This window comes from Fusarium falciforme, chromosome 9 (genome assembly GCF_026873545.1).
Source record: "Fusarium falciforme chromosome 9, complete sequence".
In the NCBI taxonomy this organism is placed as follows: Eukaryota; Fungi; Ascomycota; class Sordariomycetes; order Hypocreales; family Nectriaceae; genus Fusarium; species Fusarium falciforme.
Genome location: NC_070552.1, coordinates 409,160 through 638,237, shown reverse-complemented (window position 1 = coordinate 638,237; position 229,078 = coordinate 409,160). Strand labels below are relative to the sequence as shown.

General features: G+C 41.9%; 56 protein-coding genes and 2 pseudogenes across 58 annotated transcripts, besides 2 other annotated features; 29 read left to right on the top strand and 29 right to left on the bottom strand.

The window, feature by feature from the left end:
* Positions 1–26,462: 26,462 nt before the first annotated feature.
* NCS54_01107600 (Hypothetical protein) lies at positions 26,463–30,289 on the top strand (the record flags this gene model as incomplete). The annotated part of the gene is made up of 5 exons (XM_053156361.1): positions 26,463–27,014; positions 27,081–27,807; positions 28,018–28,874; positions 29,028–29,054; positions 29,102–30,289. The coding sequence occupies 5 exons, from the start codon at positions 26,463–26,465 to the stop codon at positions 30,287–30,289; spliced, it is 3,351 nt and encodes a 1,116-aa protein (XP_053012336.1).
* An 895-nt stretch (positions 30,290–31,184) lies between these two features.
* NCS54_01107500 (G-PROTEIN-RECEP-F2-4 domain-containing protein) lies at positions 31,185–32,404 on the bottom strand (the record flags this gene model as incomplete). Its single annotated transcript, XM_053156360.1, has 4 exons — positions 31,185–31,209; positions 31,266–31,745; positions 31,796–32,062; positions 32,124–32,404. The coding sequence occupies 4 exons, from the start codon at positions 32,402–32,404 to the stop codon at positions 31,185–31,187; spliced, it is 1,053 nt and encodes a 350-aa protein (XP_053012335.1).
* A 7,773-nt stretch (positions 32,405–40,177) lies between these two features.
* NCS54_01107400 (Polysaccharide lyase family 11 protein) lies at positions 40,178–42,055 on the bottom strand (the record flags this gene model as incomplete). The annotated part of the gene is made up of 2 exons (XM_053156359.1): positions 40,178–41,915; positions 41,964–42,055. 2 exons carry the CDS (start codon positions 42,053–42,055, stop codon positions 40,178–40,180), a joined length of 1,830 nt encoding a protein of 609 aa, XP_053012334.1.
* A 1,250-nt stretch (positions 42,056–43,305) lies between these two features.
* NCS54_01107300 (Hypothetical protein) lies at positions 43,306–45,116 on the bottom strand (the record flags this gene model as incomplete). Its single annotated transcript, XM_053156358.1, has 8 exons — positions 43,306–43,610; positions 43,660–43,771; positions 43,819–43,906; positions 43,951–44,060; positions 44,108–44,262; positions 44,310–44,670; positions 44,720–44,808; positions 44,858–45,116. 8 exons carry the CDS (start codon positions 45,114–45,116, stop codon positions 43,306–43,308), a joined length of 1,479 nt encoding a protein of 492 aa, XP_053012333.1.
* Positions 45,117–59,422: 14,306 nt separating this feature from the next.
* On the top strand, positions 59,423–60,226 carry NCS54_01107200 (SGNH-hydro domain-containing protein; the record flags this gene model as incomplete). The annotated part of the gene is made up of 2 exons (XM_053156357.1): positions 59,423–59,812; positions 59,873–60,226. 2 exons carry the CDS (start codon positions 59,423–59,425, stop codon positions 60,224–60,226), a joined length of 744 nt encoding a protein of 247 aa, XP_053012332.1.
* A 2,647-nt stretch (positions 60,227–62,873) lies between these two features.
* On the bottom strand, positions 62,874–63,323 carry NCS54_01107100 (SMP domain-containing protein; the record flags this gene model as incomplete). The annotated part of the gene is made up of 2 exons (XM_053156356.1): positions 63,015–63,323; positions 62,874–62,966 (listed from the first exon to the last, which is right to left on the bottom strand). The coding sequence occupies exons 1-2, from the start codon at positions 63,273–63,275 to the stop codon at positions 62,874–62,876; spliced, it is 354 nt and encodes a 117-aa protein (XP_053012331.1). The 5' UTR covers positions 63,276–63,323.
* Positions 63,324–63,781: 458 nt separating this feature from the next.
* On the bottom strand, positions 63,782–65,104 carry NCS54_01107000 (Hypothetical protein; the record flags this gene model as incomplete). The annotated part of the gene is made up of 1 exon (XM_053156355.1): positions 63,782–65,104. The coding sequence occupies one exon, from the start codon at positions 65,102–65,104 to the stop codon at positions 63,782–63,784; it is 1,323 nt and encodes a 440-aa protein (XP_053012330.1).
* A 495-nt stretch (positions 65,105–65,599) lies between these two features.
* On the bottom strand, positions 65,600–66,353 carry NCS54_01106900 (TNT domain-containing protein; the record flags this gene model as incomplete). The annotated part of the gene is made up of 2 exons (XM_053156354.1): positions 65,600–65,907; positions 65,960–66,353. 2 exons carry the CDS (start codon positions 66,351–66,353, stop codon positions 65,600–65,602), a joined length of 702 nt encoding a protein of 233 aa, XP_053012329.1.
* A 1,563-nt stretch (positions 66,354–67,916) lies between these two features.
* Positions 67,917–69,511, bottom strand: NCS54_01106800 (DHQ-synthase domain-containing protein; the record flags this gene model as incomplete). Its single annotated transcript, XM_053156353.1, has 3 exons — positions 67,917–68,595; positions 68,643–69,083; positions 69,135–69,511. The coding sequence occupies 3 exons, from the start codon at positions 69,509–69,511 to the stop codon at positions 67,917–67,919; spliced, it is 1,497 nt and encodes a 498-aa protein (XP_053012328.1).
* Positions 69,512–71,317: 1,806 nt separating this feature from the next.
* On the top strand, positions 71,318–72,847 carry NCS54_01106700 (Hypothetical protein; the record flags this gene model as incomplete). The annotated part of the gene is made up of 1 exon (XM_053156352.1): positions 71,318–72,847. The coding sequence occupies one exon, from the start codon at positions 71,318–71,320 to the stop codon at positions 72,845–72,847; it is 1,530 nt and encodes a 509-aa protein (XP_053012327.1).
* A 121-nt stretch (positions 72,848–72,968) lies between these two features.
* Positions 72,969–74,896, bottom strand: NCS54_01106600 (HET domain-containing protein; the record flags this gene model as incomplete). Its single annotated transcript, XM_053156351.1, has 2 exons — positions 74,780–74,896; positions 72,969–74,732 (listed from the first exon to the last, which is right to left on the bottom strand). Exons 1-2 carry the CDS (start codon positions 74,873–74,875, stop codon positions 72,969–72,971), a joined length of 1,860 nt encoding a protein of 619 aa, XP_053012326.1. The 5' UTR covers positions 74,876–74,896.
* A 1,001-nt stretch (positions 74,897–75,897) lies between these two features.
* Positions 75,898–77,571, bottom strand: NCS54_01106500 (MFS domain-containing protein; the record flags this gene model as incomplete). The annotated part of the gene is made up of 3 exons (XM_053156350.1): positions 75,898–77,203; positions 77,255–77,317; positions 77,366–77,571. The coding sequence occupies 3 exons, from the start codon at positions 77,569–77,571 to the stop codon at positions 75,898–75,900; spliced, it is 1,575 nt and encodes a 524-aa protein (XP_053012325.1).
* A 508-nt stretch (positions 77,572–78,079) lies between these two features.
* NCS54_01106400 (Zn(2)-C6 fungal-type domain-containing protein) lies at positions 78,080–79,927 on the top strand (the record flags this gene model as incomplete). Its single annotated transcript, XM_053156349.1, has 1 exon — positions 78,080–79,927. One exon carries the CDS (start codon positions 78,080–78,082, stop codon positions 79,925–79,927), a length of 1,848 nt encoding a protein of 615 aa, XP_053012324.1.
* Positions 79,928–80,276: 349 nt separating this feature from the next.
* On the top strand, positions 80,277–81,797 carry NCS54_01106300 (Cellulase domain-containing protein; the record flags this gene model as incomplete). The annotated part of the gene is made up of 1 exon (XM_053156348.1): positions 80,277–81,797. One exon carries the CDS (start codon positions 80,277–80,279, stop codon positions 81,795–81,797), a length of 1,521 nt encoding a protein of 506 aa, XP_053012323.1.
* Positions 81,798–82,969: 1,172 nt separating this feature from the next.
* Positions 82,970–84,163, top strand: NCS54_01106200 (Hypothetical protein; the record flags this gene model as incomplete). Its single annotated transcript, XM_053156347.1, has 2 exons — positions 82,970–83,088; positions 83,134–84,163. 2 exons carry the CDS (start codon positions 82,970–82,972, stop codon positions 84,161–84,163), a joined length of 1,149 nt encoding a protein of 382 aa, XP_053012322.1.
* A 117-nt stretch (positions 84,164–84,280) lies between these two features.
* On the bottom strand, positions 84,281–86,204 carry NCS54_01106100 (Hypothetical protein; the record flags this gene model as incomplete). Its single annotated transcript, XM_053156346.1, has 4 exons — positions 84,281–85,669; positions 85,717–85,812; positions 85,864–86,029; positions 86,077–86,204. The coding sequence occupies 4 exons, from the start codon at positions 86,202–86,204 to the stop codon at positions 84,281–84,283; spliced, it is 1,779 nt and encodes a 592-aa protein (XP_053012321.1).
* An 899-nt stretch (positions 86,205–87,103) lies between these two features.
* Positions 87,104–89,389, bottom strand: NCS54_01106000 (Zn(2)-C6 fungal-type domain-containing protein; the record flags this gene model as incomplete). The annotated part of the gene is made up of 6 exons (XM_053156345.1): positions 87,104–87,466; positions 87,519–88,426; positions 88,476–88,804; positions 88,866–88,976; positions 89,028–89,096; positions 89,148–89,389. The coding sequence occupies 6 exons, from the start codon at positions 89,387–89,389 to the stop codon at positions 87,104–87,106; spliced, it is 2,022 nt and encodes a 673-aa protein (XP_053012320.1).
* A 1,827-nt stretch (positions 89,390–91,216) lies between these two features.
* On the bottom strand, positions 91,217–92,050 carry NCS54_01105900 (Hypothetical protein; the record flags this gene model as incomplete). The annotated part of the gene is made up of 1 exon (XM_053156344.1): positions 91,217–92,050. One exon carries the CDS (start codon positions 92,048–92,050, stop codon positions 91,217–91,219), a length of 834 nt encoding a protein of 277 aa, XP_053012319.1.
* Positions 92,051–93,259: 1,209 nt separating this feature from the next.
* NCS54_01105800 (Alpha-L-rhamnosidase) lies at positions 93,260–95,925 on the bottom strand (the record flags this gene model as incomplete). The annotated part of the gene is made up of 2 exons (XM_053156343.1): positions 93,260–94,712; positions 94,757–95,925. 2 exons carry the CDS (start codon positions 95,923–95,925, stop codon positions 93,260–93,262), a joined length of 2,622 nt encoding a protein of 873 aa, XP_053012318.1.
* Positions 95,926–96,467: 542 nt separating this feature from the next.
* NCS54_01105700 (MFS domain-containing protein) lies at positions 96,468–98,312 on the top strand (the record flags this gene model as incomplete). The annotated part of the gene is made up of 5 exons (XM_053156342.1): positions 96,468–96,614; positions 96,662–96,934; positions 96,987–97,644; positions 97,692–98,021; positions 98,071–98,312. The coding sequence occupies 5 exons, from the start codon at positions 96,468–96,470 to the stop codon at positions 98,310–98,312; spliced, it is 1,650 nt and encodes a 549-aa protein (XP_053012317.1).
* A 2,852-nt stretch (positions 98,313–101,164) lies between these two features.
* Positions 101,165–101,644, top strand: NCS54_01105600 (Hypothetical protein; the record flags this gene model as incomplete). The annotated part of the gene is made up of 1 exon (XM_053156341.1): positions 101,165–101,644. The coding sequence occupies one exon, from the start codon at positions 101,165–101,167 to the stop codon at positions 101,642–101,644; it is 480 nt and encodes a 159-aa protein (XP_053012316.1).
* A 1,709-nt stretch (positions 101,645–103,353) lies between these two features.
* NCS54_01105500 (Hypothetical protein) lies at positions 103,354–105,351 on the bottom strand (the record flags this gene model as incomplete). The annotated part of the gene is made up of 4 exons (XM_053156340.1): positions 103,354–103,499; positions 103,563–104,320; positions 104,380–104,863; positions 104,925–105,351. The coding sequence occupies 4 exons, from the start codon at positions 105,349–105,351 to the stop codon at positions 103,354–103,356; spliced, it is 1,815 nt and encodes a 604-aa protein (XP_053012315.1).
* Positions 105,352–106,307: 956 nt separating this feature from the next.
* NCS54_01105400 (Hypothetical protein) lies at positions 106,308–107,859 on the bottom strand (the record flags this gene model as incomplete). The annotated part of the gene is made up of 4 exons (XM_053156339.1): positions 106,308–106,829; positions 106,894–107,211; positions 107,264–107,476; positions 107,530–107,859. 4 exons carry the CDS (start codon positions 107,857–107,859, stop codon positions 106,308–106,310), a joined length of 1,383 nt encoding a protein of 460 aa, XP_053012314.1.
* A 595-nt stretch (positions 107,860–108,454) lies between these two features.
* Positions 108,455–110,187, bottom strand: NCS54_01105300 (Hypothetical protein; the record flags this gene model as incomplete). Its single annotated transcript, XM_053156338.1, has 2 exons — positions 108,455–110,100; positions 110,154–110,187. The coding sequence occupies 2 exons, from the start codon at positions 110,185–110,187 to the stop codon at positions 108,455–108,457; spliced, it is 1,680 nt and encodes a 559-aa protein (XP_053012313.1).
* Positions 110,188–110,517: 330 nt separating this feature from the next.
* NCS54_01105200 (Aminoglycoside phosphotransferase) lies at positions 110,518–113,288 on the top strand (the record flags this gene model as incomplete). The annotated part of the gene is made up of 8 exons (XM_053156337.1): positions 110,518–110,616; positions 110,680–110,975; positions 111,029–111,759; positions 112,077–112,200; positions 112,258–112,396; positions 112,493–113,036; positions 113,087–113,138; positions 113,186–113,288. The coding sequence occupies 8 exons, from the start codon at positions 110,518–110,520 to the stop codon at positions 113,286–113,288; spliced, it is 2,088 nt and encodes a 695-aa protein (XP_053012312.1).
* Positions 113,289–113,437: 149 nt separating this feature from the next.
* Positions 113,438–114,580, bottom strand: NCS54_01105100 (Lactamase-B domain-containing protein; the record flags this gene model as incomplete). Its single annotated transcript, XM_053156336.1, has 1 exon — positions 113,438–114,580. The coding sequence occupies one exon, from the start codon at positions 114,578–114,580 to the stop codon at positions 113,438–113,440; it is 1,143 nt and encodes a 380-aa protein (XP_053012311.1).
* A 3,339-nt stretch (positions 114,581–117,919) lies between these two features.
* Positions 117,920–120,838, bottom strand: NCS54_01105000 (Zn(2)-C6 fungal-type domain-containing protein; the record flags this gene model as incomplete). Its single annotated transcript, XM_053156335.1, has 8 exons — positions 117,920–118,742; positions 118,805–118,960; positions 119,021–119,248; positions 119,301–119,433; positions 119,492–119,691; positions 119,744–120,565; positions 120,636–120,715; positions 120,779–120,838. The coding sequence occupies 8 exons, from the start codon at positions 120,836–120,838 to the stop codon at positions 117,920–117,922; spliced, it is 2,502 nt and encodes an 833-aa protein (XP_053012310.1).
* Positions 120,839–121,753: 915 nt separating this feature from the next.
* Positions 121,754–123,652, top strand: NCS54_01104900 (Hypothetical protein; the record flags this gene model as incomplete). The annotated part of the gene is made up of 5 exons (XM_053156334.1): positions 121,754–121,858; positions 121,906–121,964; positions 122,020–122,114; positions 122,190–123,105; positions 123,175–123,652. The coding sequence occupies 5 exons, from the start codon at positions 121,754–121,756 to the stop codon at positions 123,650–123,652; spliced, it is 1,653 nt and encodes a 550-aa protein (XP_053012309.1).
* Positions 123,653–124,040: 388 nt separating this feature from the next.
* Positions 124,041–125,090, bottom strand: NCS54_01104800 (uncharacterized protein; the record flags this gene model as incomplete). Its single annotated transcript, XM_053156333.1, has 3 exons — positions 124,041–124,468; positions 124,543–124,724; positions 124,774–125,090. 3 exons carry the CDS (start codon positions 125,088–125,090, stop codon positions 124,041–124,043), a joined length of 927 nt encoding a protein of 308 aa, XP_053012308.1.
* Positions 125,091–125,597: 507 nt separating this feature from the next.
* NCS54_01104700 (Aldedh domain-containing protein) lies at positions 125,598–127,371 on the top strand (the record flags this gene model as incomplete). Its single annotated transcript, XM_053156332.1, has 7 exons — positions 125,598–125,642; positions 125,692–125,717; positions 125,773–126,059; positions 126,113–126,212; positions 126,268–126,639; positions 126,687–126,960; positions 127,009–127,371. 7 exons carry the CDS (start codon positions 125,598–125,600, stop codon positions 127,369–127,371), a joined length of 1,467 nt encoding a protein of 488 aa, XP_053012307.1.
* Positions 127,372–127,899: 528 nt separating this feature from the next.
* On the top strand, positions 127,900–129,537 carry NCS54_01104600 (Hypothetical protein; the record flags this gene model as incomplete). Its single annotated transcript, XM_053156331.1, has 4 exons — positions 127,900–128,269; positions 128,325–129,070; positions 129,122–129,231; positions 129,282–129,537. 4 exons carry the CDS (start codon positions 127,900–127,902, stop codon positions 129,535–129,537), a joined length of 1,482 nt encoding a protein of 493 aa, XP_053012306.1.
* Positions 129,538–129,748: 211 nt separating this feature from the next.
* NCS54_01104500 (MFS domain-containing protein) lies at positions 129,749–131,581 on the bottom strand (the record flags this gene model as incomplete). Its single annotated transcript, XM_053156330.1, has 8 exons — positions 129,749–129,874; positions 129,928–130,041; positions 130,095–130,728; positions 130,784–130,869; positions 130,917–130,976; positions 131,026–131,120; positions 131,173–131,440; positions 131,495–131,581. 8 exons carry the CDS (start codon positions 131,579–131,581, stop codon positions 129,749–129,751), a joined length of 1,470 nt encoding a protein of 489 aa, XP_053012305.1.
* A 631-nt stretch (positions 131,582–132,212) lies between these two features.
* On the top strand, positions 132,213–133,730 carry NCS54_01104400 (Hypothetical protein; the record flags this gene model as incomplete). The annotated part of the gene is made up of 6 exons (XM_053156329.1): positions 132,213–132,221; positions 132,465–132,566; positions 132,619–132,772; positions 132,819–133,142; positions 133,194–133,416; positions 133,469–133,730. The coding sequence occupies 6 exons, from the start codon at positions 132,213–132,215 to the stop codon at positions 133,728–133,730; spliced, it is 1,074 nt and encodes a 357-aa protein (XP_053012304.1).
* A 2,801-nt stretch (positions 133,731–136,531) lies between these two features.
* On the bottom strand, positions 136,532–138,363 carry NCS54_01104300 (annotated as a pseudogene). Its single transcript has 5 exons — positions 137,988–138,363; positions 137,659–137,921; positions 137,283–137,599; positions 136,930–137,196; positions 136,532–136,877 (listed from the first exon to the last, which is right to left on the bottom strand).
* Positions 136,532–138,363: a sequence feature.
* Positions 138,364–140,855: 2,492 nt separating this feature from the next.
* NCS54_01104200 (Hypothetical protein) lies at positions 140,856–146,196 on the bottom strand (the record flags this gene model as incomplete). Its single annotated transcript, XM_053156328.1, has 4 exons — positions 140,856–143,366; positions 143,413–145,051; positions 145,113–145,146; positions 145,197–146,196. 4 exons carry the CDS (start codon positions 146,194–146,196, stop codon positions 140,856–140,858), a joined length of 5,184 nt encoding a protein of 1,727 aa, XP_053012303.1.
* Positions 146,197–147,551: 1,355 nt separating this feature from the next.
* Positions 147,552–148,049, top strand: NCS54_01104100 (Hypothetical protein; the record flags this gene model as incomplete). Its single annotated transcript, XM_053156327.1, has 1 exon — positions 147,552–148,049. One exon carries the CDS (start codon positions 147,552–147,554, stop codon positions 148,047–148,049), a length of 498 nt encoding a protein of 165 aa, XP_053012302.1.
* A 523-nt stretch (positions 148,050–148,572) lies between these two features.
* Positions 148,573–150,093, top strand: NCS54_01104000 (Hypothetical protein; the record flags this gene model as incomplete). Its single annotated transcript, XM_053156326.1, has 1 exon — positions 148,573–150,093. One exon carries the CDS (start codon positions 148,573–148,575, stop codon positions 150,091–150,093), a length of 1,521 nt encoding a protein of 506 aa, XP_053012301.1.
* A 14,244-nt stretch (positions 150,094–164,337) lies between these two features.
* Positions 164,338–165,171, top strand: NCS54_01103900 (Hypothetical protein; the record flags this gene model as incomplete). Its single annotated transcript, XM_053156325.1, has 1 exon — positions 164,338–165,171. One exon carries the CDS (start codon positions 164,338–164,340, stop codon positions 165,169–165,171), a length of 834 nt encoding a protein of 277 aa, XP_053012300.1.
* Positions 165,172–165,551: 380 nt separating this feature from the next.
* NCS54_01103800 (Hypothetical protein) lies at positions 165,552–166,016 on the bottom strand (the record flags this gene model as incomplete). The annotated part of the gene is made up of 1 exon (XM_053156324.1): positions 165,552–166,016. The coding sequence occupies one exon, from the start codon at positions 166,014–166,016 to the stop codon at positions 165,552–165,554; it is 465 nt and encodes a 154-aa protein (XP_053012299.1).
* Positions 166,017–166,943: 927 nt separating this feature from the next.
* NCS54_01103700 (Hypothetical protein) lies at positions 166,944–168,045 on the top strand (the record flags this gene model as incomplete). Its single annotated transcript, XM_053156323.1, has 2 exons — positions 166,944–167,091; positions 167,144–168,045. 2 exons carry the CDS (start codon positions 166,944–166,946, stop codon positions 168,043–168,045), a joined length of 1,050 nt encoding a protein of 349 aa, XP_053012298.1.
* Positions 168,046–168,599: 554 nt separating this feature from the next.
* NCS54_01103600 (Short-chain dehydrogenase/reductase SDR) lies at positions 168,600–169,598 on the top strand (the record flags this gene model as incomplete). The annotated part of the gene is made up of 2 exons (XM_053156322.1): positions 168,600–168,947; positions 169,014–169,598. The coding sequence occupies 2 exons, from the start codon at positions 168,600–168,602 to the stop codon at positions 169,596–169,598; spliced, it is 933 nt and encodes a 310-aa protein (XP_053012297.1).
* A 714-nt stretch (positions 169,599–170,312) lies between these two features.
* On the bottom strand, positions 170,313–170,800 carry NCS54_01103500 (Hypothetical protein; the record flags this gene model as incomplete). Its single annotated transcript, XM_053156321.1, has 2 exons — positions 170,313–170,595; positions 170,661–170,800. 2 exons carry the CDS (start codon positions 170,798–170,800, stop codon positions 170,313–170,315), a joined length of 423 nt encoding a protein of 140 aa, XP_053012296.1.
* Positions 170,801–170,980: 180 nt separating this feature from the next.
* NCS54_01103400 (NACHT domain-containing protein) lies at positions 170,981–172,174 on the top strand (the record flags this gene model as incomplete). The annotated part of the gene is made up of 1 exon (XM_053156320.1): positions 170,981–172,174. The coding sequence occupies one exon, from the start codon at positions 170,981–170,983 to the stop codon at positions 172,172–172,174; it is 1,194 nt and encodes a 397-aa protein (XP_053012295.1).
* Positions 172,175–172,708: 534 nt separating this feature from the next.
* NCS54_01103300 (MFS domain-containing protein) lies at positions 172,709–174,517 on the bottom strand (the record flags this gene model as incomplete). The annotated part of the gene is made up of 3 exons (XM_053156319.1): positions 172,709–173,964; positions 174,017–174,379; positions 174,448–174,517. The coding sequence occupies 3 exons, from the start codon at positions 174,515–174,517 to the stop codon at positions 172,709–172,711; spliced, it is 1,689 nt and encodes a 562-aa protein (XP_053012294.1).
* Positions 174,518–175,983: 1,466 nt separating this feature from the next.
* NCS54_01103200 (Fungal-trans domain-containing protein) lies at positions 175,984–177,684 on the top strand (the record flags this gene model as incomplete). The annotated part of the gene is made up of 1 exon (XM_053156318.1): positions 175,984–177,684. The coding sequence occupies one exon, from the start codon at positions 175,984–175,986 to the stop codon at positions 177,682–177,684; it is 1,701 nt and encodes a 566-aa protein (XP_053012293.1).
* A 585-nt stretch (positions 177,685–178,269) lies between these two features.
* Positions 178,270–179,454, top strand: NCS54_01103100 (Oxidored-FMN domain-containing protein; the record flags this gene model as incomplete). The annotated part of the gene is made up of 1 exon (XM_053156317.1): positions 178,270–179,454. The coding sequence occupies one exon, from the start codon at positions 178,270–178,272 to the stop codon at positions 179,452–179,454; it is 1,185 nt and encodes a 394-aa protein (XP_053012292.1).
* Positions 179,455–179,658: 204 nt separating this feature from the next.
* Positions 179,659–180,708, bottom strand: NCS54_01103000 (PKS-ER domain-containing protein; the record flags this gene model as incomplete). Its single annotated transcript, XM_053156316.1, has 1 exon — positions 179,659–180,708. The coding sequence occupies one exon, from the start codon at positions 180,706–180,708 to the stop codon at positions 179,659–179,661; it is 1,050 nt and encodes a 349-aa protein (XP_053012291.1).
* A 479-nt stretch (positions 180,709–181,187) lies between these two features.
* NCS54_01102900 (Hypothetical protein) lies at positions 181,188–181,916 on the bottom strand (the record flags this gene model as incomplete). Its single annotated transcript, XM_053156315.1, has 1 exon — positions 181,188–181,916. The coding sequence occupies one exon, from the start codon at positions 181,914–181,916 to the stop codon at positions 181,188–181,190; it is 729 nt and encodes a 242-aa protein (XP_053012290.1).
* A 750-nt stretch (positions 181,917–182,666) lies between these two features.
* On the bottom strand, positions 182,667–184,650 carry NCS54_01102800 (Hypothetical protein; the record flags this gene model as incomplete). The annotated part of the gene is made up of 8 exons (XM_053156314.1): positions 182,667–182,878; positions 182,927–183,055; positions 183,109–183,309; positions 183,355–183,702; positions 183,757–184,066; positions 184,116–184,321; positions 184,378–184,444; positions 184,498–184,650. 8 exons carry the CDS (start codon positions 184,648–184,650, stop codon positions 182,667–182,669), a joined length of 1,626 nt encoding a protein of 541 aa, XP_053012289.1.
* A 731-nt stretch (positions 184,651–185,381) lies between these two features.
* NCS54_01102700 (Hypothetical protein) lies at positions 185,382–187,856 on the top strand (the record flags this gene model as incomplete). Its single annotated transcript, XM_053156313.1, has 1 exon — positions 185,382–187,856. One exon carries the CDS (start codon positions 185,382–185,384, stop codon positions 187,854–187,856), a length of 2,475 nt encoding a protein of 824 aa, XP_053012288.1.
* Positions 187,857–188,545: 689 nt separating this feature from the next.
* NCS54_01102600 (Hypothetical protein) lies at positions 188,546–190,390 on the top strand (the record flags this gene model as incomplete). The annotated part of the gene is made up of 1 exon (XM_053156312.1): positions 188,546–190,390. The coding sequence occupies one exon, from the start codon at positions 188,546–188,548 to the stop codon at positions 190,388–190,390; it is 1,845 nt and encodes a 614-aa protein (XP_053012287.1).
* Positions 190,391–190,752: 362 nt separating this feature from the next.
* Positions 190,753–192,484, top strand: NCS54_01102500 (annotated as a pseudogene). Its single transcript has 3 exons — positions 190,753–190,784; positions 190,837–192,423; positions 192,475–192,484.
* Positions 190,753–192,484: a sequence feature.
* A 702-nt stretch (positions 192,485–193,186) lies between these two features.
* Positions 193,187–195,546, top strand: NCS54_01102400 (Zn(2)-C6 fungal-type domain-containing protein; the record flags this gene model as incomplete). Its single annotated transcript, XM_053156311.1, has 3 exons — positions 193,187–194,580; positions 194,645–195,431; positions 195,490–195,546. 3 exons carry the CDS (start codon positions 193,187–193,189, stop codon positions 195,544–195,546), a joined length of 2,238 nt encoding a protein of 745 aa, XP_053012286.1.
* Positions 195,547–196,139: 593 nt separating this feature from the next.
* NCS54_01102300 (GFO-IDH-MocA domain-containing protein) lies at positions 196,140–197,046 on the top strand (the record flags this gene model as incomplete). The annotated part of the gene is made up of 2 exons (XM_053156310.1): positions 196,140–196,201; positions 196,254–197,046. The coding sequence occupies 2 exons, from the start codon at positions 196,140–196,142 to the stop codon at positions 197,044–197,046; spliced, it is 855 nt and encodes a 284-aa protein (XP_053012285.1).
* A 4,096-nt stretch (positions 197,047–201,142) lies between these two features.
* NCS54_01102200 (MARVEL domain-containing protein) lies at positions 201,143–202,080 on the top strand (the record flags this gene model as incomplete). Its single annotated transcript, XM_053156309.1, has 4 exons — positions 201,143–201,433; positions 201,511–201,696; positions 201,842–201,921; positions 201,987–202,080. The coding sequence occupies 4 exons, from the start codon at positions 201,143–201,145 to the stop codon at positions 202,078–202,080; spliced, it is 651 nt and encodes a 216-aa protein (XP_053012284.1).
* Positions 202,081–208,753: 6,673 nt separating this feature from the next.
* On the top strand, positions 208,754–210,714 carry NCS54_01102100 (MFS domain-containing protein; the record flags this gene model as incomplete). Its single annotated transcript, XM_053156308.1, has 5 exons — positions 208,754–208,923; positions 208,981–209,334; positions 209,383–209,436; positions 209,489–209,883; positions 209,933–210,714. The coding sequence occupies 5 exons, from the start codon at positions 208,754–208,756 to the stop codon at positions 210,712–210,714; spliced, it is 1,755 nt and encodes a 584-aa protein (XP_053012283.1).
* A 223-nt stretch (positions 210,715–210,937) lies between these two features.
* NCS54_01102000 (HET domain-containing protein) lies at positions 210,938–214,714 on the bottom strand (the record flags this gene model as incomplete). Its single annotated transcript, XM_053156307.1, has 1 exon — positions 210,938–214,714. One exon carries the CDS (start codon positions 214,712–214,714, stop codon positions 210,938–210,940), a length of 3,777 nt encoding a protein of 1,258 aa, XP_053012282.1.
* A 1,040-nt stretch (positions 214,715–215,754) lies between these two features.
* Positions 215,755–217,800, top strand: NCS54_01101900 (Hypothetical protein; the record flags this gene model as incomplete). The annotated part of the gene is made up of 3 exons (XM_053156306.1): positions 215,755–216,423; positions 216,471–216,729; positions 216,776–217,800. Exons 1-3 carry the CDS (start codon positions 215,782–215,784, stop codon positions 217,798–217,800), a joined length of 1,926 nt encoding a protein of 641 aa, XP_053012281.1. The 5' UTR covers positions 215,755–215,781.
* Between the last annotated feature and the right edge of the window lie 11,278 nt (positions 217,801–229,078).

Genomic DNA, 229,078 nt, shown 5'->3' with positions numbered 1-229,078 from the left:
ATAAGGCATAATAAATAAGCCTATACTATAGAGCTATTAAAAATCTATTAATATATATATAATATATTTTATATATTACTCCTTAAATTATAAAATAATTAATTAAATAATACTATAATACTAAAAGCTTTATTAAAGCTTAAAGTTAAGCTTAATAAGTAAGAAATAAAAAAAATAATAAATTATAAGCTTATTAGTAAAGTATTATTTTACCTTATTAAATAAAAAAGCTAGCTAATAAAGTATAATACTTAGGAGCTAAATTATTACTTAGAAAATATAAAAGTAATAATTAAGAAATATTATAAGGTTATAAAGAAAAGTTATAAGAAATAAAATAATACTTAGTTAATACCTAGTTAAAATATTTATAAAAAAATAAAAATATTAATTATAAAAAAGACTTAAATAAAAAAAAATAAATAATAAAGATTATAACTTAATAAGATTATTAAAAAATAATTATTATTAAGCTATTATTAAGTATAAGCTAAAAGCTATAAAGTATAAACTATAGAGAATAATAACTATAACTATAAATAATTACTTAAGGGTTAAAAGGACTAATATTAGACTTATTACTATTAGTAGGCCTAGGGTTTATTAAGCCCTTGCCCTTAGCCTTAGCTTTATTATAAGTAAAAGTATAAATAATATAAGCTCTCTTAAGAGTAAAAAAAATAAGTAATAAATTACTATTAGAGCTATTATTATTATTATTATTATTATTATTATTATTATTATTATTATTATTAAGGCGCTTTATACTATAGGGAATAAAAAAAGTATTAATATATATTATAATATAAATAATAATAAAAATATTAGCTAAAATACTAGTAAAAATATATATAGTAAGTAGCTAAGGTAAATTATAATAAAAAAAATAAGCTTTCCCCTTATTAGGGATAGCTATAATCTTAATAAATTAAAGGCAAATTAATATATAATAAAGGGAATAAGGCTTAGTATTATTATAGGCATAGGTAGGCTAAGTAATATTAATAAGACTATAGATCTTAGTCTTATTAATATAGACTTAGGCTTATATACTAAGTTAATAAGAAATATAAGATAAAGGGAAAAGAGATTTATACTTATAAGGATATAAATAGACTAAAGCTTATAAGAAAAAGTAAGCTTAGTAAGCTAATAGCTAGCTATTATTTAATTATTAGTATTCTTAGCTAGGTTAATATATTAATCCTTAATATTATTCTAAGTAATATTATAATTATTAAAGGTAATAATATAGCGCTAAATAATAATATAAAAGGTTATTAAGTTAATATTTATTAAAAGATTAATATTATTTAAGTAATACTCTTAAAAAGAAATATAAAAGTTTTAATATTACTAAGTAATACTAAGAAGCTTATTAAGAATCTAGGCTAGAGGTTAATAATATAAAGCTAATAAATTAGCTAAAAAAACTTATAATATTATATTTCTAGGTATAATAATTATAATAAATATAAATAATATTATTAATATTAATAATATATATTGAGTAAATATCTTTATAGATATAAATAAAATAATTAAAATATAAGTAATTATTAATTTATTAATTAATAAAACTAATATTATTATTAATAATATAATAAAGCCTAAGGATATAAATAATAATATTAAGAATAAATATTATAAAAAAAAAGCTAATATATTATTAAAAAAAATATATATATAAAAAAACCTTAATTAAAAAATAAAATAATATTATAATAAATAAAATTAAAATAAAATATATTAAGTAATAAATATTATTTATTTAATAAGTATTAATAAGCTAAAATAAAGATAAGGCTTTAATAGAGCTAATAATATTAAAGGATTAATAAAGTATTTTAATTATTTATATTATAATAAAGAGGGAATAAAGATTAATCTTAAATATTTAAGGTAATATAATAAAGAGCTTTTATTAAGGCTTTATTTATAAACTAAGGAACTTAAAGGAATTATTTAAAGCTTTTTTATTTACTTAAAGATCTTAGGGACTAAGATTTCTAGAGGGGAGGTAATTATAAGGATATAGGGCGGCTATTAAATTCGCTAACTAATCGGGGTAACCCCGGCTAGTCATCATATGCGCAGAGACCTCCTAAAAGCTCTATAGCTAAGCCACCGTGGAAGGCTCGGCAAGTTAAAGTCTTATATATAATAGAGACCTACCTTTAATCTACGATTTCACCCTAATCTAGCCATTAAGGCCCACTATCTTATACTTTCGCAATAGGAAATAGGGGCGCGCTTTAAAAGTAGGGACTAATAGAGCTTAATAAATTACTTAAACTAATAATAGAAGCAATATAAATGCTAGTATTTAAGGTTAATATTATATACTCTAATGAGCAGAGAAAATAGATTTTATTTATAAGTATGAGGTATCTAAGGGTAAAAAAAACAAGTAGAGAGGTAATATAGTTAAGTCTTTAAAGATTAGTAAATACTTAGGAAATTCTTCTATAAGAGTTATATTTAGCTATAAAATAACCAGATAGAGAGGTTATATAATAGCCTCTTAAAAAATTATTAAATCCTCGGGGAGTATAATTACGGAAACTATATATATTTAAAGTAAATAAATAGAAAGGTAATATAGTAGTATCCTCGAAAATTAGCAGATACTTAGGGAGCTCCTCTGTGAGAACTATGCTTAGTAATGAAGTGATTAAGTAGAGAGGAGGGATAATAGCGTCCTTAAATATTAGTAGATACTCGGGAAGTTCCTCTATAAGACCTAGAGTAGGCTATGGAATAATTAGGTAAATCAAACAAACACTATCCTCTAGAATTATTACCTATTTAGCCTATATCTATAGTACTTCTATAATAATCTCCCCATCTTCCTATTACATCTAAGTTAAATAAAACTAGACTAGCTAAGCTTCCAATAAGTAACTTATATTATTTTAACGCGGTTTATCTATTGCTAATATATTATTTACTTCGACGCTAAAAGTCACAATTATCCTTAGCCTCTTAGTAGCATTAAACTTATAGCCTTGGTGCACCGGATCTAATTTCCTTTTTCTACTCTATGGTATTAAAATACCAAAATAGGTCCTATTAAGGAAGGCTTTTAGATATATTAGATGCTCACGACGATCTAATCTATAAACTTCCTTCTAGTTGTTTATCAAAGCCCTATTATTCTATTTAGTCACTTACCTCTTATTATAATTATAGCTTAGAGCTATAAATACCTTTATGCATATCTCTCTACAAAATGCATATATCTAAAGACAAGCAGCATCTATAGCTTCTAGTTAATACCGCAATTCTTACTTGGTTTTAATAAAACACTTAATATACATAACTTAAGGTGCTTAAGTATTTACTTAGGTATTAGGAAGGCACGCTGCTCTATGCGGCATTTACGGTATAGATATAGCACTAAGGCCTTATTTTAAGTAGTTTTATTTATAAAGCTAAACTTAGGAGCATAATTAGTATTAATATTATTACCCTTAGATTTATTATTATCAGCATCGCCATAGTAATTATAAGTATAGCTGGTATTATCGCTATTATTATCTAGGTAGTTAAGGTAAGTAATATCCCTTATAATAGATATATGCTCTTAGAAACCTCGAGAGGGTTTATCCTAGGTAGAATATACTTAAATATAAGATAATATTCTAATAAGATAATCTTATTTAAGCTATAAAGAATAAGCATAGAGGATAAATATATATAATTAAAAGAATACTAGCCTTATATTTTATAATATACTAATATAATATATTATTAATATCAAAGGCTTTAAAACATATTTAATATACTTAACTACTAGATTATATCTAATCCTTTATATCCTCCGCATTATATAATAAGAGGTTTTATAGCAAATACGCCTAAAGCTCTAGTAACCTAATAAGTAGCTATTATTCTCTAAACTATATAATATTAGTAAAAACCTAGGCAAGGCTTCCTTATTTATATTAGCCTAATACTCTATAACATAGTAATATAGCGACTTATTTAAGTTAAATATCTTAGAATATATCTAGCATTTCAGAGATAAGTTACTAGATAGACTTAGATTAATAAAAATAAAGGTAATTATTAGTATAACTAAAGGGCTTAATATAGATTTTAGCAAGAGGCAAAATTAAGTATAATATAAGCAGCGGGGTTAGCGGTAATAGGGCCATACTAGGCTTTGATTGGCTGGAAAGAATCTAATCTAATATAAAGGTATCTAGATGCCGTACTATGTCGCTCTAACATAAGACTCTTTCTATTTATATTAACCCACACCCATAGTTAACTTTCGCATATAAGCCAAAACAACTCATCATGCCTACTTGCATCAAATGCAATAATACCGGCAAGGTTGGTTTATCTGCCTATACTAACTATAATAATAGCAGCACATCTAGATAAAAATATCTTATTTGCCTCTAATTAATCTTAAGATCACTAAACAATAAGAGCAAACTATTGCCTTATATAAATACCTTACTAAGATTTTTTAGCATAGGTATCACTTAATTATAGGTCATATTCGATAGATTCTATAGGCTTAGGATATGCTTTAATTTAGCTTATATCTTATAGTTTTATATCGCACCCTATTTATTAAATATTAAGCCGTGGTTTTTTTCCCCCTTTCATTTTAGTATTTAATCATATAGTTATGTAGACCTCGAGTCATTTACTCTAATATTAGCCGAGAATACTTATTAAACTTGCATTTATATAACGATTATATATATTCCCAAGGGATAAACCGGTCGTGCTAGGTTTATATTAGCAAATAGAGTAATCACGCCATGCTTAAATAATAAGAGGTATTACATCTAGTAATATACTTAAAGGTATTAAGTATAACCAAGTTATATTAATAGCTAAGGTAGCTACTATATAAGAAAATATAAATAAATATATTTTATATACTTATAGTTAATCTTTAGATTAATATTCTCTTAGTTTAATCTAGGGTAAGACTAATATTTTTAGCATTTAATCCCTAGATTAATATAAGCGACCTTTAGTCCCTTTAGTCCCTACTTAATTAAAGTATTTCTATTATACTTCTCTGCCTAGCCTATATTATAGCTATAATATAAGGTTCCCCCTCTATTAGTCTTATCCTTAAGACTAATTTTAGTAATTAAGTATTTATAATAAGTAACTCTAACTTATAAAAATCTCCTTTTATTAATGCGATATTAAGCTAAGTTTCTAAGTATACTTTCTTATAAAAACTTTCTAAAGTATAAAGTCTTTTTATTTATATTAAGGCTTTTAGTTTTAAAATTATATCTTATATTTATTATTTCTATTAAGGCCTATCTTATAAGGTAATTTCTAATTATTTTAATTATTACTCTAATTATATTAATATAAAGGTTATATATAATAAAGCTAATATAGCTTCTTTCTATAAGTATATATTAATACTTTTTTATAGCTATTAGCTAATCTTTTATAATTATAAAAAACATTTAAAAGTATAAGTATCTAGAAGATAAGAAGGCTAAGATAAAAGCTACCTTAGAAGAGGTAATAGCTAAGCTTATTTATATTTAGAAATAAAAGAGGTTACTTAAGGCATATAGTAATAAGGCCTTTAAGTATAGCCTATATACCTTAGAGGAATTAAGTAAGCTCTATAAGGAATTATCTATTATTATAAAGGTATATTCTTTTAGGGCTATTAATTTAATTAATTAAAATACTATTAATCTTAATAAGCCTATATTTAGTATTATTAATAGAAGTTCTTTAGAAAGTATTATATATTAATAAGGTACTTTAGGGGTTTTTATATATTTTCTAAGTCTAAGTAGCCTTTTTATTTAATAAAATATATTATTTTATTATTAATTTTATTTATATTAAGAATAGCTTTTATAATATATTCTTTTAGTTTATTAACTTTAGTTTTTAATTTATTTTTAGTTTTAACTTAGATAATATTTTCTATTAATTTAAGTAATAAAATATAAATAATTAAATAAAGCTTAACTTTTAATAATAAGTCTAATTTATAATTATTTTCTAAGATTTTTTATTTAATTTTATATAACTTAATATATTTATAATTAAGTTTTTTATTTTAATATTTTATTTTAATATTTTTTATTATAAAATAAATTATATTTCCCTTTAAAAAGATTAATCTTTTAATTTTTTTCTTATTAATATAATTTATTATTTTATTTCTAATAAATTCTAGTTTTATTTTTATTTCTTTATATAGGTTTTTAAGTTAATTACTAATAAGAATTATTTTAGGGTTAATAATAGTATCTTATATTTATTAGTATATATTTAATATAAATCTAAAATTAATATAAGTTAATATAATTTTTATATTTATTATTATTATATTATAGGCAGGCTATATAACTAATAATTTCTTAACCTAGTTAATTTATTTATAATTAATATAATATTAAAAGTATTATTTTAGTATTTAATTTATATATTTAATTTATTTATTTATCTCCTTATAATAAGCTATAAAGAGTTTATAATTAATTCTTAAGTATCCTATAAGGCTTTATTAAAATTTTAAAGTAAATAATAGTCCTCGATTTATAATAATTTTAAGTAATATGCTATATATTTTAGTAATATAAAAATAAAAAAAATAAGTAAATTTTTTAGCTATTCCTAATTCTTTATATAATATAAAATAAGACAATTTTATAAGTCTATCTATAATAATAAGAATATTATTATAGAAGTTTCTAATAGTTAGTTCTTTTAATAGGGGTAGTTTAGTAATAAAATCTATAATAATAAAATCCCATAGTTATTATATAACTAAGAGTAGTTATAGTTTTCTATAAGGTTTATAGTATTATACCTTAATCTTTATATAAAAATTATATTATTTAATAATTATTATAACTATTTTCTTTATATTAAAAAAAGTAAATATTATCTTAACTTATTTTAGGGTTTTATTAATTCCTTAATATCTATATAATAGGTAATTATATATTTCGCGTATAAGTTTATAGCATAGTTTATCTAAGACTTATTATTTATTAGTTTTTTTATTATCCGGGAGCTATTTATTATATTACTAGATTTATTCTAAGAGTAGATTACCCTATTCTACTGCGTAAGTAGCTATATTAACTTAATAGGGTATCCCTATAACTCTATTATATTTAAAAATTAATAGACTTTATATTAATAATTAATAGCATTTTTTATACTAATATATCTTCCCTTATATCCTACTTTTAAGGTTATAGTTATTATAGTATTATTATATAGCTTAAGTTATTTCTTCTAGGTTGCTATAGTATATAACTTAGTAATAGTAATAATTAAAAATAAATTAAAATACTTTATTAGGAATATAGATTTTCCCTTTATAAGTCTAAACTCTATTGCTTTATTATTAGTATCCTAATATATAATTAATAAAGTCTATAACTAATTATTTATATTTTTTAATAAGTTCAAGGTATTCTAATAGGGGTATTAATTTTTATATTTACTTAATAAACTTCTATTTAAAGTATTCTTCTATAGTAAAATATAATAATTATTCTTTAACTTTAATCTTTCTAATATCTAAGTTAAGTTATTAGCTAATAATATTAACTTAGCTATTCTCTATCCCTTTAATATAAATAATAATATAATTAAATTCCAAAAGGTATTTAATATATTATAGTTATTATTTACTAAGTTCTTATATTTTCGCGAAGTAGGTAATATTCTTATAATTTATATATATCTTAATCTAATATTTACTTTTAAGGAAATAATATTAGAATTCCTTAAAAGTATTAATAATTATAAGAAATTCTTTATTATAAATAAGATAATTAAGTTTTACTCTATATAGCTTATAAGAATAAAATATAATAAAATATAAAAGTCCTTTATTATCTTATTATCTAATCTAAGCTCTTAGCGCAAAGTCTAAGGTATTTATCTTAAGTTTTATTAATTAAGATAAATTAAATATCTTAAGTATTAATTTACTTAGGATAAATTCCTTAATTATATAAAAGGCTTTTTATGCCTTATTTCTAAATATAAATATTTTATCTTTCTTTATAAGGTTAATTAATAATATTATAATCTTTTTAAATTATTTAAGAAATCTATAATAATAATTAATAAAACTAAGAAAGGCTTATATTTCCTTAATATTAATTAATTCCTTTTAGTCTTTAATTACTAAGACTTTCTTAGGGTTTATATATATCTTATTATAAAAGATAATATATCTAAGAAATTCTACCTTTAAGGTATAAAACTTATTTTTTTTAGGTTTTATTAATAAGTTAGTATCTTATAGTATTTATAATACCTTATAGATATATTTTATATATTTTTCTATTATTTTAAAAAAGATAAAAATATTATCTAAGTAATATATAATAAATATATCTAGGTATTCTTATAGTATATTATTAATTATTTATTAAAATATAATAGGTATATTAATAAGTCTAAAAGGCATAATAAAGTACTTAAATAATCTATACTTAGTATAAAAAGTAGTTTTCTATTTATATCCTTCTTTAATCTAAATAAGGTTATAGGCTCTTTTAAGGTTAAATACTATAAAATACTTTATTTTAAATAATTAATCTTTTAGCTTATTAATAAGGGGTAGTAATATATAATCCTTAATTATAATAGTATTAAGTATCCTAAAGTTAATATAAAGGTAAAGCTTTTTATTTTTTTTAAGATAAATATAATAAGATATTTAATAAATAACTTACTTTTACTAATATATCCTTTCTATAATATTTTTTTAATATATTCCTTTAATATTAATAATTATATCGCATTAAATAAGTAAAGTTTATTAAAACTAAGTTACTTCTTATTAATAAATTTAATTTCTAAATTATAATATATATATAATAATAGGCCTATTTTAAGTTCTTTTATAAAGAGTTTCTTATAGATCTAATATTAAAGTAAGATATTTTTAAGTTATTTATTTTCTAATATTTTTTTTAATTTATTTAAAGTTTTTTTCTAATTAATAAAATTATTATATAATATATATAATTATTTATTAATTTTATTATTTCTATTTATTATAATATTTATATTATATCCCTTTAAGTAAAGAGGTATTTTATATTTATCTCTACCTAATTTCTTTAATATCCTTAATAGAAATTTAAGATCTTATATTATTTCCTAAATTATTATCTATTATAAAGAATATCTTATTATTAAAAGAAAATACCTAGCTAATTCTTTAATTAAAATATAAATTAAATTAATATAACTATAAATACCTAAGTACTAGGTTATAGCCTTTTATAGGTATAATATTAAATAAGATTCCTTAGTTCTTTCTTTTAATAAAAACTTTAAGGTAATTAATCTTATTATTAATAACTCTATTATTATAATTAAATTATTTCCCTTTAAGGTTAATTATTATATAAGGCTTTGCCTTATATCTCTATAATAACTTAAGCTTATTTATTATCCTTAGGTTAAATAAATTCTACTTAGCTCTACTATTTACTAAAGCGCATAGCTATTCTCCCTTAACTTATATTAATATTTTAAAGTATCTTAGGTTAATACCTCCTTTTATAATATATAAGGCCCTTCATAGTATTATTAACTATTCTTCTACTTATAGCCCTTTTATAAATAAGTTTCCTAGTTTTTTAATAATATATAGCCAGTATAATTATACTTATAGTTATTATAGTCACATACTTCGTAGTTATATATATTATCCTAGCAATATAGCTAATCTTAGTATTATTATTCTTACTCTTATCTTAAGTCTTTTATATTATCTAACTAAGTCACTAATTACTAATCTTCTAGTTCTTCCTATTCTTCTTAGCTAACTCATTTCTATTAATCCTTAACCTTATAAATTATTTATTTATACTTCTAGATAACTCTATATAATTCTTCTTAATACCTAGTATATATAATACTAATAAGATTATATTAATAAAATACCTAGTACTCTTTTATCTTATATTATATATAGGGTTTATTATTTAATTAAGCTAATAAGGCAATAAGAAAATAATCTTATTTCTATTTTTCTTCTTAGTATTCCTCGCATTAATAGTATTAATAAGATATCTATGAGATACTAAGATATTCCCTATATATAGGATATATCTATATATTATCTTATAGGTTAAATAATACCTCTTAATATCGCGGGTTTTTAGCTAATTCCCTATAATAGGCTCTAATATAGATTTCTTATTTATAGGCTATATCTATATATTCTTATGCGGTCTAGATATATCTTTCTTATAAGTTATTTTAATACTTATTATTATTCTTATTATAGAGCTATAAGTAGTTTTTTTCTTCTTATAATTCCTTATTACTCTTTTAGTATTTTTACTATTAAGAGTATTTCTTATATAATTCCTTTTATAGTTTTTTAGCTTTATATTTAAATTTAGTTTAATTAATACTACTATTACTTACCTTAGCGATCTAATTATTATATAATAGCCTATTATATTAATCTACTTATTAATATTTATAAATCTTATTATATTCCTATAATGCCTTAATCTAATATTAGGAGCATAGGGTATAATTATATTATATAGGGTTATCTTATTAGTAATCCCTGCGATAAATAATAAAAGGCATTAAGAATTATTTATTCTTATTATATCCTATAATTTACTTTTTATAATTAAAACCTTTAGTAGTAGCTTCTTTAAAGTTAGCTTATTTAGTTAATATTAGGGGCACTTATTATTTTTGCCCTACTAATATCTTTCCTTCTTTTTATTTAAGCTTCCTAGTAACTATAATAATAACCTTTTTACTATTTATTATATCTAGCATAGGGTTTCCTTACTTTATTAATTCTAAAAGTAATTATTATTATATATCTTAGGTTTTCTTTAGTTATTCTATTATTTATTTTACCTAATTATAAGCTACTTTAATATCTAGTTTTTATTTATACTTATCTTTATCTCTTCTTATTAATATATTATAGCTACTTTATAATATTATAATAAGTTTAATTATTTAAATCATAGTCTAGGGTTTCTTATCTTCTTATTAGACTAATTATATTATATTTATATATTTCTTACCTTCTAGGAGGGATTATTATTAGTTTAGTTAATAATATCTTTCCTTAATATCTTATTATTTTTTATAATAAACCTTTTTAATATAATTTATTTTATAGTAATAATAATATTTAAGGCTATAATAATCTTATTTACCCTTTTATATTACTCTAAGTATTATAAGGCTAGCTTTAGTGCTATAAGAGGTATTATTATTTCTTTTCTTATCTTAATTAATATTAAATTATAAGTTATTAGCCTTATTACTATTAAACTTAAGGTTTTATAGTTTCTTCTATAAGAACTACTAATTATTAATCTTAATTACCTTACTAATATAATTAATAAGGTTATTAAATTAATTTTCCTTATAGAGTTTTACTTAGATCTCCTTCTTAAGTCTATTAAAAAAAATAATATTAAGGGTTCTTAGTCTTAATTAAGCTTTAAGGTAAATTAGAGATACTTTATTTTATATTTTAAGGCTAAGTAAGTTTACTTAATACCTTTAAGTATATTACTAGATATAACTTATACCTTATTACTTAAACTATGCCTAGCACTCTCTGCTAATATAAACCTAATATAACTAGTTTATCCCTTAGGAATATATATAATTATTATATATTAATAGCTCTTATTTAATAATATATTATATACTCTAAGTAATACTATTACTATAGCGCCTAATACTAAATCCCCTTTTACCTCTCATAGTAGGCTACTTATTACCCCCTAATAGGGATAGCCCGTGACTAAGCTAGAAGAACTTAATATCTTAATAGATATAAATAATAATAATAAGGAATATATTATCTTAGCCTTATATAAAGATAAAGTCTATAAACTTAAAAATAAATATAATTACTTAACTACTTAATATAATAACCTCTTAGATAATATATAAAATAATACTAGAATTACTTAGGAATAACTTATAAGTATAGAAGTATTTATAAATAATATAAAAAAATACTTCTACTAAGCTATAAAATAGTAATAATAATAATACTAGTAAATAATTAATAAATAATAAAACTAAATTAATTAACTTACTATGCTCTAAGCCTAGTAAAATAACCTAATATAATAATAAGTTTATAATCTTAATAGCCTAATATTTAAATATAATACCGCTAATATTACCTATAAAGATATTAATAAGATTATTAAGCCTAAGGACCTAGAGCTATTTAATAAATAAGCTATCTATATTAGGATATTTCTTATATCCCTTAGGGTATATTAATAGTATTTCCCTATTAAAATAGCTAATATAAAAAGTAAGGTCTTATATATTAGTAGATACCTTATAGGTAATATATTTACTTAGTTTAAGCCTAAGCTATATGACTTTCTTAGAAATAAACCTACTAAAGAAATATAACTTTTTTTTACTAAATATAAAAACTTTAAGGATATAATTAAATATAACTTTAGAATTATTAATAAAGAATAATAAGCTATATAAAAACTTAAGAACCTATAATAAATAAAAGCCGCCTTAACCTATATAGCTAAATTTATATAAATTACTTTATTTCTTAACTAAGAAATAAATACCCTCTAAATTATATTTTATAAAAGACTTAAAGATAAAGTTAAGAATAAACTCTATAAAATAAAAAAACCTAATAACCTCTAAGATTATATTAATATAGCTATTAAGATTAATAACTAATAGTTTAAATAATATATAGAAAAATCTAATAAGAAATAAATTTAAAGTAATAAGAATAATATTAATTAGTCTTAAAAGCAAGAATAAGCTAAAGGTAATACCTCTTATAAAACCTATATAAGATCTATAGAACTTAAAGTAGCCTAAAAGGATAATAAGGATATTAAATACTATTATTACTATAAAAAGGGCTATAAGGCTAATAAATATTAAAAGAAGTAATAAGATATAAAAGAAAGATATTATTAATTAAAGCTATAGTAAAACCTCCTAGAAGGTAAAAAGTACTTAAGTATAATTAACTAAAATAGTAACCCCTAGATAGCTATTTATACCGCTAAGATATTAAGAATAGTATAAAAAGGATATAATAAAATAAGACTTTAACCTAAAGAAATTACTATACCCTATTAAGCTACTTATTTAATAAAGGAATAAGCTACTAATAACTATATAATTAGTAATATTATAAAAAATAACTCTATAAACTAATTAAACCCTTAAAGGTTTATTATTTATACCTTATTAACCTAGATATATAAAACCCTCTATTAAAACTAAATAATAAGAAAAAAAACCTTAATAATAAATAATAAATAATCGCTATTACTTAGCTAAATAAATATTATAAACCTATTAATTATAATTAATATTTTATAAAAGTATAAACATAGTAGGAATAAGATATTATATAAATTTATAGATAATAATATAGCTAATATATAATACTCTAAGAAGATAACTATAAGATATTAATTCGCGAAGGGACTAGTAAATGCTATTAACTTAGCATAGTAGCCTAATATATTTAACTAGCTAGAAAATAGTAAAATATAAATAATATAGAGAATATCTATATATAAGCATACTATAAGAAAATAGTAATAAACCCTAGGTAGCCTAAACCCTATTATAACCCATAGGATAACCTATATATAATACCTATATACCTATAATATAAAGAAATCTCTTAGGTATTATATAAAAACTACTATTATAATATATATATTATAAATAAATAATAAAATAACTATTTTCTAATCTAATTACCTTAACTTAATATTAAACTTTACTTAGCCTATAAAACCTTTTAATATAAGGTAAAAGAATAATATAAAGGACTTAGTATTACTATGCTATGCTTTTACCCCTCGAAGGAAAAAGCTATTAGCCTAAAGTAATAAATTACTATTACTATATAATAAACTATAATAAAGCAAGGGAAAGCACTAGATAAAAGCTATCTTAATATAGAAGTAACTTTTTACTATAAAGAAATATACCTATAATATAAATAATAAATATTAGCTATATATAACTAGCTAAAGTATATAATAAAGAAAGGATTTAATTTCCTAACTTACTAAGGAAATACTATTAATAAGAAATAATATAAAGGTATTTAATTATACCTTAGAAAAGATTATAGACCTATAGATAAGGTCCTATAAAAATATACTAACTATATCTAGCATAGAGACCTTAATAAGGTTTACCTAGAAACCTAATAGCTAGATTATACCTATAATAATAATAAGGTTATAAAATAAAGTTATTAAGAATAGATTAATAGCTAAGTAAATAACTATAACTATAAAGCCTATATAAATAATAAATATAAGTTTAATTATTTAGGCTATATAATATTAAAAAACTAGATAGCCTATTTAATATAGGGTAATAAATAAATAAATAAAAATAGAAATTACCCTAAAAGGCCCTTTATTTTATAAATAAAGCATATAGGTAATACTACCTAGAACTAAAAATATAAGTTAAGAGAAAATAATTAAATACTTTAATAAATAGTAAAGCTAAGTAAAATTACTTTAACCTAATAATAGTAAATAAACTTAAGCTACTATAAAGATATAAATAAATACCTTACTTAGTTATTAACCTAGAAAGAACCCCTTTTAATTATAATAATAATATTATTAATAGTAAGATTAATTACCTTAAAGTTTTTATTAAAAAAAAAAATAAGGGATATTATTTAATATTATATTAAATAAGTAATATAATCTTATACTTAGGTACCTATAGTTATGCTAATTTAACTTATATTTTAACTAAAGAACTAGCTAAGTACTCTCTTTTAATAATAAGATACCCTTTATATTAAATAATAACTTAAATATAAGATCTTAAATTTCTACTAAAAATACTAGAGAAATTAGGCAAAGATATATATAAGATACCTCTCTACCTAAAGGGATATAATATAAATATTATAATAAATAAAAATAATAAAACTAATAAATAATTATATATATTATATAATAATTTTATTAATTAAAAAAAAACCTTAAGCAAATTAAGAAGATATTAAAGGATAAATAACTTAAAAATATCTTACTTTAATATTAGATCTATAAGAAACTCTTTATAAAAGAACTTAAAATAGGCTTATTATTATATATATATTATAATTTAGAAATTAAGTTTATTAATAAAAAATAACCTAGCTTTAGTAAACTTTACCTACTTAATAAGGTATAATTATTAATATTAAAGAAATATATTAAAGAAATATTATAAAAAGAATATATTAAGAAAAATAAATTATTTATTAAATACCTTATTATATTTATCTTAAAAAAAAATAAAAAACTCTACCTTTATATTAACTTTAAAATATTTAATACTATTATAATTAAAGATTATATATTATTACCTCTTATTAATAAGTTAAAGGATTAATTATTTAAAATAAAATACTTTATAGCGCTTAACCTTAAAAGAGCTTATAATTTTATTTAAATTAAAAAAAGATATAAATAAAAAACTACTTTTTATATTAAGTATAAACTATTTAAATACCTTTTTATACCTTTTAGACTTATTAATATACTTATTATATTTTAATAAATAATTAATAATATACTATAAAAATACTTAGATATATTTATTATATATTACTTAAATAATATCCTTATTTTCTTTAAAATAAAAAAAAAATATATAAAATATATCTATAAGATATTATAAATATTATAAGATATTAATTTATTAATAAAACCTAAGAAAAATAAGTTTTATATTATAAAAATAAAATTTCTTAGATATATTATCTCTTATAATAAAATATATATAAACCTTAAAAAGGTCTTAGTAATTAAAGATTAAAAAGAATTAATAAATATTAAAGAAATATAAGCCTTTCTTAGCTTTATTAATTATTATTATAGATTCCTTTAATAATTTAGGAAAATTACTATATTACTAATTAACCTTATAAAAAAAGATAAAATATTTATATTTAGAGATAAGGTAAGAAAAGCCTTTAATATAATTAAAGAATTTATTTTAAGTAAACTAATACTTAAAATATTTAACTTATCTTAATAAATTAAACTTAAAATAAATACCTTAAATTTTATATTAAATGCCTAGATTAAATAATAAAATAATAAAGGACTTTTATATCTTATTATATTTTATTTCTATAAGTTATATAAAATAAAACTTAATTACCTTATTTATAATAAAGAATTTCTTATAATAATTAATACCTTTAAGGAATTCTAATATTATTTCCTTAGAAGTAAATATTAGATTAAGATATATATAAATTATAAAAATATTACTTACTTTATAAAAACCTAAAAACTTAATAAATAATAACTATAATATACTAAATATCTTTTAGAATTTAATTATATTATTATTTATATTAAAAAAATAAAAAATAATAAAATAAATATTATTAATTAATAACCTAACCTAGATATTAGAAAGATTAAAGTAAAAAAATAACTCTTATAGTTTATATAAGAAAGATACCTAAAGTAATAAATAATTACTTATATTAAGTAATAAATACTATTATATTATTTAATAAATAAATAAAAAAATAAGATTATTACTAATAGTACCCCTAGAGAAGTTAAAGGACTTATAATTAGATAAATAAACTAAATAGAAAGCTAGTAAGAAATAATTATATATTAAAAATGCATTTTTATACCTTAGAAATATATAAAAGAATTTATTAAATACTATTACTAGATAATAAAATATAATAAAAAACTTAATAATAGAGATTTCTAGGAAATAATATATTAATATTTTTATTAAAAAAACCTTAATATAAAACCTAAAAGCTACCTTAATTATAAAATATACTATAATAATATATAGCTAAGAGACAAAGACCTATTAAAATTATATAAATATAACTAAGTTATAGGGATATCTTATATTATTATTAGAAGTATTTATATAATAAAATAAAGAAATTAACTCTTAAAATAAATCTAAGAATATAATATATAACTCTTAAAGAATAAAAAAGCTAATAAATAATAAATCCTAAATAAATTATATTATAAACTTATATATAAAATATATAATTACTTATTATATAAATATTAAAAAATTAATAAAACCCTAAAATAAATTAAAATAATATATATTTTCCCTAATATAAAAAAAATAATTATAATAATTATTAAATAATATAACTTTTATATAAAAACTAAGATATAATACTATAAACCTTATAATAAATTATAATTACTTTTAATTATATAATAACTATAAGACTTAATTACTATAGATTTTATTATTAAATTACCCTTATTAAAAAAACTAATTATTAGAAACTTTTATAATAATATTTTTATTATTATAAATAAATTTATAAAATTTTCTTATTTTATACCTTATAAAGAATTAATAATAACTAAAGAATTTATATACCTTTTTTATTTTTATATTATTAAAATATATAATATATTACTTAAAATTATTATAAATTAAAGATTATTATTTATTTTAAAATTTTAATAAAGCCTTATAAGATACTTAAGAATTAATTATAAACTCTTTATAGCTTATTATAAGGAGATAAATAAATAAACTAAATATATAAACTAAATACTATAATAATACCTTTAATATTATATTAATTATAGATAAACTAACTAAGTTAAGAAGCTATTAGCTATATAACTAGCCTATAATATAGTAATAAATAAAAGTATAAAAATTATATTAGCTTATATTAACTTTAGGTTTATACTAGATACTTACTAATAAATAAGAGATATAGTTATTAACCTTAAAGTAATTCTTATTAGTAATTAATAAAAAAACCTATATAAAGAAATATAAATAAAACTTAAATTTATTAGAAATAAAATAATAAAATATATTAATAAAAAAAGAATTAAGGGATTAACCTTCTTAAAAAGAAATATAATCTATCTTATAATAAAAAATATTAAAATAAAATAATAAAATAAAAAACTTAATTATAAATATATTAAACCCTATAAAATTAAGTAAAAAATCTTAAAATATAATTATAAACTAGACTTATTACCTAAAGTTAAGCTTTATTTAATTTTTTATATTTTATTACTTAAATTAATAAAAAAAACTATTTAAATTAAAATTAATAATAAACTAGAGATAAAAATTAATAAATTAGAAAAATATATTATAAATATTATCCTTAATATAAATAAGATTAATAATAAAATAATATATTTTATTAAATAAAAAGGTTACTTAGACTTAGAAAATATATAAAAACCCCTAAAATATCTTATTAATATATAATGCCTTTTAAAAAACTTTTATTAATAATACTAAGTATAGGCTTATTAAGACTAATAATATTTTAATTAATTAAATTAATAGCCCTAAAGGAATATACCTTTATAATAATAAATAACTCTTTATAGAGCTTACTTAACTCCTTTAAGGTATAAAAGCTATGCTTAAAAGCCTTATTACTATATGCCTTAAGTAACCTCTTTTATTTCTAAATATAAGTAAGTTTAGCTATTACCTCCTCTAAGGTAGCCTTAGCCTTAGCCTTCTTATCTTCTAAATACTTATACTCTTAGATATTTTTTATAATTATACAAAATCAGCTAATAGCTATAAAGAAATATTAATATATACTTATAAAAAAAAGCTATATTAGCCCTATTATATATAACCTTTATATTAATATAATTAAAATAATAATTAAAATAATTAGAAATTACTTTATAAGATAAGCCTTAATAGAAATAATAAATATAAGATATAATTTTAGAGCTAAAAGCCTTAATATAAGTAAAAAGATTTTATATTTTAGAAAGTTTTTATAAAAAAATATACTTAGAAACTTAGCCTAATATTATATTAATAAAAAAAGATTTTTTATAAATTAGAGTTACCTATTAATAATACTTAGTCGCTAAAATTAGTCTTAAGGATAAAACTAATAAAGGGAGAACCTTATATTATAACTAAGATATAGGCTAGGCGGGGAAGTATAATAAAAATACTTTAACTAAGTAAGGGACTAAAAAAACTAAATATTATTTATATTAGTCTTAGGACTAAATATTAAATATATTAGTCTTACCTTAGATTAAACCTAGAGAATATTAATCTAAAGAAGTAATTATAAGTATATAAAATATACTTATTATACTTTCTTATATAATAGCTACCTTAGCTATTAATATAACTTAGTTATACTTAATACCTTTAAGTATATTACTAGATATAACTTATACCCTATTGCTTAGACTATGCCTAGCACTCTCTACTAATATAAACCCAGTATGACCGGTTTATCCCTTAGGAATGCACACGATCGTCACACATTCAGTCCCTAGACTAATACAAGCGACCTTCGGTCCCTTCGGTCCCTGCTTAGTCAGAGTATTTCTGCTATACTTCTCCGCCTGGCCCATGTCATGGCCGTGATAATTCAGGGGTAATTATACACCAGAAGTCTAGAATGAAAATCTTTACTAAAAAAAGTTAACAGGCTATAAAACGTACTATCTAACCTAAAAGGGAATTAGGCTATATGCTATGATTTTAAGCCAGGAAAGGAAGTAAGCTATAATAGCGAGATACCTACCTAAACGGGAAGCAAATTATAAATCAAGGTCACGAACCAAAACGGGAAATAAGCTATATATCTATTCTTTTTACCAAAGCGGGAGCTCCAATTAAGATTGCCCACTTAACTTGGTCAACTCGCTTAACCACCCCTTAAAAAGCGATTGCCTATTAATATTTCTTACATTGGCCAATAATGTATACCAATTAACCGAGATGTTAGCTTCTTTAGCTGCAGTGGATTATATAGAGACTTAACACATTTGTTATCAGAGCATAAGTTTATACACAAACTAGCACAAAATAACTAGTCCATGTGCCACGAAAGATCTATTGCCAGGGCCAATAATGCGGCTAATAGCTTGCAGGACAGCATATACTCCTGAAAATAGTTGTCATAGGTCTCCATAGGGACATTATAACAATAGACTATAAACGCAATAGATATAAGGTCCTGGCAGGCAGCCACTTTGATTAGACTAGGGCGAAATAAGAGAGTCTCATTTCGCACTCATGGGATCTTATAATAGGTACACTTGGCTAATTGTATACAGGGTATGCCCGCCCTTGATGTAGCCAAAGAGGCAGCCGTTTAAGAATCCACCGTTGGGGGCTAGATGATCATTAAGGGATTAGATGCCGTCGCGCCAACGACATCATCATTCCTCGCAACTTGCAGGTTAACATAAACCCCAGCGCAACCTTGGTGCCACATTTCAACCAAATCAGAATAGCTAATAGGATATACTTGCGTTATACGCGGCGTCAATTGTAGCTTATTCTCAGCTAAGACTGACATACATCCGCGGCCAGACTAAGACAGAAGTAGGGAGAGAACCGCAGTTAGTAGCCTATGTATTTCTTACTAATAATCGCAATAGGTACTTTTATACAGATTTGGTCGCTCTTAATGTGACCTTATATCGGCGCTATTGATCTCTTAGCCTATTTCTATTTTTCCTTATTAATTATATAAGCTCTAAAAAGAATAAGAATACTAGATATTGCTACTTTAATAGTACTTATTTCCCTCTCGTTTAATATATTACCTCCCGAGGCTTACTACTTTACAATCCCTTACTCTCTAACTTATTCGTTATAATGCTTCTTAATAACCTTAGCCCTCCTCTTATCTAAGAGGCCCTATCTTAATATATATCTATCTTAAACCTCTTCCTTCCTAATTTCATAAATATCACCAATGCTACTAATTAAGCCCTTAATAGTAACCTAACTAGCTATACTTAGTTTATATATCTCTTTATGTTAATTATATTCTTAAAGCTATATATTTTTAAAATAAGAAATTAGTTTATTTAATACTATAATTAGTTATTAAAATTAAACCTATATAATTTAGGCTAACCCCCTAAAGTAATAATAATCTATATTAAATAATTAAATAAAACACATAAGATAGTATAAGCATAGGTCTTATCTTATTAATTAGATAATACTACTTATTTTATACTTACTAAGATCTAAATAAAGCAAGATTTAATATATAAGAAATACCTTAAAGGGAAAAAGGCTCTTTAATATACCCCATAGGAAGGCACTTTTCTCTTTTAGTATAAATATAATATGCTTTACTATTAGACTATATTAATAGAGTAAGGTTTCTATAAAGAAGAGTAAATCTCTATTACTTATACTAAGCGATCTTTAGTCTTAAAGGATCTCTTAGAAGAATATTAAATTATATACCTTAATAAATTAAAAAATAACATAATTATCTATAGGTATCGCAATAAATATTAGAGAAAAAAGAAAGTAATAGCTATTTAGCCTCTATTAATAATTATTTTTAATAAGAAATAAAAGGAATCTTTAATTAAGGATATTTAAGATTTCCTTAATCTTAAAACTAGATACTAGTATTCTAACTATTTAATCCCCTATAAGTAAGAATACCTCCTTTATAAGCTACTTAGAATAAAGAAATCTAGTTTTAGCTTATTAATTACCAGTAAATTAGATATAGATATTTATGCTATTAGTATCCTTAGTATAAATAATTAAATATTAAATAGTTTATTTGCTGAGCTCTTAGGTAAATATATTATCTTACTAGAAGATATTAATATAGTAAGAGCTATATATTCTAAGGACTCTAACTTAGAAGATTTAAATAGTAGCATAGACATAAGGCTAAAAAGAAAAGGGGTTACTCTTTTAGGCTTACTAAATGTCCTTAATAGTATTACCTCTTAGGAAGACTAAGTCTTTATTATAACTACTAACTATCCTAAAAAGTTAGACTAGGTATTAATATATCCTAGCTGAATTAATATAGAGGTTAAGTTTTAGCTTATTAATAGAAGTATTATTAAAGATATTTTTTACTTTATATTTAAGGAACTAAAGAAGCAAAGGGAATATAATAAAATAATAAAGAGTTAAGTAAATAAGTTTACCTCGAAGGTACTAAAGTCTAAGTTTAGTCTAGCAGAGATTATATTATACCTTTTACTACATAGGTCTTACCTAGCTACTATAAGAAATAACTATAGCCAATAGGTAAATAGCCTCCTTAAAGAGAAGCAAGGTAAGAGAGACTCGCTATAGAGTAGTAATAAAAATTACTATAGTTAGAATTAAGATCGAGGGGAATCTTATTAGTCCCTACCGCATTTAGTCTACTGCTATGAAGGTTAAGTAATGCCATACTTATTACTTTGTAATACCTAATAGGATAACCCTATCGGTATAATCTTAGAGATATTAGCCAAAGACTTGTGTGAAGATAGCATAACTTAGTCCGTTTAAGCATATAGGTAACTCTAGTCTTAGGTCACTGCCGCGTTTATCTATGGCTTATTAAGATTCTATACCCTCTGAGATTAATAACCCACGGGGGGTAAAGGCATATAACCGTCTTTATATTAGTTCTTTTATTTCATTAATTACGCGCTATCTTATATAATAGAGCCATTTCTTACTATAGTCTTTATTCGCAAATATAAATAAGACCTAGAATCCCCTTATTATTACGCCTCGACGCTAATTAAAAACTCGCTCCTATCTGATTCTTTTCGACCATAATGGATAATCTTACCCAATATTAGGTCACTAAGGCCTATCTAATATCTGGTCTTTCTTTTATCTCTATCTATCTTTTCGTCCTTCTTAAGTATGTTTATTCGTGGTTGCGCGAGAGGCCCCTACTGTGCTTCTAATTGTGCTTAATAGCAGGATGGAGCATGTTAGAGATAGTAGCCTTGATCCTCTTTTCTCTCGAGCATAACTAACCAGGCAAACTTCCCGAGTTTCTTACGGGATCTATCCTGACCGTATTAGATGATATGTCCTTCTGGGGCGCCGCCATAGTTCAGGTCCGTTAAACTCTTCAGCTAGTATATCATTGCTAATGCGATGACTAGATCATGGCAATCATCTATCCATTTGCAGTCGGTAGCGGGAAAGAATCGTGGCTAATATGCCTTTTTATACTTAAATTCACTAAAATAATAGTTATTACTATCTTTATTATAGTCCCCGGGACTCCAAGTCCCCTCTAACTTACCTACATTGCACCGTTCACTTCCCAAGCTACCACCATTAGATTCATTCTTTTAGCTTCCCAAAAGATATAATCCGAGGGGGCATTGAAACTAACCGCTAATTATTTATCAATTCTAAGTTTGCTTCTAATCTTAATCTCAGCATTACTACTAGGGCTCTCGCTTGCTAGATATTACCAAACCTCGATGCTCCTATAGTGGTTCCTCTACATTATAGGCTCGGCCTTAGGTTATCGACTTCCTAAGGCCCAATACCGGAGGCGCTATCAAACGGGTAGAAACTCGGAGCTAGAGATAAATCCAAGTCGCCAACTAAACCTCAGCGACTCTATCCATAACAACTAATCTTCAGCAAGTCTAAATAACGATCGAGCACTTCTCCCTGGCCTAGCCCTGCCTCCACCTACTATCATAACCTCAAGGAACAGACGCCACTTATCTGGCAGCAGGTGAATCGTTGGTTCTATAGTCTTATAGCTATCAATAGTATAAAGGGCGGTGGTATCGTTCAGTCTCATTGATTTATTCTAGTAAAGAACTATATAAAACATTATTATTAAGAATAGAACGAATTGTTTACCTTTGTTTAATCTACCTATAAAACTCTGTAATTCTCATGGATGACTAGGACGGCGCAGGTCTAGTGATTGGTCAGTGCAAGCGGGATCACTGCCAATAAGGGGCCAAGTATATCCCATCCTGCAACACGGAGACACTCTCCATGTTTCTTACGCTCGTTCTTAATCAATAGATCCCCTAACCGAGGATACAATCTCTCGCGTGTCTTGATAGAGCACGACGTGTGTGGTGTGGAAGGTTCTAGGGTGGGGGAAACGAGCCGCTAAGGATGGAATGGTCATGTGACCCTCCCCCAAATTACCAGCGGGCTTTGGCTTGTTGATCTAACTCAGATTAAACCATGGAGAGAAAAAATTGTTGGCTCATCTCTAATAAAGTTATAAGCACATCCTATCTTATCAAACGAGAAGGCCGTTCCGTGTATACGGGGAGGGGATAAGGTTACTGCTGGGAATAGCTTAGTTGCATTGATCTTGATCGGTGGGATGTGTGAGTACCTAGGAGTCCCGAAGGTGCGGTGTGCTCCTGGAACTCCTACATGCCAACTTAAAAATAGAAAAGTGGCCAGCCCGGAGCCTCGAACACCTGGTCAGGGCTCTTTGCCGCGGTTGGCATGTTATGGGGTGAGATGCTCTGCTGCCACGGCTACCGGCTGCGGGCGAGTCTTTGGTGCTTGGTGTCAATCGGCGTGGTGTACCCGCGTCAGACCCACGTGCGATGGCGTCTTGCGCATTACGGCCGTATCGACAAAGCTCAGAAAACGGCGAAGCAGTGTCGTCGCGATAAGTCCGGCCTCGATGAAGCCGCTGTACTATCTTCAATGTTTCTCGCTATCTCCTGGATACCCGCTTGGTGGAGTCAAAGGAGTAGAGATTACGATGGTGCCCGGACGGTACGGCGCGCCGTGGGGCGGACGACCCGTTCCTTGCCCTCAATCTAAGGGTGGGTTGATGATCGTCATGCACATGCGTGCACTAGAGATAACCCCCGATAAGAGAATATCCAACGGGTTCGCAACGCGTTACGCCCGATTTTAGTGAGAGCGCAAGCGAAATGCTCTGGCAGAACTTGATTCTCTACTCTCCGTCGGTAACAGTTGCAGCCTTCCTTCCGGTGCAGCAAGGTGCAGCAACAGCCACTGAATTGCACGAAGCGCGCGTGTTCTTCCTTGGCAGGGATCTAAGCGCAACTCCGCCACGCCACAGCCTCGCCAGGCATCTACTGTGTTACCTGTTGACGAATCCCTCTCTCCTCAGCGCTTTCCTTCAGCGAACCTTAGGCACACGAACATTGTCCTGTTGCCCCCCGCAACGAGGGCAAATCATCTCTTGTCAGCCGGGCCCCAGGGATCGGCATGCTTACAGTAGCAGCGCAAGGGTCAAGACAAAGATAAGACGGATCTCGATGCCGCTCTTAGCGCTCTCAGGCTCCCCATTGCATCGTGGCGGAAAGAAGACAAGGCTCAGTTCGCATATATAGTGTCAGCGGTTAGGCAGGGTAGCGATCAACGCATCTAGAGAGTCAGGGCAAACCCATTTGCATAACCACAAGGCATTGCTGCTTCAGATCGGTGGCGTACGACCAACGACTTCTGGACCTTCTGCTTAGACGCGGCCCTGACCACGGTGGACACAATAACTACGATAAGGCTGTCGCACCCTGCTAGAAGCACTCGCGCAGGGGGTAGCTGAGAGTCGGTTATAAGGTAAGGAATCCCTCACCAGCTCAGACCTGTCAGATCAACGACACCTCGCCATGGAGCCCGCCGGCCTAGGTGCGCGCACCTGCGCACCTAGGCGGCCCCTCTGAGTTCGGCACCCCAGCAGGCGCTTAAAAATAGAAAAGTGGTCAGCCCGGAGTCTCGACGCCTGGCCAGGCCCTTCTACCACATAGTACGGGACATTATGGGGTGGGGTACACTATCCACGTACGGAGTGCTGCGGAGCCAATTCTCAGGTTCTTTGCGGGTAAATAACACGGTGCCCGTAGGCTAATTATGCTGGCGCATACTTATCCAATGACCTTAAGGGATCATGCTCTTGCCACGGATATGGCTGGGAGTAAGCGCCCTTCACGAAACATGAAGCATGCCATTGTACTCTTTTCTCACCATCAGCCGTTGCCTGCCTCCCAACAGCTTCACGCCTTCTCTGTGGTCTACCTAGATCATACCGAACCTCCTGAATTAGCAACCCATCCACAACGCTCCCTGCCCCCATATCAAAGGTGTAGAGAGGCGGCCAATTATGGACATCGACGCCCAGATAATAGGTAAGCCCGCATTTACGACTCGCAACTATGGGGCTTCTTCTGGGAGACGCGAGCAGAAGAGCCTGGAGCTGTAAATAGCCTAGCGTACTTGGCCCTATGAGGTTGGTCTTCCTGGGCGGAATCAATTTCATTCATGGGCCCAGGGGAAGCTACCCGCCCGGCGTGATCTGACAACCAGCCGTACACACAAGGTCAAATAGTGCCAGCCTGCTCTTGTCTCTCTTCGCCTGCTCGGCTTTGCACTTTCCACTCCCAACACAACAGAGCCCTGCGATTGACCTGGTGCAGGTGCACACCCCATCACTCAGCAGCCCTATTGGCCTCACAAGCTGCGCCTAGCTACAGGGGTCCTTTTCAGCTGCTGAGGCCTCCCCGCACGCAAATCCCGCAATGATGTTGCGCTGTCCACCTCGTCAGCGATGGCAATCCATCGCCGTCCCGACTCATCGATCGGAAAAGTCATCTTGCTGATACCATCATATCGCACAACAAGGCCAACGTGCCCTCTCGGTGAAGATGGCGCCTAGTTTGTTTGAGAAGGCGAAATTCAGGACCAGAAGGTTTTTTCAGGCCGCTCCTCAGGAACCCGCCTCGGCTCCTTCACCACCAACACCGCCAACACCGTCTCGGCCTGTATCCCAACCAACTACTCAACCGACATCTCAGTCAACGCCTTCTCCACCTACCTCGACGGATTCCGACACGTCGCTGCCGAGTCTACAAGAACGACTTTGGAATGAGGCCTACGATGGGCTCAAAGCGAGCGAGCCCAAACTGGTCGGGGCGTACGAGAAGATCTTATCAGCTAAACTGCACGGAAACGACCCGAGCTCCGTTGCCTCCGAACCGACAAACAATGAAATAGCAAGCGCTCGTGGCACAAGATGCCGCCAAATGCAACAGCTGGTACAGGCTGGGCTGGACCGGACGCAGAAGCAAGCGTCTATCAAGCGAGGCATCGATGAAGGCTTGCAAGCGGTGCAAGAGGTCAGGAGAATAGTGGACAAGGCGGTATATGCCGCCCCCGAAGCCGCCGTCGCCTGGGTCGGCGTCTGCCTTGGACTAGAGGTGTGTGTGATCGGCTTTCCCAACCGACGAGAGAACGGTGGATGATCCCCCGCTGACAGTTGATAGATCCTTTCGAACCCCGTCACCGAGGCACGCGACAACCGCAAAGGCATCGCCTACGTTCTGTCGAGAATAGAGTGGTACTGGAACTTGGTGTCCCTGCTTCTCGACGAGAACAAGGCCGAGCAATCTTCCGCGGGGCTGCGAGTCCAACTGGAGAAGCACATCATGCAGCTCTACGAGAAACTCCTCGCGTATCAGATCAAGAGTGTCTGCCTTTATCACCGCAACTGGGCTACCGTTATCGGAAGGGATCTGCTCAAGATCGACGACTGGGCTGGCCAGCTCAGCGAGATCCAGGAAGCCGAGGCTGCCGTGCGAAGAGACATGGAACAATACAATACGGAAGAGAGCAAGAAACAATTTCGGAAACTCACCGACACCGTAAGCGCTATAGAGATGAATCTCCAAGACATCCATTCGGCCATCGAGGACCAAACACGACAGCAAGAGAAGAGATATCAAGATAATAAGTACGACAAATGTATGCAGGATCTGCACGTGACCGATCCCCGCAAGGATAAGAAGCGAATCCAAGACACGAAGGGCGGCCTGCTCAGGGACTCTTATCGCTGGATTCTTGACCACGCCGACTTCCAGCGATTTCGCGACGATCCGCAGAGCCGGCTGCTCTGGATAAAGGGTGATCCTAGTAAAGGCAAGACTATGCTCCTATGCGGCATCATCGACGAGCTAGAGAAGGGACCTAATAGTCTCCTGTCCTATTTCTTCTGTTAGGCCACTGAGGCTCAACTGAGCAATGCGGCGTCTGTGCTGCGTGGCCTTATCTACCTCCTCATCCTCTAGCATCCATCACTTATTTCGCACGTCCGGTCCAAGCACGATGTTGCGGGCGAGAAACTCTTCCAGGGCATCAATGTCTGGGTGTCTCTGGTTGAGATATTCACGGGCATGCTGAAGGACCCGACCTTGAAAAACGCAGTCTTGATCGTTGACGCCCTTGATGAGTGCACTACCGATCGACCCCAACTTCTTGATTTCATCATTCAATCGTCGTCGACATCTTCATCCCGTGTCAAGTGGGTCGTGTCTAGTCGCAACTGGCAGGACATTGAGGAGAAACTAGACAATACAAAGCAGAAAGTCAGGCTGCATCTCGAATTGAACAAGAACTCAATCTCGAAGGCCGTTGACACATACATTGGATACAAGGTGAATCGACTGGCAGGCCTTAAGAATTACGACAAGGAAACAAGGGACGCTATCAAGAACCACTTAACCTCCAATGCTGACGGCACATTTCTCTGGGTAGCCTTGGTCTGTCAAGAGCTTGCAGATACCAAGGTGGTCCGAAAACGGCATACACTCTCCAAGTTAAATCTATTCCCATCAGGACTCGATCCTCTCTACAAGCGAATGATGGAACAAATCTCTGATTCAAGTGATGCAGAAATTTGCAAGGAGATACTGGCCATCGCTTCGGTCGTATACCGACCTATCACGTTGGAGGAATTGAAGGTTCTTGTTGAGTCGCTCGAGGAAGATGACTACAATGACCTGCCACAAATCATCAAGGCTTGCGGTTCTTTCTTGACTCTTCGAGAAGGTGTCATCTACTTTGTGCATCAGTCAGCCAAGGATTTCCTGCTTAATAAGGCATCCGACCAAATCCTACCCTCTGGTACCGCGCACCAGCACCATACCTTCTTCTCGAGGTCGCTGGCAGCTCTGTCAGAAACCCTTCGACGCGATGTTTACAGCCTGAGCACTCCGGGATATTCCATCGATCAGGTCTCACCGCCCAACCCCGACCCATTATCTTCGATTAGATATTCATGCGTCTACTAGGTCGACCATCTCATCAGCTCGAACCTCACAAGTAACAGCAAGGATCTATAGGATAACAGCATTGTTCACGAATTCATCCAAAAGAAATACCTGTATTGGCTGGAATCTCTTAGCCTCTTACGCAGCATGTCGGAGGGAGTATAGGCGGTGCATAAACTCGAGGCTTTGGTGGTGAGTTGCTATGGGCATACACTAGAGACAACCTAATATGTTTACAGAGAACTACGGGATCACAACAATTGGCAGAACTACTTCGAGACGCGCGCCGGTTTATTCTTTCTCACAAACGGCCGATCGAGATTGCTCCATTGCAGTCCTATGCGTCAGCACTCGTGTTCAGCCCCGAATATAGCCTCATTAGAGAACTCTTCAAGAAGAAAGAGCCGGATTGGATGATATTGAAACCAAGAATGGAAGCGGAATGGAACGCTTGCCTGCAGACACTCGAGGGCCATGGCGACTCAGTGAGGTCGGTAGCGTTCTCGGCGGATGGCCGGCGTCTCGCGTCGGGCTCGGTCGACGAGACGGTCAAGGTATGGGATGCGGCAACGGGCGCATGCGTGCAGACGCTCGAGGGCCATGGCAGCTGGGTGTTCTCGGTAGCGTTCTCGGCGGATAGCCGGCGTCTCGCATCGGGCTCGGACGACGAGACGGTCAAGGTATGGGATGCGGCAACGGGCGCATGCGTGCAGACGCTCGAGGGCCATGGCGACTCGGTGAGGTCGGTAGCGTTCTCGGCGGATAGCCGGCATCTCGCATCGGGCTCGGACGACGAGACGGTCAAGGTATGGGATGCGGCAACGGGCGCATGCGTGCAGACGCTCGAGGGCCATGGCAGCTCGGTGATCTCGGTAGCGTTCTCGGCGGATGGCCGGCGTCTCGCATCGGGCTCGGGCGACGAGACGGTCAAGGTATGGGATGCGGCAACGGGCGCATGCGTGCAGACGCTCGAGGGCCATGGCAGCTGGGTGTTCTCGGTAGCGTTCTCGGCGGATAGCCGGCGTCTCGCATCGGGCTCGGGCGACAAGACGGTCAAGGTATGGGATGCGGCAACGGGCGCATGCGTGCAGACGCTCGAGGTTGGCCGTGTGATTACCTACCTTTCATTCTATCTGACGTCTAGCTCTCACCTCTCGACCGACATTGGACTTCTGAGCTTGGATATACCGGCTCTACCGTCTACCATCGAGAGTCAGCCGACCGACGCTGTATCACGAGGTATTAGCCACACTGGCTATGGTGTAAGCACGGACGGTGTATGGATTATGAAAGACGAGAAGACGATGCTTTGGCTACCTCCGGAGTATCGAGCGGAGAAATCGGCTGTGGTGGGATCAACGGTCGCTATCGGCTCTCGTTCTGGACGTGTACTGGTGATGAAGTTTTCTTCAAGCGGATGCAGGTAAATTTATGTCTTTGGTCGCAGTCTTTCCCGGTTCTCAGCAGCGACATGCGCTGTTGGTAATTCTAATTCTACCTCGTAAAGCTACTCAGCTAGCTACCCCTATATTCGCCAAGCTCCGAGTGTGCTTCGGGGAAACGATAGCGATATTTTCTTCTCTTTAATTTTCTTTTCCCTTTAATCCAGTAGGGTCATAGGGGACGAGATAAATTTATATTGTAGGGACTAAGGCGTTGCCACCTTCTGGCACGGACGAGAGCCCTCTAGCATGGGAATCATATGATCGAATGGTTTCTTTTACTTCGGAAAACATCGGCCGTTCTGTCGATATAGTTTTCGTTTGGATAATGCTTTATTTTACGTCAAGATAGAGGCTGGCTCAGGGGAAATATACAATACCACGTGCCAACGCACGTGATACCCTTTACAGACATCACGATCATGTCGACGCGTGATCACGTGGGTTCGTGACAGTGGGGCTGGAAAAGAACGAAGTCGGTTCTCCTCCCCAGACTCGCTGTTCCATTACGCTTTCCTTTCCCAGAAAAGATGCCATAACACACTCTGCGGGGAAATTATAGTTAAAGCCAGCAATAGGAGCAGGCGAAACATTACGTATAGCGAATGAAATCCACAATCCTAACGCCGACAGCCTCATGCAATCGTTCCATATTTAGTCCCATCGCTCACACGAGACAGTGGCGCCTCAATGCGCCAGTCCTCTTGTGCTTTCGGTCTCGCACCGATGGTCGGATCGGCTGCTAAGCCTCACCATATTGAAGTTGTCATCCTTTGGGGAGCTCTGGGTCTCGCTGACCAAACAACTGCATAGCGCGGCTCGGATGCTCCTCCACAGCTCCTTGCAAGATCGCCACGAAGTTATGGCATAAACGGTGCAGTTAAAAAAGCCTTGCAGTGGAAGCACTATGGAAGTAAGAATTTCCAATGGTACGAGGCTCCTTCCATGTACCAAGGCGTACATTCTGTTGCACGTTGGCGGAACCCAGGTGACGAGAAGCGCGGTGAAGAAAAATAGTGTGTACTTTGCATACGACCAGGCGGCGGTGTTGGACTCGTAAACGGCCCGGCGAATCCGAACATTGTTGCCCTGTTCCGCCCGTTGCGCCTCTAGCACTGTAGGTTGGACAACGCGGTTTTGTGTGGAAGGCTCGTCGTCCTTCTGTTGGTACGCTTCCTCTCGCCCCACACCGGCAGATATCGGTTCGGAATACAGGCGTTCGGAGGGTGGGCGGACAGCTCCGTTTTGGCCATCATTGGGCCAAGAATCAGCCTCCTCTGAAGGTATGACGACCTCGGTGGTTTTCGCGAATGAGGGAGCGTTGCCGTCAGGTAAGGATTCATCCAGAGCTCGGTTGCTAAGATAATGCAGCGATCTTCGTATTCGAAGGATCTCGTTGCCCGTGCGGATGTATATCGCGAAGATGATGACAATGGCAGCCCTAGACTCATCAGATATGACACAATGAGACAGCGATGGTCGACGGCGTACCAGACCGGGGCGTACAAAGTTGCCACCCCTGCAACCCTCCACTTCGGCGTCGCCCAGCACCACAGCCTCGCCGCACCGTAAAATCTCCCCCGTTCTGGGTCGCTTATGAAGATGAAGGTGAGTGCAGGGATGAATGGTAGGACGTAACAGCAGACAAGGTAAATGATTTCCATCTTGCGCAGCTTCTGGGCGTCGTATTTGCAATAGAAGGTGAGGTAAACGTTCAAAGCCATTGCCAAGGCCCAGTATGCATCGGCAGGCAGAAACCTAGTGTGCCGGTCAGTCAGTTGATGGCTTCTGGTCAAAAGGGCCGACGGGTGAGCGTTACCATTGAAAGAGTAATGCCTGGAACTGACAACCAGCGGATGTCGGGGCGTGGAGAAATGAATCCGCGAGTAGAAGTCCCACGTTGGACATGATGTTGCCAAAGGACGCGTAGAATATGAGGCGATTGATGGGCTTGCGAAAACCTGGGATAGTGCAAAATGTGCTAATGACGAACAAACTGCCAAGCAAAGCTGGAATAGAACAAACCCTCTCCAGGACGTATAGTGCATGTACAGAACCGGCTGCAGAAGTCGGAGCCAGGTCTCGTATTGTAACCTCCATGGCGTTGTGGGCATCTGAAGGTCTTTCGTGTCGCGACAGCCGATATAGGTGATTGAGCGGGCTGTCACATAGGAATGACAGGGCACAAAGATTAAGTGGGTGCCAGGCATGCGCTGGCGACAGAAAGGGGGGTTTGAGAGGACGCGAGATTGTGCAGAGGCACGGAGAAATCAAGACTGGGCGGGGATGGCTTGGTCAAATACCATCAGCGGGACACCTCCTCTGACGGTCTGCCAAGCGGCAAACGCATCACTGTGGTTGGACATTTCAGCTAATTACCGTATGGGTGTGTGGAGCAGTCTGGGGTTGGGACGTTGCGAAACCTGGGGCATTGAAGAAGAACGGGGCGTATCAGTATTAGTATTAGTATTTATTACGCCCGGGAGAACGGATCCTATCCCATGAGCGCCCAAGGACCTCCAAGCAAGTACCCCAAGGGGGTGAGACCAATCAAATCACTTAATAGAGACAGTACATCATCCTCACCTCAACTCGGTCTTAGGAGTAAGTACTGAGATCATAAGGGCGTAGCAGTTAGACCTCCTGCGTCACCCACTAATTGTTAATGGAATAACACTGGGGCGAGGTACGGCTTGGAGGTCCTTGGGCACTCATGGGATAGGGCCGGTAGCTACGCTAAGCTGTCTTTGCTTCCCTGCTATTCGTCTAGACCACCTAAGAGAGCCCTACTCTTCTTGCTAGCTTGTCTCTTTTCTAGCCCCGCTTACTTGACTCTACTCAATAGGCCTACTTAAAGGCTAATTTCTCTAAGTATATCTTATTTTTAATAACTTAAGCATAGTTTATTAACTTACAGCTATTTAATATTAGTAGTTAGCTATAGTATTAGGATTTAGTATATTTTTCTTTTTATTATAGATTTTTTATTATTATTATAAACTTAATTACTACTTATATAATAACTATAAAAACTACTAAGGGGTAAACTAGCTAGACTAGGTTTATATTAATTAAGGGGGTAAATTATATAGTCTTAAATAAAGTATATTATATCTAATAATATACTTAAGCGTATTTAGTATAACTAAGTTATACTAACAGCTAAGCTAGTTAATATATAAGAAAATATAAATAAATATATATTAGATACTTAGAGATATTATACTTAATTACTGTAAGATAGTGGGCCTCAATGGCTCGATTAGGGTGAAATCATAGATTAAAGGTAGGTCTCTATTATGTATAAGACTTCAACTTGCCGAGCCTTCCACGGTGGCTCGGCTACAGAGCTTTCAGGAGGTCTCTGCGCACGTGACGACTAGCCGGGGTTACCCCGATTAGTCGGCGGATTCAACGGCCGCCCCACATCCTTACAATTACCTCCCCTCCAGAGATCTTAGTCCCCAAGATCTTTAAGTAAATAAAAAAGCTTCAAATAACTCCTTTAAGTTCCTTAGTCCATAAATAAAGCCTCAGCGAAAGCTCTTTATCGCATCGCCTTAAATATTTAAGATTAGTCCTTATTCCCCCTTTATTATAATATAAATAGTTAAAATGCTTTATTAATCCTTTGACACTGCTAACGGCAATAAGTCCAATGCTAGTCCTTCTAACCCTTAAGTAGTTATTTATAGTTATGGTTTTTATTCTCTATGGTTTATACTTTATGGGTTTTAGCTTACGCTTAACAATAGCTTAGCAATAATTATCTTCCTATAGTCCCACTAGGTTATAATCTTTATTATTTATTCTTCCTATCTAAGTCTTTTCTATAATCAATGCTCTTATTTTCTCGCAGATACTCTAGCTAGGCATCAGCTAGGCATTATCCCATTTCCTATAACTTCTCTTTATAACCTTATAATACTTCTTAACTATTACTTTTATATTTTCTAAGTAATAATTAGGCTCCTAAGTATTATACTTTACTAGCTAGCCCTTCTATTTAATAAGGTAAAATAATACTTCGCTAATAAGCTTATAATCTATTACTTCTTCTACCTCTTACTTATTAGGCTTAGCCTTAAGCTCTAATAAGGCTTCCGGTATTATAGTATTATTTAGCTAATCATTTTATAGTTTAAGGAGTAATATATAAAATATATTATATATATATTAGTAGATTTCTAGTAGCTCTATAATATAGGCTTACTTACTATGCCTTATAAGGATTTTTATTTTAATAAATCTTAGGGCTAATTTAAGGTATTTAAACTTTTAGTTCTTTATAAATACTCTAATATATTATCCCTAATAATATACTTATAGCTTATACCTTATATTATAATATTTAGATTAGGATTCTAAAGTATAATACTAATAGTCCCTTACTAGCTTATATACTTAGCTAAGTATCTCTAAGCGCTTAGTAATGCCCTAGATATTTATTTTTACCTCTAAGGGGATATACTTAATGCACCTTAGGTAATACCTATATAATACCTTATTAGGGAAGACCCTAATTATTAAATACTAGCTATTATTATATATAAAGGTAGCCTCTAAGAGTTATATCGCCTAATAGGCAGGCTTATCTCCTATATATACTCTTAGGTATTTTTCTAGGGTCTAATATATTCGCTCTATTTACCTATCTATCTATAAGTAATAGGTAATTAATAATTAACAAAGTATCGCCCTTTCTTTTATTAAATCTACCTAGAATTTACTAGTAATAAGTTTATCTCTATTACTTATAATACCTTTAGGTATACTAAAGCAGCTTTTTATATACTTATATAGCAATGCCACTAGGCCTATGGCCTTAAGCTTCTTTATAGTTAGAATAAATATTACATATTTTATTATATAGCATATAATAACTAATATAATATCATAGCTCTCGCTATCACTACGCATACTCTCTAATAAGCTAGTTATAAAGTTAAGGCTAATCTCCTAGAATAGATATAATAGGAGTAACAGTGGTTAGAGTTTGCCATATAGCTTATGCCTTAGTATATAAATGCCTTAGCATATTAGGCAGCTCTTAATATACTTATAGATATTATCTGCTATGCCTAGCTAATAGAATTTCCTCTTTACTAGGTCTAAGGTCTTTTAAGTACCTATATATCCTACCCTTAGATTATTATAGTATTAATAAAGTATCTCTAACCTTAAGGCTCCCTACTCTAGGATAACTAACTAATCTTTATATTATAATAATCTAGGTCTATTAATAATATAGCCCTTATATTCGCTAGCGGTCCTATATATCTTATCTTTTAGCTCTTTATATTATTAATCTTAGCTCTATAGTTCCTTAATTAATGCTTTAAGCTTCCTAGAGGGCAATAAGAAAAATACTATTTCGCCCTCTATAAGTTATTTTATAATAAGGCATAGGATATATTACTCTAAAATAATAACCCTAGCTATAAGTAGTTCCCCGGAGACTTAATTAGAGCTCTCTACCTCCTAAGCAGTCTATAATATAATAATCTCTTCCTACCTAGCTTTCTAGCGCCTAGTAATAACTATAGATATAATATAATAAGCGCTACTCTTTAGCATATACTTACCATAGGGGATAAGGCCCCTTATTATCGCTCTAATAGCATATATATATATAATTATAACTTAGGTCTTACCCTTAAGGCTAGTAATAATATACTAAAGCTCTAGCGGCAACTCATGCATAAGAGCTAGCTTCTTAGTTAATATAGGGAATATATCTTTATATAATACTTCTCCCTTTATATAATCTAGCCGCCTTAATAGGCTATTAATAGGGTTCTTACTCCCAGGCCGATATTAGATATTAAAATTAAAAGCAGAGAGTTTATAGACCTATCTTACTAGTCTACCTCTTAGCTCCTTCGGCAATACCTCTATAATACCTATAAGGGCTTAGTAGTTAATAAGGATTAAGAACTTCTCTAAGAGGCCTTATAGGTAGTAACTCTAGTATTTAAGGCTATTAACTATGGCTAGTAACTCTTATTGCCCCGTGGCCTAGTATTACTCTATATCCTAAAGCTTCCGCGATTAATAAGCAATAAGTCGCTATTAGGAGTCTATTAATTAAGTAAAGATACCTAAGATTACTTTAACTAATGCATCTATTTCGACCTTAATTAGTCTTAATAAGTCCTAATAATAAAGGATAATCGCGAAATAAAAGGCATACTTTAGGCTTTTAAAGGTATTATTAGCCTCCCTAGACTAGTTAAAATTTCTAATCTTCTTCCCGTTTTTATTACCTTTTAGTTATTTTATTAAAGGGCTTATTATTACTAAGTAATATATAATAAACTTCTAATAGAAGTTATAAAATCCTAAAAAGACTTATATATTTCTAAAGGAGGTTAATATTAGCTATTTCTTAATTAAGTTAATATATAAGGGTTTTATCTAAATACTCTCTTATATAATAACATATCTAAGAAACTTAATGCTTTATTAATAAAAGTTATACTTAGATAGCTTTCCATAGAGTTATACTTCGGCGAGCCACTATAGAACCTCTTATAAGTAGTAAGTATATTTTTCCCTAGTCTAGGAGTATATAAGGATATTATCTATATATAAGATATAATATATATTAAATAAATTAATAAGTAATTAATAAATATATACTTAGAAGGTAGCTAATATATTTATTAATCTAAATAGCATAATAATATACTTAAAGTAGCTATATCTTATATAAAAAGTAGTCTTTTAGCAATCTTTTTTATTAACCTTAATCCTATAATAAGCATTATAGATATTAATCTTAGATATATATTTAGCTTTATAGAGCCTATCTAATAGGTCGCCGATAAGTAAAAGGGCATAATAATTCTTAATTATTACCTTATTTAGCCCTCTATAATCTATATAAAGCCTTAGCCCTCTATCCTTCTTAGGGATAAAAAGTATTAGTATACTAGCCCTACTTATAGAGTATTATATATACCTATTCGCTAGGTTCTCTATAATATACTCCCTAAGGGCCTAGTATTATACCTTATTTATAGGGTATAGTAAACTATATAGGGGTTTCTTTCCCTTAACTAGGTTAATCTTATATATAGCTTCTATAAGTATTAATATATACTTTACTGCTTATTTATTAAAAAACCCTTCTAGTCCTTTAAGTTCTAGAAGAAGCTCCTTAGGTGCTTCTATAGGTATGCCTACTTTAGCTTTATATACTTATTAGGTAACCTCCTTTAGGGTAAGGAATGCTATAATATTTAATATATATACCTTTTTTTTATTCTTAATAATCTCTTAGGCAAAGGACACTAGATCAGCGGTAATAACTATAGTATAATATTATTTATTAATAGCATAGTTAATTATTATACCTTCCTATCCTATTAATAATCATAATAAGATAATATTATATAAGTTATCTTTAAACTCTAACCTAGCTAATACTTATTATACTTTCCGCGGTCTACCATATAAGTTAATAAGAAAAAAGGTTAACTAATAGGCATTTCCCGGGTTTACCTTTTCTCCTCTAAAGGACTTAAGCCTAGGGGCTATATAATTACTTACTAGCTTAAGGCTAAGCTTTTATATAAGCTTTATATTAATAATATTAATCTCTATACTAATATCTATAAGGACCTTAATCTCTTCTTTAGCTACCCCTTAGAGAATTAATGCAAAGGCTATAGTTACCTTTCTAACTAGTACCTATTTTTATATAAGTAGGGATAAAGGTTTAGGTTTAACCTCTACCCTCTTTAGTTTTCTAATAAGTCAAGCTCTTAGGCTCTAACTTCACTAACCTTCGCCGGTAGCCTACCTCTATTTCCAAGGTAGGTCTAGTTTATAAGGAGGTTATTACTATTAGCATATATCTTAGCATAGCATGCTTAGGTCTCATAGCCCTAATAGCTATATTTTCCGCACCTAGGCGGCGGCTTATTTCCTCCTTATCCCCGGTATAGCGCTAGTATAAGCATGCTTAAGCCACTTATGTTACGATAGCCTTATTCTAATACAAGGCATAAGTTATACCTACTAAAGGAACCTCCTCTAAAGCTTCCTCTATGACTTAGGCCGCTAGGGGAATAGTGCCTCTTGCCTAGCTATTTGCCATCGTCTTAGAGGTATTTCCTCTTAGGATAGCTATTCTAGTTAGTAATCTAGATCTAGAGGCATTTAGCTTCCTATATAATATAACAAGCCTTTTATATAGGGCACTTTTGCCTCTTAAGCTCCTTCTTTAATCTACTATATAGGTTATAAAAGAAGTAATAGGCTATAGCCCTATTATCTTCCTATTCTTTTAATAAGCTCTTATAGAGTATATACTAGCGGGTAAAATATTATATTAATGCCTTATTAGGCCTTTAGGCTATAGTTATAAATTAATCTCTTACTTACCTCTCTTAGAGCTCTAAGTTAATATACTATTTCTATATAAATACCTTAAACTCTTCCTATATAGGTTCTTCTACTAAGCCTATAGCGTAGTTATGCTAATTAGTCTATAATAGGTAGGCAAGCTTATCTATTACCTATTTAATCTACTACTTTGGCATTATTTCTGCGCGAAGCTAGTTACCTATATTAATTACCTTAAGCTAGTTATTAATATCAATAGCGGTAGCCTCTCTAGTTAATATCTTATAATTATATCTAAGTAGCCTTTTATAATCCCTAGGCCAGGTACTAGCCGGTTAGTCTATAAGGCATTCTAGGATCTTTAATAAGAAGGTCTCCTACTTCTTCTTCTCTACTTATCTCTTCTGCCTTTATTCTTTGCACTTATAGCTCTTTCTCGACCTATTTAATAAGGTCAAGGCCAAGGATAAGGATAAAAAGGAGATTATCAAGGTTAACCTTTGTCTTCCCCTTAGCGAGGCATCTCTCTTAGTATAAGATCTTACTAATCATAGTAGTTCTAGCATTTATTACTAATCTATATCGAGGAGGTTTATAATACTTGCCTCGTTTATTAGGGACAAGCCGCCATAAAGCTAGCCTATAGACAGCAGTAAATCATAGTGCCCTCTAGTCTCCTAGATTAGCTCTTTAAGGTCTTCTAAATTAAGAAAGTTCAATAAGGTATTTCCTAGGTTACCCTTTACAATAAATCGCAGAGCAGATAGTTATTCCGGGGAATAATAAGGTTCTCTTAACTCTTCTATCTCGATTTCGCGCTAATTATCTATTAAGAAGAAGTTAAAGAATTATAAGATAATAGGCCTTAATAGCTTAATTAAGGTAAAATCATAGATTAAAGGTAAGTCTCTATTATATATAAGACTTTAACTTGCCGAGCCTTCTATGGTGGCTTAGCTATAGAGCTTTTAGGAGGTCTCTGCGTATATAACGACTAGCTGGGGTTACCCCGATTAGTCGGCGGATTTAACAGCCGCCCCACATCCTTATAATTACTTTACCTATAAGCCTTAATTAAGGTAATTATATAAATAATTATAATAATTAAGGAGGTTATAATTATAATTACTTAGCTCTAAGAGTAATTACTTATTTAAGTAATAAGAAAATTATAAAGCGTTTTTTTATATTATATATATATATTAAGCTATAATATTGTATTTTTTTTATTAGTTTTATCTTTAAGGCCTTTAAAATTAGCTATTATAAATTTCTTTTAATTTATTAAAGACTTTTTATAAATATTTTCTTATGTTATTAGATCGATCGCCTGGGCGCCGTGTGGGGGAGGAAGTAGGGAGTTATTCGTGGGCATACTTGGATGAGTAATTGCATAAGCCCCGGGAGGTAAGCCCTTACTATAAAGTAGAGGGTATATAGTATCAACATGACTTGCTACACAATAGAACTATAACGCCCAATGCCGTAGTTCAATAATCTTTCCCTGTTCCTCATCCATATCTACGCCCCTACATAGCGGATGTTGGGCCTCGGCGGAGTACTCATGCCAGCACCCAGAAAGTAATCCACATGGTGCGATTGCACATAGCCCTTGAGCGTCATGGAATTGCGATACGCTGGGTTATGCGGCAACGTGTAAAGCCGAATATCGGTCGGCCGGTCCGTCGTAAAGATGATCAGCTCGTTGTAGTTCGAGTTGGTAACAATGACCTCCTCTCGCCAGTCGCCCAGAATATCCCCCACAAATGCAGGGTTTGGCCCGTGTGTGTTGATTCCGCCATAGCTGCCGATGGTGAGCAGTCGAGGCAGACGGTTTGTCGACTGAGGGTTGTTCCAATCCCACTTCTCGATCTTGCCGTCGTTATACAGCTCCATGAGGTTATCGCCATCCCACCACAGGCCAAGATGAGGCCACGGGTGCAGGCCAGTGTCTGGCTCAGCGAGCTCACCGCTTGCAGCGCTGTACACGCCCGAGAAGGACCAAACTTCCATGCCGGGGTGTCGGGGGTCAATGTCTCCCGCCATGCCGCGGCCGACGTCCTTCACCTCGGTGCCAAAGTGCTCCCAGAGAATCTTGCCATCCCTTGCGTCATAGTAGTACTCTAGCAAACGGCTTGGGTTGTCCTGCTGCACGCTGTAGCCTTGTAGACCCGGCCGGCTGGGGTCCATCTTGGCGATGTGGAACCGGTCGCCGTGGTTGATGCCCTTGGGTCCCATCAGATAGCGCACGCTGCCGTCGCCGTTTAGCGTGAAGCCAATCTCGTGGACCTCGTCCCGGCCGTCGCCATCAACGTCGATGATCCGGGTGTTGTGACCGTCTGGCGCATCCTGATTGCCCCGCAGCCACTTCCACTTCCTTGTCAGGGAACTGCCGTCAAAGGTCCAGGCCGTCATCATGAGGTTGAACGGCCCGTCGTCCTTGCGATTCTTCATGTATGCCACCAGGTGCGGCGTCACGCCGTCCAGGTAACCGACGCCGAACCGGGCCGCCAGTGGACCATCAGACAAGTAATCCGTTGGAACCTGGGCACTTGCGCGTAAGGCCCCCGTGCGGCCGTCCAGGATGGCGATGAACTGGTGGTCGTTGTTGGATCTACTGAACGTTGTGCCGTCCCCGAACCTGACTCCGTTGGAGATTCGCACCGCTACCTCAGCCCTCCCGTCGCTGTCAAAGTCGTAGACTGTGACACCGTCCCAGTGGCCGACGTTGACGGTTGACGACCCCGGTTCGATATTGTTCTGGTTCACGCTGTTTGGTCCCAAGTTGACCTCCCAGAGAAAGGTCCCGTCGCCGCGGTAGGCCTCAAGAGTCTGCGGCGAGGTCTGCCGGTCCAGCACAAAGTCGTACTCACCGTCACCAGTAAGGTCGCCAACCCACACGAATTTGATGGGACCTCCGGAGCGGATTGGGACCCGGACCACCGGCTCGACCGGGTTATTGGCCCGGAGGGTGAATGATCCGCTGGCCGCCTGCTCCTGGCCGTTCACAACCGGCCGCACGTGGTAGGTGTTTGCCTTGCTTACGTCAACGGTGGTATCGACAAAGTTGGTTCCCCCATTGAGAACCCCGGAGTTGAGACGGGTGGGATTGCCGCCGCCGGTGGCTCGGTAGACGTTGAAGCCGATGTTGGTAGGGTCGAGCCCCAGCAGCCTCCAGTCGACGAGGACGCTGCTTGAGTTTGCGCGTACGGCCACGACGCCCCGTCCGAGTTTCTCCATCGGGCGAGCACCGGCCTGGCTGTGGTAGAGTTAGATCATCGGTTCCTTTGTTTTCTCTGGCTCATACCGTGGAGAGAGGGCATTCGCCGTCGGGGCGAATATCGTGGTGCTGATTGCAACCACAGCCGCCAAGACGCCGGCCCGTGAGAAGACCTTCATGATCGCAAGGCACAACTTGTTCGAGGGGGGATAGGCGTTGTCAAGTTGATTAGGTTTAAAGTGTTGAACGAGGGGGACTGAGCTGTTTAATATATACCCAGGGTTTCGCCCCTATAATTTCAACAGCGGCATATGAAAACCTGGGGTAAGAGAAGAGGAGTTTTTATTGGAGGGAAAAGACAGGCCCTTGCCTGCATTTCGTTCCCCGTTCTAGGATACAGCCCGAACATGTACATTATTAAACTTCAAACCTAGTTCGAAAGTCCTCCGAGAACTCCGAGGCGACTGTAAATACGACTGTAACCCACCCTGGCGGAGGCAGTTGCTCCGCGTCGACGAGCCACATACTCCGAGAGACTTAGTCCGAATGATTCTCTCGCTACACTGTCGTGTTTTCCCCCGCAACTTGTAAGGTAGATTGTAGAATAAGTAGTGTATGGAAATATAATTCATAGAGCATTAGCACTTAGGGGTGCACATCGAGATAATGCATACTATAAGGACTTTAATCTAGCACTTCATCAATTTAAGATCCTAGGTCTGACCCACAAGCGGGATCTCCGGGATAGCTGACTGAGTCCGTTCGGTCATCAATTGTGGCCCCATACCTCCTCCGTTGCCCGCTTTTCCTAGCCCGAATGCCCGAAATTGAAGGCAAGTGTAGGTGGCATAACCGCCACCCTAGACTGCGGGGATGTGCTGATCGGCAGGCCAGGAACTCATGATCAGGCTCATTGTAGTAGCGCGGTGCAAGCTACCCCGGAAGTCGAACGAGGAGCCTCGGGGCAAACACACTCCGGAAGCGGTTGTGCCGGATAACATGGAAGTCGCAAGAGTCGAGCACACAATAGCCAACTTGCCCCAAGCGACGCTGAGCGATGTAGCAGAGCGAGTCAACAAGTCTGAATATGTATCTGGCCTCGAGGCCATGGCAGAAGACTTCTGCTAAGATTGAACATGGAGGGACAAACCGAGGTAAAAATGCATAGAACTAGCTGGGCGGCAGCACTCATTCATGTAACGTCTTATCTCATTGGGTCAAGGACAAGGATAGATCAGCGCAACCAATAGTAACCACATTAAGCATCATAATAGAGGCACTACCCTGTCCAAAATATGCCAGAGCCTATCTATAAGCAATCCTTATGGATAGACTAGGGTGAATGTCTGAGACTAGGTGGACTAATGTCGACTCTTTGAGCGCTGCCGGACCACCTCAGACCGCTCTAGTCTCGTCACAGCGCATCCCGTCACAGCCGACATCCCTCGCCCTTCTTCTCAAGAGGATACACGATAATCTTGTCAACGTCACCAGCCTTTGTGCCGTTCCCGTTCGACATGCCTCCGATGGTGAGGGTGTTGATCCCCGCCGTCAGGTTCACCGCCACAGGCGTAGCCATGATGATGCCCTTGTGGGTGTCCTTCATGGAGATTTGTTGCCGGGACGATGGCTCGTTGTTAATCTCGACCCAGCCGTAGCGACGGAGGATCCACTTCCCATCCAGACGGTCTGGAGCGCCAAACGGCGAGTCTCCAAAGCCCAGGTCATCGATGTCTTGTCGCGTCAGCACCTTCATTGGTGGCCCCGGGAGGCCGTCACTTACTTTGATAATAAACCGACACCCATTGCTCCCCGCCCTCGCCTTGAATTTCAAAACTGATGGTGCTATCGTCCCCATCAATACCTGTCGCAATCGTCCCGTTGCTCGCAAATGGCTAGGTCTTGGTCAGCCTCGCTCGATCTGTCGCCTCGAGATGCTCACCGCTTCTTGATGCCACGCGTCCCCTGTGAGCGTAGCATCTGCGCTGTAGTAGGTTTGCCCCTGGACGATGGACCATAAACCAGTTTTCCTAGCTGTTCAGCAGGCTGTATAAAGGAGGCTTGGGAGACTTACACATCAAGGTCGTAGACGTCAACCCAATCGATTCTGATGCTCTTCTTCTCCGGGTCAACGATGAGAGGCAGCCACACATACGTTGCCTCCCAGTTGGCGTTCAGATCCCACTAGTCAGTATTAGCCCAAATTCAACTCTGAGTTGTCGCGCACTCACACGGTCACCCATGTATAGGTGCGTCGTTTGCTCCGACCCATAGATGGTGAGGGTGTTTCCAGACTGGGAGTTTAGACCCCGGGTATTCAAGGGATTGATGATCCACGGCTGAGACCAAGGCCCCTCCAGCTTGTCTGCACGGAACGCGACGACATCTACATGTCTTTAGCACCTGGAATCCCAGACACAGATCTGCACTCACTGTTTGGACGGTACCCGGTCTTGTGGCTCATGATGGCAAAGTAGCCAACATCCGTCTTGACAATACTGGGGGCTTCAAGGTCAAACTTGTCCCATCGGTAGATAGTCTCTTCGAGCCCAGTGACGTCCTCGTTATACGAGGTCAGATACACATCGCGGGCCTCGCGGCGGTCGCCGTTGGAGTACAAGGCATAGGATCTGTTTGTGCCAGGGTCGGTAAAGAGCCCAAAGTCCTGTGACCAGTTGCCAAGCGGCCGATAGGCGTCGACATATGTGTAGGGGCCCTCGATGGTGTCGGAGACGGCATGACCCTGAAGAAGCCAGTTATAGGCTCGGTTCGGGGCGTCTGCGTGCCACCACATCTGCTTGAACATTAGGACCGGCTGTCAGCCAGCTGGGCAAGAGGTTTACGTTGTATTTGCCCGTGCTCTTGGCATAGACCACCTTGGGACGTTGGATGACCATGGATGGATCGATTCTAGGGTGTCCAGGAATGGGTTCTACAATAGCATTGGCCCAGGCTCACATACATATTCCGGCGGGACTTACTCAGAGCAAGACCATGATCCTCCCAAGTGGCCAGATCCTCGGAGCTATAGACTCTGACGCCTCCCCCTTCCGTCTGCCCTTCGATCTTGTACTCGCCAAAGAGCCAGTACTTGTTGCTTGGCTGGTCAAAGATGACGCCGCCGGCATGTGCATTCACCAAGTTCCCATTGGTGTCACGCCAGTGTCCAGCGGGAACGATGTAGACGGCCGACGAAATGGCCGCGAAGACCAGCGCGGAGAGGGTATTGAGGCGAACCATTGGTGCTGTTGCGATGTCGTTGGCGCGCGAGTGACTTGGCCCATTTGGCCATACCGTGCCGTGTCGCAGTACTCCTCTTTTATCAACCCGCCAAGCCTATTATTCCTAGACAGAATCGTCCGTTATCGAGAACAAAAGTGCTGGCCAGCTCTCGCATGGGTCCTGGACCAGGAATGCTTTAACCCGAAATGCCGAGGCAAGCATCCCAGGGTAAAAACGATCACCCTGACCCCAATCCTTTCCCCTGATGTCGTTTTTGTGGGGGATTCCTCACGCCTGCGAAACATGCAACTGGATGTGGGGGTTGAGGCTGCTAGCCGGATTCGTCCAGGGAGTCTTTGCACCAAGTCCTCGAGCAGCAGATTCCTATCGAGGCCCATGGGGTAAGGCCGGGGCCGCTTAAGAGCCCCTTTGACGATCTTATGGCTAAGTTGATCTATTCAGGGCCAGGCTTTAACTATAATAAAGAATATATTATGAATATATTATCGTATTTTATACTAATACTAATACAAGAGCCTTTTTTTAACCTTTTATTACTTATAATAAATGATTTATATTATCATACCCTTAAGAAAGGTAATAGGCATGTAATATAAGTAGGTCCTAGATAAACTAAGTAAAGGTAAATTACTAAGATTATAAGATAATTTAGGCAATCTAGATTAATAGCATTACTAAGTAATTTATATAATTTAATAAAAATACTTAAAGTATATAAAATATATTTATAATATTTTTTAAATAATAATTATTTTAATTATTTATATAACTTAGTTATATTTAATACTATAAGTATAATATGATATTTCTTTTATACTCTTATTATTTAAATTATACTTAATACTTCTTATTAATATAAACTTAATATTATAACTTAACTTTATACTACCTAAAATAGGAATTAAAGTATCTTAATCTATATCTTAGTAATTTTAATAATAAGGGCTTTATAATTAAAGCTAGAGGTCTTAATAGGCTTAAATTAATAAGGTATATCTATATAATTATTAATAGCTTTAATAATATACTAAAGCTAGGTCTATTTATAATAAATAACTTATATCTTAATTAACTAAAGAAATTAAAATCCCCTTTATATAATAACTCTCTTTTTTAATATTAATCTTTTAATTATAATTCTTAATTATATAAAGAGATTAAAATTACTTTTATTATCCTAATAAGAGGAGGTTTACTTATAATAAATAATAACTACTATAACTAACTAATTAACTAATTAAGAATTAATTAATTAATTAATAATATATTAAGGAAATTATAATAGCTTTCTATAGAGACCTTTAATTAAATACTTAATATAATATAAATAATAATTATTAATATATCTTTTAATATAATTAAGATAACCTTACCAAGGAGGTTTATAAGCCTTATAAAGGTATAAAAAATATATATAATAAGCTATAAGTAATAATATTAAGTAAGAGCTTTAAAAATATTAAGATAAATATATAATATAATAAACTAATATTAATTAAACTTATAATCTTTAATTATTAGATTTTTTCTTACTTAGCCTTTTTTTACTTTATTATAATATTAATAAAAAGTGTAATTTTATTAAAAAAAAAGTTAAAAAAAAAATCTTATTAATAAAAATATTAGATTCTTTAAAGACTTATAAAATAATAAATAATATAAGGCATAGGTTATAATACTTATAATAATTATAAAAACCTTTTATATTACTAAATAAGAGGATTAAAAAAGTCTTAAAGCTAACTAAGATCTAGCTAGGTAATTATAGGTATAATTATATTAGGAAATATATAACAATTGTATATATTCCCAAGGGATAAACTAGTCGTGCTGGGTTTATATTAGTAGATAGACTAGTCGCGCTATGCTTAAACGAGGGGGATATTATACCTAGTAATATACTTAAAGGTATTAAGTATAACTAAGTTATATTAATAGCTAAGGTAGCTACTATATAAGAAAATATAAATAAATATATTCTATATACTTATAGTTAATCCTTAGACTAATATTCTTTTAGTTTAATCTAAGGTAAGACTAATATTTTTAGTATTTAATCCCTAGACTAATATAAGTAACCTTTAGTCCCTTTAGTCCTTACTTAATTAAAGTATTTCTATTATGCTTCTCTACCTAGCCTATATTATAGCTATAATATAAGGTTCCCCCTCTATTAGTCTTATCCTTAAGACTAGTTTTAGTAACTAAGTATTTATAATAGGTAACTCTAACTTATAAAAAAAAATCTCTTTTTATTAATATAATATTAAGCTAAGTTTCTAAGTATACTTCTTTATAAAAACTTTTTAAAATATAAAGTCTTTTTATTTATATTAAGGCTTTTAGTTTTAAAATTATGCCTTATATTTATTATTTCTATTAAGGCCTATCTTATAAAGTAATTTCTAATTATTTTAATTATTACTCTAACTATATTAATATAAAGGTTATATATAATAGAGCTAGTATAGCTTCCTTCTATAGGTATATATTAGTGCTTTTTTATAGCTATTAGCTGATTCTTCTATAATTATAAAAAACATTTAGGAGTATAAGTATCTAAAAGATAAGGAGGCTAAGGTAGAGGCTACCTTAAAGGAAGCGATAGCTAAGCTTACTTATATTTAGAAATAAAAGAGATTACTTAAAGCGCATAGTAATAAGGCCTTTAAGTATAGCCTATATGCCTTAGAGGAGTTAAGTGAGCTCTGCGAGGAGTTATTTATTATTATTAAGGTATATTTTTTTAGGGCTATTAATTTAATTAATTAAAATACTATTAGTCTTAATAAGCCTATACTTAGTATTATAAATAAAAGTTCTTTAAAAGGCATTATATATTAATAAAATACTCTAGGGGTTCTTATATATTTTCTAAGTCTAGGTAGCTTTTTTATTTAATAAAATATATTATTTTATTATTAATTTTATTTATATTAAAGATAGCTTTTATAATATATTTTTTTAATTTATTAACTTTAGTTTTTAGTTTATTTCTAGTTTTAACTTAAATAATATTTTTTATTAATTTAAGTAATAAAATATAAATAATTAAATAAAGCTTAATTTTTAATAATAAGTTTAATTTATAGTTATTTTCTAAGATTTTTTATTTAATTTTATATAATTTAATATATTTATAATTAAGTTTTTTATTTTATTATTTTATTTTAATATTTTTTATTATAAAATAAATTATATTTCCCTCTAAGAAAATTAATCTTTTAATTTTTTTCTTATTAATATAATTTATTATTTTATTTTTAATAAATTTTAGTTTTATTTTTATTTCTTTATATAGGTTTTTTAATTAATTACTAATAAGAATTACTTTAAGGTTAATAATTATATCCCTTATTTATTAATAAGTATCTAGGATAAATCTAAAGTTAATATAAGCTAATATAATTTTTATATTTTTATTTATAGCTATATTATAAGCTAGCTATATAGCTAGTAATTTCTTAACTTAGTTAGTTTATTTATAATTAATATAGTATTAAAGGTATTATTTTAGTATCTAATTTATATATTTAGTTTATTTATTTATTTCCTTATATTATACTATAGAGAGTTTATAGTTAATTCTTAAGTATCTTATAAGGCTTTATTAAAACTTTAAAGTAAATAATAATCCTTAATTTATAATAATTTTAAGTAATATATTATATATCTTAGTAATATAAAAGTAGAAAAGGTAAGTAAATTCTTTTATTATTATTAATTCTCTATAAGGTATAAAATAGAAAAATTTTATAAGTCTATTTATAATAATAAGAATATTACTATAGAAGTTTCTAGTAGCTAGTTTTTCTAATAAGAGTAGTTTAGTAATAAAGTCTATAGTAATTAAGTCCTAAGGTTATTATATAACTAGGAGTAGTTATAGTTTCTTATAAGGTTTATAGTATTATGCCTTGGTTTTTATATAAAGGTTATATTAATTAATAACTATTAAGATAGTCTTTTTTATTTTAGGAAATATAAATATTATCTTAACTTATTTTAGGGTTTTATTAATTCCTTAATATCTATATAGCTAGTAATTATATATTTTATATATAAGGTTATATTATAGTTTATCTAGGACTTATTATTTATTAGTTTTCTTATTATCTAGGAGTTATTTATTATATTATTAGATTTATTCTAAGAGTAGATTGCCCTATTTTACTATATAGGTAGCTATATTAATTTAATAGGGTATCCCTATGATTTTATCCTATTTATAGATTAATAGTCTTTGCATTAATAACTAGTAGCATTTTTCATACTAGTATATCTTCCCTTCTATCCTGCTTCTAAGGTCGTGATTATTATAGTATTATTATATAGCTTGGGTTATTTCTTTTAGGCTGCTATAGCGTATAGCTTAGTAATAGTAATAGTTAAAGATAGGTTAAAGTGCTTTATTAGGGATAGAGATCTTTCCTTTATAGGTTTAAACTTTATTATTTTATTATTAGTAACCTAATATATAATTAATAAAATCTATAACTAGTTATTTATATTTCCTAATAAGTATAAGGTATTCTAATAGGGGTACTAGCCTTTATGTTTGCCTAATAAACTTCTATTTAAGGTATCTCTCTAGGGTAAAGTATAATAGTTGCTCTTTAGCTTTAATCTTCCTAGTATCTAAGTTAGGTTATTAGCTAATAGCATTAGCTTAGTTATTTTCTATTCCTTTAATATAAATAATAATATAGTTAAATTCTAAGAGGTATTTAGTATATTATAGTTATTATCTACTAAGTTTTTATATTTTCGTGAAGTAAGTAATATTCTTATAATTTATATATACCTCAATCTAATATTTATTTCTAAGGAGATAATATTAGAATTCCTTAAAGGCATTAATAATTATAAGAAATTCTTTATTATAGATAGGGTAATTAAGTTCTGCTCTATATAGCTTATAGGAGTAAAATACAATTAGGTATAAGAGTCCTTTATTATCTTATTAGCTAATCTAAGCTCTTTATATAAAGTCTAAGGTATTTATTTTAAGCTTTATTAGTTAGGATAGGTTAAATATCTTAAGTATTAGTTTACTTAGGATAAGTCCCTTAATATTATTAAAGGCTTACTATGCCTTATCCCTAAATATAAAAGGTTTATCTTTCTTTATAAGTTCTATTAATAAGGCTATTATCTTATTAAATACTTATAAGAACCTTTTATAGTAATTAATAAAGCTAAGAAAAGCTTATATTTCCTTAATATTAGTTAATTTCTTTTAGTCCTTAATTCCTAAGACTTTCTTAGGGTTTATATATATCTTATTATATAAGATAATATATCTAAGAAATTCTACCTCTATAGCATAGAACTTACTTTTCTTAGGTTTTACTAATAAGTTAGTATCTTATAGTATTTATAATACCTTATAGATATATTTTATATATTTTTTTTTATTTTAAAGAAGATTAGGATATTATTTAGGTAATATATAATAAATATATCTAAATATTCTTATAGTATATTATTAATTATTTATTAAAATATAATAGGTATATTTATAAGTCTAAAAGGTATAATATAGTATTTAAATAGTCTATATTTAATATAAAAAGCGGTTTTTTATTTATATCTTTCTTTAATCTAAATAAGGTTATAGGCCCCCTTAAGGTTAAATATAATAAAATATTTTATATTAAAAAGTTAATCTTTTAACTTATTAATAAGAGATAATAATATATAATTCTTAATTATAATAGTATTAAGTATCCTAAAATTAGTATAAAATTAGAGCTTTTTATTTTTCTTTAGGATAAATATAATAGGGTATTTAATAAATAATGTACTTTCCTTAATATATCCTTTTTATAATATATCTTTAATATATTCCTTTAATATTAATAATTATACTTTATTAAGTAAATAAAGTTTATTAAAGCTAGGTTACTTTTTATTAATAAACTTAATTTTAAAGTTATAATATATATATTTTAATAGACTTATTTTAAGTTTTTTTATAAAGAGTTTTTTATAAATATAATATTATAATAAAATATTTTTAAGTTATTTTTCTTTTAGTATTTTCTTAATATACTTAAGGTCTTCTTTTAGTTTATAGAATTATTATATAATATATATAATTATTTACTAATTTTATTATTTTTATTTATTATAATATTTATATTATATTTCTTTAGGTAGAGAGGTATCTTATATTTGCCTTTACTTAACTTTTTTAGTATCTTTAATAGAAGTTTAAGATCTTATATTATTTTCTAAGTTATTATTTATTATAGAAGGTACTTCTTTATTAAAAGAGAGTACTTAGCTAGTCCTCTAGTTAAGATATAAGTTAAATCGGCATAACTATAAGTACCTAAGTACTAGGTTATAGCCTTTTATAGGTATAATATTAAATAAGATTTCTTAATTTTTTCTTTTAATAAAAACTTTAAGGTAATTAATCTTACTATTAATAACTTTATTATTATAATTAAATTATTTCTTTTTAAGGTTAATTATTATATAGGGCTTTGCCTTATACCTCTATAGTAGCTTAAGCCTATTTATTATCCTTAGGTTAAGTAGGTTTTACTCTGCTCTGCTATCTATTAAAGCATATAGCTATTTTCCCTTAACTTATATTAATATTTTAAAATATCTTAGATTAATACCTCCTTTTATAGTATATAGGGCTCTTTATAGTATTATTAGCTACTTTTTTACCTATAGCCTCTTTATAGGTAAGTTTCTTAGTTTTTTAATAATATATAGCTAATATAATTATACTTATAGTTATTATTATTATATGCTTTATAGTTATGCGTATTATCCTAGCTATATAGCTAGTCCTAGTATTATTATTTTTATTTTTATCTTAGGTCTTCTTTACCTTCTAACCAGGTTATTAGTTACTAGTCTTTTAATTCTTTTTATTTCTCTTAGCTAACTTATTTCTATTAGTCCTTAACCTTATAAATAGTCTACTTGCGCTTTTAGATAGCTCTATATAGTTCTTTCTTATACTTAGCGTATATAATATTAATAGTATTATATTAATAGAATACCTAATATCTCTCTATTTTATACTATATATAGGGTTTATTATTAGGTTATGCTAATAAGGCGACTAAGAAATAATCTTATTCTTACTTTTCTTACTAATATTCTTTATATTAGTAGTGCTAATAAGATATTTATAAGATACTAGGGTATTCCTTATATATTAGGTATATCTATATATTATCTTATAGGTTAAAGGGTATTTTTTTATATCACGGGTTTTTAATTAATTCTTTATAGTAGGCCCTAATATAAATTTCTTATTTATATATAGTATCTATATATTCTTATATTATCTAGATATATCTTTCTTATAGGCTATTTTAGTATTAGTTACTATTTTTATTATATAGCTATAAGTAGTTTTTTTTTATCTATAATTCTTTATTACTTTTTTAATGCTTTTATTATTAAGAGTATCCTTTATATAATTCTTTTTATAGTCTCTAGGCATCTTATTTAAACTTAATTTAGTTTATATTACTATTACTTACTTTAGTAGTTTAGTTATTACGTAGTAGCTTATTATATTAGTTTACTTTTTATTATTTATAGATCTTATTATATTCTTATAATGCCTTAACCTAGTATTAGGGGCATAGAATATAGTTATATTATATAGGATTATTTTATTTATAATCCCTTTAATAGACTATAGTAGGTATTAAAACTTACTTCTTCTTTTTATATCTTATAACCTACTTCTTATAGGGGAAGCCTTCTATAGTAGCTTCTTAGAAGTTAGCTTATTTATTTATCGCTAGGGGTGCTTATTACTTTTGCCTTATTAGTATTACCTCTTTCTTTTATCTAAGTTTCTTAGTTATTATAATAATAACTTTTTTGCTATTTATTATATCTAGTATAGGGTTTCTTTACTTTATTAGTTCTAGGAGTAATTATTAGTATGCTTCTTAGGTTTCTTTTAGTTATTCCCTTATATATCTTACCTAACTATAGGCTACTTTAGTATTTAGTTTTTATTTATACTTATCTTTATCCTTTCTTATTAGTATATTATATCTACTTTATATTATTATAATAAGTTTAGTTATTTATATTATAGTTTAGGGTTTTTTATTTTCTTATTAGATTTATTATACTATATTTATATATTTCTTATCTTTTAGGAGGGATTATTATTAGTTTAGCTAATAATATCCCTTTTTAATATCTTATTATTTTTTATAATAAACCTTTTTAATATAGTTTATTTTATAGTAATATTAATATTCTAGGCTATAGTAATCTTATTTGCCTTTTTATATAGCTTTAAGTACTATAAGGCTAGTTTTAGTATTATAAGAGGTATTATTATTTTTTTTCTTTTTTTAGTTAATATTAAACTATAAGTTATTAGCCTTATTATTACTAAACTTAGGGTTTTATAGTTTCTTTTATAAGAACTATTAGTTATTAATCCTAATTATTTTATTAATATAGTTAATAAGGTTATTAAGTTAATTTTCTTTATAAAGTTTTACTTAGACTTTTTTCTTAAGTCTATTAAAGAAAAATAATATTAAGGATTTTTAGTCTTAATTAAGCTTTAAGGCAAGTTAAAGATATTTTATTTTATATTCTAAGGCTAAGTAGGTTTACCTAAGTGCCTTAATCTCTCTTTTAGCTTATATCTTTTTATTAATTATTTTAAATACTTATTAAAGCATAGCCTTAAAGGTCTTAAAGCTAGAGTAGAGGTTAATAATCTTAGATAAGAGTTTAATAAATAAGGTAATAAGATATTTCTTTATAATAAGTTTAAACTAGGCTATAATATACTTAGTAAGTTATCTTATAGTATATTAGACCTTATTAAATATTAGGTTAAACTATATTAAGTAATAAGTTATAAAAGCATATAGCTATATAAGGAAAGTAAGTAATTTATATATAGTCTTATTAAACTTCTCTAGGGGGTCTAGCTTTAGGATTTCTCTTATATCTTTACCCCTTATAGCGGCGATTACTATATTATTAACTTCCTAGATATTATTTATATACTAAGCATTTTATATTTACTATATTTTACCTATTCTCTTAATTAGGTTATATATGCTATTTATTTTAGTGCTTATAGCGGTAATTTAAGCCTAAAGCTATTTAATTTCTTTATTATTAGAGTTATTTATATTATTTATGTTTTTATCTTAGTTAGCTAGGGCTAATATAGTAGGTAGGTAGTTAATAGGTAGGACCTACTAGTAATTATTTATAAGAGTTACCTAGGTAGCTATTATATTTAATATTATTTAAAGTAATATAAGTATTTCGCTAAATAAGAGCTATTAATATATAATAATTATATATATTCTTAAGGGATAAATTAGTTATATTAGGTTTATATTAATAGATAAATTAATCGCGCTATACTTAAATAAGGGGGGTATTACATCTAGTAATATACTTAAAGGTATTAAGTATAACTAAGTTATATTAATAGCTAAGGTAGCTATTATATAAGAAAATATAAATAAATATATTTTATATACTTATAGTTAATCCTTAGATTAATATTCTCTTAGTTTAGTCTAAGGTAAGATTAATATTTTTAGTATTTAGTCCCTAGACTAATGCAAGTAACCTTTGGTCCCTTTAGTCCCTGCTTAGTTAGAGTGTTTCTGCTATGCTTCTCTGCCTGGCCTATGTTATAGCCGTGATAAAATAAGGCTTATTAATATTATAAGTTTTAGAGAGATTAGTTTTTAGAGTTAGTATTAAAGTTTTATAAACCTAAAAAGAATTAATATTAAGGCTTAGCGCTAAGCTTAATAATAAATAAAAGTCTATAGGTTTAATTAGTTAAACTTATCTAATTAAATATATTATATATTATAACTTAACTTTATATTACCTAAAATAGGGATTAAAGTATCTTAATCTATATCTTAGTAATTTTAATAATAAGGGCTTTATACTTAAAGCTAGAGGTCTTAATAGGCTTAAATTAATAAGGCTTATCTATATAATTATTAATAGGTTTATTAATACGCTAAAGCTAGCTCTATTTATAATAAATAGCTTAGATCTTAACTAACTAAAGAGGTTAAAATCCCCTTTATATAATAGCTTTTTACTCTAATATTAACCTTTTAATCACAATTCTTAACTACTTAAAGAGATTAAAATTACTTTTATTATTCTTATAAGAAGAGGTTTAATTATAACTAATTAGTTAACTAACTAATTAATTAATTAATAAATAATATATTAAGGAGATTATAATAATTACTTTCTATAAAGACCTTTAACTAAATAATTAAAATAGCATAGCTAATACTTATTAATATACCCTCTAGTATAACTAAGATAACCTTAGCGAGAAGGCCTATAAGCTTTATAAGAATATAAAAAATACTTATAATAAGCTATAAGTAATAATATTAAATAGAGGCCTTAAGAGTATTAATATAAGTATATAATATAATAATTTATTATTAATTAAACTTATAATCTTTAATTATATTATTTTTTTTTATTTAGCCTCTTTTTACTTAATTATAATACTAATAAAAGGTTTAGCTTTCTTAGAAAAGAGCTTTTCTTATTAGAGGCTCTTAAAAAAAGCTATAAGAAGGGGAATATCTTATTTCTAAAAATATTAAATTCCTTAAGGACTTAAAAGATAATACCTAATATAAGGCATAGGTTATAATACTTATAAGAACTATAAAGACCTTTTATACCGCTAAATAATAAGATTAAAGAAGTCTTATAGCTAACTAGTATCTAGCTATATAGCTATAAGCGTAATTATATTAAGAAATAGGAGTTATTAGTATTATAGGTTTTAGAGGGATTAGTTCTTAGAGTTAGCATTAGAGTTCTATAAACCTAAAAAGAGTTAGCGCTAGGGCTTAGCGCTAGACTTAGAGGTAGATAAAGGTCTATAAGTTTAATTAATTAAACCTATCTAGTTAAATGCATAATATATATATCTTAGCTTGTATAAATATATATATAATAGTAATTTTAATAGTAATTTTAATAATAAATATATTATATATATATCCTAGTTTATATAAATATATAAATAATAGTAATTTTAATAGTTATTTTAATAATTATAATAAGTTATTATAACTTAAAAAGCTTAGAAATATAAAAGCTAAAAGTTATCTTATTATTAAGATTAAAAAAATATATATAAGCTAGATTAATAGCTTATTAAAAGTAATTTAATAGCTAAAAGAGCTAAAATAAAAAGAAAAAAAGTCTAAATAAAGTAAGAAAGCTAGTTATAGAGGATAAGTTATAAAGAATATATTACTAGAGCTTAGGGAAAGAATTAAAGTTTTTAAGTTTTTAAGTTATAAAAGTAATTTATACTATTATAAAAAAAAAAGCTTTAGTTATAAAAATAAAATGGTTTAGGTTATAGCTATTAAAATAAGTTAACTTATTTAAAGAATTATAATAAGTATGAGGTTAATTAGAGCTTAAATATAATATCTCAGCGAATTATTATACTTTAGCTAGTATATATTAACTTTAAATATTCTATAAGTACCTATAAAGTTATAACTAAGTTATAATAAGGGGTTAGGGCTAATTAAAATATATTAAATAAAAGGTACTTAATACTATACTTAAATTATATAATAATAAAAGTCTTAATAATCTTAGTTATTATAAATCGCGATATTATATAAGTAATAGCTATAATAAGTCTATTTCTACCTTTAGTAATTACTATTAAGCTTTTTAAGAGGGCTAAGTTTCTTACTTTTTAACCTTATTTACCCCTATTAAAAGCCCTAATAAGCTAAGTAGTTTAAATTTACCTTATAATTAATATAATTAACCTCTTAATTAATATAACTATACTATAAATTAGGGCTTTAAAGGTTATACTTATTGCCTGCTTTATAATATTATTATAATTAATTTTTCTAGTAATAGGTATTAAATAACTTATTATAAATATACTTTTATTACTTTTTCTAAGTTATAAATTATTTTTAATTTAACTTATAACCTTATAATTAAATAATATAGCTATTAATTAGTATAATATTAAGTAAGAAAGTCTAATAAAAAGCTTATTGAGAGCCTTAATATAATAGATAATTATATATATAATATAACCTTAATTAAGTACCTTAATTAATATAATTTATCTTATTATTATATTTAATAGTAATAATAAAAATAGAGATATTCTTAATAGCTTTATTACTAAAAAAGTAATATATTTATTAAGTCTTAGGCTTCTTAAAAAAAAGCTTTTTTATATAATATTTAATATATTACTTATTAAAAAAAATAATTATAAAGAATTAAATAAGGTAATTATTTATTAAGTAACTTAATTTATCTTATAAAATAAAAAAAAATAAATTAATAAGAGATTTATATATAAAAATATCTAAGTATAGTACCTAATTATTAGCTGTAAGGATTACCTTAACTTAATTAAAGTTATAGCTTATACTTAGCCTTTTATTACCTCTTAAGATTATAAATAAGCTCTTTATAGATATTACTATTAGCTTAAGCTATACTTATAGCTCTATAGCTAAATATATAAAGGCTATAAAAGAGATATAATAATAAGAAGAGGTTATTAATAAAAATATAATATATTGCTTTTAATAATATATTAACTAGGGCTATAATAATACTTTAAGTTAAATTTAAGGCAATAAGCTTATTTAAGAAGCCTCCTTATATTTGTTATAATTCTTATATATATTAGGTATAATAGCGCTTTATAAAAGAAAGCTTAATATTAATAGCGCTATATTATATACTTATAATATAGCGCTATTAATAAATAAAAAACCTGTATTATATAATAACTTAGATCTTAAAGCCTTAAGAAATAAGCTTATTTTTAATAATTATTATTTTATTAAATTTATTTATAAAGTAAAGTATATATTTATTTATAGTAAGATAAAAGCCTAGGATAAAACTCTTTATTAATATAACTTATATATAAGTAAATTACTTCTTATAAGCTTAGAATACTTTTAAAAGAAATATAGTATTATTAATCTTAATATAATTAAAAGAGCAAAGATAATAATAAAAGATCTAAGACTTTTAATAAGGTATAAACTTAATAATTAATTATAAAGAGCGCTATTTTCTTAGCTTAAAGTACTTTAATAGCTCTTAATAGTTTTTTCCTTATATAAACCTATATAAATTAGTACTTTAAGCTATATATATATTACTATAATAAAGGTTTCTTATTAAGCTTATAGCTTTATATTCTGTATTATTAAGTAATTCTAGCTATTAATAATATTATTTTCTTTAAGCTTAAAAAACTAACTTTAACTATATTAGACTTATCTCTTAATAAGAGAAATAAAAAAAAAAGCTAAAATAGCTATAATAGTAATAATAATAGTATATTAATATAAGAGTTATATATCTCTATATAGAGGGGTTTAAAATTAGTACTATAAGCCTTATTAGCTAGAAAAATAGCTACTTAGGTTAAGTTATTAGAGTATATTTAATAATTATAATCTTCTTTAATAAAGCTTATATTATTATAGGTACTAAGAGCTTATGCCTCTTATAGAATTAAGAGTATAGCTATTATTTAGTTTAAAATAATTTATATGCGATTTTAGCTATAATAGCTTTATTAATTAAACTTTTTATACCCTGCTTATACTAAGGCTATTACGTGGTCACGGTGGGGCGAGGTACGCGTTATAGCTTTGTGGGCACTCATGAGATAATGCAGCCCCCTGACAATGCTTACTTGCGATAAATATGACAAACAGGGACAAGATCAGCCACGCGGGCTCCCATCTGGATTCCCCGCAATTAGAGCCTTGTTAGTCGGCCAGGAACCCAACGCTAAACTTGGCGTCATTACGACACCCGTTTGACGCAGCCTTCGGGCTATCAACGATGCGATATCCGACGGTGGGGGGGAATCTCTATTCTCGGGCCCTGGTAAATTCTACTCTGAGCTTGTTGAAAACACTGATCGTCTTGAGCACCCACCCTCCCCGCATCCCTAGGTAACTCTGGAGATGGGGGTTTCCTTTGCTCCGGATCGACGCCATTTGTTTCTCGAACCGAGGAACTCGGAGCGCTGGCAGAGGAATTGTCTACCGATGTGACGACTATGGATGGTTGGTGGGTTACTTTCTTCCCGTGGGCAACCTCTACCTACGGCCTGGCAACAGGATCAGGTGCGGACTTTTCGAGTTCAAAACCTTGGGATTCCCAACGCTTCTTTGCCACGATACCGTCAACTTCAACTGCAACTTTTATCACACGCTCTGATAGTGCACTATCCACTAGTCATCATGAAATTCTCGTCTGTCTTGCTGGTCACCCTGCTCGGCTGTTCCCAAGCTGCTCCAGCCCGGGACGAGAAGCCCCCGTACTTGATCCTCACCGGCGACTCTACAGTCGCCGTGAACGGAGGCTGGGGAAATGGGCTCCTGTCTATTCTGAGAGACGGAGCCGACGGTGTCAACCGGGCCAAAAGCGGCGCGACCACGGTGTCCTTCCGAAAGGATAGGTGGGCCGACGTTCTCCTAGACATTGAGGAGCACAGAGGCGACTACCGACCGGTAGTCACTATCCAGTTCGGGCACAACGACCAGAAGGAGAGTGCGGGCATCTCGCTGGAAGAGTTCAAGTCCAACCTTGAGGACCTGGCCGATGAAGTCAGAGAGGCTGGCGGAACACCCGTTCGTCTTTACTCCCCCCGTGCCTTATTGAGTTGTTCCCCGACTTACTTGAAAGCACAGATTCTGATCACATCTCTGACTCGACGAACTTTTGACGGCGACCACGTCAAACAGAACTTGGAAGAGCAAAGGCAACAGGCTATTGCGGCTGCCAAGGCTGTGGGTGCAAAGTGGCTTGACCTTAATCTCGCCAGTACCAACTACATCAATGCAATCGGCGAAGCGAATGCTTCGCATTATGACTCGAAGAAGGGTGACAAGACCCATCTCAACGCGGCGGGCGAGAAGGTCTTTGGACGCATGGTGGCCGATCTCCTCGGCACGAAGCGTGGGGACTTGAGACGGTACCTGGCGCCAAACAAGGCGTTGAGTGGTAAAATCTGGGCTGGAGAGTTTGCTACTGGCGACGAGTGAGCAGCTTGAGGTCAAGTGTGGCTAAATCGTCTGTAACCGTGGGCTTGATGTAGTATGGTGGACGGTGTCAGAAAGCCTCGGATAGGAGTCAGGGGGGTTGAGGTGCCTGGGTTGACATTTGGGCCTCAAACTTCTGTATATGGTGCAGTGCTTAGCTTCTGGTTGTGCTCGAAACGACATGGTTGCCTTGGGGTGAATCGTGGGTTGATCCTCAAATGCAAAAGGGTTCCAGTCTACTCAGGATGTCGCCTCTCTCAGCTTGCCGTACTGATGCAAGGATTCGAAGCACCGTCGTACAGGCTCCTTGTTTCTGTCTATCACCAGAATTACATCACATAGCTTGGCTGAGGTAATGGGGGCGTACCGCAGCAGTGGCAGTCCGAGTCGTTAGTCTCCTGCTGTTCCTACCCTTCATGTACGTCCCCAATCAGGCCAACATGCCAGATCAAACGTTGTCTGTAATCAATGGCTTAAGGCCCTAGGGGCCATTAGCGGAAAAGTATCCGCCATGGGCGATCCCCCAAGCTTAGCTTGGGGGTGGCATATCCATCTAGGTCTTCGTCTGCGTCAGTCAATATTCGGGCCTCGACAAATTTCCACCAATGTCAAGTCCAACAGCGTGGGATTAGAGTTATATCCTCGGATGAACGGCCATCAACTACTGTTCATCGGAGCAAAGGAAGCCCCCAAAGGTCTGTGCAAACCGCCCATGATGGTTGCCTTTATCAATAGGTCTGAGGATGCTTTGCAATGGTAGAGTGTGGGGGCAATAGACGGCGCTCATCAAGTTCGCAGTATTATTTATCATCCGCGTCCGCTTCCTTACCAAACTTGGTTCTGCAGCATCTCAGCTCTCAAACCCCATCTTATTCGCTTCATTGAGAAAAGCTCTCAACTATGAATCTCTGGCTGTTCTTTAGCGTGGCCCTCCTGGGGTCACAGCTAGCCTCCGCCAAGGACCCTCCTTACGGCAAAGTCAACCCAGCCAAGGGGCTCGACCTGAACTACAAATACAGAAGAACATGTATCGTCCCTGCTCTAGGAAACGACAAAGATGACTCTGCCGCCATTGAGAAAAGCTTCAGAAGATGCAGGAAGGACTCTCTGATTGTCTTCAAGAACACCACCTACAGCATCGGCAAGGTCCTGAAGTTTACTGATCTCGACAATGTCAAGATCGACATTAAGGGCACCTTGAAGGTGCGATTCTCACTCTGCGATTCTCACCATGCTTCTTGAATCGAGCTAAACAAAGCCTAGTGGAGCAACGATACCGATTATTGGCTTGAGAATTCCATCCCCATCGGCCCTGGCAAAGACCAGAATGAATACCCGCCGGCAGCATACCAAAACCAAACCACTGCTTTCCTGCTCGGCGGAAAACACTTGTATGTCGAAGGCCACGGCTATGGGACGTTTGATGGTAACGGACAGGTTTGGTATGACTTGGTCAAGGGCGAATCCAACTATCCTAGTAAGTCGCTGGCCACATAGCAGCCGTGGTTCTAACCGCAGTCAGAACGACCGCATGCCATTGTAATTACTGCCACCGACTCTTACTTTCATGGCCTTCGCTGGGTCCAGCCTCAGATGTGGTAGGTTGTAAATGTCTCCCTGGACTTCCCCCAGCTTAGACCTCTAGGACCGTCACCATTGTTAGCTCTAAGCGAGTATTGCTGGAGAACATATTCGTTCAGGCCAAGAGCAGTAACGGAAACCCGGCCCGGAACACCGACGGCGCCAACACCATGTTCTCAGATTACATCACCCTCCGCCGGTGGCAAGTCGAGAACGGCGATGACTGCATCGCGCTCAAGGCCAACTCTACCAACATCCTACTCGAAGATCTCTCCTTTATCAACGGCCAGGGTATCGCCATTGGCAGTATTGGGCAGTATGACGGCCGATATGAGACGGTGGAGCGTGTCACGGCGCGCAACATCAAGCTGTTCGATTCCAGATACGTTGCGCGTATCAAGACGTGGACAGGCGAAATTAACCAGTGGCCTCCAAATGGTGGCGGTGGTGGCATTGGCCGTGAGTATATGAACCCAGGTTGGAGCGATGGCTTACCAATGCCACAGGCGCGAGAGACATCATCTTCCAGGACGTGGTGTTTGAGCAGCTTGAACGAGCACCTTTCATTATCAATCAATGCTACAGTAACGTCGGCAAGATTGACTGCAACACATCCAAGTTTGAGGTCGGAAACGTGAGGTACTCCAACATAACGGGGACCACTGAGGGGTCAAGGGTTGCCGAGTTTCAGTGCAGCGAGGCACAGAACGGCTGCAAGGGGTTGGTCTTTGCAGGCATCGATGTCAAGAACATGAATGGCGAATCTATTACTGGCGTGAGGTGCAGCAATGTGTTGAACCCTGAGGCGTTTCAATGTGGCTAGAGAGGCTGGCAAGAACTTGAGTCGAGAGCGTCGCACTGGAACGTGACGATTAAAACCAGTCTTTTATCATCCGCCGAAGCAGCTAGCCTGGGGAATGCAGGCCCAGTGGTCCGGTGCAGATCGGAGGCATGGTTTAGCCCCCAATGAGGCATGGCAAACACTTTCATTAATCGACTGCCTCATGATTGGGAAGAACGCATATGTAAACTAACCGTGGGATTCCGAGATGACCTCGCTTGGTCCCCTCTACTCCCCAGTTGCCCTCGCATTCTGATCAGCCACCGACTGAACATCTGATGAAAATGACCCTCTTCCTACAGGTGCTCCTGTAAGCCGAGCCTGCTAATCGTTAGCTACAGTTTCCTTCCTCGGATGTCTGGGTCGCACCTCTGCACTCTGCACCTCGGCTGCGTCCTTCTTCGTAATCTCGTCAATAGGCTTCCGAGCAATATCGCCCGCCTTCTCCAGAAAGTGTTGCTGTCGGTCATGGATACTCTGAGCAGTCGCTGCAGTGCCACCTTTGATGGGACCACGACCCGTCATGTCGGACTCGTTGGCGGCGATGGTGGATGCTTCAGACTGAGTGATGGGACGGCCCTCCATAGCTCGGGCCTGAAGTTCGTCCTTCTGCGGGATGTCTCCTTCCATAACTACTGAAGACTGTGATCTTGAGTTGAAAAAATCAGATGAGTTGAGGTAGGAGCTGGGTGAAGATTGCTACATGAAAGGGTGATGGTCTCGTGGTTGATATGTAGCACCGTCAATCGATGATATCATTCGTTCGGCATCCTCACCCCAATGCTTGGTCTTCGTAATTATGACCTCACATAACAACATACGAACGGAGGCACCTTGATCCGAAGATTACCTGCAGACCTTTACGAAAGCTGTTCGGCCGTTGTCGCAGCGGATATCCATGTTGCAACTCATGCGTAGTCCTGAGTCAAAATAGAAGCCAGGGCATTTCAATAGTTATATGCAAACTTAAATTCGTTAACGACTTTAAACTTTCCGTGGATCCCTTTCTATTACTATATCCCCCATGAGTAACAATTTTCGGCCGCATTTCTATACCTGTCCACGTTCATCATCAGGTAACGCCGTCTGGTGAACATGAATCTCTCCCCACCCTTTACTTTGCTAAAACTGACCACTCATGGTTGAGGCAGAGTACTCATCCCATAGGCGAATGCCTCATCAAGAATTTGCAACCCCTCGCTAATCTCCTCCGCCGTCACAGTGACAGGCGGCGCAAGTCGAAAGACCCCGCCCATCCCTGGAAGATTGACAATGTTGCAAGACAGCCCGAGCTCCATGGCCTTGTCCGAAACCTTCTGTCCAAGGTCAGAGCCTGGTGCCTTGGTTTTGGGGTCCGAGATGATCTCGACCCCTTGAAGGAGGCCTCGACCCCGGACGTCACCAATGCACCAGTACTTCTTTTGAAGCTTCAATAGGCCCTCCCTGAGTTGTGCACCTCTCTCACTTGCTCTCTGGCAGATACCGTCTCGCTCAACAATCTCAAGGACCTTGTCGCCAACGGCGGCTGTCAAAGGATCGTTGAGATGAGTCGTCAACCAGAGGAATCCTGCTCTCTTGCAGCCCTCCGCAATCTCTGCTGTGGTCGAAACAGACGCCAACGGTAATCCACAGCCAAGTGTCTTGGAGAGAGCGAGAATGTCAGGCACGACTCCGTCCTTCTCAAAGGCAAACATCTGGCCAGTTCGTCCAACTCCGGTCTGGGCCTCGTCCATGATCAGCAGCATACCACGCTTCTTGCACTCTTCACTCATTCGCTTGAGGTAGCCCTCGGGCATGTCAAGAATGCCTCCAGTGCTGAGGATGGGCTCCATGATGAATGCTGCAAGGGATCCGACGCTTTGACGATCAATCATGGACCAGCCAAACTGGAGCTCAGTCTCCCAGTCATATGACCCGTTAGCCTTTCGAAACGGCGAGCGGTAGGCATAAGGGGCCGGGAAAGCAAGTTGACCCGGCATTGTTGGACCACCGTTCTTTCGGCCGGCAGAGAAAGTTGCAGAGCCAGAACCTTGGGTCAAGCCATGGTAACTGGCTGAGAAGGCAACAATCTCGAAGTTGCCAGTATAGCACTTGGCCATCTTGATAGCGGCTTCAGTGGACTCGGAGCCAGTGTTGAGAAAGAAGGACTTTTCGAGAGGAGCTGGAAGGAGACGTGCGAGGCGCTCAGCAAGATCCACCACGGGATGTGTGATCATGTTGCTGAGCAAGTGATCGAGTTCAGCGACATAGTTCTTGACAACCTCCACAATCTCGGGATGGGAATGTCCAAGAAGAGAGCTCATCTGACCAGATGTAAAGTCAAGGATCTTTCTGTTGTTTGCATCATAGAGTCGTGTGCCCTGGGCTTTGGTGATGACGATGGGTGAGTAGGGGACGCCAGTCGACATGAGGTACTTGTCGGCCCTCGTCCAGAAAGTAGAAACGCTGTTGGAAGACATGATGATTTGGCAGAAAAGATCAAAGTTGAATAGTATGGTGACGAAGAAGAAACGATTTGCTTGGGCTTATCAACCTCGCATTTTATGTCTGGTATTCTCTCTGGAGGGGAATCTCTTTGCCGCGGGAAACATGTGGTAAGGTGCAATGATAACATGATAGGGCTTTGATGAGCTCATTTGCCGATATTTCCCTCGATACAACGCGAGATACGCAATCCATGGTCCGAGGTTGTGGGGTTTCCCGCGGCGATGCTAGAGTTTCCCTTTCCGCGGAAAACGATACTGTGTCATTCTCCTTATCGGACCAAGACGTAAGACCCATTCAACCCCGCGTGACTGGCTATGAGATAATGAAGATTTGCGAGGCTCGGAAGTTTCTCATATCTCGTCACCATAGTATTTACTCTGCGCACATGGCATTGGGAGTAGAGGTGAAGAAAAGTCTCGTGTAGATTCTGTTTTCCGATGACTTCTTGGTGCACTAGACAAGCTACTTCACAGCTCCTCGCGCTCGAATCCACAGCCAGGACCATCCCTGACAAGTTCCTGAGGGTCAATTTCCACCAAGGACTTATCCTTAAGGTAATGCTCCACAGTGACATCCTCGCCAAGAAAGAACTGCGTTCCAAGCCCCGGCTGGCCAAACCAAGGAGCAATGGGCCCGGCAATGACGGTTATCTTCTTGAGGACTTTGTAGACGTGGTAGTTGTTGGGGAATTCGGGGGAGCTCTGGGGGGTGTCAAGGTTCTGGGGGTTGAGGGCTCGCTGCGCGAAAGGAGCGCTGGCAGGAGAAATGTAACGACCTACAGGAGTTAGACTTTACTTTTAGTCGTGCATATTGGCAGATGTGCTTACCAGTAGCGTATCCGAATCGGTCCACGAGCATATTAGGTTCCAGGATCATGCTGGCATTCATGGGCTTGTTGTCGGCATCAAGTTGGAATCCATGGTGGTCGGGGTACTTCCATCCCTTCTCCTCATCCCACCACGCCTTGAGGAAATCATCAGGGCTTAGACCTCCAAACCGGTCGTAGCTGGCAACGAAGGTACCGAGAGGCAGCTTTCTTGGAAGAACCCTAGGTCCAAGTCGCTTATCGCCGCAGATGTAATCATAAAAGACAGAGACATTGGTCTTGATGGAGGTACCGGTGCAGTCGCAGTATGGGTACTTGGAAATAATAGGATCTTGGGGTAGGACTGAGGCGACGGATAGGCCCAAAAGGGATAGAGATAGGAGATAATGGAGCATTTTGGAGGATCTTGAAAGTATAGAGTAGAACTAAGGAAGGTCGAAATAGTAGCTAGAGAAGGGACAAGGAGAAGGTCTTCATCGAGTATACTCCACGGCTCAGACTATCGCTTTTTATAAGTAAGCCTCAGCACGCCAAGTCCACCATTTTGTTGCTCCCTTGCTACGTGAACTACGCGGCATCGCCATGAACCATCTCAAAGCCTTGCGTTCACCATGCCCAAAATGGTCAAGCAGGAGGCGAGTATCATTCCGTCCCGTGCCGCCCGCGCCGCGCCGAGATGAAGTGGCTGCCTGACAAGAGCCTTGAGCTTGTCTTTTTTCCCCAGGTATGTGAATATCAAAGACAACTATCGACGGTTATTCGTACAGAAACGAGGCAAGCCCGACGGCCCGAGGGTAGACTAACGGAGAGAGGCTGAGACGTGCAGAGAGAAGCGGGGTTTTATTGCTTATTCTGGAGGCGATCAAGCGATGTAGGTCCCAATGAAGCTAGAGGGTAGGGAATAGTGCAGCTGAATGGGTAGTGTGGCTTGCGGGCAGATACGAACTGATAAAGAGTACGGGGCTCGCCGCACCCTTTGTGAAGTGTCGTGCATTCTGAAATGCCGTCTTTGCATCCTGCGAGAGAACTGCTTGAACTTTCCCCCATGTTGAGAGTGTAACAATGGATCTGTGCTCGCGTGGCGCTACACGTTAAGGCTGGGGAAGCTTGGCCCTCCTGCCAATCACTCTGCCTCTATTTCAGATGCGTAACGGGCCTTAAATGCGCTCAAAGGCCCGTCACTTTGCCACTTGTTAAGGGAGACGGCTCGGAGCGAATAGCTTGCCTCCTCACAACCTCAATGGCGGTAACTGGTGTATTCAGCGTCTTAAACATCCGTGCAGGCAGCATCTGGCAAGGGCCCAGGCCAAGCGGGCGTCGATTTCCACACTATCGACTGGGCGTTACGGGGATGCGTCCAGTGGCTTGCGCACCTCAAGATCTGCACCTCTCGCCGTCCTTATTTGACTTGGCGATAACAAGATGGAATGCGCTTCTTATTTGTGGCTAGCTCATGTTGGTGAAAAAAGATGTGATTGGGTCTGATACTGTGCAGCTGAAAAGATAGTTGAGACATTCTCTCCTAGGTCTTCATGGGCGGGACAGAATGACGATCAATCACCTCCCACATGTTCCTGGGCACTCTCCAGTTCTCTCTTGGTACATGGCCCAAGCATACCTCCCCATACCGGCCGTACTTGAGAACAGGGGTGTGCATATCTAAAGACCGGTGCCCAAAATGGAACCGTTCCAGACGTTTGTGGGACGGAGAAAACGGTCTCGCCAGCATTCGACCTTTCAATAGGCAGTCGTTAGCGCCGGACAAGGCTAGGGCCAAGGCAGGGTCTAGACCACCCGTCATGAGACAGAAGATGAGAAAAGAGAATAGTGATGCTATTTTTTGATGCATGATTATAATCGGCGAATGAATTTCCTAGGCCTTGTGCGAGCAGATAAGAAAACGCCCTCGACTTGAGCCAGCTCACACGTATAAAAGCCGGTCATCTCTCTCCATCACATCAAGATCCGCGCAGACTGTCAACAGCAACAGTGTTAAAAATGTGATTCTCCAGACCATTCACCTTGTCCTTCAATCCACTGCTGAGCTTGCCAACTCCGTCCTTGTATCCATTGGACCGACCATTGAGAGTATAGTTAGTCGTCTCCTCGTCGCTGCTGCTCTGAAGACCATCTACACCCTCTGGGCCAGATGCATGAAGATAACTGTTTTCGACACTATTCATGGGCAGACCCTTGGCGGCACCGTTCTCTACCGGTGTGCCTTGGACCGTATAGCCGGTGTCGCTGGCATCCACATAGGCTTCGAGACCTTCACCCTGGCGAGGGAAGCTCTTCATGAGTTTTTTGTGTGTCTCAAGTGCGTTGCACATCTCCTCATGGCTCACATCGTTGAGGAAGACACAATCGCCCATGGGGCTGACAGGAACTGCGGCGCGAAGCTTGCCGTCTCGTGTCTTGAGGATGGCATCTGTGGCTCTCTCCAATAGAGGTCCATCGAACTGGGGATGGTCCATGGAGAGACCTGCTCGAGAGAAGAGATTCAGTAAGCGCTTGTGCTCTTCAGATGAGAGGAGTCCCCTTGAATGAGCAAGTGTGGCTGAGTAGGCCATGTCAATAGAGATGGCATGACCGTGTCGAAGAGGTGTTTCTGGCACAAGCTCATGTAGAGGAGACCAACTATTGCCATGTCAGTTAATCGTTCAAGGTATGTTAGAAACACTTACGTGTGTCCGTAGGCAATCACGCGGTCAAGCATAATCTCATGAAGATTCGGCGTCTCCAGCTTCAACATCTCATAAATGCCAGCCCGACAGATCTTGTCAGCAACAGTCTTGATCTCCTCCGAAGCACCATCAGACCGACCAAAAGCCGTGTCAATCAGCTCCTCGCAGTAACCATCAAGTAATTCATACGTCTCGCGGTGGGCACATGTGGAGATCTTGATGAGCTCGGCAAATCCGTTGCGGATCTGTGCCTTGGGAAGAGTGCGGAGGAAGGTAAAGTCAAGGAATGTGTGTGAGGGGGCATGGTAAGCTCCTAGGCGGTTCTTGTAGCGGCCGTAGTTGACGGCGACTTTGATGGAGACTGATGCGTCTATGAGGCCGATGACTGTGGTTGGGATGCGGATGTAGTTGGTGTTGCGGCGATAGGCAGCACAGGCAAACCTAAAGAGTTAGAATGAGATTGACATAGGGGAAAGTATAGGCATAGCATACCCAGCCACATCAGTGACAAGGCCACCGCCAACAACGAGGACAGGCTCCTTTCGATAGATGCCAAACTCAGTCATAGAGACAACAATAGAAAGCAAAGTCTCCATGCTCTTGGCCTTCTCGCCAATCATGGTCTTGTGGATCTTGAGAGTAATGCCATGATGATCAAAGTACTTCTGCATCTCATCGCCGTACAGGTTGAAAATGTTTAAATCCATGACGGCGAGGCAGCGCCCCCAGGACTTGTAGCACTGGGCCAGCTGCACGTTGGCAAGGTTGAAGACGCCATCGAGAAACTCGAAGTCGTATTCAATCTTTTCGTAGCCGCAGACTGAGAAGCCCTTTGTGGTGGGCTCGACAGTGGCCTTCATATCAGACATGGTGGGCAAGGAGTTTTGTTTGGTGTGAGATGTTGGAGGGTAGAAGATGAGGGTGAGATGGATAGGGTACGGGATACTTGTGTGTATGGGAGAGCGGCTTTTATGTCGTTCAAGTCACAGAGAGCCACGACAAGAGAGATGTATGGGGAGTTGTTTGTGAGTGGATCGGTTGTTGAGGTATGTTCAGTCGATTCAACTGCCGACGATGGAGTATGTCTTCACCGAGACTTGTAGACAGTACACAAGCTAAGGCTGAGATTGCACTACTTTAGAGGTACAAAAACATCAACAGCATTCTACTCATACCATTGGCCATAGATCATCCAGTGTTTTGAGCACATAATGATGTGATCGGCCTAGCGTTCTAGCCAAACCAGTCGTACCACGCGAACTCGAGAATATTCGTGTCATCAAGTCGCCGGAGATGGGTCCGGCAACCCGCCCAATGAATGGCTGAAAGGGGACCCTTGCAGAAGCACGGCATAGATCTCTCTCTAACCTCTTCCGTGCAGTGTCTTGTAAATCTCCCCGTCTAGGTGTCATATACTTTCGCGGGAGGTATCGCCAAGAATGCGTTCGCCGGGTGCTCGGATAGCCGTCATTGAGGGACACGTTGTTAGACACGAGGGACAAAGGGTCCCACACCATCTTTTTTGAGAGACGGGTATCTCAGACATCTGGAGATGAGGCGTGGGGCGCGTGCCTGGATCGATCTAAACTCAAAGGTAGATTCGATTACACTATCATCTTGCATGTGCGCGTCATCAAAGTTTTGCCCATTTCAGCCGCATGCGAAAGATGGATATTCCCGCAAGGATTTGTCCTTTTGGACATGTGAAACAGCAGTGTTTCACAGGAATATACTCGAGATGGAGGGCCGGGGAGAAGGCTGTCGTGGAAGATTCCACGGCTGATCTGCCACTATCACAGGGTCTTTTACCGCAGCAACGGCCCGAACGTTGTAACACCTACCAATGTCACCGTGTTTCTCTCGAGCCAACTGCATCTCTGCAGTGCTGACAGCTGACTGTGACAAAAACATGCAACCCCCTTGAGCAACAGTCTATCACGTCATAGAGAAGGATGCGGTCAGCCTGCCCCGTGTTACTTTGTACGAAAATGCAATAGAATAGATGAAACATTTTCTTAGTGATACAACGTGAGGGGACCCATTCCCCGGGGATCGCTTCAGTGTGAATGGCCGTTTTCAGGGGTTGCGGTGTGTCTATGAAGCCATGATTCTCGACTAGTCCAGACTCGTTGGGTGTAGAGTAAGATTAAGCCTCAACGGTCGAGTCAGCCTAAGTACGTACACGGGAAGATGCATCCAATACTGTATTTCTATAGGGAATAGATCTAAAGTTACATGTCGTATTCGATCGCGGGAATATGCAATATCGACTCCGTACACCTCGTGTATCCCGTCCCGTCTCTTCAACCCTCGGTTCGCCGCTTTCGGATAGTCGAGCATACAACTCCCATTCCACACTCCGGCTTTCCCCCTTCCAGCCTAGGTCTCTTCTCTCAGAAATACATCTCAACTCCAATGGTTATTCGCCGGAATGCGTTGCTCCGGGCCGCTCCACCAGACCGCGTTTCTGTGAAACTACCCCCCCGCAAAGTCATGACGTCTTAGATATTTCGACCAGGCTCTCAACTCTTGGCTCTTGGCTTTCTAGCTACACTCGGCAACTTTTGTAAAGCTTCTTGTGAGCTTTGCTTTAAGCAAACACTGAATTAGTTAATTTATTATAACAGCCTTGTTGTTATTCTTTGTTCCTTCACGCTGTCCGACGTCAGCTCTCGATGACGCCGAAAGATCTCGGGCCGAAAGGCTCGAGGGAGAGGTCTCGCCTATATCATTTCTTCAAGAACTTTTCGCTCCTGTTACTGAGCTTCGCCCTGCTTCCCACTACCAGCGTGGTTGCACTGGCAGCCTACCTATGGAATCGATTCACTCCCTGCACTTCCGACAAACCTCACCATGCTGAAAAGAGAGTCACCGTCCTTGTCACGGGGGTGAATATGGCCAAAGGTCTTGCACTGGCCCGCCTGTTCTACCGTCGTGGTCATCGTGTGATTGGAGCCGACTGTTCTTCGCTTTCTCCTGGACGGGTTTCTTGTGCAGTTGACAAATATTACCGCCTTCCAAAACCTTCCGGCTCCTCCAATGCCAACCTCAATGATCCCCACCCGGAGAAATTAGTAGATATCGCCCAAAAAGAAGAAGTGGACCTTTGGATCTCCGTCTCAGATGTCAACGCCGCCATTCAGGATGCAGCAGCCAAAGAGATTCTCGAAACTCGCACAAACACCAAGGTCATCCAGTTCGGTGCCGAGCATGTTAAAAGGCTCCATGAGAAGGACACATTCATCGAGTACACGAAAACACTCGGTCTGGCTGTTCCTACTACTGAGATTGTTGGTGGACAGGAAGAGGTTGTTGAATTTCTTAGACGACATGGAGGCTTAGAGTACAAGTCAGGAGCCAAGCGATATCTTATCAAGCCTGTGGGTGTTGACGATGTTGCCCGGTTCTCCATGCCATTGCTACCTTTGGCCTCTGAAGATGCCACACTCGCGCGGATCGACTCCATTCCCTTCAAGTCAGCCAAGTGCTCCTTCATCATCCAAGAATTCATCTCCGGTCCCGAATTTTGTACCCATGCTCTGGTCATCAGTGGTCGAGTCTGCGCCTTCGTTGCATGTCGCTCTGCCGATGTCTTGATGCACTACGATGCCCTACCCGCCGACTCACCGTTGAGCAAGGCCATGCTGGAGTTTACAATCAAGCAAGCGGAAGCAGGTGGAGATGAATTTACTGGGCATCTGAGCTTTGACTTTTTGACCAAGAAGGAAGATGAGGAGGCGACACAGTCCGAAGCGGAAAAGGAGGTGACGATATACCCCATCGAGTGCAACCCGAGAGTTCACACTGCGACTCTTCTCTTCAACGAGACTCCCGAAATTGTCGATGAGTATCTTTCCGTTCTATCAGAGTCTCAGACGCAAAAGCCCCTATCTACTCCTCCACTCTCACCGACCAACCCTCAGCGTTACTACTGGGCCAGCCAAGATCTGGTAGAGCTGGTCATCTGCCCCCTTTACCTAACTATGTTCCGTGGCACGATGGCACTTTCGGAGTTTCACAGATCAATACGTACATTTGCACATCATCTTCTGTACTGGAAGGATGGCACATTTGAGGCTTGGGATCCATTGCCTTGGCTTTGTATGATGCACGTGTACTGGCCGATGCAGTTTGCTTGGTACATGGTCACGGGATCTGTATGGACTAAACTGAACGTGAGCACGGGAAAGGCATTCCAGGGGTAGGGGCGATGCATGGGTGCCGAGCATTCGAAGCAATGTCTTATCAAGTATTGCGAACAGTTAGTCGCATACTTCTCATCGAGACCACAAAACAAGGTAGCAAGCGAGGTGAAATAATAGATCATTAAACAATGACCATGTCTTGAAACGTTGGGGAACCCTCAACTTTCTCGCCAACCATTGTACAATCAACAAACGCATCACCAACAAACTCATACGCCGGTGCTTGATCCTCTAGACCATCCGTAGAATCAACTTTTCGCAATACATATGGCACTCTTCCTCCAGGGATGATGACAACAACATCACCCGCTTGTGCCGACTCTGGCCCAAATGCCATATCCCCATCTTCTGTCACAAAGAAGCACCTGCCCAGAGAAGCAATCTGGACCAGAAAGTCAAACTCGCGAGCAGTCGATCTCGCGTCCTCTGGTAGTGAAGCAGGTTCTGGATGAGTAAACCATGAGTGCCATGTGTTGTATGCCGCCGTGTGGTTACATGAATGGTCCGCCCATTGTGAAAGAGTGACGTTGCCACAGAGTGATCGTTGGAAGGCCCATTCTCGCTTGGACTCATCAGAGTCTCCGTTTGGAGGGGCTATTGGTTCTCGAGGTAGGCCGGAAAGTTGCCGCCATTTCTCTAGCAACTGCTTCCCTCCTGTTGTCGAGTCAGGATCAGGATAGCCTGGGGCTGTAGCTGCGATCTTGGCAAACTGGAAGCCATGGGTCGTGACGAGGCCTGAATCATGAAGAATCCATTTGGGCTTGAGATCTTTTGAAGCCGAGAAATGACGCAACTTGTCGGTTCTCTCTGTATACATTAGGTGATAGTCGTCATCCATGAGAGCGTCCCAGTCTGGAACCCAGCTTGGCAGTCCCGGGGTTCGCTTGTGAATGGATGGCCCGTGCAAGACATGGCTCAGCACATCCAACGTTTGAGAGTTCTCAATCGCAGCCATGGCTAGGTTGCGGTAGAGAAGTGCCGTCGAGATGGTATAATCTGTCGGCAACATCTTTTGGAGGTTATCATCTCTGAGATGCAATCCCAGCAGTCCAAATACTCGATCACGCGGATCTGAGCATTGTCTCGTCCGGAAGAGACTGGTGGCATCCAGCAAATCTTGAACACCAAATGCTTCGGCATTAATGATGGAGTTGAGGTTGTTTATCCGAAGAGTAGCTTTAAACAAAGTCAGCCCGTTATTCGCCTCGCTCGGATAATCCAGGAAGCCACGGGCATTGCCATCTGCAGCTCGACGTGCAGCCCAGCAACATTTCCTCTCATGAGTTGCCAGGTTTCTAAAGGCCGTCAAGACTTCACTTCCTTCCATCCGCCGGTTTCCACACTGGAAAATGACCTTGGCTGCCAGGGCATATTCTTGGACGGTCCACACTCGGGTCCACCATGGGGCGGCGAAAAAGGAAATGAGGGAATCTCGGAGAGATTCGGAGCTGGCGGTGAGGCCGTTGACGGAGATGTGCGGTGAAAGTGATGGCTCATAGTGAAGCTCCGAATCACGAGCCGCCTCTTGAAGGAAATCCAGTCCAAGATCGAAAGGCTCTGACAAGGGAGATAGAAACGCCAGGACATATGACGCGCGAGAATAAATACCGCCCATCAAGGCTACCTGGGCAGCACGTTCAAGCAAGTCATTCTGGTTTATGCACAGAGCATCGATCCAGAGAAATTGGTCAAAGTTTGCCGAGGAGAGACACTGTAGAATTACATGGAGATTTCTGGTGGCTGGAATGACTTCTCCCGAAACGCGCAGTGGCAGGGTATCTTCCAGGTGGCCCCATACATACGAGAGGGCGACAAAACCGGGGAACTCCGGATCTGACAGTGAGACTTGCTCAAAGGTGATGACGGGCTGAGAGGCTGATTCCGTCTGGTTCCGTCAACACCGCATTCGCTTCTGGAGAGATATTCTCTTACCTTGGAACTCAAGCGAAGGAGTCGTATCTCGTCTTTTTGCAGGGGAGTTCGTATCGTCATGGCCGCAGGTGACCCCATGTGGGCATGACAGGGCATGAACCAACTGCCTGCCAAGACGAACCAGGTTGACGCGACGCGCCTGAACGCGGAGTCGCGGGCTCACCTTTGTTCCCGAGAGATGCTGAGTAATCAGTATCATAATACAGGGTAGGCCCGCATCCTATGAACAGAGAGCTCAAGATGGTGTTGATCTTGAGTTGATTGAGCAGCTGGGATAATTGAGTGAAGAGTTTGAGACTCTCTATTCCTTTAAAGAACTGTTTTGCTCACTTTTGAAAGCCATCCGTGTCTTCCGGGATTGCCAACGCTGTACAGCCCATCCATTGAAATAAGTCGATACAAAGATGTATGAGCCCTGAGACACTCTCTACCACCAAATAAGGAACTCTGCCAAATTAGCAAGACAAGCGTAAGAAGAGTATTTATCCATTCAGAATGTCTCATACTACAACATAAACATCATCTCAGTCAAGCACAATCCAATTTGACCAGGGGGAAGCCGCCAAGTGGGTGCTGACCCATCGGCTCCAGTTTGGGTAGCGCTTGTCAGATTCAATAACGTTGCGTCATTCACAAGCAATCGGGCGAATGGTTTAGGGGTATAATGCTCGCTTCGCATCTCTGAACCTTCTGGTTCTGAAGACGATCTGCGAGAGGTCCGGGGTTCGATTCCCCGTTCGTCCAATTACAAATCATCTGAAGATGTTCCTTTTTTGCCATGGTCGTCGACTGGAGATCACTCTTTTTGCATGCTCCATTGTGAGATGAGACCTGTAGCTTCCCTTTCCGCTAAGCAAGATGGAGTATTAGAGGCCGTTAAATGGACGATAGTTGCGACCGTAATATTCCGTCGCATTAACCCCTTGTTGTACAAGACCGCATCCCTTCACTCTGGAGCAATCACCAGATTGGCCACCAAACTTGTAAAGAACTGAATAATGTGAAATTGCGTTCGCTATCTTATCGCAACTCCCTTTCATCGCCGAAAATTTAATCAACTCGGCTGCCACACAATTATATCTTGGCCAACTCTCAGTCAACCGTCAACCCACCGCTGCCTACTCCAGCTTATAAGTACCCATCTTCCTCGGGCTAACCTTGAGCTCAAACAGCCTGTCAATCTCATCATATCGTCTTCCCTTGAGCTCAGGAACAAAGATCCAGCTCCAGATCATGCCTAGCAGACCGAGACCACCAAAGATGAAGCCGACCTTGCCCTTCAGGTTGCCCTCGTCTGGGTTGACCATGTAGGGAATGGAAACGTTCATGGCAATACCCATGACGGATTGGGTGGCTGTGGCCAGGGCCATGGCCTTGGCCTTGAGAGCCAGAGAGCAGGTTTCTCCTAGGACTGCGAAAGCCATGGCTCCGACTGTGGCAAAGTAGACAAAGGCGTAGATGACACTGCATGCGGCCTGCACCCACTTGGCAGCCGAGGTAGGAACCACGTCCATAATTCCAATGAGGAATAGAAGCGTCGTGAGCGAACCCATACCAATGACAAAGATGCTGCGACGACCAAACGTGTTGACCACGAACCAACTGCAGATGTTGCCAGCCACACCGCAGGCTGTAACCACGACACCCAGATCAAAGCTGCTGGATTCGGCGAGACCGGCCAGCTGGAAGAAGTAGGTTGAGTAGCCGAGGACAAAGACAATGCCCACAAGATGCTGGCAAACAAACACGCCGATACTGATCATGGATCGGATGAGATCGGTACCTCTGAAGCACTGAGACCACGATGCTTCCTCAGCTCGAGCAGCATCCTCTTCGGCAATGGTGGTCTGGATAGCGGCAAGCTTGGCTTCGACGTCAATGTTGGGGCCGTACAGCTGGATCAGAGACTTCTTTGCCTCATCGAGCTTGCCCCTCCGAGCAAGGTACCACGGTGTCTCGGGGGCGAATGGCAGACCAATAGCAAGGACGATGACGAAAAAGAACTGTGTGCAGAAGGGTCCACGCCATCCCCAGCTATCAGGCCTCTCACCGAAACCCTTGATGACGGCGTTGGAAACGAGCTGACCGATGGCGATACCTAGATTCACACCAGCTGTAGCGATACCTCGGAGAACCACGGGTGCGATCTCGGAAGTTGCGAGAGGGGCGATGGTGAGGTAGAAGCCAAGGCCACAACCGAGGATAAGCTTGGCGATGAGGAAGGACGCGTTGGAGGTGGCAAAGACCTCTCCAAAGATGCCGCCAGTAGCAAACACGAGGCCGATGGCGAGGGACCACTTGCGGCCGATGCGGTCACAGAGGTAGGAACAGAGGAATCCGCTGAAGAAGCCGCCGACGCTGGTGATCAGGTTGAAGGCGGATTGCCAGTCGGCGGGGAGAATTGCCACACCATCTTGGACGTATCTGAAGATTGTTAGTTGTTGCTGTAGTAAAATGGAGTGGAATTGTCTATACCCAAAGTCACGACGGAAGGATTCAACCGAGATGGCGGCACCGTTGATCTGAGCATCAAAGCCCCTGCTCAATGTCAGTAATCTAGTCACGATCAATCAGAGTGCAACTAACCATCCAATGGCAGCAATGGCATAGAAAAAGGACCAGCCAATGAGTGCTGGATGGTGACGGAGGACTTGTCGAAGAGTCAAGTCGTGCTCAGCCTGACGATCAGCATTGACAACGTCGGCCTTGGGGTCCGCAAACTCGGCACCCGAGGCTTTCGGCTCCAGGGCAAACGAGGGCTTGCCTTCTGGGGAGATGTCTTCAGCTGCCATGATCTGAGAAGCTGTAAAGATGTAGGATGATGTGATGGTTCAATTGGTAATGTGAAAGACCGGTGAGTCTCTTGGTCCGAGTTTTTCGACTTGGGATGATGCTCGAGGATTATATAGTTGCAACCATGACATAACAATAGTCGCTGGTCACCGGTGGTTGTCGTCTCGCAACGCCATGTCGAAAACCACAAGACCCGGCTAAAGACGACAGTTCATGGCCTGACAAGATTAGCTCTTCAAAGTCACAAGACGACATCCGAGCTTCGTCTAGGCCGGTCTGGGGTTTGTGGGGAGAGAAGCTATTGGAGCTGCCGATGGATCCTGGAATGTGGGGGATCCGCTTAACCCAGTCTGGCCGTTAAGGGCGACACTCCCCGACAAGGTTTTCCAGCTGAGCGGGTGAGCCGTTTACCTGTGCCGGCGGTCTCCAGCGGCTGTTATAAGGGGCGAGACTCCCCGACCGACACTGGCCCTGACTCGCTAACCCTTCATACCACCCCCTTACACCATGACTCCACCGAAACAAGCTGAACAGATGGACGAGACCTCGCTAGACAGAGACCGTCCCCCTGGCAAGAGGCCGGCAGCTCGCGGAACTGCCTTTTACCCGCGCAAGAGGGCGAACGCCGCCTGTCAAGTCTGCCGAGCTAGAAAGACGAAATGCGATAATCGAAAGCCATCGTGCTCATACTGCCTCAGCGTTGGCGCGACATGCATACAGTCACCTGTCGACCTCTCGGCTTTTGACCCCGCGAGTCTCAAGATCCTCGAACGATTAGATGAGCTAGAGAGGCTGATCAAAGAGCCGCGTGTCGAGCAGGGGCTGGGGAATGAAGCTGTCAATACTCCTCAACAAGCGTTTTGTCAGAATGAAGAGATGCAATCGTCTTCGAGTTCACCTGCCAGACCTATTGGTGATCTCAATGATATTCCTTTGAGGAGCATTCTTCCGGAAAAGATGGAGAGCCTGCTTATTTGGTCCGTCCTGGCTCAGCACTCGCCCCAGGAGAGCCTCCAAGCTTCCCCTGCCCAGCCACGGGACTCGTACTCCCCTGGATGCAGCCCACTGAGTGGAATCGTCGACATGGACACGCAAAGCGTGAAAATGCTTCTAGACAACTTCTTCACTCACGTGCACTGCAAAAACCCCATACTCGAGGAGACGGCTACTCGGCAGCTCGTCACGAGCACCATCATGGAGGGCATAGACTGGTCGGCAAACTCGTGCCTGGCCCTGCTCATCTGCGCGCTGGGGAAGGTTGCCACTCCCCTGGGACCGAGCCTTGGGTCTAAGCCGGATACAGCAAACTATCTCGAGGCCCAGAAGCTGTTCCACGCGGCGCAGAAGAGGATCGGGACGCTCATGACGCAATCGGACATAATCGGAGCGCAGTGCTTCTTTTTGTCTGGGGTGTTTCTGATGTGCAACTTTCAGCCTTTTGAAGCGTGGAGGTTCTTCTCGCAGGCTCTGGCTGCTTGCCAGATGTTGCCGTTCCTGCAGAGGGCGCATAGGGGAGTCAGCTTGGGGCTGGACATTGTGCAGCCGGAGGCTGATGAGACGCAGCAAGAGGCGATTTATTGGTCTTCGTGGAAGTCGGAGCACGAATTGAGGTCGGCGCTTATGTTGCCGGATTTTAACAAGTCTCACCACTCTTCGAACAATTTGTATCCTCCCTTTTTTCCTACGCCGCCTCATCCGCTTGACTCGAACAAGACGACAGACTCGGACAGGCAGCGAGCGTCATGGTTATTCTACCTGGCTGAGATCTCTTTGCGACGACTCCACAGTCGGATCGCCAACGAAATACTTGAGCTGCACTGTTCTTCTGCTTCTAACCTGGACTTCCTCAGGGATCTGGCCGCAAGGGTACCTGACTATGAGACACAGGCTCATCAGTGGGCTGGTAGCCTACCACCAGAGCTCTGTCTTTCCAGACCGCCTGCAGAAGACAATGTGTGCACTTTCGTTCTTCGCGGGCATCTCGTCAACTTCTTCGAAGCCATTTACTGGGCATTTGTCATGGCTCACTTCAACGCTCTTGAGAGAGGGCTGCTGCTAGACTTGCCTGGTAAAGAGTACGCGGACAAAGGATTAGAGTATCACGTTATTCGAGTGCAAGTGAATGAAGTCGGACTATTGCATCGTCATCACGGGACGTGGCTGATGATCAGGGCCTGCGTCCGGTCTGCCGGTATCCTCCTCGGGGGGCGGGTGCTAGGCGCAACGATGCCCAGGGGTTGGCACGAGGCGGTGCAGAAGATCATGTACCTCCTCAGCTCATGGGAAGACGAGGCCCCAGAGCTCTCCGCACGAAGGGCGTTCCTGCAGGGGGTCATGATGAGCTTTGACAGCTGATCCGGGGAATGTAGCTTTCTTGCGTTTTGAATCGATCGATCAACTATGTTTGGCACTGGTAAATTACCACGGCTAAATTCCTCATGGCAAGATTCGAATTTCCCCAGGTCAAGTGAGGTACCGATCCTTGGCGTGGCGTGAGAGCGTCGGGGAGTGTCGCCTTTAACCGATCACAAGGCCCCAACCCACTTGGGACCTTGACCATTTAAGTCTTGATTCGTGCTGCAACTTGGGATGTCTGAATCAAGACAGCATAACTGTGTAGGGCACTTGGATTAATATTTCTTTGCCTTTTACACATTCTTACTCAATTTTTGTTTCCATCCGACACATCCCGAAGGCACACAAAATGGTTGCGACCGCAGACAGCAAGGGCTCTTACAGGGTCTCTGAGAGACCAACCCCTCAGAGATCTTCCTGCACTATGCTGCGAACAGATGGAAGCCGCATTGTCAACCCGGCGGGTGAGACTGTCGTTCTCAAGGGCGCTGCTATTGGTGGCATGCTCAACATGGAGAACTTCATCACTGGTTACTCTGGACATGAGCATGAGCATCGCGCTCAATTGGCTGAGGTTCTCGGAGAGGAGAAGGCGACATACTTTTTTGACAGACTTCTTCACCACTTCTTTACCGACTCAGATGCCGCTTACTTTGCCTCTCTGGGATTGAACTGTATCCGAATTCCCTTCAACTATCGACACTTTATGGATGACCTCAGCCCCGACACGCTGAAGCAAGAGGGCTTCGATCTGCTGGACAAATATGTCAACATCTGCGCTCGACACAATCTTTATGTCGTTCTCGACATGCACGCTGTTCCCGGAGGTCAGAACCAGGACTGGCACAGCGACTCTGGCATTGCGCGAGCCATGTTCTGGGACTTTAAGGACCACCAAGACCGTGCGATCCAGCTGTGGGAGGCTCTGGCCAAGCACTACAAGAACAACCCCGTGGTGGCTGGTTACAATCTTCTTAACGAGCCTGCCGACCCTCACAAGAACAAGTCGGGATACTTTGGTGAGAGGCTGATCAAGTGGTACGAGCGCGCCGAGAAGAGCGTCCGAGCTATCGACCCTGACCACATGATCTTTATCGACGGCAACACTTACGCCATGGACTTCCGAGCTTTTCCTGAGAACCCTCTTCCCAATGCTGTGTATGCTTGCCACGACTACAGCATGCTTGGTTTCCCATTTGGACCTCAGTACGAAGATACCCAGGAGCAGAGAGACCACCTACGCCAAAGCTTTGAGCGAAAGGTCGAGTTTATGAGGGCTAAGAACGTGCCTATCTGGAACGGAGAGTTTGGCCCGGTGTATCAGAATGAGAAGAAGGAGGGAGAAACAGCTGTTGCGACCAACGCTAAGCGGTTCGCACTCCTGAAGGAACAACTTAACATTTACAAGGAGACCGACGTCAGCTGGTCCATCTGGCTTTACAAGGATATCGGTTACCAAGGCATGGTCTATGTCGACCCTCAGTCATCATACATGCAACTCATCGCTCCTTTCGTGGAGAAGAAGCAACGCCTCGGTCTCGACTTCTGGGGCGTCGCAAACAAGGACGAGGCAAAGCACATCTACGAGCCTTTCCTCTCAAAACTCAAGGAAGACATCCTGCCCGCCTACCAGAACACGAGATACCCCAAGATTTGGACCTTTGAGCGACACTTTGAGCGAGTCATCCGTGAGTGTCTGATGAGCGAGTATGCGGGCTGGGAGATGGCGGAGCTGTTTAGGGGAAAGAGCAAGGAGGAGCTTGAGGAGCTTGCGAGCAGCTTTTCGTTTGAGAAGTGTGTTAAGAGGGATGCTTTGACTGAGATACTTAGCTTGGATTCTTTAGATGCGGTTAAGAGCAAGGGTGCTTAGGCATGGGTATAGGCTAGGTAGAGAGGGTTGAGTTTCTGTAAACATCTCCTTGGGTTATTGGGGTCATGAATCTGGGTTAAATATTAGACTGAATGCATATAAACGGTATTTCTCATGAGAAAGGTGTGCTCTAGTCAAGACATGCTTGAGAGCCTAGAAAACAGAGTGAGCGAAGAGGATCAAGTTGGATTATAATTCTATCACGATTGGCTCATTCATGAGCGCATTGCTCGGCCCAGAAACAACCGATGCATTGGCAAAGACAGTACCCTCCAGGCCTAATTTTGAAGGCAGGATCAACCCCTTCAGTTTCGCCCAAAGTACTAGACTTGCCATCCAGCCTACCGTCATCCATCCGGCCCATCCAGTCATTACCTCCTCATATGCTCTCTGTACACCATCTAGAACTACATCTTCACGTCCATAGGAAACATGGATGTGCCCAAATACGACGAAGCGTGGCCGAATTTGAGCGATCTCCTCAGCTAGGTAGGGACACCCTGCTCGGTGAAAGTCGCGCGTGTCGAGATGGTGCTTTGGCGGACCGTGAGTGATGATGATGTCCGGTTTGGTGTCCAATGAGGAGAATCGAGCGGACCAGTGGAATTCATCATCATCCCGTCTCAGCCCGTATGTCTGTTCTTGGTGGATTGTCCCGCACAGGCACGTGCTGTTGTTTATCTCGCTCTCATAACCATAGAATTCTTGTGTAAATGCTATTGAATCACGAGGTCTCATAAGTCGGATCGACTCCCGAAGTCTCGATCCGGTTCACAACCAACAGCCAAGATTGAACAGAATCTGCCTTGTAAATCCAAGAACGCATGATTCATTTCATTTAGGAAAAGACCAAACTATTGACTGAAAACACGTTGGCAATATGGGCATCCCCAGCCCTTTATCCAGTAGCCGAGAATGCATGCCAAGACCCTTGGCTCCTCTCGATCACCACGCCTTGGCCACGTGGGATCGGACTTTAGCAATGTGTCCCTCAGCTGAGGCTCACAGTTGCTTGGCGGCGGGGCCTTTACTCCGTTGGGTGGTTGGAGCTGGGGAAATAAAGGGATTCTCGGATGTCACTGAAATGTTTATTTTAACAACCGGAGACCCGAATTTGAAGCTCTGATTGAACAGTGAATAGTTGTGCCATTTCAGACCCCTTCTCGGTAACTATGGCTTCGCAGGTCATCCCCATCAGTCGCCTCAACCTTGAGCCAGAGACGGTCAAGTGTCCGGCCTGCCAACATGTTGGCAAGTCAATAAGGGTCATGGAGACGACCTCTAACGGACAGTGAGTTCTTGCATCTCCCTTGGCTGCAGATCTGACATCAGATAGGGCCACGGCGAGTTGCCTCATGGGCATCCTGGCCTGTCTTGCATGTAACTGCGGATACATGACGGCCCCAACATATTACTTCCTCAGCCACTACTGCTCTCGCTGCGGTATCCGGTTTGTCATTGTGCCGTGGTATGATAACCCAATTCTTCATCTGGAACGGTCACTTCTTGTCGAAGCCGACTCTACAGAGAAGGGAGAATCTAGGCGAAAGATTATGCCCTCGCCTCTTGGACCGCCACCGCAACTCAACGAGGAGCTGTTGCGCAACTTTGCCATCCGCTTCATCTCCTCCACTCCATCCCTCACCCTCGAGATCCTTTTGCAAGGCGATCGCAAGTTTCCCTCTCGGGCTACAGATGTGGCATCTTCTAAGAAGCTCTACGACATCACTTGGCCTGGTCTTGCGGCTGGGGGCCCTGTCGAGTATACCCCGGGTGAGCCCATGACGGCAACTCCAGCGAAGCCAGATAGCAAACAGATCAAGTCCATGGCTTCTTGGGACCCCTCAAAATCGACACCCCACATTCGTGTGTCAACAGCCGATGGTGTCAACCGGGAGGTCGCTACAGCTCAGGTGTTTGCAACTTCCAGGGACTACATCCTTCACACACCTACACTAGGCCCGGATGGAGTTGTCAACTATGTCTCACGTCGATCTGGTATCAAAGGACAAATCTCAAGCAAATCCGGTTACATGGTCTGGAGTAGTTGTGCTGGTCCACTAGCTTGGATTGTGCGCAGTGTTCAAGACAAGGAGATGCAAAAGACTTCCCGCAGGATTGTCCTGATGGATGCATATGACAGACTCGTGGGAATGATTAGCTCTGCTGATAATGAGGAGAGTGTGCGGTTGAAGATCTATGGCGACCTGTCGCCAGAGCTGATTGGGGAAATTCTGGCGAGTTTCTCTGCCGTATCATATACTATCTGGAATTATTCACGTCTGGAAGGAACTGATGAAGGATGGGGAGTTGCCGCCGGTGCGATGAGCGTGGCTGGTTTGGGTTTGACATTGGCTGGCATCTAATATTTCTTGTCTTGAGGGGCTCGGCTACTGTTACGGGATATTGATACACGAACGACACTTATGCCTTATTGTTATGAACTCAATAGCCGCTATGCGAGAATTCCTAGCCCAGGAAATCTACTGCCGCTGCTGCCTCTCCATCTCAACGGGTTCTTCCTCCTGCGCCTCCTTTTGCTTAATGGCCCATGCAAGCTCCTCATCTGCCTGCGCCGCTCTCTTGGTATCTTCCTCTCCAAGCTTGACGTTCTGCACCAGGAACGCAAGGAGGAGGAGAAGTGCAGATACAGAGACGGACCCGATGGCCAGCGTCTGCTGCGTTTGGCGGTAGCACTTGTCAATGGCGTTCCGCTCGGGGCTGCCGACTTCATACTTTTGAGCAACGACAATGGATCCAAAGATCTTTCTGCCGACCTCTTCACCAAAGTTGGCGTTGAGCTTTCGGGGAAGAAGGGAGTTCCAGATGGCACCACTGATGGTAACACCGAGGTTGGAGCCAAAGCCAAGAGAAGAGAGGTAGACAGCGGTAGCAACGGCGATCTGCTCATTCGCGAGAACGGCTTGTAGAGAAACTTGCAACGAGACCTGGGCAAGACCACGACCAACTCCAAGTAGCGTCTTGGAGACGATAAAGGTTGGCTCGTTGGCGATATGCGTTCCCGAGATGTTGGTGAGATAGATGGGTAGGCCAGAAGCGAGGATGATCAAAACAACACCAAGCATAATGAAAGGCTTGGTGTGCTTGACGTACTTGAGGCAGAGACCAGAGAACAGGGCGCCAATGTTGTACGCCACACGCTGAGCGTTATCGACTCGTGTGGCAGCTCCTGGGGAGTAATGACCAGCAACTTGGAGGAAGCTGGAGAGGAAGGGCCTATAGATGCTGTCGGACATGGCGATGACGATAACAGACGTACAGGCGATAATGACGTTGCGTTCTCGGATGGTTCGATAAGGGATGATGGGATTGGAAGCAAACTTTCCGTCCCAGACGAGGAATCCGACAAAGGTTAAGACACCGACAATGAGGAGTACGATGGATGATGGTTCCTCCCATCGGTCGGTGTTTCTGCGTCCAGCGATGGTCATGGGGAGAAGAGTCATGGCCAAACCGCCGATCAGGAGAAGAGCACCGATGAGATCAAGCTGGGTGGCGATATGCTTCACTTTGCCAACAGCGCCAGAGGGAGCACCGTGAAGAAGGGACAATCGCTCGGTGACCAAGCCGATCTTCTTGGCCCGGCGACCCATCCAGAGCATCATGGAGATAGTCGGGATCGCAGTGACTGGCAGGATAATTGACCACATGCCATAACCCCATCTCCAAGATGAGAATAGGAGCATATGCTCACCGAGGTACGTTCCAGCATAGAGCGTAGGAATGGCCGAGAGTGATTCGGGCAGGGTGAATAGGAGACCTCGGTTTACCAGGCTGGTGCCATCGGCGACAAAGATTTGCTGGGTAATGTTCCACCAAGTGTCGCCAAACGAGTCAAAGATTCCTCCAGCCTAGAGACGTCAGCTTGATTGCGGTTGTTGTTGACTAGGATCCATACAAGGAAGGTGTCGACGTTCTGGCAGGCCGCAAACATGGCGCTGCCTATGGCCATCGATAAAGCACCTCCTCCGAAGCCTTGGGGTCGACCGAAATGCTATCAACATGTTAATGTGATCCCGGGATGGTGAGAAGTAAGGAGACGTACGTCGGCAAGCTTAGCGAGAAGAGGGTAGGATACGATTCGCACGATGCCATTGACGATGGAGCCAGTGGTCAGAAGAGAATGACCATCGAAATGACTAGTCGCGTATGGCTCGTAGACGTTCTGGGTATACACGTTTAGGTTCATGAAAAAGTTCATGACCAGGAGGCTACCAGTTGTCAGCTGAGTTTGCAACACTCGAGTGAAAATGCCTACCATCCAATAGCGATACCGAGTTTTCGAGGCGTCCATAGCTTTCGCATAGCCTCTGTGGCTGTTCTCGGTCCAGACTCCTCCGCTGCCGGAGTTTGCTGGCCATCATTGACTTGAGATTCGACTGCCATCTTGACTGTACGCACTGCTCGACGATCACTGCAAACCCTCAAAGCACGACCTCTGCTCTTTTCTTATAGGAAAAAGTCTTCCGCAGTCCAACGGCGGTCATGCCCAATGCAGGATTCTCAACACGAGGACAGACGTGGGGGGCTATGAACATCATTGCTCAGTAGAGTATAACCCGTTCCCAGAAGTTTGTCAATGGTCGGTCTTGGCTGTAAGACCATTCCCACTCGCTTATGTCTTTTAAGCATGTATCTAAGCTAGTTTGGCAGGGTTGGAGCGGCCGCTCAAACGTACCGAGCTTGCCGAGGGCACCGTTGGATGCTTGAACAATGGATCATGACTGTTTTGAGTTTCTTCTCCGCGGCGTCTTCTCCACATTGTTGTGGGATGGCGAAATTGTGATAGGCGCGCAGTTGGAGACATCCTTGTTATCACGGGAGTGGAGGATCTTATCTGATCTCCGGTTTGTCCCCTCTTTATAAACGAATCGAACGACAAGTGAGGCATATAATTGACGACGGATTTTTACCTATACCTTGGCTAGCTTGGCGCTGCCCACCGTCCGTCTTGCTGGCAAAAGGAAGATTTAGTGTGGCAGGGTTCATCCGTTGACTCGGTCCTGTAGGTCTATGGTGGAAGAAATGGTATTCTCCACTTGCCTGACGGCATTTAAATACATTCAAATACGGCAATTTTAGCCCGAGGGGTGTAATACTCCATTGTTGATATATGCCCATACGCCAGATGCCGAGCATATCCCCTTGGCTGGGAGTCTTTCACTCTAATATTTGCCATGACTGAAAATCCCATCAATACGGCCTAGTAAAACGACAAGACCTCAAACGCACCGAAGACTTCGACATACAGCCCGCAGTGACCTACTGTAGTTGCACGCCAATATCTACTGGATATTAACGAGCAGAGAGTCAGAAAAGAACTGGTCCAGAAAGGGCTCCCCGTAAACATCCCCCAAATCGAAGAAATTATGCACCGTATTGGGAGCAGGCGGCGGGTTCTCCTCCTTGTCATCGATAGGATGGATGAACTTTGTCGCTACCTGGATAGTGGCACTCGAGCCATGGCTTGATCCTCGCCGTTCTGAAGTGCTATTACAAGTGGTGAAATTGGACCCTGACATTGTGGGGTCGAGCAGCTCCCATATCATCTCGGGCTCAAAGCAGATCGTGGAACTTGTCGACTCATCATTTTCTACTGCTTGTGGTGCTTGAGAGGCCTTGGCGTTGAGCTTTTGGAGGATCTCGACCTATTGAGGAATGTTAAATGTGGCCACGGCGTAGCAATAGGCAGGCACGCACCTTTTTTGCTATATGAGGCCAATTGTGTGACAGTCGAGAGAGAAACGCCTCACACGTACCAATATTTTCTTTAGCCTTGTCAGACACTTTTCGGTCTCGTGCAAACTGGAAAATCCAGAGTATGGAGACGCATGCAGCAACGGCTTGTCCGATCAAAGGATCATTAACCTCAAAGGAGCGATCTTCGCACATCTGCACTAGACGGGAGACCCATTCCGAGTGAAACAGTGCCTGGTCAACCGTCTTTTGCAGGAAAGAGCGAGGTTGGAATTTGCGTCCTGCTCTTCGAAGGGCGACGAGTTGAACAAATGGGTGATTGAGGGCGGCCTGAGAAGCATGCATCGTGATTTGCATCAAGACCCATGGTGCCCAGTATTCTCGATGTTCGTTGAGGTTGGAAGGTGGTTGGTCCGGGAAGGGCGCATTTCTTATAAGATGCCTGTGTGAAGTGTGATTTTCGAGCTCGTAGAGCTTGACTGTGAGCTGGTTGTGTCTCGATGTGGTTAACCAGGGGTACTCCATTGCCCCGTCTCGGATATCTCGTAGGTATGAGATGATGCTGCCCCAGAGACAGACATAACCCAGACAGCATGCAGTAATACCGGCGTCGTGAATATTTCCCTCGTAGGCATCCGTCAAATCGGGGCAGTAGCTCTTCATGCTGTTTGATGGGTGTAGCGGCGGAGGAACGGGAACGCTCTTGGGGTAACTCGGTGCGCGAGATGCTTCGGCCAGCGTGTTCATATGAGGAGAAAAGGCGCTCTCCAGGATCACGATGCTCCAATGGCACCTTGAGGTAGCATCGTCGGTATGTCGTGAGTCTGAGTTTGCTCTCAAGTTTGACAGTCGAAAGGCTTCAAGTCTTGATGCGATGCCAATAGTCATCCACGAACGGGCTGACTTTCCAGCTGGAAGATCATGAGTCAAACATACCGAGCATGTATACACGTGACTCACCTATTTGTTCACATAATGAAAGCAGGCAGAGAGCCTGCAGTACTTCCAACTTGGGGACACCATCGGCAGCCATGTCCACCACGATGCTCCTGGCTGAAGTAGCATAATACTCAATGGCCTTTGACTCCAGGCCATAGTAAAAGCTGTGGCTGGTATAGTGCAGAGCAAGAGCAAGGAAGCTCCATCGCAGATAATGAGGGAATGAAGAGATCTTTGACTGGAGACGGCGTGGATCGAAAAGTGGGAGAGGCTGGAAGTAGAGCTTCTCCCGGTAGACGGCGACAAAGTCGTGGAGTAACTCTAGAGGAGGCTCGGGGTTTCCTGGAGACCTGGAATGTCTTTTAATCAGTAGATGGGACCATTTGAAGCGGGAATGCTGTTGTAGCTGACCATGCAGATGGGTCTGTGGCCGTTAATGAAGACAATTGTTGAGAAGCTGGTGAACTGGTTGGTCTTTGCCGAGGGGCCAGCCCCTGGCTGCTCGGAGCGCCTGTAAATGGCCTGTAGTAATTTTCATTAGCAATTAACACACTTGCGTTGGAATGCGCTTACTCTGCATCCTGGTGATGTGAGCTGTTGGATGGGCTCGGGGAGCTGTTGTCGTAGACTTCTCGAGGTCTTCTGCGACAGAGTTAGACCAAGAGGAACATGAATTTTAGATAAATTCCCTACAAGGTCCTATTTTGGGCCCGTCGACCTCCATGGCTCACATGGTTTCGCGGCAGGTAGACGCAAGGTGAATTGGCAAGATGACAATGAGAGCACCCAGGCTTTTCTGCGGGGCATTTAATCTTCTTTTGACTAAAAAACAATGCTTGATCAGCGACATCCCCAAGTTCCACCAAGCGGAAAACGTACCGACAGCGTTCGCAGGATCGTCTCACACGGGGTTCACGGTCGGTTCGCCTTGTCATGTGGAAAGCAGTTGATGGATGATGACGACGAGCTGTGAAGAATCTCGGTGATAAGTAAGAAGTCAACCGGCAGAAACGGCCGAATTCCCGGCTGCGGGGGAGATAAAGGTCCTGGCCTATCGCCTTTGAGGCTTGATCCCCCCGCTTGATATGATTCGTGGCTGATGAACGCCTGGAGAGATAACGCTGCCGAGGTGTGGAATGTGTCGGCTCATGGCTTGTTTGAGCCGTTATGTCGGGTCGGGATCCGAGCTGGGCATGTTTCGGCTTTGGAGCCGACTAATCAAAACTGAAGCAGGATATCACCATTTTATTATTAAACATGTCAGAACTAGACATGTCTCAATACCTCTGGCTATCATAATAAAGCAATTTGACAGCAACCGGCTCGGAGTCCATTTCTGTGATCACGGATCCCACCGCCAAGATAAACAATCTCTTCCCCCCTTCTCCTTACTCTCCAGCTTCTTTCCCTCCATTGTTTTCCTGTAAATTCCGCTGTTGATTCTCTCCAGGTCATGCATACTCCATACCTCGTCTACGGTTTCGTGGCCGCTGTTGCTGTTTAGCGGGAGCTCGGCTGGCATCTGTAGGCCCTTGTCTTCTCTTCTGTCTTCAGACACGGCGACCGTTCCCTCTAGCACAACCGAGATCGTTTCCACCAGCACTACCGGCGTCACTTCATCGAGCAACGTTGACGATGCTTCGACAACCACTACCGAAGTCGTCTCTACCGACGCCTCATCCTCTCCCAGCAACGCCCCCAGCTCCATGAGCACCCTATCGGAGCCCATCACTACCTTTTATCTCAAGGGCGCTAACTCGGAGCTAGAAGCTATCAACAGCCCGAGCCTCATCTACAGGCAGCAAAGTGGCTGCTACCTGTTTCTCGTGGTACCGGACTACGTCGCAGACCAGTACAGGCCTGGCCAGTTTCATCTCGAGGACAGCGCTTGGAATGTGTCGTCGAGGGTACGTCCCGGACGGAGTTTAAGGTCGTATTGCTCGAGTTTACAAACGGGCATTCTCTATATATTTATGCGCCTGGCATTGCTCCGTTCACGCATGTCGATGTTGATATGATTGAGTCTTGATATATTCGATTGGGTACTCCTCGATTCCTCCCACTCTTGTAACTGCGAGTGGATAGAAAATTGAAGCTGCGGAAGTTGAGAAACGCGAACGAGTAGACATGGGAGGCGTTTATCTTTTTCAGGCTAATCCCAGTAAGGCAGGAATGGTGAACCACTGCATTGACACGATTGTATCGTTACAGTCCCTTGGTCCCTGCTGTTGCTTTCCACCATCTGGTAGATAACAAAACCAATCCACTTCCAAAGTTCGTTGGCCGTTGAAAGTTTGTTTGTCTTAAAAAGCAGTGCCTGGCTTTGTTTCGATATCCTTGGATGAGCAGAAACCTGCAGTGCGCGGGATAGTGGACATAAGAGCAGAACAATAATGTCTTGCAGTAATTTCATCTCACGGATTGCTTAGTCCAACAGACGAAGCTCAGGGGATAATGACAACCATAGACTTTGCCAGAACCACCCTGAAAGTCCGTGACTTGACTTAAAGGAGGCCATACATAACACATATATGCGTCAATAAAGGACTCGTTGCTCCTTGATGTGTCTTGATCTTATCTAGGTACTTATCGGGGCTGACGAAAGCAGAACCCTGAAATACTTTTCTCATGAGCGCCTTCTTCAAAAGCTAATCTATATTGACCTCTATTTAGTATCTAGGTGGCGTATTTGACAAAATAACCAAAACGCAAGACATGATATAGTAATCACCCTGTTAACTCGGTGTCTTGGTTATCCCCACTCATCTTGAGAATCCCAGGACTTGAGCAATTCCAAGCCAGTCGGACATTGCGACCGAGTTAGGATCAAACAATCTTACCCAAGGAGCCCGACTCGGTCTAGTACCCGTGTTGGGATTAATCCAAGCAAGCCCAGAATCAAAAAAATTAGCCTCGCTCCGGCTCAGGTCTGCACCCGCACCCCGCAAAAGGTCAACTATTGCTCTGGCTTTCTCGGCTCGTCCGCGGAGCTTCTCCATAGCAAAGGCCGAATATCGATTACGGTGCGTTCGGCGCTGGGTAGCTGGAAGACTCGCGATGGTGTTCTTACGCAGCATCCAGAATGCCCGGATGAGAGGGCTGCATATGCCTTTCTGCCTGTTAGGACTGGTGCCCCGGGCGAGGAACCACTCTACCACCCTGACTTGGAGGTTCATGATAGCTTCGTCTAGTGGGCTTGCGCCGTGCCGTATTTCGGGATCCACACAGGCTTTGGAAGAATGTTTGCGGTTCCACGAGATGTTGGCGGGCGCGTTAAACTCCTCGCACTTTTCAAGGTTGGCGATGTTACCTTGACGAGCGGCGAGAAATACAGGAAGCCAGCTCAGTGTTGCGCCGGCAGACTCGTACAAGTATTTATCGAATATCTGATGCAGGTATCTGGATGTGAGAACAAAACAGCCTTTGTCTCTAAAGGCAGGGAGCACTGAAAAGATCTCCAACAGTATCTCTTGGGGAAGAATGGAGAGCCTGTCCGGGTTTCTAGGTCCTGAGGCGACAGCAGCCTCAGACTCCGAGACGAGAGCTACCCGTTCCTGCATTGTTTCTGTAGGTTGAACTGCAGAGTCTGGGGCCATTTTGGGTCGTCTCTCAAATCTAGCAGGGGTAGCCAAAGTGACAAAACGCCGCAAGACAATTGGTTGTTGTGCTAGTAAGAGGATTCTGATGAACTGAGCCGGACTGAGCACCAAGACACTGTACTTATACTTGCCCATCTCGTGAACATTTCCAGAAGCTCCCATTATGGATTTGAACATGCGAGAATTGGGATTTCACTGATGCCCTGCTCATGTCCTTGTTAACTCTCATGATCTGGGTCTGTTCATATCTTCCCATTGTCAATCGAACGGTTTCCCTGCAGCCGCGGGAATGTTCACTACGACCCTTTGTTATGTTCCAGAAGTCGCTAAACCTAATCAGCCGGCAGCAGTGTTGATTAATGCTTTGTTCCTATTTATAGTACCGAAAGAATTGACCACGCCGTTGTCCCAAGCCGTGTTATCCCCAGCCATCTCAATTGCTTCAACCCGCTAATTCGTCTTTGCCGACTTGCTCTTCCCATCATGCAACTCCTTCTCCTCTCTCTTGGCACAATTCTCGCAAGCTGGCCAACTGATGAATATTGATGATTGAACGACGTTTGGTGTTTTGGAACACGCCTTCTTCTTCTCGTACTCGTCGCACGTTCGATCGATGACGGTCTCGTCTTTGAGGACAACGTAGCATTTGACGCATCTCTTGACATAGCGTGATTTCCAGCACATTTTGCTTTATTGGTTGACCTGCCGATTGTGTTACGGAAGGTTGGGATTCGTGGTAGAGATTAAGATAGCGAAGGGAGTATTCGCTCTTGGAGGACAGCGACCTTTTTTATATGGTTTACCAGTTGTTTCTGCGTACATCAAAAGCCGTCAACTGCCAGTGAGGCAAGACGATGCGACAGAGTACTGACTCTCGGCGTATCACCACGCTACCCATCTCCGCATTGTCACAGGGTTAGAGTGTCACCTGTAGTCTGGATCGCGATGTGTGATGGGAACTCGAAGATACACATTTAGACTTGGTGCTGGAAACGGGGACAAGGTTCATGAGGTCTTCACGGGAGTCACATTCGTTTACTTTTGTCTAAACTTTACAGCCTACTCTAATGCTGGCGTTATGTAGGTCTTATTCATGGCTAGTGCAACGATTAAGTGATGACTGAATGCTGGTTTCGCACTCAATATGGAGATCTAGAAAGAGATTAAATGTTGAGTTACGTATTGATTTCCCTGTCTATTGATAGTTCAAGGCACAAAGGAAGCCCCGACCTTGTTTCTCTGAGGTCCCGAGATGTAATTCGGCGGCCACTCAGCATCATCATTCCACTCGGTTACATACTCATATTCACCACTTCCGACCGTCTCATCGACTCCATTCAAGACGACGCGGGCCTCTGTGTTTGGAGGGATCTTGACCTTCGTCGTCATCTTTCCGCCTTCTATCTTCCAGTCCACTTCATACAATCCATGTGGTGAATCGAAGCTCGTCTTGGCGAAGTGAATAGTTCCACCAGGCTGAGGCTTCACAAGGGCAGTCTTCCAACCGGCAGAGGTGGGAGAAAGACCGCCGACCGTCTTGTGCATGAATGCACATACTGAACCAAGAGCATAATGGTTGAAAGACGTCATTTGGCCAGGGTTGATGCTTCCGTCCTCGAGCATCGAGTTCCATCTTTCCCAGATTGAGGTCGCGCCCATGCCGACAGGGTATAACCAGCTGGGACAGTCTCGCTCTTGAAGCATTCGGTATGCAAGGTTGAGCATGCCATTCTCCGAGAGAGCATGGAGAATGATGGGTGTTCCAGCAAAGCCGGTGGTGATCTTGAATCTCTCCCAGCGGACGAGATAACCCAGTCTCTCTCTCGCAGTTGCGAGATGCTTTTCTTCCAGAAGACCGAACTTGAGGGCGAGAGCGTAGGTCGTTTGCGTATCGCAGGCCATCCTTCCTTTTGGAGTAACATATTCCTCTCTGAAGAGTTCTGTAAGGGACGCCGCATCAGATGCGTACTTTACGCTTTTTTCATTCTTCCCCAACACCTTTCCAACCTCTGCAGCCAACTTAGTGGTGTAAATGAGGTAGGCGTTTGCGACCAAGAAGTTGTCGGTTGGACAGTTCCCTGGCATATCGACCGGCGCTCGGGGATCTAACCAGTCACCATATTGAGGCCAGTCTGTAGACCAAAAGCCTCTTTCGTCTCGAGGAACACCGAAATCAAGCCAACTGCACATGCTTTCCCACTGTGCTTCAAGTTGACTGATGTCGCCAAAGGCCGTGTACAAGTCCCAAGGCGTAATCACAGAGGTGTCTCCCCAGACTGCCATTGGCCTTTTCATGCGGTTGTCTGGCTGTTTTGGAAGATTGGGGATAATAACGGGAACAACGCCATTGGCATCCTTCTGATCCATGTCAAGATCACGCAGCCATGACCCCAAGAAAGCGGACGTGTCGAAGAGGAAGTTGGCGGTCGGGGAAAAGACTTGGATGTCTCCAGTCCAACCCAATTTTTCGTCTCGCTGGGGACAGTCGGTTGGGATCGAGATGAAGTTGCCTCTCATGGACCAGATCGTGTTCTCGTGCAAGCGGTTGAGCATGGCGTGAGAGGATTTGAAAGTGCCTGTGCGACGGAGGTTCGAGGCTATCACGATGCCTGTGAAGTCTTCGAGGGAGACATCTTCATAGCCGTTGATCTCGGCATACCTGTTATGTCAGTCTTTACCTTGATGTGCGGTAGGGCCACATACCGGAACCCAAAGAAGGTAAACTTGGCTTCACAACCCTTGGTTGTTCCTCCAAGCTTCAACTCGTAAAGGGCTTTGGCCGATCTTAAAGGCCTGGTGCCCAGCTCTCCATCCTCCATGACCTCTGCATGCCTGATCAAGAGGGTATCACCAGGCTTTCCGGGAATGTTTTTCTCGACTCGAAGCCAACCAACAAAGTTCTGGCTGAAATCTAGGACCTTTTTGCCTTTTGGAGTCGTGATAATCTCCTTGGGCTTCAGTTCCATGATGCGAGTGACGGGGGCGACTTCGGGTGCGATCAGCTCCGCCTTTGGGAAAGGGAGCTCCTCAACCGAGCCCTTCGCCTGTGCCTTGGATGCTAACGTAGACCAAGCAAGGTCGGCGAGGTTGCTGTCAAAGACTTCGCCATTGTACAACTCGGAAAGGAGGAGAGGACCATCTAGGTACTCCCAACTCGAGTCAGTCTGACAACAGACACTGCCGTCGACTTCAAGCTGTGCCAGGAAGCCTAGTTGTTCTCCCCAGTGGTTCGCCACACCAGGTCGTCCAATCCTGCTGGCGAACCATCCCTCAGCTATATGGGCGCCGATGACGTTTTTGCCTTCTTGCAGAAGAGACGTGACGTCGTAGGTTTGGTAGTGAAGACGGTGATTGTATGACTGCCATCCAGGGGCAAGTAGTTCATCACTGACGGGCTGACCATTGATGTGAACCTCGTACACGCCATGGGCGGTTGCGTAAAGACGAGCACAATTAGACCCAGGATTGGTAAAGGTCTTGCGCAGCAGCACAGGTCGTTTCGGCTCTGGCCCTTGTGGAGGTCCGCCGATGAGCTTTGCAGTCCAGTCGGAGCGATTCAGGAGAGCAGCCTCAATAGTCAAGTTTGCCCAGTCTGTTGACGATCCATCGACTCCCACAGCTCGGACCTTAATCCCCACCCGTTCTCGAGATGACAGGGGTGACGAAGGCCAGGGGTTGTACACTGAGCTGGAAGAGTCGACATGATAGGTTTCCTCCTTGCCATTGCGAGTTATGGCTAAGTCATAGGAAGCCTGTTTCCAGCCTTTGATGGTTGTAGAGTTGAAGCGCCATGATAGGCGAGGAGTAGCTGTAAAGAGGCCAAAGCCATTGTGGTGGTGCTCGGCACTTAACTGGGCAATTGAAACAGACATTTCTGAGAGGGTGCTGTCACTTGCTGATCAACTGACTGACTCGGCTGCCACTCTTCCCTGCGTTTATAATCGCACAATGCCACCAGCGCTCATCCCAGCTGAACAATGTTTAAGCGAGGGGTTGTCTTTTGGGTCATACGATGGATAAATATCCGTCCGTCGGATTCCAATCTGAAAGCTATTTCCGCCTCAGAAAGAGCATGCCAAGGCCCTAGGAAGCCATCCAGCCGGACATGTTTCCTGCTCTCCAGTCAACAGCAAGGATCGTCGTCTTGTTAGCGCCAGCTTATCCCCGCATCCTGCTGTCAACCTTCGCGGGGCCCCGGATTCAAGCAAGACAAGACCGGTATCTCGGTTTGAAGTTGGGCGAGGCTTCGGGTTGTCTTTTGTGCGAGGTTGCTGTATAAAGAGGTGTCGATCGGTGACAGGTTCAAGTTCCCCACAAAGAACTTCAAGAGCAAACATTGTCGATCTTGTAACACAACAACCAACCGACTGCTTTTGCCGAGGCTAAGTTGCATCTCACTAAAGAGGAGTCAAGCATGGCTACCGAGAAAGACAAGATAGAGACGGCGCCTCAAGTCTCGGGAGACGAGAACACAGGTGATGACCTCAAGAAGGGGCAGACCCTGCTCAAGTCTGGACTTGACGAGCTGGGCTACTGGGACACCGTAAAGCTCTTTTGGAAGGTACTATTCCGAGTTATCGAAGCATTTGACCAACGCTGACCGCCTAGGCTGTTCTTATCTGCAACCTCATCTCCATTGCCGCTGCTGCCGATGGCTACCAGTACACCTTGAACGGCAACGTCATTGCCAACAAGGGCTTCATCAAGCATGTTGGATTTGTAAACGAGGAAGGAAAGAGCGTCCTCAATGCCAACTACACAGCTCTTTGGGGTGCCATGCAGTCCCTTGGTCAACTGGTTGCCATGGTGTTCATGAGCCCCATCTCGGACGCCATTGGTCGCAAGATGACTCTGTACACGCTCTGGGTCATTCTTGCTGGTGTAAGTTACCACTGGTCATCTTTTTGGCTTGCATATCGCTAACCCTATCTAGTCTATTGCTCTTGAGACTGTGGTCCGTGACTGGAAAGACTGGACCGCAGCCAAGATCTTGGCGGGTATTGGAGTTGGCGCTCTCCAATCCACGCTCCCTGTATACATCGCCGAATGGTCTCCCAGCAACATTAGAGGTGCCATGGTTCTCACCTATGGTGTCTGGAACACACTGGGAAAGTTCCTTGCACCGCTTGTCCTTCTCATCTGCGAGAAGCAGAACCCCATGAACTACAAGATGCCCATTCTGACTCAATGGGTGTTCCTGGGTCTCATGCTACCTATCTTTATATGGCTGCCTGAGACTCCCCAATATTATGCCGAGCGTGGACAAGACGATAATGGCAAGAAGACACTTGCTCGTGTCAATGGAAATGTTGCTGGGTACGACGTGGATACCGAGTATGCCATCATCAAGAACAGCATCCTCGAGCAGCGCAAGAGAAAGAATGAGCTGGAGGAGACTGGCCTTGGCTGGAAGGCCGTAGCAAAGTCTTATGTCGACTGCTTTAAGGGAGTCAACGCCAAGCGAACTCTTGGTGCTACAGCTCCGGCTTGCGCCCAACAGCTTACTGGTCTTTCATTCTTGAAGACTTACTCTTCTCTCTTCTTCCGTCAGGCTGGATTCGATGATCCATTTCTCATTACTACAGTTATCAGTGAGTTAATTTACTATCCATGACTTAGCATTGCTAATAGTTGTCAGCTGTGATTGCACTCGTCACATCCATCGTCCTCATGCTCTGGACAGACTATCTCGGCCGCCGTATCATCGTTATTGTCGCCTCGGTCGTTTGCACGCTGACAATGTTCATTGTTGGCATCGTTGGTCAGTTCTCTACCACCAAGCCGCTGCAGAATTTCTGTATCTTTGTCGCTTGTGTTTGGTCCCTCTTCAATGCAGCATTGGGGTCCCTAGGCTGGGCTTTTGTTGGAGAGATCGCATCTCAGAAGCTGCGTGCACGGACTGCTGGTCTGGCAGCTGGTATCTCCGTCATTTTTGGTCTAACATTTAACACTTCGGTTCCTATCATGCGTGAGTATACCTTCCACATTGTTGAGATACACCACTAATATTGCTATAGTCGACCCTGAGGGTGTTGACTGGAACTACAACACTGGCTGGCTGTTTGGTGCCCTTGGCGTCATCACCACTGTCATTGTTTGGTTCTACGTCCCTGAGCCGTCGAAGCGCAACACGGCCGAGATGGATGAGATGTACGAGAATGGAGTGCCCGCTTGGAAGATGCAGAAGTATGTCACCAACGTTCAGTTGGCGCAGCAAGAGGCTTTGAACCGGCAGCCAGAGAGGCAGGGCAGTGTCTGATCCGGATTTTGAGGCTCGGTGACTGGAATATGGGGAGGGGTCACATTTGTGCTACAGTGGTGTCTGAGATTGACCAGTATCAACGGCGCATGTGGCTGTTGACCGTTACGAGAGCAAGTATCAAGGAGGTAGAAAGAATCACACATTGTCGAGTGATGCAGGTTGCAAGTTGTGATTCTCGTGTCCCCTATCATGATGTTTGCTTTGCAATGGGCTGTGCCGATTTGACCATGAGTTCGTGCCTGTCTATATTCCATTGTGCTTGGCCTGATTCAAAAGATGAAGAGAAGGCGCAGGGCGCAGCCATAGCTCTAAATAAAATCTGTCGAATGTTGTGCGACTATGTACCTGCTTTATTTTCTCATATCTAAGCTACCTACCAGGTTGTTTAAGATACGCTAACGCGCACTAGTATCCTCAAGAACTGTAACGTAGACTGCATAGCAAGTGTGTCCCCGAGTTTTATTAGCTTCCACGGTTATAAGATACTCATAACCCTTTACCATAACGACGACTTTAATCCGCCCGTTAAATAGATCGCAGCTTGCCCTGTCAGTCGCTATCTTAAAGGGTGGATACCCGGCTTCCTTAGCTACCTTGTCCAGGTCAGCACAAGGTCTAAGGGCGCAACGAGGAGACACAGAAATGAACCATATCGATAAGGCCAAGTCGGTTTCCATCGAGGTTCTAGACTTATCTTTGCATAGTTTGAATTATAGCAGAAGAGAGCCCCACCCGTTATCCGGTTGATTAGGCAGGAGACATTCGAGCCTGGACCAGGGAGGTGGATTGTACGTCAGAGGTTAGCCTAGAATAGAGCATTGGATCTGCGGTATAGATCGCATGAAGCTAATTATGGCGCTGCTACAGTTTAATAGATGTAATCGGAGGCCCGGTGGCTTGCGGAGTGGCTCGACTTCAGACCACTCATAATGATGATGCACTGCCAAGTAAAGTTTCCGCAGTTCATATGGCTCTCCCATCGGCTCTGCTTTAACCAGGAATACTTGGTCACTAAACGACCTCTAGAACGTCGTCGAATGGCCGCCCCAGCCGTCCTTTTCCAGGGCGATGCACACTAGCTTGCCTCGGTATATAAATTTAGTGAAGACGAGCAACATGGTGTTATGGAGTATAGGTTCACCGTCGTCGTTCTTTAGAAATGCGTCAGGGTTCGGGTGAACAAGCATCTCCACCTGCAGTCCGCGGCTTGTTAGTTGAGGAGGGTTCCTCGATGCCAGATCCGGTAATCCTTGGGCGAATTCAATTTCTTCGTATGCGCACGTTTCGCCATTCCACGTCGATAAGCCGTGCCTTGGAAAAAATTCAGGCTTAAGCGCTACTGGTGCAATGCCGCCTTCATCCAAGTAAGGTGATACAGTCGTCCAGAGGAGGAAGGAGTAGTCCTCATGCTCTTTCAAGATTTCGTTTAGGAGCCATCAGAAAGCATTTACCCCTTCTCCGTAGATTAAAGGCATATTAATATTAAAAATTCCCAAGAGATAATACGCCTCATCTTCCTTCCTTAATATTTTCCTTTATAAAGCCCACGATATCTTTTGGGCCATCGAAAATCTTTATAAATCGACACCCTGACTAAATATAGTACCTAGTATACCTATTACTTCTATAATAATTTCCTCCAAGCTCCACCTCGTGCCAATATTAGTCTAATCCTTAGCAAAGAAGTCGACTTTCTTAGGAGTAATTAGCTCTTAAAGGCACTATCCTCAAGTAAACTAGCGAGCTTTTTGAAACTTAGCCTCTGGAAAATAGGGAGTCAAGGGAGGCACGTCCTCGAGAAATACGTAGCATATAGCTGCACCTTAATACCACGCGTATATAGAGTTGATAGCCTCTAAAAGTTTAGCACTACTCGTCTTATCGATACAGCAAGTATCGATCTAGACCTAATCGATGCCGTCTTCCCTAGCCTAGCTGCAATAGTCCAAAATCTTCTTATATCCTTTCTTAGAATGTTTTCTGGCGTCTTGGAATTCTTAGAAAGTAACTTCCTTGTCTCCCTAGGTATGCGATAAAATGGCGTATATCTGTGCCGAAGGGTTCCTCGACTCTATCCGCAGGTTATGTACGTTGAGAAGCCGCATTTTGGAGGAAATGCGGTCGGTCGATAGGGATATCGCTCTGAAGAAATCCGACCTCGGTAGGATCGCGTGTCTTTGAGCCGCGCAAACCGACGAATGTGCCCGTCACCAGTTTCCTGCCTTTGGATGTTCTTCAGATTTTACTGCCTGATGCCTGATGCATGCCTGATAAAGGGATCATTGTTAATCCACCCCTGCTGTCACCCCTTGGTCAGGCTGGATCCTACAGTAGCAACCAACGTCCAGATCCGTGATGCCAAAAGCGGGCCCTCACGCTCGCTCAGCTCTGGCTCCGGAAACCTCAGCCCTTACTCAGCACCTAATGTCAAGGTCTTCTTTAGTAGATGATTCACAATAGCCTTCTCGGCCCCTACATCAACATCTTCAACACCATCCTCGTGGCTCTATCCCTGAGAACTTCCCTTGTACATCCTGAGAAGCTGACGGCCGAGAAGGCTAAAGCTGAAGCATGATTAATTGGGCGAAGCACGAACCGCTATTGAGAAGCGCAAGGCCGACATTTTGGCCAAGTGAGCTAGTCGGCTTCAGGCGCGTCACCTAGAGAACAAGCAGGCTAAGAGTAAGTACGGAAACAAAGGTCACTTGCTTTATGAGGCGCTTCACTACACCACGATTCAGAATGATACCTGCGTGTTGGCTCTAGATACGGTTTGGGGTCCGTATCGGCAAGGCGCTTTGTATCCTATCACATAGAAGCCGTCCAATATCGGCGGTGTCGATGGAGAGATGGTCCGGCACCATCTCCGCGAGTCCCAAAAAGGAATCGGCTTTTACCTCGACATTGGCGTCATCAACCTTGAAACATGTGAGCCACTGCAAGGCACCACCCTCATCACCTGGAACTGCAATGCTACTGGATCTTACTCTTCCTTAACTGGTATTGACCCAGATACCTCGGAGTTTCTGGACGGATGGAACAAGAGGGAAGACGGCACCACGGATAATGAAGCTTGTCTGCGAGGAATTCAGGTCACCGGTGAGAATGGGGTGGTTGAGTTTCTCGCCAAGTTTCCTGGATACTACATCACTCGCACTACTCATATTCATGTAACGGCGCAGCCCAATATTTCCGCGGGGACCTCGTATTCTGCCAGCAGTGTTCGGCATATTGGGCAATTATTCTTCCAAGAGACGCTTCAACCACGTCTACAAGTACAGCCCTTACAACGAGCCCCTGGTCACTTTAAATCGCACCACGAACAGTGAAGATTCTCTTTACTCCGATGCTAGCTCTGATGGTTATAGCGCCGTGATCAGTGTCAGCCAGGTTGCAAAGGATATTGAAGATAGTTTAGTTGGCTACGTAAATCGATTGGGATCTTCAATTCTTCCTCAATACTGATCAAAGGCGTAGATTACAATTGGAATCAATGCGTCCGCTGATGCTCTTGCCATCACCGGAGGGGGTGTGAACCCTCGGGGTTATCTTCCAACCGTCAGCATTGACCCTAGCAAGTATGCTGAAGCAACTCAGGTAGATAAAGCCGAATGATAGTAGGAATAGTACCAAGTTTTGAGAGAGGGCAGGGTGCTCTGCTTTAAAACTATTTGACGAGGAGATGGGCGGGCGATGTATGCCCGGAGAGTGAACCAGAATGAATCGAAAACCACACTGAATCTGGGTCAAACGGATCATGCTTGGAGTATGTCGACTACAGTCAACACATCTTGACGGTCTTGTTAGTGGTTACCTGAGAACTAGAACGGTTATCATGGCGCCTTGTCATGTCCTTCGCGAAACTCTCGGCGCACACGCTAACGACGGGACGGCGCACCCCAGTACAGTCAGCACCACAAACTGGGAGGAGTAAAAAAGAAGTCGTGACGTTAGTCCACTGTGTGGACAGGGCAAAAAAAAGAACTCGACGCCGATCGGATTCGAACCGATGCTCCCGAAGGAATTAGATTTCGCTGAGGAAACCGAGTTAGTATGAAGGTGGGAACAGGTGTTGTTGAATGATACTCACAGTCTAACGCGTTAGACCACTCCGCCACAGCGCCTTCATTGGTTGTTGGTGCGGCGTTGTTAAGCTGCACTATATACACTTACAGACATAAGCATCTCGGATGACTTGGGAGATGCACCTTGCCATGTGTTGTAATTGTAATGCATACTTGCGAGAAGTAAGGCAGGGGCTTATTTTGGATGGGAAATATGTCTTAAAGTGCGAGATTTTGGTTCCCTCGATATATGTGAGAATACCTACCCTACACTGACACATCTCCAACTCGTGCCTGACACGCCGTGTCGCTGGACGACATCTTCCAGCCGTGAACGACGCCCTGTCTTTTCTCTCGGGCAAGAGCATACTAGTCTCAACACGGGCAAGTTGGCTTATTTCATTTACTGGTCGACATGTCCATTCTCGGCATTCACAACCCTGGTTCCTTGAGATTGGGCGCAACTGCTAAAGGTGTGTTGCTGGGTACATTTCCCCTCGTGGTGGGTTAAAAGTGCAGTGAAATGATCTAATTTCGGCGGCCCGAGTTCCCCGTCAGGTGAAGGGGCTCAAAGTGCATTAAAATTGCAGTGAAGGATCACAGCTGCGTAAGAGTAGAAGGGCCCTCGCATTATGTGAAGCCCCCCTCAGAAATCGCATACCGCCGGAACCCGGAGCTGAGGGTTGAGTCGCGGTTTTTCTTAAGCTGGCATAAACCCCTGTTCCGTACCGCGCCCCAGTGCTATTACTATCGGAGGAGAATGTGGCAAATTCGAGGCTATCTGTCATGTTCAAAGTACTTCTCGTTTGGCGAGACAGATTAAGAAAATTGAGAAGGGCTGAGATCTGTTGCATATCCATTGCACAGTCTAAGGTTGGCGCCGAGAACAGGCACTTCGGAATTAGGTCGTGACTTCGCAGACGGCAATGAGGCTACGATATACGAATTAATTACATCTTGAGGCTGGAGGCAACTCAAATCCTTCCACGATCCAGAAACTTGGTTGGAATATCCACCAGTTTGCATCTCAAGTATTCCGCCAAGTTTTTACCCAACACATCATACGTTGAACTGGAGGCTACACCTCGGTCTAGATGGTCCTTAAGAAGGAAGTGCACAGCTAACAAGCGTCAGTCTCGGGTCTCTGCGAGTCGATACTTAATCACGTATCGAATAAACTCACCTAGAATGTTTTTGAGCTCGAATCGGAAAATGGGCTTGCCGGTGTCATCATCCCCCAGTAGTTCTCGGATCTTGTCTACTGTCAAGAGACTTCGAAGCCAATCCCACTCGTCAGCGTGACGAACGAAAAAGCCAACGTTGGCATCAGACCCCTTGTCGCCAGAGCGAGCGTGGACAATATGGCCAAGAGGGGCCTGTCTGGCAGGACCCAAACTGGCCAGATCGAGGGGGAGTGCCGTCTCATAGGTAGTCTGCTCGTAGACAAAGTCCAGCGTGTCGGTAGGGGCTGGGATGGGAATGTCGAGACCTTTTGAGGGAACATGGGCGACATGAGCAATGTCGCTCTGTGGGAGAATAGAGACAAAGTACTCATAGTATGGTTTGGGGTGGGCTTGTCGGGCATCTACAGCGAATGTAGCGCCCGGGTAGGACTGCATAATGACATCCGTAACTGGGCGAAAGAAGTTTGCAGTGCTGAGTGACTCTTCGGTCCGGGATTGGGCAAAGATTCGGACGTCGACAGTCGCAGCGTCTTGGTTCCTTGGGTTCTCAGGACATCGCCCGTTGACACGGAACTTCAGGCAGTGGAACTTGGACTCGTCCAGGATGGCCCGTACTTGGCGTTCGAGTAGAGAGGCCTTTTCCTCGATATCCAGACCGCAGAGGAAGTAATGTGCCTCTGCTTGGTAGCCTCCCTTGGCGGTGATACCGACTTTGGTGGTAGGAGGAGGCTTCAGCCCGCCAATGTTGTGAACATAGCTATAGTCATCATTAGCCATTTCATCACTGTAAGAATGAGGAGGTGATCGGCCACTTACACCTTGTCGTCGCCCGCTTGTTCAAGAATAATGTCCTCAAGTTGGGCTACCACGTCTGAGTTGTAATACAAGGGACCTTGGATCTCGTACAGCAGCTGCGCCTTGCACGTATCGACAGTGACCATGCCACCGCGGTTTTTCTGCTTGGTGACGTAAAAGGTGCCGTCGCTCTTCATCTCCACGATAGGAAAGCCCAGGTTCGTTACATCGCCGACCAAGTCCTTGAAGCCGCTGAAGTTACCGCCGGTGACATACGTGGAGCATTCAATGAAGTGGCCGGCAACGAATGCTGAGGCCAGCTTCTGATACTCGTCTCGTTGCCAGCCGAAATGGTAAGCAGCGCATCCGATAGTGGGTGAGGCGTCGGCGACTCGGCCACACAAGACAATGTCGGCACCGTGTTTTAGTGCTTCGACGATACCCCAAGCACCGAGATAGCACTGAGCGTAGATGGGTTCCAGGCCCCAGTCCTCGAGGTTTCCGCCTGTTTAAGGGAATAGAATGAGTATACCGCAACACTAGTATAGGGGAGAGGGCAAGCTTACCGTGAGTAAGACTCTTGAATTTGTTGCCCTCGGTGACGGCCTTCTTGACAACATCCAAGACTTCATCTCCACCAATCCACGCGACCTTGAGGCTTAGCCCAGCGGCTGCAATCTTTTCCACAACAACTTGGTGAAGTTTCTCAGTGTCGCTGGCACCGGCGTTGACCACGAGCTTGATCTTTCTCGAATCCAGGAGAGACAAAGCGGGCTCTAGAGCCTCAAGGAAAGAAATCTCAAACTCATCCGAACTGCCTGCGCTGTCAACCTTTCCTCCTCCTCTGGTGGTCATGTTGTACTCGGACAGCCAATCGCCAACAATGAATTGGACCTGCTCATCCTTGGTCAAGTCGGCCAGCGCGTGGCGCCGATCCGTGACTGAACCAGAGGCAGAGGCGATTCGCAGCGGCATGTCGATAACGGAACCCATTGTGGCTTAGGTCTTCAACATTCGTAATTGATAGTATAAACACATGGCCCAAGCGTAATGACTACAAAGTGCCATTTATGTAGGCGACCATTACCTTGGTCAAGATGCGACGGGCAATCACCGCGGCGAAGCATTTCCGTTGCTTCAGCCGTGGTCAAGGCCGGTAATGGAAGCCCTCGGTCCCAGGATGAGCTGAGTCATGTCAATTTAGTTTGGAGAATGGTCGATTCTGTCTAAATGGTCATGATTCTAAACTGAGTCATGTCAAGTGCCTGCAGAAAACGGTCGATCTTGTCCGCAGTTGGGTTAGACTGAGTCTGGCTGGTCATGACAAATGCCTATGAGGAAGAATTCCGAGTGGGCCCTTTTTTGAACCTTGGCTATGGTTACGCCTTCATGTCTGAAACATTGATTATCGCAGTGGTTTTGAGAATACGTCACTGTGTTAGCATTGGGACATGGCGCTATGATGTGTTGATAATGTGTTTTTTGATATAGTTGAAGCTCGGCCCTTGATGGGATAACTGAGCCAGAAGACCTTTGACAATACGTGTGTGTAACTAAATGGGAGGTTCCTGTATTCATCTGAAGCTTAATAAGACACCAATCCTCACTATCCAATATTCGCTTTCATCACTTTTTCCTAATTGGAGGATAGTACTTGTTGAATCGTGAGACTACGTACATCGGATAAGAAGATCATCTGGAGTACCTTGTCAAGTCTTACTGTCGTGGTCTTGCTTGATTCATATCGCTATATTAATGGCCTTCATCTAGCTGCTAGACGTCCAGTATGGCACTGGGCATTGGTAGCCAAACTAGCCCTGTGATGATCAGGTACGGCATTGCTCAGGGTTAGATACACTGAATCGGGACACTGGAGCTTGATAGTAAAGAAGCGCACTGCAAATCGAATTACCCATGTTTATCTACCAATTATCCACAGTCTCCGTCTACTATAGCTTCGGCTTCGTGTCACTGGTCCACCCCATGTGCAGAGCATCAACTTTGTCAAGCTTATACGCGCCGAACAACTCCTGCTCCAACTCCTTTTGTGCCTGCAGTCGAGCTCTAACAGCCTCTCCGCGTCGGCTCTCTCGTCTACCCAGCTGGAGCATATGTACCTCATCAGGACCATCAACAAGTCTCATAGTCCGAGCGCTGGCCCACATGTATGCCAATGGTGTGTCCTGGCTTACACCAGCGCCTCCGTATACCTGGATGGCATTGTCGAGGATGCGGCAGAGCATTTTGGGCACGAGGATCTTGGCCTCTGCAATCTCTCGGATGGCGGATTTGGCACCTCCCTTGTCGATCTTGACGGCCGCGTTCAAAACGACAAGTCTGGACGCATCTATGTCGATGCGAGCTTGAGCAACCTGGGTGATGACGTGACCGTGCTCATGGAGCATCTTTCCAAAAGGAGTCTTGGACGGGTCATGGATTCGAGATAGAATGAGTTCAAGAGCGCGTTCAGCCTGACCTCGGGTCAGCATTGTTACTTCTGAGCATTACTTATTGGGTGGCTCTATCAATACTTACCGCACCAATACATCGCATGGTATGATGAATTCGACCAGGGCCCAATCTCCCTTGTATGATCTCAAACCCTCGTCCTTCCCCCAAGACAATGTTGGATGAAGGAACACGGACATTGTTGAAAGAGATGTGGCCGTGACCGTGGGGAGCATCATCGTACCCAAAGACAGAGAGCATACGATGAACGGTAATGCCGGCTGTTCGGGTCGGGACGAGAATGACGGATTGCTGGTGGTAGGCATTCGGATTTGACGCATCAGTCTTGCCCATGACAATGTAAAGCTCGCATCTCGGGTCACCAGCACCACTACTCCACCACTTCTATTGCCACTCAGTTAGCCCTGGAGAGCCATAGTCCCTAGCATCAACTCACACTACCATTCAGGATGTACTCATCGCCATCCCGTTTCATGTCGAATCGGATGTTGGTGGCATCACTGGAAGCAACGTCGGGCTCCGTCATCAAAAATGCCGAACGGATCTTTCCCTCAAGGAGCGGCTCAAGCCATGCCGTCTTCTGTGCAGAGTTTCCAAACTTTGCCAGGACTTCCATATTTCCAGTATCAGGCGCCGAGCAGTTCATGGCCTGGAACATGTGAATGTGAGCATGTAACTTGAAGGGATTCTGGGATAACGTACCTCACTTGCGATTTGGCTCTTGCCGAGCTGCTCAGCCATCAAACCATATTCGAGATTGCTGTAACCGGCTCCTTCAGCATAATGCCCCTTCGGCAAAAACAGATTCCATAATCCCCTGCGACGTGCTTCTTCCTTGAGATCCTCCAGAATCCGTGGGTGGGCGGCGAAGCGCTCTTCGGGTGCTTTGCCGAGCATTTGCGCAAAGACAGCATCGGCTGGAATGCATTTCTCCTGGACGAAGCGCTCAACCTGATCCAACGTCCTTTGAGCTTCGTTGCTGACCTGTCCAGCAAAGGCGATGGGGATGCGGGCAGATGCTGGGGGCTCCATGGCGGCTAAAAACAGCAGTTGAAGACCTATAGGTGGGTTGATCCTGAAGATGGTAGTGAGGTTAGCAATTGATGATGTTTGAGGCCCTATTTGAGGGCCTAGGTATAACCCACCGAGTCTGCGGACTGAGTCATGCAGGGCACAACGAGCCCGCCCGTGGCCCTTGTCGATTGATCAGGCCAGAAGAAATCCAACCTACGGAAACGCGGTACCGAAAGCCGAGGTATCAGCCCGTAGAGCCGCGTCGAATGAAGCGGTGCCGACAATTCATCTCTTCCTTGTCCGGTATGACTTGGACAGTAGACAAGTCTAGGCTGGGAAAAACCAAGGAATATGGAATGCTAATGTCGTCTAAGGAATGATGGACAAGCTTGAAATGCTATATTGTATGACCTCGGTGACGCCTTCGAAAGAAGCCAAAGGCCATTAGCCAGAAGAAAATGAGCCCAGCTATTCAGACATAACGGCATCAAGACCCAATCATCATACACAGTACCCTAGTCGACGTAGCATATGCCCACCCATTGGGTTAAAAAACGAATCAAGAGAGCCAGATGGCTGATTTAATTGACTATTCTACTGCCACCTGACCAAACTAGAGCTTCGCCGCAACCCTCACATCCCGGGCTACGACGTTCTTACTGCTTCCTGATCCCAAGCCCTGCAATTTGCGTCTCAAGATCTTTCCCGCTGGGCTCTTGGGAATCTCGGAGACAAACTCAATTTCTTCCAGCCATTTGTATCGTGCCTTTTCTCTCTTGACATAGGCGAATATCTCCCGCGCTGCCTCCATGGGCCTCGAGGACCCGGAAGACTTCAGAGCCACATATGCCTTTGGTCGTTCACCTGCGCGCTCATCCGGAATACCGCAGACGGCAACATCGTGAACGAGCGGATGTCCGAGGAGAAGATTCTCCAGTTCTGCCGGAGCAACACCGATCCCCTTGACTTTGATCATCTCCTTGAGCCTATCCGTGATGGAGAGAAGCCCCTCCTGGTCGAAAAAGCCGACATCTCCAGTATGCAAGAAGCCATCCTGATCAAACGTTGATGCAGTGGCCTCAGGATTGTTGAGGTAGCCCATGGCAATCTGCGGTCCACGAGCCCAGATTTCCCCGGTTTTACCGGGAGGGCAATCCTCCCCGGTCTCGACATCTACAATCCGTACATCGGTAGATCCCACCAACATGCCCACGCGGTCGGCGTACTTGTAAGCGTACTTAGAAGGGGGGTGAGAGACAATGGCAGAACACGACTCGGTCATGCCATAGCCTTGCTTGAAGCCGGTTCCCGGGAAGGCCTTCTCGAGGAGATTCAAGATCTCGCGAGATAACGGAGCTGCGCCTGAAGAGAATCGTTTGACATGGGATAAATCGTATTTTGCCACCACCTCCGGTTCTCGGACGAGTCGAATCAAGATGGGAGGGACGATGAGAAGCTCCTTGATCTTGTAGTCGGCGACCGTCTTGAGCAATTTGTCCAACGTGAACTTGGCCAAGACGTAGACATTGGCGTTGAGATGAATTGGCAAGTGCAATTGATGTACGATGCCCGTGATGTGATAGAATGGTAATGCCGCAAGGACCTTGTTGTGATCAGGGGGAGTGATGTCGGTGATCTGGATGCATTGAGCGATGATGTTGGCATGAGAGATCATGACCGCTTTTGGGAGGCCAGTGGTGCCGCTGCTGAAGCAGAGAAACGAGCAAACATCTCGATTCGTTTTCCCCTGAGGTATCTGGAATGGGGGCGTCTCGGGGGTTCTTGCAAGGCTCTTGGAAGCGTCAAGTATTGCCTGAATGCTCGAGACGCCATTTCTTGAACCCTCAAGCAGGATAACGTTGTTTTGTGCGATTCCAACCCTGGCAGCGGCCACATTCGCCCTTTCCAAAGTTTCTGTCGTAGCGAAAATGATCTTGGCTTTGCTGGTCCTGAGACTGTAAGACAGTTCGTCGATGGTGTAATCTGGTGACACACCGCAAGCGACGGCACCAACGCGAACGGCAGCCAGCGTGGCAACAGGATACCATATCGAGTTTCTACCAAAAACGACCACCACATCGTTTTCACTTAGGCCATGGGCGGTAACCAGGGCTGATGATAGAGTTGTTGCGTGATCTTTCAGCCTCTGGTAACTAATGTGCTCCTGCGTGATGGCATCGGTGAAACCTGGACCATTGGCTTCAAGGGTCAGGGATTTAGACTCCAGAAGCCAGGACCACAAGGTTTGCTTTGGGTCAACTGATGGCCTGATGTTAGTTCAAGGTCTTGAGAAGAGAGTTGGGCAGACACACATGAGATTTGAGGGTTTTGTGACTTGTAGATCATGATGCCTGATCCCGAGTTTCTGCTGCGTGTAGCGATAGAGATGCAATAAAGAGACGAGCCTGAGTACACAAGACGATACAAAGCAAAAGCTTCACATAATAAACAAACAATAGCTCCCTCTTGAACTACCTTGGTATTCCCACTCGTTGCGATGCGATAGAAGCTGGAACTTCATTAGTCAGGAGCCATGAGTCATGACCGCCGCAGGAAGAGTCCAAGGTATAATGCTTTGCCGGAATGTAGACCAATGCTTCTCAGCATAAAAGATAGAGGATAAGTGTGAACATCTCCACGTCTTGGTAACCGTCAGAGCCACATTTGCTCGACAGCATGGCAGACACGGTGAGACAACCTATCGACATTGTGCGGCTAAGCACGTACATCAAGCAAAATGTGGCCCAAATTGCTCTTCCAATCAGTCTGAAACAGGTGATTATACATTCCATCATTTTAATTGTTGTGGCCCAAGTAGTTCTAACATACCTCACTCAGTTTGGCCATGGACAGTCTAACCCAACGTACGAGGTCACGTCGGCGACAGGAGCGAAATTCGTCTTGAGAAAGAAGCCACCGGGAGAGCTGCTGTCCAAAAGCGCACATGCTATTGAGCGAGAGTATGAGATTATCAAAGCCCTGGAGACTACCAATGTCCCTGTTCCCAAGGTGTATTGTCTCTGCAACGACAGTTCGATCGTTGGCACGCCATTCTACGTGATGGAATTCCTGGATGGCAGAATTTTCGAGGAGGCATGGCTTCCCGGTATCCCTCCGCAAAAGCGCAGTGCAATGTAAGTCTCCACAAAGGAATGTTGTGTCGTATGAATGCTCATGATTTGGCTAGCTGGAAGGAGGCTGTTGACACGTTGGCCAAGCTTCATTCGGTCGACCTGTCCCAGATTGGCCTGGGTACCTGGAAGAAGTCTACGAGCTTTTATTCCCGCCAGGTCAAGTCTTTATCTCGGACATCCGAAGCCCAGGCGAGCACAACTAGTCCATCGGGTAAACAGGCTGTCGGGAAGCTGCCCCATTACGAAGAGATGGTCAGCTTCTTTGCAGACGCCAACTCGCACCCCCCAGACACACGAAGACTGGTGCACGGAGACTTCAAACTCGACAATCTGGTCTTTCACAAGACAGAACCCAGAGTGATTGGGATTCTAGATTGGGAGATGGCGACCGAAGGCCATCCGCTATCGGATCTGGTCAACTTACTCATGCCATTTAGCTGGAACCCACAGCAAGTGTCATTCCTAACATCCGAGACATTGACTGCAGAGCTGAAGGAGCTGCAAGAGAACTTCTGGTCGAACAGTATCCCCGGGATTCCCAGCATGAAGCAGTGCCTGACGTGGTACTGGGGCGGCGTTGACTGGGCCGCGACCGGCTTTCTGGACTGGGGCATAGCATTTAGCAACTTTCGAACATCCGTGATTATGCAGGGAATCGCGGCCAGGATCGTAAGAGGCCAGGCGAGCGGTGCCAAGGCGAGACAGTTTGCTCAGCAAACACTGGCGTATGCCTCGTGGGCGTACGCGCGAGTCGCGAGACTGCAGCAGGAGAAGCGAGTACTGAGTAAGATTTAGGTCTAGTCGTAAATGAGTAATGACCTTTTCAGGTGCTGTGATATGACGTAGGTGTGACTTTGTGCGAATGTGTTGTGTTGGACTAGATCGGCACTAAATCCCATGTGCCTCGGCCCCCTCCCCGTATTCCTCGGCCGGCTGCCACTGGACGCCGGGTACAAGTGTGGCTCAACCTCGATGGCTGATAGTCACCGCCCCCGTGAACCACTGCTCCCCGGATTCAGGCGATTGCATCATTCTTCAAAATCATTACCCGACAACTCCCCTGCTCCATACGTCCTAGTCTGATTCGGATATCCAACTTAGTCACGATGCGAGCTGTTGTCTTCAAAGGAGTCAAGCAAGTTGCGCTTGAGGATCGACCTAAGCCCGTCATTCAGCATCCCACCGATATCATCGTCAAGGTCAAATACACAGCGCTATGCGGCAGGTACAAGAGCACCCACCGGTGAAGCGTTTCCAACACTATTGCTGACCTTTTCTTCAGCGAGCTTCATGTCTTTCGCGGACATCAGCCCTCCGGAACTGGATTTATCATGGGCCATGAATTCACTGGCCTGATCGATGAAATTGGCTCCGATGTCAAGAGCCTGAAGGTGGGCGACGCCATCGTCAGTCCTTTCACCGTGAGCTGCGGAGAGTGCTTCTTTTGTTCACGTGGATTTTCCTCCCGTTGTGATAAAAGCCTTCTCTTTGGCACTGCGCTTCTTGACGGGGCGCAGGCCGAGTACGTGAGAATACCCTATGCCGAGACCACCGTTGTCAAGGCTCCGAAAGAGGTGGATGACGTCAAGCTTTGTCTGATGGCTGATATATTTCCGACTGGCTGTTTCGCTGCTTCTAACGGTCTCGGCCATCTCGACAAGAAGCACGCCGAGGACAGCCTCGTGGTCGTCATCGGCTGCGGCCCGGTTGGTATCTGCGCTCTGATTGCTGCACTCGAGTACAAGCCCAGAGCTATCCTAGCGGTAGACGGCATCGAGCCGAGACTGGATCTTGCCAAAAGCCTCGGTGCTGAGCCGTGGAACTACCTCACACAGAAAGACGAGTTGGAACAACGTGTCAAGGAGTTGAGTGGCGGCCGTGGTGCCGACGTGGTCATTGAGGTCGTGGGACACAGTTCTGCGCTCAAGATGGGTTTCGAGCTTCTTCGGCCTTGGGGCACCATCTCTAGCGTCGGTGTCCACAATGGCGAGATCCCGTGGACTGGAAACCAAGCTTATGGCAAGAACCTCACCATCAAGATGGGAAGATGCCCAGTCCGAAGTATGTCTTGACAGTTGACGTGTCTACTCGTTGCTAACGTCAGTGTACAGGCGTCTTCACCGAGGCATTGGAACTACTCGCAAAGAAACAGCATCTACTAGAGTGAGTCGATATAATCATGCGTATGTCCTCTGGTTGACAAATGATAGTTTCATGACGGCGACGGTGATGCCTCTGAGCAATGCCCTTGAAGGATACGAGTTGTTCGACTCAATGAAAGTCCAAAAGGTCATATTTGATGCTGAGAAGTAAGACAGTTTGAGGGAATCCATCCTTGGTGTTAAAACCCATGAGGACGATCAGTGAATGTCATCTAGTTGGCCATTGAAGAATACCAAAGCCATGAAGTGACTTATCCATCATGTAATTCCACACGGTGTTGGAAGAAAATTGCATGAAGACTACTGTGTCTCAAGTCTGGTTCCATCGAGTGCCTTCACCCGTTTCCCATCTACATAAGTCCCGTCGACAAGATACGGCCTCGGCTGTCCATTGACAGGAAGCTCAGCCAAGAACCTCCACCGCAGCAGTTGCTTCCATCCAGCTTGATGCCAGTGATTGAGGTTTCCATTCGGGAAGAGCGGGAGAGCGTCCACAATGGATGGGTCATGGGCAATCAAGACCAATACCCTGTCGTCTGTGTCAAGCGACATGAGAGCGTTCACACTCTTGTGTGCTTCCGGTGGATCGACATACCACGAGTCAGTACGGCTACAGGGCTGATAGTATGGTGTCGTATCCGCCCTGTCGGGGTTTGGGTGGCACGAGAGATATTGTGCGCACGAGACAAGTTCAGGAGCTGAAGGCGGTAGTGCAACGTCCTCCCTCTTCAGCTGCGCCGGCATACGCGTGTGCTCATTTGGCCTGAAGGCTCCACCAAAATGACAAATGTCCCCTCCAAGGAAAACAAACGTGTCGCGAGTGGTTCTGACGAGGGCAGAAAGATGACCAATTGCGTGCCCTGGAGTGTTGAGGAGAAACAAGCTGCCGTCGCCGAAATAGTCTATGGCTTCATACCCAGCAACCTTGGAGTGCCCGTCAAAGTCAACTTCTCGGATCGTTCGCCCTTGAAAGGCAGACTCGTGCACAGGTGAGTTGGAGTTCTTTGGGTATCCAGGAAGAAAATGTTTGCAGAATCCAGGGCCCACGATGAGGTCCATGGTCTCTGGGAACGTGCTGGGGTCCCCCATGTGGTCGTAGTGGTGATGACTGATGATTGCCGCCTCGATTTGTTCCAAGTTAATGCCACCTTGTTGCAAGATGTCGGCAAGACTGTCGTCAACCCTGATTCCAGGAACCCTCTCATCGATGGTCTTGGAGATGGGTTCAGGGAGATTCCAAAAGTCCTTCCGGCAGCCCAAGTCGAATAGCAACTGCTTCCTTGTAGTGTCGTGTGTGATCAAGAAGGAGAAGGTAGGGAAGTTCATCAACTCGTGTCCTGGTATGGTTGGCTCAACCAGTGTGTCGGCTGGCACGGTCAGGGAGCAGGTGGTGTCAATGATTGACAAGGTGCAAGTGGCTCCATTCCCAGGCAGACCAGTCATCTTGAGTAGTTCTTCACGACAGTGGCGTAGAATGGGTTGGTAATACGGGTGGTTATGACACAGATCGTCTGGAGCGGAGCAAGGAGAAAGCAGCATGGCTATTGCAGTGTCTCGTTTATATGTATCTATCAGGTTTAGAGCGGTCCCGGATTTAAATTCCGATCCCTCTTTTTCCGCCAGAGTACGGTGGGGGCGTACGGCAGCATTAAGGCAAGCTCCAACATCTAAGAGCGGCTTCATTTGGTGTTCTCCTCAAGGCTCACAAACACCGCGGGCTGGCTCATTCATCTACGGACCCAACCCCATTTCCTGAGCAAAGAATAGTGACCGGTCGTTCTGGATCCATCCAGTAAAATCTGGAACCTGTGGTGACGCGCAACCCATGGCGCTCTGTTCCATCTCGGATGAGGGTTGTTGCATGGGAGTAGCCCCAGCATTGCCACCGACTTGGACTCCATGAGAGAATACAATCGGCATAAAACATCCGGTTCTACTTATAAGGGCCTGTATTCTGACAGGAAAGTCCTTCTCCACAGGCAGTCGGTCCTGGCCGAGGCTCAAGTCGAGGGTCAAGGCCAACTTGAGATAGTGTGTTGGATTCTGTGTCATGACATCATCCGCCTCAGGACTTTGGCCATTCACGGTTTGTATGGATGATGTAGTCGGTTCAAGGTATGTGCACTCCATGAAATACCTGATGACTCTTGTGATCCAATCAGCTTCCTCATGCCTGGGACGGTACTCTCGTATGGCGTTGATGAGGATGTTGAGGCAGTTCTGTCTCCCAACCCCCCTAGTCTCATCTGCTGATCTACAAGGACCTGTTGCAGATAACTTTGCATCTAGTAGATGAAGGGCCAGTGGCAGTGCTATACAGCTCACGACACTACTGGGTAGGTAATGTGCCAGCTGAAGCTTCAGAAGCTGACCAAGTCTCTGCGTCATGTCCGTTGTTGCATCCCAGAGCTCCACGCGTATTCTTTCGATTGTCGTTGACGGAAACCGGGCACTGCCGCAGGGGAAAAGGGTATTGGTAGCCGCGTCCAACAGTAACTCGCTGTTGCAGAGCGTGATTCGACTAGAGCTGTTGGGTCAATCAGCAAATGCATCGACAATCACAGTGTTGGCAGGGTTAGTCTTACTGGTAATAAATCCAGACAAGGTGGGCAAATATCAAGATAGAGTTTCTCGGCTCGCCGCCTTGCTGACGGCCAGGCTGTGTGCTCGCTAGCACCGGCGAGGAGGCCACGGCCTTGACAGACCACGTTTCGAGATCCTTCTTGCACTCCCAAATTTGTATTGTCTTTCTAGATGAGCCATGGGACTCGGATCCTGTCAAGTCTCTGACCGAATGTGCTACTGTCAAAATGTTTGATAGGCACAGGCACAACTCTGTCATCAAGAGCATGATGGTGATGAGGGACTGTTTCGAATCAGCGTCGTAAACTCGAGAACGCTGGATCTCATCAGAGAATTCCTCGTGAGACATGGTGTAGCTCGTATGGTTAATTTGGACCTTTCGACGGAGACAAAGAGACAAGACCCGATCGCGGATGATGCAGGACAACCAGATTCGACGTAGAGTGTTGTTGCGCTTTCCCTGCTGGGGCGAGGCGGAATCAAGGCTGTTGGCACACCTGTCTGCATTCAATGCCTTTGCATGTTGGATGGCACGGCGGAGCCAAGTGCTATTCGCTCTTTGCTCACCATCGCCGAGCGAAGGGCATCGGTGGGTTAATAACAGTGCAGTCTGCGCCATCAGGACATGATCTGAGGAGTCCTGCGCAGCGTATAGAAGCTGCTCATATACATTAGCCCAGAATATCGTCAAGTGTGAGAACCGTAGCCTTGGAATACCTTTGCTCGCTTGTAGAAGGAAGCCTTTGCCTGCCGAATCGTTTCAAAACCTAATCGTTGGACGTCCTCTTCTGCGACAAACTTGGCACAAGATTAGCGTACAATTTCATGAATCCTTCATTGAAAGCCTACCGGACACGCAGCAAAGAGTATTGCCTGGATCAGAAGAATACTGGGTTGATGAGTCTTTGAAGTCGTCTCTATTTCTGGAAAGTGTAAATCCCAAAAGTCGCCCTCGTTCAAGACTGGAAGCATCGGATGCACATAGAGAAAGTAATGATGCATGAATGTTTTGAGGACGGGTGCTGACGGAATCCTGTAACAACCCTGAGACTCAAGGGCGAAATCATAACGGGATGGTATTTCGGCGGATTCGATTTCTTCCCAGCATCCGGCTGTGATGGCCAGGGTAGATGCAATCTCAACAGAGACTTTGGGTGCTTCTTCATCTATGGCAGTTCCGAAAGATGTCCGGCGATCGCTTTCAGCACTGGTTGGTTCGTATGAAAGCTGTGTAGAGAGGTCGTTTGAATGGATTGGCGAGTTATGGAACAAATCTGCCTCTGCTTGGGCGACTGGGTAGACCTCCTCGATGGTGGAAGATGCGGGAAGCCTAGTAACTTCCCCAGCAGAGGAAGGATTAATGGGGGGTGTTGGAGGGGAGAATTCCAAGATCTCAAGAGACAGAGCATCATCGAGACGTTTGTGCAAGTCGGGTAAAGGCTGTTGGAATGAGAAATCGCCTGGTATTCTAGATAAAGATGATTAGTGGTTCTGTTTTCTCGTGACAACAACACGATCGGTCTCCATACGGCGCAAAGAATCGAGGCACCACAATGCATTCGTGGGCATTATACCGGCAGTTGCTGCATGGCTGAGAGGTGCGGGTTACATCACATCGAACCTTGCGCTTTCGGCATTTCAAGCAAGCCCTCGCGGCTCTCCTCCTCGATATCCTCTCCATCGAGGTGCGGCGCAGTGTAGAGGTGCTCATTGGGCCAACTGTGAGTCGATTGCATCCGTTATCGACCCGAGGTAAGCGTTGCTCGGCTCCGTGTTAAGTATATCCTTCTGCCTCTTGCTCCACATTCCCCCATCCTCGGAAGTTGGTGGCGCGGGATCCATTTCCACGGCTTTGACAGCTTGTGTGGAGCTGGGCTAAGGCTGACTGACCTGCATTATGACGAACTGCAATGGAATATACGTAATTCAAGGGCATGTTTGACTCATGACTTGATCAATACCTCATCTTCATCATCAATGGGCACATGTCTTATATTGTAACCTTTTGCCTGGTTCAAGTGCTTTGATTGCCCGAGAACACGAAGAGACGACAGGCTCAAGACGATATCAATATTTTCCATTCAAGTTCTTGGCGCCTATACTAACATTGTGGACTTGCAGTTCGAGTTACATGTCATGAAACCCAACCTGTCCTATCCCACATTGGAACTGAATCATGACCGGATCCGTAAAAGTGCATTACGCCGTGTTTGAGGGTTCGACACTCGGCTCGTCTGGAATAACCTGCATTTCTGCCTGAGCTTCAGGCAACGCATCTTGTGCTGGTATATGGGTCCCTTCTAGCAGCTGATTGTTGAACCAGTCGATCGGCGGCATCATTTCGTTCACGTCAAAGCCAGCGTCGCCCGAGAAGGGCCACATATCCTGACATTGTGCATCGAGATTGGGTCTGCCAATGTTCACGCCATCGAGACCCAAAGCGCCTTCATTGGCAAACAGAGGAGGCAAGTTGAAGCTGGGTGCCTGGAACCTGTCGTTGTCTATGATCGAGGTTCGATGTCTTCGCCTGGGCCGATCATCTCCGTCAAGCTCCTCCGAGTTGCCGGACATGCTGAAGCTCGGACGCTTTGTCCCAGCCTTCTGACCTCCTCGGGTTCCAGCAGCTCTTTGCCATTCACTCTTTACAAGGATGACGACCTCTAACGCCCGTGTTGCGTTCCCAAAGCACCGGCCAATCTCCCCCAGTGAGTGGCAGCAAAGCTGCAGGTCGCTTAGAGAATGGCGGGACTCTGTGTAGCTACGCGTGCAGACATCGTGAATAAATGTGAGAGATGCGGTGAGAATGATGTGAACGATCTGTACGTTTCCATGCCGGAGCGAGTGTTGTTGCTGATAGCATCGGAGAATCTCAGCTACCTGGTGGGCTGCTGCGACGCAGTCACTCGGAACGCTTTGCATCGCTGCTCGGCTCTCTGGCGTAATCTGTGGCGTCACCTGAGATACCAGCTGGCATGACAGATATGGCCGATATAGAAAGATGAGGGTGGCATAATACTGCATACTGGTGTCCATCAGCACAGGAGAATCCAAAGAGACAAGTCGTGCAAGGACATGGTAACTTACTGTAGTTGAAGAATAGCAGGATGATAGATTCTGCTTGACCCCATGTCGCTGATTCCCAGCAGCGGAGACAAGCCTGCATGCCATTCCATCATTTCTTGCTGGGTCTTGATGAGAAACTCGACGAGTGCGCTCAGCTCCATGGTTTCTCCAGCATACCTGACATCAGTCGAGTCAGTACCTTTCTTACCCACATTCCAGGTTTCACAATGACGTTACAGTGTAGTGTTTATCTGCCGCATGAAGCCACAAAGTGTGGCATTGGCAGCTGTACAGGCGCGAACCGGGAATAGCACACCGGACTCAAGCCCACGAGGCTGCCAAGCAGTGCCTGGATAGGACTTCCATATCTTGCAATCCTTGTCTTCCAGCTCGGCCTCTGGTTTGGGAATAGTTATGTTTTGAATCCCCAACCCCCAAGGGCGGCCGGCATAGAGATTCCACATGCTGCCGATAAACCAGGTTAGCAAGAATTTTCCTTGAGATCCACAGATCTTACTGTTCATGAATAAAGACTCCCCAGAAGGCTGTCTGTCGTATTTCCATATCACGGGGTGTGAGGAGCCCGTCACGTATGTGCTTGGTCATGTCCAGATGGAGCCCCAAGTCGGCACTCAGCCGAGTTGCCATGCCTGGAACGTATATGGTTAGTCTCGTTCTACTATAAAGTCTACTTCTTGTTGCACCAACCGCTATAGAGCCAGCCGCGAGCATCTCGGGTGGATGCTGCCTCTGTGGCACTCATAATGACCAGCGCTTGGACGGTGGCAACCGTAGGGCTGTCCATTTCAACATCCAAGAGCGCCTTGGCACGGGCAGAGAAGAACTCGGAGGCTGGCTCCGGAAGGAAGAGGTTCTCTCCGGCTGCTAAACTGGCGCCCATGGCACAACTTGATGGGTCAGCGTTCTGCTCGATGAATAGTGTGCTAGACTGGTCCCCACATGGCGTTGTTCAGAGTTTCGGAATAGTATGGGCTCCCTGTATCTTGTAATAGGCAACGTCGCTTTTCAGCAAAAAAGGTCTCTTGGTCGACAACGTGGATGGCTGGGTCTTCCCAAGCGAAATAGAGCATCGCGAGGTGGGTTTCAAGGGCCAAAGGCACTTCCTGATCTAACCCCAATCTCCGCAGCACACCAATGCCTTCAGTCGCCACGGAGCGGAATGACGGACCAGAAAGTGATCGAAGCCCATCTGCATGCACATGCAGATTCGATGTTGGCCCGTAGTACCGCAGTTGCCCATCCTCAACAAGTCTCAGCGCACCCATGCGTGCAGAGAGGATACCCGTTATGCTATTGTCTTCGTCTCCAGAATCCTGTGCGTTGGTGTGGAGAGAGCTCGGATACGGCGCGGGCTGAGAATTTGGCGTATCAACCAGCACGAAGTGGTCGCTCGGGTTCGAGATACTGGGCGGCGGTGCTGGGTCCATTGTAGCTTCGCGCGAGGCATCTGGATTCTTTATCGGCTCGTAGGATCCAGTCTTGATGAGGCTCGGCGACGATACGCACTCGAGTGCCAATGAAGGAGTCTTGGGGTCTGACGGCTGACGCTCATCGTGGCCTCTGTGGTTGCCACTCTGGATTTGGTTTGCATTGGCACACGGCTGTGCTTCTGACGTACAACATGTGTGTTTGGGGGAGGTGGCTGATCCAGGTGCTGAGGTTGGTGTTGGCTGGGGCTGTTCGATATTGTGCTCCCGCAAAACACCTTCGAGTTGACCGATGCGTTCTTCAAGATTCACGATTGTCTTTTTGGTTGATAATCTGCGGTTTGGGGTAGAGAGTGTTAGCATCCAGCAGGAGATGGTAAAGTACAAGGCTCTGCCACACGTACCTTCGCATGTCACCATCAACATTGTAGAAGCACTCGAGATTGGAGGTTACGCAATTGGAACAAACGTGGTTTCCATCGCACTGCAACACGATCGGTCAGGTCAAAAAGTGCAGGATTGGCAAAGCAGTGCAAACCATGCTTACCTTGACCTTTCTCCGCCTGCAGTTAAGACACGCACTCTTGACGTACTTTGATCCGGCCATTTTTGACGGACAAGATTGCTTGGCCATGATACAAGAACAGACAGGCCTGTGGAGTCATGGAGCCAGATGAAAAATCTCATCAATTTCAAGGTAACCCCAGGTTTTCAACCCCTGACATAATGGGGCTGGTCTGGCTTTTCTGGGGAAGCTGGTGCGGGGGTGGACATGACATGTGCCACTTGTTGGCCCCCAGAGCATGACAAACGACATGCCCGTGCATTTTTAACTGACCTACAGGACAGTAGAACCACTAGAGGCTCACGAATCGCGGTGGGATCTTGTCCTACTATAGACTAGGCAGGAAGGACACCAGAGAGCACGCAGACAATCATCCGGGGTACTGCAGAGTAGAGTGAGAGCGATGAATACAAGCCTCAGAATAATGTCTGCACCAAGAGTACTACCCGTCGTTTGACCATCCGAGTTAGCTGTAGAAATTACCCCAAGCATTCCAAGTGGACAGTCTCGGCATTGCGAATGTGGTTCACTTACCTAAGCCGGGCAGGACGCGGTGCCTTGCAATCCATGATTTGTGTTAACAGTAAACTTGAGGTAAATGGCATTGAAACAATTACGCAGTCCATCTCGGTGGAAGTCTTGCCGGCGGCTAAGTCGAACCTTTGGGCCGAGGGTGAAGCAAATTACGTGCCCGAAGGCCTTGGTCTCGGAATCTAAACCCGTGGAATCAACCTCCACACCCGCAAACGCAGACGGTCGACTCCATTTCGCTGTCTTGTGCTACTCCAGCCTTCGCTCAGGACCTCATCCTACGCCTCGTTCGGCAAGCACAAGCAAAGAAATGGCAACTATTTATCTACAGTGGTCTTCAACAGGACACCGCTAGACATTGGCCTGAAGCAGCAAACTTGAACCATTCAAACACCGTTCCTATACCAAGGCAGGACAAGACCGAACATGTCTACGCCCAATATCATCATCATTGGCGGCGGCGCTGCCGCCATCTCCATGGCGCACACCCTCAAAGAGAAACTTGGCTTCAGAAACTTCGAGGCATGTCTTGTCCCGTCTCCATCCTACCCCACGGCACTAACGTACCTTACATACAGATCTACGAGAAGCGAGAAGCCCTTGGAGGTACTTGGAGAGTCAATACCTACCCAGGATGGTTCGTTTGCCCGGCCCTACGCAAGCTGTTGAAGATGTTGACTCTATTTGCGCAGCGGCTCCGATGTCCCCATACATCTTTATTCTTTCAGCTTTAATCTAAATCCCGACTGGACTCAAGCACTGGCAGACCAGGAGGAGATTCTCAAATGTACGAACCTTGCAACACCCCCTGCCGTCTATCCATCTCTCGTCAATAGCGGATGAGTAGTTAACATCAACATAGATATGGAGAACACGGTGGACAAGTTCCAGCTACGCAGCCACTTTCGCTTCAACACCGAGTGTACCGGTGCTGAGTGGGTAGACGGAGCATGGCACGTCCACTTTGTCAACCCAATCACTCGAGAAAAGTTCACCAAGCAATGCACTATTCTCCTCTCAGCGGTTGGCGGCTTCTCGATCCCTCGACCAGCTCGATTTCCTGGTATGAACAAGTACAAGGGCAGAGTATTCCACACGGCCGAATGGGATCACACCTTTGACTGGACAAACAAAGCCGTGGCTGTAATCGGTAATGGCTGTAGCGCTGCCCAGGTGGTGCCCTCGATCGCACCGGGGGTCAAACGGCTCGTTCAATACGCCCGCAGCCCCCAGTGGTACCATCCTCGACCTAACAGGGGGTTCTCTGCCTTTGACAAGTTCTGCTTCCGCTATTTGCCATTCTGGCAGAGGTACTACAGGCTTGATCTCTTTCTCAAGACCGACAGTCTCGCCTCGGTGTACGGGTCCGACGAAAGGCAGATCAAGAAGCGTCTTGCTGTTGAGGCAGAGGCAAGAAGTTACATCCGCAGAGAAGCACCTCGGAAATACCATGACTTCATATTTCCCGACTTCCCTCTGGGCTGCAAAAGACGTATCTATGATCCCGGCTATCTGGCGTCTCTGCATCGCGACAATGTTGAACTGCTCCCAGAGGGCATACAAGAGTTCACTGAAAACGGCCTTGTCAGTGAGACGGGCAAGGCGGAAGACTTTGACGCAGTCATTCTGGCAACCGGCTTTGACGTTCAGTCTTTTCTTGCCCCAATGAAGATCACTGGCAAGACTGGCGAGGAGCTCCAGGAGCAATGGTCTAGACGACGCGGTGCTCAAGCATACATGGGAACATTCGTGCACAACATGCCAAACCTTGCTATCTTGTGAGTTCACATACCTTCTATGCCATTTAACTTGTCACCACAAGCTACAAATTTGCTAACTTGTGCAAGATTCGGACCAAACACGTTTCCCGCCTTCAACTCTGTCATCTATGCCATCGAAGTGCAGGTGGCTTACATCACGTCTGTGCTTGTGAAGCCAGTTATTGACGGCTACGCGGATGTGATTGAAGTGAAGCAAGATGCTGAAGAGAAATTTATCCAGGACCTGGATAAGAAGCTTGGCGAGACTGTCTTCTCTGCGGGATGCAGCAACTGGTACATCAACAAGGCTGGCCGCAACTCGGCTGCATGGCCTGGTCTTGCCGTGACCTTCTGGCAAGCCACCTTCTTCCCCAAGTGGAATCATTTTCTCATGACAGGAGGATCTCCATTTTGGATCATTCGAAGGACATGGAGGAACTTGAAGAGTATCTCATCACGGACATGGCTGGCCCTCATTGCCAGCATCGGGTTGGCAGTGTTTTGGAGTGGTTTAACAACTCCAGATCCTCTTGAGGATCTTGTCCGTCTGCTGAATAGAGGATAGGGCATTAGGCCGCAATGGGAGAGTTCACATCTGACAATAAATCGTTGCTTGGTCTAGGTATAGAAAACAAGACTTGAATACAGTTCATGCCAAGTTACGTGGTTGCCAGACTCTTGTTCAGAATTACATGTTTAACTAGGCGGTGGCGAGATCCAATCTCTCGATATAATAGTTATGATCAAAGTGACCTTGTACTTGACAACTTGGCTTGAGTGCCTGGCTTTTGTCTTCCCCACCTTACCATCATCTCATTGTTCTCAGTGTTGCTTATGTGGAATGTATTTTTACAGATCATGATGGAATACGACAGCGCAACCGAACGTGTCTATGAGAGGAGAACAACTAACCCTGGGAAAGCACATGTTCTTCATCCATACTCGCATACTTGCTACGAAAAGAACGCAGGCAGTCGTTCAGAATCCTCAAAGTCTGCCTCTCCACTGAACCGGTCCCATCCATCCAACACGGCAAGAGTCTCCAAACATTTCTGTCTCATGACATCCACCGCTTCTGCCCCAAGAGGGATGCGCAACGGCAGGTTCAAGGCTTGGGTGGCAGTAAGATTCTCCACCCTTGCAATATCAACCATCTTTTCCGCGGCTCGAAAAGGGTCTCCGGGCTGGTGATCATGAGAAGTCATCAAGTGATGTGCAAAGTCACTCTTTACCCTGGCATAGTCGGCGATGCCTTGGTGCGAGTTCATCTTTGCAATTTCGCTCTGTTCTCCCAGGATACCAGTACGAAAACGGCCCAGCACAAAGATGTGCACACGAATACCGAGATCCGAGACTTCTCTGGATAGAGCTTCGATGGCTCCTGCGTAGGGAATGGTCAGTGGGTATGATACAGATGAGTGAAGCCGTTGATGCAAGCTCTAGAGGTCAACTTGCCTTCCAGCGCGCACTTGGAGGAAGCATATAGCCCGCCTGAAGCGGCACTATGCCAGGCCGCAATGCTCCCCATGAACATGATGATCCCTGACTTTTGCGAGCGCATAAACGGAAGGACAGCTCGGGTCATGTTCAGGGCCCCGAAAAAGTTGGTATCGAACTCCTTCTTCATATCGTTGGCACTGAAATGAGTGTGAGATATAGAAACAGTAATTCTGTTTAGGAGCCTACCTGAGTTCCTCCCAGACGCCCGAAATCACGCATCCTGCATTGTTTACCAGAACGTCTATTCTTCCAAAAAGTGATTGAGCCTCTTGGGCTTTGGCGGCAAGCTCAGTCTGATCTGCCGTGACATCAAGAGAGAGCACTCTAACATTATCGACATTTTCCAAGTCTTTCAAGGCAGAGACCTGTCGAGCTGTAGCAATAATCTTGTCGCCTCGTGCCAAAACGGCTGGGACTAGGCATCTACCAAGACCACTGGAACACCCCGTTACAAGCCAAACCTTGGAGGTTTTCGTTGAGGCGATTCCAGCTGTCGATGTCATGGTGCGAGCTTTTTCGCTATCCGTTAATGCGAAGATTGACGTACTTGAGAATAGATGCCTGGTGATGCAAACTCCAGCGACGTTAAACACGTCCCCTGATATTCCTGTTCACCAAACGTATTAGCTATAACACGCGTCAAGTAGCCCGCTCAAGGAATGTCATCGATCGCGACTCCATGACGCTATGGTACCGGGTAAGTTTAGCCCCCTTGCTTGATGCGGATGGTCTGACATGACTCATGGCACGCCCACTTCTGGCAAACATGTTCCATCCATTGTGGAGCCTGGCACATTACTCAGTTCCAGGCTTCGCTTGACCATGTTGCTAAACCCATGTGACAAAGGAACCAGTGTAAACGATGTAGATATCAAGTCGAAAAGTAGGATATCTACCACCGTTTTGCGAACTCCCTTTACATTCCTTGACTGAGATTGTAGATGACAATCAAGTATCTATAACATAGCCGTTCCAGAGACGCTGCCTCACCACCTTTAAGAACAACCACCATGGAGCTCGAACCCCATTTGACCCAATTGTTTATCAACAACCAGGTGAGAATCCTATCATTATGTCCTGTCGAGTGCAAACTGACGACTCAAGTATGTCGATAGTAGTAGCCAGAAATAGTTAGTACCCTTAACCCCTTCCAGTTACCGCGCCATGTTGCTGACAGACCACAAGCGTGTCTGTATACAATCCAGCCACCGGAGATTTGGTCAGCGATCGAATTCCAGTCGCAGGCGACAAGGATGTTGACGAAGCCGTCGCCTACGCCAACGAGGCATTCAAGCCAGACTCACCTTGGCGACGAATGACACATACCCAGAGGACGGAAATTCTCCTCAAGTTTGCCGATTTGCTCGAAGCCAACCAAGAGCGTCTTGCCTATCTTACACGACTTACCCTGGGAGCCCCGTTTCTTCCCTTTGGAAAGTCCGAGATTGGCACCGCTATTGGTTGCTTCCGTTGTGAGTTTTGTTCAAATCTTGGAGACATGGTGCCTAGAAACTGACAAGACAAGATTACGCCGGATGGGTCGATAAACATGCTGGTCAGAGTTTTCCCGCTGATGACGGTTTCTACAAGATAGTCCGCAATGAGCCACTTGGTGTTGTGGCAGGGTAAGACTTGGTCACCGACGGTGCTTGTTTTGGCTGTCAACTAATGTCTCGGCAGCATTATCCCATGGAACGGGCCACTGGCCTCTGTCGGACTCAAGGCCGCCCCTGCACTCGCCACCGGAAATGTCTTCATCTTGAAACCCAGCGAGAAGACACCTTTGATGGCCGCAGAGCTTGGGAAGCTGGTACTCGAGGCTGGTTTCCCTCCTGGCGTCTTCCAGGTCCTGACTGGAGATGGCTCGACAGGGGCTGCTCTCGCATCCCACATGCGCGTTGCCAAGGTCAGCTTCACGGGCAGTATCCAGACAGGAAAGACGGTGCAAATTTTGGCAGCCAAAAGCAACCTGAAGAGAGTCACGTTGGAGCTTGGAGGTAAAAGCCCTGCCGTGGTATTCAACGATGCGAATCTCGAAAATGCTGTCAACTGGTGAGAAGAGCTATTCCTGTCCAAGTCGTCGTTGCTAAGGATTCAAGGGCCGTTAATGCACTCGTAAGTAACTCGGGTCAGATCTGTTTCGCAGCAACAAGAGTGTACGTGCAGTCGGGGATCTATGACAGATTTATTGAAGCCTACCTTGAAGGCCTCAAGGCTAAACGACAAGTCATTGGTGACCCGGAAGCGGCTGAGACGCAGATTGGGCCGGTTGTGGACAAGGCCCAGCACGATCGTATCATGGGAATCATCTCATCTGCCATAGAGAAAAAGGACGGACAAGTGTTGATCGGAGGGCAAAAGTTGGGTGACAAGGTGAGTGCATTGATATGGACCTGACCAACCAGGGCCTAACCGATACAGGGCTACTTTATTGAACCGACTGTCTTTGCCGACACCAAAGATACATCCTTCATCTACAAAGATGAGATCTTTGGACCAGTAGCCGTTATCAACAGGTTTGAAACCGAAGAAGAAATTGTTGAACGTGCCAACGACAGCAAGTATGGGCTCATGGCTGGCGTATTCACCCAAGACATCACCCGGGCGCTTCGGCTTAGCTCGCTCATCGACTCTGGAGTTGTCGGGATCAACTGCATCAGCACCATTTCGTTTTCGTGCCCTTTCGGTGGAACAAAGGAAAGCGGCCTTGGTCGGGAGAATGGAGAGCATGCGTTGAGAGCGTACACTGAGCCCAAGACCATTCTGATTAACATGGCGTATTGAGGGAAGTTGAGTAAGTGAGGACTCGAGATGGAGCATGTCGGCCTATCAACAGGGGAGAGTCCTTGATGCAGCCGCTCCGCAGGAAGAAGAGCGTGTGTGATGTGGGTGGCGTTGAGGGTTCCCAGCCTCGAGCGGCCGGAGCTAAACGCCAAGACCCATTTAGTCAGCACTGTTTTGGGGCGGATGGGACTAGCCGTGTCTCATTCATCTGGTACATGACTAATGACGACTCGTTCTTGACGTGCTCCCCCTTTCGCCTCACTCTCCTCCGTCAAACATGGCATGTCGGTGATCCACAGCGCAATCTCGGCCTCCTTTGACCCTTGGTTATTGCATCTCGCTCTTCAAACTACCCCGCATTACCCCGTGGGGACCCTGCATTTGTCACCTCGGTAGCTAGCCGCCTTCCCTTCCCCCCGCATCTCCAGCTTGGTTGATGCAGTGCAGAGCTCGCACCATCAACTGGGCTCGCCTCGCATTCATCCATCCGTACAGTATTCATCTGCACCTCTGCAACATACTGTAATCATGACCGGGGCCCCGTCTCAAGCCACGGCCAGAGCAGCCTCTTCCCGGAAGCGCTCTAGGGCCGTGTCGAACCTTACAGAGGAGCAGATCCAGCACAAACGCAACGTCGATCGTAGGGCACAGCGCGCCTTTCGTCAGCGGAACAAGGAATGCATCACCAACCTCGAGCTTCAATTCTCTCAGCTCCAGGGGACATGTGCTGAGCTACGTGAAACCTGCAGCCAGAAAGACGCCCAGATCGACTCCATGCGTGATGAGAACCAGTCCTTGATAAGCTGCCTGGAAGCCATCTCGGAGCTTGTGACAAAGGCCCTGAGGCAGGCCAGCAAGACTCATGACCGAGACGCACATGACCAAGACACATCGCGGGGTGAGCTCAGGACGCCCATGAGAGCCATTTTGTAGCTAACTGACCTGTTTGGTAGACGAGAGTCAGATTGGGGGTCAACAGACCACTACAGGGACCCCTTCTCGCCAGGAAGAGGCCGAAGACGACCCACTGCCTGTAGCTCTTCAAGAATGCCCAGAGCTTCAACAGGATTCAGGTCATGCCAGACGATCCCACACGGAGGAGCCCTTTGACGACCAGCTGGTGCAGTGCCAAAGCTCACCGACACCCACGAATCATGCAGGCCCCGTACATGACCAACCCTATAACATTCCGGATGATATGGGTAATGAGGATGCCATTTGTCATGTTTCCCCGGCAGCAAACGCAGGTTTTCTGTCACCCCCTGGAAGCCACCAGGCCCCCGACTCCCACATTCCCTACAGCGCCTCATCGCAGTCAGGAACAGAAGCATCCCACGTGGTCCAGCATGACACAACGGAAGACTACTCAGGCTTTGGCGGCTCGATAGCCAATGTCGGTCATTACACCCCGTCCAACGCCGTATTCGGAATTCTCCCTGCCCACGTACCATCCACATGCCCATTAGACCTCATACTTCTTGAATTTCTCAAGTCTAGAAGGGAAATGCTGTCGAATGGTCTGGACCTGGACTCGATCGTTGGCCCTCCAAGACCCTCGACACGTGCCCTCGTCAACCCTGAGCAGGTTGATTCGGTGCACCCTTTGAGTGGCATAATGTCCAGAGTGTTGTCGACGTTTCCTTCTGTACAATTGGCCGAAAAGCTGGCCTTCTTCTATTTGATGTGCCACACCATGAGGGTATGTATTATTCTCCGTCTCGTCAATGAATACGCGTAGCTGACAATTCAGTGGCAAATTCACCCTACTAAGCAACACTATACTGATATGCCTTCGTGGCTGAGACCGACAGTGACACAAATCGCCGTGCCTCACGCTGCTTGGATTGACAACATACCGTGGTAAGCTTGGCCACCTCATGGGAACTTTGGATCAGAAGCTGACTCGTCAGGCCTGGTGTTCGTGATATCCTCATTGAGAACCAAGCCGAATATCCTTTCCAGTTGTTCTCAGATTACTATTCCCAGAATGTCAGTGTGAATTGGAAGTTTGATGGGTTAGACGCTGTGTCAGATCTGAATGGGGAGGGCACACTGCATTCCATCTTCGAAAGGCACATACGGGATCTGAGGAACTGGACAGTTAGCAAAGCATTCCAGGATCGATTCCCTTCGATGACTGGGGCAATTACTGATATTACCCAGTAGATAGAGTCAAAGCTGGTGTCTGCCATTGGCAATGAAATTTGTGGAATAATATTAATGACCAACACATCATAATTTACTCCGTACCTATTCAACCGCCATTTATACCCGGTGATGTACGAGACCAAAGCTTGTATCCCCCCGTTCTAGCCGCTCAGTCTGAACGTTACCGCCTGTGCCTCGGAAACAACCATGTATCTACAGACTTGCCCCCCTAAAGCGACTTCTCGACCTGGACGCACGATCCTCTGCCCTCCTCGTTGTCGCCCTTGATCTCATGAGCGTTGAATTCATCTCCAGAGAAAACGTAGTCAAGCTCTTCAAGTGTTTTTCCACTCGTCTAGAATTCGTTAGACAGACCCTCATGAGAGGAATTGGAGTTAGCAAGCTTACCTCTGGGAGGAAGAAATAAGTGAAAGGAATGTTGAGAAGAATCATGACGCCGAACAAGATATAGAACTTCCAACCTGCGGTGTCGATGGCATATGGCGTGATGAGAGCAATGACCTTTGAGCTGGTGAGAATTGGAACTAGAGACCTCAGAAACATGAAACACTCACAAATGTCCAGAGCCATTCGGAAAATGCGGCGACGGATGAACCCACGTGTCGCAGCTCGAGGGGAGTAATCTCTGGAGCGTAGAGCCAAGGAATGCTGTTCCAGGACATGCCGAACGATATCTCGTAGATGAAGAGAAACGCTAGAGCCATTGCTGACGTCGATGGTGTGTTGACCGCGATGCCCGCAGTGAAGACGGCCATGGCAGTTAAGAGCGACACAGATCCCAACATGAGCATCGGTCGTCGGCCAACTCTATCGAGCAGATACATGGGAGGGAACGTGCTCAGCCAGAAAGCAATCTGGATGCAGCCAGCGACGAGACTGCTCGTATCCTTAGACAAGCCAACGTTGGTCTCGAGAACGATTGTAACATAGAAAGCGATGACGTTGATTCCCGTGAACTGCTGCCACAGCTGGATCATGAAGCAGAGAACAAGCCGACGGGTATTCTTGACCGGGGTCTTGTCGTGGATAAGGTTCTTGAGAGAGAACTTTTCGGTTTGATGTTCGAGGTTTAGGGCCGTCTCGATCTCTTGTCGGACTGACTGGATGATTGGGTCATCTTCCTGACAATCATACAACCGAGAGAGGACTTCAATCGCTTCGGTCCGATATTCGTGGGAGTAGAGCCATCTTCAATCAAGGTATTAGTTAGACATGTTTACAAAAGGGGATCCTCATGCCTCACCTTGGGGTCTCTGGAAGAAAGGGGAGGGTAGCGACCGTCACCAGGGCAAAGACGTTCTGGAAGGCAATCGGGAATCTCCAGACGACCTGCTTTGTATCAGCTAATAGCTCAATAGACAGCTCATATACACTACCTCTCCTGTGAGATGCTTGATGGTCCCATAATCAAGCCAGTAGGCCACGACTGTGCCAAACTAAAAGAGAGTCAGCTTTGATTGTATCAAGACGGAGGAGGTCGCTTACAATAACAATTGAGAGTTGCACTGCAACGGCACGTCCCCTGTGCTTTGCATGTGAACACTCCGAGACATAGACTGGCACAATGCTCGTATTCATGCCTAGGGATGTAATGTTTAGTAGATATCAAGAACGAACAAGTTGAAGGCTTACCGTTACCGACTCCAGAGATGAGTCTGCCCACAATGAGTTGCGCCGCGTCAAAAGCAGCGGATTGGATAACGCCTCCAATGATCATGATGATGCAGCCCCAAATGATGATCTTGCGTCGACCCCATTTGTTTCCAATCAAGGAGGCCACAATACATCCCCCCAAGCAGCCAATATTGTACAACGCGACAATCAAGCCCAGGAAGCTGGGACTCGGATTACCGATGGCATCGAGGAAGCTGGGCTGGGTAACAAGACCACCCAACACGCCCTATGACTCCTTGTTGGCCGCTTGAACATGACAGAGGGATCAAGAGACACTTACCTGGTCGTAACCAAAAAGCAGGTAGGCGCTTCCGGCACTGAACGTGATTGCAGCTTGGAGGTACCTCCCACGCAGTTTGGTAAACATGTTGATGCGCCGTCAGTGATAGGGACGCGAGGTGAGAGAAATGTTGAGCGAGGTTAGCGGTTGATGTGACAGAGCCAAACGGACCAGTCAGCGTATGATATTATTGGCTGGGAACAAACTGCATCTGTGAACGTCGGCTCAATGGCTTTATAAGGCAGATATCATAGTCGAGTCGACCGTTTCCCCACGTTTGGTCTCGAACCCCAGAATCCCCGGATCTCCAGGTTGTAGCATGTACCCCAGGTCCACCGTTCAGCGCCACGTCACTCAGATCGTGCCGTATTTGTGCCGCCGGGCCCATTTGCTTGCGCCAGGGCGACTGACTCATGCCAACTTGGTGCGCTATGCAAGGATGGAGGATAACCCGTGGGGTAACTAACGCCGCTCTTGACTGACTCATGAAGGCCTTCAACCTTTACGTCCAGGAGTCGGAAACTAATTCCGTGGAAGTCAATAGCCAATCATGACAGACTCATAGGGGTGTATTGATCTCTAACATAGTGCTAGCCAGGTAGTCGATGCTCTCCAGGCGACCTGATCAGTCAGACGGCTAATCAAAAAACCGCTGCCCATGAACTGAGTCATTATTTAGATACTCTTCTGCATTGGTTCCAATACTTTTTAATGTCGAATGTTCACTGTAAGATCCTGCTAGGTCTATGCTTGTTTTCCAGCTAGTCATCAAACGAAGACTCTTATCCCTGAAGCCGTCTGTCCAGACTCTCACGATTCCCCAATACAACGTGTCTACAGTATCGATCCACGTTCGAGCCGATCACCATGGGTTCCAAGGAGACAGGCACCATGCTTGCCGCACAATACAACAAGGCAAGACCCATGACCCCTCCCCCAGACCTCGAACAACGACTGACAACATGTACAGCTGAGCAACAAGGTTGAAGTTAACCGTATCGATATCCCTGGTTACAAGGACAACGAGATTCTTATCAAAACAAGGAGTGCTTCTCTATGTCATTCAGACCTGGTACACTACCTTGACCTGCAGACTGCTCGTGTGGACTGACACTCCACACCAGATGCTCTTCTGGGGCCATACGGCCGAGGAGCCCCCCACCGATAAAATCACGATCGGACACGAGAATACAGGTTACGTGGTCGGGGTTGGAAAAGAAGTCAAGGGTTTCAAGGTTGGCGACCTTGTTGGCTGCCTCGGTTGCAGTTACGCCTGTTGTACGTGGACAACGTCTCGAAAGCAGCCCTATGCTGACACCATCAGATGATTGCGAGGGATGCCAAGTCCACAACCTGTTTTGCGAAGAAGGATCAGGCAAGATGCACGGCTTTTCGTGCCCCGGTCATTTTGCTGAGTATTCCGTTTCTGATTATCGGAATGCCATGGTTCTGCCCAAGGGTATGAACCCAGACACATCTGCGCCGCTCTTTTGCGCTGGGATCACTGGTCAGCATCCATCACTCATTCATGCCGCCAAGATCAAAGGGCTTACTAACGTCTTACCAGCCTATCATGCTATCCGGGGATGTGACCTTCGTGAGGGACAATGGATCGCCATTATAGGCTGCGGTGGCCTTGGGCATCTAGGTGCGTCCTCAAGATGCTATCAAGAGCTTTGACACGCTAACATAATGGAAGCTGTGCAATATGCCAAGGCACTGAAGCTCAAGGTTGTCGGCATCGACATTTCCAAATCCCAGCTTGACGACGCGAAAAGCCTAGGCGCCGACTATGTCATCAACACACTTGAGGAACGAGACTACGAAACCAAGATCAAGAAGATCACGGGTGGTGGCTGCCATGCTGCTGCCGTATTCAGCGCTTCCAATGCGGCATACGAAAGTGCCCCAAAGACATTGCGGTAAGCCAAAGACGATCGATTTCATCCCATTCTAGACTAACCGGTCTTGTAGAATCAACGGTCTTTTGATGGTTGCTGGGATCCCACAAAAGCCATTGTCCATCAGCGCTCTCGACATTCTCCTTGGCAAATACCGAATTGCCGGCCGTAGCAGTGGTATTCCCAAGAACATGCCGGAAGCTATCAATTTCAGTCATGAACATGGCATCCAAGCCCACATGACGACGTTTAAAGACATAAACGACATTCACAGAGTGATTGATTTGATGAATTCTGGCAAGGCAGCAGGAAGATTTGGAATAGTATTAGATTAAATGGTATCCGAAACATGCTAGTCCTCTTTATATCAGTTGAGCCAGAGTAGGTAGTGATTCGTGTTAGGTTTTCAAGGCCGGGGTTAAGCTTCTCCTTCGATTTCACGCAGACCTATTTTCTTAGGCCATACCACATGCTGTGGCAAATATGTGATAATGCTATTTAGTTACTATTTCATACCTAAGCCAATAATAAATTAAAATAGCAATTACTTTTAGGGCAGATTACATCCTGACATAAATATAAACAAATAATAATACGCGTAAAGACTTTTAGTAAGAATATGCCTTCTTCTAACTATTGCATCTGAAACCACTGATGCATGCCCTTTCTAGCTTGCTCAAGCTCTGCCGCCTCTCCATCCATCAGCCCCTCCACAAAGGCAGTCCCCACGACAGTATACGAGCCCAGATCTGTCCTCCGTAGAAGGACAGGGACATCAGAGCCTTTCAGTACGCAAAGCCTATCGCCGACTGCAGTTCCACGTGGTGCAAGGCCCAAATAACCGTTAGTCGTGCCAATCAACCTCCAGTTCGTTCTCATTCTGATCAGATGCAATTCCATTCTCTGCCAGGATTCACCAACTATTCCCTTGGGCCACTCCATCATGATGTCCCTCAGACTTCTGTCAAATCCCAGCTGTCGAAAATCTGCGCCGGGAGCAAAGCACTCGCGGAATCGGGCCTCAAACTCGACTGGGTCTGTAGAAAACCGCAGATCGCGCTCCACTTTGTCCCGTTGCTGAGGCTCTAACTGATCTAAAGACCTGGTCAAGGGATAAAAGAGAGAGAGGTCACGGATAATAGTTGATCTGCTTACGGTTCCCGACTGATCCCTGTGCAACAGCCGGAAGAAGGCATTTAGGGCTCCTGATGCAGTTTTATATCGCTTGCCCTGCGAAAGGGCGGTGGCGGCACTTTTCAGCAAATCCACCCTCGTTAATCCATACACAGGATCCTGGGCAACGGAGCGAACCGTGTCAACCTCAATGCCCCAGGCAAACAGGCTCTTTGTCCTGGCGACTACGAACGGGAGTTTGCTTGAGTCGTCTCCAAAAACTCCTCTGTCCGCATACCCAGTTTCCATCCTTGCTAAGATGGGAAGCTTTCCGTCGGCCGGGAAGTTGGGCGCCCAACTGGGAAAGTCGGCCTCCGACCCGTAGATGCCAATTCCGGCGTGAGATAGGAACGAAAGAGAGGTAATAAATCTTTCGATTCTCATATCACTGCAAGTCTCGACCCAGGTGGCCGTATACTCGATGTTGACGTCCGAGACCGTCTTGTTGTAGTCTGGGACAATTGGGATTTCAGTAATGGCGAGAAGCCCATAGATGTAATCTCTGGGGTCTGTAGCCTTGCGACCACTTGCAAAACTTGACATGACCCAGCTATAGTTCCGAGTTTGAGGTACTTTCGACCTATTTCTGAAAATCCCTCTTGCGAAGCATGGCTGTTCTATGTTACTGACGCTCGCCAACTCAGTCGCCAATGCCAACCACACGCTTGGAGACAAGTAGTTTGGTCTTGGTAAGGATAGTTTGCGAATACTTTTCCGCATCAGGTCAAAGCCCCTTTGAAAGGTAGAGAACATTGGCCAAGTAACCAATGCCAAACCGTTGCTAATGAAGAGCAGTTCACGGGCTAGTATAACCTCTTGAAAGATCCACACGCGAGTCCAGTAAGGATCTCTCACAAAGGTAGCCACAGCGGACCAAGCAAGGTTTCGGAAACCCGATCCCGATTGCCTAGGGCCGTCGTCGGAACATAGAGAGGGATGTTCTTGCAACCAATCCAGCCGAGAAAGCTTTTCTTCATTGAACCTTTGCGCCGTATCATCATACATCTCTCTGGCAAGCAGGTTGATTGTAGAGTAAGCGAGCGAATGATCCCCCGGGCCGAGCCACGCGAGGATAAGAGCTGCGCTTTTGTATATGCGGCTCATGAGCTGGACTTGCTGGGTCCGTTCATCGAGGTCTTATTAGTTGATACACACTGCATCAACCCATAGGCTTTGAGCCTGGTGGGGGGACCGCTCCGATGTCCAAATGCCACGGATGTGTTTCAAGGCTGCGGCGAGGTTTTTGGTCACTGGGAATGATTGATTGTCCAGAGATATGGCCTCTTTGATGTTGGGATCGCCCCATACATGACAGGGCGGCAAAGGTGGGATTATCGTCTAGGCAGACCGTGTCGAGCCGGAGGCTGTCGTCTTCCTTGGTTGGGATTCGAACGACTCGGATCTCAGATTTGGCCCGGTCGAGCGGTTTGTAGATGAAAGAGGATGATGGATCCATCCTAGGGATGGAAGTTTGAGTGAACGGGCGGTAATGCACAGATAGGATGAACACGACAAGCTAGGTTGAGAGATAAGATTGGAATGAGGTCTGGAGGGATTGAGGGGTAATCAGCAAGTCGGTATTTGCACAGCCTACCTTAGGTGCCTGCTCGGCTGCCTGTCTTGGTTGGCTCAGCCGTGGTGGGAGAGCTGTGGCTTTGTCAGCCTCAAGGGCTGAATCAGACTTGGGACTTTGACTTGATTTCTTTAACTAATTATTGGCTTAGGTTGTGTGCATTCTGGTGTGGGTTGAAAGTTTACTACGATGGCAAGGGAATATAACAAACTATGATTTACTGTTAAGAATTAACATGCGGCTTAGAACTAAGGGTACTAAAGGAGTTACGAGTCAAGGTAAGGCAAGCCTGTCCTGCTCCCCACGGGACCCCAGCGGATTGAGCTCCCATCACTCCAGTGATCCGCAGGATGTTACACAGAGATGGCCTATACTTGTAATAACTTTTTCTTAGTTGTTACCCGTAGCAGCACCCCAGATCCAGGCTGCCCAGCTACCTAGCACATATACCAACAACATCAGGAAACAAGCCTTGCTGATCACCCTACCCCTCTTACCCTTGGATCCATGGCATTGGGCCTTCCTCTCGTTTATCTTATCTCCAAACCGAATTCTTTGCTTTCGTGTGAATTGCAAGATTCGGAGGTCGGTGGCCCACCAACATCCAACCAACGTAGCTAAAGACACAACGGTGGAGGCGGTGGCGAGAAACACGTAGACGATTGTGACACGGTCATACGAATTATTATCAGCGTCTTGAATGACACCAGTAATAATACGAATGATGATGTTGGTTCTGATCTAGGAGTTAGCTGCGTTAGGAATATTGGCGCATAGACATGGCATACGCATTATTCATTGTCACCTTGGCAGCGTAGGCAGTGCCAAAGACATCTTGATGCCACATACTGGTCCGGATTCCCTCAATGATGGTCACCGGACCAAACGTCTTGAAGATGGCGTAGAATGCGTAGGAAGCTGCGGCACTGGTGGTTGTGGTGCCCCAGTTGATAAGCCCCATTGACAGCAGCATTCCGGTGCCACATATGACCATCTGCGTCACACGATGGCCATATATGTCGATGGCAGCACCAATAAAAGGGCTAAGAAAAAGCCTATAAACCGGATCAGTCTCATTGGTTTGGTAGAATAACAAAGGTGTGTGCATAGCCTACCGGCATACTGAGACAACGATGCGTACCAACCAGCAGCGACGGCATCAACTCCGAAGCGGTGCTCGGCAAGCTCGGTCGCGTTCTGAGAGTAGACATTAGAACAGCTTGTCTGCACCATAGAGAAAAGCATGATAGTCCAAAACACCCAGGGTAGTTCGAGGATTTTGCGGAATTCGAACTTTCGGTTGTTCTCGACAAGAAGCTCGCCCGTGGCAGGATCAGGTGGTGCCCGAAAGCGCGTGCGGGCAAGCTTGGTAAAGAAGAAGAAGACAGGCGTGCACACGTTTGTGAAGATGGAGACGCATGCTCCAATCCAAAAGACCCAGGCAAAGTTCCCGAGGTTCTAAAGAGAGGTTAACCAGGCGGCTATGTTAAGAGGGATTAGGGAGAAGATTTCGATACCTTGGCGATGACGTTGGCCGTAGAGCTTCCAAGAAAGCCGCCAATTCTAGCTATCCCAATTTGAAGACCAATCGTAGTCCCAAATCCTCCACCAGGGGCAAACCATGCTGAAAACACTCTGTAATAAGCAATTTGTGTGGCGATGTCGCCTAATGCTGCGACGATTTTCCCAAAGATCATCAGTGGATAGGACTTGCAAGTCGCTGCGCCTGCGATAACGAATGCTCCCGCAGTCATGATCAAGTTTCCGTAGAGCATAGCTCCTGGTCGATCAGTTAGATATAAGTGCTCTTTAACAGGGTAACAAGAGGTTGAATAAGGGAACATACCAGCGCCACCAATCCGATCTGTTATAATGCCAGAGATCATGGTTAAGAGAGTGACCATGAGCTCTTCACTAGCTTCTAGCAATGCAAATTGCGTATTGTTGATACCTAGCTCTTTCTTAACTGTGCTCTTTAACGACGAGGTCAGCCTGGCAGACCAGGAAGCCCCGAAGCTAATGAGGCAGATGAGCATGACCGAGCCGACTTTCCATTTCATTGGAACGAACGGCAAGCTATCAACATCTCCAGAATTTGAGTCGGGTGATATGCTTGGATCGACAGGGACTTCGTGAGGTGTTGCAAGACTGACTTCCTTTGAAGCCGAAATGGGATCTTCCTTGCTATAATCAATTACGGCCACGGTGAAATCGTCGACGCCCTGAAACGATGGAGTCTGAGGAAGTAAAGGTCGGGCACAGTACGGAAGAGCCAAGTGGGACAGTATTTATGTCGAATATTAAAAGGAGTGTAACGGGTAGCTTTTCCACACAGATCAGATAACGGCGGCTTACCGGTATCGGGGACGTCTTTCATGATCTAGAACATCTTGTTGCTCCACATGTTTAACGAAGCAAAAGTTTATTAGCGATTAAGTGGATTTAAGGAGATAGCAAGGCCTTGGCCTACATAAATCGCTCACTTATCTCCTCTGTTGTCATAAGACTACAGTGAGGTCACGACAGGGGTGTCAGTCCAATCAAAATTTATAGATCGAAAGTACATAAAAGCGCACCTGAATTAGGTGACGCCATAAGTCCCGATGATCTCCCGCGGTACATAACTTCAAGAGTAATTCCCACGTTCAGGAAGGTACCTTATCAATAAGAAGCCCAAGTGGGGCGAGTTACCTGCTGTAGTCTTGTGACAACAGAGGAGATACATGAACACGGTCACGCGAAAGATAATATACCACCCTCTCTAACGGCTGCCTCTAACGCGGCAAAAAACGTTGGTCTGTCCGCTATCCCTTAACCGAGTGACTAGCGTGCTGGCTCGCGTCCCAATCTTTTTTAAGCTTGGATTTAGAGTTAACTATGCTGCCCACCCCTGTTCCGTTTTATGGCGCCAAGGGAGCGGAACTGGCCCGTCTTGATCATCAAACATCCCCAATGTTGGTCGACTTGGGCCCTTTATATCGCCCGAGGCGATCCATTGAACTACCCTAATTGCTTGTTTGTCTCGAATCTTTGCAGTAAGAGGCCCCTCAGCTCGACCGCTTGATCAATCGAAAGCTGGCGACTTAACATCCAGCTCGTGGATAGATATACTGAACTTGACTCTTTTCGTTCATACTTCAAGTTGGGAAGCCCCGGCCGGTCATTCCGCGGCCAAGGTAGCGGGTTCGAAGAGGACCCGCGGCCCTCATACCCGCATATGGGCAACTGACCGGGCGCACTGAGGTCTAGGCCTTATCGGCGCATAAGCCCTGGAGGTGGGGGGGAGGTTGTTCCTTAGTTGCAAAGAAGGAGGGTTCTTTATCGCTGGGCGATTTTACTTACATCTGACTTAGGTTTTCCTTCCTCTCGCGGCTAGCTCTGGATGATAAGAGGTGAATTATGTTGCTTTATTGTGTACGATGGATAGCTAGGTCGCACGCCTTCCAGTAGATCAAGGCTAAATAAAGATCACAGTTACTGGTGGCGTCCTTGATGGTGTTGGAACCGACGCGATTTGGGAGACGTTCCTTGACATGACAGCTCGTCTGCGAATCGATCAGAAAGAAGACTAATTTCTTCACGCATTCGAAGATGTTGACATGAACAAACAAGTGAAGTTGAGCTGGGTTGCTCCTAAACCACCTAGGATCCTCATATCCAACGGCGTCACGACACAATGGCTACTCTCTCCACCACTCATACCGTTCTCTCTATACGAGCCAGCCCAGTTTAAGGAGATCCACGATATCCTCAGCACTGTGCCGTCAGTAGAATGGGGAAAGGCGCTCCTCTCTCAAGCTTCCTTTCAAAGAGTCCTCCTGCCTCGGGAACATCCCATCATCTGGAAGCCACTGTGTTAATCGAAATATTATGCTATGATGTGATGATAACGTGCTCTTTGATATAGGTGAAGCCCGGCCCTTGACGGGATAACTGAGCCAGAAGACCCCTCAAGTTTGGGCAGTTCTCTGTGGTGCTGTCACTGGTGACGAAACTCTTGACATCCTAAAGAAATCTCTCTCGCCATTATGTAATAACGAACCTGTGGTGGAGCTGGTTGTTCAAGGCACAAAATTTACTCAGCTTTCAACAGCCATGTCGTTTTATGCCCTCCGTGGTCTTGCCCTTATCGATGGATTCCTTTACGACGACATGTTCCATTCCTTCTGGGGTCCCTGGAGGACGCAGCTATCGCAAGTCTGACGACCTGGTGTGAAGATACAGTATCACTGCGGTTAGACTGCCATGCGTGGGCATGTGCCTCACTTTTTGAGTTCATGGCCGAGGTTACAGGCCTCCAACCTGCTAATCCAGCTTGTGAAATAGTTCGTTTCAAGGTCAGGGTCAAGCTTTTCTTTCAATTTTCCGCTACGGTTCCTATCAGTGGTAAATTTTCTGGGCTGAGCTTAGTGAACTGGCAGACCCAGGGGACTGTTGTCCCGATATCGCTTCGTATACAAACAGACAATTGGCCGAAAGAAGAATTGCCCACTGTACGCGTGTTGTTCCACGATGGAAAAGATGATATTCTTAGGAGTTTGGATGTGTTTGCTGAGTTGGCATCTTAGATGTCACACGTATAAACATTTAAGGTGTCAGGTTCGACCGTCTCATCCATTCATGGGATGGATAAGAATAGATCTATGCTTGAATTTTGAAGATGCCTCTGGTATGGTTCTGGGAACATGGTGTTTACTCCTCTGTCTCCCTATATTTAAGATGGAAACAGGTTTGTGAGCTTTTGAGGGTTGAATGTGATAACCATAGGCCTCCCTGAGGTGGCCCTGAGAAAGACTGAGGTGGGCCTGAGAAGGACTGATGACCCGTGAACTTCGACATGTTGTTTGGTATGCTCGATAGGAGTGAGAAGGAAGGGTCGGCCATTCCAAGTGATCCAGTTCCCGCTCCAGTCTATTCCAATCCCAATTTTCCCCCCAAAAACCCTAAACAAGGCGTCATCCTCCTCCTTCGAGAGCACGGGTGACAGTTCTACGGGGTTTGCGGGGAATATTGACTCAGTACTCATAGTTTCGTGCTCAACCACCCGGGCTAAGTTGATGCCAATGAGACCGGAATTAGTGAGAAGCTGTGTATCACCATTTTCGAATGATAGTCGAGAGCTCGGGACGCCAGTATCCCATGAGCCGAGGAGCTTACCAGTATCGACCTGCCAAATCCAGACCACGCCACGATCTGATGCCATTGCGACCAGTTTTGCGTGTGATGAAATGGCCAGACACCTGATGTCCCATTCCTCGCCCGATGGCTTGCGGATCGTTCGCACATGCCACCTCGTAGAGATATCCCATAATTCGACGATTCCTCCATAGTATACTCCTAACCATGTGGAATCAGATGAGAATGACAACAATGGGGTGTGCTCTTGAGAAAAGGCCTTCAGCGTTCGGATGCATTTTCTCGTGGCAACTTGCCAGATTTGTATAGTTCCACAGTCGCATATTGCAATTAGCTCCGATGTTGGCGAGAATGCTGCCTTATAGAGGCGCCCATCTTTCACGGATCTTCCAAATTCTAGTAATTGCCTGCCGGTTTCGATGTTCCAAACCGACACCCTCTCTTCCACTAAGAGCACGCTTTTGGAGTCAGGCGAAAAGATAACCGGGTCATGAGAGTGTTTGTTGTTGAATTCATGCTGGCATCTTCCCGTAACCGTTTCCCGAATCCTCAAGTTCGACATTTCGAAATCAAAGGATGCGTGTAGGCTAAAATCTGGAGAGAGAGCCCCGATCACCTCTTTGCTCCTTAGTGTTTGCAACTGCGGACAGTCGTCCTTGGCTAGACTGACTTGAGAGACCCTGACGTCGCCGTCTATCGTTGCAAACGCTATCAGCTTCAGATCAGCCGAGATGGTGACTGCAGTTGATCCAGTAATACTATCGTCCGTCAAAATGCGACGTGGTCGGCACTCCCCAGAATCAGTATACCAAATCTCCGTCATATTCAAGTATGCAGAAATCTTGACTACTGGCTCGCTGGATAGTGCAGTGACGGTCAAGATGCGCCTCGGATCATCTAGCACCTCATGCAATAACTGACCTGTATCAGCCTGCCAAGTAGACATTGCCAGGGTATTGGGGTCTGAGGCCACCAATACCGACCCGGAACGAAACATCAGGTCCGGCGAGCGATGGTATTTGCATAGTGACTGGATTGGTTGACATGATTCGATCGAAAAGATGACGATTTTACCCACCATGTCATCGCCTGGGCACTTCATGTCATCCATAATGACCGTGTCCGAGGACGTTGCCGGTGCCGCCCCCGAGTGCGGCGAGGCGCTCAATTCCCAGTCCTTGGACGGCATCGACTCAGGTAAGGAGAGCGGCGTAGTAAAGGTTAGCAGAGGCAGCTCCGTGACCAACTTCGTTGTTGGTTTGTCGTCTGAAAGCGAGGAGACTGCCACTGCGATCAAGTTTGAATCAGTGGAGAACGCCATCCTGGAAATGGCACCGCCCTCTGGTGCTAACAGTGTCTTGGCATGGATCCAGTTATCCCCCTGCCAGATCATAACTGTTCCATCATCTGATCCAGATGCCAGTAGCTTTGCATCTGCAGAGACAGCAAAGGCCCTGACTGGCCTATGGTGCCCTCCAAGTTTCGACACAAGCCGACCAGTCTCCAGTTCCCAAATTCGTATATCTCCCATGCCTGATCCAGATGCTATCAGATGTTGACTCAATAGGCTCATAGAAGTGACATTGCTCCGAGGGTGACAGAGATGGTAAACACATTCCCCAGTCACAACCCTCAAGACCTGTATCTGTGCGAATGAAACGACAATAAGCAGGGTTGAATCAGTTGAGAAGGTCACCGAGTTCACTCTTCCGAAAAGGGCGACTTCACTTTCCGTGTCTAAAACCTTGACACCAGTCTTGACATCCCAGATAGATACCACATAACCCCCTGATATGGATGCCAGGAGTTTGGAATCGGGTGAAAAAGAAAGGTGTGAGACCCAGCCTTCATGGCGCGGGTTCCTGAGTGTCTGGAGGCAGTCGCTCCAGTCATCCTCTACTTGAGATTCAATGGAGATCCAGTCCGGAATCTGGGCGTGGAAAACGGTGCGTATCCGGCTCTTGAGTGGTGCGAAAACAAGGGCCGATGAGTAGACCTGCAGAGGAGCGAGGTCGATCGCCCTAGCATATGCGCCTGTGAACCGAACCGAATCGGAGAGAAGCTCGCACAGCTGGGGGAGCCCTGCATCCTGGTACAGGTCAGCTATGAAACAACCCCAAGCCTTGTAAGCCTACCTGGGTAGCACTATTCAGTCTCTCAACCATTACCACGCTTTCCAAAACTCGGTTCAGGAAGCTCAAGGCCTCAAGCCAGTGAAGTAGATGCATCTCAAGAAATTCAAGGATTACCATTCCAGCGACTGAATCAATGTGTGCTTGCTCCACGTGGTCAATCCAATGCAGACATGCATACTGAACGTGTGGAGGTAGACAATAATTCACTTCTTCCTGATTAATCCAAGTCTTTTCGGTCCCTGGGTCGCTCCATTCGCATATGTTCTCGCGCAAACTAGTTCGCATTACCCTCAGGCAGCTCTCAATAAGAACTAGATGAGCTTTGGCTTCGTCCACCCAGAACGGGTTGACATCCCGACGTTCGCCATCCAGGAGAAAGTCCCGAAAGGATAAGTGTAGAGCCCTGATAGGGGAATCAAGACGCTCTGAAGGCGGGGGGACGCTCAAGACCGAGTGTAGAAGCTCTAACCTGTTTTCTATAGTCTCTTGGAAGTCACTGATGTGCTGGTTACCGTGGAGTAGCTGTGCCAACACCGGTATTGTGAGAGGAATTGAAAGTAGGATAATGGAGCCGACGATGAGGCGGAACTCTTCGACAATCCGACTCTTCTGGTGCGACGTGTAACTGTTCGGACTGCTCTCGAATTGTTGGCTGAGGACAGCCAGGTACATCTGATCTAGCATCGACGCATGCGTCCGATCCTTAACAGCAAGAATTGTGTCCATCTGTCGCTTCGGACTCCCAAGACGTCGGTCCTCTATGAAACGACACACAGTTGACGCGACAATGAAGAGCGGCGTGGCCATATTAACAAGCTGTTGTATTGCGTCTTTCCCGGGCCAGGTTGGGGGCAGCCTACTAGAGCCATCGTTGTAGCGAATTCGAATCTGTTCAATGGTTCCCCTGAGAAACGTCTCGAGATCTTTCCGGATGATATCATGAGGCACATTTTGTAAGATCATGTCTCGGTAAGTGTTTTTCCGGTCAACACTTGGGAAACCGGCTTGGATGGGCAGTTCGGGCCTACTGGTCAAGAAGAATTTCAATCGAGGATGACGTAGACCGCGAGCTCGGGGGAGGACATCGGTGATAATGCTGGTGATGGAATGATGCTGGCACTCGTCGAGAGCATCAATGACGAAGATAACGGGCTTTCCAGAACACAGCGTGGCCTGGGATAGAGGCTCCAGGATGAGCTTCGAAAATTGCTGATGAGGCATTTGGTCAAATATCTGAGGATTCTGATCGATGGCCTCCCCGATGTATTGAGACACGGCCGACTGCCACCTCGACAGACCAGCAGCTAAGGTGGTGAACAGCTTGGAAGGATTGGCTCGGTCAGTCTCGCCTTTCTTGAAGAAAAAGCTTCCTCCGAGGGTGCCCAACTCGGCTAAGCGTTGGGCGACAGTTCGGGATATGGTCGATTTCCCTGTACCAGCCATGCCGTTAAGCCAGAACAGGGTGGTCGAGTTCGAGTCTGGATCACTGGCCCAATCGTAAATCTCACGCAAGACATCGACTCGAGTGTTTTCCAGACAAGTTGCTTGGAGCCAACTATCAGAAGAATCGTGGGCAGCCCCTGCGGCGGTTGGGAGCCGGTCGAGGACCATCTTTGAGTAGGATGAGTCCATTGACTCCCTCAAGACATTAGTTAGTTGTGGGAAACTCGGACGGGAAGAAATGCATGTATTCATCTCACTTTAAATGTGTAATCTTGTGATCAACCGTGGCAACTATGGCGGAGTAAGTATTGAACATTCTCTCATCTGACCAAACCACTAACTTGATTTCATAAGCTCCCGAGCACTCGGCGTTTCCTCGAGTTGCCTTGCTCGTACACATCCAAGTAGTTCCACTGCAAATGCAGCAGCCGTGGCAGCGGCATACCGTTGCCAACGGTCATTCTTGTGCGAGTCGGCGTAGTCGCAGATGCCCCTGATAACAAGGCACGGGAAGGTATTCATCAAGCCAGCCGCCTCCATCTCGACACATAGGCATTCTTCGCCGACCCGTCGTAAGATGATGTCTCGAACAGCAGCATCTTTGACCAAAGTGTTGCCAGATGCCACTGTGCCATAGTGTATCTCTGGGTCCGTTGTTTCCCTCTGGGCTCTCTCGACTTCTTGGGATGAATCGCATGCATCACAGGTATTACCACCAGTATGCTCATAGTCTGGTGAGAAAAGACGGTCGTTCTCCTCGCCTTGGTGGACATAATGCTTCTTCATTCGCGGATATTTGCTGATAAGTCCTTGGAGAAGATCTATGATCCTTGGTTCTTCGATTTCATGCTCAGCCTGTAATTTCCCAAGTGCGTTGAGAAGCACTGGAGGGGGCATGTTGAGAGCACCTTTCTGCTCCCAGGTCTGGTTGACTTTGGCCTTGCCCAGATCATACTGCACCACGCCGCCGTTCTGCCCATCAGGCTGACTAACAACGATATCTCCAAGCCGTATGTCTCGACCAGGACGGGGAATGCCGCCACCGATGCCCACAAGCAGGCCGATCCTAATATGAGGAAGTGAAGATAATAGGTGGGATGCTGTGATTGCAGCTGAGGTTGTGCCGTATACTCCTGTAGGAAGTGAAGCAATCACCACATTGTGCTGCCCGACTTCTCCCCAATCATAGGCGTTGGCATCGTTGGCGTGCTGATCGAAAGCGTCCGGTTCTTCATGACGATGATTGAGGAGAGCGGTTGCCGCTGCCCGCTCGATAGGCAATGCAGCGACCCATGCGATAGCGTAGAGAGTTGGGCTCGATAGCTTTTTTCGCGTCGTCATTACGATTAACCCTGACGAATAGGTATTTAATGGTATCCGAGGAATGACGACGAAACTGGTTTTGAGGGAATTTCCGGTTGTCTAACATTGGCCACTCAAAAAGAGGGGTATGTAATCAGGCATCAACCAACATGCATTATTTGCACATTAGGCAGCCTGATTTGAACCTGGTCCTTCAGCCTCAGAGGGAGCCGAGGCTGTGATGACCGATGCAACAACGCCTAGCAACCCAACATGATTTAGCCACCATCGTCAATCTCGAATAAATCTATAAATATGAGATATGGCGAGGTTTCTTTCACTGGGTAGAAGAATGTCACTAAGTAGAGAAGCACTACGAATTTGGGCTACTTGTTATAGAGTCTAGCCTAGGAGTAAGTCTATAGCTACGGCACACCAGATACCTGTAGGTAGGAGAAACAGATACCATACTAAACAGTTCACAAGATTGATTTATATAGACTACAGAGGTCCTGGCTTGGCGCCCCAGAAAAATAACAACGACTCAAACAAGCACAGGATCTATCACACCTCAAACTTGGGCTCACGAGATCTCCTTCTTGAGGCACTTCCCCTCTACTCAGTTGAACAAGCCCTTTCGAGGTATTCTCTGCGCTTACCGGCGTCAGATCATCACAGTTTTTCAGATCACAAGTAAGGCAGTGTTTTCCTTCATCGTGTGCCCTGCCAGCATTGGCCTTACTTAATGATTAAAGGTCTCTCTTGTGTCAAACGACTGCGTCCTTTTCACCATTACAGATAATAATAATTGTGCCGAATAACTCTCGGTCTGGCCACTGGGAATCTACAGAGACATATGCAGGCATCGTATAAAAACCAGCTCTACGACGAAGCTGAACGGCATGAAACTATTGGTTTACGTAAAGGGTGTTGCTGAAACTGAAAATATGCTCAATTTGAGTTCTAGAGCCCTGTCACGGAACTCGGCACTTTGTTTGGGCACTTTTGTCAAGTATATGCAGCAGAACCAACAACCCAAGATCCATGACTTCCAGGCCGCCTCGATCAGCCCACATCCACATCAACTGCCGGTTTGCCGACCATCGTATATATCAGTCTGAAGCGCCCGTAGATAATCAGTATCCTGAAGTCCCCACAACGATCCAGACCTGCGTTTTGTCTCAAGCCTGCATTGACAATCATACGTCAAGGCAGACACCCCGTATTGCATGTGAAGTCTGTTCAGGATCCATATCAAATGCCGTATTATCCGGAATTCACAGGTCTGAGGATACAATGCCACAACTTATAAAGGTTGAGTCTGAACGCTCAGCAGAGAAGGTCAACCACACTCGACTCCATTCACATTCCATCAAGAGCTCACAACCATCCCCATGTCACCCTTTTCCATCTTTTTGAAGATAGCCATACTCTTCGCTGTTGGCGTCATGGCTCTCTCACCCCGAGACGCAATCCACGCCGATGATCTCGAGCACTACGACGAGTTCATGGGTGGCCTGTCCCACACCCAGTTTCTCGACATGTACCTAGAAAATCACCAAGTCAAGATCGACGTCTACGAGCACCCAGCTAACCATCTCACCCGATCCGTCCACTTCAAGCCAAGCCCGAATGCCGACAAATATTTCCACCAGGAGAAGGAACAGGCCAACCAGGTCCTGGGAGAACCGGAGCACTCGGGGGTAGAGGCTCGCGACCATTGCAAGCGAGACGAGTATGTTGGCAGATCTGAGGCTCCGAACCTGTTTGAGAAACGCGCTTCCCGATGTTATCAGTTCTGCGGAACCATCCGTCACTGCCGGGGTAACAGAGGTTGCCCGCACTGTTATGCCATTAGGATGGGTTGTCTCTGGCAGAAGTGGTGCCGTTAAGGGATTTCTGCTTTTGGCCTAGCTGCGTGGCCGTTAACTTCACGAAGGATGGTGTGAGAGGATAGTTGAGAGAAGAAACACATCATGTGAGAGTCTAACTAGGGTCGTGTATGGTTTTCTGCTTGAGTCTCTATAGCATGCGATTCAACATCGCGATGACAATTCATCAAGGGGACCAATGTCTCCCCATTTGTGCTGTGCATTCTACCAACCATTTAGGTCCAAGATAATCTAATAATGAGGGCCGGAATGTAACCATACGAATCACGCCAAATACACGGACCATACGGACATATAAAATATCCGCTCTGTGTTTGAGCATGGGTTGCCCCACTGGCCCTCTTTGCTCCATAACATCAGAGCTAGGCAGCTACTTTCTTTCTCCATATTCCTCGTCAGCTTACCTTCCTACATGGCAGCAACCACCATCATCACAAAGACATATCCCTTTTTGAACCACTTTCAACTTCTCTGTTATTCTTTCCTTGATCATTCCAAGGCCTAGTTATTACCCCACCCTAAAATGAGCCTTGGCTCCTTGCCGGTAGAGCTCCTCGAGAGTCTGGAACCGTTTTGCGACCATCGACAACTTGCAGCTCTTGCTCAGCTCAATCACCAGTTCCATCACATCTTCAACCCGCTTCTCTATCAGCACAATGCTTTCAAAGAGGATCCCTCCAAGTCCTGTGTTATATGGGCTGCCAAGCATGACTCATTGAGTACCATGAAGTTGGCCTTCGCCCATGGCGCGTCCATGAAGACCATAGACGCCTACACAGTTGAGCATATTCGAACTCTTTATGAGAGACAGCCAGGCGCAAAGCCATGTGGGGGACCGTTGCACGTTTCCGTTCAGAACAACTTCAAGGACCTCACGCTATTTCTTCTTGCCAATGGGGCACGTCTGGACGTGCCGTCATATGCGCTGTGCGACTGCAAAGGAGTTGGACACGACCCCAAATGGTACCCTCTACATTTCGCCATATGCCACGCTGGGGAAGCCATGGTTTCTCTTCTCCTCGAACACGGCGCGTACTTCTCATTGAAGGGCGTTCCAGGACTTCGCTGTGCCATACAGTGTGCGTCCCATTCGATCTTGGACGCCCTGCTCGAAAATGACAATTTCGATCCCCATCATCAAGACCCAGATGGCTACACCGCTCTTTCCTATATCGTCAACTGCGCTGACTCCATGACGGCTCGTGAGATTGCGAGCAAGCTTGTCGATCACGGGATCCCACTTGATGTCATGGGGGTAAATGGCAACACAGCGCTCGCAGACTTGGTCGAAGCAAGACATCTCAAAGCTGCCATTGAGTTGCTTGAGCGCGGCGCTGATCCAACTATCAGCGAATGGGGTGACCGCGGGATAGGTTTATTCAGCGAAATCTGCTGCAATCCTAAACCTTCAGATGCCATAGACGAAGCAGAGCAAGATCACAAAGCCAGAGAGTTCAGAGAAGACCGACGAAGATTGGTGTCTCTTATACTTGCAAACGGCGTTGACCCCAACCGGCGCTCGGGACATGGAGCAGCCCCATTCTCAAAACCTCTCTTCTGGGTGTTGATGGAGTTGAGAGATGTGGAATGCGTCAGAATATTACTCGACGCGGGAGCTGAGATAAAGTCTGCCTTTTTCGAAAACTACGAAACCCGATGCGAGAGTCTCCTCCGGGTCTTCTTCGAGCTGTTTGGCAAGTGTGATCCCAACGCCTTACAGAAATGGAAGCCCATCACTATAGGTCTAGATCCGTACATGGAATGCCTGTGCTTGTTGCTGGAAAGGGGCGCACGGGTTGATTCTCTTGACGGCGAGTGGTCGGCGTTGAGCAAAACGTGTGAGCTTGCTGCTTCTGACATGGGACCTGTGGCACTTAAGTTTCTTGTTGAGAATGCAGCATGCAGAAATGTCGAACTGGGGCACGTTGAACTGTTGAAAAGCCAGTGGGAGGGAAACGAAACTGTGCATGAGCTATTGGGAGAGCTCTGTTGCAAGTTGATCGAAGAGACACAAGTAGGGAGAGAAATATTTGAGACGCCATAAAGACGGCAGTAGAAGGCCAAAGGATCAGAAAAAAGGGATGCGTAACAGTCTGCTTTGTGTATCAGAGAAAGGACATCGTTAATGAGATTCATGCTCTTGGAGGTACTATAAAGAAAGGCAGATCGAGAAATGGGAAGTGAATGATGGCTGTCCCAACTGAGTAGCCCCCTTCATTTCCGGATTTCGAGGACAAAAGGCTGAACTAGGAGCTGTTGTTGCTCTTTCTGGGCCTTTCCACCGCGTACAGAGGAAATAGCGGCAAGGAATGAGGTACTCGCCAACATATGCTCACTCAACGCCAAACTTGTGGCTCCACGAGTGTTCGCCCTCAAACCGGGCCTCAAAGGGGCTGGCGCCGAGAGGGCCAGTGCCGGCTCCAAGTTCACTTTTGAGCACGATCTAAATTCTTGGTCAGGTCACTATGAGCTATGAAACCCGTGATGATGACGAATTTTCAGTTCTTTCGTTCATGAATAAGTTGAACACTTTCTTTCTGCACTTGGCCTGAGTCTCCCTCCACCTGCGGCTCAGGGGTGGGTGTCTTTGGCTGGCTCCCGCAGCAGGGTCTCAAGCCTCCGTTTCGCATTGTCCATGGCAAAAAGACGAAATCTGGCACCGTCGAAATCTGCCTTTCGGGAGACACTGTGCTCGGGCAGCAGTTTCACCAGCGACTGGAGCTTGGCTGCTGGCTTGTCGGTCGAGGCCTTTGACTGCCCCAGCTTCAGATCATCGCAAGCAAGAGCCTTTGCTGGCTGTGGGCTGCAGTCTGAGGGACCTGTTGGGGCTGTATGCAGGCTACAGTCTTAGGGCTACAGGGTACGGTTGCATATTACCACATGGGTGATAAAACCCTTTTAGGAAGCCTTAACTATATTAAAATACTTAGCAATTTTATAGACCCTTATAAGATTATAATACTTTATACTATCTAGAAGGTATCTCTCTATTTTAATAGTATCTCTACTAGGGAATATATCGTAATAATTCTTAGTAACATATTATAATTTTTTTACTTACTTACTTACTTATATATATATACTAGTATTAATACCTAGCCTATTGCCGCCTCATAGTAGCTATAGGCTATCCCTATCTATTCCTAAAGTAAGCTCAGGTCTATTTATTATAAAATTATATAATTAACCTTATCTTATATATAGATATGCCTAATTATATCCTATCGCAGATATATCCTAATATTCCAAAGACTATGGCCCTTAAATCATATTAATAGAGCTATAATTTTATCTATAATAACTACCTAGGGTCTAATCTTTATCTATATTGCGGCAGATATTAGCCCACGAGCATCCCTATCCTTAATAGCTCGCTAGTCCCGTTTTAAGACGTTGAGATAGCCTCCACCTCCTCCGCTATATAGTCTATCAACCTAACAGCCTCTGATTGTTCTATGCCCTCATAGGTGATCTTTACTAGCTCTAGAGATAGCCCTGGCCGTATCCTCGCAGCATCGCGGCCCTTAGCTATATATTAAGATGCTAAACTTACCTAGAGTTAGATCGCGAGGGGCATAAGGGCGAGCTCGTTATAACTTAGTGAGGCTATGGCTAAATAGAGCTAAAATAAGAGTAGATAGAAGATCTCGATATATCTTATTATCTTCCTTATAAGGCCTAACTTATAGGAAATATTAAATAAAGATAAGGAGCCCTAGTAGTTTTTAGCTAGAGAGCTACTAAAGGTTGCTTTATGCCCCTTTATTAATAAAGAACTATCTTTACTTATTTACTTCTAATTTAATAATATCTTTTTTTCTTAATTTAAAGATAAGCCTATCTTCTCTTTTATTCTTTAATTTAATAAAAGATATATTTAAAATACCTATATTAAAGAGGGTATTATAGAGCTAAGCGACCTTAACTAAGAGAGATAAATAATTATAAAGCTTTTTAATAAGGATTACCTTTTTTATTTTAATAAAATAAAAGGCAAATATCTCTTTTTCTTTATTTTTTATAAGCTATTATTTCCTTAATTATAAGTCTTAGCCCCTTATTATATTAAAACACTAAGGTTAGCTATAAACTTATTTAAAAAAAAGAAGGGAATTAAGAAAGAGTTATTTAAGACCAAAGTAAAGGTATAGCTAGCCTTATTAATTAGGAATAAGTTTAATTTACCTTCCTTAAGCCCCTCTCTAAGCCTAGTTTTACCTCCTTTAAGAGCTAATATAAAAGACTAGATTGAGGTTATTATTAGTAATATAGATAAGACTCGCGCGGGTTAGAAATAGGCTTAAGACTCTATAAGCTTAGTACTCTTAGTAGAGGCAGAGAATAAGGAGCTCTTAGCTAACCTTGCCTTTACTACTTATAGTCTCGCTATTAGAACCTAAGGAGTTAATATAAGGAGGCTAAGTAATTAGTATCTTTATAAATAGAGGAAATAATAGTTATTTTAGCTTAAGGTAACCTAGGTCCCTTATTAGCTTATCTATACTATTAATAATATTACTAAGTAGCTTAGTTCTAGAGTGTAATAAGTATATATATTCCCAAGGGATAAACTAGTTATATTGGGTTTATATTAGTAGGTAGATTAATCGTATTATACTTAAATAAGAGGAGTATTATATCTAATAATATACTTAAAGGTATTAAGTATAACTAAGTTATATTAATAGCTAAGGTAGTTATTATATAAGAAATATAATAAGTATATTTTATATACTTAAGGGGTTTATTTTAATTACTTATTCTAAGAGGTTAATTAAAGTAATTATATAGATAATTATAAGTAATTATAAAGTAATTATTATAATTACTTAGCTCTTAGGGGTAATTATATCTTAATTAATAAGTAACTATAGATCTTTTATTAGTTATATAATAAGTATTTTATTAGGTTATAATATAATATCTCTTTTTTATTAGGTTTTATACTTAAGGCCTATAAAATTAATTACTTAATTTCTTTTAGTTTATTAAAACTTCTTTTTTTAAATATTCTAGTAATACTAATAATATATTAAAAATAAAATCTTAATCTATTATATATTATTATTATTTATTTAAATTAATTAAAGAAATAAGTTTTAAAGTTATATTATATTTAAATTATACCTAGAAATATTTATAATATAAAATACTTAAAGGTATATCTTATTATTTAAAATATATTTATTAAAGTTATACTTATAATAGTTTAAGAATATTAGTTTTTATTAGTAAGTATAGTTTTACCTTAGTATTTTTTTTTTATTAACCTATCTAATAATATCTTATTTTATAGCTAAGAAGTATTATTTTCAGCTTAAGGAGGAAAAAGCTAAGGAGGAGTTAATTGCCTTATAATAATAAGTAAATAAATAGCTCTCTTACTTAATATATTTATATTACTAAAAGAAGTAAATCTATAAATAAGATATAATAATAATATATTAGGGTTTAAACTCTTTAGATAAATTAGATAAGGCTAAGAAGGTAAAATTAGAGGCTATAATAGCTACTTAGCTTATTAGTATTATAGATATTATTAATTAGAATATTATTTTTATTTTTTTTTTAATATTATTAGTAAAAGTTTTTTAAAAGGTATTATATATTAATAAGGTATCTTAGTAGCTTTTATATATTTTCTAAGTCTAGGTAGTTTTTTTATTTAATAAAATATATTATTTTATTATTAATCTTATTTATATTAAGAATAATTTCTATAATATATTTTTTTAATTTATTAACTTTTATCTCTAATTTATTATTAATTTTAACTTAAATAATATTTTATATTAATTTAAGTAAGGAAATATAAAAGATTAAATAAAGCTTAACCTTTAATAATAAGTTTAATTTATAATTATATTTTAAAATTTTTTATTTAATTTTATATAATCTAATATATTTATAATTAAGTTTTTTATTTTATTATTTTATTTTAATATTTTTTATAATAAAATAAATTATATCTTTCTCTAAGAAAATTAATCTCTTAATTCTTTTCTTATTAATATAATTTATTATTTTATTTTTAATAAATTTAAGTTTTATTTTTATTTTTTTATATAAATTCTTAAGTTAATTATTAATAAGAATTACTTTTAAATTAATTATAATATCTTATATTTATTAATATATATTTAATATAAATCTAAAATTAATATAAGCTAATATAATCCTTATGCTTTTATTTATAGCTATATTATAAGTTAGCTATATAATTAATAGCTTTTTAACTTAGTTAATTTATTTATAATTAATATAATATTAAAGGTATTATTTTAATATTTAATTTATATATTTAGTTTAATTATTTATCTCTTTATAATATATTATAAAGAGTTTATAGTTAATTCCTAAGTATCTTATAAGGCTTTATTAGAATTTTAAGGTAAATAATAGCCCTTAATTTATAATAATTTTAAGTAATATATTATATATCTTAGTAATATAAAAATAAAAGAAATAAGTAAATTCTTTTATTATTATTAATTTTTTATAAGGTATAAAATAAGAGAATTTTATAAGTTTATTTATAATAATAAGAATATTATTATAAAAGTTTCTAGTAATTAATTTTTCTAATAATAATAGTTTAATAATAAAGTCTATAATAATTAAATCTTATAGTTATTATATAACTAGGAGTATAATATAATTAATTTATTTATTTATATAAACCTAATATAATTAGTTTATCTCTTAGGAATATATATAATTATTATATATTAATAACTTTTATTTAAAAGATTACTTATATTATCTTAAATAATATTAAATATAATAATTACTTAAGTAATTTTTATAAATAACTATTAATAGGTTTTACTTATTAATTACTTATTTATACTTATTTTAATTAACTTAGATAAAAAAATAAATAATATAAATAACTTTAATAATAAGAAAAATAAATAATTATAAGCCTAAATTATTATTATAAGTATAGAAATAAATAAACTCTATAAGGTTATTTAAAAAATAAGTAAAAATTAATATATTTACAATATATAATATTTAGATAATATTTAGAATATTATTAATATAATAATTATTATTATAAATAAAAGAGATATAAAAGAAATCTTAAAGCTAAACCCCTTAGAACCTTTTAATAAAATTACTTATAAGCTATTAATATTCCTTATTTAGCTAAGAGTATTTATAATATATTATTTAATATAATTTATTTTACCTATTAATAAGGTCTAATATATTATAAATAAACTTAAGAATTATATTATTATATAATTTAAACCTATTATAAGAGAATACCTTATAGCCCTAGCTAATTAATATTTACCTTATATTTATTACCTTTATTTAGATTATAAGGCCTTTAAGGTAATACTTTAATAAGCCTTTAGAATTATTAATAAAAAGGCACTAACTAAAAGAAAGATTAAGGCATTTTTATAAACCTAATTTACCTTGAAGTATAAGTATAAAATACCTCTAGCTTACCTTAAAGCTTAATTAGAATTAAAAACCCTTAATATCTTTTTTCTTTAATAAATTAAAAAAGAAAATATAAATAAAGCTTTATAAAAAGAAATAACTTAATAACTTAATTAATTATATTAGCTAAGCTATAAAGATAAATAATTAATAATTTTCTTAAAAGAAACTTTAAAACCCTAAGTTTAATAATACTAAAGCTAATAATTTAGAGTTTAATATTAATTAAAGTAAAAAAAAAAGTAATAATACCTCTTATAATATTAAAGCTAATCTTATAATACTTAGAGCTATATAGAAAAATAAATAAGATTATTATAGTTTTAAATATTATTATTATAATAAGATAAATTATATTAAGAAGGTATATTATAAAAAGTAATATAATATTAAAGAAGAATATTATTAATTAAATTAACGCTAAACCCTCTTAGAAGGTAAAAAATATATAAATATAGCTTAATAGGTTTAATAAAAAAATAAAAAACCCTAAATTATAATTTAAATAATTAAACTTATTATAATATCTTAAAGTAAATATAATATATTAATAAAAATAAATAATAATAAATATAAATAAAAATTAGATATTAAAATAGCTTATAGCTAAGTAAAATAAACTAAGAAATAATTAAAAAAAACCTAAAATATATAATAATAATTATTCTTAGAATTAATAAAATAAGTAAACCTTATATTAGATATAATAAATAATAAAAAGGTTATTATTAGGGTTATTAAGAAACTTAAATAAAAAAAAAAATATTAATAAGGCAAAAATAATAAATACCCCTAATATTAGCTAAATAAATAGATTTTAAAAAAGCTATAATAAAAGGTTTTAATTATAAAAAGTAGATTATAAGATATAATAAGGATAAATAGTTCTTAATGCCCTTTATAGCCTACTAAAGGGACTATAAATAAAATAACCCTATATAATATAATTATATTTTATGCCCTTAATATTAGGTCGAGGTATTATAAGAATATAATAAGATTTATAAATATTAATAAGTAGACTAATATAGTAGGCTATTATATAATAACTAGGTCACTAAGGTAAATAATAATAATATTAATTAAATTAAATTTAAGTATAAAGCTAAAAAATTATAAAAGGAATTATATAAGGAATACTCTTAATAATAAAAGCGCTAAAAAAGTAATAAAGAATTATAAAAAAAAAAGAATTACTTATAGCTTTATAATAAGAATAATAATAAGTATTAAAATAACTTATAAAAAAGGTATATTTAGATTATATAAGAATATATAAATATAATATATAAATAAGAAATCTATATTAGGGCCTATTATAAGGAATTAGCTAAAAACCTATAATACTAAGAGGTATTATTTAATTTATAAAATAATATATAGATATACTTAATATATAGGGAATATCTTAGTATCTCTTAAATATTTTATTAATATTATTAGTATAAAGAATATAAAAAAGAGAAGTAAAAGTAAGATTATTTTTTTATTACTTTATTAGCTTAACCTAATAACTAACCCTATATATAATATAAAATAAAAGGCTATTAGGTATTTTATTAGTATAATATTATTAGAGTTATATATATATAGTATTATAAAAACTTATATTAAGTTATTTAGAAATATAAATAAATTATTTAAAGGTTAAAAATTAATAGAAATAAGTTAGCTAAGAAGAAATACTAGAAGAATAGAAACTTATAACCTAGCTAGAGGATAAAGAAAACCTAAGATAAAAATAAAAATAATAATATTCGGACTAGCTATATAGCTAGGATAATATATATAATTATAAAGTATATAATAAGAATAAATATAAGTATAATTATATTAGCTATATTATAATAATATTAAAAAACTAGGAAGCCTACCTATAAAAGGGCTATAAGAGGAAGAATAACTTATAATACTATAAAGGGCCTTATATACTATAAAAGGAGGTAATAACCTAAGATATTTTAAAATACTAATATAAGTTAAAAGAGAATAGCTATGCGCTTTAGTAAATAGAAGAATTAAATAGAATCTATTTAACTTAAGGATAATAAATAGGCTTAAGTTATTATAAAGATATAAGGTAAAGCCTTATATAATAATTAACCTTAAAGGGAAATAATTTAATTATAATAATAAAATTATTAATAATAAGATTAATTACTTTAAAGTTTTTATTAAGGGAAAAAACTAAGGAATTTTATTTAATATTATACCTATAAAAAGCTATAACCTAATACTTAGGTACTTATAGTTATACTAATTTAACTTATATTTTAACTAAAAGACTAACTAAGTATTGTTTTTTAATAAAAAGATATTTTTTATAATAAATAATAACTTAGAAAATAATATAAGATCTTAAACTTTTATTAAAGATATTAAAGAAATTAAGTAAAGGTAAATATAAGATATTTCTTTACCTAAAAGAATAGAATATAAATACTATAATAAATAGAAATAATAAAATGAATAAATAATTATATATATTATATAATAATTCTATAAGCTAAAAAAAGACCTTAAGTATATTAAGAAGATATTAAAAGAAAAATAACTTAAAAATATCTTATTATAATATTATATTTATCAGAAATTCTTTATAAAAAAACTTAAAATAAATTTATTAAAATATATATATTATAACCTTAAAATTAAGTTTATTAATAAAAAATAACCTAGCTTTAATAAATTTTATTTACTTAATAAAATATAATTACTAATATTAAAGGAATATATTAAAGATATATTATAAAAAAGATATATTAAGGAAAGTAAATTATTTATTAAATACCTTATTATATTTATCTTAAAGAAAAATAAAAAACTTTAACTTTATATTAATTTTAAAATACTTAATATTATTATAATTAAGGATTATATATTATTATCTCGTATTAATAAGTTAAAGAATTAATTTTTTAATATAAAATATTTTATAATACTTAATCTTAAATAAGCTTATAATTTTATTTAGATTAAAAAAAGATATAAATAGAAAACTACTTTTTATACTAAGTATAGATTATTTAAATACCTTATTATACCCTTTAGACTTATAAATATACTTATTATATTTTAATAAATAATTAATAATATATTATAAAAATATCTAGATATATTTATTATATATTACCTAAATAATATTTTTATTTTCTCTAAGATAAAAGAAAAATATATAAAATATATCTATAAAATATTATAAATATTATAAGATATTAAGTTATTAATAAAACCTAAGAAAAATAAATTTTATATCTTAGAAATAGAATTTCTTAGATATATTATCACTTATAATAAGATATATATAAACCCTAAGAAGATCTTAATAATTAAGGATTAAAAGAAATTAATTAATATTAAAAAAATATAAGCCTTTCTTAGTTTTATTAATTATTATTAAAGATTTCTTAAATACTTTAAGAAAATCATAATATTACTAATTAATCTTATAAAGAAAAACAAAATATTTATATTTAGGAATAAGGTATAAAAAGCCTTTTATATAATTAAGAAACTTATCCTAAGTAAACTAATATTTAAGATATTTAACCTATCCTAATTAATAGAACTTAAAATAAATGCCTTAGACTTTATATTAAGAGCTTAGATTAAGTAATAAGATAATAAAAAACTCTTATACTTAATTATATTTTATTCCTATAAGCTATATAAAATAAAACTTAATTACTTTATTTATAATAAAGAATTCCTTATAATTATTAATACCTTTAAGGAATTCTAATATTATTTCCTTAAAAGTAAATATTAAATTAAAATATATATAAATTATAAAAATATTACTTATTTTATTAAAACTTAATAACTTAGTAAATAATAATTATAATATATTAAATACCTTTTAGAATTTAATTATATTATTATTTATATTAAAAGAATAAAAAATAGCTAAGCTAATATTATTAATTAATAACTTAATATAAATATTAGAAAGATTAAAGCTAAAAAATAATTATTATATTTTACCTTAAAGGAATACCTTAAGTAAAAGTTTATTAAGTAAATATAAAAGCTAATATTTTTATTAAAATACCTTATATTTATTAAAAAATATATATAATTAATTATAGATTTTATTAATTATATACTAAGATATTAATAATAAAGTAATAGAATTTAGACCTATAAAGAGAAAATCTCTATCTCTAATAATATATTTTAACCTATCTTTAATTATTATTACTATTAGGCTATATATTATAATAACCTAAAAGAAATAACTAAAGCTATATAATAGTATTATAATAATTATAACCTTAAAAGCAAAATAAAATAAAAATATATTAATATAAGAGATATTATAAAAAACCTATTAATACTAAGTAAAGTAATAAGCTAATATTTTTATTAAAGTATCTTAAGCTTATTAAGAATTATAGAAAATAAATTATTAATTTTATTAATTATATATATAGATATAACTACTAAGAAAATAAATTCCTTATCTTTAAAGAAAAGATTATTATACTTAATAAAGTCTTTAAATAGATCTTTAATTATTATTATAATTAATTTCTTTATAATAATAATTACTAATTAATATTTAAAGTTATAAATTAGATCTATAATAATTACTTATTTAAGAAATAAATCTAAGGTAAAATCTAATATTACTTAAAATATAAAAACTATAAGAAACCTAAAACCTATAAATAAGATAGGGTTATAGAGATACCTTATTAAGTTAATAAAATAGCTTATATAATAAAATAAAATAATTTACTTTTATAATAAATCCTAAAATATAATAAATAACTATTAGATAATAAAAAAATAAATAAGCTATAAGTATTAAATAAGCTATAATATAACTTTATATATAAAATCTATAGCTACTAGCTATATAGATATTAAAGAATTAATAAAACCCTAAAGTAAATTAAGATAATATTTATTTTCCTTAATATAAAAAAAACTATTATAATAATTATTAAATAATATAACCTCTATATAAAAACTAAGGTATAATACTATAAACCTTATAATAAGTTATAATTACTTCTAATTATATAATAACTATAGGATTTAATTACTATAAATTTTATTATTAAATTACTCTTATTAGAAAAACTAATTATTAAAAACTTTTATAATAATATTTTTTATTATAAATAAACTTATAAAATTCTCTTATTTTATACCTTATAAAAAATTAATAATAATAAAAGAATTTACTTACCTCTTTTCTTTTTATATTACTAAGATATATAATATATTACTTAAAATTATTATAAATTAAGGGCTATTATTTATCTTAAAATTCTAATAAAGCCTTATAGGATACTTAAGAATTAATTATAAACTCTCTATAATATACTATAAGGAGATAAATAATTAGACTAAATATATAAATTAGATATTAAAATAATACCTTTAATATTATATTAACTATAAATAAACTAATTAAGTTAAGAAGCTATTAGCTATATAGCTAGCTTATAATATAGCTATAAATAAAAATATAAAGACTATATTAGCTTATATTAATTTTTAATTTATATTAGATATATATTAATAGATATAAGATATTATTATTAATCTAAAAGTAATTCTTATTAATAATTAACTTAAGAATATATATAAAAAAATAAAAATAAAACTTAAGTTTATTAAAAATAAAATAATAAATTATATTAATAAGAAAAAAATTAAGAGATTAATTTTCTTAAAAAGAAATATAATTTATTTTATTATAAAAAATATTAAAATAAAATAATAAAATAAAAAACTTAATTATAAATATATTTAATTATATAAAATTAAGTAAAAAGTTTTAAAATATAATTATAAATTAGACTTATTACTAAAGATTAAGCTTTATTTAATCTTTTATATTTCTTTATTTAAATTAATATAAAATATTATTTAAGTTAAAATTAATAATAAATAAGAAATAAAAGTTAATAAATTAAAAAAATATATTATAGAAATTATTTTTAATATTAATAAAATTAATAATAAAATAATATATTTTATTAAATAAAAAAATTACTTAGACTTAAAAAATATATAAGAGTTACTAAGATATTTTATTAATATATAATACCTTTTAAAAAACTTTTATTAATAATATTAAAAAAAAAATAAAAATAATATTTTAGTTAATAATATCTATAATATTAATAAGCTAAGTAGCTATTATAGCCTCTAACTTTACCCTCTTAGCTTTATTTAACTTATCTAAAAAGTTTAAACCCTAATATATTATTATTATATCTTACTTATAGATTTATTTCTTTTAATAATATAAATATATTAGGTAAAAGAGTTATTTATTTACTTATTATTATAAGGTAATTAACTCTTTTTTAATTTATTTTTTTTAAACTTAAGATAATACTTCTTAGCTATAAAATAAAATACTATTAAATAAATTAATAAAAAAAAAAGTACTAAGGTAAAATTATATTTTTTAATAAAAATTAATACTCTTAAATTATTATAAGTATAACCTTAATAGATATACTTTAAATAATAAGATATACCCTTAAATATCTTATATTATAAATATTTTTAAATATAATTTAAATAAAATATAACTTTAAAACTTATTTTTTTAATTAATTTAAATAGATAATAATAATATATAGTAAATTAAGATTTTACTTTTAATATATTATTAATATTATTAAAATATTTAAGAAAAGAAATTTTAATAAATTAAAAGAAATTAGGTAATTAACTTTATAAGCCTTAAGGATAAAACCTAATAAAAAAGAAATATTATATTATAACTTAATAAAATACTTATTATATAATTAATAAAAGACCTATAATTACTTATTAATTAAGATATAATTACCCCTAGGAGCTAAGTAATTATAGTAATTACTTTATAATTACTTATAATTACTTATATAATTACTTTAATTAACCTCTTAGAATAAGTAATTAAAGTAAACTCCTTAAATATATAAAATATACTTATTATATTTCTTATATAATAATTATCTTAGCTATTAATATAACTTAGTTATATTTAATACCTTTAAGTATATTACTAGATATAATACTCCTCTTATTTAAGTATAATATAATTAGTCTACCTACTAATATAAACCTAGCATAACTGGTTTATCCCTTGGGAATATATATAATCATTATATTACTCCTTGCCTATAGACTTATTTATTATTATCCTTAGTAGTATATTAAAGCTCTATTTAATTAAGGTTAGTAAGAATTACCTAGGCTTTAGCTTAAAAAGGAATCTTAATATTATAATCTAAGTAAGTAAAAAATAAGTAGACCCCTAAGTATAATATAATCTATAAAAACTATTTAAGTAAACTTAGTATAATTATATTCCCCTTACTAATATATATCTAGATAATAGCTCTTAAGTATATATTAATATAAGTATAGATAGAGAAGCTAAAGTTCTTAAGCTTCTTATACTTATTAAGAGACTATATAAAGTTAGGCCTAGGAACCTAGAAGTTCTTTTAGTGCTTCTAATTAGTAAGGCATCTTTATTTAGCCTACTTCTTTTACTTTAGGTTTATTTAGTACTTATAATATAAGGTATTCTAGCTAATAAGGATATTAGCATAAATATAGATATAATAATATAAATACCTCTTATTAAATCCTTTAATACTTAAAGACTAATAGTTATCTTAGAAGAGAAACTCTTTTACTTTTTAAATAGCTTTTTATTATTTAGCTATATCTTAAAAGCGCTATTTTATGCTATACTTTAGATAATACTCTTATATAGTCTACTTAGAGATCTTAATATTATATTACTTAAAATTATAGATAATAAAAGTATTATTATATCTATATTAATAAAAATAGCCTTTAATTAGCTTAATAAAGTTATTAGTATTAATCTTTAAGTAAAGAAAGAAATACTCCTAGGTACCTTATTTTACTAGCCTTCTTTTTAGGGTTCTAATATTAAATATATACTTATTATTATAGAGATAGGTATATATAGTATTAATAAATAATCTTTCTCGCCGCTACTTAAAGATTAAGTCCTTAATGCGCTTTAAGTCCTTATAGGGCCTCGGTATTATATAAGATATAAACTAAGGGGTTAAGATTATAGTAGAGGTCAGAGTTTATACCTCCTTCTAAGGCTTCTAGCTATAATATCTCGCCCCCTCTAAACCGGCATTATCAGAGCTTCAGCGCCGATAGAATAGCATTAGCACCGCTTAGTATAGTATTAGCTCTGCTATATTTAAAATAGTGCGCTATTATATTAATATTATAGCCCTATATAAAAATGCCTAAAGCCTATATGCGAAATAGCTCGAGTTATTTTCATATATGGTTTTGTCACCTATGTGGTAATATGCGACCGTAACAGGGGTCTATCACAGCAAGCCCCGGAGGCCTGTTCAGCATGTCGTTATCATCGTCAAGTGCTATGTGTTCAGTGAGAATAAAGCAGGGTTTTTCTCTAATATATTTATTCACCTTGTCGGCGGGTTTTAATAATACTTTAGTCCCGCAGATACTGCCGAATCTAACACCCTGATGCTGCCCAAGACAGGTCGGCTACGACACTTGTTATTTCCCTTCTGAGACAACAAGGCAGTCCCGGTTTTCAGCCTTCCACCCTGTTCCGCCTCTCTGCAGACGCCTCAAAGGGGCTATGCCTTGATGTCTCCATTCGGGTGCGGAGACGCCAAAGCTGGGCGAACCAGGCTTGGCGAATCGGCAGTGCAGAAGGAGGATCAGGCTGGCGGTAAAAAGCAGGCTCTAAGACTGCCAGTCCCCCAAGACAGCCACCTCCTTCTCCTCTGATCACCAACATTCTACAAACTCGATATACCTCCAAAATAGGAAAAAACTGAGCATGGCGGAAACCTTTGGTATTGTGACAGGTGCTATCGGTCTCGCAGGCCTCTTCCAGCAATGCGTTGAATGCTTCGAGTACATTCAACTTGGCCGCCATTTCGTGCAGGATTTTGGACGGTGCCGCCTCAAGCTCGACATTGCGAAACGCCGATTGAACCGATGGGGGGAGGCCGTTAATATCCACGAGAACCCCCAGTTTACCGATACCGAGTCGGAGGAGATCCAGGAGGTACTTGAAGAAATTGCCAATCTTTTCGAGACTATCCAAAGATCATCCAAGCGCTACGAGCGTAAGGCACCAAAGGAAGAGCTCGAATGTCTCGGCGATGAGAATCTCCAACCTGTGTTCCGAGGCCTCCACGCGCGATGGGCCAAAATTAGCCCACCTAAGCAGCCCAAGGCCAGTCTGGTGAAGAAAGCAACATGGGCGCTCTACGACGCGAAATATTTCGAAAAATTGATTGGAGAGGCCACGGGCTTTGTTGACGACCTTGAGAAGATATTTCCCGCCGAACAGGCCCAGCGCCGTCTTGTTCAAATTGAGATCGAGGACATTAGCGATGAGGAGAGTCTGACGGCGCTCCAGGAAACCGCCAATGGAACTGACTCGCTTTTGGCTGCTGCAGTTAAGGAAAAGGTCAACAACATTGCCGTCACGAATTACGTCAGGGAAATCCAGGGCGAGAATGCCAAGGTGCGGTTGGGAAATGACTGGAGTACGAGCGCGTTGAGCACCGCGATAGGGATAGACGATCGCACTCGCAACGAGGCAGGTTCTGTGGTTGCAAAGGGTTCATCTACAGTGCACATTGGGAACAGATATGGTGACTAAGGCGCCTGTTGGGGTGGTGATTTATGTCTCTTTACTTCGAGATATGTATTTATTCGCTCCGTCGCTCGATTCTCGGCAGTGACTTTCCCATGGACGTCAACTTCAAGGTTATATGGGACTGTGGAATCGCTTGGGATTATCTCATCTAGTCGTTTCGAGCCTCTCACCAAGGTATCTTCTTCGTAGTCTGGATGGGTAGCAACTTTACGGACATATAGCTAGCTTTCCCCAACTAGACAGAAGAATGGGACAAGAGATTATATCTTCCCCAAAAGCTGTATCATCCAATTTATCCTGTCTGATAAAATGTACATGTTGGGTGTATATTGAACAAAGCCCCGTCTAGATTTCCCTCGAACTCTGTACGCTGCAGACCAGAACTAGGCAGCCGTGTTTGCCATCTTCAAGATTACGTCCTTGTCGCAGAACTCAACCACCTTCTTGACTTTGGACCCATCGTCGTTGAAGTACAAGAACCAAGCGAGCTCGGCGCGGTACGACTCTCCGCTGGTAGCGTGCACGTCTGCAATAGACGTAAATGCGGCCCGGCGGGCCTCGGCGTCGATGACCAAGTTCGAAATGATGTTGTTTCTAAATTTCAACACCTTGATATCCTTCGCATAGGCGTCCTGATACTTCGTCGTGTCGAAAAAAAAGTCTGTCGGTAGGCCAAAGGCCTGGGGCACGGACGCGGGAAGCAGGTACCGGGTGCAGTCCGCCGTAACATCACGGTTGATGATGGAGGCGTCGTTTCGGGCCCCACCCTCTTCGTACGCCGACAAGAAGGCCCGGGCTGTAGCCTCAATGCGCTCTCTAAGGTTCGTCGAGGAAGGGCTTGAGGCCATGATGAAGCAAGTTTTTGGGATTCTTTGGAAAGTCAGGTAGGAGTTGAAGACAGTGGTGTATCAGAAAAAGAGAGCAGTGTTTGCTCATCACGTTGGGCTGACCGCCTAACCTTATTTATGTTCCACGCGGAACGACATTATGCCTTAAATCAACTTCGGCCCCTGTGACCCTCTCTCACTTCGAGCCATAGCCCTTCCCGGCGATAGGAGTAAATCCATAAGTTAACGCCGTCCTTTGAGTTATGCTTCACGGACATGATCAATCAACATGATCTCATGTACTGCTACTCATCATTTGTCACAGATATCCCTTTAACTGTTGTAAGACTGTACTTGGCCCGAGATATGGACGGTACTCTGGTAAACTTTGATTCGCTGCGTAGCTGAATAGAGTACGGAGTGTTATGTACTGTGATGTAGATCCCTTAGAGCTGTGACTTCTAGCATCATATAAAGTAGGTGGGACCTTGTGTACCTCAACTGTCTCGCTGTGTAGTTGGTCTAGATTCTTGCTACTAGCCTCAGTGGAGCCTTCCAACAGTAAAAGGGATATGACGCTACGTGATGACATTTTCCCCCTTTTCGGCCTAGTGTGTCTCACCCATGTTTAACACCAGGTCCAGATCTCCCGTTGTTTAATCCTAACTCCGCTCGCTTGATGACATTTTTACCTCCTTCAGCCTAGCCTTGTGCACGCAGGTTGCTACTTGGTGGGGGCTCAAAATCGCCCATCCCCGTCGTTCGTTCCTAATTTTGAGCCCCACCAAGTAACCCTTGTCAAGCTCAGGTTGATTGACTTTGTTCACAGCACGACACATTTCGATTCCAGGACCAGGACCAGGCCCAGTCAGACTCTGCTTTCTTCACTACTCACCACTACGCTTCAAGAACAGCGACACAGAACTAGATACTCAATAACTCGGCATCATGGAACACTCCGTTACTCTGCTTCATTCAGCCCTTGGCGAAGGCGAAGCGAACAAGGTTGGCGGTCACCCCACCCACGTCGACGCCGAGGCCGAGGCCAACAAGCAGCGCAGGAAGGTTCAAAATAGGAAGAACAAAAGAGCACAGCGTGAGTCTTTCCCTCGATGCCTCACCCCCTGCTGAGCTCATAAGCTTTAAAGGACTGTGGATGCGGGAGCAAGACCCGGGGCCTGTTCTGACGTCTCGCCCGTTCCAAGTCAGGCGCTGGCGCCTCGACGAACTCGATGGTTATCCATCCCGAGACGCCTCGTCAGCGAAAGACGCAACCGCCAAGCACATCTCCGCTGGGCCACCTCACACTCACGTCAGTACATCAATGTCCACACCCGAACGCGCCGGTGTCCGTCGAGGGCCACCGCCCACCGCCCTCGTCCACGCCCAGACGTCCCCCGGGCCCTTCATCTTCCCCCTCTCAACAGATCACCTCCTTCATCTTATCCAGTATAATGTCTTTCGCGCCTTTGTCTCCAACAAGCGCACTCTCAATACCCTTCTCACAGGCTGGACCGATGCCCCTCGCCCCCCCACTACCTGTCCCATCAGTGGCCCTTACCGTGATGACACAACTATCTACCCCCTCAACCCCAATATCCCTCTCTCCCTCTTTCCGACCCGCCTCCAGCAAGCCCGCCCCCACTCCTTATGGATCAACCTCATTCCCTTCCCCTGCGTCCGTGACAATCTTATCAAGCGCGAAGGACGCTTCGACCACTGGGAGCTGCTGCAAGACCTGATCGGCGAGCTCATGAGCGTCACGCCGGCTCCAAAGCAACGAGGTACGCCCCTCACCATCACCGTCGCCGACCCTAAAACCATGTGGACCCTGCCCCTCGCAGCAAGACGTGACGAAGATGAGGTCACCGCGGGGCGCCGGGGGCTTATTGTTTGGGGCGAACCATACGACATGCAGAACTGGGAGGCCACTCCCGGCTTTCTTGCGAAATGGGCGTGGGCTGTGGAGGGTTGCGATGAGCTAGTCAAGTGTAGTAACCGCTGGAGGCTGAGGAGAGGAGAGGAACCTATGCGCCTCTCTGAATCGTAAAGATAGCTGCAATGCGAAAGCTGCAATGCGAAAGAAGTCTTATAACAAGTGGAGGACGGCCTGCGGATAGTCTCCTGATACAATCTATTCCTAGTAATCCCCTCAGTCAGAGCGTTGTTGCCAGCAGAGTGAAGTGGTCTTCCATAGTGCGGCCGAAAAGGGAAAAAAAAGTCATCAGGGCTGGTCATGGGTCTGTTATGGGAACGATGAGGGGCAGTTTACGAGATTATATCGATTGATCTTAGTCTATTAATCATCATTGATAATACGGCGTTAAGTTATGGATTTACTTCTATCGCCGGGAAGCGTCTTTAGAGTGGACGGCGATTGGTAAGCTATTCCCTACCTGGCGGTCTTCCGAAGTGATGCTCTCCTGAACTGAGCCCACGCCGGTATGTAGGCGTTCAGGGTAAGCACACTAGATAAATAAACCACTCCCCCCCCACGCTTCGACTCCAGTTCACACTCCAAGTCCTCAAGATTCCATTAGTCCTCCGCGCAATAAGCAGATCTGTTCCTCATCACCTCTCACTACATCCCTCACTAATACGATCATGTCACGCTACGCTGTCGCCCACGCCAAGCCGAACGGCCCTGGAGACGCACGCCCCACGGCCTTACAGATCATCAAGGACGAGGGCGTCGAGGGCAAGCTCCAGGGCGAGGCCATTGTCATTACCGGCACCTCTTCCGGTATCGGTGTCGAAACTGCTCGCGCCCTAGCCGCCACTGGTGCCACCCTCTATCTCACAGCCCGAGACGTCGCCAAGGCCCAGTCCGCCCTCGTCGGTATATTTGAACCTTCCCGTATGGAGTTAATCCAAATGGACCAAGCATCCCTTGCCTCTGTCCGTGCTGCCGCCGCCGCTATCCTCGCCAAGACCTCTAAGATTCACCTCCTCGTAAACAATGCCGGTATTATGGCCATCCCAGACCTCCGCTTAACCGCCGACGGCCACGAACTCTAGTTCGGCACGAATCACCTCTCGCATTTCCTCTTCTTTAAGCTCCTAGAGCCCGCTCTCCTCGCCGCCGCCTCCCCTGGCCTACCCTCCCGTGTCGTCACTCTCTCTTCCTCCGCCCATAACATCCACGGTATCAACAACGCCGATAACTATGACTTCCAGAAAGGTGGCTATGACCCCAGCGTGGCCTACGGCCAGTCTAAGACGGCCAATATCTACATGGCCAACGAGATCAAGCGCCGCTACGGCCCGCACCACCTACATGCCACGAGCATCCACCCGGGCATTATCCAGACGGGGCTAACCCAGCACATGCCCCCGGATGCTTTCAAGGGGATAGAGTTCTTATACCCCACCATTAAGAGCGTTGAGCAGGGTGCCGCAACATCGGTGTGGGCGGCCGTCGGTAAGGCATGGGAACATAAGGGCGGCAAGTACCTCGTCAACTGCGCTGTGGCAGAGCCGTATGCGGAAGGGGATGATAAGTTTTCTGCGCCCGGGTATGCCCCGTACGCCTATGACGTGGAAGAAGCGAAGAGGCTATGGAGCGACTCGCTTAAGCTTGTGGGATTGCCGGACGAGGAGTAGGGAATTAAGAGGGTTGTGATTTCCTTAGGTGAATATATCCCTATGAATCACAGAGCCATAATAATTCGTGATATTCTAATAATTATATGTAGCGCGACCACTTTACATCCCAGTTAATAATAACTTAGTATTGCTTGTTGTCCCTGCATTTTTCCTTACTGACTATAAAGCTTAAGGCAAAACGTTTCTAGACGCGCTCTTGGAACTGCGTGGAAACCTCATAATAAATGGTCAATCTTCCAAAAGCGACTTTGCCAGCCTCTATGTACAACTACCCAGGTGAAAAACGCTACAAGGCATCGAGCTTCTCAGTCCCATACGACCGCAGGATTTCATCGGGAATAAGCCAGACCAAAGCATAATTGATGCCATGCAGAGGTTGATAGGTCTGGCAGCAGAAACGAGACGATTATTTGAAAGTCAGCAAAGGCCACTGTGTTAGCATTGGGATATGATGCTATGATGTGTTGATAGTGTGTTCTTTATTATAGTTGAAGCCGGGCCCTTGATGGGTTAACTGAGCCATAAGACCATAACATGGAAAGTCAGCAAAGCCTCGCGTAGGACAGCGTCTACAAGTAGTCTTCAAAAGCTCAGTTGTCAAGGTTGGGGGATTGAAGTCTAGATATCGGGTTTAGGATTGTACATTTGATGCGATATGGAGGCTCCGAAGGCATGATGTCCCTTAAAACATGAATATCGGTATATAAAGTCTTACTCAGACATCTTCAAGACCTCCGTCAAGTCAACCAGCATCTTTTGCCCATTAACAACCTTGACACTCGCAATCAGCAATATAGAAGACTTGGTACCAACGCCAGTCTCCTTATTAGAGTCGGTGAAATGCGCCAACTGCGAGACACACACGGCGCCAGAGCCGTCGGGTGCATCCCAGAATTGGATTTCCTTGGTGCTCTGGATACTCGTCATATTATCGACACGAAATTTCATGATAGCTTCCATGAAGGTTTGTCGCGAGAATAGGTCATGGTTAATTCTTAGTGATAGGGTTAGTTTAGCTCCGTTTTACCAAGGTAGAAACCCTTTTAGCGTCTAACTTACTTCGCGGTGAAGCCCTCTGCGATACGCTCTTTGAAGGCACTCGCCGAGACTTCATCATTTGGCTGACAGAAGATGCGGTCATAGAGATCCTCAATCCATTTACCGAGGGCAGAAGAGGTGGGTTCGGAAGTGTTGGCCATGGTGAGTGAGAATGAAGGTTAAATGAATTTTTGGGGAAGTGATGGTAATGTCTAAAGATGATTCAGAGAAGTTGCACTTGGAGAGCTTCATAGGCACTTATTTATACCCGTTGTCCAAGTCATGGGCTTCGACATGGGCGTCCGAGTCGGGAACAGTTCCACACTGAGGTTTAGTCTCTTATGGCACCTGATCCCGAAGACCATACCATCAAGATCTGGGGTGTTTCTTCGGGCAAGGCTATGAGAACTCGTACAGGCCATACTGATTCGGTTTGGTCAGTAGTATTCTCAGCTGATAGCAAGCTCTTGGCATCCGGATCAGATGATATGACAGTGAAGATCTGGGATGCTACGACAGGCGAGGTCAAGCAGACATTCAAGGGTCATATCCGGTCCGTCCGTTCAGTGGCCTTTTCAATGGATGGCAGGCTCGTGGTATCTGGCTCGGACGACAGAACCATCAGGATCTGGGATGCCACTATAGACAAAGAGCAGCGGATACTTGGAGGACATGGCAAGCAGGTTACGTCGATGGCGTTTTCGCCCAACAGAAAGCTCACGGTTTCCGGGTCATTTGGTCAGACTGTGAAGATTTGGGATACCGCTACGGGAGAGGTGAAGCACACCTGCAAGGGCCACACAAAGCTCATTACATCTGTGGCATTCTCGGCCAACAATGCGCTCGTGTCATCCTGGTCATATGATAAGTCTGTTATCATATGGGATGCGGGAACAGGCAAAAAGCTGCTTGTGCTAACCGGCCACAGAATTGCGGTTGGGTCGGTGGCCTTCTCAAGAGACAGCAAGCTGGTGGCTTCCGGGTCAGATGATGACACTATCAAGATATGGGATGCTATGATTGGTGGCATCAAGAAGACCCTTGAGGGTCACAGTCGTACAATACGTTCGGTAGCCTTTTCGAATAACGGTAGGCTTGTAGTGTCTGGGTCAGATGACAAAACTGTTAGGGTTTGGAATAGGACAGCAGGCACGATTTTGCAGACTTTGATAGGCCACGGTCACAGGATCAGGTCAGTGTCATCCTCGAGCGACGATAGGCTTATTGTGTCTGGATCGGATGATGGGACCATCAGGGTCTGGGACAACGCCACCGGCAGGGTCATAAAGATATTGGAGGGCCACTACTCCAGAGCCCCATTGGTCTCTTTCTCGCCTGAGCATACGCCTACAGGCTATGGCATAAGTTTCGATGGATCTTGGATCACTTTTTGGTATGGATGGGAGAGACGTAACATGCTATACCTACTCCCTGAGTTCCGACCGTCGTCGTCTGCCACTTCAGGTTCGACTCTGGCTATTGGTTGCCCCTCGGGCCGCGTTTTATTTTTCACATTTGATAGTCAGTATCTATAGGATAGAGCATCTGTAACCTTTCTTTTACTCTTCTATCACTTTTGCTTCTGGGAAATCTATGCCTGCTGTCGGTTCAGAGGCATCGAGAGGTAGAGACGAAGTGGGCGTACAGAACACCAGAGTAGCTGATCCATAGGAGGCAATCATCAATCAGAAACCCATAGCTCATAGCTTACCTGCCTACTTAACAAGGTACTCTCACAGAACGGTACTTCGTCAAAAACGCTTTGCAGGGGTTCATTAATGAGATTGGTCTGTCTTGGGTGATATCTAGCTAATAGATTCGGGCATTCTAACAGCAGCCGTGTTGAAAATGTAGAATAACAAAAACTCCTAGATGCATAATGATCGTTTTATATGATTAGACTCCCTTGTTTCACTTCTGAAACTCCACCCGGCGTTCTCTTCCTCGTTCATTCGCAACATCAATTCTTTGACTTCGACACTCGCTCCGATATGCAACCACGCTTGAGCATCCCATGCTTCTCGGGTGCCAATGTGCTATTGTTAATATTAATGCACCATTCAATGCTCTCAAGCCCTATCGGTACCGTCATGACCTCCAGCCGCACCGGAACGAGAATCATTGGTAAGATGCTTCGTGAGACCATTGTCCACAATGACTTCATCCCTGCGGATACGGCTTCTTGGAACCCATAGGAGCTGTAGCACACCCAACAGGGCCACTCCTATACAGCTGGCCCAAGCTATGACCGAGCCCGCGACACTGTATATAACTCCAGCGAGGGGTGGAGCTATCGTTCGCGCCAAGCATGCACCAGACATGGCGAGGCCGTTGACTCTGCCCAGCACCTGAGGAGAAGGGGTAGCATCCTTGAGCAGAATGAGAGTAACAGGCATCGCTATCATACCACAGAAACTCTGCATGAACAGCGAAAGATAGATACCTCCCGAGACCAACGGTTCATGGAGGGCTGACAGGAAGGGCATAAAAGTGTATGTCAGGGGGTATAGCACAATCATCCAGAGGAACGAATGCCAGACACCAACTCGTTCGACAAACAGAGGGAAAATGACAGCCTGGATAAGCAAGCCCAAAGCACCATTAACAGCGAGGTATGTGCCAACATCATGCACCGTGTAGCCGAGCCCACCACGCCAGTCGAACCTGCCTGAGGGTACTTCCGGCTCATCCAGGAGATATGTGGCGAGCAGGCTACCAGCGGCCATCTGGTGATATGAGAATATCAATAGAGCCAGGATGAGCATCATAACGGTAAAGTTGAACGTTTTTCCCTCATAGGCTGGTGGCTCGGTGGAAGGAGGACGCAGCTCCTCGGGTAGCCTAATGGAGTGAACAGTGCCGAAGGAGGAGCGACGCAAGTCGATAAAGTCATGCTCGACGGGGAGTGGGAGACTTGACTCCGCGAATTGCGGCCGAGAGCGACTGACTGAAGTTGAGACAGCTCTGCGAGGAACGCTAGTACGCCTCAAAGGTCGACGAAGAAGGGTGGTTTCCTCATTTGGCTCGACATCGTCGTCAGCCACGGCGGTAGATTGCTCGTTTTGGTCGTGCTGATCACTGCTGTTGATCTCCTTGCTAGGCTTGACATTGGTCTCTTCTAGGAAAAAGAGACCCTGGATCACAGCAATAGCAACGACCGCAACAGAAACGAGGTTGGGTAGCAGATACGGGTAACGGCCGAACAACCCGTCGGTAGGGAAAAGTGACGGGTAGAATATCGCAGGCTGTGCCAGGAATCCTCCCATGGCAGAGCCGATGATGCCGCCTAAAGTCCATACGAAGGGCTGCACTGCATATGCTTTTGCTGAAGAATAGTTAGCATCGACCAAGCCTCCGGTCTCGGTAAGGGCACCCACGTTCATGCTCTGGCAGCTTAACCATCTCGGCTACCATGGTCTGCATAACCGAGACGTTGCCATTCAGCGCCCCGCCAATGAATCGTGCCAATAGCGCAACCCAATACTGCTTAGCTAGGCCAAAAATGAGACTCGAAATGCCGACGCCTACAAGGCCAAGCAGCACGACTGGCTTGCGGCCAATGTGGTCCGACAAGAGTCCCCAACCCATCGACGTCAACGCCTCGGCGACGGCATAAGCGGATACTAGAAGTCCTGCGTAGAAAGAGGCATCCTTGTCAGATATGCCTAGATCTTTCACCATGACGAATGTGTACGCCAGGATCGAGTTGAAGGCGATGGGCTCTGAGAAACGGCATATTGCTGAGAGACATGCAGTTAGCGGACAGCGCGGGAAGAGAGGCGGCGTTAATGGCAAATATGGAGCCTACCAAGAACTAGAAGCTGTCTCGTAGGAAATGCATTTGGATCCGGGTTTGAATTCTTGTTTTCTGGCGACATGATCTGAGAACTCTTTGTTTCTGTTGAATGTTAGTGTCGAACCAAAAAAGATTGAGATCTCGCTGCCTTCTCTTCCCGCGGGGTAAAGACGACCGACGGTTAATTTAGCAGCAGGATTTGCGGCCCGGAACCCGAACTCAGCCCCCACGTAGTTTGCGCATCCGAGGGTACAACTTCTAACTCTGGTAATCCGAGGAGCTAATCTTTCGGCTAGCAGCTATTAAACTGGGTCATTTGATCAACCTGAGACGCCTAATGCACGTGATGGGTCACAGGAGGTTGGTTGTGAGAATACGGGGCGGGGAGATAACAGAGGCAAACAACCTACCCTGAAGACTCAGGAAGTCGCAAATAGTGCAGTCAAAGAATACTGTTCGCTATTCAAAATCGACTCTGGTTCACTTAGGTTAAAACTCGGGCTCGAGAATAACCCGTAATAATTCTGTACTGACACCCCATGGCCTAGATTTTTGTTCACAGTCCTTGCATATGACTCTTGGATAAGCTGCATAACTGAGAGATTCTTATGTTAATCTCAAGCTATAGGCGCCAACGAAACCTAAATAATGAGTTTCTAGCTCGCGTATCGCATGCCATTGCCCTGATTACCCATTAAACCATTCACTCAGTATTAGTACGAGACAGACAAATACCTAACTCGAGACTTCTATGCGTCCCATCGAAACTTTAATGCTGGTGTGCACTGCTATTGGCCCCAAAGATGGCTCAACCTCCAGGGTCACGTGTTGCGTCATCCATGAAGCTAATTCGATTACCAATTTCAACCCAGGTTTTCCGTCAGCTCACCACTGACGTTATTATTCTCCATCTTACTGATACCTATTCAGTCTGCAACAGCGTCTCTAAGTTCATTTCATTAGCGCGAATCAATCGTTATTGCATTACCTCATTTATTTCAAATTACTTCCGGCTCAGGCGAGATGGCAATGGCAACACCAGCAACGACCGCCAGCCATAGCCACTCAGCCCTTTCAACACCACCGACTCCTGAAAGCTTCGGACTAAGGCGGAAACGAAAACAAGTCAGCAGAGCTTGTGATACATGCCGTATTCATCGCATCAAATGCGACGACAGCGTACCCTGTCTCAACTGTCGAACGCGTGGTAAACCGTGCAGCAACACAGGCACCAGCAAGCCGTCATCACTTCCTCAGGCAATCAATGAGATTGAACGGTTGAAAACGAAAGTTAAAGAGTTGGAGAATGAACTACAGCGAGAACGCGGTGCGAGAGTCTCAAGCTCGGAAACTCGGAGAGAAGTAGCACCGCCGCCATTCACGACGCCACCCCAAAGCACTGAGACCCAATCACCGGCGAAGACCAAATACTGGGATGGCATTCATATTCGACCGGCGCGTTCACCTCATGGGGCATGGTTTGGACCCTCTTCTCTCTACTACTTTACTCATCGCCTCGGCACATTCCTAAATGCTCAAGCCGATAACATGCTGGTTCACCTTGCGAGTAACCTCGAGTTACTTGGTCAACCTAATCCACCAGACGATTCTTCGCGCCTCCTAGCGCCGCTTACTGAGATCAACAACTCGGCTGTATATCTCAGCCCTATTCAGGAGGGCTACTTCATCAGCCTATTCTGGCAAAGCTATCACGCCACCTTGTACTCCGTATTGGACGAGGCATCCTTCAACAGTCACTACCAATCACTCTACACCAACGTACCGCCCGGGAACTCGAGGAGACCTTCCGCACTCGTGGATATAGTCATTGCCATGTGCATGCAGTACGGTACTTCAAAACTACCCCGTGGTGAGCAAGGGAACTTTGCCCAAGATTACGATGCCACAATGGCGGGTCGATGGTACTATCGACGTGCTCAAGCCCTCCTCGCTTGCGAAGTCCAAAGTCCATCAATATCGACCCTTCAATGCCAATTGCTCTGCGCCGCATATGTATGTAGTGGCTCATTCCACAATATGGCCGACAGCATCAGTGGTCTGGCTGTGCGCACAGCGTATACTCTTGGCCTTCATATTGACCCTTCACCAAGCATGGCGGAGCCTGAACGTCAGATGAGAAGACGGCTATGGTGGACAGTGTTTGAACTGGATACCCTGGTGGGCTTGAAATTGGGCCGTCCGTTTCTCGTCCAGGATTCACACATCATGCCGGAACTACCAAGCGATAGCCTCGACGCTGCTATACTCTCCGGCTCAACCTTTGCTCCTATTGCAAACGATACGACTTGGTTAAGCTTCAATTTGAATCGAGTCAAACTATATAGAGTCGCCCGAGCTATTCACAACGCCACGTACGGCCGTGATCTGGGCCTAGCGAATGGAAAGACGGTTTACGAATATCCGGACCGCTTGGAAGATTTGGCAAATGCCATTTACCCACTCACAAAGCGCTTGGAAGACTGGGTTAAGCAGGTTCCTAGCGCATTAAAGACTGGTCGCAAGGAGCAAGGCAAGGCTTTCTCGATGGATGGGTCCCTCTTGGACATTGAGCAGTATGCACCCAATTGGCTCCAACGGCAGCGGTTACTTCTAGAATTGGAGTATTGCCACATATACGCCAACCTCAGCCGGCCCTTCATCTCCTTCACTACCCACCAAGTACCTGGCTGCCGGGGCTATGAGATGGCTGGGAGAAGCGCGTCTCATGCCATAGAGTTTTGTAACATCACCCATCAAATTCTGTCTGGTACGCCACTCCTTCACGGTTGCCATCAGGTTTTCCAGTGGCAGTGGAATGGAGCCATGACACTTGTCGGGTTCGTTGTTGCCTATCCGCAACATGCACTGACTCCAGCTGCTCGAGGCGCGATCAAGCTTGCTGTATCTTCTCTGGAGACGTTTGGAACCGGCTTTGAGGCAGCGGCAAAAGCTGCCATCATCATGCGTACCTTGTCCTCTAATCTCGACTCTGTCATGGATGGCCTAGCTGTTGCCCACAACTCCGATGCCACTATGAGTAACTCAGCAACCGACAACAACGCCTCAGTTGGTGTTATCCCCTCTTCAAATGCCATGGCTGGAGACAGTGATATCAATCACAATACTACAACAGAGGTGGATCTTTTCGACATGGCCCTCGGGGTAGATTTCTGGGAGGGCATGGATGTGCTTTGGCCAGGCGTTTCTCTTAACGTGGGGGAAGCCTCTTTGTTATCCAGCGTGCAATGAATCTGAGAGAAAAACAAAGTTTTCAAGAAGTGGGATCAATTCGAGGTTATTGGCCTAACTAGAAATGATTGTCGATCAATACCGTGCTTGATGCCGAACCTTCTCGGGTTGGTGACATCAGTGACCGGCTGAATCAGCTAAATCTCAGGAGTTACTCCTATTGGCCACTCGAGGAATGACGACGAGGAGTCTCTCCAGTTGGCTGATTCTCGAGTTCTTGTGGAGACTGTCAGGGATCGCCAAGTCGGAGTCTCGGAGTTGACGCCTCAGGCCCCACAGAAGATCAAGGCTTGAGTTGCTGAGTATTCGGGCTTGGTTGATAATGTCTCCATATTGTCTATTTCTAAGCGTTTCTCGAATGTTTTTGGCGGTGGCCCATGCACCCTTGGTCGATAGATAACAGGCGGTCTATGTTGAACTACTTATTATAAAGGGGCAACAACCCAACTTCTTCAGTGACATACAATACAATCAATCGCATACAGTTTCTTGTGACTGGATACAAGAGTTTGAACTCATCGAACGCCTAGACGAACAACAACTTCATCCTTCTTGTCTTCTACCTCACCTTCCCCCACCTCCATCATGGGCTCAACAGCAGCACCCTCTGCCGACAGCAGGCTCTTCCAGCCTCTCCGACTTGGCCACGCCCAGCTTGAACATCGCATTGCGTTGGCCCCTCTTACTCGCTACCGTAACGACCACAGCCATGTCGCTAAGCCCTTTGTGGAGCGATATTACTCTGAGCGAGCTTCTACTCCAGGCACCTTGATCATCTCAGAGGCTACAGGAGTCTCTATGCAAGACACTGGCGAGCGACAAGGTCCATCTTTCGTCACCGATGAGCAGGTCGCTGCTTGGAAGAAGGTTATTGCTGGTGTCCATGCCAACAAGGGCGTTTGGTTCCAGCAGATCTGGGCTCAAGGCCGAGCTGCCGACCCAGAGTACCAGAAGGAGCGAGGCTTCAAGTATCGATCTTCGAGCGCAGTGCCAATGAGCCCTGGTGCTGAAGTTCCTGAGGCAATTACAGAGGAGGAGGTACAGGTTCTTATTCAGGACTTTGTTGCAACTGCAAAGCGGGTCATCGCTGCTGGAGGCGATGGTGTCGAGATTCACGGTGCCCATGGTTATCTGCTGGACCAGTTCATCTCAGACTCGGTGAACCAGCGTACTGACAAGTGGGGAGGTTCTATCGAGAACCGTGCTCGACTGCTTCTCGAGGTCGTTAAGTCTGTTGCAGCAGAAATTGGTCCTGAGCGCGTGGCCGTTCGACTTTCGCCTTATGCTTCGTTCCAGGGAGCGGAATCTTCCGACATCGAGGCTCAGTACACCTACATCGTCAAGGAACTAAAGAAGATTGGGCCTCTGGCCTATTTGTCTCTGGTCGAAGCCCGTGGAGACCCAGCGAAGCTACTGGTTGCCAGCGCGGAGGATGCTGCGGAGAACCGAACCCTCGACTTTATCCTCAACATCTGGGACAACCTCTCGCCTGTCGTTGTTGCAGGCAACTACTCTCCAACTTCAGCTGTTGACGCTGTTGACGGATACTACAAGAAGTGGGACGTCATCGTGGCCTTTGGTCGAGCCTTTTTGGCAACCCCCGACCTGGTCTGGCGAATCAAGAATGGCATCCCCCTGAACAAGTATCATCGACAGTCTTTCTACATCAAGGGCTCTGAGATTGGTTACAACGACTATCCCTTTTCTCAGGAGTACGTTGATGCCCGACGGGCTTGGGCGATTAAGTCCATGGAGGCGGCCTCAAAGTAAAACACTGGTGAAAGCAACGGACGGTTTGGTCCGATTGAGATATAGAGCGATAGAGTGTCATGAAAGCATAGCGACCTAGAGACTAGAATAGCGTTATATACAAAGAGTTTACACACTTATACTGCAATTCCCACTAGTAGTAACAAGAACCTCACAGATTGTTCCCTGTGGCAAATAGTCAGGCAACCTAACCCCCACCGAGCGTCATTTGCTATTCGAAACGTGTACTATGATCTTTCCTCTAGTCCTTCCAGCCTTGAGTCTTTTATACGCATCCGGTACCTCATGGAAGCCAAACTCTTCCTCCACAGGTATTCGAATCTTTCCTTCTTGCATCCAGCCAAGCACACGCCCAGCATCCTCGCGGCTGGTCTTCATGGCCAAGAATTCCCACCGCCTTGATCCACCGCCCAAGGAAGTTGGCAGTAGTTTGATGTAAAACAGCTCTTTTATGCCTTGCCAGCTAACATCGCCGCCTATTTGGACATAGGTTCCCTCAGGCTTCAGGTAGCGGGTTGCTGCTTTGTAGAGATGCCAAGGTAGATCAACGTTGTCAACAACGAGGTCGAACAGTGAACTCCTTCCACTTTGAACTATTTCTTGAAGTGCATCCTCGACAGGTCCCAGGCGGTAGTCAATGACCTCATCCGCCCCAAGAGATCTGCAAAGATCGACATTGGGGGTTGAACAAGATGTGACGACGAAACAGCCGAGTGCCTTGGCGATTTGTATCTGAAATGTCCCCGTGCCTCCCGAGCCACCATTGATGAAAACTTTGAAAGGCTCTTTTACCTCAGGCTTTAGAGAATCGTACTTTGAGACAAAAGGGGCAATGGCCTGACATGCCGTTACGCCACAAGTGCCCACGGTCGCGGCTTGGGCTGGTGATACGCCGCTCGGAACTGGCACACAGCCCTCACTCGGCACAAGCACATACTCAGCCAACGCGCCTTCGGACTGTTTTTCCAGCAGGCGAAACATGACAAGCTGGCCCACGTGCAGAGTGCTGTCTGTCGTTTTGACCACATGGCCGACGCCGTCAAGGCCTGGAATAGCAGGCATGGGATGCAGGTACTGGCCAACCAAAGGAGTCTCGGCAAACTTGATGTCGACGGGGTTAAGGCTGACAATGTCAACCTTGATGAGAGATGATTGCGGCGGGAGTGAGCGAAAAGAGTTGGGAAGAGTCACGTCTTCGAGTTTCATGTGCTTCTCAGCTCCCCTGACAGCTGTGTGAAATCTCCATGCCTTCATGGTGGAAGGAATGGAGAGTGAGGTGTCGTTCATTGTGTTGGGCTTTGAATCCATGAAGTCTGGGCTTGGGTGTGGTTGTCGTCGTCGGGGAAGTCAAGGCCCTGTGAGTGTACGTTCTGGTAATGCGAGAGCAACGATCTCACAAAATGAGAACTAAAGTGTTAAAACTTAAATAGATAATTAATTCCAATGACCTGGTGACTTCGGAGGGTTCGGAAGCTTTCGAAATATGAGGAGATGCAAACTTCCGAATGGTGCTCTTGGCTCGGAGGGTTCCTTCAGGGGTGGTCTAGTCAGAACACATTCACTCCTCTTATGTCCAGAAATTGCAACTCTAAACTGCCATGCCTGTATTGAAGCCCTAGTCTAAAAGTAAAACCCATGATCTAAAAGTGTATTAAAAGAAGAGAAACCCATCGCCGCCAATCCCAAGTCATAAGCTCATATCAAATGCACACCTTTTCTGTATCACTTCTTCTCTAGCACGAGTAGGAAATATCAAAGCCGTTGTTCTCGTCTTGGCCGAGGTAAACTTTGGTGCCGCTATCTCCGTTCCTAAGGGAAACCTTGAAGTAGAGGGTCTCGGCGCAGTCAACACTGCCGGCGCCATGGGTGGCGGGGTCGAGATCGTCCCAGTTGGCAAAGTCAATGCCTCCGACGTTCTTCTTGGCGTCATCAAAGGGCTTGATGGAGTTGTAGGTAACATCCTTGCCCTCTGGGAAGCCCGACAGCTGCCTCACATCAGACACGCCATCGCTGCCTCTGACAATGAAGACTCGGTCAAGCTTCTCTCCCTGCTTCCACCCGAAGCTGCAGGTCTTGGCCTCGGCGGGAATTCCGCTAAAGACAACGACCTGCTCAACTTGGGAGGCGCCATCATAGGATTCCAGACGGACACCAGAAACTGAATCCTGGGCAACTTCGGGGTGCTTGGGAAAGATGTTGTAGATGGCCGATGGCGTGATGACTGTCTGTCCCGACCCAGAGGGGCATTCGCTTTCCGGCTTATCGGGGGTTGAGGGGTTTGAGGGGGTTGGCTCAACGCAAGGATCCTTAGCGAAACAGCCCTTGTGTTCGCCGCAGTGGAAAAAAGAGGTGCCAGTAGCGCACTCGTTTGAAGCTTGTCGAGCAGCAAGACTAGCAGGCATGGCGTTGGTCACTGCCATGAGGCAGGCCAATGAGGTAAAGATGTTGCTGATGAGAGGCATTTTGAGGTTGTTGTGGGGAGATCAGGAAATGGGGCTTTATAATTCAAGAGTTAAATGGAAGTGAGAGTAGGTTGGTCACTGTGGACTTGGTTGGTGGTGATGTTGAGTACTGGTTGTTTGATGGTGCTGGTGTGAGATGGTGTGAAAAAGATTCAACATCGAGAGCGGATTTCGATACTTTATATCTGCATTTCATTTCCGCAGGCTATCTAGATTAGTTCCAGATGTCCCGGTGCCATCTCACTGAGGCTCCGCCGAGGCTATCCCAGTTTACGAGGTTGGTAATTCCCTCGCCTGCCAGCCAAGCCCTCAGCCTTGATGACATTGAAAACCATCTCGGCTTAGAGGCGGGCTTAGGCACAGCTGGGCCAGTCATATAACAACAAATAATCCCTGTCCGTTGTTGTGGCAGTGCGTAGGAGCCTCAAGCGGGGTGGGTTAATCACGCACAGGGCCTATTTATAGGTGACAGCTCACCTCAGCATCTATTTTCAGGGCTTTCAATAAAGCCTTGGCAAATCAAGCTCGGTAAGAACTACGGTCGACTTGGTAATCATACCTACAGTCTTTATCTATGCACTTGGCATTTGTTCTTCAACTGAGCTACTAGCAGGCATAAAATAAGATATTTTAAGCATTGAATGACAAAGTAATATCGCCTGGAGGGCTAGAACGACTACCCCCCTCACGAGATTGTTGTATCTACCTACCTTTGTGCCACATCTCTCCTATAGCTATATCGTTCGATGCCTAGTGACTAACTTGATGGAGGGTCTGAATCTCGGTGACATATTTGCCCATCTTCCACGCCGGAACACCTTTGGCATACATCTCATCGACCTCGGCAGCATTGCGGCGAGAACATTCGGGGAGGAAGAAGTAGAGCAGGGTGCAGACAACAACCCCAGTCCCAAAGAATAACCAAGCCGTCTTATATCCCCAGTCGACGCCATCAACATCCACTAGTCTAGGGTCAGCATGGGGACAGCTTTACGGGCAACCAAACTTACGGATGATGGGAAGGGATGTGTTGAAGGTCAGGCCGAATACGACGGATAGACCGGAGGCGATACCGGCCGTTCTAGCACGAAGTCTCTGTGATGCAACTTCTCCGACAAAGGCAAAGCCGAGGTTTCCAACTGCGATACCTGTGAGCAGGACAATACGCCTTCTCTTATACTGAGACACTTACTGGTGGCATTGGCAAAAGCCCAGACGCAAGCAACAAAGATGAGGAAGTTCTGGATAGGCTTCGTCTTGTCTACAAAAGCCAGGATTCCCACAACGAGAAGAGTTCCTGTGCAGACAATGACGGCAGTAAAGACCATGTTCCGACGGCCGAACCTATCAGTCATGAATATGAGACAGATGGCAGTGAAAAGCTGAATAGAACCTGGGCCTCGTTAGACCGAGTAATGGTGGATGCATTGCCACTTACACATGATGGTGGTAATAAGAAAGGCATTGTTAAATCCGCTTTGCTTAAAGAAGAGGCTGGCATAGGTGTTGAGGAACGATAGCCCTGCGAGCTGTTGAGCGCAGCCTGGAAGAGCAGCCCCAACAGTGCGGCGGATGTTGGCGCGTTGAAAACACTCGATATAAGACCGGACGAGGTCCTTGAACGTCATTTTGTCCTGTCCGAGCTCCCTCTGCAACTGCCTCTCCTCGAGGATGGTGTTCTTTATGATGGAATATTCGACTTCGATGTTGTATCCCTCGACGTTACCGTTGATTCTCTCCAGAGTCTTCTTGCCTTGTTCGTCCATGTCTCTTTCTGCGTAGTAGGCTGGGACAAAGTTAGTACTTGACTCAATGACTCCCGGTGACCCGAGACACATACCAGGCGTTTCAGGAAGCCAGAGAAAAATTGGCAACATGATGCCCAAGAACCCCCACTGAGTAAGGATAGGGACCTTGTAGTTCTCAGGGTTTGTCTCTTGGACCAACATGAGAACAAGGTTAGCGAGAAACTTTCCAATGACATTCCAGAACCCATATGTGACAATCATAGCTCCTCGGATGTTCACTGGGGACCATTCTGTTACATAGATTGGCAGCGTTGCTTGAATAGCACCGATGCCGATGCCGGCGAGAATCTTAGCACCAGCCCAGTCTCTCCAGTCGCGGACTACCGTCTCGAGGATCAGAGACTAGATGGGATTAGCATCCAGGTCGAGGACATGACTTCAAGTAACCCACCGCTGCGAGGACGACCCAGAGAGCGTACATGGTCATCTTGCGACCAATGACATCAGAGATTGGATTCATCAAGATCATTCCCAACAACTGTCCCAAGGACTGCATAGCGCCCCAGAGGGCAGTATAGTTCGCCTTGAGATGTATTTCGCCGCTCTCTGTGACGAAACCAACATGATTGATGAAGCCTTGGTTGGCAATGAGGTTTCCTTGGGCAAATGTCAGTCCGTGAGGCTCTGTAAAGACTGATACGACTTGTGCACACCATTCAGGTTGATCTGGTATCCATCGGCGGCGGCAGCAATGCAGAGGAGATTGCATACTAGAACAGCCTATCTGTTATCAGTAAAGAATGCCTGGGTGCCAAAGAAAAGGGTTGCCATACCTTTCGAAACTTCTTAACCGTAGCCCATGCTCCCAAGCTGTCGGTCTCTGACTTCAAGGCTACCTGACCAGCCTTGGTGTTAGCAACGGCGCTTTCGAGATGCTTGGTGTCATTCTCGTCCCCGAGCTTCTCAATATGCTCTTTGGTCGTCATGACGGGCACGTGAGGTTGTTACTGAAGAATGTTTTCTTTGGAGATGTTGCTGCAGAAGTGATGATATCGTTCTGGGAGCCAGGACGAGACGGGGCATTTAAATCCACTCCAAGGCATCGATGCGTCTGGCGTTGTCAATTACCCCGAGCTTGGGACATGGGCCTGCTCCATGCCCCGTGGAGAGATCGAACGAACGCGGGGATGAAGGTGGAGAAGACATGGTGGTGTGGCTGCTCCCGAAATCAGGCAAAGCTGAACAGTGAGTCTCGAACTCGATCATCTAATGTCTGAGCATCAGATGACTCCTTCATACGCGGATGGGAGTGTCCGGGCGCCCTTGTTGGACTGAGAGATCTGACAGGGGTTTCCCGCTTAGCTTCTCCGCTTAGCTTCTCCGCATACCTAGTTTACCGACTAGTTTACCGACTAGTTTACCGCCTAGCGTCATTCAGCCACGAGCCCAATCGCAAGCATTGGTGTTTGATGGATCGTATAATCTTGCCCCGAGTTACACTGCATGGTCCCAGAAACATGTAGAAACATGTGTCAACTCGATCACCTTGGTACCGAGGGGAGACTTCGCATAAGCTTTGGCCCGAGTTAGCGAGAGGCGAAAAGCAGAAGTTCCCCCTCGACATTGAACTTCTTCCCTCCAATTCTCCTTGCCTAATTCCATCACCGAGCTATTTTGTCTTTTTCAAACCAATATTGCACCACAAGCCTCGAGAATCATGTCCCTGGAGTTTGATACAACCTGGATGTGGCACCCTGCCTTTTCGGAGGAGCAGGGTGACACAGCCGGTTTGTTTGTTCACTTCCGACGGGAATTTGAGATCCAAGACGAGCCTCCCGAGAAGCTGATGATTCACATCACTGCTGATACACGCTACAAGCTGTACTTGAACGGTCAATACGTTACCTTTGGCCCAGTCAAGGGAGATCGCCACCTTTGGTTCTACGACTCAATCGACATTGCACCGTTCCTACGTCAGGGCCACAACAGGATCGGAGTTCATGTTCTCCGATTCTTCCACAGCACAAGCTATGCCCCGTCCTTTTCTCGACTGCCTTTGGCGGGGCTCAGAGTCTCTGTCTCGGATGAGCTCTGGGCTAAACAGCTCGAAAGCAGTACCTTGTGGCAAGCTGCGATTGACCACTCCACTGTTCTGAGAGTCGACGAGCCGGAAGACCGATTTTTACATATTTATGAGCGCACATCCCGTTCGGAAACACGCCCTCTTGAGTGGGTTGCTTCGAAATTACTTGAGTTCAAGAACTCTACCGGGAACTCGCCTCCATGGCAGCTGTCGCCTCGTCTGATTCCTCCGCTTCGAGTCCAAGACATGACGGGGTTGGGGATACACAATGTGCACAGTACTCTAAAGCCTGAGCTTTGGAGTGCTACTTTGCTCAAGGACTCTCTGTCTCGGGAGGTTGACGACGGTCTCCTCCTCCCGGCCAAGACCAAGCATCTTCTCGATTTCGAAATGCCTCATCTTGTCACTGCATTTCTAAGACTTCGATTTAGACGTCCCGGGATTGGTGGGGGCATCTTAACGGTCACGTACTCAGAGAGCTACGAGGATGAGCCAGAGGAGACTCCGTGGGTCCGGCAAAAGGGTGATCGTTGTGATTACAACAAGACGCTGCTTGGCCCCAAGGACATATACGAGTTTCAGGGGGTGGCGCCGAGTGAATCTCTCGGGTACCACGGCGATGAAGATACCCTTGAGGTCTTCATGCCATTTCATTTCCGCACGTTTCGATTTCTTCATCTCGACTTCGACGTCGGACCCTCTGACTTGGTCTTTCTCGGGTTAAGCATCGAGTCCGTCAACTATCCCCTCAATGTTTACGCTAGCTTTGCAGTAGCTGGTACAGAGTCGGAGCAGAGTGATACCTGGCATCAGCTTTGGGAGACCAGCATCCGTACGCTCTATAATTGCATGCATGACTGCTACGAGGACTGCCCATTTTATGAGCAACTTCAATACGCTATGGATACTCGCAGTTCGTCACTCTTCACGTACCTTGTCTCTGGAGACGACCGCCTCGCAAGACAAGCCATCATCCAACTTCACAACTCCTTCCAAGCACGCCTCGGGCTCACAGCAAGTCGTGCTCCCTCACATAGAGAGCAGTTTATACCCCATTTCTCTCTATACTGGGTCAATCTCGTTACGGATCACTGGACGTACTTTGGCGATACGGCATTCGCGTCCCAGTTCCTACCTGTCATCGATGCTGTGCTACGGTATTTCGATAGCCATGTCGAAAGCCATGGTCTAGTTGCTTCTGAACTCAGACCAGGTATATGGAACTTTGTGGACTGGGCCACGGAGTGGAAGCCTCATGGCATTCCTCCGGCTATCAACAGGACAGGCATCTCCACGTATGCAAATCAGCTATATGCATATACTCTTAGGAACTCAGCACAGCTGGTCAGTGCCCTAGGAAGGGCAGCTATTGCATCCGAGTATCGGGCCCGTGCGGGAAACATCATTTCAGCTCTGCAGACACATTGCTTTGATGGCCAGTACTTCCCCGATACCTTGGTATCAGCGGCAACTTCTACGGACTACAGTCAACACTGTCAGGTCTGGGCCGTTCTCTGTGGTTCAGTGGTTGGGGAAAATGCCGAGAGGCTACTACGGGGAAGCCTTGAGCGTACCAAGGCTGGCCATTTTGTGCAAGAGTCTATTTCAATGTCCTTTTACACCATGAGAGCCTTGAGTCTAGCTGGCGGGACTCTCTACAATGAGAGCTTTGTTCAGTTCTGGGACCCTTGGCGTCAACAGCTGCGACAAAACGTCACAACTTGGGTTGAAGATAGTGTATCGCAGCGTTCAGACTGTCACGCCTGGGGCAGTGTCTCGATATATGAATTCATGGTAGAAGTGGTGGGAATCCGCCCAGCGGAGCCTGGTTGGGCCGCTATCGAGTTTCGGCCGAGGTTAGGACTGTTCCGTAATATGAATGCCAAATTTCCTGTCAAAATGAAGGACGGCAAGGAAATTGGTCTGGTACATGTGTCGTGGGCTACGGACAAGTCTGGGAATGCCGAGGTACGGCTGAGACTGGACTTTGAGGGGTCAGCCAAGGTACCTGTGCGCGCTTTTCTTCCTGGTGTGGAAATGGCTTGCATAGCATCGGAGGAAGAGATGCGTTTCATTATTCAGAAAGACTTGTTTGTACAGTATTCTTGATGTAGATAGATGCTGGCTTCGTGAATGGTTGATCCTTCGTTGTGGCAGAGCACACTTGGGGAATTAACCATCCATTTTGGCAATTCCTGATCAGCGTAGTCAGCAAATACGAAGCACTACCGTCTTCATCCTTTGACATGAACGGTGATAAAGTATTGAAACAGGGCTAAAGGGCGAGGGTCTCAATACGAGTGCTCGGCCAACTAATTCATCCGAGGGGTTGGTTGCAAGATGATTTAGGCAAGTCGTATGATATCTCGCGACTCAATACACCGAGAAAAGGGTTGCCACTAGGTTCTAAAAGGTAAGAAGTGAGAATAGGAGTAAGCACCTTCAGTCTTGCAAACATCAACTGGCGCCTCGGGGTACAACCCTCAAAAGGAACTTCCCTGCATGGGACTATTGAACTCGTGTGAGGTCAAGCACTCCTCAGGACTTCCGGAGTAATGATCGTCGTTCAACCCCACGTCCTCCCCCGCAAAGCTGGGGTAGGTAGTGTTGCTCGGTGGTCGAATTGCCGAATCCGCGGAAACAATGCTTGCGTGCAAAAAGAACCTGTATAAATAGATTGGCCTTACTCACAGTTTCACCACCTCGCCAAGCTGTTTCTCTTCAAACCACAGTGATTTCTCAGCATGCATTCTTCTCTGTTCTCTTTCCTCGCCTTTGTGGCCATGGTCCCTTCCACAATGGCCAGATCCATCCCAAGGGCCGATGTACCGCCGCCCCCAAATCCAGAACCTATTCACCTCACGACATTACCTCTCCCGCCTGTTTCCCCCAGCAGCAACATCGGCGCCTGCACCTCGGAGATCAATTCAAGAGGCACGGGCTGCATGACCCTGTCGTCAAATTTGGATTTCCAAGCAGGTGGCTTCCTCCCAGATGGAAAGCATGTCCTGGTTTTCGTTACCTTCACCGGGGCGCCCCTATCTCCTGATCATGCCAGTGTTTACAATGGCAGTCACATTCTAGCTGTGAAAACCAACGGCAAGAAGTTCCCCAATGGAGACCCCTGGAAGTGCCTGACTTGTGGGATACCTGATGAAAACGCCATCGGGAAAACCATGACCTTTGACCACCCTCAAGCGTTTGGGGATGGGAAGAGGATTCTGTTCGGTACCAATATTCTTGACTGTGGAAAATACGACCTTGTCAGCAGAGAGTGTACCCCTACACGTTCTCACATCTATCCCATCCGATGGAACACAACTCCCGATGGTAGCGGCAAGGGTGGCTCAATCCGAGAGCTGCGTTTACATCCCGACGATGTACACATTGGCTTCAGTTCGTTTAGCACTGCAAACGGAAAGCTAGGCCAGTTTGCCTACTTTGGAAGACTGCAGTTCAACGCTAAGCCAACGACTGGTACCACTCTGACTCCTCGATATGACCTTATTCGAGTCACCCGGTTGTTCAATCCGAATAGCAAGCAAGCCGTCGAGGTTAAGGGGGATGCCATCTTTGTCAATCGAGATGCCATTTCCGTCGGCGAATTCCGAGGATTTAGTGGCCGAGGCACTGAAGCTACGTACGTCGGGTCTCCAGTCGAGTCCTCCAACATTGATGTCTTTGCCGTACACCTTCAGACCGGCAAGGTGAGAAGGCTCACTAGCCACCCTGAGTACTGTGATCCGGTGGCTATTTCGCCTGATGACCAGTGGGTCGCGATTGAGGATACGCGCGGAACAGATCGGCAGATGTGGCTCTCAGGCATGAGGAACATCCCTCCCATCACAGATCTGATTACCACTTCCGTCACGTCAGCTACCAGGAATAATGGCCAACGGCGGTATTTCAGACCGTACTTGCTGGATCGCTATGGAGACCGTGGGCAGTACTTTGGCCAGAAAATCAATGGTGGGCAGGGTGTTGCTGGCAGTGGTGATCTCGATGACCCTGAGTGGAATGCGATGGCTGATCCGAGATGGTCTCCTGACGGAACTCAGATTGTGTACTGGGAGGCTCAGACTATCGCACCGGCATGTGGAGGGAAGAACCCACTTCCATGCTACCCTTCAAAGGAGCCTGGCGGCAGGCGGACACGTGTGGTGTTGGCCACTCTCTCTACCCGGAAGCCACTCAAACTGTCTGCGGTCAAACCCATCTCGGATGAGATCCCCTGGGGTGTGCCATATTCTCCTGGCGAAGCCAACCCCGCTCGACTAGCCCCGCCAGCAGGTAACTATACTCTGAAGGGCACGAAAGAGGGATACGCAGATGTTGAGATCATTGGGAGAAATGATGGATCCATAAGCGAGATTAGGGTGACTTATCATGGCTACTCAGATGATGGATCGACATTGCTCAATGGGTTTGAGAGAGTGGAAACCTCGACTCTATCATTAACCCTCACGCACATCGACTGGTATTCCAACCTCACGCAGACTGGAAAGTCAACAAACACCAAGATAACGAGCTCCGATGGATTTCATCTCGATATCGATGTTCTAACAAACATATTCCAGGCGAATGGGACTTTGAAGACAACTCTCGATGGACATGTTTACACACAGCCTGCCAATGAAACTTGAAGGAAGTGGTCATAAGGGAGCAGGGTTTATAACTCACTTTCGGATGTGAATGCCAGGTTCAGTAGCTTATTCTTTTCAATTAAGATCAGCAGTATACCGTGTTCTTGCGCGTGTGGATCTCTAGTGAAAGTCGGCGTGTATGATGCCATCTACCTCTGGTGGTGAATGGGGAGCGCGAATTTGAAAGGGTAGCTTCGGACTAAGATTTGACCGAGTTGGATTGCTTGTCCTCGCAGATCAGGTGATGGTCACCCCTCCCCCGCATTCTGTCCATGTCTCTTTGGGGCTTTTATACCCTGAGGAGAAACCAGATACTGGCAAATATCCTTCCTTGTCTGCTAAGGATAGAGACATGTGAAGCCATGCGGCCTGTCTCAGCCTGTGTACATTGCCGGTAAGTGCAATATAACCCACTAATATCCTGTTGCTAACACAACCTCCAAAAGTGAGCGGCGCAAAAGATGCCTCCGTGCTCGACAAGGAACCAGTTGTGCCTACTGCATCGACAAGGGACTAGAGTGCATAGTCGACTTCAAGCCTTTACCCGCTAAAGGCTCAGCTCAAGGCTACGCCCCTCTTGTTGATCCTGACATACCTGCCACCTCTCGCATCTCGTCCGCCTCCGTTCCTGACCCGGATCTCTCTGACGAGCTCATAGACCTCTACTTTATTCATGTCAATGCCTCATTTCCCAGCCTATTCCACCGCCCAACTTTGAAGGCAGCAGTTCGGGATGGCACAATTCCCAAGGTCCTTTTCCTCGCTATTATCAGCCTCTCTGCGCGATTCTCGTCGCACCCTGGCTTTGAGGGCATCGAGCCTTGCGATCGTGGTCGGCCGTATGCTGAAGAGGCACAAAGATTGCTCAACCTGCGCGACAAGTCGATAACCACGATACAGGCGTGTATTCTCTTGGGGATCGTATTCCAGGTTGAGGGAGATCCAGACACCGAGTCTGTCTATTATGCAATTGCCTCACGTATGGCTCTGCTTCTAGATCTTCCTAATGCTGTGGCAGACTCACCCATTGAACAAGAACTTTATCACCGAAGTACGTATAATATTGACATAGTCGGTTTCCCTGGCTCACCTCTCTTGGAAGTCTGGTGGTCAATCATCACAATAGAGACCTGGCACTCGGCTGCTCTATGTATCCCTAGGACGCTAAATCCCAACGAAAAAGTCCCCATCCCTATCGACGAGTGGGAGTTTTTGCAACTCAGACCTGGTTCTAGCTCGACTGGCTGTGAATTGCGGATCAAACCCCATCCCAGTGCACACTCATCATTGTCCTTACTTGGATACATGGTGGAACTCAATAGACTCCTCGACGACGTCAACAAACTCAACGCCGGCGTTGCTTCGGGGGCCACCAAAGATGAAGACACCCAGCAGTCGGTTCAGCAGCTATCAATTTCTTTTGATACTTGGAAAAGCAGCCTGCCGGTTCGATTCCAGTATAACGACGCCAATATTGCCTACTGGGTAGAGAAGAATCTCGGACAGGCTTTTCTCAACCTGCACATCCTGTATAACAATGTCGGCCAACGTCTATTCTACCAGTTCCTCTACCTCATCCAAGATAGCACGGATATATCACCAACAAACCCGACACACTGTTTTGCCAAGAAATGCAAGCTTTATGCTACGAACTTCTGCGAGATCATCCACCGAGCACAAGCACAACCGCAAACCCAACTCTTGTCCTCTCTCGTTGGCCACATGCTCGTCCTCGCATCCACGGTTCAATTACACACTCTTCTGTTCAGCACCGATGATGCTGAGATTGCAGCCGCGAAACTTTGTCTTGAACGGAACTTTGAAGTTTTGATGCATCTGAACTCATATTGGCCAAACGTCTCGACGGCGATGGCTAGGTTTAATTCCTTCCACTCGGCCTGCCTAAGAAGCCGAGATAGCTCGTTTCGGTTGGATCGATGGATGCTGCAGTTCATGCTGCAGTTTTCAAGGCCTTTGGAGGACAAGGGCGATACAACTGAGAGTAGAGACTTCTGGGCTGTCGAGATATCAAGGTATTTAAATGATAGGTAACAAAGAAAAGTCCATTACACCCAACTTCTCAGCAAGGTCGAGGTGAGTGGGCGTCTTTATGCATATTTATTATGCACGGAGTATTATTGTGATGTTGAGCTTGCTAGCGAGTACTTACCAAAAAGAGTATATATCGCTTCTTGCTAAGTATTTCTTATCAGCACCTCCACGCTTCTAATTCGCTATCAGTTTTGACCATCCCCACAATCCCCACCACCTTAAGACGCGGCAAAGCTCTGATGACTTGCTGCTCGGTATGATCAAAACACTCACATGTTGACGCGTGATTGACTTCATGATTCTCTATTAATTTTCTACTCGTCTGAAGCTTGTCCTCATGTTGTTTTTCTTGAATGTTTCCTTTTGAGAGATGTCCGTGCTAACTCATCGCGCAACAAATCGCATTCTCATTATTTACTTTACGCAGCCCAAAATACACGTTTCTTTCATGAAGATTCTCGCCTAGCACGCTCCACATAGAAAGTCTCGCCATGCATGCTTTATATCAGTAGAAAAGAAGGCCACTAGTAGTGACGAGGGAATTATATATAGATTGATCACTGAAAATGGTGCTAATTTCTCAGCGAGCCGAGAGGGTCTAGGGTAGCAGCATTTTCCTCGGCTGTGAGCGGATAAGAGAACACGTGAGATCGCCGTCATTTATCCGCCTCCCCTCATGTCAACGCGTAGCTTTTCCGTCACCTTTTCCGCCTCTCCATCAATCCTCCACCATCGTCGCTTCCAATGGAGGAAACACCTCATATGATGCTATCTCCGTCTAGCGACGCCAGGGGAGGTGTTGAAACAGATGCTGAGACGCCCTCTATTCTTGTCGTAACCCCATCCGAGCTCACCTCGAGCAGATCCAAACGGAACAAGTCAACGGACGGAGTCGAGCCTGGGCCTCGCAAGGTCCGCAAAGTGAGCCGAGCATGTGACTTTTGCAAGTCGAGAAAGGCCAGGTGCACAGGTGATCTACCTTGCGCAAAGTGCGTGGCCAAGGGAAGAGAATGCTCCTACGATGCAAAGTACACCCGCGGCCGACCGCCAACACCACCTCCAGCAGAGACTCGCCCCAAGAGCTCGTCTACAAGTGCTTTTCCATCTGTCGAAGATATATCCAGGCACCACGCATTGTCAACCGACCGTGGACCCACAACCGCTGTTGGTGATGACCTTGGTCTCTTGCGTCGACCGAACGAGAGTACTGTGGCATCCAGATCATCGCCAGAGTTGTCCATAGCGGAGATTCAGGGACAAGTGTTTGACTCGAAATCAGGCCTCACATTTATCCAACGAGCTCTGAAGCGCCTTTCGGCTCAGAATAAGAATGGTGCATCGGGAAAAGCCCAACCCGTGTCTGACAACCAATCGTTGATGACGGCGGGTGACAAGCCGTTGCCTGAGTTCCCCGGTAATGGTCTATCCACCCTTCCAGATCTTGTCGAGTGCAACAAGCTGCTTGCACTATATTTCGAAGTATGTATTGCAACTTATCGCATGTTGCATCGGCCAACAGCCGAGAGGTGGCTGGCGATCTTGAAGAGGAACCACGATGAGGGCCGCGCCTTGTGGAGCGACATTGGTCGAGCAGAGGCGGCCATTGTCCTGGCTGCACTGGCTATTGCTAGGCTCCATCAAGAGAAGTCCAGGGGTTTCTTATCGGCGGAAGATGAGAGCCAGGCACTCAGAGCCAGCGATGAGCTTTACATCTTGTCAAGTCGTTTCGCAGACGACGAAGCAGGGTTTCCGAGACTCGAGTCAGCGCAGGCCAAGGTCATCCACGTCCTCTACCTACTCACGACGTCACGATTCAATCGGGGCTGGTATGTCTTTGGTAATGCGCTACACCTCGTCACCGCCCTTGGTCTTTATCGTCGTGGCAACTGGAAGAGAGGGATAAGCTCACGGAACGACTACATTCACACGCAATGTGGCATTCGTACTTTCTGGACCGCGTACATCGTTGACAACTACCTTGCCGTGATATTCGGACGGCCGCGGCACTTTCATGACGAGGACATCAATCAGGATCTTCCAGAGTCAGTTGACGATGAGGCAATGACAGTAGATGGTCCCATCAATGCGGCCGATACCCCCAAAGATTGTCACATTGATGCCCTAATATTTCACGCAAGGTGAGTCTCCTCAATATCATGCTTCTGTACAAGACTAGGCTCTCTAACTGTCAACTACAACTAGAATCGCCAAACTCGTTGGGTCAGTCTCTCGAGAGGTATATACTTTCCGTGCCATCTCGGAAGCCGAGCGAGTTTCGGCTGCCAACCGGCTCATTCAACGTGTTCGTGAATGGCATGCGAGTCTTCCGATACATCTTGGGTCTATACCACCGTCTATGCTTATACCTAGCTATCGCCGCCAAGCGACAGTCTTGAGGTTGGCACACTTGCACGCCATCTTACACGCCAACCGACTGTTCCTTCTCGGTAGCTCATCCAACACGCACGAGAGTCAAGTCACAGAGTGCATCAAGGCTGCAAAAGCGGTACTGGAAACAGTCGATGAACTGGCTCAAGAGGGCCCAATCTTCCATGCATTCTGGTGGACACACTACGTAACCTTTTGCGCTCTAGTGGTCACATATGTGTGGGAAATTCGGCAACGTCGGATCAAGCATTCAAAATCCAGACACGATCGGTCCATGCTACTTGAGTTGGCTGAAAGATGCCATACCCATCTGGCTAATGCCACTGCCTCCAACTCACCTAGCCGACGATACGCCGTCATACTCGAGGAGTTTCGAACCGTAATAGCCGAATCCAATAGTCGAACAACGACATATCCTTCAGAACAGATGGCAGAATTGTCAGATGTGGGCCAGTGTGACCTACCAGAACACGCACTGGCGGTGGGTGCAATGCCAGGGAGCGCTGGACAACAAGTCGATATTGGGAACGCCTCTATATTGAACGATGCCCATTTATTTAGTCAGTGGAATACCACAGACTGGCTGGATATTGATTCTTCTGTAAGTCAACGGAACCATATGTTGGTATACGAGATGCCCTTACTGACAGTTTCGCCAGGCTTTTTGGATGCAAATGGACACAGATGAGAGCATCCTTTGGCCGGATATGGGCTAGATATCTTTCAATGAAATATACCTTCCTTTACGATGGACAGATCAAGTTAAAGAGAAGCGGTGTGCAATGAATCGGTAACTCGTGAGTGTGGCAGCTGGTGAGGAGAAAACCGAAGTCCATTTCCTGGAGGGCCGAGGAAGCCAAGCAATCACCCGTGGATAGCGGAGGGAGAGGGACAACGATGGGCCTCGTCCTGAGTTTGACAGATAGTAATGCCATAGTAATTTCATTTGACATCTTCTTCGGTGAAGATACGCACCGACCGAGACTTGCCGAGTTGGCCAGTACATAGATGATGGAGAACCCCAGCGATGTCGGCCTAGGATGGGCGTCACCACCTCTGTCAGGCCGCGCCACATGTCAAAATCACGCCTTTCGTCTCCGACGCCTTTCAAACCATGCCGATAGAGATAACTGTCTTATCTCGTCACGCCATCTATTGTTCTTTCTGGTAGTCTAAGTTGGTCAAACTATTGCTAGGGTGACCTAGTCCGGCTCGTGGCTCTCGAGTATAAGAACACACTCCTTGACTTTCGACTTCCACAAGCTGCACAAAGCTAGCCTTTATCAAGGTTTATCCACGACAACTCGAAATGCCTGAGCCAAGGACAATTCGCTGGGGAATCCTCGCAACCGGAGGCATCGCCAAAGCCTTGTAAGTCCAACCACAATCCCTGACCCCTGGCTATGTCCCTAACATGACATAGCGGCCGAGATCTCTCAGTCGACCCCAATACGCGGTCAGCTTCTGACATTCGTCACGAACTTGTCGCGGCCGCATCTTCAACCTCAAAGTCTAGAGCGGAAGAGTTCCTGCGGCACTGCGATGCTCCATCTCACGCCAAGGCCTACGGCTCCTATGCCGAGCTCGTTCAGGACCCTGATGTTGAAATCATCTATATTGCCACACCTCACTCTCACCATTATCGGAACGCCATGCTTTGTCTTGAAGCCGGCAAGAACGTGCTCTGCGAGAAGGCATTTACTGTGAACGCCAAGCAAGCCAGGAAGCTCGCTGAAAAGGCCCGAGAGAAGAACTTGCTCCTGATGGAAGGGCTCTGGAGTCGATACTTTCCCCTCTCCCTCTACGTCCGCGAGGTTATCGAGTCTGGAAAAATTGGCCCTGTTGAAAGGGTGTTGGCCGAACATAGTCTGCCGTACGCGGGTGGTTTTGAGGACGATTCCCACATCATGGTCAATCCTGATCTTGCCGGTGGGATTCTGCTCGATGGAGGCATCTACAGCCTGACTTGGGTATTCCAGTCTCTGTACAGCCTTCAGCCAGCATCTTCTAGAAGTCTCCCGACTATCAAAAGTGCTGTTGCCAAGTACAGCCGGACTGGTGTTGACGCAATGACTACGATCCTTCTCGAGTTCCCTCGGTCTGAGGAGCAGGGTGGAATCGCACACGCGGTCGCCTCAACCTCTTTGGGTTTGTCCAATGATGCCATCGCTCAGAGGCAAGGCGCAGTTGTGCCCAATATCCGCCTTCAGGGATAGTACGGCGAAGTTCAGGTGTTTCCTCCGGCTTACCGACCGACTCGAACCAGACTCGTTCTGAAGGATGGAACGATCGATGATAAGCAATGGCCGCAGCCAGGCCCAGGCGAGGGAAGTGGATGGTACAACGGGTATGGATCAAGCCCTAATCCTGAAGGTCAAGGTCATGGATTGTTCTGGGAGGCTGATGATGCTGGCCGGGCTTTGGTAGAGGGCCGCAAGGAGGGTACACAGCTGGGGTTGGATGAAAGTATCCTGATTATGGAAATTATGGACCAGGTGAGAGCTGAGGCAGGGATTAGATACCCCGATGAGGTCGAAACCGTAGAGTATCCTCTATAGTGGTAGAGCAAGCCCAAGATCACCGATGTGCCTCGGCTTTCTCATGAAGCATATATATGGTTGTCTTACAAATCTTGTTGCTGTTCACGATGATGACACTTGGTTTTTCTTTAGAAGGAAAGCATTAGCGATGAACACATTCATACCTCTAAGCCTGGAGATTCCGTCAAAGTGATTTTAATTGGCTTTTTTTTTTTGGGGGGTTTATTTCCCGACCAACCAGGCTAGGATTTTTAAGCCGCCTCTCTCTCGACGAGATCGGGCCTCTCCCGCCCTGCGCCCTACGCCCTACGCCTTGCCGAAGACCCTGGAAGCTTGACGCCTTTGCGTTGATGGCTTGATCTTTTGGCAGGGTAAACTTGGCATCACGAGCAAAACATGCAGCGACAATGGATACTTTGATGGAGGAGGTGGGTCTAGCTTGGCCGGCCCAATTTGCCAGGATTTGCACAGCAAATTAAGCTTAATCCGCGGCAGGTTTCGCGTGGGTTTTCTGGTAAGGCGCTTTGGCTGTCAGCCTATCCCCATCATGTGCAGTGAAGATTATAGGGCGTGTAGCAGAAGAATGATTACCCTGTTAGATGTGTCCTTTGTTATTGTTCTCGTCTTCTACTGTGGGCACTAGAACAGACTTTAAAAAAAGGCTATTGTGTTAGCATTGGGATATAATGCTATGAGGTGTTCATATTGTGTTCTTTGCTATAGTTGGAGTTCAGCCCTTGATGGGGTAACTGAGCCAATAGATGGTTATTGTTATTGTTGCAGATGGCCCCTTCAGGCTCTTCTACAGAAATCGTTGATAACAACAATAATTACCCTATGACTGAAAAAAGTTCCCACCCTCTCTGTAAATGCCTTGTTCTTAGCAACCCCCATGCGCTTAATTACCACCCAGCCCATTTGTCTTATACTTCGGAATAGCCTGGAAGAACCTCTGCGACGCATGGCCGTCTCTCTGACTCACGCCCGGCATATAGCGTAGAAGCGTTAGAAGGGCGTTGGGGGCTCTCATGAAGCCCCGTATAGTACACGTTGACCTGGGAAGGCTCCAAGATGATCTGAATTGGTGTAGAGAGTCTCAATCGCGTACCCGCGATGTTTAGGACCAGGTGGATTGTATAGGTGCGGGAGATGAGGCAGCTGTAAAAGGTCGGGAGAAACATTTTAGTGTGTATGGGCAATTGAAGTGGGATCTCGATGGCTGCGGTGTGGAATATGGGTGGCAGACAATGCCCATGTCGTATAGTCTCAGACACGACATGTGGGCTTGGATGTTGAGACCATTGAACCTGGATGGTTGAAGGGTCCAGAGAGACTGTTTTCCTCCGGTATGGATAAAAACTGATCTCCATCTCTTTCATGCGTGGTAGATGTCTCATCGGCTCATAGCTGTACAACGTCTGTGACTCAAGCTTTGCAGAGATGGAGCAGTGCTGAGGTGGAATGATATTCACGAAGGAGGGCTCAAATGTCAAACCAACAGGAACTGTAAAGCGGCCTGCGCTATATCCATCATTTGTAAGCTGGATGGCCCCAGGTTGCGCGGCAGTTGCTTTTATCTTGCCATCAGATGGGGAGAGAAGGCGTGTGCCAACATTGCATGAGTGTTGTAGAGTGTATGCTCTGTTCTGATAATCGAGGCTCAACGGCGGATCCTCAAAGGTTGCACCGATAACATTCACGGCCTGATAGGCCTCTAGCCTCATGGTGGTCGAATCTGTCAATGATTTCCCCGACATCCAGGCCTCGATGGAGTATGTGATGGTGGCTAGCTCCGGACCCATGTCATCCCTCTCCCAGCGGCCCAACGTTGGTGGTAACCGTAAATGGTAGTCTCGCGTATTCGATGTTTCGACACGGTGGGAGCAGGCTCCTATCGCAAGTTGCGTCGGAACGGTGAAGCAGAAGGGGAAGTTGTACGCCGTGGATGGCTGAATGACGCGATCGGTAAGGTATGTAGATGCTGAGATAGGCATTTGTAACCTCAAAAATTGGTGAGATGTTATATTGAAAACATCTGGATAATGTCGTCGGGTTTCTGCTCTGCCCACCAGCAGGATCTCTAGACCCTCAGGCTTCATGGCCTTGTCTGTGTTGAGGACCACCTCCCCTGCGAGCCTAGATCCAGACGTATAGATCTTGGAATTGAAGTGATGGTCGAGAATGATGGTCAGACTCTCGTTTTTTGCTCTGAGAAAACGGAGAGCTGTATTCAATGCGTCGATCCCCCATAGCGAACTTTTCCAATTGCGCTTAATTCCTAGTTGATGTTGGTCGTGAGGCATGCTCGGCGCTGGTGAAATATTGTCTAGTTAAGTAATAGCGAGGAGTATAAGACTGGTGATATCTGTCCAAGTCGAGGTGGAGAATTCGGCTTATCTATCAGCGCATTTGAGAGGAAGTTCTGCTGTCGCATTTTCCAATGGCATCACCAGCAGCCACCCGTGTACGGAGCTCCATACGCCTTTCGATAGCCTCACGCACGCCTTCACTTCGACCCCCAATTTTCGTCCCCACCTCATGTCTCCGACGCCCTCTAGGCAGGGTGTGCTGGGCTTGGTCAACCTTCCTTTCACGCAAGGGTGCAACGATACGAATGGTGAAGAGGAGACGGTTGAGTTGAGAAGCCAAGAAACAACAAAAGAAGTTTAGCAGCGGAGATAGCACGTGCATGCTATGTCCCTCCAATTGGCAGACGGATTGGGATGCCCCTCTCTTCTCAAGCAATGTTCATGATCTGACAGCCATGGCGCAAACCATACCGCAGCCACGCCATAACCTTGACGTATGGACACCACATGCCAAAAAGCCACGGTGGAATGCGCACGGCCGAGCCAACCGTGGATTGCGAGTTTGGGGTTTTGTAGCAGTGTGGCAAGTTCCAGTTGGGTGAGGTGGTGACGCTCACATCAACGGGACTGGAGGAGGGGGGTGATCAGGGGTCGAATTCCTGAATCCCAGCTTCAAGCCATCAGACCACCTTCTATTGATAGGTCAGCCATTTTTTTTTAGAGCTGAACGTTTAAATGCCCGATGCTTTTCTTGGCCAAGGAAGGCCCACGACACGTTTACGACTACCCACACAGAGTCGAGGCCACGGCACCCCTTTTGCTGTCAAGCTGTCTCCAACCACCCATTCAGTTCTCTCTTGACAATTCTGACACGATAGACAGGGTCTATCTGTCATTACCCCGGATATTCCATGATTTGTGAACTCTTAACCCCCTTGCAAGACATCCACGAAGCTTACTCTTAGGAACCGAATTAAAAGTGAGTACGCAAGCACGGTATGGTCTCATCCCGATACGAAACTCTACAGTAATCCAAGGCATAAGATCGGATGTGGACGACTTGGCATCACCATGGCGTCCCGTTCAGCCAGCAATTGTGGTGTGATGGTGAAAACCTCGACCTATAGAGACCATCCGAAGGCCATCCATAACCGGCATCTGTTTAACCTTTTTCATGAGACTCCGCTCAAGCCTCGCTTATTGTTGGTTGTTCGTTCTTGATGGTTGCATACCAGCCTTTCAGCTCTGCACTGGGCTTGAAGTTTAAGGCTACGAGCCGGTTACCAATTTCAGACCATGGGGAGCTTGAACGTGGAGTCCACCCACCTGCAAGACATATAAACTCCCGGGAGTTCCTGGACAAGACAGGGGAACCCTGGAACCCTCTTCCAAACAATCGGTCTCGAGACTCAACACCATCTTGACCTCATCATTCTTCGCGCCCAACGCGACCCGCTTCCAAAATGGCATATGAACAATCCGGATCAGCCCACAAAGTCTTGTCGATTATTCTACGAATGGGGCAAATTTGCTGCGCTGCCATTGTCCTCGGCATCCTTGCGCGATTCAGCTATCTTCTCACTATCCAGCAGGTGCATGAGGATGGCCGCCTCGTCTACGCAATGGTGGTTGCTGGCATGTCCATCGTCTATTCATTCCTCCTATGCCCACCTTTCAGAAACTTGTTTCTGAGCTTCCCATGTGACTTTGTGCTGTTCGTTATGTGGCTCGTGGCGTATTGCCTGCTTCAGACAGTATGGCCCCTTTCCTGTACTGATCGGCTTACTCTGCCCAGAGAACAGGGTTTATTGACTGGGTGTGCTATGAATAGAAATCGACCACTAACTCATGCTCCTCTACGTGGTATCGTACCTACTGGGGCTACTACTGGGGCAGTTACTGGCGTGTTGGCCGCCCTGGAGTCGTCAACGTCGGCAGAGCGGGATGTTCACAATGGAGGACAGTCCTGGCATTCTCGTTCATTGCTTGGTTTGCCTACCTGCTCAGTGGGATTTTGGTAAGTCTTTTTTACAAATCAATTTGTTCTCTCTGGAAAGAGACATCATCACCCTCCACGATGCCCCTGGCCCCTCGCACTCGCCGTTTCTATTGTTTAGTTGTTACCTTCAACATCGGATGGCTGCTGACGCAATTACCACTAGGGAATCTACGTCTTCCACAAGTACATCAAAGTCAAGGAGACAGCCACCGAGTTCAAACACCAGGCCAAGAAACACTTGGGGTAAGTTGGAGACGTACTTGGTGATTTGTCATTGGGAGCTTGAACTAACTCGCCTTGCACTCAAGCCGCGATTCCCAGGAAAACGACTACGGAAGACCGGTCAACGAGCCGAATGTGGCTGCAGTCCAACCGCCTGTCACGCAGGTGTCTCAGGTCTAGCAGTCAGAAGATCCGATGGGAACTCCCTTGGACACACATGCTATAATTGGAATGTGCTGAAGGATGTGTTGGTCCGTAGGGCCTGTTGGCTGCTTATTTGTGTGACAGAAGTTGGGAAGAACTGGCTATGATCACCAGGGTACCAGATTGGACTGACTGTAACAGATCAAGAAATTGATCAAGCAACTTGGTGGCTATTTGCTTCCTTTGGTAATTTGAATGCTTGTCCTAATATCAAGGGTTATCTGTGATTTATAACACCTGCTGACTTGGCCCCAAAGGAACTAGTTCTCTACACATCCTAGAATGAAAACTCTTGTGAATATCTAGTTACACTTTGCCAAGTCTAGGAGAAGCATCGCTGCCATATATTGCCATATTGCAAAGTTGCTTTGTCCTCTGCAGACTAAATTATCCATAGTGTCCACTCAAAATGTTTGCGACTACGGTACGCAGAACCTCAATTGACAGACAAGACACAAATCGGTTTGGCAACCACGATATTGTCCCAATATGATACCTAGGTTAAGATGAAATAACTCTAAGCTCCATGGAACTGGTATACTCCGTCCTCCTCATCTGACCAAGCATGGCAAGGGTTGCCCAAAAGACGATGCATTAATTGGGTTGATTCGGTGTTTTCTTTGTTTGGTCGTCAAAGCGTCACTTCAATACTATGACGTGCATTTTGGTTCAACATCTCTCTTGCTATTCATCTGCACCCGTGAATTGGAGGTGGCCTCACCTCTTCAGCCTACCTACCTAGCCAGATAGGCAGTAGTCGATACAGTCCGCTCAGCCCCCAGATTTTGGTCAGCAACCCCTCACCGAATTCATGGGCGTGTCAGCTGCACTACCGTGAAGTGACTTATCATTGTAATTTCTAGGAATATGCAGAGGGCGGCGTCTCTGTCTTGCTCCGATTTGAGGAAGTTCTGCAGCAGTGGCTGCGAAGGAGAATTTGAAGCGAGCATGCGAACGTTGTTCTGCATGCAGGAAATTATGGAAACGAGCGATGATTGACAACACCGAGAATCACGCTATCACAATGATAGAATGACCAACCTTCCCAGATTCAAAGCCTGCCTGGGGATTGGTGTTGTGCACCATAAAGGAGAGGTCGCCAATGCGCCATCACTTGCTAACCCCCTTATTGCGCCCATTCATCATGATTGACAAATCCTTCGTGGTTGCACACAGTCGCAAATTGCGTGATGTTGGTCGTGAGTACCTCCTAGAGGGAGCTGGGAGAACCTCTAGCAAGTATCTCGAGCTTATGCAGCGGGCGAAGCGATCTGCAAGGCCGGGCCGGCCTGCCCGTGATATGGGTAGGTGATCTAGCGGGGGACAAAATACACGAGACTGAATTGGCTGTGCCCTCACCTCCCTGAGTCTCGTGTTTTATGTCCCCCGCTGGGTGATTTGGAGCAAGCACTGTACCCTCTTAGGTCTCACTTGCAGCTGAGCCGGCCGCCCACCCCTTCTCGCCTGGGGGACTTGCAAGTGATGTTACTGTATGTAGCTCTGGGGCTATGCTCTAACCAATAAGATAATAAACCCCACAAGGAAGAGGTGTCAGGCATCAGTCATCTCACGACCCAACATCCATGTTATTTCTTCTTACCTGCCTCATGCTCCCTGATGTCTTGGGCCAAAATCCAGAGGGTCTTTGCTGCTTCGTCTGTTCTTACAGCTATTGCGAGATCGCCTCTTTAATCTATCCATACTTCCCATCTTTCTTCGCCTGTGCCTGGTCGCGTTCTGGGATCTGTATCAAGTGAGCCCTATTAACCCCCCTTATGCTAGGTAGCCTTCCCGTGCTACTTGTGGGCTGCTACCAATCTTTTCCCCGTCCGACTCGGGATGAGTTTCCCTGCTCAAATCAATGTATTAACGCCTGCATCGGCACAGGTCAACCTGCTTGGTTCTTATTGTTATTAGAACACTTTTATTACTCTCAAGAAGGCAAAATCAACAAAATGGGCCACCATCGACTAGCCGAAAAGCGTCCTCTGGATCTCTGCGAAACCTGCGCATCTGCTTTTCGCAACACTGTCATAGATCTATCGGGGCGATATAGCGCTCTGTACCACCTTCATACCACTATTGACGGATTCATAAATGCAGCGGACCAAGGATGCTTTATATGCTATAACGTGCTCAGAACGATAGGCATACCGGAGCAAGAAATCGTGCGTAGTATTCGAGATTCAATGCATCATATCAAGGGTGTCCCTCGGGAAGATTCTTGGAATTGGTCTTCAAGCATCACTTGCTTCTTCGTTTCTTGTGAAAGACAGACGAAAGACATTTCCTGGCTTTGGATAACTGCGCGTATGTTGAGCTCATTCTTCATCAACAGGAGATGGGACTACGATCCCAGCGTCGTACCAGAACTTCAGACCCAGCTTCATCACATGGAGAGCTACTTGTCAACCTTTGCATGGAGTGAAGCATTCACCTTTGAGGTCACGATGGATCAAGATCTAAATTCGAAAAGTATGAAAACGATAGCACGGATTCTAAGCCCTGCTGCTACCTCTACATTCTGGAATTAATAGCTGATTTGTGGTTTAGATCTTCATCAATCTCAGGTCACTTCCACCTCGACAGCATCAGACGAAACATTCTCTAAAGTTCACAACTGGATTCGCGTCTGTGAATCTACTCATGCACTCTGTGCCAACCGTGGCGATACTGGGTCGTGGTACCCCACTAGGTTGGTGGACCTCGGACTTCCTGACGAGCTGTCCGAGATCGTTGCAACCTTGCAAGCCAAGCTCGTCCGAGGGGATGATGTTCCTCCCGGAACTCGATATATCACGCTCAGCCATCGCTGGAATGACGCAAATCAACTGAAGCTCAGCAAGGAGTTGCTGGATCGCTGGTTGCAAGCACTCCCCACTGATAAGCTATCTCCAATCTTTCAGGACTTTGTTATCGTTGCCCGCCGTCTTGGTATTCGCCATGTCTGGATTGATTCCATCTGTATTATCCAAGACGGAGACGACGGCGCTGACTGGTCCCATCAAGCCGGTATCATGGACCAAGTCTACAGAAACTCGTTCTGTAATATCTCGGCCGACTGGGGAAGCAATACGGATGGTCTGTTCTTTGATCGTGACATGAGCCAATTCAGCCAGCCAGCTATCTTTTTACGCCTCAAAACTGACAACGAGGCCGATGAAGTGACCCATTGCTATCTCGTGCACGACATGCAGACATGGGACAGAGAAGTAGCTAAGGCGCCTCTTAGTTCAAGAGGATGGGTTATACAAGAGTGGATCTTGCCAGCGCGTACCCTACATTTCTGCCGCAGGGAGGTCTTCTTTGAGTGTTGCGAAGGGGCAGCCTGCGAGCGCTATTTTCGGGGGATGCCGCTTTTCGGTCGCGTCAAGTCACCTATCCATTTCAAGGATTTACGGCTCGAAGGAAGAGGCAGCCTAGAAAGCCGGAGTATTGAGCATTGGGAGGCCGCTCTTGGGCAGAAGGTCTATTACTACAACTCCTGGACTCGGATCAGGGACACCTACTCCTCCTGCAGCCTGACATTCGCAACGGACAAGCTTGTGGCTATTTCTGGAATATGTCGCTATCTGAAATCCCATCTTTCAGATGACACCTACGTGGCAGGAGTATGGCTTTTCAACCTTGCCAGTCAAATGACCTGGTACTGCGACTCGGAGGAGTTATGCCTGCGCCGGGCCGAGGACCGGGATGTTTCGAAGGGCCGCATCGCCTGGGATATATCAAGCACACCAGATATGCCTTCCTTGGTTCCTGCCATGAAATATACGGCTCCAAGCTTCTCCTGCAAACTACCCCGTTACGGGAGGTAGTGCCCTTGGGCTAGACGCCTTGGTAACTGCGACTTGTATTAGGTATCGCGATAGAAGGGCGAGCGGGCGAGACGAATTAATAACCTGGGATATATTTTTGGCCCAGTGTCTGCTAACCTTGTTGAAGTCAAAGTTGAGGGAGAGCTAAAGAGTGCTAAGCTTGTTGATATTGGCACGAAAACCCTAGTCGTATGGCCGTTAGTGGTCGGGAACAGCCGCAAATATATGGATCTCTCCGATGGGTGGGACTCATACAACCCGGGTTTTGCATCAGCTCGGCTCGATTTCGCCGTCAGTATATCTGATTTACCAGCCTTCCACCAACGAGTCTTTTACTACATGCCTTGGCGAAGGTATCAGACCAATTTCGGCAATGTTATTCCAACTCCACGTCGAGAGTCGCGCTCAAGTCTTCCGCTGTTTTTACTTTTCGAGCTTGTTGATATTGACATGGGCCGCTTTCGTCGTATTGGGATGTTTCACACGAGTGCAGACGACGCGCTTCAATACGGGCAGTCTCAGCCCGATGAGGCAGAGCTCCCTTGTTGGGGTTATAACAAGAAGACAGGTAAACATACCATCTATATTATTTAATACAGGAAACTTTACCAGGGGCTAGTCAAAGACTGGACGAAATTGGCCACGGGACATGGTCGAGGCATTATGCAAGAGGCCAAGTAGGGCATCATCAAACTCGTAAGGGACCGGCTTGCAGGGTCGATACCATTTTCTCCTAGTGATAGCCAAGAACAATGCAGGTCTCTTATCCTACCGGAGCCAGAACCAGCCAGAGCTAGAGTATCTTCGTCGAGACGACGATCTAGGGCTCTTCTCTAAGCCCTTGGGGCAAGAGAGTGGTCGGTTGGCGAAACGCCTGCCAGTGCGTTGTGGGACGAATCCATATTATGCAGGTTCTGCACAGAGTCGAGGGTATGGTCTTGATGACGCCCTTGGTAAGGTCGAGGGGAACAAGGTGCGGCGATGGGAGCTGGAGTTAGCACTAGCGGGATTAAACAGTCAGAAGGGCCTCAAAGCTGCCGCAGCTAGAAGCTTGGCAAGGGATGACAATGATGAGATATGGTAGGTATTGCAATGATGTTTCTTCAGGTACCTAGTCAAGAATCAGATTGCTGGATAATGGCTGAGGTATATACATCAGCGTACCACACCCGGGCGTTATGCTATCCGCTATCGACCCTCCCGAACTAGTTATCTCGACCGATTCTGGGTATGAATGAAAGACAACTCTTTCTGCAAGTTATTTCGTTGATCTGATTCTAGTTATGCTTTCAATCATGGGGTAAGAAGTGCCCAAATCTGGGGTTTTCACAAGACCACTGAGCGGCGTCATTGGCCACTCATTCGTCTAGTACAGTACTCTTATCTTGCCAACTACGTAAAGCATGCAGCTCAGCACTGCCCAAGTATTGTATTAGAGCACTAACGGTGGCCTGAAACGGATGGTCACATTCTGATTTGAATCAACCAGGCATGATGTGTCTAGGTAAGGTCGAACTACGATTAGCTGCCTCGTTCGTAGCAGCAGTGCTCGTGTGCACTACTGTACCCGAATAAGAGATGGATACCTTTGTCGGCCGAAACTCGGTCATGAACCACGTGTCCCCAGCTCGTTGTGGCGTGAAATGTGTCTTGGTGGGCGCTAACGGTGAGCTCTCACGGTGTTGTCTGCTGGATAGAGTTCATATGACGTCGTCCAAATCCGGGGAAGTCCAACGCTCCGTCGAGTGGGATCGGTAGACTAAAAACCGGATATCCGGGTCACCTCACTGCTGGGTACTCGTCAGCTGGTACCGTATTTGACATAAAGGGCCGATGAAAAGATCCCGAGGAACCCGTTCAATGAAGAAGATCCAGTTTCATTACTACTGAGCAAAGACCTGGCTTTTTCATTTGTATTTGGTTCGGCATATTGTGTTCTGATCACTATTTGACTGCTTTGTTTGTATCTCAAGAGGGCCAATACCGGCCGGGTGGTACAGTACTTTACGGGCTCTAGCTTTCTCCTAACGCCGGCGTCATACATTTGCAGCACCGGCGTCATGACAAAGAATCGTTTCCACCGTTGCCTTTGTCGCGGGGATCGACGATGGGGCCAAACGTTGAAGCAAGCCAGTCCACGATACATAGAATTGTCGTTGCATGGTGTAGCGAGACACATGCACTGACAACGTGTGCGGACTCACTCAACGGCATTGCACCATTCTTGAGCTCAATTGATCCTCTTGGCCTGGAAGAAAAGGTCTAATTGATTACGGGATCATTCTCTTCAAATTACAAAGCCGGGCTTAATGGCCGTCTGGGTTATTCTGTCAACCGATGGCCCCGTTTGATCCGGATCTCTCGGAACCTCCACCAAAACTCCTCGTGAGTATCAGCGACTCCGAATGGTCCGGCCACTCGTAGCTGGGGTGCGCCCAAAACGTCATCTGCCCCAAAACTGGCCGATTTCTTCACTCAAAGGCTGGAGTATCAGCCCCAAGTGAGGCTAACTCTGTCGGTGGATGATGACACAACTCCACGCATGGCCACCTGACTCTAAGGACGGACCGATTCCCAAGTCTGGAGCCAAATGCTCGAATACTACGCTACGAAACCGTCAACAGCATGCGGTGATTGGATAGAAGTTCAAGCCTGACATCATGGGTGGTTTAAGTGAACAGTGATACGGAACGGCTGAAAGAGATACTTAAGGTCACCTACGGGAGATCATCACGAACTTGGAGTTTTGGATCAAAACGATATTTACACACAATCAACTGCTACATATCTTCATCTGAACTATACACATTGTTATACTCAGACGATTGCCTACCATGGCACCGGCTTCCCTCACTGTTCACTTTGAAAGCCAAGATGCAACTTCTGAAGAGGGCAAAAAGGCGGGTGCCCGTCGCTCGCTAGTCGGGCTCGACTACTCGCCTTTGCCTCGCATCACCGGGAGATCTCTGCTGCTGGCCTTGTTTGTTTCTATGGGCGGACTCTTGTGAGTGTTGACCCTCTCTGAGCCGAGAACTGGACGTTATACTTACCTGCTTCTCAGGTTTGGTTATGATACTGGTCAGATCTCTGGCTTCCTTGAGATGCCTGATTTCCTTGATCGCTTCGGCCAGACGAATAGCAAAGGCGAGCATGTCTTTAGTACTGTTCGTTCCGGCCTCATCGTTGCCCTTCTTTCAATTGGAACGCTCATTGGCGCATTGATCGCTGCCCCGATTGCGGATCGTATTGGTCGCAAGTATAGTATCTCTTTCTGGAGCCTCATTATCAGCGTCGGCTTCATTATTCAAATTTCTTCAAATCGTGATTGGGTTCAAATCATGATGGGAAGATTTGTCGCTGGACTTGGTGTGGGTGCTCTCTCACTGCTGGTTCCCATGTTCCAGGCTGAGTGCTCGTGAGTGCCCCTTGAGCATTCTTCTGTTTGTTACTAACATCATGAAAGCCCTCCTTGGATCCGTGGTGCCATGGTTTGCACGTACCAATTGTTCATCACATTGTAAAGAGCCCATTGTGAGAACGTGGTGGTGACTTTACTAACACCTAAATAGTGGCATTTTCTTGGCTGCCTGCTTCAATTACGCCACAGTCACCCACCAAAGAAACAGCTCTGCTTCGTGGAGAATCGTCATTGGCATCGGTTGGGTCTTTACCTTGACACTAGGCCTCGGAATCTTACTCTTCCCCGAGACTCCTCGATTTGATTACAGACGTGGCCATGTCGACCGCGCTCGTGAGACCCTCTGCAGGATCTATGGCGCCACACCGAATCATTGGTCCATTCACACTCAAATGGAGGAGATTGAGTCCAAGTTACAGGCTGAAAAGGCAATCAAGGAAAAGACCAACCCCGTCTCCGAGTTCATCGCCATGTTCAAGGCGCCACGAATGGCCTACCGCATCTTCATCGGTGTCTCGCTTCAAATGTTTCAACAACTCACTGGAGGTAAGTCATTTCTCCTTTGGCATCTGCTCAATACTAACCTGCACCTCAGCCAACTACTTCTTCTACTACGGCACCACCATCTTTCAATCTGTCAGCATCAGCAGCTATAAGACTCAGATCATTCTCAACACCATCAACTTTGTTGTTACCTTCATCGGTCTATACCTTGTCGAGCATTACGGTCGCCGCAAGTCTCTGATTGCTGGCAGCATCTGGATGTTCATCTCGTTCCTCATCTTTGCCTCGGTTGGTCACTTTGCCTTGGATCGAACGACACCGCAGAATACACAAAGTGCAGGAATTGCCATGATTGTCATGGCCTGCCTCTTTATCCTCGGGTTCGCAACCACTTGGGGACCCATGATTTGGACCATCATGGCTGAAATCTTCCCTTCACGTTACCGTGCAAAGGGAATGGCCTTGTCGACTGCCAGTAACTGGCTTTGGAATTTTCTTCTGGCCTTCTTCACCCCATTCATTACAAAGGATATTGATTTCCGTTACGGTTACGTCTTTGCAGGCTGCAATATTCTTGGTGGCTTGTTGGTCTACTTCTTTGTCATTGAAGGCCAGGGCCGCACACTCGAGGAGATCGACACCATGTACCTTGAGCACGTCAGCCCCATGAAGAGTTCCAAGTGGCAGCCACCTCCTCCCGAAGAAATGTCCAGAATCCGCAAGCAGGCTGGTACCGACCTTGAGGCAGCGGCTGCTGTGAGTGAGGATGACACGCTGCAGAGGAACTCGGGCTTTACGAACGAAGACGGCCATGCTACTCGTGCGGCCAAGAAGGAAGAGCTCCCAGGAGCAAGTCACAAGGAGGGTATGTAAGATGGTACATCGAAAGTCTTTCTTTGAGGAACATTACTGTATAGGTGCAGAGGAATGGAGCGGGCGAGATTGAAACTGTAAGAACACAGGAAGTGTGTATCTAAAGCTATTAGCGGTTACGAATAACATATTTTCTTTTATCGTCATGGCAGTTGTGACAGAGGGCATCAGTTAGAATAGTAAAAAAATAACATTGCCAAAACATCATGGTAATAGTGACCGGTTAGTGAATCAAAAACTCCTCCACAAGATGCTCCTCGTCCTCAAACAACGCGTAAGGATCTAACCCATACAAGTAACAGTCATGTGCCATGGTCCATCCAGTCCCATCATCCCGTCGGCGTAACACAAAGGCCTGATCTCCCCCCGGAAGGTAGACGATACGATCACCCACACGGGCTCGGGGACCAGCCAATCCCATATTCCCCTTTTCAGTGGTAAAGAAGCGTCGACCGTAACAGGCAAGCTCCATCTTGTCGGCAAACTCATTGAACTCATAACCCAAGTGATAATCTTCTTCACCTTCCTCCTTTCCGACACCTAGCCACCAGAGATAGAATTCGTGCTCTCGTAGGAACATGGTTGGGTCTGCAGCCTCGAGTACGCCTGACCCGTTGTGACGGTACCACTGGACAAATCCAACATCCACGCTTCGCAGCTCTGGCGGTTGAGCGGCTGAAATCGTGGCTGCGAAGGCTGTAGACACAGATGACGCAAGTGAGAGGTTCCATTCAGTGGTGAGAGTTGCGGCTAGGGATTCCCATTCCTTCATGATGCGAGCAAAAGACTCTGTTCCAGGTGCAAACGCCGTGCCGGCTGAAAGCTCAGGGCCGATGGCGCGGACCGTGTCAATGATCTTTCCCTTGACAGCGAGCACGCCACCTGGACGGAAGGCTAGTCCCGGGAGGACCTTGTCTGTCAAGTCGCGGGGACTAACACTGGACCGTGTCCCGTCTGCTGTGCGATAGTCATAGTCGCCTTTGCCTCCTTCACGGTAAGAAGGGTACCAGTGGCGCTGTGGAAGGGTCCCTACCGTTACAGTATCGGTAAAGTCAGGAACCCAGGAAGGTAAAGACTTGGAGCGAGGTCCATGACCGAACCACTTCAAGATGCCAAGGTCGCCCGTCCGTTGAATCGCGGCTTCGGTGAACTGGCGGAATATGTCCTCGACTGGCAAGTCATAGTCCACAGCCATGAAGCCAGGATCAAACAGGCCGAGGAGACCGTACACCCTATCCCTAACCTCGCTCGACTGACATGCACGGCTGTACTGAATCACTTCTGCGGGGTGGCTCCCAGGTTTCAGCATACGGAGTCTCCAGACGTGGCTATCGGCATCAAACCCTTCAAAGGGATGATCTGCCTTGAAGCCTGGTGCGCTTGAAACGCGGGAAAGCCCTAAAGCTCCGCCAGAGATATCAGCACGATGGCCCGATCCCAAGTCCATCCAGGGCGCCGAGTTCTCTCCACACATGATGATGGCTTTGCGACTAAGAGCCACTTCTTGGATAACCCAAGTGCGGAAGAACCAAGGCCGCCTAACCAAAGCCTTCCACGCTTGAAGGTATCGTGCTGGCGGTTTTCGGAAGTTGGGGAAAGTGTTGTTCGTCTCATCTTGGAGATATTCAAATACCAGATGGGAATCATTGGCAGCTTCGCCCAACCAGACCAAGACTTGGCGTGCGGATTTGTAGATGTCTCCCATGATCGTCACTTGCTGGTTGCGTTCAGCATGAGTAGACTGATCAATGCAAAGGGCATCGACCCAGAGTGTTCTAACATCGCTTGCGTGACGGATATGTACGAGTGCTGAATGGAGATTGGCCGTGATAGAGACGGGTTGTTCGTCTAGCATAATGCATTCGTTGACGCTGGTGTCTCCCCAGACGTAGGACACTGCCTCGTAATCAGGCTGGAGAGTGAGATCGCTCTCGATCAGACGGCCCAGCAGAGTCTCTGTCCGATTGTCTGAGGGAAGCAACTCCAAGAGTCGGATGGCACTCTTGTTGTGTAATGGACGATACGCGAATTCCGAGGAGGGGGCCGCCACAGAAGCCGTTGACACTGATGCTTGGTTCTGCCGTGTCGGTGCAAAAGGGAGCGCCTGTTGAGACTCGACCAGATCCTCCACACGTTCTTCCCAGACAAGCTTTTGGCTCGCGATAGTGTCAACCAGGAGTACCTTGATCTCCGTGTAAGAGGGCAATGACCAATCTCCATCCTTGCAGTTGTAGCTTTCCAGCATCTGAATCACCTTGAGTCTGTCAGGAATATTCCGGTACTTGTACTGTCTGCTCTGACGTATTGCTGTTGGTACGTCAACTGTAAGGCCTGGGCATGTCGGATCAGCACCGGCCTTGAGCAGCATCTCTAATGCCCAAACGTTGTCTTGGAGGGCGGCCATATGCAGCCAGCTTGTTGGGGTGGGTTTTGAATCCTCGTCTCCAAGCGACAGATTGGCAGAAAGTACTGCATCTATTTGAGAGCCAGGATACTCCGAGGCCATGTATTTGATGTTTTCCAAGTACATAAGGCCATAATTGAGCATGCGATATCCCATGTTGCCCCAGGTCTCTGAATCTGATACGAGTTGCGGGCCATACTCGTCGACGCACCATCGCAACAACGATAACTTCCCCTTACTCAAGGCCTTCCTTTGCACCGCTGCAGCGTCAATGGAGGCTCCATGAGAGATTAGGAGCTGTGCCATTTGGGCGCTCCCGACATTGGCGGGTACTTTCTGTGGCTGAACCCCACGCTGAAGGAGACTTGTCACAAAGTCGATGTAGTTTCTTCTGACACAGAATAGCAGGATCTTTTCATGATCCGAATCATCAAGTCCCTGTTCATGCTGCATCAGGCCCTCCAAGAATGTGAAAAGCGCCTCCACATCATGGTCATCATATCGTGACAACGACAGGGCGATCTCGGCTGGGGTCATGTCTTCGGCTGTCCTGTCGAACTTGGAGACGCACGGCGCACGCGTACGTGGACTTTCACCGTGCGCCATCAATATCTTGGCGGAAGAGAGCTGGATGTTAGCGGCCGCAGCATGTAAAGCTGTCCCGAATGAGCTGCCTTGTCCTTGTCCACCGTCCACCATCCTGGGGCCTCCGACGTTGGTGGCGATGCCAAAACCTAGAAGCTGCTCGATGTATTCCAGTTCACCCTCATAGCAGGCAATATGTAGAAGCATGATGAGCCCAGGATCGTCCTTGGCATACGAAAGCCCGGCTTTCAAAAGATGAAGAATGATCCCACCCCAAGTGCCGTCAAGGTCGAGTTCCCACAATGGCCGATCATAGTTTACTCCAGGCGGATAGCCAACCCAAGTCATGTCGACAATATTTTGGGGAGAGATGAGGGCGTCAAGGATCACCTGAAGTAGATTGACCTTGTTATCTTGTTGGTTCGGCGAATTGTCTGGTTTCCCGAGCTGCTCAGGGAGTCTTCTTGGGTGCATAGTCGACAGCAGTGCTCCAGCAGAAATAAGGAAGTGAAACAGCTCAGGATACCCTAGAATGCAGGCATGGGACAAAGCCGAGTTCCCATCATCGTCCAGGCAGCTGGGCGACGCGCCATGGCTGATCAGCAGCTTCACCATTTCAATGAGCTCAGGACAGGACTCTTTGGGGGAGCAGCCAAGCCAGTCAGGCTCTATTCGAGCCACCCGGATGGCGACCTGCAAGATATCAATCTCTTCCGCGAAGAGAAGACCAGTGTCGTCCTTGTCCAGAAGCGAACGCGCAAGTTGATAGTCGGGCTTCCACCTTTTTCTCAGACATTTTCGTACCGCTTCAACGTGATAAGGCTTAAAAACTGGCGAATTTCCGTGCAGGGTGAAGAATTCGTCAAATTTTGCCTGTTCAAGCTGTGTCAAGGCCCGGGTGGTGTCAAAGCTATCATCTCTGCCGCACAGGCTCACGAGCCATTCTCCTGCAGCCACCACCGCGTCCTCGGCTTCGAGGGAGTGGTCGTGATCAGGTTGTGTGAGCTGCATCTGGGAGTGGCTGTGGAAATGAAGTTTGGAATGCTGATAGTGATGAAACGCGAGATGGAGCCAGAGATGGAGCTATTATCATGGACAGTTGCCTAGAGGCTTATCTAATCCAAACCCTGGCCTTGTAAGCACTAATGATGAATGGAGAAAATGGTGTTGATAAGGGTTGGATTTGATATAAAAAGGGTTGCAGCAAAACGCTTAACGGGCTTTAATTCGATGTTTCTTCTTCATTTTCTAGATCAGCCGAGCAAGCTTGCTGTAAGCATTAGGCACCTCTTTGGACCTTGTAGTGAACAGCTGGCAAGATGAGATGAGTAGGTCAGTGTCCTTTATGTAGAGTTACTAACCCTTGGCAAATGTGCAGAAAATATTAGCTGTGAATAATTCTCACTTTGATCTTGACGTGGGTGTATGCATTAGATATCGTTTGGAGGCCGCCGTGTCTCATGAGCCACCATTGCTTTCATTCTTGGAGCAACGTGGAACCCTCTCGAGTAGATGTCTCACGGAATTGAACTTCAAGGCCAGCTGGGGAAAATGAACTGTCTTAATGGCCGTAGTCGGTATTCTCTGATTGACTGTTAAAATAATATACTTGATTGCCTCGAGCTCATGCAATCTCACCCGATATCATCATCAAGCTTCACACCAAGATTTCGCCCACCCTCCTTGCACGGCTTAGCTCGAGGAGCTGAGTCCAAAAATGGAGTAGCTCGCGGATATTCTGCATACCCCTACAAGCGACCCAAACTTGATAGGCCAGTTTATACGTGCTCAGGTGGACCGGCATGGAGAGGCCCCAAGAGGTTGCATCGGGGCAGCATTTGAGCTTCCGGATGGCCTGATGGTTTGTTTACGAACCTAGCTTGCATCTCAAGCGGCCGTCACTTTCAATATGGAAAGGTCTCGACTCCACCATTACCCTCGGCCTCGTCTCTCGGCTACTGGGTCCGCCGTTCGTCCCCTCCCAACTGACTGCGTGTTTTTCTTCTTCTTCCTTTCCATTTCTTGTTCCACTCCTGCCGCCCAACTCTCTATTGATCGACTCCATTTACATCGCGAAAATGCGTGTGGCTGTCATTGGCGGTGGGCCATCTGGTCTAGTCCAGCTCAAGACCCTCCTCAGCGCCCACGAGCACCTAAGATGCAAACCTTTTGAGCCACGTCTATTCGAGGCGAGCTCCAAGGTTGGTGGAGTTTTTCACTCCCACGTCTACGAAGATGCCGAGCTAGTGTCTTCCAAGTACTTGACTTCATTCTCAGATTTTAGACCAAGACCAGACGATGCCGACTTTTTGTCCGCAGAGAGATATGTCGAGTACCTGGAAGAATATGCAACCCACTTTGGGCTTTGGGACTGGATCAACTTGAATACCAAGGTGATCACCATCAGAAGACAAGATCAGGGACATGTTGTTGTGTACCAAAAACCAAATGGAGAAATCGAGGAGTGGCCCTGCGATGCCATCGCCATCTGCTCTGGCGTCCACTCAAAACCAAACGTTCCTACGATCCCTGGCATCGAGAACGTCCCTACTGTGATGCACTCTTCGGACTTCAAGACCCGGGCCCAGCTTGGCAAAGACAAGACCGTCATGGTTCTGGGAAGTGGTGAGACAGGCGCAGATTTGTCTTATGTCTCTATCACCGCAGATACCAAGCGAGTTGTACTCTGCCATCGCAGCGGATGGGTCGGGGCTCCTAAGGTGCGTTACTTTTATACCCCAAGCGTACAGGTCCTGACACTGTACAGCGTAACCCTCATCAGCAGTTCCTCCCTTGGTTGTTCGGCTATGCACCACCCGAGCTGGATACCCTCCCTGTTGATGTCGCCCAGATCACCCTCTTTGACACCATGTATGTACACCCGATTGTTCGAGACAGCATGATCGTCTGGAACTACTATCACACACTTGCCTTGCCTCTCGGCACTTGGCTTGGTAGTGGCTCCAAGTACGGAATCGACATGCATGTCGGGCAGGTTTGGGGAGAACGCTTCCACATCTCAAGGCGTAAGTGGACCACTGCTACTTTGGTTCAATATTCTGATTTCGACAGTATTTCTGAACAAAGCCTGGACTCGGGTGTCACCATACATATACTACCCCTGGATACCTGAGAAATGGTCACTCGCAACACGAATCCGTCGCTTCTTCATGGCCCGAGACCTCCCTCGTCCATCGCGGACGATTGATGTGGCCCCTTTCCCCTCACACATTTCTGAAGACGGTGTTGCGCATTTCCCAGTTCTTCCAACCAGACCAGAGTCGGAGCGTATCCAGGAGACTACTATCAAGCCCGATATAGTCATCTACGCCACCGGCTACGTGCCGACATTCCCATTCCTCAACTCAGATTCGGGCAGTGAGAAGCCCTACCCCAGCTCTACTGATGCCGATGTTCGCGCTGTCTGGAAAAGGGACGATCCCACCGTTGGATTCATTGGCTTCATCCGCCCCAACTTCGGTGCAATTCCTCCTCTGGCAGAACTTCAGTCGATGCTTTTCATCCAGAATCTTGTCGGCCAGCTTCCAGACCTACGCGAAGATGACGAATACCACTACCGGCTCATCGTGCCTCCCTCTGCCCGCATTGGATACGGCGTTGAGCATGACTCTTACGCGTACCAGTTGGCGAAAGATATGTCCATCGCTGCAAGCTTTACCGACATCCTCCATCTATCCTTTAGCTCTCCCCGAGGCTGGAGGCTTCCCTGGGTGTGGGCAGCTGGGGCCTCCCTCAATCCCAAGTTTAGGCTCGTGGGGCCGTGGAAGTGGGATGGAGCAGCAAACGTGCTGACCGGGGAGTGCTGGGAGACCATCTCGAGGAGGAAGAACCTGTTTGGTGACATGTCGATCGCCGTTCTACCAATGATTTACTTGGGTAGCTGGAGCTTGTATTACTGGGCTTACGCAAAATTCTGGAACGGAATGGCCAAGATTGGCCTATCCAAGCCTTTGAAGATTGAAAACATGCCGAAGCGGTTGATGGAAGAGCTGTCGAGGAGGGAGGAGATGGAGAAGGGGAGCAGTCAGAATGGGACTGACTGGGTAGATGTCAAGCATACTCTGACTCAGGCATAAGACATGTTTGCATAAGACATGTTTCAGACGAGCAACGCTTGGTATATCAAATCATAATCGCCTTTCAAGAAACCAAAAGGAGTGGCAATAGGGCCTTTTGGCTGGTGATCTTGGCGTGCCATGGGGGTTATTTGAAGTGCGCTTTACAGAGCTAAGGAAGAGGCCCAGAATATGGCCAGGGTGGTTAAAAGCACCCTCGACAACTGCATGGCCCGGAGTTAGAGTCATTGTTGGATTGGGACCTGTACAATAGCTCAGAAGGCGGTCACGTGCCTTCAATGGCCCGCCGGGTGATCTCCGGCTCTACGGCGGACTAGGCCCAATTAGGAAGACCACGTCGCGGGCTAAAAGGGAAAGAGGGAATTATAATTAGAAATAATAATAAAAGCAATATATATAAATTAAGGTAATTTATATAAATAGCTATAATTCATAACTATTAGACTAGATCTTATATAAGAGCTTAAAAGGTAGTTATATATATAAATAACTAGCTAGGTAATTTTTAATTATATAATAAGTTAGGCTTAATTAAAAAAGCTATATTATAAAATAAAAAAAAATATATATATTATTAAAAATAATAATAAAAATAAAATATAAAAATTATAATAATTTATATAAATAATATTAATGTAAAATAATTAAAAATTATATTAAGCTCTTAGTTAACGCCTATATATTTTATAAGGCCTAATTAAATTATAATTTATTAATTAAAATAAATATAATATATTTTTTAGCCTAATTAATTAAAAATTAAAATATTAAATTTTTATTTTATTTTTATAATAAATTATATATATTAATTAAAAATTATAAATTATAAAATTAAACTAAAAAATTATTAATTTATAAAAATATAAAATAAATTTTTAATAATTATATTATTTAATTTAATATTTTTAAAATAAATATAAAAAATAAATATATATAAATATAAAATAATTTATTAATTAAAAAAAATTTTAAGTTTATTTATTAAAAAATTTATATATAATTAAATATATAAAATATATTAAAAAAAGCTTAAAAATTATATATATAATTATTAAAAGAATTTTATTAATATAAAATTTTAAGAATATTTTTATTAAAAAAATATTTTTTTAAAAACTAATATAAGTAATAATTAAAAAAATTAAAAATATTTTAAATATTTTAATAATTAAATTTTAAATATATAATATTTAATAAATTTTATAAAAATAATTTATATTAAATATAAAAATTTTAAATAAAATTATAAAATTTATAATTAAATATTTAAAATAATTAATAAATTAAAATAATATAATAAAAAAAATAAAAAAAATAAAATATTAAAAAAATAAATATATAAATAAATAATTTTAAATATTTTATTTAATTATATATTTATAATATATTAAAATATAAAATTTTATTTATAATAAAATAATAAATAAATAAATAAATAAATATATAAAAAGATTTTTTTAATTATTTTTATAATTAAAAATATAAAATATATATTTAATAATTTTAAAAAAAAATTTAAAAAAGAAATTTTAATATATAAAAGTTTTATAATAATAAATATATAAAATAATAAATTTAAATAATTAAATTAAAATAAAATTATAAATTAAAAATAAATTTTTATTATATATAAAACTTTAATTTATTAAATTTTTAATAATATAATTATAAAATTTTTAAAAAATTTTATATATATAATATTTAATTAAAATTATTTTATATATTTATATAATATAAAAATTATATAATTTTAATATTTAAAGTTTTTATAAAAATTAATATAAAAATTATATAATTTTATATATAATTTATTATTTTAATTATTTAATTAAAGTATTAATTATATTTATATATTAAGTTATTTTTATTATATTTTAAAACTTTATTTAAAATTAAATTAATATATTTTATATTAATTTTTTATTTAAAATTTAATTTTATTTATTTATAAATTAATAATATAAATTTTTTATTTATTAATTTTTTATTTAAATATTTTTATAATATTAAAAAATATTAAAAATTATATTTTTATAATTTTAAAAAATATTATAAAATATTAAATTTTTATTATATAAAAATTAATTATATTTAATATAAATATTTAAATTATAAAAGATATTTTAAAAAAAATTTATTAATAATATATAATAATTTTATAAAATTTAAAAATTAAGTTTTTATAATATTATATTATATTAATTATAATATTTATATATATAATAAAAAATTAATATATTATATTAATTTTTAATAATATAAAAAATAATATTTAAATTTTTTATAACTTATATAAAAATTTAAATTATAGATCAATTAATAAAAAATTTAATTTATAAATATTTTAAAAAATATTATAAATTTTTAAATAAAATTTAATAAAAAATTTATTAATTTAATTATAAATAAAAATTTAAAATATAATAATAATATATATAAATTATTAAAAATATTATTTTATATATAAATTTTATTATAAATTTAATTTTTTATTAAAATAAAAAAAATAAGATTATATAAAAACTTTATAAAAGATTTTTTATATATTTATAAAATATAATATAATATTTATAAATAATATAATATTATTTTTATATTTTAATATTTAAATTATTTATAAAAAATTTAAAAAATAATAATTTTTAATTTTATAAATTATAATATAAATAATAATAATAAATAAATAATAAAATTAATTTTATTAATAATTAATTAATTAAATAAAATTTTATAAAATAATAATAATATAATAAATATAATATAAAATTTAATTAAAAATTTAAAAAATTATTTTTAAATATATATTTATAATTTAAATAATTATATATTAAAATTTATTAATTTAATTTAAATAATAATTATATTATAAAATAATATTAATTATATATTTTAAAATTTTATTAATTTTATTAAAAATATAAAAATAAAAAATAAAATATAATATAAAAAAATTAAAATTTTAAAAAATTTTAAATTTAAATATATAAAATTAAAATAAAATAAATTATATTAAAAAAATAATTTTAATAATTTTATAAAGATTTTAATAAAACTTTAAATTTAAAATTATATATATTTTTTTTTAAAAAAATATAAAATATAAAAAAATAATATTATAAATTTTAAATATTTTATTTATTTAAATATATGTAATTAAAATAAGCTTATTATAAAAAAATACTTAAAATATATTATAAAATAATAAAATTTTAAATTTATATTTAATAAAATTTTTTTTTTAAATTTTTATATATAATAAACTTTTATATAATAAAAATCTTTATATTATATTTTATTTATAAAAGCTTTATAAAATTATAAAATTTTTAAGATTTATATTATTAAATATTGTAAATTATAATAATTATAATTTATATTAATTAAATTTAATAAATTAAAATATAATTTTTATTAATTATTATAAAACTTAATAATTAATAATAATATTAAAATAATATAATTAATACTTAATATATTAAAAAAAATAAATATATATTATAAAAATAAAGCTTTTACTATTTAAACCTAAGGTTATATTTTTATAAAAATAAATAATTAGTATAAATTATAAGATAGTAGGCCTTAATAGCTTGATTAGGGTGAAATTATAGATTAAAGATAGGTCTCTATTATATATAAGACTTTAACTTACTAAGCCTTCTATAATAGCTTAGCTATAGAGCTTTTAGGAGGTCTCTGCGTATATAATAACTAGCTGGGGTTATCTTAATTAGTTAGCAGATTTAATAGCCGCCCTATATTCTTATATAAAATAAATAAAAAAAAACTAAGATTAATAACTTTTTTATATTTTCTAAGTAATATAAAATAATATAAATATAATAAATAACTATAATTAATTATAAATCTTTTTAACTTAATAATTAATTTATTTATTATATTAAAATATATATATATATATATATATTTATAATAGTTTTTTTTATATATTTCTTTTAATATAAGAAATTACTTAATAACTTTAAATAGCTTATTAATTATTTCTTTTAATTTATTATATATATTATAAACTAATAATATATAATAATATAAAAATATAAGGTAATTATTAAATCTGCTAATTAATTAGGGTAACCCTAGCTAGTTATTATATATATAAAGACTTCCTAAAAGCTTTATAGCTAAGCTACTATAAAAGGCTTAGTAAGTTAAAGTCTTATATATAATAAAAACTTATCTTTAATTTATAATTTTACCCTAATTAAGCTATTAAGGCTTACTATCTTATAATTCTTTAACTTTTTCTTAATAAATAATTAATATAAAATTAAGATAAAAGAATTAAAAAAACCTTATTACTCCCTAAAATAATTATTTGTTTTATAATTTATTCTAAAAAATAACCTAAGAAATACCTTATTAAACTTTCTTAATTTAGAAAACCTTAAAGAGCTAATCTAAGAGACTAGAGGGTACTATAATCTACTACTATCTATAGGCTAGCCTTATAGTAGCCTATCCCTAATAAATAAGGCAAGTATTATAAACCTCCTTAATATAAATTAATAATAAATGCTAAAATTATTATAATTAATAAGATCTTATACTAAGAGAAATACCTTACTAAGAGGAAAATAAAGGGTAACCTTAATAATCTTTTTTTTATTCTTATCCTTAGTCTTAACCTTATTAAATAAGTTAAGAAAAAGCTATAAGTATAAAAAATAAAAATAAAAAAAATAAATAAAAAAAAAAAAGTAAAAAGCCCTTTTATTAAAGATCTTAAAATACCTTATAAATTAATTAGCTAGTACCTAGCCTAGGGATTATAAAAGGCTACTTAGATATAACTATAAGATATTAACTAAAGAGGCTATTATTATTAATATTAATAATTAGCTTAAAGTAATTAATATAGGTAATTAGCTTTATATAGAAATAATATTAAAGTAATAAATTAAATAAGTAATAAATAAGCTTACTTATTTATTATAAACTAATTAATATAACTATGCTATAGGCTTAATAGAAAAACCTATATAAAAAGAGTTTAAGGCATTTATGCGAAAATAATATATTAACTTAGAGCTCTAAGAAAGGTAAGTAAGAGATTAACTTATAACTATAGCCTATAGGCCTAATAAGATACTAATATAATATTTTACTTATTAATATATACTCCGCGAGAGCTTACTAAAAAAATAAAAAGATAATAGGGCTATAGCTTATTATTTCTTTTATAACCTATATAATAAATTAAAAAAAGAGCTTAAGAGGTAAAAGTGCTTTATATAAAAGGCTTATTATATTATATAGAAAGCTAAATGCCTCTAGATCTAGATTACTAACTAGAATAGCTATCTTAAGAGGAAGCACCTCTAAGATAATAATAAATAATTAGGCAAGAGGTATTATTCCCTTAGCGGCCTAAGTCGCAAAGGAAGCTTTAAAGGAGGTTCCTCTAGTAAATATAATTTATACCTTATGTTAAAATAAGGCTATTATAATATAAGTAATTTAAGTATACTTATATTAGCGCTATACTAGGGATAAAGAGGAAATAAGCCGCCGCCTAGGTATAAGAAATATAGCTATTAGGGCTATAAGACCTAAGTATATTATGCTAAGATATATACTAATAATAATAACTTTTTTATAAATTAGACCTACCTTAGAAATAAAAATAAGCTATTAATAAAGGTAAATAAAATTAAAGCCTAAGAGCTTAATTTATTAAAAAACTAAAAAAGATAGAAATTAAACCTAAACCTTTATTCTTATTTATATAAAAATAGATATTAATTAAAAAGGTAATTATAGCCTCTATATTAATTCTCTAAGGGGTAATTAAAAAAGAGATTAAAGTCTTTATAGATATTAATATAAAGATTAATATTACTAATATAAAGCGTATATAAAAGCTTAGCCTTAAGCTAATAAGTAATTATATAGCCCCTAGGCTTAAGTCCTTTAAAGAAAAAAATATAAACCTAGGAAATACTTATTAATTAATTATTTTTTTTATTAATTTATATAATATATTATAAAAAATATAATAAATATTAGCTAAGTTAAAATTTAAAAATAACTTATATAATATTATTTTATTATAATTATTAATAAAATAAAAAATAGAATAATTAATTATATTATTAATAAATAATATTATATTATAATTATTATTATTAATCTAATATCTTTTACTTAAGAAATTATTAAAAATAAAAAAAAGATATATATATTAAATATTATAGTATTTTTTACCCTAAAGGAGGTTACCTAATAAATATATAAAGCTAAAATAAATATATTTATAAAAATACCTAAGGAACTTCTTTTAAAACTTAAAGGACTAAAAGGGTTTTTTAATAAATAAATAATAAAATATATATTAATACTTATAAAAGCTATATATAAGATTAACCTAGTTAAGGAAAAAAAACCCCTATATAATCTATTATACCCTATAAATAAGGTATAATACTAGGCCTTTAGGGAATATATTATAGAGAACCTAGTAAATAGGTATATATAATACTTTATAAATAAGGCTAATATATTAATACTTTTTATCCCTAAGAAAGATAAAAGGCTAAGGCTTTATATAGACTATAAAGGGCTAAATAAGGTAATAATTAAGAATTATTATATCTTTTTACTTATTAATAACCTATTAGATAGGCTCTATAGAGCTAAATATATATCTAAGATTAATATTTATAATACTTATTATAAGATTAAAATTAATAAAAAAGATTATTAAAAAATTACCTTTTATATAAAATATAGCTACTTTAAGTATATTATTATATTATTTAAATTAATAAATATATTAAATATTTTCTAAGTATATATTTATTAATTATTTATAAATTTACTTAATATATATTATATCTTATATATAGATAATATCCTTATATATTCCTAGACTAAAAAAAAATATACCTACTACTTATAAGAGGTTTTATAATAGCTTACTAAAGTATAGCTTTATAAAAAGCTATTTAAATATAACTTTTATTAATAAAGTATTAAGTTCTTTAGATATATTATTATATAAAAAGGCATTTAAATAAAACCCTTATATATTAACTTAATTAAGAAATAATTAATATTAATCTCTTTTAGAGATATATAAGTCTTCTTAGGATTTTATAATTTTTATTAAAAGTTTATTATATATTACTTAGTAATAATAAGCCCTTTAATAAAATAATTAAAAGGTAATAAAAATAAAAAAAAAACTAAAGACTTTAGTTAATTTAGGGAAGCTAATAATACCTTTAAAAGCCTAAAATATACCTTATATTTTATAATTATTTTTTATTATTAAGACTTATTAAGATAAACTAGGGTTAAAATAGATATATTAATTAAAATAATCTTAGGTATTCTTACTTAACTAATAAATTCTTAATAATAACTTATTACTTATTAGTTATAAAAGCTTTAAGATATAAAGTAATACTAGGCTATAGGGTAATAAGAGTTATTAGCTATAATTAATAGCCTTAAATACTAGAGTTATTACTTATAAGGCCTCTTAGAGAAATTCTTAATTCTTATTAATTACTAAGCCCTTATAGGTATTATAAAGGTATTATTAAAAAAGCTAAGAGGTAGATTAATAAGATAAGTCTATAAACTCTCTGCTTTTAATTTTAATATCTAATATTAGCCTAAGAGTAAAAACCCTATTAATAGCCTATTAAGGCAACTAGATTATATAAAGGGAGAAGTATTATATAAAGATATATTCCCTATATTAACTAAGAAGCTAGCTCTTATATATAAGTTACTATTAGAGCTTTAGTATATTATTACTAGCCTTAAGGGTAAGACCTAAGTTATAATTATATATATATATATATATTATTAAAGTAATAATAAGAAGCCCTATCCCCTATAATAAGTATATATTAAAGAGTAGTACTTATTATATTATATCTATAATTATTACTAGGCGCTAAAAGGCTAGGTAAAAAGAGATTATTATATTATAGATTACTTAGGAGGTAAAGAGCTTTAATTAAGTCTCTAGGGAACTACTTATAGCTAGGGTTATTATTCTAAAGTAATATATCTTATGCCTTATTATAAAATAACTTATAGAGGGCAAAATAGTATTTTTTTTATTACCCTTTGGGAAGCTTAAAGTATTAATTAAGGAACTATAGAGCTAAGATTAATAATATAAAGAGCTAAAGGATAAAATATATAAGACCACTGGCAAATATAAGGGCTATATTATTAATAGACTTAGACTATTATAATATAAAAATTAGTTAGTTATCCTAGAGTAAAAAGCCTTAAGGTTAGAGATACTTTGCTAATATTATAATAATCTAAGGGTAAGATATATAAGTACCTAAAAGACCTTAGACCTAATAAAGAGGAAATTCTATTAGCTAGGTATAATAGATAATATCTATAAGTATATTAAGAGCTGCCTAATATACTAAGGCATTTATATACTAAGGTATAAGCTATATAGTAAACTCTAATTATTATTATTCTTATTATATCTATTCTAAGAAATTAGCCTTAACTTTATAATTAGCTTACTAAAAAGTATATATAGTAATAGCGAGAGCTATAATATTATATTAGTTATTATATGCTATATAATAAAGTATATAATATTTATTTTAATTATAAAAAAGCTTAAGGCTATAGGCCTAGTAGTATTATTATATAAGTATATAAAAAGCTATTTTAATATACCTAAAGGTATTATAAATAATAGAAATAAACTAATTATTAATAAATTCTAAGTAAACTTAATAAAAAAAAAGTAATATTTTATTAATTATTAATTACTTATTACTTATAGATAGATAAGTAGATAAAATAAATATATTAAACCCTAGAGAAATACCTAAGAATATATATAAGAAATAAGCCTATTTATTTAATAATATAACTCCTAGAGGCTATCTTTATATATAATAATAACTAGTATTTAATAATTAAGGTCTCTCTTAATAAGGCATTATATAAGTATTACCTAAGGTATATTAAATATATCCCCTTAGAGGTAAAAATAAATATCTAAGGTATTACTAAGTATTTAGAGATATTTAGCTAAGTATATAAGCTAATAAGAGACTATTAATATTATATTTTAAAATCCTAATCTAAATACTATAATATAAAATATAAGCTATAGGTATATCATTAGGGATAATATATTAAAATATTTATAAAAAACTAAAAGTTTAAATACCTTAAATTAGCCCTAAGATTTATTAAAATAAAAATCCTTATAAGGTATAATAAGTAAGCCTATATTATAAAGCTATTAAAAATCTATTAATATATATATAATATATTTTATATATTACTTTTTAAATTATAAAATAATTAATTAAATAATATTATAATACTAAAAGCCTTATTAGAGCTTAAGGCTAAGCCTAATAAGTAAGAGATAAAAATAATAATAAACTATTAGCTTATTAATAAAGTATTATTTTATTTTATTAAATAAAAAGGCTAGCTAATAAAATATAATACTTAGGAGCTTAATTATTATTTAGAAAATATAAAAGTAATAATTAAGAAATATTATAAAGTTATAAAAAGAAGTTATAAGAAATAAAATAATAATTAGTTAATACCTAGCTAGAATATTTATAAGAAAATAAAAGTATTAATTATAAAAAAAACTTAAATAAAAAAAATAAATAATAAAAACTATAACTTAATAAAACTATAAAAAAATAATTATTATTAAGTTATTATTAAGTATAAGCTAAAACCTATAAAATATAAATTATAAAAAATAAAAACCATAACTATAAATAACTACTTAAGGGTTAGAAAGACTAATATTAAATCTATTATTATTAATAGGCCTAGGGTTTACTAGGCCCTTGCCCTTAGCCTTAGCCTTACTATAAGTAGAAATATATATAATATAAGCTTTCTTAGGAGCAAATAGAATAAATAGTAAGTTATTACTAAAGCTATTATTATTACTATTATTACTATTATTACTATTACTACTATTATTAGTAAGGCACTTTATATTATAGGGAATAAAAGGAATACTAATATATGCTATAGTATAAGTAGTAGTAAGAGTATTAGCTAAAGCACTAGTGAGAATATATATAATAAGTAGCTAAGGTAAATTATAATAAAAAGAATAAGCTTTCCTCTTATTAGAGATAGCTATAGTCTCGGCGGACTAAAGGTAAACTAATATGCGATAAAGGGAATAAGGCTTAATATAATTATAGGTATAGGTGGGCTAAGTAATATTAATAAGACTATAGATCTTAGTCTTATATATATAAACTTAGGCTTATATACTAAGTTAATAAGAAATATAAGATAAAAGGAAAAATAACCTATAGTTATAAAAATATAAATAAACTAAAGCTTATAAGAAAAGGTAAGCTTAGTAAGCTAATAGCTAGCTATTATTTAGTTATATATATTCTTAGTGGGATTAATATATTAATCCTTAATATTATTCTAGGTAATATTATAATTATTAAGGGTAATAATATAGTACTAAATAATAATATAAGAAGTTATTAGGCTAATACTTATTAAAGGATTAATAATAATTAGGTAATACTCTTAGAAGGTAATATAAAAGTTTTAATATCACTAGGTAATACTAAGGAGCTTATTAAGAATCTAGGCTAAAGGTTAATAATATAAAGCTAATAAATTAGCTAAGAAAACTTATAATATTATATCTTTAGGTATAGTAATTATAATAAATATAAATAATATTATTAATATTAATAATATATATTAAGTAAATATCTTTATAGATATAAGCAAGATAGCTAAAATATAAGTAATTACTAATTTATTAATTAATAAAACTAATATTATAATTAAAAGTATAATAAGGCCTAAAGATATAAATAATAATATTAAGAATAGATATTATAAAAAAAAAGCTAATATATTATTAAAGGGAAATAAAATATATAAAAAAACCTTAATTAGAAAATAAGATATTATTATAATAAAAAAAATTAAAATAAAATATATTAAGTAATAAATATTATTTATTTAATAAGTATTAATAAGCTAAAATAAGAATAAGGCTCTAATAAAGCTAATAATATTAAAAGACTAATAAAGTATTTTAATTATTTATATTATAATAAAGGGGGAATAAAAATTAATCTTAAATATTTAAGGCAATATAATAAAGAGCTTTTACTAAGGCTTTATTTATAGACTAAGAAACTTAAAGGAGTTATTTAAAGCTTTTTTATTTACTTAAAGATCTTAGGGACTAAGATCTCTAGAGGGGAGGTAATTATAAGGATATAAGGCGGCTATTAAA